Source organism: Schistocerca nitens, chromosome 7 (genome assembly GCF_023898315.1).
Source record: "Schistocerca nitens isolate TAMUIC-IGC-003100 chromosome 7, iqSchNite1.1, whole genome shotgun sequence".
NCBI lineage: Eukaryota > Metazoa > Arthropoda > Insecta > Orthoptera > Acrididae > Schistocerca > Schistocerca nitens.
The window spans coordinates 216,198,379-216,428,946 of NC_064620.1; the positions used below are offsets into that span (position 1 = coordinate 216,198,379).

The 230,568-nt window shown below is 40.9% G+C and overlaps 1 protein-coding gene across 1 annotated transcript; it reads left to right on the top strand.

The window, feature by feature from the left end:
• The first annotated feature begins 48,977 nt into the window (after window positions 1–48,977).
• Window positions 48,978–228,609, top strand: LOC126195033 (death domain-associated protein 6-like). The gene is made up of 8 exons (XM_049933477.1): window positions 48,978–49,060; window positions 63,576–63,941; window positions 77,209–77,294; window positions 99,858–99,955; window positions 133,060–133,209; window positions 163,180–163,352; window positions 173,884–174,046; window positions 227,679–228,609. The coding sequence occupies exons 1-8, from the start codon at window positions 49,046–49,048 to the stop codon at window positions 228,221–228,223; spliced, it is 1,596 nt and encodes a 531-aa protein (XP_049789434.1). The 5' UTR covers window positions 48,978–49,045; the 3' UTR covers window positions 228,224–228,609.
• The last annotated feature ends 1,959 nt before the right edge of the window (window positions 228,610–230,568 follow it).

Below are 230,568 nucleotides of genomic sequence, written 5' to 3' on the forward strand. Positions count from 1 at the left end.
GCAAGTAATAAAGAAGAAATACATTCAATGAAAAGAAAAATCTATTCTCAATCTCCTCCTCGTAAGAGCTATTCTGTGAGTTTAACAACGTTCCTAGTGCTTATCTGTTGTTCATAGGAGGTTTTGCACAACCGATAACCTTGTTTCCGCCTGCTCTTCTAATATCCCTTCCCTTCATATACCATCCTCTTTGTGGCTCCTCACTTACATATCTTTTGTGAGGAGAACAGTATTTTTAAAAAGATTTGCTCAAACCTTCTTATTTTACTACTCAACTATTTGGCATCAGACCTTTTTCAAATCTCATCTTCACTTTTCTGTTCATTACTCATATCCACTATATTATTGTTTCTATTACTATAAATTGATATTTTTCAGTATATTTAATAAATGTATTTTTCGTAAAAGACTCTCCAACATTAAAAACTACAACACAGCCATTTATTAACATAAATATGGTATGAGAAGTTCTAGTTGAATGTAAATAATTTAAGAGTGAAAGTAACAATCCAGTGAATAGCAGAAGCTCTGAGTCGCCGATAAGCACTCAAAGGGGAAGAAAAATCTCACTAGCTTTCAGACGAATCTATTTTCAAGTTAGAGTGCACACACACACACAGTGTACAGCTGTGTTGTGTCTGCTGAATACACAAGCCTGCCATGCGAAAATGGAATTGATGTAAATAGGAGAGCCATACTCAACCTCAAGTGGGCTCACAACAGCCGTATGTGATACATTGTTCACTAGGCCAAGGACGATTGTACATCACACCACATACCTCAGGTCAGGAAATAGGCTTGCTCACAGACAGACAGAGTGACACTGGAACAAATTGATCAAATGAACCACTTGGCTAATCTTCTAGCAAAGCCACTTGAATTAGTTCAATTAAATTAATTTCATGCAGGAAATGAAACAGTATTTTTCTTGTTTTGCAAGAGGTGGCTGTTTGGAAGGTGTAAGTAGAAATGGTTCTGTGTCAGGAGGCACTCTCTCAGTTCGCCTCTTGTCAGTTTTCCTCGGAAGATGGTGGTGATCTGTTGTCGCCAATTGGTGTAGGAAAGAAGGCTCAGAATTAGTTGTTTATTTCCGTAAGTTGCAAGCAGTTTCTTGACTCATGTTGATATTGGATCTCGATGCCTGTCATGGAATCGAGTCGTATGTGGCCTTCAGTCCACTCAGGGTAGCTGATGCTGCACTCCCATTCCTTGCCAACTGCAGCTGTGGTAGTTGCTGCTCACGGTGGTTTTAACACTTGCCGTATCACATAGCTGTGAAAGTGAGTGAAGGTCTTGCGTGTGTTTCACTGCACGTGCCAATTTTGGAGGTGCTCTGTCACCTCCCGCCCACTGCCATTCTTCTTCATCTGTTGAACTGCGATGACGGTTGTCTTGTACCTGTGTAGTACAGCAATCCTGCCCTGCTGATTAGGTTGGCCCTAGCTCAACCCCCAGAGTATCAGGAGCGGTGCTGTCCTGAACCGGGATGATAAGGAAGGCCTCCAGATCCATCCATCTGCGACATCGGCTGAGACATCAGCAGACTGTGATGCTGAACTCTGCGACTGGTTATTATGGTGAGGTAGGCATCTCTTCCCACTGTCATTGTTCAGTAGTGTGCAGAAAATCTGCAACAGACCTGTCCCAGATGTCACTTTGCTGTAATCAGGGAATTAAGTCCAGACATTATGTACACTGTCGATCTGTCTGACTGCCCTATCAGCTAAAATGCTGGGGTATTTAAGGAGTGAAGTAGTGGCTAATGTTTACCCAATATCACATGTCGTGGCCACATCAGTCTCGCTATTACGAAGGTGTCAGTGATTCTCATTCTGCCATACTTGCTTAACAAGTTAATTATACTATAGGAATGGTTCGTAAAAGTTGTTGACATGTGCGGTTGCATTAGCAATAGTGTTTCTTTCATCATGATTCCAAAGATCTATGCCATTCACCTCTAGATGGCAATGGCATCGGTTTCACCACACAGTGCACTTAAATTCATCATAGTTCAGCCAGTTTGCACAAAATGTTAATAAATTATATGTGCAAAAATTTTTAATGAAACTATCTGTCTAATAGTGAAAACTGTATAAAAACCACCACAGTAGTTCCTGAGATTAGCCCAAACATACAGACAGAAACTGCAATGGTGGACTTTAATTTATATATATGTAGATACATACAGGACAACAAAACTTTAAAATAAGGTTAGGTTTCTGTGAGACATAATACCAGTTTTACAGGACTTACATTGTTCAGCACCACAACCTAATCACACATTTGAAGTGCAATCAAAATTAGTCGACAAAAGTTACAAAATAGAATAAAAAGATTTGTGTACTGTGATTCCAGTGCAGGTTAGGCAGGGACACCAGAAGGATCTACCACATGTGAATGTCGTCGTCCCATCGCGGCCTTGCACCCCCTTCACGGTATGTGAATGTTCAATGAAGAGATGAATAAAAATTTGGTCTTACACCAATGCTGTCGAAACAGGAAATCTATTGGCACAGAAAATACGTGTAGTATGACAAAAAAAAGAATAATACTGAAGTCCAACCAATGTTTTTGGCACATTTCCCTTGTATATCAAGTGAATACCAAAACTGGGAATCCTCCCACCAATCCCCCCCCCCCCCCCCCCCCCGAAACATTCCCAGTCTCTAAAGAATCCCAACTGGGATTCATCCTGCCCTACACCCAGCATGTTGGAACATTTGGCCAAAAAGGTCCAAGTCTTACAAAAGCCAGCCCTGCTCTCACAAGCTGAAAAAGGTCTGGTTGGAGCCCAGGCAGTAAGTAAACATTATAACACAGCTCACAGCACCAGGGGAAAACTACTGGGTTAGTCGGTGAAACATCCTACAGAAAAATGAAATCAGCAACTTGGCTGACCACCTGAAAGCACAGTATTATTCAGTAACGCCGAGAAAACTTGAGAGGCAGCAATGATAATGTACTTGATCGATTAACACCGTTCTAGTTGTTTCATCGCCTAACCGTATAAAATGCCTTCAGCATTCAGCTGCTGAGTGCGTGGCAACAGTGCGCCTGTGGCCGCGCCCATGCCAGTTCCCACTGGGCAGGCTGCTTCTGTCAGAAACACGAGCCTTGTCAGCCACGCTAAATAATCAGTGAGGCTTCCACTGTCTGTTCATTTATTCAGACCAACATGACTTCACAATTTAATAAAAGGCACACACTTCAATACTTATTTTTTGTATTATACAATTCGTAGCTTGGAACAGTAACTGGGCGCTGAAATCTTCTGCTCTTCAACTGTTGAATGTTCTTTCTTCTGCCAAATCTTGCTCTTTATTTCATTATTAATTTTGACCCCTGACTGAAATTTCTCGGTACCACTAGAAAAATCTGTCTTCGTAACTGTGACATTTGAAACTTCATTTGGAATCAGTATGACATCACTTTTACTTATGTTCGACACTTCAGCAACTTTTGTTCCTCGTGGCAATACAACGTCTTCATTGCTCATGTTCATTATTATTACTGGGACTCTAGTTACATTCTATTTCACTATTCTAGCTACTCCAATGCTCCTCGCAATGTAATAATGTACTTTGTTCAGTAACTCACATTCATCCGACCACTCGATCAATAAGAGTTGCCTCTTTACATCGGGATGACTTGACTTGGACGTAGATTATTTTTCCTGTTCCCTGGGGAATTTGTTGAGGCTGATCAATCTGTTCGACTCGGAGGGTTTGAACTGATGCGCCGGTGGGGTCGATCGATCCCACGACGTCAGTGTTGCTGCTCCTTTGAGTATGATCTGAAGAATGATTTCCTAGGTTGTGGTTTCTACGACCTAATCTGATCCTTCTATCTGCGACAAATATGTCTGCTCATTAGTGGACAAGAAATCAATCCCAAGTACACCGTCATAGTGCGTTTCTTTATTTGTAACCACTTGCACTCTTGCTGTGTATTTTTCTTGGCCTAAGCATACACATATCAAAAAAGGTTTTGCATCACCTCGGTTCTGAGAAATCCAGAACCTGTACAGAAAATTAGAATCGAGATCAAGATAAACATCATTTCCGTCCTTTTTATTGCCCATGAAAACCACACATTGCATGTGTACCACCATACAGTGAGACCTTCAGAGGTGGTGGCCCAGATAGCTGTACACACCAGTACCTCTAATATCCAGTAGCACGTCCTCTTGCATTGATGCATGCCTGTATTGCACGTGGCATACTATCCACAAGTTCATCAAGGCACTGCTGGTTCAGATTGTCCCCCTCTTCAACGGCGAATTGGCGTTGATCCCTCAGAGCGGTTGGTGGGTCACGGCATCCATAAACAGCCCTTTTCAATCTATCCCAGGCATGTTCAGTAGGGTTCATGTCTGGAGAACATGCTGGCCACTCTAGTCGAGCGATGTCGTTATCCTGAAGGAAGTCATTCACAAGATGTACACGATGGGGGTGCGAATTGTTGTCCATGAGGACGAATGCCTCGCCAATATGTTGCTGATATGGTTGCACTATCGCTCAGAAGACGGCATTCACGTATCGCACAGCTGTTATGGCACCTTCCATGACCACCAGTGGCATATGTCAGCCCCACATAATGCCACCCCAAAACAGCAGGGAACCTCCACCTTGCAGCACTCGCTGGACAGTGTATCTAAGACGTTCAACTTGACCAGGTTGCCTCCAAACACGTCTAGGACGATTGTCTGGTTGAAAGCATATGCGACACTCATCAGTGAAGAGAACGTGATACCAATCCTGAGCGGTCCATTCGGCATGTTGTTGGGCCATCTGTACCGCGCTACATGATGTGGTTGCAAAGATGGACCTCGCTGTGAACGTCGGGAGTGAAGTTACACATCGTGCAGCCTATTGCACCCAATTTGAGTCATAATATGATGTCCAGTGGCTGCACAAAAAGCATTATTCAACATGATGGCGTTCCTGTCAGGGTTCCTCCGAACCATAATTCGTAGGTAGCGGTTATCCACTGCAGTAGTAGCCCTTGGGTGGCCTGAACGAGGCATGTCATCTACAGTTCTTGTCTCTCTGTATCTCCTCCATGTTCAAACAACATTGCTTTGGTTCACTCCAAGACGCCTGGACACTTCCCTCATTGAGAGCCCTTCCTGGCACAAAGTAACAATGCGGATGCAGTGTTGACAGTCTAGGCATGGTTGAATTACAGACAACACGAGCCGTGTACCTCCTTCCTGGTGGAATGACTGAAACTGATCGGCTGTCGGACTCCCTTCGTCAAATAGGCACTGCTCATGCATGGTTGATTACATCTTTGGGTGGGTTTAGTGACATTTCTGAATAGTCAAAGGGACGGTGTCTGTGATAGAATAGCCAAAGTGAACGTCTATCTTCAGGAGTTCAGGGAACCGGGGTGATGCAAACTTTGTTTGATGTGTGTAATTCTAAGTCAACGTATCCGTGGTAAATTCCCGCTGTTTAACCCGTGCATCTTTACCTGTGGCGGTTTTAACTTATCCGTTTTGTCAATGCAACACCGTATTAGTCAAGTCTGCACTCCTTTGTCAACAAGTAGCTTGATCTGTCAGCCATGATATACAGCACCTATCACAGTCATTGTCGATCTGCTTTTTGGTGGAGCTAACAGGAATCACTGTCTCGGGCTGGGAGCGGATGATGTGGTGGCCCATACGTCCCCGCACTCGTTTCACGATCTGCCAAGTTGTCTGTTGTTCACATTCCTCTTTCTCTTATTGTGGAAATTTTTCGATATGTGGCCCTGTATTGCACAGTTGTAACAAAGTCATTACGTTTATGAGCAGGCTTGTTACATTTGTATCATTCTACATTTGCGTTCAACACTCTTCTTTTCGTATATCATTCGGACGTCTTAATGGTTCCACATAGCTAAGAGCTGCTGCTACTGCTTCCTGAATGGTCTTACATCACGACAGTCTGACAGATTTGCTAACTTCCTCATCATACAACCCTTGAATGAAAGTGTCTAAAGCTCTCTGATCGGTTTCAAACAGCTGAATGCGATTCTCATTCTTGTCTTCGAGCAGCTCATATGTTTGAGTGTTAATGTTTCGAATTCTGTCAGCAAACTGCTCAACGGATTTGTCTCGTCGCATCCGCAGACTATGGAGTTGCTCTTTCTAGAATCTGATACCATTTTTGTGTTAAAGTCTCTGAACGTTTGCTTTGAATTCATTGTAATCTTCTGATTTCACACAAGTGGGCCCCGCGCTGATGAAATATTGTGCAGCTCCCTGAATTCTTAATTTAGCAACTGCTTATTTATCTGAATCAGTCCACGAACCCAACTAGGCATCTCCTTCAAGTTTGCGGAAGAATACTTTACATCTTCCTCGGGTTTACCATTGAACTCTGCTTCTGATGGCAACAATGAGAAATTCTTTATCGTGCCTGCACTGCAAGAGCTTTCATTTCACAAGTCACGTGAAAGGCTGCGCTCAGTTCTGTCTGCTTTTAACTGCCGAATCTTTCCACAAATCATTTATAACAGTTTGGAGATCGGCCCTATCACCCGGGTGAGAGTCTCCCATAGTGATTTATGTATGCCAGCAAAATCACTCTTATTACAACACATGTTTTACGAATCTATCGCTGCCTTTTGTATTGTAGCCAAATTTGAGTAGACTAACGAGAATTCCAGCGTTGGATGACCCCGTGTTGTCGGAAGACGTCCGCGCCGCTGCTGTTCATTCGCCATGGAGTTACACTATGTGATCAAAAGTAGACAGACACCCCCAAAAACAAACATTTTTTGTATTAGGTGCATTGTGCTGCCACCTACTGCCAGGTACTCCATATCAGCAACCTCAGTAGCCATTAGACATTGTGAGAGAGCAGAATAAGGCGCTCCACAGAACTCATGGACTTCGACCGTGGTCAGGTGATTGGGTGTCACTTGTGTCATACGTCTGTAGACGAGATTTCCACACTCGTAAGCATCCCTAGGTCCACTGCTTCCAATGTGATAGTGAAGTGGAAATATGTCCCATACAGCACAAAAGCGTACAGGCCAATCTCGTCTGTTGACTGACAGAGACCGCCGACAGTTGAAGAGGGTCGTAATGTGTAATTGGCAGACATCTATCCAGACCATCACACAGGAATTCCAAACTGCATCAGGATCCACTGCAAGTACTATGACAGTTAGGCGGGAGGTGACAAAATTTGGATTTCATGGTCAAGCGGCTGCTCATAAGCCACACATCTGCCAAACGATGCCTCACTTGGTGTAACGAGCGTAAACATTGGACGATTGAACAGTTGATAAAGTTGTGTGGAGTGACGAATAATGGTACACAATGTGGCGATCCGATGGCAGGGTGTGGGTATGGCGAATGCCCAGTGAATGTTGTCTGCCAGCGTGTGTAGTGCCAACAGTATAATTCGGAGGCGGTGGTGTTATGGTTTGGTGTGGCACTATCACAGCACAGGCCTATATTGATGTTTTAAGCATTTTCATGCTTCTCACTGTTGAAGAGCAATTCGGGAATGGCAATTTCATCTTTCAACACGATCGAGCACCTGTTCATAATGCACGGCCTGTGGCGGAGTGGTTACACGATAGTAACATCCCTATAATGGACTGGTCTGCACAGAGTCTTGACCTGAATCCTGTAGAACACATTTGGGATGTTTTGGAATGCCGACTTCGTGCCAGGCCTCACCAGCCGATATCGATACCTCTCCTTAGTGCAGCACTCCATGAAGAATGGGCTGCCATTCCCCAAGAAACGTATGCCTGTGAGAGTGGAAGCTGTCATGAAGGTTAAGGGTGGGCCAACATCATATTGAATTCCAGCATTACCGATGGAGGGCGACACGAACTTGTAAGTCATTTTCAGCAAGATGTCCGGATACTTTTGATCACATAGTGTATGCCAGGAACTCGTAAATTCTCGTAAGTTCACACATCGCTGCACGTGTTCAGCCGTCGTATATATATAAAGTATCCAGTTTATTTTAAGTCCATTTTCCAATTTATGCGGGTTTATGATGCATGGGTTATGTATCCTGCTAGTTTTACATTATCTGATGATGCCCCAAACGTGTGGAACATGTTATTAAGTCTGAGGAACTGTTTCTGTTCTGAAATAATTCGAAACCTGTTTCTGTGGCACCTTGTCACAATGGAATGGAAATGGTTACTTTTGTTTGACAGTTATTATCCCCATCCACGTGGTTGCACCACTACAGTCAAACACAAGCCTGGCAAGTTAAATCGAAATGGATATGCCTTGAAGAGGAAAATTAAGATATTGCAAGTAGACGAGTTCAGTCAAATAGCAGATATACCTTGCAAAAGGTGGGGTAGAAGAGTTTATTGTTTCAACTCGTTCATATGGTTGGAAAGATTATAAAACCGAGTTTTGCCAACAAAATTTCGCTTGGGAAAACTTGCTGCAGTCAAAAAACTTGGAAAATTTCGGCCTTTTTTCAGTTTTTTCATAATATCTCAGTTTTTTGCTCCTATCGCTTTAATGTCTATTTTCTTTTTTAGAGAGCACAAAATTCTCTACAAATTTGATTCTTGCCGTTTTTTTCTACTCCCAATATCTAAGGCGCTACAGCGCCTCAAAAAATACCAATTTTTCAAATTTTGAGCATAGTGGCAAGATACCTTATTTTTGAACACTATTTTTTCTGTTTCTGTTTGTGTGGTATAAATACATTATACATCATGTTATATGTTGGAATTTACCACCTCACTTTCAGGTATTCAATTTCTCTGTATGCAACATGAGGATTGCTGGGCACCCAACTATTGTGATTCTTACATCACTACCTGAAGTTCACTATGGGCCACCTCAGCCCTGGTATTTGCACAACTATAAATATAAAAATACATCATTAAGAGACACACACACAAAATAAATTGTCTCAGGAAACTGAACTATTATTAGCTGCAATAGGCAACCTAATTAGGTAGATAATTATTCTTGTGTATAAAAGCCACACAGTTGACATTAAAAATAAGTAGATTTATTACAATTAAAATGCATTGTCAGTTACTAAAAAATATTGACAGTTCTGGGTGTGTAATACTTGTAATATCGCACTTTAGACAGATATGAGCATCACTTCCAACGTTTTGATGGGCCAGGTTTCTCATTGTCACCAGAAATACCTTGAGTTACGGATTCTGGGTCTGTACATAGAGTTGATCCCAGATTGACCTCTTCTTTATACAGCGAGTCAGCCTCAGCAAGTTCGTTGATTTCATCAGCGGTTTCCTCAACATCCTCCATAACATCTTCTTCACTGTCTTCGTATAAAAATTTTGGCACGTTTTCACAGTTGACCCCAATACATTTCTTGCAAATTGAAGAACATTTCAAACCCGCTTTTCTGCAGGAGCACGCTCCGCCACAGTTCAGCTTGCATGAGCATGAAACACTTGGAAGAAGTGCTTCAGGTGCTGGATCTTGGCTCATTATAGCGGGTATTGGACTGTGGTCACTGTGATTCCATCCCCATTTCTCAGGAGGTTTCCAGTTTCCCATCCAACTTTGAACTTGTAGGTAAGTCCACAACGAATGATGTTGTGCAGCATCTTGTGTAGGTGGCAACCGTGCAAGATTCAGTTTGCTTTTTGTGGTAGACTTGGCGAATAGCTCGTACCACAAATGGTCTAGTGTGTGGGAACTGCTGACACCTCCACTATACAATGCGATAGTAACCTGTTCTCCTGCTGTTATTATTTCTTCACGGGTAGCATGTGGTTTATTGAACGTGCAAAGCGCTGAGTTGCATTCATTTTTCGCAACAATATTGCAGCGCTTAACTTTTCTTGACCAAAAGCGGATGTTGTATCACATCCGCTAAAGGTGCGAGTGAACAGAATATATTCACTGTCAAACTTGTAAGATGCATTGGAAAACCACTTGTCTTCTACATTTCCTCTTCCTGGCTTTAAGAAAAATGAGTTTTCAATGCCTTGCCCCAAACCGGTCATGAGCACAAGCAGGTAAACATCTTCTCCTACATTGACAACACTTCCAAAATCTTTGGTTCTTGAGATGGCAGATGTTACAATCATAATGTCAGCATCTTCTTGTGTCTGGTACACTTCAATGCTACACTCCAGAAATTCCTTTTTAAGAAGTGTGATCAAACGCATCTTGTTTTGTTCGCTGTACAAGAACTTGTCATGAGGGACTTGGTTCACCATCTCTGATTCAACCACAATGTCAACCGAAGAATGGTTTTTGGACCTACGAATCCTCTCAGCACTCTTTGTGCTACATTTGTCTCCCTCACATGGATACCCATCAAATACAATAGCAAATTGAGATCCAAAATGACGTTGCAGGTAAGAAACATAGCTTTGGGCTGAAGCAAACCTTTTGAGTCCTAGTCACTTTGTGGATAAGGTACCCTCCATCAATGACAAAAAATTTACTCGGTCCACCTGACTTCACATCTTCCACTGGAACGAAGGCATTGTAGAATGAAGATTTTGTTCCTTTTTGCATGCCTTTTTCTGAGAATAGGGACATTGGGTAAGGAGCAAGTTCATATTTCAGAAAGGCTTTTAACTCCTCTTCACTTTGTTTCATTAAACAAATCATTTGGAAAAGAGTTAAAGGATCAACAGGAGTAATTTTAGTGCTCGCAGCTTTTACAGAATTGAACGCAGAAAGGAGAGTCACAACTTTATCTTTTCTACGGAACTTTACATTGTGGAAATTGTCACCAACTATTCTTTTCATGCCTTTTTCCCCCCTCTTCGTGACATACGACAATTAACATCCTCCATTCCAACAACACCACTGCTGATAGACATTATAAAATCACTTTCAGGGAAGGGAGGGTGCACCGAAAACCAATCACACAGCTTACGCAAGTCTATGCCATCTCGTTCAATGCGACAACTTCTTGCACCTACATGCTGTTCTGTGCTCGCTTCGCAATACAACTCAATTTCTTCTCAAATGTTCTGCATGTGAATCATACACAATGTCCATCTGGTTAATACACTATCTGTAATTCCTTGGCCAGAAGTAAGTCCTCCAGAACTCTTCACGGTTCTCATCAATGTTTGTTCTATGGTCATGTCAGAAGGACCCCCTGACCAATACTTTTCTGATCGCCGGATTGTAAAATGTCCTTTCGTTGTGAACTTCTCATATTCTGATAAATCCATTTTTTCCTCGAGTCTCAACATATCCTGTAAGTAGAGGTGGCCACTTTTGTCCGCTAAAGAACAATTCCTACATACTTTTTCTTATAACTTATCATTAACGTTAATCAACTGTAGAAAATGTATGGCACCTGTATGCAATCGTATTACATATTGTAACACAAATAAACTTCACGCAATCCGACGTGAATGTGTTAGTAGTTACTGAATATGATGTTGTTTGTCCTGGCCCTGCAGCAGAGTGAGATGGTAAATTCCAATGAATAACATGATGAGTAATATGTTTATACTACACAAATAGAAACTGAAATAACAGTGTTAAAAAATTAGGTAATTTACCACTTTGCTCGAAATTTGAAAAATTGGTATTTTTTGACGCGCTGTAGCACCTTAGATACTGGGAGTAGAAAAAAATGGTAAGAATCAAATTTGTAGACGTCAATGCGATAGGAGCAAATGAAACAGATATTTTGAAAAAACTGAAAAAAAGTCCGAAATTTTCGAAGTTTTTTGACTGCAGAAAGTTTTCCCAAGAGAAATTTTGTTGGCAAAACTTGGTTTTCAAATCTTTCCAACAATATGAACGAGTTAAAAAAATAAAATCTTCTACCCCACCTTTATCAAGGTACAGGCTTTTTTTCTGACAGTTTCACTGGACTAGAGGTGCTTACTGGGGAATTAAAAAGGTCATAAGACTCCAATGCTAGGTGTAGGAAATGTGCTACCTCACCAAATTTTGCTACAAAAGATGACGTTTAATATAAGAAAACAACTCTTGGAGAATGGGTAATAGTGCCCAAAGCTATCAGAAAAAGCATACTGCAACAGTCTCACGATAGCATACTGGCATGTCGTAATGGGAAAAGCGCTACATGAGCATCCATCGCAGGCCTTTATTGATGGTCACAGAAAATGACAGATTTCGAACAATACGTTCAAAACTGTCCCCTGTGCGCTAAGAGAGCGCAAGAACTTTGCCTGAGGCAATATAGGCCATAAGGCCTTTTCAATTCATGTCACTCGATTTAATTTCACTTTCCCCTGTAACAACCCAAAATAACATATCTAGTGAAGAGATGACCACTGAGATAGCTGTGAAAGCATTCGTCAGTTATTTAGTTGTACCACTTGGAAGTGGACATAATGTTTGCTCCTTGGTATGATATACACTGAAGCGTCAAAAAAACTTGTATAGGCACGAGTATTCAAATACATAGCACACACTAAGATATGGTATCATTTTTGGGGGAATACCAGTTTGTCCAAATACTCGTTTGTGCTTCAAAAGAGGCCAAAAAGGATAATCAGAGGTATGACACACAGAGAATCATGTAAAAAAGTTTTCAAGAAACTACAAATCATTACTCTACCATGTATCTATATTGATCAAAGTATATGCTTTATGAAGGCACACCAGGAACATTCTTTGTTAAACAGTCAAGTGCATAACTACAAAACGAGAAATAGAGACGACTTTCATAGAGAAAGTCACACAAAAGCTATGTATCAAAAAAGTGTTCATTATCAGCGAAAAATTTTATTTAGTGCACTACCAAAGGAAATTAATAGTATGCCAAAATTCCACATATTCAAAAAAAGAACTTAAAAAAATGATAATCAGCAAGAGTTTTTTATAGTGTCAAGGAATACTTAAATCACCAGCATTCAATATACAGTAGCTTATTTCCTTCATCATAATGACCCAAAATGCTCATTGAAAACTAAATTGTATTATTTTATTATTCTTATTTAGCATATTATGAATGTTGTTATGCTTATGGTTTCATGTTATATGTAATAACATTTTATTGATGGACATATAATTTTAAATCTTCTCATGTCCTATTTTCTATGTAAGGCAATATATGACATATCCTATATCATTTTTATCATGATGAGATACAAGGATGCTAAGTAAATAAATAAAATATTTAAGCAGGCAGCATACGGCTCCGCGGTCGGAAACGCCTATATAAGAGACCAAGTGTATGGCGCAGTTGTTAGATCGGTTACTGCTGCTACAGTGGTAGATTATCAAGACTTAAGTGAGTTTGAATGTGGTTTTATAGTTGGTGCACGAGCGGTGGGACACAGCATCTCCGAAGTAGCGATGAAGTGTGGAGTTTCTCGTACGACCATTTCACGAGTGTATTGTGACTATCAGGAATCCGGTAAAACATCAAATCTCTGACATCGCTGCGGCCGGATAAAGATCCTGCAAGAACGGGACCAACAATGACAGAAGAGAATCGTTCAACGCGACAGAAGTGCAGCCCTTCCGCAAATTGCTGCAGATATCAATGCTGGGCCATCAACAAGTGTCATTGTGCAAAACATTCAACGAAACATCATCGATATGGGCTTTCGCAGCTGAAGGCCCATTTGTGTACCTTGATGACAGCACGACACAAAGCCTTACGCCTCGCCTGGGCCCGTCAGCACCGACATTGGACTGTTGGTAACTGGAAACATGTCGCCTGGTCGGACGAATCTCGTTTCAAATGTTATCGAGCGGATGGCCGTGTATGGGTTTGGAGACAACCTCATGGACCCTGTGTGTCAGCACGGCACTGTTCAGGCTGGTGGAGGCTCTTTAAAGCTGTAGGGCATATGCAGTTGGAGCGATATGGACCCCCGATACATCTAAATACGACTCTGATAGGTGACACGTACGTAAGCATACTCTATGATCATCTGCGTCCATTCAAGTTCATTGTGCATTCCGGCAGACATGGGAAACATGACACCCCACACGTCCAGAATTGCTACAGAGTTGCACCAGGAACTCGCTTCTGAGTTTAAACACTTCTGTTGGCCACCAAACTCCCCAGTAATGAACATTATTGAGCAATCTGGGATGTCTTGCAACGTGCTGTTCAGAGGAGATCTCCACCCCTTCGAACTCTTATGGATTTATGGACAGCCCTGCAAGATTCATGGAGTCAATTCCCTCCAGACATTAGTCGAGTCCATGCCATGTCATGTTGAGGCACTCCTGAGTGCTCGTGGGGCTCCTACATGATATTAGGCAGGTGTACCTGTTTCTTTGGCTCTTCAGTGTAATAGCCTCTGAACTTGCAAGCGGTACTACTGAATGACTGATGAATGCTTTCACAACTATCTTCAATAAGTATCATGATTAGGTACCAAGAGAAACTGTCAATGATACATGAAACTTTGTGGGTCAGTTTCCCTCTGCCATGCACAGTCAGGTAGCTTGTGGAGTATCTATGTACATTCAGCTGTAGATGTAAACGGATTGACACACTACGTTTACATGTGACACATGTTCCGGAATACGAAAACCGAATTTTAGAAACAGTTTTTCACTGTCACCTTTACATGTTAAGGCGTGAAGCTGATTTTTTAACCCAGTCAAATATGGCATCTGGAATTCAGCTGTTCCAGTTTCTGATTTAGTTGACACAACTGCCGCTATTTCTCTTCAGTTTAATATTAGACAGCTTAATGCTCAGTGTAATATTTCTACTTCTCCTTCACTGTGCAAAGAATCACTCCGTCTACATCAGCCGAAATTTCTTTAAAACAAGTCGCAACCTGACAGCCCCAGCACGTTTAAAAAACAGTTGTGGGTTTACGTGATAGCGAAAATCGATTGTGGAAGTGGAAAACCGATAGCAAGAGGCAGATTTCCAGAGTCGATTTTGGAATGTTTAAATGACCAGCCAAAAACGGTAATGGGAAATCGGTTTACGAAATCCGGTTTTGGGAAACCATGTAAACATAGTGACAAACACCCAGAAGCAGTATTGGGAAATCGGTTTACGAAATCCGGTTTTGGGAGCAATATATAAGTGGGGTGAGATTGGGATAGGCTTCTGCCATTTGTAATTTCATCGTACAAAAACAGGATACATAAAGCAACAGGGTTGAGTTCCATTGACGTTTTCACGTACTGCGTTCCACGTCGTCTGACAATCCCGAGTTACAGCTCCCAGGTCGTAAGATTGTGGTTCATTTTGTTCGCTTAACCAAGCATAAAGGCAGCGATGTACCATCAATGGTGTCAATCCATCAAATCTCAGACAGATTCGTTGTGGAAAAAAGTTAATGCATAACATGATTGTTACACAGCAACCGACGATTTCACCGTCGCTATTATTTACTTTCCGTCCCACCATACAGTTTACGGTCCAGGGATTGATAGCGAATTTTGTCAGACGTCTTAGGTGGGAATAGAGTTGTATATTTTTGTGTCAATCTGCTGTTTAGCCATGTTGATGACTGTGTTTTGTTTTCGCCTCAGTCAGGCCCCGACAGCTAGAATATTCTGCTTAAGTGTTGCATTTACGTCATTCTTGTAAATTTTCCTCTGTGCCTTATAGTTCTTTAAACATGTTTGTTTGTTATAACTACTGCCTGCACAACTCTTCTTCTTCATTGTGTTGTTGCTATGGACAAACACCAGTCCGTTATGGACATTTGGACAAACGATTCTAGCCACACAGCCGAGGGCATTTTGTCCACTGCATGCCACTGTGTGTTCCAACGTTCCACATGTGCTACTAGTGCGCCACTACCTTTATATTTTTATGTTACACACGCTATGTTATCACAAAATTAACCAGTGTGCCCTTTTCAGACACGTTTTGCTCTTTTTCTTATCCCTCTATCTGCATCTACAACTGAATGGTATTGTCATATGTCATATACTCCAGCCAGTGTAAAATGAATGTGCTCAACGCAAAATACTGAACGCGAAAATCAAGATCTGGCCCTAACTACCCCCTGAAGCAGATATTAGGATCTCTTAATAGTGATATTATTTCCTCCTCCTTGCCCTTTAACATATTAATTACAACCTAAAAATGGTTCAAATGGCTCTGAGCAGTATGGGACTTAACATCTTAGGTCATCAGTCCCCTAGAACTTAGAACTTAGACATCATACATATCCATGCCCGAGGCAGGATTCGAACCTGTGACCGTAGCGGTCGCGCAGTTCCAGATTGAAGCGCCTAGAACCGCTCGGCCACTACGGCCGGCAATTACAACCTAAACATAAATGAATGATTAAGGGAACTAGTAACTACTAAATGATGAATGTTGCCTCTGCTTATACATTTATTGTAGATTAAAAAAAACTTTTTATTACACATGTTTATATTTCCTAACTAATATTACTGATCAGTTGCCCAAATCTGCCCCTTTTGTGGCTATGCGATCTAATATAAATAACGCTAGATGACTGACATCATCTACGTACCAAACAGTAGAAGACACTACTTTCAAAGATGATCTACAGTGGAAATAAAACTTATGTGATCACGGCTGTTTAGCCTTATAGCCCTAATAAGCCGACGCAGTTAGCAATATCACCGTATGTACTGCTTCCGGTGCGCCAGAGTGATGGTTCTCATACACGTCTGCGACAATGGAAAAACTCCAGCCACAAAATAAACTCTTTCAAACACTAGAACGGCAGAAGGTGGTTCTCTGACTAGTATAATCTAATACTGTCTACTCTTCTCTGTGTTCTACATCCAAGAAATGCGAACTCCTAGCCACAAGGACGGAATTCAAATAACGTCTCTACATGAGTATAGACAGAGGAAGTGTTCTCAATCACTGAACTCTGCGTACTCAACGACGACTTCCTACCTGCAGGCGAAGTCCAGAATCGTAGATGTCCGCAACAGCACAGTGCCTAACCGTTCTAACTATAAAATCATCTGAGAGCAAAGACAGTAAGTCCGTCTGTACGAACAAAAGCTGATACTGAGCGACCGTCAAACATGGGCGCTCAAAACGGAAGATCTCTTCTTTCCACTGCTGGATTCCCAGAAAGCTCGGCTCCCTCCCTCGTAACTGGAGAAAACGAACCATTTTCTCGAAACCACAGAATATTCTCCCTCTCTACAGATTTTTCCGAACGAAGACCAACCATATTTTAGTCTTTTGTCATCCAGCACGGAAAGTTTGCGAGGAAATACCTATCCTCGTTAATTAGGAAGGCATACAATGGCACGCTTCTCAGAGTAAAAATCCTCGGAAATAACCCAGCCTACATGCTGTCTGAAGTAACGCTTCCTTGTTCGTCTCTGCTGCATCCAAGATTTTTAGAGTTTCCAGTTATCCTTCTGGCCTAGCTACAAAACCGGCCAGTCGCGACTCTATTGTGCTTCAGCGTTCAGGTGCCCCGACTGTCCGTCTTGGGATAATTCCTGTGTTAAAGCTGACCAATACGCCTTTCCTGTCTTTTCCACCCAGGGCTTGAGTCATGCCTGCTGTTTCATTTCCATCGGCGTATAAGCAATCATTCATTATGCCATTTGGTTAATAAAGACAATCCATCACCTTTCATGCATTCAGCGTTAACAACTATGTACGAGGTGTATGTCACAATGTCAGTCTTCTTTAAATATCCATATATACGATGTACAACCTATCAAATGGTACCTAATTCCGGTTGTAAATCACAGCAAAGTATGACTGCTTGTAAGGTGCGAAATTACAGCCACCTTAAAAGTTTTCACCACTGTCTGGTTCCGCGAAGTTGTGTTCAGACTTTATTGAAATTTGAAATATGCCTTGCAAAGGTGCAGATCACAAGCCATCCTCATGGAGAAAGCTACCATGTTGTTTGAAGGACTCTGCAGAAACAACTGCTGCTAAATAAAAGCAATTCAGCACCGTTCCACATGCCCAGTCTCCAAGCAGACATGGCGACACAGATCAGTGTCTTTTGTGGACTACGTTCTTATTTGGAATATTTTGAAGACAATTTCTCATACATAACAAATTCAACAAGTCCACAAATTAAGTGGTCTAACTAAGGCAACCACGGTTCCAGGGCATAACAATCATCCCATATCCCATTGAGGTTCCACCTGTGCGTTTAAATCGGAATTTCATTCCCCACCCATACTGAGTAATGTTATATAATAGTAAATTTCTATTCCAAGTATCCCATTACTATATCATGGGACCTGAATTTCGGTTCTCCATATAGCTGATTTGAACTTTGAATGCCAATATTGAACTATTCCTGTGATTTATCCTGGAAATTAACTTCTCTCTCAATGTTCATTCTATCATATCAGTTCTTTCAGATACTAACAATACTGAATTGTTCAGGTCCCTGGATTACATAGTTGATGGCACAGGAGCACCAACAAATTTCTCTAGACCAAGTTGCCGATCATATTATGGCATTCTACCGAATTTTGCTTATTATAACTGTTCTCGCAGTTACTCCCGCCCTGTTTGCTTTTCCAATACTGTGCATAACTATATACTGACGTTTTACACGCAATTTATGTAGTAGAACACATACAGCGACTCCATCTGATCACGTGCCTTGGCCAAGTTCCTGCTCAAACGTTACGACTACTTTTATTTCCCTATTGTCATGAAGTGTAATTTTGTAATCTCACTTTGGATTGTTTTCTTTTTGTATCTGTCTATCAAACTGTTTGCTTTTACGACTGTCAAACAGGAGCTTTTATCATTGTGCTGATTTGTTCATGAGCTTTTGTCTCATTGCGATGGGTCGTTTTTACAATCTGCCTAATCGGTTTAACTGGACTTAATTACCCATTGAGGTAAAAAAAGAAGGGAGTTGGCACCCACAAGCTGGGTTCTCACACGCATATAATATGACGCCACAGCTTGTGGCTTTCTATAGTGGCATCGTCAGCTACCGCTCACACAGGATGCCACAAATTTTACATAGTTGCACAGTTGTTACAGTGCAGGTTATGGCTATTTAGATCTGTGACAAGAGTTGAATACAAGAAAGACGAAACCCAAATGTAGTATCCAAAACTAGATTTCACTTAGGGATAAATTAGGAGTCACGAACACCTTTATATTAGAAATAAGAGTCGGAGAGGAAAATGCTGTCTGCAGTGACAAACTAACCACCAGCTGGCATATAAATATCATCTGCAGACATGTCACTCTTCGAAAATTTTAGAATCTTGTTGCATTCGTTGATACAGGCATTTCGAATAGCTAATTTTTAGTCTAACAGCTGCCACATCACACTCTGGATCTATTTCCTGCATATAATACACAATATATAGAATGTTTGGGCTCACAAATAACGAAGTTTATACTACTCGCTTTTTTGGTTATATATATTAAGTTAATTTATTTATTTACTCACCCAAAAATATTTTTAAATTAGTCATTAGTTTGCACACACACACACACACACACACACACACTGCTGCTGTTCTTGTAGTTCCAGACGCTGCGAAAGTGTATCTGTCGACCATTATTGTCTATCAATTTTTTCAGAAATAAAATGAAAACAAATTGAAATCGAATGGAGTAAAGCTGCAATTACTCCACGATAACTGCGACAGAATGCTCGTGTTTCGAAACACTGTCACCAGGGACCGGTGGTGGTAGGAAAGTGGTGGAACAAAGTACAACTAAGGTGAACTTTTTGCGGCGTGACAAAAGTTGCGTCTCTCATGTTGCGCCACTAACAACTGGGAGTTCACACACGCAGCAGCAGTATGCTATTAGCTGTGGCGACATTTCTATTGTGTGTGTGAACATGGTTTTACACTGTACATTGTTTTGGAGCCAGTGTGGGCGGTGCTTTCTGCCATTTTAAGTAGCCGAAAAAATTAGTAGAGTACTGTTCACGATTGCCTCTTGTTCATTATTTTTGTCGTTTGCGCGCAAAGACTGTTTTGAATACTAAAAATTATAGAGCTTGCATGAATAACATAGTGTCAGGAAGACAATTTCGAACGTTTTACTGTTCTTGAAACCGTATTTGTAGTAATACGTCACATTTGGCCTCGTTGACATAACTTGATTTTTGCTGATATATTTCGGATAACCAGAAACAGAAGGAGATAATGTGAAAGGCACGCTTTCCATTTAATTCCACTTTCACTGTCTTATCAATAGCACATGAAACCGGAAACCCAAAACTAATGCTTGTTTGCATAGTAGTATCGGTACTGCTTCTTGTTGGTTACATTTTCAGATTTCAACTCGTACGCACAACGTTTTTAGTGTTCACGTTTGCAAAAAAACCTACCTAGATGTTCTTTGCTAGCCCATAAATGTATACAATGAGGAAAGAAGCAAGGCACGCTATCGTATCTTGTGCATGTCAACGTTGTGAATGATTATTGAAGTGTCAACGAAACAGAACTACATAGGGATGTATATCCATGCAGAACAGAGTTCCTGTTTTATTAGATTGTCAGTGTATTAATCTCACTGAAGTTTATCCATCTTCTCACTTTGAAATCTTATCAATGACGCGTCATTCAGTGTGTGGTCAATAATAGCAAGATATAGAGTAAAAAGGGCAATATAATTTTGTATACATCTTCCAGGATTGTGGAATGTATAAACTGATTAAGGGAATGGTCTCAAACGCTTAAACCCCTTAAAATTGATATTATTCCTTAACATATATGTGAGTAACTTGTTAGTAATGACAGCCTAACCTGTGTAAGATGTAGGCCTGCTCTTGCAACAGTAGCCTGTTTGCATCTTTTCCCAGAATATTTTTTCATGTCAGTTTTTCAGGGAAAACCAAACATAGCATAACTGGAATATATGTCTACTTGATCATCTGCTTGATTTTACTTTTGAATTTCATCTGGAGGGTTTCAAAGTGAATAAGTCTATACCATGCTCTGTGATAAAACAATAGCTAGTTACTTAGGTTCATGTTCCATAATTATACCATTTGCATGACATATCATAATGATAGGGAAAGAGTCATTATATACTGACATCTGTTTTTTGTTTGTAAAGATGTGTCCATGCTGACTATTTATTAGGTTTTTACGTTTTTTTTTTAATCAGACACATACAGATGTTAGACCCATCACCATTTACACATTACAATAATAGATACTCTTCTGTGGAATAGGAAGAGTTATCAAAGAGAAACGTTTTCAGTTTAGTCTCAAATTTTACTTTGCTGTGTGTCAGGCATTTTGTGCGAAAGTGATAAAAACTTTTGGTTGCAGCATTGTGAACCCCTGTTTGTGTTACAGACTAATGTGGTGTAATGAATGTCATTTTTGCTACTGATATTGTAATTATGTACATCATTGTTCCTGTTGAAGTGCAGTGGATTCTTTAAAACAAGCTTCTTGAAGGAATAAATGTACTGTGAAGTGGGCAGATTGTTACTCACGCGCCGAGTACAGGGCAGGCACGACGAAAAGTGTATTCATATAAATGTTCAGGTAAAGCCTTCTTCAGAAAGGATGCACAGCACACATACACATTTATGCAATCGTACATACAAAAATCAAGCACCATGACCGCTGTCTCTGGCTGTTATTGCTAAAATATTTTCTAAATGAGGAGGAAATGTGAACAATGAATAATAATTATTGGCGAGAGGAATTTAGAGCATCAGATGCTGCTCCAATAATAGCATGATTACGTAGTAGTGTGTTGTTTGGGTGGGAGAGCACAGTGTGGCTCGGATGTCGGAGCGTCTGCGACATGGAAGGCAGTGAAAAACACAGGAAAGAAGAGAAAGCACGGACACTGACTAAAGTAAGGCAAATCTAAAGTCAAATGACAGAAATAAAACCATTACAATAAAAATAAGCAGTGCAACAATAATTCATATATACAAAAGGAAATACTACTTACGAAACTTTATATTACGATCGGATCGATTATTACACCCATCAACAATTAAAGTACTCAACACGGTCGAAACTGGGCACAGATACATCAGAGTGACGTCACAGAGAAATATCAAAGCGGTGAACCATGGAGGTATGAATGTGGTAAACCTAATGTTTTGGGCTAGTTAAGATGACTGACATTGGTTTCAAGTTTGTCATGTAATAACACCTCCCTTCTTTTTTTTACCTCCATGTAAATTACCTTGCTTTTTCGAAAACTAAATTTGGGTCAAAGGACTCTTCCTTCAGGTGTTTGTTGTAAACGATTTGTCATTTGTTTATAAGAAGCATCAATACGGTGAGAAGCGTTATATTTTGCAGTTGTCATTTAATGGTTTTATTAGTCAATCTATTTAGTTGCCTATGTCATTCTGGCTGAAGCTCAGAAAGACTTAATCAAGTAGTTGACTTGGTGCCCTGCACACAATAATACAGGGTGATTCAAAAAGAATACCACAACTTTAAAAATGTGTATTTAATGAAAGAAACATAATATAACCTTCTGTTATACATCATTACAAAGAGTATTTAAAAAGGTTTTTTTTTCACTCAAAAACAAGTTCAGAGATGTTCAATATGGCCCCCTCCAGACACTTGAGCAATATCAACCCAATACTCCAACTCGTTCCACACTCTCTGTAGCATATCAGGCGTAACAGTTTGGATAGCTGCTGTTATTTCTCGTTTCAAATCATCAATGGTGGCTGGGAGAGGTGGCCGAAACACCATATCCTTAACATACCCCCATAAGAAAAAATCGCAGGGGGTAAGATCAGGGCTTCTTGGAGGCCAGTGATGAAGTGATCTGTCACGGGCTGCCTGGCGGCCGATCCATCGCCTCAGGTAGTTGACGTTCAGGTAGTTACGGACAGATAAGTGCCAATGTGGTGGCGCTCCATCCTGCTGAAATATGAATTGTTGTGCTTCTTGTTCGAGCTGAGGGAACAGCCAATTCTCTAACATCTCCAGATACTGTAGTCCAGTTACAGTAGCACCTTCGAAGAAAAAGGGACCAAAAACTTTATTGGCTGAAATGGCACAGAAAACGTTCACCTTAGGCGAGTCACGTTCATACTGAGTTGTCTCCCGCGGATTCTCAGTGCCCCATATACAGACATTGTGACGGTTGACTTTCCCGTTAGTGTGGAAAGTTGCTTCATCACTAAACACAATCTTTGAAACGAAAGATTCATCTGTTTCCATTTGAGCAAGGATAAAATCACAGAAACCGGTTCTTTTAATCTTATCAGCTGCAGTAAAATCACAGAAACCGGTTCTTTTAATCTTATCAGCTGCAGACAGTGCTTGAACCAATTTCAGACGATAAGGTTTCATAACTAACCTTTTTCGTAGGACTCTCCATACAGTTGATTGTGGAATTTGCAGCTCTCTGCTAGCTCTGCGAGTCGATTTTCCTGGGCTGCGAACAAATGCTTGCTGGATGCGTGCTACATTTTCATCACTCGTTCTCGGCCGTCCAGAACTTTTCCCTTTGCACAAACACCCATTCTCTGTAAACTGTTTATACCAACGTTTAATACACCACCTATCAGGAGGTTTAACACCATACTTCGTTCGAAATGCACGCTGAACAATTGTCGTCGATTCACTTCTGCGGTACTCAATAACACAAAAAGCTTTCTGTTGAGCGGTCGCCATCTTAGCATCAACTGACGCTGACGCCTAGTCAGCAGCGCCTCAAGCGAACAAATGTACAACTAAATGAAACTTTATAGCTCCCTTAATTCGCCGACAGATAGTGCTTAGCTCTGCCTTTTGTCGTTGCAGAGTTTTAAATTCCTAAAGTTGTGGTATTCTTTTTGAATCACCCTGTATATTTTCAGTTTGTTTAACTTTTATTGGGTCATTTACATAACTACACCGTTATGTAGGGAATGTAATAGCTAGAGATAACGATCTCTAAATAAATTTGACTTACAATATATACAAATACTATATAGCCTGTACTTAATCAATAAATATTCGTTTTATTCAAAGTGAGAGTTTTTGTTTCTATTGTGAAAAATATTTACCCTCCATTTGGGCTTCGCCACAGTCGAGTAAAAGGACCTGCAGCAAATTTTGATACAGGGTCCATCTGAGGCAAGCTACACCACTGAAACAGAGGACCTCAACCAAAGGCTTCATTGACTTTGTGATGGTCTTGGTTGCAGATTTTTGGAGATGCATTATCAGGTGGGGAATTGTAGGACTCCTCTTGCAGCTACCTGAGTAATAGAGTAATTGTGGAGCACATGTGGGGGTATTTTACGCTGTGCAATAGTTTGAGGTACTCTGATGAATACTCACCAGTCGATATACAGACAGTGGATTCAGACCGCATTCAGAAAAGACACTTAAACTCTCAAAATTTTATCATAAATTGCAGAAATATTCGTAACAAAGTTCCTGAATTTACTGCCATCCAGGAAAGGTCTTCCATTCAGATTGTTGTTGGGACCAAGTGCTAGCTGAAACCTGAAACAGAAAACTCTGACATATGTAGAGACATAGGACATATATCGGACAGATATATTAGATGGCTTAGAAGGGGAAGTGTTCACTGCAGCTGACAAAAATGTCGTCTCTATTGAGGTTCAAACTGAGTGTGACGGTGAATTTATCTGGTCTTGTGTAACAGGTCTCGGTGAAACCAAGTTAATTGTTAAAGTTTTTATCAGCCCCCAGATACCACTGTAACAGTTTGAGCGTCATTCAAAAAAAGTCTTTTCTGGAAACTGTCATGAACAACTAGTGCAGCAGCCCACATACAGTGGAAATATCTTACACTTTGTAGCGAGAAACAGGCTGGACCTTATCGATGGTGTCATTATGATTAGTGATCATGATGTCACCATAGCGACAATGGTTACGAAAATTAATAAATGAATCAAGAAGACTAGGAGAGGCTAGAAAGAGCAGATAAGCAGTAGTTAGCCTTTCTCTTAGACAATGAGGGACTTAATTTAATTCCAGTGTGATGAATGTAGAGGAATTACGGGCGATGTTTAGACGGATTGTAAATCATGCTCTGGAGAAGTTGTACCGATTAAATGGATTAAGGACAGAAAATACCTATCATGGTTTAACAACGAAATTCGGAAAATTCTGAGGTAGCAAAGTCTGTTGCACTCTCAGTCCAAAAGAGGATATGCAAATGACACAGGCAAAGGTTAGTAGACATTAGTGCGTCTGTGGAAAGATCTGAGCGAGAAGCATACAACTACCTCCGTCATACTTTAGCAAAGATATGGCTGAGAAACTGAAAAAATTCTAGTGCTATGTAAAATCGCTAATCAGGTCTAAGGCTTCCGTCCAATCACTAGTTGACCAGTCAGGCGTGACAGTTGAAGACAGCGAAACGAAAGCTGAAGTTTTAAGTTTCGCGGTTAAGAAATTGTTCACACGGGAGAATCATACAAACATATCGTCGTTTGACTAACGCACAGAGTCTCATATGGTTGACATAGTAATAAGCATCCCTAGTGTAGAGAAACAGCTGAGCTGAAAATAGGCAGATTCCATATTTCTAGATTTCTGAAAAGCATTCGCCATGATACACCATTGCAGATTGTTGGCGAAAGTACGATCATACGAAATAGGCTCCCAGATATGTGACCGGCTCGCACACTTCACAAGTAACAGACCCCAGCACGTTCATCGATGGCGAGTGTTCATCGGAGACAGGGGTAACATCAAGGGTGTCCCAGAGAAGTGTGATAGGACCGTTGCTATTCTCTATGTACATAAATGATCTGGCGGACAAAGTGAGCAGCGATCTGAGGTTGTTTGCTGATCATGCAGTGGCGTAGAGGAATGTGTCGAAGATCATTAACTGTGTGATGATACAAGATGACCTAGACAAAATTTCAAGTTGGTTTGATGAATGGCAGCTGGCTCTAAATGTAAAAAAAATTGTAAGTTAACGCGGATGGCTAGCAAACACAAACCCTTAATGTGCAGAAACGCGTTAGTAGTGTCAGATCAATATCCCTAATATTGGTTTTCTGCAGAGTTCTTGAACCTATTTTCAGTTCGAATATAATAAATTTCCTATCAGCACAGGTTTAGAAAGCACTGCTAGTACATAACTCAGCTAACCCTTTTCTCACATGATATACTATGAACTGTGGATGAAGGGCAACAGGCAAATTCCATGTTTATAGATTTCCGAAAAGCATTTGACACAGTGTCCCACAGCAGTTGTTAACGAAGGCACAAGCATATGGAATAGGTTCCCAGATATATTAATGGCTTAAGGACTTCTTTAGCAATAGAACCCAGTATGTTGTCCTCGATGGTGAGTGTTCATCAGAGACAAGATATGGTCAGGAGTGCCCAGGGTAATGCGACAGGACCGCTGTTATTTTCTACATACATAAATGATCTGGCATACATGGTGGGCAGCAATCTGTAGTTATTTGCTGATGATACTGTGATGTACGGGAAAGTGTCGAAGTTGAGTGACTGAAGGAGGATACAAGATGACGGAGAAAACGTCTAGTTGTTGTGATGAATGGCAGCTAGATCTGAATGTAGAAAAATGAAAGTTAATGCTGATGAGTAGGAAAAACAAATCTGCAATATTAGGATACTGCATTAGAAGTGTCGCGCCTGACACAGCCATGTCGTTTAAATATCAGGTCATAACGCTACAAAGCGATATGAAATGGAACGTGCATGTGAGGGTTGTGGTAGGGAAGGCGAATGGTCAACTTACGTTTATTGGGAGAATTTTAGGAAAGTGTGGTTCATCTGTAAAGGAGAACACATATAGAACGCTAGTGTCACCTGCTCTTGAATACTGCTCGAGTGTTTGGGATCTGCGCCATGTTGGACTAAGGGAAGACCTAGAAGCATTTCTGAGGCAGGGCTCTAGATTAATTACTGGTAGGTCTGAACAACACACAAGTATGGAACTGAAATGGGAATCCTTTGAGGGGAGGTGACTATCTTTTTGAGGAATGCTATTGAGAAAATTTAGAGTACCGGCATTTAAAGCTGACTGTATAACGATTCTACTGCCACCAACATACATTTTGCGTAAGGACCACAAAGATGCGATACCAGTAATTAGGGCTTATATGGAGGCATAAGGTAATTGTTTTTCCCTCGCTGTATCTGCGATTGGAACAGGAAAGGAAATGACTAGTAAAGGGTACCCTCCACAATGCACCATATGGTGGCTTGCAGAATATGTATATGTGGACATGCGCTCATCAACAAACAGAACAGGTCAACACAGTGCTGTCTGCCTTGCACATTTCACTTCAGCGATTTCATTGTGATCCCTTCCATGACACAACACGAGTAGGATTTTACCAGTGCACCATTAGGAGTGGCACAAGGCACCACATCCAAACGACTCTGGGTCAACCCAATCACCCCAAGACGTGGCACATTGCACCTGGTCTCCTCGAAGCAACTAAGGCAGCGGTGGAAGAAATGTTGCAAGTGGGCATCGTTCATCTCTCGGACGGTCCTTGCGAATCGCCCGTAGAATTGGTACTCAAAAAGGAAGACTCTGTAAGACTTCATGGGGACTACAGATGGCTTAATGCCTGCACGATTCATGACAGCTATCCCATGCCAGACATTCAAGATTTCACACATTCACTCGCAAGAGCTATGATTTGTAATGTGATTGACTGCCACAGAGCATATGATCAAATTCCCTTGCATTCAGACGATATCAGTAAGAAAGCCTTTATTACACTCATTGGCTTGCATGAGTCCCTCAAAATGCTATGTGAACTGAGAAACGCGCCACAGACGTGGTAGCTATTTATTGGCAGAGTGCTTTTCGAGATCAGTTGCTGCTAAGTGTACCCTGTTGACATTTTAGATTTCTCTGCAGACTTCCACAGTAATGGGCGATACCTTGAGCTCGTTCTCACTGCTCTCCATGATGCAGGGGTGGTAATTAAAGGCCAGTTCACACTGGCCATCATCGCACCATCAGATCACAGCACCGCCACGTCAAGGTGTATTCACACAGTCCATCATGTCATGGCACGTCAAGTCAATTCAAGTCACGTGACATCAACTGTCATGGCTGTCCTCAGCAGTATTTTCGCGGGAATTGCGATCTTCATAAAATGATTTTCAACTCTTTTTATGACCGAAATGTACATACCTAACAGGGTAGCTTATATGTGTGTGTGGCGTCTCTGGCGCAGAGTGTCCTATCCTTGGCACCTTCCTACTTTGGACTAGTGTTCTTGTGTGAACTTTCGGCGCACAGATGTGTAACAGCCATTCTTTGTTATATGCGTGAGTGACCAATAAATGTGTATTCAATATTAAGTGTGTTATCTCTCAACTAATCTTCCGTGATAACCACTGTGGTGACCCCAACAGCGTCGTCGTCTCGTCCAGTGTTATTTGTGATTGTTTTCGTCATTCATCCACATTGTGTGTCAGAGTGCATTGTTTCCGCCACAGTGGATCTACCAGTGTCTTTTGGTGCAAGTGTAACAGGCGCAATCAACTCTGCCGCTTGCAACCATGAGTGAACAGTTATTTATGCCCAGAACCTTGCCCAGTACGGCATGGCCGCCGCCTAGCGTGGCAGCACATCAATAGCCACAACATGGACAGTGCACGCTGTCTAACCACAACATGCAGGACCTTCTAGTTAAAGACATTGTGGTTTATCCCTCATGTACATTCTTACCTTCAGGATGGCTTGACGTGACAGCAAAGTTGTAGGATTGTGAATCGAACATTTCTATGCACAGGGTAGCACATTCTCATTTACATAGTGTCGCAGCAACCCCCCCCCCCCCATGCACTGCCTTTCACTCGGTTTCGTGACTTCACAGGCCATTCCAACCGCGCCGTTTACCGTGTCAGCACCCCATGGCACTGCCACAACCATCCTCCACCCGCCGTTGCAACGGCACCAGCCATTACACCAGTGCTGCGTTCTTCATCAAGCTTGCCGACTGGACATGCCTTGCTGGCTTATATGCCCGCCACCTCTGTATTGTGTTCTGCATATGGCCACAGCGCCACTCAGACCTTGGGCAATGCACTTTTCACTGCTACCGCACTTCAAACGTCGGAGGCATTCTGCTCTGCGCACACTAATCTCCATCTGCCACTGCTGCCTCAACACATGTTACCAGGCAGGTTCCCTAATTTACCTGCACTGCAAAAAGATAACCCAAAAACTTGGTTTGCTTTGGTGGGCCACCTCCTGGATATCCCTGGCATTTCCGACGATGGCGCCTGTTTTGTCTGCCTGGTGACCTATCTCCACACACATACAGACCTCATCAGGGACTTACTCCTCTCGCCGCCCGCCTCGCAGAAATATTCGACACCCAAATCACTGCTTATCGAGTGCCTTTCCCACCTTCCGGCGGAGGCTGTCTATCACATTATTCATGAGAAGGATCTTGATGACCGCACCCCTCTGCAACTTTGGTGGTGCCTACGTGCATTAATCGATGACCAAGGATTGCCTGACGCCGCCCTTTGGACGTTGTGGATGGTCAAAATGCCTTCAGATCTGCAGCTACATATACCATCTCATGTCACTGACCAACACGAGATTCGATTACGCACGGCGGATTGGGCACATGCTATCATTCGTCACCGACACTGCCTGTCACAAACGACATCTCCACCATCTTCAGTTGGCACATGTGCGCCTATGGTTCCGCACCTTGTCAGCAGAGGTCGATGCGCTTGCCTCGGCACTTCAGCTGCCTGTCAGGAGCTGCCACCTAGCGGCCTACACTTTCTCATTGACACTGGTGCCGACGTTAGCATCATCCCAGCGAAGCATGCTGATGATGTGCTATCCCACTATACCCTCGCCTTGATGGCCACCAACTGTTCTCCCATTGCAGTCCATGGCTTCACCAAGATGTCGCTTGACCTCTCACTTGTTCACACCTTCCCTTGGACCTTCGATGCTGCCGACGTGGATGAACCTGTGATCAGATTGAATATTCTGCACCATTACGAACTTTCACCAGACCTGCAGGCCGCTGCACTCTGCCACGCATCTGGCTCTACAGTTACGTGCACACCCGAGTTCAGCAGCACTTCACTCTCCACCTCCTTGGCTACGCTTTCCCTGGTCGAGCTTAAAACCACACGGCTCTGTGTGCTGTCCTACGTGCCCTCCCAAATCGACGAAATCCGCACCCAGAGCGATGACTTACGCACTCGCCTCGCCTTTGCCTCCCCCAAATTGCCACATGCACGGCATAATATACATCGCCTATCTGCAGCCCTGCAGCAAGGTGGCCCAGCACACGCCTCTGCAGTGTTCTCGCCAACCAGCTCCAGTGTCGAGCATTCCACCACCTGCTGCTTTTTTCGCATCACCATGGACGAATCTCCAAGACACACCAGCCTGCGCCTCTCCACATTCTTCACGCTACTTCACTCCTGCATCGCGCCTTCAGTCGCCGACTGCAGCCGACGCCCCGCCTACGTTGCCCCAGTTCATCAAGGTCAGTGAACCGACATTGCCCCTCAGGCTGACTTCCCTAATCGATTATCGGCCATCAGTAATGGCACTTGCTATAAGATTCACACCATCAATGGCCCACCTGTTCGTTATAAGGCCAGGCATCTTAACACTTCCAAACTTCTGTGGCCTAAGGATATCGTTCAGGATCTGTTGTCTTCAGGAGTCCTCCACCCCCTCTGATAGCAACTGGTTTTCCCCTATTCACCTTGTTCCCAAAAAGGACAGCTCCTTATGCATGTGTGGGGACTATAGGTCACTTAGTGCCCACACCATTAGCGGTGACTACCCAATACCACACACCCAAGATTTCACACAGTTGCTTCATGGTCCTATCTTTTTCTCCATATTAGATTGTTCCAAAGCGTATCACCAGATTCCTAAGCTTCCACTGGATATTCTGAAGGTGGCAATCATCACACCCTTCAGCCTCTTTGAATACTGTTACATGGCTTATGGATTGAAAAATGTTGCGCAGTCATGTCAACGGTTCATCGATTCCATTTTGCTTCATTTGCCTTTTGCTTACACTTTCTTAGATGATATCATTATCTTTTCTTCCTTTGCTGAGGAGCATCAAGTCCACCTCGCTCAGTCCATTTGGTCTTTGCTGCCAATTGTGTGGTAAATAAATGTGTGACTAGGGCCTCCGGCCGGGTAGACCATTCGCCGGGTACAAGTCTGTCGATTTGGCGCCACTTCGGCGACTTGCGCGTCGATCGGGATGAAATGATGATGGTTAGGATAACACAACACCCAATCCCTGACCGGAGAAAAATCTCCGACCCAACCAGGAATCGAACCTGGGGCCTTAGGATTGACATTCTGTCACGCTGACCACTCAGCTACTGGGGGCGGACAATGGTGTGGTGATCAACCATGATAAATCTCAACTATGTTCCACATCTGTTACCTTCCTCAGCCATTCCGACTCTGCCGATAGCCTCTGACTGACGAGTTCTCTTGTCTAGATCATAGTTAAACTTCCTCTCCCTGAGGATTATGCTCAGCTCTGTCGTTTTCTGGGTATGCAAACTTTTACCGCCACCATATTCCTCAAGCTGCCTCTGTCCAAATGGCCATCATCGATGCTCTCTCTGGCAAGAAAACCACTGGAAAACGGAAGTTGGAGTGGACCCACACTATGCTTGACCCTTTTGGTAACCTTAAAACTGCCCGAGCCAAAGCCATCACACTCACCCACTCTGACCCTGTGGCCCATATCTCGATCACGACTGATGCCAATGTCTTAGCTGTGAGCGCTGTTATACAGTATCACACCACCGACTCCACGCAGCCCAAGAAACTAGCTACAAGCCTGTGCAAGTGGTCGGCATTCAACTGTGACCTGCTCGCAGTGTATGAGGTAATTAAACATTTTCGTAGTGACCTCGAAGGACGACGCTTCACGATCTCTACCGATCACAAGCCACTCTTGGACGCTATTCGAAATCCTGCTAAAGACCTTCTACGCAGGCGTTTCTGCCATATGGGCTACGTTTGTCGGCACTCTTCCAACGCATGCTATATCCGTGGTGCAGAGAATGTTGTGGCAGACTACCTTTCCCACATCTGTGTGCTAACCGCACTGCTACACCTGGAGGAGCTACCCTGACTAAAAGCCAACGATGACGATATACAGCAACATAGATCAGACAATGGCTCATCACTCTCTGTCCAGCCCCATATACTACTTGGTTTGACACTCCCTGTCCTTTGTGGCACCTCTATGGGCACACTTTACACCCTTGCCCCCACTGCCCTTCGTCATAGCATCTTTACTGCCTTTTAGGGCTTAGCTCACCCTGGTACATGGGCCATGACAAGGCTGGTTACGGAGTGCTTTGTCTGGCATGGTGTGAAGCACGACTGTTGCACTTGGAGCCATGCATGCATTCTGTGCCAATGCAGCAAGGTCGGCAAGCAAGCACAACCTCCTCTGGGCAAGTTTGACATCCTGAAGGGGCGTTTACAGGACGTCCATATCAACGTCGTTGGTCCCCTTCCTCCGTCCGAGGGCTACAGATATATCTTATCAGTCATCGACCATGTGACCCACTGGGTTGAAGCGGTCCCCCTTACCGACATCACAGCCGAGACCGTCGCCTGTTCCTTCATCTCAGGGTGGGTTGCTCGCTTCGTCTGACCCCTGTCTCTCACTACCGACCAGGGACGCCAATCTGAGTCCGCCCTCTTCGCATGACTCTGCGAACTCTGCAGTGTCGCCAAGTTTCATACCACAGCTTACCACCCTCAGGCGAATGGCCTCGTCGAGCGGTGGCACTGCACACTCAAGGCTGCCCTAATGTGCCATGGAGGCCTATGGTTGGAAGCCCTCCTGTAGGTCTTGCTGGGTATTCGTGCAGCTCATAAAGAAGATCTTAATGCCTTGCTCGCTGAGGTTGTGTACAGTGAGCCTCTCCTCTCCGCCGAGTTCATCGACGATTCACCTTCCGCCACATCCCTGGTCGAGCATGTCTGCAAGCACGTCACACACCTCTGGACCAACATGCCCCGCCCCCACACCACCACCCCTTGTGTTAATCCACAAGTATTAGGACCTAGCTATGTGCGACTTTGTTATGCTGAGGGATGACACTGTGTGGGCAGCCCTTCAGCCGCCCTATTTGAGCTCTCACCGTGTGATACGTCGGGGTACCAACACGTTCGTAATCCACCTCCATGGACAGACACATATAGTGTGTTTACATGGGCTTCCAAAACCGGAATTCGTAAATCGATTTCCCAGTTCCCCTTCTGGTTGGTCACTTAAACACTCCACAATCGAATCTGGAAATCCGCTTCTAGTTGGTGGTTTTCCAGTTACGCAAGCGGTTTTTGCACCCATGTAAACGATCAACCGATTTTGAAGCGGTATTGGGCTGTCAAATTGCTTGCATTTCTTGTTATCTGTGAAATGTCGGGAAATATGGCCGAAACAAACGCATCTTCAGCGAAGAAGAAATACTGGACAGAGCAGGAGGTGATCCATATGCTCTATCTAATAGACGAAAAGCACATATTACATTTGTTGGATGGCAAGAGATTAAGGAATGCGGATATTTTTGCTGAGCTGGCGAAAGCCATGGCTGACGGCGGATATACACGTACACCGGATCAGTTAAATAAGGTTGGTTTGCTTTTTACATAATAACAATATGCGTGATTTAAATCTAAAAATTTTATTTGCGTTTAAATTGGATGTAACTCGCAATGTTACTGTATTTCAGATCGAAGTGGAAATCTCTGAAGAGAGATTTCAACGTCGCCAAGAGGCGAGATACGATAAGTGGTAATGATCGTTCGGATTTTCCGTTTTACGATTAAATGACATGTCTCCTTGAGAGGCCCTCAGCTTTATTGCTAGAACGCGGTGTAGGTTCTACACCATGTGGAGAAGGTAAAAGTTTAGCAATAGTAAGGATCCAGCAGTTTCGTTACTTTTATATTTATGTATTAAATTGAACGCTACATCGTACATTTCTCCATTGTACAGAATCTGCAGAAACACAAAAACCGAAACTTCAACTCAGAACCGCAACATGAGGTTGCATTTACAGTTTCTCGAGATGACTCGCCGAATTTTACGGTTTCTGCAACCAGTAGACCAGCAAAAAGTGTGTGCTGCTTACATTTGAAAGCTTGCCTGTTGAAAATGAGTTTTGTGAGTGATAGACAGTAGTGGTTGTCTTCATGGTGTCACTGTATATCTGTTGGTTGTAGTGGCTTATTGTAATTACACAGTGCTCATATTATATTACTTTACGTCCACCCCCTCCCCTCAACTTGCATTTTTCGTTGTTTCTGTATACAGTATGTGCATAATAAGCACAAAATGCTCATAATTTACGTGACCGTTGCCTATTATACTTTTTTTGTTGACAATATTATAAATTTATTTCACTAACTCCAAGACAAATTCACACATTCTGAACTAACCTAGATCTTGGACTACATTACAGGCTACACTGGTTTCAAAACCAAGATTTCAGTGGGGCAGGTTGAAGGGCATTGGGATATCACACTCCAGGTGTCATGCTTGCTTACCATTCATTCACATTTTCGTGCAAAGCCATACTATTGGTCTCACAAAAAATTATATATATTCAACATCATACTTCTTATTCAGGACGAAAATCTGATGCTGGCAAACCGGGTTATGCTGGGGCTCTTGCAGCATTGCAAAGGATGTCCAAAAGGATCAGAAAAAATGGTAAGTCTTTTTCTTTTAATCAACATGTGACTGTTAAAATGGTGTACAACTCAAGTAATGGGAGTCCTTTGGGAGATAGCCCCCTATTCATTACAATTAATTGTACAAAGCATTAATGTAGTGGAAAACTGGCATGTATGTGTATTTAACTTACGTGGCACATATCTATGAAGGAAGTACCTATGTGGAATTGTACCATCACAGTCAGGACAGTGACACCACATTTTTCAACAGCCAAAAGGTGAAAAATAAAAAGTAAACATAGAAATAAAGATTTTCATCGATGCCCCTTTATAATGGTCGCCTAGTCGTAGATATTGCTATAATCGCACTATTTCACTCCCATTTACGGAACTTGTTAGCACTTGATGTTAGGTTGGCGCCATTAAAATGCATTCTGGTAATCGCTGCTGCTTGCTGGATCGTTGCTGTGTCTCGATGCTAATGCTGGCTCTAAATCTGGTTGTCTAGGGGTAAAAAGATGAGGTCCCGTGTTTTTGATGATAAATAATGAGCGAAACCAACAAATATTTAAACTTCAAATATTTATTACTCTGGTGGCCATCTTAATTCCACTGTCCACCAAAGACAATGACACAACACAAAGTAGCACTTCTTTTACATGTTCTTTGCAATGTTTATCCACCTTGAACAATAACACACATACACTTTACCAAAGTGACATTAATACTCCGCTCCTGACCCTTCTTCCTGCTTGTATTTATAACCTTGTCAAAGAACTACTAAAAAGAGATATAGTTTATAAGTCACATGTACATCTGAATTGGTAATTTGTGCAGGAAAGTTATTAATTTATATCGTGTGACATAATTTAACAGGTTATTAAAATGACAGACAGATTTGTTGACTTGATAGAATAATTCTTTGTTACAAAAAGGCCATTTTTTAGAAGTTTGTGAATTGACTTCTCTAATTTGCATAAATAAGTAAATAACATGAATTATTGAGAATTACATTGGTTTTCGTCTAAAATATGAGTGTTTACGTGAATACTGAGTGAAAACGGTCCTAGTGAACAAATAGGTTTCACTGGGTGATTTTTATTTAAGGAGATCCAAAATACGTAAGCTGGCCACTATTTTTCGTACTTCATATTAATTATTTAAGGTGAACTTAGTGTTTTTACATAATGACATTTTCTGTATCAGTGATCAAGTGATATTAACTTTTGTGAGGGTCAGTTATTCAGTATAATTTAATGGGTTGACTATGGAGACATGTTATGCAATCATTGTTAACATACACAATAACTTTTCTATAATCATAAATACTCGTTAAACTGGTTGAATTTGGAGGGTATCGCATACTTTGGTTAAGTAAAGCCTTTAATAGGTTTCGTTACAACCTTCTGTTAAAATATAAATATGAAAAGTTCTCAAAGTGAGTTGTTAATCATCATTAAAACTTTGTCACAGAAGGGACAGCAAACATTTTACAAGAACTTTGAATTTTGCACACATTTCACACATTTTATTTTGAAAACATTGAATTTGCTCGAACAAGACAGTTCTCTTCATGATGAAAATATCTGTGAATGTTACTTCTCCTTCTGTTTTACCATCCTGACTCGCACTTCTTTGTGTGATGTTCTTTCCCTAGTGCCCAGTATCTCTCCATTCTTGTATTGTGACTGTGTATATCACAATACAGCTAGAAAAGATCTTTATCATCAGCATCAAAGCCCATTGTGGAGTAAATGTACTGGGAAGTGAGTGTAAGTATTCCTAGGTCCTTAAAAAGACTTCTGCAAGATGTACAGTTATCCACTTTACACAATATTCTTACCACTTGCTTCTGTTGCAAAAAAAAACTTTATTTACTTTAGGTGCACTTCCCCAGAAGATAATTCCATATGACAACAGGGACTGAAAATATGCAAAATAAGCCAACAATCTTGTCTTTAGGTCAATACAGTGGGAGATGCTTCTAAGAGCATATCATGCTGAACTAAGTTTCTTGATTAGTTTATCTGTGTGTTGACTCCACTTTAACTTGTTATCCAGCTGTACCCCAAGGAATTTTACACACTGTGGTTCATTCAATGTTTGACCATTAATATCTGCTTCTGATGTTAATATGTTGTTTGTCTGAAATTGCATAATGTGTCTTTGTGAGGTTAAGACTTAAACTGTTAGCTGTAAATCACCTATAGGCCTGTTCAGCTTGTTAAAGTTCAATCTAGGAAATAGCTGGCTCTTCAATTCTGAACACCTCTGCTGAGTTCTCTATATAAATCGTACACAAAATCTTTTCCCCATCTCCTTCTGTCTAGTTATCTTTCTTTCAGTCTATTTGTAGTCATGCTCCTTAGTTTTTCCATATATCCAGTGACATCTTCAACATTTAAACATGGTAATTTACATATTACCAAAAAAACGGCTCTGAGCACTATGGGACTCAATTGCTGTGGTCATAAGTCCCCTAGAACTTAGAACTACTTAAACCTAGCTAACCTAAGGACATCACACACATCCATGCCCGAGGCAGGATTCGAACCTGCGACCGTAGCGGTCGTGCGGTTCCAGACTACATATTACCTATTGTTTTATTGGTAACTGGATGTTTTTATTGGTTTTCCTTATTTGTAACCTAAAATAAACACAACTAATATTGTTGAGATAGAGAACATACTTTTTCATGTTTTGTGTCATGGGTGAAAAACTAAATTCAATGCATTGTCATTTTTGTGAATTTTCTGCATATTTAATACTTCCCATTTTTTTAAAAACTGAAGTTCAAGTTAAAGATAAATTTTAGAATTGAAGTAACTATGACTGCAACATAAAAGCCAATCGTGCTCTCCATCCTCATCTACAGAAGTCCTAAGTTTAACTACATTACAAGAAATTTAGTGACTTTAATAATTTTTGCAGTACTGTAAAATATAACATTTGTAGATTCAGAAAACAAATTAAATTTAGAAAACTGTATGGCTGTTTGATGTCGAATTGTCCCTTTACACACTTCAAATCGCTTACAAAATAAGTAAAATTTTATTTTGTTTATTGCCAACATAACTGTGCATTTGTTTATAATACAAATTTAACATTAAAAGTTCATCATCAATACTGTGCTGATTTCTGTAAAATGTTACAGGTTATCAGAGGAATTTGAGAAAGACAGACAGTGCGAGAAGCAACTGTTGGAGAATATCCCAAGTAGGCATGCAGAAGAGACAAAACAATTAATAAACTCTTTTTTAAGTGGCCTTCACGCTATTAGTGGGCAGAACACTCAACTACACTTCATGACCTACCAGAAAACACCACCATTCTTTCCACAGACTGTTTTTTTTTCACCAAACCACCCCTTATACAACTCGATCCCCTTCCCCATCCACCTCCAGAGTCCAGTCCACCACCAGTACCCCATGCAACTCCGGTGCCCCATCCACCTCCAGTTACAGACAGTGAGCTTTTTGTACATTGTAAATTGAAGTATAGCAAATAATAAAAGTTTTTGTATGTTTTCATTTCATAACCACCAAATTTGATCTGATTAACAAGTATTTATACACACTTAATTACAATGTGCTTATTGAAATTGTAATCAAAATCTCCTTAATGGATAACTGGAATCGTAATATGTTTTTAGGCAGTCTCTTATCCTTTCAGCATCTTGGTTAGCTTCTGTGCAAGTATATTCATTGGGTTGAGGGAACAATTCATTTCCCCGGGCCACATCATTAGCCAGTTTTCCCTGAAGTGATCTTTGTGCATTTCAATGATGTTATGGAGTACACAACATGTAGCAACAAGTTGAGGCACTAATTGATAGTTTATATCTATGCGTTTGGCAAGGCACCTCCATCGAGCTTTGAGCCTAACAAAAGCATTCCAACAACAATTCTGGTGGAGCTCAAATAAACACCAAAACTTTCTTCTCCAGGTGATACAGTCCCTGTATACGGTTTCATGAGCCATGACCGGAGGGTATAGGCTGCATCTCCAAGAAGGAATTTTGTAATAACAGTCCCACTGATTGTGCATGGTACCTAAGGAAAAAAAAGTTACAATAGAATTTGTTTAAATACTTCAAAAGAGTAATAACTTTCTACTTAGCATAAATTATCATGTTGTTGTATGTGAAAAATAACTACGTGGGGTATACTGAATTACTGTTATAACACATATTACTTCTATTTGGAATATACATCAGGCATTCCATGAGTGAGCCTGCCTATGAGTGAAATTTCAAAATACGAAAGTCATAGCTGTGAGTAATTTTAATGATATCCTAAGGCACTGAGATTACATGTAGAGGACAAACATTGGGTAATCTTTTTTATTCTTTCGTTTATCACCATGATCTTAGACAAGTTACACTTGTGATAGCTGGTAGAATGTGTTTGTCAAGTTAGCAATGATTTTCGACCACTGAGAAACAGTTCATTGTTTAGAATTGTTTACAGTAGAGCAGTCGTTCTAATAACATTCTAGAAAATCTGAAAGCTGGTAAGAATTTCTATTTCACATTAGATATCTCTTTTACATTCCAAGTTGTCCCGCCTGTCACTAAAATCTTACATTAATTTTGTTTGTATTCTCAATTTCTTTGGATAGGAACTAAATATGTTAAATTCATTGCATCATGCTTGAGAAATACATACAGCACTCCATATGCAGGCCACAAGTGGCCCATTGGGACCATCCAACTGCCGTGTCAGCCTCAGCTTACGGCAAGAAAGGAAGAATGAATTGATTGTTGGTGTTAATAACGATCATCCTCCTTTACCTCCTCTGCATTACTGCAGATGACGTGTCACTGAGCACATTTGTTCTGTGCATGCAGTACACATGAGGTGACTAGTTGTTTCCACTGCACTTTGTGGAATACAAAGGTTCTGTTATAGTTCACTAACCTGCTGTCTTCAAGTTGATGTCCCCAGGGCAGAAAACAGTACACAGGTCGTAGGTTCTGTATCTTGAGGCTGAAACTGACGTTTAGCGAGGTTCTGTTCTGAAATAATGTATCACTTCTTTGGGGTGCCACTTGCATATTTTAATATAGCCACACAGGAAGACTACACGATCTTAATACAACACCTTCTGATACAGCAAAGTACGTGATCAAACACAATGTTTACGAAAATGTATCTTTACACTATTTGTGGCACATGTCTAATATGATGGCTGACTAAGCCAGAAATATTACACATCCCCTTCCTTCTGAGATTTCGAAAAATTGGGATGTTCTTGAAGACAACACACAATTTTGGAAATATATAAATACATTGAACCAAATTTTGATAGAACTGTAAACTAATAAGTAATCTCTCAAGAACCAAGCTATCACACTATCCCTACTTTGATATCAGCATGTAAACATGAAGATGGCTTTTACATTTTTTCCCTATCATTATTAGTAAACTCTTCCAAAATCTGAGAATAAGAAAATTATATGATGACTGCAATATATTCAATACAATAACACCCTATACTACAAACATTATCAAGATGAAGTTACATCTACTGATCACACAATAATTTGAACAAGAACTCAACATTTTACTAATAGCATATCATAATATGATTACACAAAACATATGAGAAATAAGAGAATTTTCAAAGGAAATCACATAAAACAGAATAAAAATCAGCTCATAGCTGTCTTTCAAATTCACCAAAGAAAGTTATGAAGTTACCTAAACACATAGACCTCTAAAATTATCACTTATTATCTGTATATTGCCGTCCTTTAAGAGACACAAAGAAAATTACATTGTTAGATAAATTACATAAAAATTTAAATATATACATTATTATCGGCTAATTGCCGTCTTTTAAAGGACACTTTACTAACACTTCATCAAACAGACATCCACTTTAGAAATACAAAGAATGAAAAGAAAGAACTGCAATTCACTATTTGACGTACACTTTTAAATAGCACTTCACTCTCACCATTACAGGAACAAACACATGCGATCCACAACAGCAACTTGAGATTCCATTGTCCATGCCGTTGTCTTACATTACATAGTTCAGTCTCAATTGGTACTGGGTTTGACAAGTGACTGTCCATTCTCAGTCTCCAACTCCAGCGTAGAGGACCGGTACAATTCATGTAACAATACAAAATGCCTTACATTAGATTTCTAATAGAACTTAAATAAACCCTGAAATAAACTTTTAATTATACCATACAATGAATATGTACCTAAATAGACTCAAAAAGTAAAGATTATTCTTATTTACAAACAGTAGCACTGCATGTAAACAGTGACTGCTAACATATGGCTAGGGCGTTGCCTGTAGCAACATAAGGTCAGTGTCCATACAGAACATGTGACGTACTTGCTGATTCATTTATACAGACGGCAGCTAGTGTTGTGCACTTTAAATCTAGCAGACGGCACTGCGCTGTATAACTGTTTCGTTACACAGACTTATTTGACTGCTACACGCCTCATATTCTTTAATGTTATATCTACATTTTGTTAATACAGTCTCATTTTAGTTGTTACTTCAAAAGTTTCTTAATCATTAATAGGCACACAGTTGTGATTCACAGATATTGAGAGATCGTTTCAGAATAAATCTCTTAAAGAAAATTTCAGCTACCAGAAACATTGAGTCACTCAACAATAAGAGTTACCATACCTTTCTCTTATCATAAATCTTGTTACTACTTACACAGTCAGTGGAACTGTATTCATGTGTACACATCTGTAATCATTTCGTAACATTATAGCGTCAATATTCGTATGTTAAGCATTATGTGACTTCCTTTCGTAGGGGCTGACTGAACTGTTCATAGCTAGCATTTTACTCTTCAAACTCCATATTATAAACCAGTGAACTACTCTCCACACCCTATATAATGTGGCCTTATCTTTAAATCGTAAATGTATTGTCTGTGTCCCTTGAGATTTTCGTGTTAGTGTTATGTCTTGCTCATGTCAATAATACTACGTCTATTGTCTATTCCCTTGTACTTCCTAACCAGTTGGCGGAAACCACTTCACAATGAAAACCTCTTGAATGATGGGCCGACTCACACGTCGCCTTAAACCTCCACTTACTCACACTACGTTATAATGGGCCGACTTACACGTCGCCGAATAATTCTCCTTTCCTCACTTCTCATCTACAATTGGCCGATTTACCTGTCGCCTAAAAATAATACTCCTCCGTAACATAAACATCTTTGGTAGGACCATCCCTTGCATATAAACGCATACTCAATTACCTCAGTGGAAACTATATCGCTGGCAAGTCATACTTAAGAATATAGTATTTACCTCCATAAAGCTTAACACAACCTTTGCTCTAGTAATCTGCTGACCTCGTTTTCTACCACCAAATTTTATTCTTTCGTAACTTTCGTCATATTCACTTACCTGGTTTGGCGTCGTCCTCTTCTTCTGCGACTGATAGCTTCTCTTTCGAAAACTTATACTGTTTCATATCTGATATAATTAAAGCCCATGTTTCACTCATCTGCTACTTTTGTCATATTTTTCAAACATAATGTGTAATATTATTCTTGTTGGTTCTTTAAAATTCAAAAATGAATCGTTCCACTGTGTACTTTGTGATAGATGTTTCAAATGTCATTTAAAGCTATTCTGGTGTTTCTGAATGCAACGTAATACCGTGTTCTCTTGCTTGTGCATCTGTGATCTTATGCTTTCGTGTTATAAAACTTCCTGTTCACATTTATTCCGTCAATTCCTGTTTTTCACCTGTGCAATGCAGATGTTTATTCTGCTGGGTTACTATGCTGTCAATAATTGGGTTTGTTCTCACAGTTTATGTAAAACTTTTGTCATAGCTGTGGATAGAGAAGAATGTTAAAGTAGACAGAATACAGCTCAGAATGAAAGCAGAGGAAGAACAAACAGCATGAAAGGAAATGAAGTAATGCAATTAGTTAACTCAGGTACCTGGTAGTCGTCATCTACCTAGCAATGCAAAGAACGCTATTGCCCCCTGAGGGTAATTAATGTTCAAAGTATTTTTTGATGTCTACAATACTGTTGAGTCCTTTGCTTACTTCCGTTTTTGTGTTAGCTACTTCCACAGCATTGGGGTGTGGTATCCTAATTATTTTGTATTTCCCTTCATACAATTCATGAAATTTCTTAGTTTCTGAGTTTATCTCAGAAGACGATCGGAAATCCGATTTTCGACAGGGACAGCAAAACCGATTCAACCCGCACATGTAAACGCGACACTGAAAAAATACTTAAACCGGCGTAGCCCAACAATGACGACCTTCCTCCCAAAGCAGCCGTCCTGCCTTCATCCAATTCGTCTCTGCACGCCATCTCCTCTCACGTGCAGCCATTGGAACCACCAGGCTGCAGCACTGCCGACACTACTGACCTCACTTACTGTGCCAGTCGCTACCTACACCCCCCCGTGTTGGCACCAAGATTACGACTTCATCTCGTGGGCCTTCTCTCCGCCATGCTCCGGGGGGGGGGGGGGGGGGGACCCCGTGTCATCTCTGGTGCAGAGTGCCCTATCTTACGCACCTTCCTTCTTTGGACTATTGTTCTTGTGTGAACTTTCAGCGCCCAGATGTGTAACAGCCATTCTTTGTTACACGAGTATGTCGAGTGAACAATAAATGTGTATTCAATATTAAGTGTGTTATCTCTCAACTAATCTTCCGTGATAACCACATGTGGATTCTGGAGTCTACATTTGTATGAAAATGGCATTTTTGGACTCAAATGGTTTGCAGCTTGCAGGATTAGATTGTATGTTAGAGAAGGAAGACAGAAGAGCATAACAATGCAAAAAGATAGTGTGTGTCCGAAAAATGTCATTGCGTAGTACAGAAGGGAATTTCACACACTATACAAGGAGCTTGAAGAACAGGGCATTTTATTTTTTAGAAATTGCACTCGGAATTACTGAAAGGAACACAGTGCACCTGATGAACTGCTATTACATTCCACGAAAAACTGTTTTCTTGAGGTTAGGTTTAGTCGCCAGTCCAGCGAAAATTTTTGTGCAGTAGTCATATCTCCATCAATATATTTCACTTCAGGATTTATAGGTATTTTTTTACATCTTGTATTTTGCTTCCGATAGTTCAAGTGCCTTATTTGTATTGGGATTAGCTGGTAAAACTACATATGTATTGCCCAATGATGGTTGGAAAACTGATTTTCCCCACCATCCAGAGAACTACTTAGCAATAAATAAGCCTTCCATAAACACATATTCAAACAAAGAGCTCCAAAATAATACATTTTGCCACTGTTGCTGCATGAGAAGGTTTAAGTCCAATTCTTTATCAGACATCATAAATGCCTTACAACATACAAGTGAATTCCACCCACTAATCAACCTGATTATACCCACAGCACTTTTTTCACTTGAAGTTGCAGCTATATTGCAGTCCATTTCATTCTAAAATATTAAAAACAGTACCAGTATGTATAAAAATACACTTTATAAATGTAATATAGGGCCATCTAATTTAGTGTGATATGGTTCAGATTGTTGCCTCACTGCTTCAGTTAATCTTTTGTCGTTTATTGTAGATTTTAACAAAATAAATAACAAAAGGGAACAATTTATAAGAAATAACAGCCAACAAACAATTGGTATCAATGACAAAAACCATGAAGAAACGAAATATGATCAGTGTGTGGCTGTATGTTAGGAGGAATTGAACTTGAGAGTTACGTCATCAACATCGGATAGGTAACTTCGGGTTTCAGATCCTTCTTCCCAAGAAAACTTGATGGTGCCATGAGGTGACGTGACATGACGTGATTGGCTGACCAGTGAGAATGCCGCTATTTGAAATGCGCTGCAGAAAGACTTAGTGGGATGTGCCATGATGTGATGTAATAGCCAGTGTGAACTGGCCTTAATAGTGACAATTCACAATTACAGAAGCAGGAAGCTACATTTCTTGGACACAATCTCGATGCAGAGGGGATCAAGCTAACACCAGTCCATGCTGAATTTGTTCACCAGTTGTCACCACCACGAGCTTATCATGACATTCGCTGGTTCGTTGATACCCCGAATTTCTACTGACGAACTACATGCAGCAGAAGTCGAGGTAGCTCTGATTGACAATCTGGAGGACCCACACATACAATGAAAATGAACGCTAGTATGAAGCACAGGCACGCAAATGGTTTTCAGTCACTCTACAGGATGTCTTGTGATGGCAGATTCAGTGGCACATCATATACCAAACACTCAGATTACCATCCCTTAGCTGCTGGCGCAGTCCTCCAGCAAGGAGTGGCAGGTGATACACCTTTCAGATTCTTTCCAGCAAATAACAGCATCTCAAGCTAGGTGGTCAGCATTCAAATACAGCTAGCCATGTACAAGCCCCTGTCATTCTTTTGGGAAGATATAGAGGGGAGCTATATCGTGATGTCTGGCTCTGAGCACTATGGGACGTATCAGCTGAGGTCATCAGTCCCCTAGAACTGAGAACTACTTAAACCTAACTAACCTGAGGAAATCACACACATCCATGTCCAAGTCAGGATTGGAACCTGCGACCGTAGTGGTTGCACGGTTCCAGACTGAAGTGCCTAGAACAGCTCGGCCACATCATGATCTACAACGATCACAAACTGCTGGTAGATGCCATGCGACACCCGTCAGTGATGGTCAACCCCGTGCAATTCTGTCACGTCGACCTAATCGCCCAACAACCTACTGACATCTGGCATCTGCACGGGGAGGATAACATTGTCACAAATAACCCTTCATGAGTGCAGACCACCTCCCTCACACTGGATTATAGCAGATTAGCAGACGAACTAGAGCAGGACCCAACTATTCAAGCTTTACTCGTGCACAGTTCTTACAACCAGAGAATCGAATGGCGGTTGGCCCTGGGGTTGGAGGCCAGTGTCCTTTGCGACACATCACAGCACAGATCTGACAGATCCTACTGATGTCGGTGTGATGGAAAATCTTTGGTTTTCTAAACTACCTCACACACCCAGGAGTTCGCCTGTGATCCAGCTTGTAACTGAGCACTTTGCTTGGCTGGGCATCAGAAGCAACTGCCATCAATAACACACACTTGCCTTTATTTTCAGTGAAGCAAGTTGGGTCGACACGTGTAGACGCCCCTTGCCAGTTTAGAAATACGTCATGGACACTTCCACTATGTACACTTCGACATCACTGAACCTCTGCCGAAGTGAGAAGGGTACTAATACCTTCTCTTCACGGTAGACTGAGTTTCATGCAGGGTGGAAGCTGTTCCACTAACAGAAAGCATGGCAGAATCCATGACCAACGCCTTCATAATGCCATGGTTATCATGTTTTGGTTGCCTGGTGTGTTATAATAATAAAAAAGAGAAAAACATGTATGGGTGGACAGAAGTTTAAAGGCTAATATAATTGCATTGTTAGAAATGTTCTGCTTGTATGAATTTAGGCTAACTGGACTTCCTCCCTTACATTTCAATTGTAGATGCAGCCAGCCGACTTCAAGGACACCAGTGCATGTCAAAAATAAAAAAAAATCCTCCTTACTTTCTCCTCAATTTTTGCCTTTTTGCTTTATGTGCTCCCCATCATGATTCATGTAAACAGAAAAATACAGATAATAGAAAAATACAGACAACTGGTTTTTATGACTCATAACAATGTCATAGAAATTTCTTACTATAACAATAGTTAACAAACCCTACTTACAACTGGTGCCCAGAAGTCCTGGCACTCAGGTCGCCAGTTGTGTTATAATAATTAAAAAAATGCAGTATTAGAAATGCTCTGCTTGTACAAATTTAGGCTGATCGGACTTTCTCTCATACATTTCAATTTTAGATGCATGCAGCCGACCTCAAGGACACCAGTGTACATTAAAAATAAGAAAATCCTCCTTACTTTGTTCCACTTCACTTCAATAAAAAATACTTAATACTGATACCAAGTCTTCTCTTATTTCGAAACATATACGATGCAAAACACTCGTAGCTCGTAATTATTCGAGCAGCACATCTTAACAGAACTTCTACATACCAGAGAGTGAGAAACAGAATCATGTACAAAGCAAATTGAATGACGAGTTTTTTTCATTTGTCCGTACCTTACTGCGCATTCATAATTAATGTCTTTGCCAATGCTTATGGTCGAACGTTGTTCCATTTTGTTTTTTAAATAAATTTCAACTTTACTATATCCGGGGCGTTTTTCGCCATGTGCCTACACACTGGCTGCTGTCACCATAGTCGTACCAAGGCAAATCATTGCCAGAGCAATGGCATGGTGGAACAAAGGCACCACACAATGACGACAGCATTCATATGCCGTGGTGCCACATGGACTAAGGCTCTTCCATGGATACTTCTCGGTGTCTGCATGGCACTCAGTGACGACCTAAAAGCCTCACTGTATGATGGTCTTCATTAACAGACTAAAACTTGTGTGGACCCTCATCATTGGAGAGGATGCGAATGACCTTCAAGACGACAACAGTCCAGAGTCTCACATATGACCAGATCGTGACCCACTGAACTGTTGATGTCCGAGACTTTCAACCAGAAATCGCAGTCAAACTGCTCGACACACATCCAGCTCTAGACGCCACGATCGAGACAATCGCTACTGGTCTACCTACTGACAACAGTGGACTACATTGCAGTGTCTTCATGAATCTCAATGGCATGTGAACTCACGATACCCTGCCAGTTACCTCTCCAAGCAACTCACCTCCGCATCTGCCACCACTCACAGACGATTCAGCATTGTCAGCAGAGGCAGAAGCAACACAGTCCCCACTACCTCACACTACTATTAGCCACATCGCCTTCCACCATGACTCGGGCTGTACAAGTTGAACATGATATCTGAGCAGCAACGAATGACGACGACCTACAGCCCTCATGCCTCGCAAACGCCGAGTTCGCGTTACACCCTTCAGTGCTCAGCACTTTTGAGAGGGGATAGGGGGGCTGTTTTATGTGGTTGGAAAAAAAAAATGCTGAAATTTGTAAAACTTGTGTTCGATAATTATAGGTAAATTTCTTTCCACCACACGAAGGAAAGTTAACTGCATATAGTTAATGGAAAAAATATACAATTCGTCATGTAACATTTGCATTTTGCCACGAAAACAAATAACAATTATAAAACATAGATTAAGGAGACACACAAGCAAGAAACCCTCTACTATAACATGAGTGAGTGCAGCGGAAATACGTTAACTTTCGACGATAGCCGTAGAGTATGATGTTAGCTGACTAGGACACTCAAAATTTTATTCCTGACACACCTTGACATGACGTTATGTAACGTGAATGTCCGTTGACGGTCATTGTGAATGCATTGTGAAACGCATTGAGTTATGTTAAGAGGAGATGTGACTTGACGGCTAGTGTGAAGTAGCCTTTATGCACAATGTGGTCATTAGGTCTTTTCTGTTATTGTAAATTCTAAATAACTGTTCAACTTGAGATATTTGACCTCGCCTTCGGATGAACATACAATGGAAAAAACACCCAAGTTTTCATGGAACATTTGCAGATTGCCACGAAAACAAACCACAGTAATAAAATAAATATTAAAAAACACAGACGTCACGAGTATAAAGCTTGTGAACGCTACATAAACAACTTAATTTTCAATGTTAACCGATGACGACACAGTCAAAACTTTCTGCCCAAGACACCTTGAAGTGACATGACGGTCCATTGATGGCCTGTTTGATTGCTGCCATTTCTAATGCATTGTGGAATTTTTCGATGTGATATGACGTGGTGGCCAGTGTGAATTGACCTATACTGGATGTAATTATAATAAGTCAAGGTTTCGATGGTGTCTTGTTCATGCTGGATCTTGTAGAACTCCACACCGTCAACGTGTATTTAGACTGCCCGCCATGTTAGGTCATGTCAGATCAAGACACTTGATTTCAATTTGAATGGCTGTCGTCACCTATTTCCTATCTATAAAAAAATAACATAAAATAACACAGAACTAATAAGTGTGAACGGCAAACGAGCAGAAAAACAACACCTAGAGAGCACAACCTAATAAAAGCACGACGTAACGAAATATTGAAGACGAGAGCGTGGCTATTTGTGTATGGAGGAGACTTGGGGGTTACGTGGTCAACAACGAAAAATGTCGTCAGTCGTCAGACTCATCGCCCCGTGACGTGACACGACTGACAGTGTGAATGCCACCATTTGAAATGCATTGTGCAATGTTTTGACATGGCGTGTCGTGACGTGACATCTCGTGACGTGACGTGACGGCAACTGTGAACTGGGATAAATGTCGGCGCCGCGACGTGACGTGACGGGCAGTGTGAATGCGGCTATTCCGAATACCTTATGGAATGTTTTGAAGTGCATGATGTGACGTGACGCGACGTGACGTGACATGATGTGACGACCAATTTAAATCTGTCTCGACCCGCTATCGATAAAGAACTATCGATATATCGATGATTGAAATTTGTAGTATTGCCATGGTCTTGTCGATAGCTGTTTGTTTGCGATTAGTGGTGAACGTCATAAGTGTTGTTATCGTGTATAAGAGGCAGTTTTTTCGAATTCAAAGATGTCCTTGGAAATGGTACAGATTGTTTTTGTTTACTTGAAACCTTACCTACTAGTCAGTACTTCAATAAGAGAAATTATACAAAAGTATATCGTACGCCAGTGGCTAAAGAATCTCAACCGAGCGAGGTGGTGCAGTACACAGGACTCGCATTCGGGAGGACGATGGTACAACCCGTGTCAGGCCATAATGATTTAAGATTACCGTGATTTCCTTAAATCGCTTAAGGCAGGAAAATGCCGGGATAGTTCTTTTGAAAGGGCACGGCCGACTTCCTTCTCCATCGTTCCCTAATCCGATGGGACCGATACCTCGCAGTTTGGTCCCCTCCTTCAGATCAACCGTCTGTTAGGTTTTATGTAAAACCGTGATTTATAATTTTCCCTTTTTTTGCTGTGGGAGAGCGTTAACACTATTGAACCGTATGCTAAAATTCTATTTTCCTTTATTTTGTCGTAGGTCTTATCTAATCTGACATTTCGTGATACTTTTTGTTTTAAACTTGTAAAATTTTTCTACTGTTTTGTCTGCAAGTTATAATTTTTCATAATAGTATCTACTTTCTTAGCTGTAATATGTCATAATGCTTCACTAATCGCCTGATTTGTGTATCATTGCTGAGTTCACATTTTACAACCTACTTCTGTTGCAACAAGTACCAGTACGTAATAATCCATTATGTGTTTTTTGCAATTAGTCTCATTCACAGATAGTGTGAGGAAAAGAAAGGAGTTCTTGTTTATTTATAAGTGAGCCAGAAATTTTCTAAATACACTATCATTTTGCCTAAAGCTATGCATTGGTCTCCCTCTCCCCTCCCCCCCTCCCCCCTCCCCACAATGAAATATTTGCTGTGGTGACAGTCGGATCTGCAGTGCAGCCCAAGGTCTACATTAGCTTGCAAAATGGCAATCTGGTTGTGGATTGGTGAAGCCAATGAATGGGAAAGCAACAAATCTGGCTGTGGTAACAAATTGACCAGTAGGGAAGCCTGATGTTCCCAACATTCAGGCCATTTTAAAAATGCAAGGGGGGGTCCAGTCTTTAACTTTTACTGTCATTGGATATAATAGGCTTAGAGCTCCCTCTGCCATCTCCTAGAATGTTAAAAGTGACCTCCACATTATGAACATACACTCTGCAAACCACTGTATAGTGCATGGTGGTGGTAGTTTGTACCATTGCTGGTCATTTCCTTCCTTGTCCCACTTTCAAATGGAGTGAGGAAAACAACTGCCTGTGCATAAGTCCTACCCTCCCACAGTTGTGCTGGCGGCCCGTACATGTGATGTGTTGTAGGCAGTAGAATCATTCTGGAGTCTTGTCAGATATGCTGCTTCACTAAACCTAGTAAATATTTCAACAGAGTACCTGTTCATCATGCTCTACATGTACACTTATGCTCTGTAGCTAAATCATTAAGAAATATATGGCTGTGAGTACTTCTCATTGTGTTACATTTTTACGATTTTCCTCATTCCATCACATATGTAATTTAGGATAAATGGTTGCTTATACCCCTCCATGTGTTAGGTTGTTATTAATTCTGATTTTATTCTCATGGTCTAATTCAGAATTGTATGTCATTGGTTAAAGAATCTCGACAGATTCTGCTCCATATTCTTGCAATTTTATCAACTTGTTTCAGTAAAACTTTTCAAAGGGTCATCATTGCTCTTACCTTGAAGGGTTTGTTGGTAATGTGTGCCAGGACCGACGAAGGAAAGCTTAGATGGAAGGACAACTGATTCGTGTAGCCAGTAAGAACAATGTTTTAGTTTCACTCATGGGAGAAACAAATATTGCATTTTAACATAACATCCTTTGGTTAGTGTGTATCATAGGGAGGAGTGACGAGATTTAATCCATTTTATTCTCATGGTATAACTTGGAATCGTATGTCAGGGCTAAAGAATCTCAACAGATTCTGCTCCATATTCTTGCAATTTTATCAGTTTTACAAGGGCTGTCAGTGCTCTTACCTTGTAGTGTTTGTTGGTAACATTTTATTTTTTAAAACAGGAGGTGTAAACTTCAGAGAGGAACTAAAATTTGTAATAAATAGTCAGGTTTTAACTCTTTCTGACCATATTTTTAATTCAGTCCTTTGCCATTTAGTATTGTCATAAAAAATTGAAAATTAAAAGTTATGCACAGTGGATCAAGTCTCACTATGTGCTAGACACTTGGAGAGACTTGATCTGCCACTTTATTGTGGTAAATAAAACAATTCATTATTAAAACCAAATTTTATTTTTTCTGTAAGATTTAAAAGAGGGAACTGAGTTTTATAATGAAAGAAATTAACATGAGAAACTTAAAAAACAAAATTATCCATGGTCTCTAAATTCATTGATTGAAGTGCAATTTGTAGCCTACAAAACATGTTATGAGATATTCAAAAAGTCTCTAAGTTATCAAATATATGTGTTAAATAATTGAAGTTACTGGCAATAAAATTAGAATTAGAATGTTTAGTGTATCCAAGCTGATATAAAAGACAAAGTACCTTCATACTAAGAAAAGTACACTTCTTGAAATGATCAATAATAGTTGCCTCTGTTTGAAATATTTAACATGACAAAATTATAGACAAACATGCTAATTATTGAATATTAAAGCCCTTGAACTGGGCACTGTTAAAAGTGAAACTTGTTAACTCTGTCATTCTTTGAAGAAAATGCTGGAGATGGAATCACTCATTTCTTTCAGTGTCACACGTATATCTTCAGCTTCTGTCCTTTTGAACCATTGGCCCTGTATCTTTCTCACACATTTTACAGTGAAGTTCTCTTCATCAGGAACATTGATAATCTCTCCAACTTAATGTTTTTCAGTTTTCTTTGTTTGGAAGGTTGCAATGATAGATTTTCCAGTGCATGGTTCGTCATCTAATAATTCAACAGAATCATTGCTACTCAAACTCTCCAAGTCATTATCAGACTCACATGAAGAGAGTTTTCACTTTCAGAAGATTTTACTTTAGGCTTATTCTTTTGTTTCTCATTTTCTAAATTCAGTCTTTTAGGTTGCCCCACAGGTTTCAGTCTTCTTGCATTTCTTGCTCTGAATTGTTCTTCAAGTTTATGTTTTATCAGAGTGTTCCTTCCGTATCTAGCTGCAATGCGACCTGCTGTCTTGAGGTGTGGTCTGGTTCTGGAAGATGAAGGTGTTGATACTGAAACATACTCTCTTGGAGAATCACTTATTCTAAGTGGCCTGTTGTACATACAGACAAAAATTCATCATCTGTAAATACATCAGAGTTAAAGGGGCATATGCCTGAAACCCAAAAATGACTGATCCTGTTGCTTTGGTGTAAAAGCTTTGGGGAAAGCTCTACCAAAAATCTCTGGTGTCATAGAGAGAGAGAGTTTTTTCTGGTTGTGCTGTCATCTAGTCTCCTGCAGTGGAATTATAATATGCCTTCATTGGACCGTACACCGACCTATCAAGAGGTTGCATTTTATGCGATGTATGGGGACGAATTGTCAAAAGGGTAATTCCATTTTCTTTCGCAAAATGTAAAGATTCCAAACTAATATGATTATCATTATTGTTGATGATGATAAGCACTTCATCCTTCAGCACTGCACCTCACATATTTTTGAAAATGTTTTAAAAACAGAAGAAAATTATCAGCCCTCATCCAACTGCTGGAATGAGTGGAACCATTGGTTCCAGGAAGAGCTCCATGCAGAATCCTATCCTGCCAGTTCACACGTGGAAAGATCATGAGTGATGGGTTGTGGCATCCTATAGCATTTATTGCACAGCATTCTTTTACAATTTTGCCTCGCTCGGCAGAAGTCACTTTTCTTACCTGTTTCCCTCCTCTTACAGACACAATTTTTTCTCGTTTGTGGACTGTAGTAAAACCCATTTCATCTATGTTCCAAATAGGTTCTGGTCCAAGGACTTTCCCAGTTATAATCTGGCGAAGATTATCAAAAAACTGTGTTAACATTGTGTCTATTAAAGCAGAAATACGGAAGCGTCCGATCCCGCCCATCTGCTTTGACCCATGACGTCACAAATATGGCGGAAACAAAAACAAACACACACACTTTCCACAAGAAGCCTAATGACACTAACGGGACAAGCGCGGAAAATGGGGTGTTTTGGGTGGGGGGTAAACTAAATATAAACAAATTTAGACGCCTTGCGTAGCTACAACGTGTAAGTGAAGACAGCCATGCATGAATACCCACCCACCTCCCCAGGGGTCGTAACCCCTGCAACCCATAGAAGATAAAGATGCTTCAGTAGCTGATTAGTGTTTTTTGTCTTTAAAAAAAAAAATCTCACAGGATAGAACGAACAGATCAGAAAGATAAATATAATAAACTAAAACAGAAATTGGAGGATACAGATAATTAAAATAAGTAATAAGTGTTTTTAAATTAAAAAAAAAAAAATCTCACGAGATAGAATGAACAGATCAGAAAAGTAAATAAAATAAGATAAAACAGAACTGGAGACAGCCACACTCAAACCAAACTCCGCGCCATCATGACGTCCCACACGACAACACCCTTACGTCACGGGTCAAAGCCGACGCGTGGGATCGGACGCTTCTGTCGACACATTAAAGCTACTTCCTTTGTTTAAACTGGTTCCTTCTGCTGTATGAAGAGAGAGTTCAGGATGCCTTCTCATGAAACCTCTGAACCAGTTATTTTGAACTTTGCTCTCTCTCTCTTCCAATTTTTAGGAATTTTCTTTTTGTTTTTAGAAGGAAATTCGTATGCAAGTTCACACATCTCTTTTTGCACTCAGGCCCAATTGTAATTTGCTTGCTGTTTTCAAATATTCACGTGAAGAATATTCTTCCTCAGTGGAAAATGCTTGAGACTTATGTAATGTGGGACAGTAAGAAATTTCAGTATCTTGATTTAATTGCTTCCTAACATAATATTTTAAGATCAGCAGTTAGTCTTGAAATATCAGCAGTTAGTCTCTCCAAGGCAAGCCATGACTGCAAGTTCCATAATTCTAGAGTCAATTTTTTTCCTAGCTTCGGCTCCCTCTTTTCATTTTGTATATGAGACAAGTGTTTCTGTAATATCATTATTATATTCTTGCAGTTATGATCTGTCTAAGCAACAAAATGAGAATTACGGTACACAGGTTTCGCTTCTTTGTATTTATGAAACATTGTGTATTACAGACCGCTATTGATGCTTCATAAATGAAAGGAAGCGAAACATGTATCAGATGTAAACAAATGACCTTTTGCCCAGTCATGCAAGCAGACCACACCTCCAAGAAAATAAAAATATAGAATCAACTAAGAAATTCCAGAAAACATAAAAATGATGGTAACACCAACGTTTTATTGAAAACATCACATCACACCAGGGCTTATACACTGTTGCTGCATTCTTCATAAAATTGTAAATAAATCCTTCTTTTGACTGTATCTTCTGTGCCACATGTATTCAAACAAATAACTGTCAAAAAGTTTTTTCCCATTGTCTGGTTCCATGAAGTACAGTGTACAGCCATTTTGCGAACCTTAAATGTCACTTTGTGATGAACAGAAAATGCTTGAACCTTTCATCATGTATGCATTTGTATGACCTAAAGCATTTAGAAATTACTGTTGTTCCTAGAAGAATGTGCTCTTTGACAATACTGAGCAGCATGTCCTTTGTACACCTTCGAACAACTTCGAAGAAACACTTGCTGGTTCCTCTTCGGATTCCTTCAAAAACCTAGATCCTATTTTTGTGCCTCTGCCAATTTTTTGTCCTTCAAACACAGACTTGTACCACCATATTTCCTGCTTCCTTTGAAAAGCGTTCAGAGGCAAACACATTCGGAGCCCATGGCTGAAAATGCAATTGAGTGAAATCGAATTGTCTGTCCAGAGGAGAGTGCTTTCTCAGGCTGAAGTAATCTGTTCAGTATTTCTCACTGGCTGCTTACAAGAACATCAAATGCAGCATAAAAGTCTGTGGTAGTAATTTAAGGTGATTAGAGACTGAGAAACTCAGGTCAGAAAATTAGAAGGCAATGTCTGTGAAAGTATATATGATGTTAATTAATAGAGGGAAACATTCCACATGGGAAAAATATATCTAAAAACAAAGATGATCTGACTTACCAAACGAAAGTGCTGGCACGTCGATAGACACACAAACAAACACAAACATACACACAAAATTCAAGCTTTCGCAACAAACTGTTGCCTCATCAGGAAAGAGGGAAGGAGAGGGAAAGACGAAAGGATGTGGGTTTTAAGGGAGAGGGTAAGGAGTCATTCCAATCCCGGGAGCGGAAAGACTTACCTTAGGGGGAAAAAAGGACGGGTATACACTCGCGCACACACACACACACACACACACACACACACACACACACACACACACACACACACACACATCCATCCACACATATACAGACACAAGCAGACATATTTAAAGACAAAGAGTTTGGGCAGAGAGGTCAGTCGAGGCAGAAGTGCAGAGGCAAAGGCAAATACACTTTATAAATGTAATATAGGGCCATCTAATTTAGTGTGACTTCTGCCTCGACTGACATCTCTGCCCAAACTCTTTGTCTTTAAATATGTCTGCTTGTGTCTGTATATGTGTGGATGGATATGTGTGTGTGTGTGCGAGTGTATACCCGTCCTTTTTTCCCCCTAAGGTAAGTCTTTCCGCTCCCGGGATTGGAATGACTCCTTACCCTCTCCCTTAAAACCCACATCCTTTCGTCTTTCCCTCTCCTTCCCTCTTTCCTGATGAGGCAACAGTTTGTTGCGAAAGCTTGAATTTTGTGTGTATGTTTGTGTTTGTTTGTGTGTCTATCGACGTGCCAGCGCTTTCGTTTGGCAAGTCACATCATCTTTGTTTTTAGATATATATATATGATGTTAGTAATTTATTTATTTATTTTGGGTTGGTGGGACATAACCCCCAGTACACTGCTCTATCCCCTTTCCATGTGCTCTGATTAGAAGAATATCTCCAGCGCACAAGAGTGGTATTAATGGAACTTACATTACTACATATCTTTCGCTGCCAATACTGTCATAGGTTGAGACACATCACACTTACGTAGACCTTGACCTCTGCTACAGATCAGTCTGACGCTACAACTAGTTTTCTGCTTTCACATTTATTGGCTTAGCCATCTAGCAACCAAACTGTTGTCTTCCCACCTAATCTAGACGTTGCTAGGCTACAGATCATAATAGAAATGTCAGTATGCTGTATAGCAGAAACTGAAGAAAGGGCTGTTTACCCAATGCATGTAATTTGTCCATGTCAGTCACCAGAAGTAAAATTGCATATGCTGATGTTTATTTATATCATGAACACCAGTTTCTGGCCAAAACAATGTGTGTAGAAGTAAGGCAAGTTATTCATTTGTATGGTTAACAGCTCACAATTCCCTCTGCAGACGCCTGTCTCCATTTGGTACCACCAACCATACAAGTACAAATATTGCCAACATTTGCGCTGTGCCGCAAATGAGCAATACATTGATGGGCCATAGTATAATTTAGCCCTTGTTTGTGAGAGATATGTATTGAGCTCTTTCAGCATTTCTGCTTCTCTTAGATGATTTTGCACAGGTGTTTTGTGAATCTCTGTTGTAGACAAACTGTAGTTTCCCGGTTTCTTTCCAATGAGCTGAAGACTTCATTTGCTTTATGTGTCACTGAGTCTCTAATATCATTGCACTTCAGATCTGCACACTTTGTTATTCCCCATATGACATGATTGACTCTAATTGTGACTCATTGACCATGTAGTTGAATGCTGTTACATTTTGTAGTTACCTGTATTTCTTAGTCCTCAGGAATGACTTGTCAAGTTGTTTAAACCTGTCTGTTGTTATATCGTAATTTTTTTTACGTGCACTACTTTACATTTCACTTCTTCAGGTGATGTAGTAGGCTTCTGTTAGTAAACCCCAAGCAGGTGTAAACTGTTATGAAACATGAGTGTGAATGTGCTAATCAACGGTTTCTGGGTCAGGCACCCAGATAACAGTGCATTCTATTGACAGGTAGCAAACAAAGCTAGTGGGTGGTCTGCCAAATCTGAATACAGGGAATTCTGAATTCGCCAGTCTCTTGGTCAGTGTTCCATGCAGCAGTGTCACAGCCCTCATCATGAGGTATGAAGGGAAGCAAGAGGGCATTTCAGCTGCTGGGTCTATGCAGCCAGTGAGAGAGCAGTAGACATACAAAATCTTTCGAAGCGATGGTGTCACATTTTCGTGTTACTGTATCACTACGTCTGAAATAGTAATATGTTTGGAAGAAACGGAAAATTTTTGACAACAAAGATTATTAATATAATTTAAGCCATGCTGTTAGGTACTAATCTAACCACAACCTTGCAATTTGTGAAATATTCAGAAGAAACAAATATATATGAAACAACAAAGTTTATTAATGTAATTTTTTCAAGTAGAACTGTTACATTCCAACCTAACAATATTATGAGAGGGAAAGTTGGTACTCACCATATAGTGGAGACGCTGAGTCACAGATAGGCACAACAAAAAGACTCTCACAAACTTTCAGCCATTTGGGCTTTGTCAACAATACACACACACACACACACACACACACACACACACACACACACGACTGCAGTCTCAGGCAACTGAAACCACACAGCGAGCAGCAGCATCAGTGCATGATGGGAGTGGTGACTGGGTGGGGGTAAGGAGGAGGCTGGGGTGGGGAGGGGGAGGGGATAGTATGGTGGGGGTGGCAGACAGTGAAGTGCAGCGGGTTAGGCAGAGTAGAGGTGGGGATTGGGGGGGGGGGGAGTAGTGGGAAAGAGAGAAATAAAAAGACTGGGTTTGGTGGTGGAATGCTGGCTGTGTAGTGCTGGTATGGGAACAAGGACAATTAGTCACTGTCCTTATCCATCCAGCCCCTTCCCTGTTCCCATTCCAGCACTACACAGCTGTCATTCCACCACCACACCCTGTCTTTTTATTTCTCTCCTTTTCCGCTACTTCCTCCCCCATCCCCTCTCCACCTCTCCTCTGCCCTCTGTCTGACCTGCTGCACTTCACTGTTCGCACACCCTACCATACTATCCCTCCTCGCCCCAGTCTTCTTTTTACCCCCACCCAGTCGCCACTCCCATCATGTACTGGTGCTGCTGTTTGCAATGTGGTTTCAGTTGCCTGAGACTGCAGTTGTGTGTGTGTGTGTGTGTGTGTGTGTGTGTGTGTGACGTCGTTAATGGCCGAAAGCTTTAATTATGAGGGTCTTTTTGTTATGCCTATCTGCAACTCAGCATATCCGCTAAATTTTGCAAAAACAGACATAATGTGTGCAGGGATACCGCAATCACTTTTTTATGCAGTGTTACTTACTGTACGTCTTGATTGCAAAAAATTTATTCACATGACCGGTTCTGGTTCCTCTAGAACCATCTTCAGATCTCAAATTTCGGTTACAGGAGTAACCCGTCCACACACAGCAACCTTCACATGCTGCTGCATGTTGCTGAGTGTGGAGGGGCTACTCCTGTAACCAAAATTTGCAGATCTGAAGATGGTTCTAGAGGAACTGAAACCGGTCATGTGAATAAATATTTTGCGATCAAGACGGATTACAAGTAACATTGCATATCCCCTATATGGTGAGTAGCAACTTTCCTTCTCGTAATATTGTTACATTCCATCCTGAATTTTCCATTGTTTGACATTCCAACCTAACATAGCCTCGGGCTGAGCTACAGATCAGTCTGTCACTGCAATGAGGTATTTTAGCTTTCACATTTGTTGGTTTCACCACATTGCAACCAAACTGTCACATTCCAACCTAACTTAAAACTCATGCTAAGCTACAGATCAGCTTGTCGCCACAACCAGCTTTTTTAGCTTTCACATTTATTGGTTTCACAACTTGCAACCAAATTATCACACTTCAACCTAACCACGTCTGAATTCATGACACTCTGAAAAAAAGGTCAAGCATTTGTGACAACGAATATTATAAATGTAATTACTGCTTGTTTTGCTCACAATAATTTACAATTGAAGCTGTGCTATTGGGTCCACCCCCAATCATAACCTCACAATTTGTGATATATTCGGGGGGGGGGGGGGGGGGAGGAGGGAGAGGACAGTCAAATATTTATCATGACAGCAAAGAAGATGGTGGTTTCTAGTTTGGCACTAGAAATTCATTTTATTGCCTTTCATTGATTATGTGAAAGTATCATCACATTTTCTATGTGAAACTGATGTGGGACCAGCTTATGAGCAGTAGCGAAACACTGCTGTGACTGCTGCTGGCTCTGTTGTAGATTTTAGCCCTCTTGCTGTCAACTAATATGCCCGTCAATGGGAACTATTCCTTGCTTTGTGTACATTTTGTATCTCATTTAGTTAAATTTTCTTTTGTGTGGGTTTGGCAGCATGGCCACAGAAAGGGCCATAGCATTTTTGGACTCCGTCCTATGTCCTGTATTCAGACAATGCTCAGCAGCTGCAGAGATCAAACTGTATGTACAAGTGCCCTCATACACTGCTGAAGTGAATAATGACATTGGTTTCACAGTATGCAATGGCCTTAGCGATATTAGAAAAATCTTCAGCAGAACTTTCTTTTGTTTAAAAGTATTTTTAGACTGACCTTGTGCTATGTAAACAAGTCTAGATACTTGAAAATAGCCTAAGGCCGAAATTTTACATTTGTACACCAAATAAAGAGAATGGCAGCAGAATGCTGCACAAATCATTCAAAAAATTCATCACAATTGCAGACCGTATCTCTATAAAGATCATAGAATCACTTCCCTACAAGACACAGGGTAAAGTCCTGCAGTATCAATACTTCAAAGTGAAGATATTGAACACCACAGAAGTCATCAAGTTTAAATGCTTCCTTTTTAGATATTTTAAAATGGCCTAAGACTGAAATTGTACATTCATATATCAAATAAAGAAATGGCAGTTGAAGGCATCATGAAATCATTCAAAAAATCTGCAGACCTTCTCACTATGAACATTATAGATTCATAATAGTTGGGCATCTGCTCTTCCAACCTTTTTAATCTCTCTAATTAATTTGATTTGGCAAGATACCAAGGCTGAGTGGATCAAATAATGCTCTTTTGAGCTTCCTCCTCTACATGAGTCTGTTTTCAAATTTCGTATTGTTATTCTCAGTTGCTGTTTGTGTCCCCTATTACTTGATTTACACTGACAAGCCAAAGCATTATGACCATTGCCCACTGCACTAAGGAAAGTACATAAGCAGAACACAGACAAATGGGGAATGATTCTAGTGATGATTGTGACAAAGAATGGATTGCTGTGGACCAGCACTAGGAAATGAGAATCTTATCAATGGTGATTCTGGTTGGCTGTTTGTGTGCTGATGTTGTGAGCAGCTATAGCAAATGATAGAAAGATAGTGAAACCACAATTAGGTAGCAAGGTGCTGGATGTCCATGCTTCATCACAGAACATGAAGGTTGGAGGATAGGCAGCAGTCTGTGACAGATCCAATGTCAGAGTACAGTGCTAGTGTAGGCAGAAGTGTTTTGAAACACACAGTTCAGTGCACATTGTTATGCACGTGTATGTTTATATTGGTATCCCATGATTTTTTTTTTTTTTTTATCAACTCAGTATATACTAATTATTTACAGACTCATGAGAAATGGAATTAGATTGAAGTACAAAGTAGTATGATCCACTTTTGCCCTGGTGGTGTTTGCAAAGGATTGCAACACTGACTACATGAGGCTCGACAGTGTCAGAAACCATGGTAAAACATAATTCGTCATGTGCTGCCCACAACTTGTGGAAATTGACTGGAGTTCTGCCCGTGGCAAGCACACCCTGCACAACAATTTCTTACAATTAGATATACTCAGTGAAATTGAAGCCAGCTGACCTAATAAGAATCTGCATGTCTGTTGAGTGTTTCTCAAACCATTCTGACACAGGTTGTAAGCAATAGGACAGCATTGTCTTACCAAAGCTATTGGTCATCTGCAATGGAGCTGCAAGTCAACAAATGTATGCACATGATTGGACAATGGGTTACTGTGTTATTCATCTATCAGAGACAATAACAGACTTCTTAGTGTGCCATTCACATCCAACATAAATATCCTCCACATTTGAAATATTGACCTCCTGCCTGAATAGTACCCTTTTGTAAAGCAGAGCACATCCCCTTATGTCATTTTAAATAATATCCAAAGCCCCCATTGGTTGAATTGACCGTTTTGCATTGTTTGAGCATCTAATGACAGTGTTCCTACGCTTATGCTAATCTCTGCTAAAAGTCTAGAACAGAGTCAGCGGTGTACTTACATGTTTGGTGCAGGAATGTTGTCAGTGCTTACCATGAGATATGATTGAAAAGAAGGTGTGTCAGCTGTTTTTGTTACACAGCCAATGAGAGAGCAGCAGGCAGAGGATGTATTTTGAAGTAATACATTTGGAAGACAGGGTGAAACATTGCTGCAAATGAGGATTATAAATGTAACTGCTTGTTGTTTCAGCCGCAGCTGTTGAAACTGTGCTAGTATCTGCAGACCAAGGACAGCCTCACAACCCATGATATATTACAAAAAGCAGTGAAATATTTCTCTGCTCTGTGTTGCTGTGCAAACAATCTGCATGAGCGCACTAAGTGGTTTAATGTTTCTTGATTAAATCATGGAAGGAGGTAGCTGGATCAATGTTTTCAACTATATCATGAGAAAAGGTAGATGGATCAATGTTTTTAATTAAATTGTGGGAGAAGGTAGGTGGATCAGTGTTTATTGATATATAGATCCATCTGATTTCAAACATGATTTGATTAAAAACCATTGATCATCTACGTACTCAGTGTATTTGCATAGATCGGTTGTGTAATAATTTCACCACCACATTTGATACATATTTGTGTCTCTGCAATTTATCCATGAGATGTTAACCAACGACCTTACACTTATAGGATTTGCTGCCATAATCACAACATATTTCTCTCCAAACTCACTAATGCATCAAAACACAGCATACAGGACAATGGCACTAGAAATACATCGCCTCAGTTCTTGCCTCTCATTGGTTATGTCAAAGAATCATCCAATTGGCTACGCAAAACTGACACATTGCCAACCTATGAGCAGCAGATAAGAACTGCCCTGACTGCTGCTGGCCTTGATCTAGACTTTAGCCCTAAACCCTGGCCTGGTGATGAGCTGAGGTACACATGTGGAGTGATGGCTTTTTTGCCATTTAATGGGGTGCTGGTTGTGGTTGCTATGTATGCTCACTGAGTGTTGTTTGGTCTGGTATTGCTTTGGCTTCTCTGTTAACTATTACAAGCCATGACAGCCATCAGTAATCTCTACCATAAACACCTTATTGCTTACAGCAACTGACTGTGGGAACAGCAGTTTGCCTCAAATCCAAGTAATCACAGTAGATCCATGATACAGTTTATTGTGAAAATCCCAGTGCTTGCACAACCTCAGAGATGAAGTGTCCCATGTGTTGGACACACAAAAACTGAGTGTAATCAGTTTTGTTGCTGTCACACTTCTTACTCATCCTGTACTTAATGTCACATAGATGGGTAAGATAAGCAGTCACTGCAAAAACACTGTAGATCTGAATTTCAGCGATGTTTCGCATGGTGTGCTCTTTATAATTGGCCACTTTTTCAAATTTCATTAATAAGGAATGTCTTCCAAAGCAAACAATCCCAGCTGATGCATAATGAATGCATGTGGCTCATTTTTATGAGAATGCTGAAATGATTGGTGTATAAAATTATAGCTCAGTATTCTTAACATGTTGAAAAGTTCTCGAGTTGCCAGTCGGGTGACAATGTTGAAAAACTGCAGTGCTTCAATGAGTGTCTTCTTGTGAAGATGATGTGTATGGAAGTTGTCTAAATGCTGCAGTTTTCCAACACTGCTGCTAAGCAGGACTAGTGTGCTTTTCATCAACAGTGTATGCTTGCAAAGTCTACATGCATACCAGTATCCTCAACAGCTGATACTGGAACATATTCAAAGCTGAAATACATTGCTTTTCGTTGATAAAGAAAAATAAATTCTATAACAATCTGCTTGAATCTGGGGAAAATATTAATTGTAGCTCACATTCTGTACACACAATTCAGGAAGCACATGAATCAGGTCTATTTTAGTGCTCAGTATCTTGTAAGCTGTGGATGCAGAAGTAGATGTAAGCTTTTATTTTCCTGTGTTTGCTGAAGATTCACTCTGTGAAGTGATAACAGACGTACCATTTTTCTCAGTATCTTCTTAATGAAAGAACTGTGTGCAAAATCCTTAGCTGAGAGGAATCATAAAAACTGAGGGTCACATTTTGCATACTGCAAGAAAATACTATAAAAAGATTATTGGAGAAATTTGGTGATGGTGTGAATAACATGTACAGATCTATAATTATAGATCTTATGCCAAAATTATAAGTTCTTTGCCACTGTTTCTTTTTTATTTTTAAATGGAAGGTTGTTATGTTACTATGGCTGTGAGTATATGTTCTCTGTTTATCTGATTTTCAGTTCATCATGAAATGTTTAAAATATGATAAGTCAGCAGACATGTGCAAAATAATTGACGCAAAAGTCAAGAAATATTATCATGCATGTAATGCTGCTTATACATCGTCCGAAACCTTCAAGAAGCTTCTGCAAACAAGAATGGAATTGATAGACAAGGATCCTAAGAATCTTTATGTGTATATCAAAGAAGTTGTCGATGAACTGAAACTGAGAGGTAAGAAAGATCCACCAAGGAAAAAAATAAAACTTGAAACAGATTCACCGGAGAGTAGCAACCTAGAAAAGCCGACTGAAGAAGTAAAGGCAGTTAAAGAAGAACCACATTTTCAAGAGAGAGCTGCAAAGAAATTGAGCAAAATGCTGCATGTAAGTAATTTTATAAATACTATAAGAAAAAAAGCAGCAGTAAAACAGTTTTAACAGTAATAATACCCATACCCTGCCCCCCTCTCTCCCCATCTTATAGCATATTTTTAAAGCCTTGTCTCATAAGCTGCCCACATGTGAACGGTTCCAGAAAGCAATGGGAAGTACCGCTATTCAAACATCACAGTTCTACTTGCTTGCACTTTCAATACGTTTCTGTGTAGCTGGTCATCTGTTTTGGTTTAATGATCAATCAGCCACTTACAGCTACTTTAGTCCTCTCTTATCATTAGCTATTCTATTTCTTATCTTAAATTTTAAAACTAAATTTTAAAACTCACATAGTGCTAACTTTTGTGTGTATGGGGAGAGGGGAGGGTGGTGTTAAAGAAAAAGTTGCATGTCTATTCTAGCAAAAAGGTTTTACTTTTTATCATTTATAACTACATGCATGATAAGCTCTTCAGGTGATACAAATCTTGACTTTTATGCTCAAAGAATTTATCATTATATTGCCCTAAAACAATTTCAACACAGCAGAAAGAAAGTGGCATTTTTAACGAGTTGACTGCTGGCTATAAGATGTGAAACTCATAGCAAATATATGTGTCTTACATGTTGTAACGGTTTCCTGCCTTTCTGACTGTGTTTCAATGCTACAATATTTAATAACGTTTAAGGCAAGCTCCAGTAACACTGTCCACTAAGATATTGTGTTTTATTGCAGACCCTGTTAAGGTTTTGGTTTCATGCCATTAACAACTGTCTCAGTTTCGTAGTTTGAATATATATATTCTCTAGGGAGATTGCTGTCTGCAGCTTCAGCACACGATACATTATGGCCGCTTGAGTGGTCTTTCACAGCTGTCCCAGGGCTGCTTGTCAACCTATCCCACCCACACTTTTATTTACGAGCTACCCCGCCCCCGCCCCCCTTTCTGCAGCACCTTAACAGACCTGCTGATGGGTGCTTTGTGTCACCCCTCACCATACAGAGTTCTACATAAGCTGCAAGTTTTGGATAGCCCATAATAACAACAAACCAAGTCCCTTCGCAGATTGGGACGTTATATGAAAATTAAATCAGGCAGCGTCACCATGAAATCCAATATATCCAGACAGACAAGATTGGCAACAATGCCCTAAAGCAATTTTCAAACTTCAGAAAGTCTGGCATCTCGTACATCAAGTGAAAGGTTACTGCACTTCTACCAAAGACTATTTTATTCTACTGAAGTTAAAAGCATTCCAGTTGTACTGCTATACTAGCATTACAGTAGTGGTTAGTTTGCTCACAAAGTGGCCTTTTCATTAAGATTACAGTGAAGTCAACGTATAGGGTTATTCTAAATGATGGATCCATTTTCAAAACTTTGTATTTATTCAAGCACAAATCCAAAATGAACAAGCTTTATACCAATGAAAAGAGGAAGTTTCAAAGTCTTTTTGGTAATGTTTGATATCAATTTAATAAATGTAATAATTTGTAATTAATTCATTTTTAATAATTATTTAATAATTAGAAATGTGGTAAATCTTCAGTGTGGCCACCGTTGGCTGCATGCCTAACATCAAAATGGTAGCCAAATGCATCCCACACACGCGAAAGCGTATCTGCTGTTACTGAGTACACGGCAGCAGTGGTCAGGTTCCGCAGATCGTTCAGAGTGCTTGGTAGAGGTGGGACGTAAACAGCTTCCTTCATATAACCCCATAAGAAATAGCTGCAGGGTGTGAGGTCAGGAGAGCTTGGTGGCCAGAAGTGCAGAGCCAGGTCCTCAAGCCCCTGGAACTGATCCAGTGTTGAGGAAGGTCGTCATTCAAAAAGCCTCATACATCACAGTGCCAATGGGGCAGAGCTCCACCCTGTTGGAAAATGAAGTCCTGAGAATCTTCCATAACTTGAGGAAACAACCATTGTTCCGACATGTCCAGGTACATGATTCCCTTTACAGTTCTTTCAGCAAAGGAAAATAGTTCATTAACCTTTGTGTGGGATACAGCACCGAACACATTGATCTTCGATGAGTCTCTTTCAAGTTTCAATAGTGAATGTGGATTTTCCAAACCCCATATGTGAACATTGTGTCTGTTGACTTTCCTTCTAAGGTGGAACATTGCTTCATCACTAAAAATTACATGCTGTGGAAATGCATCCTCCTCCATCTTTGCTGGCACATAATCACAAAATATAAGATGTCATTGGGGTTGAGAGCCTACACAAGTTGTAATCGGTAGGACTTGTACAGCAAACACCGTCTCAGAACTTTCCATACAGTTGGTTTTCCAAGTTCTCAACTGGCTCTGTTGGTAGACATACTGGGACTGCACACAAAACTTCGTGAATCCATTGGACTTCATCCTCTGACACTCACGGTCAGCCTGTGCTTTTTCCAGTGCACACACTCCCAGTCTGTTTAAATTGCTTAAACCAACAGCTAATGCTTTTGTGAGTTGTTGGTTGAATACTGAATTTGGTCCGAAATGCCCGTTGCACTACAATTTGCAACTCGCTTTTCACGAACTGAAGAATGCAGAAAACCTTGTGCTTCACAGTCACCATCTCACTCACAACTGACAGTGAAATGGAACATGGCCCTATTGCCACACGAACTCTACAAGCTGCTTCTGAAACCATCACTGCCCGCCCGCTAAAAGCTTTGAAACATCCTCTTTTCATTGGTATAAAACCTGTTTGTTTTGGATTTGTACGTAAATATGTAGGAATTTTCGAAAATGGGTCCATCATTTACAATAACCCTGTATATCCATGTGGACCATGATATTTCCTGAGGCAAGCTGACCCACAACTGTCGTAACTTCTCCAGGATATCCTGGATACCGGTGCTGGGATGGAGTGTATGTCCAAGCTGGTCCCACACATGTTCTAGTGGGAACAGTTCTGAGGATCTTGTTGGTCATGGCAGAACCTTGAACAACACATAGACATTTCATAGAGACATGTACCATGTGTGGAAATTGTCCTAGGACAGTCATTGCCGTATTGAAAAATTGCACCATGATACTGTTGCACAAGACATGACATGAGTAAACAGGATATCTATGATTACTGTTATGCCATCTGAGATCCTTCAATAATTACCAGCCATCACCTGAAGTTACACCCAATGATCCCCCACATTGTGACACCAGGAGTAATTCTGTTGTCTCTCCAAAACCTTAGAAGGTTGATACTTCTCCCAAGTCTCCACTGTACTCACCGACAAGGGTCATCTTGGGTAGTGCAGAACCACGATTCATTGCTGAATACATTCCAACACCATTCATGAGCAGTTCAGGCTTCCTAGTCACAGCACCACTTCTAGACAGTTATTCATGGTGTGGTGTTGATGACAGTCTGTGCATGGGGTGGTGATTCCCTACTTTGTATACTGCTAGTCTCTAACCAATGGTGTGGAATGACTACACACTTGCAGGAAGTCCATATCTTGTTCTCGGATTTCAGGTGCGTACATGAAGGAGTTTCAGTGTGCTTTATGCAAAATATGGTGATACTCCCTTGTGTTGTTCACTTATGACTGGAGTCTTGATGATGAGTATGCCTGCCCAACATTCCCATCCAGTCCAAGATTGGACCACTCATCACAACCAAATGCCCCACAAATCTGGCAACCACACTATTCAGCCAGCTGACTGGATACCCACAGTGAGGCTGCTTCCAAACTCTGTCAGATACTGATAGTGCTGTCTCACCAGAGTACACAGCACCTCCATTTCCTTCACAGTGATTATTCACTATCTTGGGCTGTTCGTGACCCTGTATCCCTACAAGGTCTGGTAATGCCACTAAAATTAAATAACACTAATTCACACTGGTGGATGTTCTACCTGTTGCAGAGAATTGCAACTCTAAATCATTTATATAATTTAAACTACCAACCACTGGCTCACAGGGCACTTGTCTGAGTTGTTTTATGCATCTGTAATGGTGTTCACATTCTGATGTTAACCATGGATGTGCTCCTCTGTTCATCTGTCTTCAGAAGCATCCTTCATTCTGTAGCTTTTATTCCTCTCCCATTCTGGAACTAATCAGTCTTGAAGGGTCTCGGCTGGAATAAAAGTAATTATAGACAGCAGTTCAAGTCGACTTTCCTTGGTAGTGGAGTAGGTCTTGTAGCAAAAAAACAAATACGCTCACAAGTTCAAGAAATGTGTTGGCCCATTTAAGTTCATTATGGATTATCAGAATTTTATTAATTGTTGATGATTCGAAGTTTACCACTCACTGACTTACTGGATTCAATGTGAGAGCTAGATTCCATTCAATAGTTGTTCTACCACAGTAATGATTAAAACATCACCACAGTTGTTGTTCCATATACGCTGGTCACTTTTTTTCTTTCAGAAGCCACTTTCACCATCCACAAAGTTATTTATACAGTAAATAGCCCCCATAGTCCAAATTTGAATGGTACAACCTTGAATAGTGAAGACTGTATATATACATATACTGTTATTGTCACCAACACTTCTTCGCTGTCTTTACACTATGAAACAACTTGTTCTGTTCTGGCCAGTGTAACATCCACAGAAAAAAAAATCAGTTTATTGAATTGTTGCTAATATTTTGACACTAAAAAAAAAACCTGCGCAGTTACACACGCCATTACATCTGTAGCCCCCCCCTCAGCGCTCGTGAATCTTTCGTGAATATATGTGTTTGGCCCCAAGCTATTGCAGCATCTACTTCCTTTTCTGTGCTGCAATCTCTCATCTCTGTAGTGCCTTCTTTCTCTTGCTCTCTCTGTCATGGTGGCAGCCTTTGATGTCAGCCCAGCTATTCCCTAGGTTCTGTTTTCCTTTCTTGTAACATTCTTTCAAACACCACCTTTTGGCTGGAGTAGTCTGTGTTCCTCTTTTGGGTTTGACCTTCGTTTCCCAAATTTTTCTGTAGTGTGGACCGACTGTGGAAGAACACCTTAAATAGCTTACATTTGGGAGGATGATAGTTCAAACCCGTGTCCAGCCATCCTGATTTAGGTTTTCTGTGATTTCCCTGAATTGCTTCAGGCAATTGCTGGGATGATTCCTTTGAAAGGGCTCAACGAAATTCCTCCCCATCATTCCCGATTAGACGGAAGATCTCGCTGCTTGGTCCCATTCCCCAAATAAATCAACCAACCAACCAACCTTAAATAGCACCTATTGCATGCACTGTTAAAGACCTGCTGTGCACAGCTCCTGTGTAGGCTATTATTGGCACTTCATAGCCAACATGTAGCCAATTCGACATGGTGGGGTAGTTATGTGCCCTTGTGGTTGAGCCCCCTAACTGCTGATGCCTAAGCTACTAGCTCCTCACTCACACCAAGGAGTAGATGTCCATCTTTGTGAAGCATCAGCAGCCTTTGTGCCAGATGGCCTTGTGTTCTTTTCTGCTGCACCCTATTTCCTATTTCAGACCTAGTACTTTGCTGAACAGTGGGTGCTTACTTGACTTAGAAGGAAACAGTCTTAGGACAGAATTGGATGCAATAAAAAATATTGCCATAAAAATGGCTACACAACCAAAGCAACTGATAATTTAGACACACAAATACATAAAAATAAGACAACAAATTGCCATTTTAAGAAAGAAGAGAAAATATTTGAAATCACCCTACACCCATGCCCTGTATCATAAAATTGTTAACCTCTTCAAAAAAACCAACAGTTGCGTTCTCCACTAATAGTAAATCTGGACATTCACTAGTCTACAACATAATAACAGAAAACCAAAAGTTCAATTGCAACGGAGTGTATAAAGTATCATGCCCCACTTGTCCTGCGTACTACATGGGGAAAACGGACAGACATTTCAAAATATTTTTCCAAGGACATACAAATGTTTATTCGTTGACTTTTTCGGTATTGGATGATGGCACCACAAATTTGTTAAGTCTGGATGTTTTCAATGCATTTGCTTTTTCCATTGTGGATATGGTGCACCTCATGTCCGACAAGATCCTTTGCCATTAGTTAGATTTTCTGTGTTCTGAGTTCCCATCTCTTTTCTCGGATGAGTTAGGTTGTGCCATTAATTTTTCAGCTCTCATTACTCTGAAATGTATGGCACACACTTTCCCCGTGCTAGCCCTATTGATGAAGTGAAGTCAGAATTTGACAGGCTGACATCATTGGGTGTTGTACAGCCTTTTGCATTGAGTGAATGGATGGTCAATCCCCATCATGTTTGCTAAAAAAACTGAATGGTCAGCTTCATCTCTGCGGCAACTTTTAAAGTTTCGGTTAAAGCTCAGTCTATCATTGACACCTACCCTTTGCCTCATCCAGATGATTTATTGGCTACTTTGCCGGGGACCAATTTTTCTTCAATATTTATTTATCTTAAATCTGTTTACAGGTTCCAGTGGATGAGGGCTCTAAACAGCTCCTTGTGATTAGCAAGCCCATGTGTCCCATTCAGAGTGGCTAGTGCCCTGTCGATATTTCAGCGTTTTTAAGAACAATGATTTTTCCATTTCAGGATGCATCAACTATCTCAATGACATTGTAGTGTTGGGTGCGTCCATGGAAGAGCATTTTCATATTTTACACACCTTGTTCATGGTCATACATACAACAGTGTTGAAATACAGTTTGGCCAAGTCATACTTTTTTCAGTCATCTATTGTGTATTTGGGGTTTGAGGTTTCCTGAGATAGTGTTAAACCATTACATCATCATGTCATTGCAGCCACAGCTCTGCCTCGCCCTACAAATGTCAAAGAACTCCAAGCATGTTTAAGTGACATTGCTTACTATCACAAATTTATGCTGGATATAGTCGTATTGGGCCACTTGTTCTGTAAGTTGCTCCACAAGAACATTCCATTTCAGTGAATGCTGGCCTGTGAGTGCTTTTGAAATCTAAATTACATTCTGCTTCTTATTTGGCTACTTTCTATCCTGGCCATCATCTGGTTGTGGCTTTGGACGCCTCTTAGTATGGACATGAGGCAGGACAGTTCCGAATGCCCGAAAGCTTATGCTCAACTCTACTCCCAAGTTGAAAATGAAGCACTTGCTAAGCCCTGAAAAGTTCCATGTGCTCTCGTATGGGTCTGAGTACCTTAGTACTGACCGCAAGCCCTTGGTTTCATTGTTTAATCCTTCTGCTTCATTGCCTGACAAAGCAGCACATCATCCTCAGCGGTGGTTGTTGTTTCTGTCATTGCTACAACAATGAAATACATTTTCAGTCTTCTGTGCAACATGCTGATGCCAGTACGCTGTCCTGGCTTCTGGTGGGGCAGGATCCTCCTTTTGATCAGGATGAACTCCTTTGTTTTCACTTTGGTGGTGAGGTGCAACATACAGTGGAAGCGTTTCCTATTACGGGCTCGCATATTGCAGCTGCCATCACTGTCGATCCAATTTTGTGCATGTTGTTCACCTCATTCAGCATGGTTGGCTAGACATGCCTCAGGACAGGGCTTTTGATCCTTTGCAGAACTGTTTTGCCCTACGTCACTCCCTTTCAGTGTTTGATGATGCTGTTCTCTTAGCTACAGAGGGCCTGTTGGCTAAGGTTGTGATCCCGGCTGCCCTGCAGAGGGATGTGCTTCAGCTCCCACATCAGGTACATTGGGCGCTCTTTGCATACTAAGTTATTGGCCATTTGGCATGTGTTTTGGCCTGGCATCAATGGTGGGATTGTACACCATGTTTTGGCGTGCTCTCAGTGTGCTACCCAACAGGCTGCACAGCAGGTGACACACTCTCTGCTATGAGTCAGGCCCTCTCCAACATTTCTTCTAGGGATGGATTGCCTTATGTGCCTGAGATGGATAACAATCTGCAGTTTGTGACTCAGGCCTTCCATGATTTCCGCGTCCATCAAGGCATTCACCACGTGACTTCTGCTCCTTTTCACCCCCAATTTAATGCAAGGTGGAATATCTCATCTACAGGTTGAAGGTTCAGATGTAGAAGAATGCCGCGGACTTCTCCACAGACAGTGGAGACAGGGGCTTTGACTATTGACTGTTCCAGGAACCATTGACAATTTGTAGGAGTTGAAGCACTTCCAAACAGCAATCTTTGAAATTAGAACAAACCTAAGTGAGTGTTGATCACAAAGTATCACTTGGACTGTTCGTCATCAGTAACTGTACATAAGCCTCTCGCAAATCTATGTTTGAAAAGTATCTTGCCCTATCCCAGTCTGTTCATCACATTTTCCAGATAAGGAAGAGGAAAAGAATCCACTACAGTTTGTGGGATTACTGTTGCCTTAAAGGCAGAACACAGATGTAAAACACCTGATGGCTTCTTCAGAATGACAGTCTGTTGCTCATTGGCTTGCAGAAACTGGTTGGATAATCCCATTGTCTTGCCATCTTTGCAATTCCTGATCAACTTGCTCACGTATTGCATGGGGACAGGTCGTACGTAAAAAAAGTCATGGCTCTGCGTTTTCCTTCACAGTGATGTGTGCTTCAACATCTTTTGCTCCACGCTATAGCTGATTCAGATAGTTCCTTTTAGTTGCTACACAAGTCAGAAACGTTAGTGTTGGACACACCAACACTGATTTGTAACACATTGTTCTGAATCCACAAATTGAACAAACCGAGTATGTTTGCACTGTTTCTAGAAATGAGTGCATGAAAAGAAACACATTTAGTCACTCTCTGAAAAGTTGCTGGCAAACTACACATGCCAAGGACAGGAATTTCTTGTCAGTTTTAGGCAGGCAAAACATAAGTAGGCTGCTGTAGTGGCGAGCTACCAATTCTGGCATAAGTGTCATTATTTATCAGGGAAATAGAAGTACTGGTGTCCATCTGTAACTTTATTATCTGCTGTTTCATCTTTTTTTTAAAAAAAGGTTTGTTCGCCTGATTGCATGTAGCATTGGAAGAATTCTGCAGTGTGGAAGTACTTGGTTCAGCTTGTGTCTGTGTGAGTGGCACAACCTGTACTGTATACACCTGTTGACAGCGTGGCTGTGGCCACTGTACACTCACATGGCATCAGCCATTTCCCTTGCCTTGCTTGCCTGTAAACACACAGTTAGAATTGGACCTTCATGTCCACATTCAAAGCAACGATCATTATGACATGGACAGTCTTTCTGATTGTGCTTCGAAAAACACTGAGGACACAGTAATCTGCCAGAGTTTTTTAACCCACATTATGGGGTACAACACTGAAGTTTTTACTCTTGTTGTTCTTACTGTTTGCCTGAGCACTATTCTGTATATGAGACTGATTGTCTGGAGCACTATGAAAAACTGAAACACAAGGAGCCTCAAAATCAATCTGTATTGAGTTCACATTTGTTTGAGGTTCCACAATAGACAGTACTGTTTTTCAATCAGGGTCAGGCAGTTTAAGAATTGCAACATGAATGCATGCATCAAGTACAGTCTGAGTAACGCAACTATGTAACATTACTTCATTATAGTTAATTCCACATAAATCTTTAAACTTAAAGTGTCTGATGAGACCACTTTCCACTATTTGACTTCTGAGCAGGCTGCTGCTTTAGATGAAAACAATTGAACCATGCAGCTGCTCCATGGATTTGACTATCAAAATATTCATTTAGCAATTTCACGGGCTTGTCATATGTGACTTTCTTGGGAGTAGTTTCAGCACAGAGTTTCACACAGAGGCAGTACACTTTGGGGCCAACGGTGGACAAAAAAATAAGGACAAAATTTTGTAGCAGTTACTGGTGGCCATGCTGCTTGTTTGTTTAGTGATGTCAGTTGGCTGACAGTGACCACAGGTTTTCTACCTACCTGGAACTGTGCAAGTTCAGTTACATTCATTCCCTGTTATGGCTTGGAGATCTTGAAATGTAGTAGGACACACAATAAGACAAATGACTAGAAACAGAGGAACAAAATTTAGAAAAAAAATAAGATGTGTGCAACAGGCAGGCAGTTGGTGTGGAATATGAGCTGGTTAAACACTGATCATTGCTATTTTTTGTGATGAGACAAAACTACAATTGTCTGCCCATAACTGTGGGTTCTTTGATTGCTTAGTGAGGTGGCACATAAAAATAAAACTCATGAAATATACTTCACTTTAATATGATAATGAATAAAAGAGTTATGTAACCTTGACACCCTTTTTTGCCACATGAGTACTGGATAATTTACAACTGTTATGGAGTATGAAAGCATTTGATGCGCTAATTAATGCACCGTTCTCTTGACGTACAATGTTCAGCATCAACAACACTACAAGTTCATCTGAAATTTTAACTACTCACTGGTCCTGTACTATGACGTGGACTGCTGTAACTGAGGTCTCGAACTGGGGCAGAGCTCTTGCTAGCTGGACAATACATTGACCTCAGTGTGAAGGTGCTGCTGTGCTGAGACAGGAAGCATGGTCTTCAGAAGCGCCTCCCATACATTGCTACAGATTTAGTGAAACCTCTCTGATGTCTTCGGTATCAATTCATGTTGCCAACTTTGGTGTGGCAACGCGATCTCTGTATGGTACCACAGATAGGACGTCAGTGAGCACACAGTTATCTGAAATAACATCCTAGTGAACTCACAAGCCACTTATCAGTATGACGTTGTGCCCCCTGTGGCCTGGATGCGTGCACTGTTTTAGCTGGAAAGGGTATCATAAAGCTGTTGTATCTCTCTGGAGGCAAACATGCCAACAAATGTTGCAAATGGACCTTGACATGCTGGATACTACCACTGGGACAGAGTTGATGTCCATTTTGAGCCCACAGATATTTCATTGGGGAAATATCTGACAATTTTGCTAGCTACGGCAGTACCTCAACATCTTGCAACAGTTCATAGAGCTAAGTGCCATGTGAGAATGACCACTGTCATTTTGAAAAGCGGTACCACGATATTGTCGTATGGGAGTAAAATGTGAAGACATAGAGTATTTGTGACAAACCGTTTTGCCATCATGGCTCCCACAGACACTACTGTCCACAATCAGAAGTCATACCCCATGGCTCCCCACAGCATGATAGCAGCAGTAACACCACTTTGCCTCTCCTAAATGTTGGAAGAACTGGGCCCTCTGCCCAGGTCACCGCTGTACTTGACGATGATGATCATCGGGTGTACAGCAGAATTGTGATTCATCGCTGAACACAGTGCTACACCATACGTCAGTAGTCCGTGCTTCTCAGTCGTGACACCACTGTAAATGCAGCTGTTTGTGTGCTGATGTTAACAGCACCATACTACAAATGGGACGGTAAGTCCTTAGACCCATTGCTGCCAGTCTCCAACCAATGGTGCAGCATGGCACAGCCTGTTGCAGGGAGTCAGTTGCTTGTTGTCAGATGGCAGGCACAAATGTGAAGGGGTTATGATGGGTTCTGTGCACACTATGTTGATCCTACCTTGTGGTAGTCAGACATGGTCAATTTGAAGCTTGACGATGAGTATGCCAGCCCGCATGTTCCCATGCAGCCCAATAGGGCAACACTGTCACATCCAAATGCTGCCAAAATCTGGATATTGCAAGATTTAACCAGTCGACCAATGGGATCCCCTTGATTAAACCCCTTTTAAACTCTTAACACATACTGACAACACAAGAGTACAAAGCACCTCTGTGTCCTTCAGAGTTCAGCTTTTCTCTGTTTTTCACACTTATACATGACATCCCAGAAGAAATGGTCTATATTGAAGGCTATGACAGAAACGATCATTTGAAGCAAAAAGTGTAGTAAATGTGGGCTCTCGAATGCATACCTTAAGAGCTATGAGCATTACTTCGTCTTCAATACTGTGAATGAAACAATTCTCTTGTACTGCAGGCTCTTTGCTTTCCACATTTTGAGAAGTGGTAGTATGGAAAAAAACTACAGTAAACGTGGACTCTAAAACACATACCTTAATATCAGTGAGCACTTGTTCATCTGTGCTCCATCAAACACATCTCTTCTACTGAACAATTGTTAATTGCTCTTAAGGTATGCATTTTAGAGTCCATGTTAACTACACATTTCTTCCTTGTTTTGTCCATACTACTACTCCCAAAATATGGAAAGCAAACGGCTTGCTGTAGAATAGATTTGTTTCACATTATTGAAGATAAAGAAATGCTCAAAGCTCTCTCGGTGTGCACTTTAGAACCCATATGTACTAGACAGTTTAGCTTCGAATGACCATTCATTTATTACCCCTGAATATTGACCATTCCTCGTGGGACACCCATGTACCCTACCAGACCTGGTAATGACACTAAAAATGAACGAAACTAATGCACTCTGGTGGCCACAGAGAGCTGCGACTCTAATCATTTACGTATCCACCGAAGGTGTGTAAATGTATGAAGTTACACTGACACTTGACCATGTCCTCTGGGTGCTTCACATTTTTGTTAGGCATTGTATTTGTAATGATCCACTTGGTCTTTTGGCATTGAAACACTATAGAAGCTGAATATTCAGTGCGCATTTCTTAGATTTTATTTATCTTCGTAGCTCTGCTTGTGACTACAATAATTAGATCCAAAGATGTAAGTGAAATCTGAGGAGATGGTGTTTACAACCCCTCTCCCATTCTGTAACACTTTTCAGCTGTCCTTACTTTCTGAGACCATGTACTCAGTTCAGTTGATAGGACACATTTTGAGACCTCAAGAAGTCACCAAATTCCTATTGGAGGGGAATGTGCAGGGTAAAAATCATAGAGGGCGATCAAGAGATGAATACAGTAAACAGATTTCAAAGGATGTAGGTTGCAGTAGTTATTCGGAGATTAAGAAGCTTGCACAGGATAGAGTAGCATGGAGAGCTGCAGGAAACTAGTCTTCGAACTGAAGACCATGACCACTTGAACACCCACCCATGTATGCACGTGCTTGCTCTTGCACTTGCATGCTGCCCTCCCTCCCCACCACACACACACACACACACACACACACACACACACACACACAGAGAGAGAGTATTCCCTTATTTCTGATTCTTATATGTTGAGTTTCACTTTGCATTTTCCTTTGCTCTTGTAGTATCATCCATTTCTTGTTTTGGCTGGCAGATTGTTCTGCCAGTTTCACAAAATCCTCAATTTCTTGTTTGACTGGCAGCATTGTTCTGCCAATTTCACATAATTCACCCACAGACTCTGAGTCAATAGTGTTCAGATCAAGAAAGATTATCCTCATTCACCTAGTATTGACACAGATGTAATACCATCCATTCGCATGCAGCTTACTTACTTTAAGTTTTTGCTTGCTGGAAAATTGATGATTGGATTATGTACAATTGCAGGCATAATTTTGATGAAATTTCTCTTCTTACATTTTACAGTGCCTTCAAAGAAGAATCACAAAACTAGAACAAAAAGAAGTAGACTGGGATGAAGAAAATGACTCCACGTACATACAGTTACAAAGGTGAGTTTTATGGTTGGTTGGTTGTTTGGGGGGGGGGGGGGGCAAACAGTGAGCTCATCGGTCCCGTCAGATCAGGGAAGGCATATGAGAGAGAGAGAGAGAGAGGGGGGGGGGGGTTGGGATCTGTTTTAACACAGCATATGTAAAAAAAAATTGTTAAAGGCTTTTGCGGCCACTTGATGTATTTCCTGTTGGATTTGTCTCAGGATCTTTGGACTGTGTTTGTACAATGATTTTTCTAATGTTTTGTCAGCATGAATGGCATGAATTGTCGGGGATTCACCCCCTGCCACCAGCAATGGCGGGTAGGTGCCACATTATACTGCATTAGGGAGCTTTGTTTCACACTTCAGAGTCTCTAAACATGAAGTGTGTAATCAGTTACAAAGGCTTGGTAGATAAGTGGGTAACTGTCTGGTTAGACTCCAAAAGACTTATGATATAATCCTCAGTTGGTCTTTGGACTTTTTTCTGTCAGTTTTTTCCTTGTTCATGTCTAACAGCAATTTGTGTATGAGAGAAGTAAATTTCTGGTCAGCATTAATCAATAATTCTGACCTCTTTTGTTTAAATTGCCAAGTCAGAATAACCATGTATGTCTTTGTTGATGTAGACTTTGTTTCCTTCTGCAACTTCTTCTGTGCTGGAAGCTGAATAGATCTGTCATAAAAATCAGTCTTCCAAGAAATGATGTAGAGGGTTTCTTCTTTAAGAAAAGTATATTGACCACCTCATTACAGTACTCAGACACCTCATACAGTACTTTCTGGCAAACAAGCTGTATCTATTAAAATTTCATATGATATTAATTGACATTCATTCTCACTTGAATGACAGCTGACAGAAAAGTGACAGCCGAAACTGCTTGTGCTCTTCTCATGGTGTCATTGTTATTGTCACAGCAGTTCTTCTTTCATGGCACACACCATACCTCCAAGGCAGGACCCGACAACAGGAAATAAACCACCCAAGCAGCAGGTTCTAAGGTTCTACGAAATGGTAGTGAAAGTGCTATCATCATCATCCCAGCTTCCAGACACACTCATCTATCTGCTCCAGAATACATGCACATAAAGGAAATAATTTTCTGAACAGCATACTATACTATATTATTATTAAAATAAAACTTTTATGGTGGTGCTCATCATTTGTCGTTTTGGTAGCTACTGTGCAATATACAACTTCACCAACCTGCAGTGTTGCAATGAGCCGAAACATTTAAGGAGTGTGACTGAGTAACAATTAATCCACAGTTCATTTAAAATACATTGAGATATTTTCAGAACATTAGCACATATACACACTTGCACATTTAAAATAGTTCACTGACACAATAGTTTTCATTACTATAGCACCCCAGTGCAAGGAGCAGCAGCTATGAGCCGGGTTGGTGCAAGTGGGTGATGAGGTGAGGGAGAGCCCAGAAGGCTCCAGAGAAACGTGGCTGCAAAGTTAACAATCTGTACTGTGTGGTACACCACACTGAGTTCTGCTGCTTGCACACCCTAGTTGCTAATGCAGAGTCTCCATTGTATGCTCATTAGGCGAGCCAGCAGCAAGGCCTCCATGCCAGTGGTGTGTACCCTTGACACTGCTGTATCTGCTGCAACCCTGGATGGTGCCTCAGTTGTCACAGTGTGGGGAAGCCCACCACGATGAGTACCCATCCTGGGATGGTGGAAGATGACTGGTGTGTCTCCTGGACAGGAGTAAGATGTACTGCTGGAGCAGGGGTGGATTGGCCTTCTGTGTCATGGCACTAAGTCTGGGAGGGACCTGCTGCATAGAGCTATTGCCTTGCCATGGCTTCGAATGGGCTACTTCTACTGGCACTTAACATCTGACAGCCTCGATGGGCACAGCCTTGTTGTCCAGGTAGAGCTGTGAGATGAATAATTTCATTACAAAATGTCCATTACTCGTAGTCGGCAGCGTGTGATTGTTGTGCATATGCGCCGCTAACAATCGTGTGCCCTAAAACACCACTGCTACTGCCATGGTGGAAAACTGCCTTGTCTCTTGCTGCACGAGTATGTGCAATACCAGTGAGTCCGCTGCTTCAGCAAGACAACCTGCCTCACGATGTTGTGTCAGCCTTGTTGAATTATTACAGCAACAATATCCAGTGCCCGTCTGTTGTCGCTGCTGCTGCAATACACTGCTATAGCTCACACTAATGTGTCCATATATAGTCAGCACACTGCATTACATATGTAGCCAAAACATTACTTGTATCTGCCCAATTGATGATTTAATGTTTCACACACACTGCAAAATTACACAGTTGTGATTCAGATTGTTTGATCACCACATAGTATTTTGTGATAGTACAGGATGCAATTATGTTCTTGGTGTGTTAAGCACATTGCATAGTAAAGCAATACTTTCCACAGTAACAAATGTCCAGTCACTAATGACAAAGCAAAGCACTCAGTATATGGGAGTTCACCATGATTGATACATTCCTTGACTCACAAAACCACATCCCAAGCCAAACTCGACCTGGGTTAACACCAACAATTTAAACTGCATGACAGGCATTCAACAGTCCCATTGCACTTAACTGTGTACCATTCGTTACAACATTCTTGTCTCGGAAACACCAACAACTGTGCCCACTCATCTGGGTGGTGATGTTGTACATTCCAAAAGGTAAACAAAGTAAAATTGGGAACTGACTGACTGCTTACGAGATTAGAAATGGAAAGCCAAACTCCCATTGTTAAAAATAAATCTGCTCGTATGGTGTGTGCCTTCAAGCTGAAGAACATTCCCTTTAAGAATTACCAGTAAGTGCAACAAATACTGGATCTCATTGTGTTTGTCCTTATTTTTTATGTGATTAAAAAAAAAATTAAAACATCTTAGAGACCATTGAACTCATTTAAATAAAAAAATAAAAACAAACATTTATACATTAATACAAAATAAAACCTTCCCTGTGTAACACCATCAGTACTAAAACTTTAGTGATGATTTTTAATATGTCAAATGAATAATAATTCGAGCCTGTGTTTTTTACACCGATAATCCTATAAGTTTCCTTCTGCAAAGGATGAAACCATTTCCTTTACCATGAAACTGCTTTCACCTTTAATAGGCTTTCTTACTCAAGAGTAAAAAAAATGAAGAAAAGAATCACACTTTTGTAGTGGTGTAATATGGGGCTCTGCAAAATAACATGTTACATCTTTATCCTCTTACGCTGATGCACATGTAAACTGAAAATGTAGTTTGGGTATTTTTAAGTGTGGATCATCCCACTGTGTGCACTTCAGTTTAACATATGTGCAAATGGGATGCAAAAGCCGCCAGCTCCGGACATTGACAAGGCGCTACGTTGATTACATGTCTCCACCTACTGGAGAGGCTCGCCTATGCTTTGGCGTTGCGACTTGGCAGTGGCTTGGTAGTCCTAGAAAAAAGGGGCCACCGGCAAGAATGTAAGCATTTGAACAGTTGAGTACAGATTTGTGAACTGTCATTCTGACTTGGCTGTCAGATGTGAAAGCATCAGAGATATGCCACAGCTTATGAAACATCTGCATCACTCATCATTGTAAAAGTAAACGTACTGTAGAAATGTTGCTGTTACAATACAGAAGAGTTATCGAAAAACAGTTTACACCATTTAGTACTTTGGACAGATAGAAGCGTTCTTCCAGCATGCACCCCCCACTACAGAAGGTGAAGAAATTACATGCACCGTATAGCAGGACCATGAAGGGAGTAAACTTCACACACACACACACACACACACACACACACACACACTGGCCACTGGCAGACCCTTTAGAAGAGGAAGAAACCACATCACTTCTTTCCATTAACATCTTGTGAAATGACCACGGAAGGAAAATGAGTGAAATTTGAATTCATATAGAAGCTTACTGACATGCATCCCTCTCACGTACTATGAGAACTAGTTGTGAAGTTGTAATTATCACCTTGAAACAATCAAGTTGTCGCAATGAAACTCCGTGATGATGTCAGCCCTTGTCTACATATTCACCCTTGATGTGTCACATTTTTCCCAGTGATAGATGACTTGGGAGAGATCTGGTTGTAGAAGTCTACATTTTGGCTGTTCTAGAAGGGTTACACCTTGAAAATCATGTTGTTATCTTTCAGGATATGACATGCATACCATGGTTTCATCATCCTAGGAAAGAGAAAGAAATCTGTGAATACCATTTCAGGTTGTGGATGAGGCAAAATGCAAAATTTGATAGCCCAAAGAAGTAGCAGGTGTAACTGAATCCAGTACATAATGATCTGGAACATCGTCATGGAATAAAAATTGCTCCGTTGATAGCTTCCTGTGAAGATTCAGCTTGACAAGCCGCCCCCCCCCCCCTGCCCCCCTGCAATGTCATTGGGAGATTTCTGCAGTATGGTTCTGTGTTGGTTTGCCCCTTATAAGCATAATCTGTTAGCACCACACCATGTTACTCCCAAAAAACACTTAATATCATGTTGCACATTGACGGTTGGGTCTTCACCTTTGTCACAGTAGTGAATCCACAGTTTTCCATTGCTTGCATTGACCCATTTGTATAGGGTGGTCATACCGATACAATCAACACTGGTACATTGAGTTTACATGGCTAAAGAAGTCATCTGGATTGAGCTACCACTGTTGCAGTATGTTTGTTCCTGCCTCGGTTCAATAGATTTTTTGAATGGATGTGAGCAATCAAACAGCTCAGTGGGCAATGACCTTTGTTATGTTCAAAATGCCAGCCAAGATATTGAAAACTGATCAGTGACTGATTTTCACTATTTTTACTACCACCTCAAGTGCAATGTGAAGCATGTGTGTCTCCATTTCCCTTGCGATTCTCAGTTATTCACAGAGGGATGGTCTGCCACATTGTTATTCATCACTCAGGCTTGTTTGACTTCACTGGAAATGTCTGTGCCACCTAACCACTGTACAATATGATGGTACATAGCTGAAGTACTTTTCCACCTGAATTATTGCAATGTCGTTCTCCTCCAGATTCAGAAAATGAATTATTCCACAGTACTCCAGTTTATGAATGGCTTCTGTTGTTTTGTTTTGACTTGTCTAGTGGCAAACTAGTGTACTGCGTTAGTGAATGGAAAAGGAAAGGAAGAAAATTTTTGTGGTATTTGAAATACCCCTTATTTGTAGAGTTTAGACATGTGTAGATATAGATATCATTGTTACATGTAGATATAGATATCATTGTTACTATGTCAAATGAATGCACACTCTTGGAATTTTGAGAATATTGATTGTGCTGTACAATATCTTTCTGTATATTCTCTTACTGGGGACTGTTGAGTATTATTGTGAGACTGTCCTACTGACTAAAGAAATATGAGATGAATTGTATGGCTTGCCTGTGAGACTTCTGTGTAGGTAGCCACTTTGGTAAGGGCTCCAGACTGACAACAATTATGAAGAACCATTCCGATTTATTTTGCTTGGAGCTTCCTTTGTGGATGAACTACTTTTTGTGGTACTCTTCCAGTAATTGTAATGTACCTACCCCAAAAATAAATTTACTCACATAACCTCAGTGTCTCAACTGATACCCTCCAGATAGTTGTGATTGACAACAGTGATTAATGCAAAGTTATGTAACCAAAGATTGTTAAATGTTTTTGCCTGTCTCTAAGTGCACTTTATTTGTTTATGTAGGTCATCGGCTTCTTTGTTGAAGATATCTGTTTCTGCAGTTTATCTTACATCTTTCAGCAATTTTCTAATCATGTGATCCCCTGTGCATTAACTGCATTGTGTGCTGTCCAGTGAAATTAATGTGACCACCTGTCAAAAGCCTAAATAACCACCTTTTGCAGTGCAAGACATGCAGGAAGAGATTCAGTGAGGTTCTGGAAGGTACCAACAGGGATGTGGAATCACACTAACCCCAATGCCGTGGCCAGGTGCTGTAGGTTTCTAGTTTGAGGAGCCACGGCGCGAAAGCCTGACCGAGGTGGCCCCAAAGATCCTCGATTGGGTTTAAATCTGGGGAGTTTGGTGGCCAGAGGATTATGGTAAACTGATCCTAGTGCTCTTTGAACCACACACGTACATTGTGGGCTGTGTGACATGTTGCATTGTCCTGCTGGTAGATGCCATCATGCCGAGGGAAAATAAACTGCAAGTGGGGTTGGACACGGTCCCTAAGGGGTTGTCTGCTATCAGACATTTCGTGCCGTACACACCAACTGTCATCTGTTCAGTGGAGCATCAAATGTGATTCACGTGAAAAGGCCACCTGTCGGCACTCTGTGGATGTCCAGTTGTGATATTGGCATGCCAATTCCAGCCACTGTCACCAGTGAACAACAATCACTGTGGATGCATGAACCAGGCATCTGCTGTGGAGGCCCACATGCAGCCATGTTTGCTGAACAGTTCTTGAGGAGACAGTTGGTAGCCTCTTGGTTCATCTGGGCAATCAGCTGCTCAACTGACACACATTTGTTCACCCATACACATCTCCTCAGCTTTCATCTGCCCTTGTCCTCTACGGTATCTAGTGCCCCACAATTGCCATAGTGCCAGTTTTGAATAGTACCATTTTGTTGTGCACAGTATACCTTAACCATGGTGACAAGTGAACAGTTTACAAACTTAGCCATTTCAGAAATGCTTTCACTCTTGGCCAGAAGCCCTTTTGGACATCAGCTAAATTGGTCAATTTCTTCATTATCACAATGGCTGCACTGTAATGGCATCCCTCTGATACGCTTTATGTACTCTTCACTGGAAGTGCTATCATCTTTCGTCTGTGAGTGGTTATTGCATGTTGTTGAAAGTAGACGTTGGTCATGTTACTGTGACTAGACCATGTATGTGAACAGCTACAGTTAGAGAAACAGATGTTATACACTAGTTGATTACTGGCATAAAATGCCCATAAACTATGAAAATCTTTCAGATTTTTGAACTTTGTGTGCTATGAATTGTCATACAGGATTCAACAGCATTATGAAGTAATACAAAAAACATGATACTGAAATGTTCCTCTTTCAACTCCACTTTGGCTGAAGTGAAGATACTCTCATTCCTTGTAACAGTTACTCATTATTAAAATTTGCAACATGAAATTAGACTGGTTGCCGTTTTTGTGTGTTTTTTGGAAAGCACAACAATGGTTCACAACCTAGCCAATCGCAAAGCACTTACAGATTAACATATTAACATGATCTCTCTCTCTCTCTCTCTCTCTCTCTCTCTCTCTCTCTCTCTCGCTTCTTCATGTGTGTGTTTGGTGACGTATTCACTTACTGTAAAGAAAGTTTACATAGCTATTTTCTTCCCATCCCCTGTTCTCTTTAATTGTGGTGAATGAACTTCATTGAGGAAGAGCCATGTGTTTAACTACTGCCATCAAATTGTTCCAGCCATTTTCTATTACTATTATTGATGATGCATATCATTCAAGAGTCTGCCTCCCCAGCTGAGTGGTCAGCATAGGTGATTGTCATGCAGAGGACCCATGTTTGATTCCTGATACTGCCAAGGAGTTTTTCTTGGTGGGAGGATGGTACAGGGTACACTGAGTCTCGTGATGTCAATTGAGTAGCTACTTGATTGAGTAGTAGCAGCACCATTTTCTGGAAAGTTTGCAAAACAGCTAGAAGAGCAGTTTGCTAACCACATGCCTCACAATACCTCATCCGCATGATGCCACAAAGCACAGGATGAATAGTGGTTGGTACACGTCCCTTGGGCCTTCAAGGTTGGACGAGGAGCTTGTTTTTATATCAATTGTGACCTACCAGAACTATTCAGACAATAAGAAATTCAGCCTTCAGTTGCAAGGTAAAATTTTTTTAGTTTACCTAATGATATCTTCTTCAGAACAAAAAGTAAATTATTTTGAGTGCCAAACATTGGCCATGTCACAGAATAAAACTAATACAGAATAAAGATGCGTTATCATAAGATTATGTCTGTCAGTACTAAAAACAATAAGAAAAATGTAGATGAAGCTACACTGGGCCATCCTCTGACCAATTTAAGGCAAGCATAATTTGAGATATCTTGGTGTCCTCCTCCTGCTCAGCAAAGAGATCCTGGAGTGCAGTGAGACAGTCACTATCTTCATCAAAGTCTTGATGGTCTTGCACAGGGTTTCTTGAGAGACAGTCGGCATCTTGGTGTTTTCTCCCACTTTTGTACACTATGGTAATGTCATACTCTTGAAGACGTAGTGCCCACCTGGTAAGTCATCCTGTTGGATCCTTAAGACCTGTAAACCAACAGAGTGAAAGATGGTCTGTAACAACTGTGAACGGCTGTCCATAGAGATACTGTCGAAATCTGCAAGTGACCCAGGTCACAGCAAGACATTCTCTTTCTGTAGTTGAGTAGTTTCTCTCAGCGTTTGTAAGTGTCCTAGAAGCATAAGCTATAACCTTCTCTTTTCCATCCGAAATTTGCACCAGAACAACACTGATCTCATACCCGTTGGCATCTGTGTGTAGTTCTGTAGGTGCTCTCTCATCATACAGACCAAGTACAGGGTCAGTCGTCAGAGCTTTTCGCAGCACATCGAAAGAATCTTGTTGAGCACCACCCCAGATAAATTTAGTATCGGCTTTAAGAACTCTTGGAGTGGCCTGGCTTTGATACAAAAGTCTTTGATAAAATGACGGTAATAAGAACATAATCCGAGGAAACTTCTCACATCTCTAATACTTTTAGGAATAGGAAATTCTGTTATAGCTCTAACCTTTTCTGGGTCTGGCCGCACACCTTCGTTTGACACAAGTTGCCCAAGTATTTTGATTTCTTTTGCTCCAAAGAGACACTTTCTTGGATTAAGTTTCAGTCTGCCTTGTTGGAGACTCTTAAGAACGGGCTCAGTCTTTTTATATGTTCATCAAAGGTCTCTGAGAACACTATAATGTCATCTAAATAACAAAGACACATCGTCCACTTCAGGTGACATAGAAGATTATCCATCATCCATGCAAAAGTTGCTGGTGAATTACTGAAACCAAATGGCATTACCTTAAATTCATACAGGCCCTCAGGGGTGATGAATGCAGTTTTCTCATGATCAGCCTCATCTACTTCGATTTGCCAGTATCCTGAGTACATGTCCATGGTTGAGAAAAACTTAGCCCCCTTCAGACAATCTAGTGTATTGTCAATTCGTGGAAGACGGTAAAAGTCCTTTTCAGTTATCTTATTAAGCTTCCTGTAATCAACACTAAAGCACCAACTGCCATCCTTCTTTCTGATGAGGACCAATGGTGACGACCATGGGCTCTGCAAAGGCTGAATAATGTCACTTTTCATCATTTTCTCTACCTCATCATGAATTATCTGATGCTCCGTTGCTGACACATGGTATGCTCTCTGGCTTATTGGTTGATGGTCTCGAGTGCTAATCCGGTGCTACACCATCGATTTGTCTAATTTGTTCTTCACCTGTGGACTGAAACATTCAGAGAACTCTTGAAGAATAGCAAGTAGCTTCTTCTGTTGTTACTTAGTGAGATGTGGTGATGGTCGTGCTAGAAGATCTTATCTCATAGTGCTAGCATTAGTTTCACCCACAGACTCGGCATGGGAGGTTTCTATGACACTCAGCTGTTCTTCAATTAATGGCTCAGTGTTTGCTTTGCACATGCGTCTTGGAAGGATCTGCGGTTCTCAACGACAATTAACTATCCACAAATCACCGAATCCATTCTTAAACGAGATGACAGAAGCTGGGATGACCAAGTTATTCATCAGTGGTATGCTTCTCTTACATTCCACTACAAGCTCCATGGGTTGATGCATGGCATGACACATGGCAGTTACCTTTCTAGCACTGACTGCAGGGATAATCACTTCAGCCAGCACACATAGTCTCCACACTCTCAGATGTGAATCTTCCTGTCCACAGCATCTCATCTCGTCTAGCATAATCTTCGAGCAACCACAATCTACAATTGCCTGAAAAGCTTTCAAAAAGTCTCATCCGAGAATGACGTCATGACTACACTCTTGTAAGACGATGAATTCTAAGGGCCTTGTATGGCCACTTATACACACACCAATGGTATATCTTCCTGTAGATTTTACATGCTTCCCATTAGCCACCTTCAGCAGAGATGTTTTGTTGTCTATGAATGTGGTTTTCTGCAACTGGCAACGGTACTTCTCCAAAATGACTGAATATAATGCTCCAGGTTCCACAAGAGCTTGGGCTGGTCGGCCATCCAAGTAGATAACGACATAGTTACTTATCATTTTTGTAGCGATCGATGGCAGAGAATTTTCTCTTCGGCGGCCTCACTTCCAAGGAAGGTCGCACCCATTAGTTTTCCAGGTTGCGGCGGCTAGGTGATCGGCTGGAGCTTCTGAACGGCGATGGAGACCTTGATCGGCGTGTTGGGGGGCACCGTCTCCAGTGGTCAGCTTGCAGTGATAGTGACCTACGTCGTCCTGCATCCACATCTTCTTGTTCGTCTTCGTCGTCCTGGAGTTGGCGTCAGCTAAGATTGGTCTGCTGTCTTGTGGCGCGGGTGTCATCAAATATCCGCCGCCTTTCTCGACAATATTGCACCATATGTCCCGGTTGTCCACAAAGGAAACATACTGGTTGGTCATCCTGGGTCCTCCAGACATCCGTCTTCCTTGGTGCCCAAACAGGTTCCTCATGTGGCATTGTAGGAACGTAACTTCACCTGGGACTTGACTTTTTCACTGTTTTAAAGGGAAATGAAGGACGAGAGATTGGGTTCAATGTATGTTCCACTTCCCCCCTTATGACCTCTTGAAGCGTCTTGGTTTTGTGCTCGCCGTGCAATTCAAGTACCTTTTGAACTTCCTCTCTCACTATCTGACGAAGAACACTTGTGAAATCAGTTTCTTCCTCCAACACAGACATCGATACAACGTTTGGAAGCCATTCAAACTTCTTGTGTTTAATTCTTTTTTGATGCATTGTCTCGATATACTGGCACCATTTTATGAAGTCGTCTGCTATCAAAACTTCCTTCATGAGTAGGGCTTGATACATGTCCTCAGCAACACCCTTCATGAGATGTGCAATCTTATCTTCCTCCTTCATTCTAGGATCCACTACTTTACACAGCTCTAAGATGTCTTGAATGTAGGTTGCTGTACTTTCTCCTGGACGCTGTGCCCTGCACTTAAATTTATCTTCAACCTTGCACTTCTGTTGCTGTTTGTCTAAATATTTGCGCAGTTCAGCCTGGAATACTTCCCAGCTGAACTTCTCCTCGTTGTTCTCATACCCTTGCTTGGCAGTGCCCTCAAAGTAGACAAATATGTTAGCCAAACACATAGTGGCATCCCATTTGTTAAATTTGTCTATACGCTCATATACCTTCAGCCATTTGTTTGGATCTTGGCCATCATCACCAGAGAACCCGGAAGGATGTGTCATGTGGTGGCACATAGTTGCTGTCATCGTAACATCCTCTTCTTCTTCTTCTTCTTCTTCTTCTTCTGTCTCCAATAGATTGTGATCTGTTGAATATGGCTCGAACTTGGGTTTCTTGCCACGTAAATGGCGGTTCTGTCATAGCCTGATGGGAGCCACTGTGTGGTCGATAATGTGCGCAATCATAAGTTCTAGTACCCAGCACCTCCACCAGAATAATGTCACATAGAAAAAGGTGTAATTGGATAAGTGATGAACACTAACTTCAGTCAAAGAAAGTTTATTCAGCACTTGCACATACAAGAGCACGGAGTGAACTGACTCCGGCCCGAACACACACAGTATATATACATATAATAGAGGGAAACATTCCACGTGGGAAAAATATATCTAAAAGCAAAGATGATGTAACATACCAAACGAAAGCGTTGCTGTGTTGATAGAGACACAAACAAACACAAACACACACACAAAATTCAAGCTTTCGCAACCCACGGTTGCTTCATCAGGAAAGAGGGAAGGAGAGGGAAAGACGAAAGGATGTGTGTTTTAAGGGAGAGGGTAAGGAGTCATTCCAATGCCGGGAGCGGAAAGACTTACCTTAGGGGGAAAAAAGGACGGGTACACATTCGCGCGCACACACACACACACACACACACACACACACACATATCCATCCACACATATACAGACACAAGCAGACATGTGTAAAGGCAAAGAGTTTGGGCAGAGATGTCAGTCGAGGCGGAAGTACAGAGGCAAAGATGTTGAATGACAGGTGAGGTATGAGCGGCGGCAACTTGAAATTAGCGGAGGTTGAGGCCTGGTGAGTTACGGGAAGAGAGGATATATTGAAGGGCAAGTCCCCATCTCCGGAGTTCTGATAGGTTGGTGTTAGTGGGAAGTATCCAGATAACCCGAACGGTGTAACACTGTGCCAAGATGTGCTGGCTGTGCACCAAGGCATGTTTAGCCACAGGGTGATCCTCATTACCAACAAACACTGCCTGCCTGTGTCCATTCATGTGAATGGACATTTTGTTGCTGGTCATTCCCACATAGAAAGCTTCACAGTGCAGGCAGGTCAGTTGGTAAATTACGTGGGTGCTTTCACACGTGGCTCTGCCTCTGTACAGTATATATACAGTTACAGAACATTCCGGTACAATGATTCTTGACATTTGTGGATACTTCTAGAATGTGCTCGGACCGAATATAGAAATTAAAATTTTACAGTCCAGATGAGTTTTGAACTCGCGATCCTCCATGCAACAGTTTAGTATCATAACCAGTACACCTCTGTGCTACTTAGCTTCTTCTGCGACAATATTATATAACGAACATATGACACTTATTGTGAAACCCAGTTGTATTTTTACAGTTACTATAATGTTCTTGTATCCCTAAGTTGATAAGAAACATTCATGTAGTAATCTTTTATGGATAAGTGTAGATAAATGAAAAAATAAAATAAAATAAATAAAAACCATAATCAGGTTTCTAACACTGGACGCAGAAGTGACAGAACACAGCGATAGCCGCTAGGCCACCAGTTGGGTTAAGCATATCGCATGCTAAAAGACTTCTAAATTACATCAAAAATTTTGGTGATCTTTTCTCAGAAATGAATGAATATCTACAGATAAACAGACACACGTGTTCACTTATTTTGGCCCCTGTTCCACTGAGGGAAGCTGCTTGGAAGTTGGGTTATGGCACTGGTCATGTTTCTTCATGAAATTGCCTTACTTAAATTGTGTGTCATCACCTTAATAAAATAGTGGCAGATAGTGGAAGGATACTGTGTCAAATTTTTTGGTTGACACTACAGCTGCATAACATGGAGCCTGGTAGTACTATAGAACCACATTCATAGTCGTGCAAACATCACTATCACTACATGTACATGTAGCACAAAAAATGAGATACAACAAATAATTACAGTGATAATAGCAGTAATAATAATAATAATAATAATAATAATAATAATAACATTTATTACCAGATACCCAGAATTAAAATTTTTAACAGAACAACGACTAGCTGATCAGATCCGTGTAATAATCAAAAATAACAGGATACCCCAGTCAGAATTAGAAAACATCAAACAACAAGTACAACAAATACTAGAACAAAATAATGTGCAATCAGAAGAAGAAGAAGAAAAAACAGTAATGGACTCAAACATCCCAGAGCAAACAAACAAAGAACAACACACATCAATTAAACAATCAGAGGAAAACGACATCTTAAGACAGCCACCAGAACAAGCACAAATAGAACACGAAGTGACACACATGTTAGATATAGAAGAGAAATTTCAGCTGACATATATAGAATACAAAGACACAAATACAGACATTAGACCATTCTTGCATAGACCACCAAATAACCCACAAGTCGAAACAACAATAACAACTATCAACACAATCATACACAACAAAATAAATGAAAATACAACAATGGAAGAGTTACAACTACTGGTTTATGTAGGAGCACTCACTACACTAAATATACACACTAGGCAGAGATCAGAACCAACCAACACACAGAAGAAACCCACAAAACCAGCATGGCAACACAGGCTACAGATCAGAATAGAAAAACTGAGAAAAGACATCGGACAGCTAACACAATTTATAAGAAATGAAATATCAGACAAAAAATGAAAAAGGTTAGGTAAAATCTCACAACAAGAAGCAATTAGATGAAAAGAAGCAGAAGTTACAAGCATTGGCCAAACGACTTAGAAGATACAAAAAAAGTGAAAATAGAAGGAAACAAAACCAAACATTCAACACAAACCAAAAGAAATTTTACCAGACAATAGATAACACACACATTAAAATAGACAATCCACCAAACATAACAGACATGGAACACTTCTGGAGCAACATATGGTCAAACCCGATACAACATAACAGGCATGCACGGTGGATACAAGCAGAAACAGACTCATACAAGATGATACCACAAATGCCTGAAGTGATAATTTTGCAACATGAAGTCACCCGAGCAATTAATTCTACGCACAATTGGAAAGCCCCTGGAAATGATAAAATAGCAAATTTCTGGCTAAAGAAGTTCACCTCAACACATTCACATCTAACTAAATTATTTAACAGTTACATTGCAGACCCATACACATTCCCTGATACACTTACACATGGAATAACCTATCTGAAACCTAAAGATCAAGCAGACACAGCAAACCCAGCTAAATATCGCCCCATAACATGCCTACCAACAATCTACAAAATATTAACTTCAGTCATTACACAGAAATTAATGACACATACAACACAGAACAAAATTATAAATGAAGAACAAAAAGGCAGTTGCAAAGGAGCACGAGGATGTAAAGAGCAACTGATAATAGATGCAGAGGTGACATATCAAGCTAAAACTAAACAAAGGTCACTACACTACGCATACATTGATTACCAAAAAGCTTTTGATAGTGTACCCCACTCATGGTTACTACAGATATTGGAAATATACAAAGTAGATCCTAAATTGATGCAGTTCCTGAACATAGTTATGAAAAACTGGAAAACCACACTTAATATCCAAACAAACTCTAATAATATCACATCACAGCCAATACAGATTAAGTGTGGAATATACCAAGGAGACTCATTAAGTCCTTTCTGGTTCTGCCTTGCTCTGAACCCACTATCCAACATGCTAAACAATACAAATTATGGATACAATATTACTGGAACATACCCACACAAAATCACACATTTGCTATACATGGATGATCTAAAACTACTGGCAGCAACCAATCAACAACTCAACCAATTACTAAAGATAACAGAAGGATTCAGCAATGATATAAGTATGGCTTTTGGAACAGACAAATGTAAGAAAAATAGCATAGTCAAGGGAAAACACACTAAACAAGAAGATTACATATTGGATAACAGCGACTGCATAGAAGCGATGGAAAAAACGGATGCCTATAAATATCTAGGATACAGGCAAAAAATAGGAATAGATAATACAAATATTAAAGAAGAACTAAAAGAAAAATATAGACAAAGACTAACAAAAATACTGAAAACAGAACTGACAGCAAGAAACAAGACAAAAGCTATAAATACTTATGCCATACCAATATTGACCTACTCATTTGGAGTAGTGAAATGGAGTAACACAGACCTAGAAGCACTCAATACACTTACACGATCACAATGCCACAAATATAGAATACATCACATACATTCAGCAACAGAAAGATTCACATTAAGCAGAAAGGAAGGAGGAAGGGGATTTATCGACATAAAAAACCTACATTATGGACAGGTAGACAATTTAAGAAAATTCTTTATAGAACGAGCAGAAACTAGCAAAATACACAAGGCAATCACTCATATAAATACATCGGCTACACCACTGCAATTTCATAACCACTTCTACAACCCTTTAGATCACATAACATCAACAGATACGAAGAAAGCAAATTGGAAAAAGAAAACACTTCATGGCAAGCACCCATATCATCTAACACAGCCACACATCGATCAAGACGCATCCAACACATGGCTAAGAAAAGGCAATATATACAGTGAGACAGAAGGATTCATGATTGCAATACAGGATCAAACAATAAACACCAGGTATTTCAGCAAGCATATTATTAAAGATCCCAATACCACAACAGATAAATGCAGACTTTGTAAACAACAAATAGAAACAGTAGATCACATCACAAGTGGATGTACAATACTAGCAAATACAGAATACCCCAGAAGACATGACAATGTCGCAAAAATAATACATCAACAGCTTGCCTTACAACATAAACTTATAAAACAACACGTTCCTACATACAAGTATGCACCACAAAATGTACTGGAGAATGATGAATACAAATTATACTGGAACAGAACCATTATAACAGATAAAACAACGCCACATAACAAACCTGACATCATACTCACCAATAAAAAGAAGAAATTAACACAACTAATCGAAATATCCATACCCAATACAACAAATATACAAAAGAAAACAGGAGAAAAAATTGAAAAATACATCCAACTGGCTGAGGAAGTCAAAGACATGTGGCATCAGGATAAAGTTGACATCATACCAATTATACTATCAACTACAGGAGTCATACCACACAATATCCACCAATACATCAATGCAATACAGCTACATCCAAACATATATATACAATTACAGAAATCCGTAATTATTGATACATGTTCAATTACCCGAAAGTTCCTAAATGCAATATAACATATACCGTACAGCAAAAAGGAAGTGACGCTTGATAAAGGTCCGCGTCACTCCATTCTTAACCAGACTTCTAAAAAGTCTGAGAAAGTAATCATATAATAATAATAATAATAATAATAATAATAATAATAATAATAATAGTCTTTAAAAATATGATAATACTTTAAAACAACTATGGTGGCATTGTGATTGAAGTCAAAGTAATACTCATTTGTGTGAAAAGAATTTAGTGTGTTGTTCAGTGTTATTCCGGAGCCAGCAGCAACAATTTAATATGGAATATAACATTCTACTCTCAGAATTACTAACTGATTACATTGTCATTCATATTAAATTCATTCACAGATTTTGAGAAGGTTTATGCAGTTACTGACCTATTTTCACATCATCAAAGCTCACATGGAAGACAGTATTAATCAATTTTAGCCCCCTGTGCTTGAAGAGTGTTATATTTGATTATATAAGGTAATTGATTGTCTTTAGTTGTGGCATTCATTACTGTTGTAACTATAAAATGCCTACTGTTGGCGTAGCCTTTTCGTTATATTGATTATTTGGGAATGCCAACATTAATATTGAAGTTAATGTTTACTTTGTTTAGAATTAAAGGGAAGAGAGTTAAGTGTACTACATACAAAGTACTTAGCTCTGATTCTGCAGTTGTCCATTGTTAGATCCAGGCACTCTCACCAGAGGCAGTTGACAGTAGATGGCACCTCAGCAGGATGGCACCTCAGCAGGAAGCCAGTGGATCCTTGTGGGCAAATGCCCTTTGTATTTTCTTGCACAGACTCTGGCCAGCCTCTCTCATACATTTTACCAGTCTGTAACATTCTGATTGTTACACATGTCACACCATGATTCAAAGGATGTTGGTTTTTCGGTACTGTGTTTCTTATTGTGTTTTGAGTTAGAACACAAGTGTCAATGAGAATAAGTTCTGTGTTCAATTTCAGTGATTGTTTTATCATGTAATTTCTCCATGATGGTGGTACTTTAGTCACTTCTACACCAGCAGCAACTTACTATGACTGCTTTGAAAAAACTCGAGGCTATGTTGTCTATTTAGGCTCCACTGTCTCAGGTGCATCTGCTGCTGTTTCTGCCTTATGTGAACCCTGCTGAAGATGGGAAGCTTATGAAAAATGGTTCCGCCAGTACTTTGTTGCATTTAGGGTGACAATGATGATACTTGTAACGCATTGTTTTTGCCATGGATTCCTCCTCACATGTATCTGTTGTCGTGTTAGTTGGTCCCCTTACAGTAACTGGTTTCCCTTTCCTTTGATGAAATGTGTAATTTGTTGTCTTCCTGTCTTTGCAAGCACAGTCATGGCACTGCTACTCACATAGAGTTTTACCAGTGCCTCAAGCAGCCACATCAATCTTATTGGGCTTGGGCAGTGTAGCTACAGGATCTGATCCGCTTTATTGCTAAAACCTCCAAAGAATCCTATGACAACTCCATGGTTCACAATATGATTACCACCTTGTACCCAACTCGAATTTCATCAGAGGGCCCTTCAATGTGAAGATCTGTCCTTGGAAGAAGTTTTCAACATTGCTCAATCCTTTGAGCTCTCCCATTCAGTGGGCCACCAAATGAAAGTGTGGGGGAACATTATGTCATTGATAGTGAACAACTGCACATAGCAACAGGCTCACCAAGCTAAGAGGGAGTCGATGCCATGCAAACAAGGAAATGTGGTCGCACCAGACAAACGTAGTGTACATTGTATCATAAAGTGTCACAAGAAAGGCAACGTTGCACCAGTTTGTCATTCTCAACCTTCCTCTGAACCAATGGACATGAACAGTCATACTATTTCATTGTTGCCTGCAGGTCAGGATAAGTCCTTTATCGAAATGTCTGGTGAACAAACTGTTGTTGCTACAAGTGGACACCAGAGTGGCTGTTTTGTTCCCCATATCTCAAATGTGTACATGGCTGGGCTCCCCACAGTTGGCTCTCATCACGAGCTGTCTGGTAAACTACAGTAAACAGCATAGTCCTGTTCTTGGTCTATTTGCTTGTTAGTGATCCCTGTACTGAGAATTAGTTTGGATTTGATGCATTTTTTGCTTTTGAATTTTCTATTACTGACTCTGTGCATCATGTCAGCTCAGATTCATGATCAAGAGTTGGATTCATTGTGCTTTGAATTTTTGGACTTGTTTACTTAGATTTAGGGAGTGTGAACAATTTCACGGCACATATCAAGCTTAAACCTTCAGCTCAACTTTTTCTGGGCACAGCCTATACCTGTATCCTTATGGGAACTAGTGAAGTCTGTGCAAACAAGTTAAGTTTGAATAGACCTGTTGATAACGCTTGGCGTCGTTAGACCAGTTTCAACAAGTGAATGGGCTGCACTATTAGTTCTGGAGAAAAAAAAAACCCCGACTTTCTGGCATCTGTGAAGTTACCATAAATACACAGTTTGTTATTGACCCTGTGCCTTGAACTGATAAGTTGTTTGCAAAATTGGCTGAGGGCCAATTCTTTTCCAAAACTGACTTAGCTGAAGCCTTCCTGTAGGTTCCATTAGATAATACACTGAAACAGCTGCTTGTTGTAAACACATCTTTTGGGCTTTATTAATATCAGTGTTTAATGTGTGGGTTGGCTAGTGCCCCGGTTGTATTTCACTGCTTTTTGAAGCGACTTAACGGCTGATATTCCTTGCTGCGTCAGATACCTTGATGATATTGTCATCACTGGTGCTATGTTACCTCTATTGTCTCTTTATGATTTTGCACAATGCAGGCCTTAAATGTAATTTTAAGAAGTCCCAATTTTTTCAACCCTCTTTTGTTTATTATGGTCATGAATTTTCCAGGCAGGGTGTTGGACCCCTGGAACAGCATGTGGCTGCTATTATGACTTAGCCTCATCCAACCAGTCTGCAGGAACTGCAGACATTCAGTGGTAAAATATCATACTATCACTGGTTTCTTCCAGTGCGAGCTTAGTGCAACTCAAGAACAAGTTATGCTCCACGCTTTGCCTTGTGGCTTTCCAACGTGGTAAGTATTTAGTCTTGTCCACGGATGCATCCCAGTATGGGGTGGAAGCAGTTCTGGCTCATAATCATGCAACTAGCTCTGAGAAAGCACTTTTGTGTCCAAAATGCTCATTGCAGCTCAACTGCATTATAGGAATTTTTAAAGAGAAGCCATTGTGATTGTTTATGCCATACTTGTGGAAGATGCTCTTACATTCTTCTTCAGTTCTTACTGAATGGGGACAAAAGCCTGCCAAACTCTTCCACAGTCAGCAGCTGTGAACACTGCTCCATCTCTTGTTGCTGGACAGATGTCCTGCAGTGCCGCCACCATCATCATGGTGTGCACCTGGTACTCCAGTTTTGGCCTGACTGTTCAGATGACACCAGTGTTGGCTTGAAGGTATTGTCCAGAGGCAGTGCAGACATGGTGCACTTTGATCAGTGCCTTTGGTGTGTCACTCCAATCAGCTGCACTCTCGGTTGAGTACTGAAGCCTCACAGTGACCCACCTCAGTGGCACCTCTCCCACCGGCATGGCCATATGCTGTGGGCAGCATACCACCCTGCCCACCATCCTGACGTGATCTTCCATTGCTTCCCTAGTGACTCAGCCATACACAGGTGACAGCTCAACCTCTTGTTGCTCTTGTTGAGTACTGAAGCCTCACGGTGACCCACCTCACTGGCAACTCTTCCACCGGCATGGCCATATGCTTGGGCGGCATACCACCCAGTCTGTGCCTGCCCACCATCCTGATGTGATCTTCCATTGCTTCCCTAGTGGCTCAGCCGTACACAGGTGACATACCTCAACCTCTTGTTGCTCTTGCAGTGCCTGCTCATGCAGGGAGGAGGGCTGCTGAGGCTTTATTGGCACACTTGCAGTTGCTTCCTAAGCTGCCGCAGGTGCCTCCTCCACTGATGCTGGTGCCACCTTCCCTGCTGCCTGCATACCACCTCCCTACCATCGCCCCGTACACTACCTCTTCATACTGCGGCACCCCCAACTCAGAGTCCCCAGCTCTGCGTTTGTCGTCAACATGTCTGCAGTCTGTGAGGAGCTGGTTTCTTCTGCCTGCTCTCCAGGTGGGGGAGGAAGACACATGGGTCTGTGCTCATGCCATTGCTACCCCTATTCATGCATTCATGTGGACCGGTAGCTGTTTGTACACGGGACAACCACATCTGTCACTACGGTTGTGTCAACCATCAGAGTGTCACGGAGAGCCAACATCTGGGCACTCTTCTCCCCCAAGGAGGGAGAGGTATAGTAACTCACACATTACTACATGTCTGCCACTATGGTTGTGGCAGATGGCACGTCTGCATAACGCATCATTCAGCAGCTCCAGGCACTACCCCCAGAGACAGCCGACAGTGGACAATGCCTCATTCATCTGCAACAGGAACCAGCAGTCCCTGGCAGTCAAAAACCCTTTATATTGTCTTGTATCAGCTCTTTCCAGTGTCTCTTTACATACTACAAAAACTGCAATGTTCAGATTAGGTTATGCAAGTCACACCATAACTCAAATAGAAGTTGTTGGTTTTCCTTAAATACTTTTTTTCTTATTGTGTTCGAAATTGGAACAATTTACACAGTCTGAAGCACAGTGATAAATAAACTGACACACCTACAGTACACCAGTTGCATGATCTGAATATTTTTGCAGCTGTTAACATCACCAGTAATATCTGGTGTAGGCTGTTTTTCCATAGATTTAAGCTAGTGATGGACCACTGTGTTCTGCTGCATTATTAATTGAGAGAAAGGCCATTATATGTGTTGTTGCCTCAGCTTCCCAAAACAGTCTTCCGAAATACAGTTCTTTGCCCTTACAGAGTGCAATTGACTATTACATATATCTGACATACAACATACTGCCAACTTCTCCTAAGTGCAGTTCTCTCATAGTAAATGTTGACAGAAATTTACTCTGTGGTCTTTCAGTTCATACTGCACATTCAGCTGTGTACACTATGATAAATATTTAAAAAAAAGTGACATCTAACAGCCTGGAATGCCTGTGAAAAAAGAAATTAAATCCGTTTATAAAATGTATTTGCAAGCTGGAATACGTAAGCTACTCACATAAGAAAGTTAACTTTTATTGAAATTGGTGGAATTAAATTTCTACAAGTAATTATTGGGATCACTGTGTCTTGGCATCAATCTCTATTAGCCTGTGTCCTCCACGTGCCTCGGGGCACATCCCATCTCTTTGCACTTTTCCCCCACCCCTTTTGTGCCCACCCCGACCCTAACTAGTTCATTCCTTCTTCCTTCCCGTGTTTTAATTTGCTATTTATGCAACTCATTATCCATGCTCGGTGCCTTCTTGCATTGTGTCCTCTACCATCTGAGCGAGGTAGTGCAATTTTAACACACGGGCCTCGCTTTCAGGAGGATGATGGCTCAAACCCACATCTGGCTGTCCATATTTAGGTTTCCTGTGATTTCTCGAAATTGCTCAAGGTAAATGCTGGGATGGTTCTTTTGAAAGGGCACTTCTGATTTCCTGCTCCTGTCTTCCATAGTCTGAGCTTGTGCTCCATCTGTAATGACCTCGTTGTCAACGGGTACTCTACCATCTTTAAAATAGATTTCTTAGCAGTATCTTGGCACCCCACTTCCTCCCCTCCCCCCCTCCCATTTTTCCCATTGTTTATGCAACTTTCTACAGTTCTGCTGCACTAGCTTCTCCTCCTCCTTCCCTGCTACACTGACATGGACCCCCCCCCCCTCCCCGCTCTCTCTCTCTCTCTCTCTCTCTCTCTCTCTCTCTCTCTCTCTCTCTCTCTGTGTGTGTGTGTGTGTGTGTGTGTGTGTGTGTGTGTGTGTGTGTACATGCGTCTACTGAAAATTGTTACAGCTCTGAAAATATTGCTACCATATTATTACTTTGTTTCAGGTATAAAGAGCGTGCAGTAGCAGTGTACAAAAAACTCCAACAGTATGAATGTGGTGCCATACCAAAACTTCAGGAGAGAAGAGCAGTAACATATTCAGGTAGGCATTTACCACATTATCCTCCTGATATATTACTTTATTTCTATGGCTACATATTGCAGAAGAGTGCATTCACTAATCTACAGATTTGGCGAAAACTTTGTTTACTGTTCACACTGTCTACTTCAACTTCTGCTGGCCATACAGTCCCATCATTTTGTGCTGTCTCAATGTGAATCTTCCAGAATTAGCCTATAGATGAAGAAAATATACCAGTATACAGTGGAGAAGAAACAGGCTGGTAATAAGCCCAGAGAAGGGCACGGGACATTGAATCAAGCAAAATTTTCCTAATAACCATAGGTTGCATATCCACCATTGTAGAACAGTAGCCATAAAGTTACTGCCAATCAGTTACAAGTGCATCGAACTCTCTCCAGTAAGCAAACATGTTGGGTATCGGGGTGTGTGGCTTTGTCCGAGTAACAGTGCGATCGCACCTGCTTGTAATTAGTGATTTTGTCCAAATTTATGGTGTACACAGGGCTTTGCCAGAAGCAAAAGTGACAGAGATAGGAGCTCCAGATGGACAGGCATTTAGAAAAAAATACTGTTATTAGTGAGGTTCAGGCAAAGCATGAGCCATATTTTTGCCTGGACACCAGGCAGCAATTGATGCAGGAGAAAGAGTGCAGAATGGTAATCCAAGGGTCATGAGATTGGATACGGATGCAGAATTTTTTTTAAAGTACTTAGACTTCAAATAAACTGAGATAATGCTCAATATATTGTATTTGATGTGATGAAATCCTTTGTGTAGGAGAATAGATTTCTTGTGGTAATTGACTCATGGGGAGGACAAACAATTCACAATTATACAATGAGATTTTTCAATATGTTGGATGATTGACACTGTAGTGTTACATGCCGACTAGACAAACGACATTTTTCACTCCCTGTTTATGACAAGGAAAGATGATCTTTGCAAAATAGTAAAGTAATATTAGGTAGGGAAAAGTCATGAAACGTGCTGTGCGCAGTCGTTTTGTTTCACATATGTGCAGAGTGGAATGGAGAGGTGTGTGGTTCAAGTAATTGGCAAGGTAGAGAGATAGTATGATTGTGGTTCGATGAACCCTCTGCCAAGCACTTAAATGTGAATTGCAGAGTAGTCATGTAGATGTAGAAGGCATGATGCTGAGTAAATATCTTCACCTACTGTGGGTGTGGCCTTTCATGTTTTGAAATCACAACTTGGCAGTGTCTTGACTTTCAAGGAGTAGACACCCTCTCCAAGAATGAAAAAAGCAGTGAACAAAAGAAGTTCTAAAATGAAATGTCACTTCAAGGCATAAGTTATATTTAATTTATATTGTATCTGCTCCAAGTTACAAAGTAATCTGATCTGTACACCCATTAAAGCAAATACAAGACAGCCAATGATGAAATGTTGATATAATTTTGTAATTATAGTAATATCATTTTTCCTTTCACCAATAACTGCTGCAAAGGAGAAGGCACACATATGGTTCTACAGAGATACTGCTTTGCAGGACCTGCACATAAAAAAGATAATTAACAGTGACTGAGGTGCATTAAAGGTTAATTAACACACAGTACTTTGGGTGACATATCAAATGTGAATATTCTGATTCAGCTTCAGACACATAAGAATAGGTTCAAGAAATATTTCATTATCATGCAGTATTAAAGTGATTGTTTCCCAAATTCACTATACCATCGCAACTCTGCAATGTCCAATTTTAACATTAGCTAAAGAATTTGGTTAAGAAGTTTCAAAACTGCTGTTACCTAATCAAGAGTGAAAACTAAATCACATTTAGAAAAGACTGCATCAACACACATTTCATTGTATTTATTGTTGCCAATATTTGGTGAAATGATGTGTTACACGTGGTTTCCTGCCAAAATGTGTGATGAAAGAGATCCTTTTATGAATGTAAACCAAATGTGCTTGGGAACGGTGGTGGGGAGGGGGGGAGGGGGGGAGGAGGGTAAGTTCCAGCATAGGGAATCTACACCACAACCCTTTTATTACCATTAAGTACTCTTTTCACTGCACAAACTGCTGCCTGGAAATTGTGCTAACATAAATTGCCTGTGCCTCACCTGAGCTGCACCAACCAAAAATGCTATATTTTGTATACGCTTGGCCATCTGGAGCTCCCACTTCTGTTGCTTTAATATCTGCTCAGTTGGTGATGAAAAGTAGTTGCAGTCCCTTATAAGCTTTACTCGTTGGAATAAAAGTTCACCCATGCTCTCTGTAATTCAGTAAGAATTGAAACATGTGACCTTTAGATTTAAATATTAATAACATATTACCTTAGAGTGCCACGTGCTGACTGCCTTACTGCAGCACTGCTTCTGCAGTACTGCTTGTTATCTTAACAGATTAATGGCATTATGGTCCTTTAATTGATTAAAGGTCAAGCTTTACCCAATAAAGATCACAGAATTTGTGACACGTTGTATCTAAAACCAGTAATATGTGTAACACAGATTGAAACAAGTAATAAATGTCTATTAAAAGGATTTATACAGAATTCAGCTTTTAGTGATGTTTGATGCATGGCTCAGTAGCTGAGGTCGTACACTTTAACTAACTTAACAAAGTGAAAGAGATCATAAGAAGTTCAGTAGCTAACAATTTAAGTCTGGCTCTGATTGTGAATATCACACTATTCCAACACCACATACCTGTTGTGCAAGGCAGCCTACATGTCAGATACTGGATAACTGTGTCATGCCCCTGATGTGTAGACTGGCGTGCAAAGCTGTCGGTGAGACAGGCCAATACTATTCATACAGGGCAGCCTATATGCCAGGGAGCAGGTGTTAGCCCATGTCTCTGATCCTATTGCAGCTAGGGGGCTATAAACCCTGCATTATCGATGCTTGTGAATTTTTCTGTTTGTTTGCCAAATTTGGTTGAAATCAATCCAGGAGTGCATTACCAACATGCTTACATACATACGTACATACTTACATTCTGCTTTAAATGTACACTAGCCTTCCCCCTATGGCTTTGCTGACATGTATTTGACACATGTATTACACATATATGCTCCTCCCCCCCCCCCCCCCTCTCTCTCAGTCCACCTCACTCTCCAATCTCCAACATTTGTTTTACATATCCTTCTCCCCACCCTGTGCCTAATAGCCTCTTCCCACCCCTCACTCTCCATCTCCTACTACTGCCCCCTTCTTCCTTTTCCTCCTGCATCTCCCCCTCTCTGTCCATCTCTTCCTCCCCCTGTCTCATTTTCTCCTTTCTTTCTGTGTATCTCCTCCTCCCTCTCTCACTTGGTCTGTCTGTTCCTGCCTCCTCTCTGTCCATCTCCTCATGCTGTCTTTCTACCCACTTCCTCCTCTTTCCGTCCACATCTTTTTGCCCCCCCCCCCCCCTCTCTCTCTGTCCATCTTCTCCTTGCTCTCTGTTCTGCCAAGCTTCTCCTCACTCTCTCTCCGCAAATTTCCGCCTCCCCTTTGTGTCTGTGTCTTCCTGTCCACCTATCTGCCCATCTTTTCCTCCCCATATTTCTGCCCATCTCCTTCTCTCACCTTCTCTACCCATCACCTCTGCCCCCCCTCCCTCCCTCTCTCTCTCTCTCTCTCTCTCTCTCTCTCTCTCTCTCTCTCTCTCTCTCTCCATACCCTCCTCTATCCATTTCAGCATTTCCCCAGCACTGCTCATCCACAAGTGTAGCCCATTCAAAACAGGTTGATAAAGTGGGCCAATACTAGTTCCACAGCACATCTGTTGTGCAGGATAGCCTTCCTGTCAGGGATTGAAAACCATTTCTTGCCTCTGAAATGTAGACTGTCTTGCAAAGCATGTCAATAACGCAGGATGATACTTCTGTCACAACATATGTATTGTGGAGGACAGCCTGTAGTACAGGTGCTGAAAAATAATTTTTTCGTGCATCTCAACTCCTGTTGGAGCTAGGAGGTTGTAAATCCTACAGTGCTGATATTCGTAACGCTTACTGTTTGTGTGCCAAATTCGGTTGAAACCAATCCAAGGATTTGAGAGTAATCTTTGACATGCATACAGACATACATACACTATGTGATCAAAAGTATCCGGACACCCCCAAAAACATACGTTTTTCATATTAGGTGCATTGTGCTGCCACCTTCTACCAGTTACTCCATATCAGTGACCTCAGTAGTTATTAGACATTGTGAGAGAGCAGAATGGGGTGTTCCGCAGAACTCGAGGAATTCGAATGTCGTGAGGTGATTGGGTGTCACTTGTGTCATACATCTGTATATGAGATTTCCACACTCCTAAACATCCCTAGGTCCACTGTTTCCGATGTGATAATGAAGTGGAAACATGACAGGACACATACAGCACAAAAGCCTACAGGCCGACCTCATCTGTTGACTGACAGAGACCTCCGACAGTTGAAGAGGGCTGTAATGTGTAATAGGCAGACATCTATCCAGACCTTCACACAGGAATTCCAATCTGCATCAGGAAGCACTGCAGGTACTATGACAGTTAGGTGGGAGGTGAGAAAACTTGGATTTCATGGCCGAGCGACTCCTCATAAGCCACACATCGTGCCAGTAAATGCCAAACGACGCCTCCCTTGGTGTAAGGAGCATAAACATTGGACGATTGAACAGTGGAAAAGCATTGTGTGGAGTGACGTATCGTGGTACACAATGTGGCGATCCGATGGCAGTGTGTGGGTATGGCGAATGCCCGATGAACATCATCTGTCTGTGTGTGTAGTGCCAATAGTAAAATTTGGAGCCAGTAATGTTATGGTGTCGTCGTGTTTCTCATGGAAGGGGCTTGCACCTCTTGTTGTTTTCTGTGGCGCTATCACAGCAAAGGCCTACATCGATGTTTTAAGCACCTTCTTGCTTCCCACTTTTGAAGAGCAATTTGGGGATGGTGATTGCATCTTTCAACATGATCGAGGACCTGTTCTTAATGCACGGCTTGTGGTGGAGTGGTTGCATGACAATAACATCCCCGTAATGGACTATCCTGCACAGAGTCCTGACCTGAATCCTATAGAACATCTTTGGCATATTTTGGAATGCCAATTTCGTGACAGGCCTCACCGACCGACATCGATACCCCTTCTCAGTGCAGCACTCTGTGAAGAATGGGCTGCCATTCCCCAAGACACCTTCCAGCACCTGATTGAATGTAAGCCTGCGAGAGTGGAAGCTATCATCAAGGCAAGGATGGACCAACACCATATTGAATTCCAGCATTACCGATGGAGGGCGCCACTGACTTTTAAGTCATTTTCAGCCAGGTGTCCGAATAATTTTGATCACATAGTGCATGTACAAAATGGTTCAAATGGCTCTGAGCACTATGGGACTTAACATCTATGGTCATCAGTCCCCTAGTGCATGCACAGGAGAAGTAGCTAGAAATAACCTTTGCTTCATAATTTAGCTACCAAGTGAACAGAAGCTGTTGTCAGCATGAAACAGCACTTTACAGTTGGCTGTGCTGCAGTAGAGTATTTGGAAATTTAAGGAAAGCTTATTAACACATAAAGGCAGACTGCATCAAAGTACAAGGTTTTATTAGTTTTGATAGTGTTTAAACCATTAATGTGTATTATTTACCCAGAAGAAATAATTTCGATTATAACCCATTGCAATTTGAGAACTGGTTTCTTCATGCAAATAAAATACATTAGGTGATTGCCACAGAAGAAGTAACCATCATGGAAGTGCATTCAAAAGCTCCGAAACAGATGGCAGCTTGTGTGCCTGTAGTCTCACACTGCTTGACTTTCCAAGTATCATTTTTATTTTTGATAATCCATGTCTTACTGGTGTCATTGCTGTTAGTTTATCAGTCTACATTGTTAATAATAAAAGAAACTGAGTGTTGTTTTTCACAAATACTAGAAACTATACCAAGGTTGCTGCATTACTACAATTTGTCATAGAACAAAAGTGTAGATAATTAGTACAGAATTTTCACAACCAGAGATTTCTTTTATAATATCTGGTGCCAATATCAGTTTAATCTACTTTCAGAGTCCATGGGACAGATTTTGCAGCTATGTACTTCATCTTAATTTTCATAATGTCTGTTGAATATCAGCTGAGGTAAATAATGCAAATAATAATTTTTTAATACATAGGTCCACAATAACATTAAAAATGATGTATGTGTACTTGTTTTAAACATGGGTCCTATGATGTTATCTCTAAAAGTACCATCTCTGTATACTCGGAGACTTGACTCACCAGTCTCCGCCACTGTCAATTTAACTGAAAATTCCTAACTTAAGGCTGTAGTCAGTTAAAAGTGGACTGTAACAACATAGAAAGAAGGGAAAGTACACAAGTGTGTGTGTGTGTGTGTGTGTGTGTGTGTGTGTGTGTGTGTGTGTGCTACTATCATACGAAATGCCCCACAAATCCAAATATTGCGTAATTCAATGAGTGGTCTAATGTAGACTACAGTGAGTATGTTACAAACTCTTTCAGATACTGATAACACTGTCTTACATGAGTATGCATCTACATGTACTTCATAGTGATTACTCCAAGTTCACATTCCTCGTATACCCTACGAGCGCTGGTAATAACAGTGAATGTGAACCACACTAATGCCCTCTGGTGGCCATTCTGCCACAGAGAATTGCTGCTTTTTAATCATTTACATGCCATTCAGTGACTTGTACATGTACAAAGTTACTTTGGTACATCTAACCATCACAAAGGTAGATTGGCATATTGTGCACCAAGCACAGTGTAACACCTTCATGTCTGCACCTGCCTTCTGAGAACAAGTAATGGACTTGCAGCATTCAGTGTCACACCGCACCATTAGTTGGAGACTAGCAACAGCTGACTAAGGAATTACTGTCGCATGCACAGGCTGCCAATACCACAACACAAACAACTGCATTTGGAGTAGTGATATGATTGGGACTTGAGATGAATTGGGGTTCTGCACTCCCCCGGAAGACAACTCTCAGCGAGTATGGTGGCGACTTTGGGGGAATCCAAGTCTTCTGGTGTTTCAGAAAGGCAAAGTGGACCAGCAAGATCCACAGATCTGTCCCCAATAGATCATGTGTGGGACCAGCTTGAGTGTTTAACACCGTCCGGTTGCCAGAATCCAGAGCCTCAAAGATTAGTTACAACAGTTTCAGACCAGCTTGTCTTGAGAGGATACAATGGCTCAATGATGCACTTCCCACTCGCATCATTGCATGGATACCCCAGCTACGCCTATTGCGTACCAGGTGTGATGCGACCATTCATAGTCTGTGGTCCTGGCTGTGGCTGAGCAATGTCAGGGCTTACACAGCAGGCTGACGACCTGCTGAGAGTGGGATGCTGGTTCCTGCCCTGCCATGGCAAGTGATGGGTGCAGACATCCAGGGAGTGAATTCTGGACTGCTGGGTGGCTTGAGGCGATGGTGGCTAGGAGGGCATCAGCTGGCACCCCTTGTCAGGTGGTTCTGTCAGGATGATGGCAGAGTGTTAGTGACCTCACGGCAAAGGCTGACTCTGTGACCGTTGATAACTCTCTGATTTGACGCATGTCCAGCCTGACCATCTGAGCAGTTCTCTTAGGTTGTTCGCAGATGATGCTGTAATTTACCATCTAGTAAGGTCATCCGAAGACCAGTATCAGTTGCAAAGCAATTTAGAAAAGATTGCCGTATGGTGTGGCAGGTGGCAGTTGACGCTAAATAACGAAAAGAGTGAGTTGATCCACATGAGTTCCAAAAGAAATCCGTTGGAATTCGATTACTCGATAAATAGTACAATTGTAAAGGCTGTCAATTCAACTAAGTACCTGGGTGTAAAAATTACGAACAACTTCAGTTGGAAAGACCACATAGATAATATTGTGGGGAAGGCGAGCCAAAGGTTGCGTTTCATTGGCAGGACACTTAGAAGATGCAACAGGTCCACTAAAGAGATAGCTTACACTACACTCGTTCGTCCTCTGTTAGAATATTGCTGCGCAGTGTGGGATCCTTACCAGGTGGGATTGACGGAGGACATCGAAAGGGTGCAAAAAAGGGCAGCTTGTTTTGTATTATCACATAATATGGGAGAGAGTGTGGCAGATATGATACGCGAGTTGGGATGGAAGCCATTAAAGCAAAGATGTTTTTCGGCACGGCGAGATCTATTTATGAAATTTCAGTCACCAACTTTCTCTTCCGAATGCGAAAATATTTTGTTGAGCCCAACCTACATAGGTAGGAATGATCATCAAAATAAAATAAGAGAAATCAGAGATCGGACAGAAAGGTTTAGGTGTTCGTTTTTCCCGCGCACTGTTCGGGAGTGGAATGGCAGGGAGATAGTATGATTCTGGTTCGATGAACGCTCTGCCAAGCACTTAAATGTGAATTGCAGAGTAATCATGTAGATGTAGATGTAGACCATATGGTCAGTATTTGTCAAATAAGTCTGTTCTGACATTGTGGTTGCAGAGATCATGTATGCCGCATGCTAGAGTGTTCTTGGTTATGGTACCTGTCCGGGCACTAACCCACAGGTATATGGGAACGCCTGGCGAGTAGCTCGGCGCAGCATCGGGTCAGCATTTTGACAAAAGCCTTACAGTATGTATGTGTATATTTTGTATGTATATGCACATGTATGTATACAGGCACAAGTGTAAAAAAGTTTGACGACTGTTGTAAAAGTATTAGATAAGAATATAATCTTTTAGTTTTTGCATTGAACAAACATGGTAAGTTTCTGGACTGCAGTGTGTACTGTAACATCAAACTTTTTCCAGACATCACTTTTCCTTTTTTGGAGCCAGTGTACAGTTGTATATAATGCATCATTTAATTTTCATCTTATGCCCTGTACAGTTTCACACAACACAATTTTGTTAGAGATCATCTGATCTTGAGAGTTAGCTATTTTAATCCTGTCAACAGCAGGATTGTGCACTCAAATTCTGTGCTGTATCACACCTTTACACTTCCACACACCTAATTAAAAGGGAACAAGTTGATGAGCAGGAAGCTACCACAGTGCCACTGTTCTCATCCAGTATAAAACTGACATAATGGTGGTGCATCCATATCTAATGCAAGCAGTCCTCAATATTCTACTCATACTTTAGGACATAGTTTGATAATGCCCAAGGGAGCTAAATTAGCTAACCACTAAATTGTGAAATAAAGTGATTATTTAAAAGCAAAACAGCACACACAGGGAAAGATTTCACTCGAGAGTGTATGATTAAAGCAGTGCCTCTCACACTATTTTTGACAGTATGCTCATATTAGGAAAATTTGGCTTTTGTGTGCAGAGGAGCATTTATACTAAGAGGAGTAGAAAGGAGACATTGTTTACTGATGCACTGTCTGTGCAGGTGGAAGACTTTCTGCACTTATAGGACATTGAATGTTACGTTGGCCTTTCCACTTTGACTCTAGTTATTATTATTATTATTTTTTTTTCATTTAGATGTCTTATTTCTGCCCATGCTATTTTGTTCTCTTTTCTTCTTTAACAACCATCTTTACTTCTTACTCCAAGACTTTCACTTATAGTCTGTAATATTTTTAAGTATTTTCTCTTGATTGCATGATTTTTATTTTTTATTCAGATTGTGTAAAGGTGGGTACTGCACTGAGAGGTGACAGACAGGCACGATGAGATGTGCACTGGTTGTGACAGGTTATGCAGCAAGGTGCGATGTGAATCCCAATGCAGGAGAGCACAGTTTTTGATGAGGTAGTGTGAGGAGTGGTCTGTTAGACCAGCAGATGACACATCAGGGTCTGTTATTGGTGGAGTATCAGTGTCCGTAGATAAGCTGGCTACCATAAGGGTAGCACTTAGGCTGAAGATTTACTGTGAGTGGTTTTCTCAAGGTGGGTGGACATTGCTAGTCCACATGTGGTGGAAAGGTGTCGCCACACCACAAACTCAGAGACCACAAATTATTTCGTGGCTGCTGTATACATAAAAACCATACTGATAAAGATACAGAATAGACAATATCACCACATGAAAGATCGTGGATGCTGTATACATAAAAACCATACTGATAAAGATACAGAATAGACAATATCACCACATGAAAGATGAAGATGAGATGAGGAAGCATGTCTAAACACCCACTGTGTCGGTGTAACAGTACTTTAGATATTTGTAATGAAATTTTTGAATGTAACTATCACCTTTAATAACTTCTAAATGCCGTAAGTGATCTTAAAGAATGAAGTGCCCACAGATAACACTTGAGTAGCACTATCAAAAAACATCTTCAGGATTTTTATTAAAGCAATTTCAGTTGTAAATCAGAATGTTGATTCGAAGCGCTAAGACATACATTTTAATGCTAGATAAATTGAATAATATTAAATGTAACAGCACTGTTTGGCAATAAGCTACATCAATTATCTGCAGATATTTACTTCTCTTAATTTTTAATATAAACAATAGTAAAGAATATGTAAATAATACTAATGTTGACTATCTCCCTGAATAAGGTGGAAATAAATAAAAAAACCAATAACCCCAGCAAAACGCTAATATTGCCACAGAAAAGCTGGTGAATTTCTTGCTGTAACTCATGTATAACACTTACAGAAATGTTAAGTTTAATGTAATTTTAATTCACTGTAAGGTCCAAGTGCAACAAACGAAAGATGTTACAGTGTATTTAGTAATATAGACAATGAAACTGGTGTATTTTCACACCTCAGAGAATCAACACAAGTTTAAGTCATGTAGAGTATGTGTGTAGGTTTTATAATTATATACAGAATTTGCTTAATGTTGTGAGTTTTGCAATGATATACTGAATCTTTATAAGGGCAACGGCCATGTTGGCCTGAACAGTTTGCTTTCACCGATCAATGTGCTAATGAACAGCATGTCAGTAGTGGTGAAAGTGTTCAAAATTTTTCAGGTGAAATATCTAGTGACCTATAAAATTTCCTCAGGAGCTTAGGTAGTTAGAGAAGTTTTTGAAAGTTGTTAGGAAAGACAATTAGTATTTTGCAATGTGATGATTCTTTTCTGAATTTGGAAGTGAGCTACATCGCAACAAACCATGATGAGTTTGAGGAAGTTTGAGGAAGTGTGTGGTAACAATGAACCATCCTATGATGCAGTGATTAGATGATGTAGTCACTTATTGTGACCTCAAACAAGTGTGAATGATAAAGAATAAAGTGGCAGACTAGCTCCGCATGAAGAAGTGGGACTGACACAAGAAGTGAAAGCCCCGGTGCTCAAAGACCAGCATATCACGGTTGAGGCAGTCAGGGACCAGCTTTCAACATCCTGCACGACATTTTGAGCATGACAGAGATCATGTTCTGTGACTGCATACACCCATTTAGAAAACTTGCTGAATTGACAAACCACTGGAAATGTTGTAGCTGTGTTTGGCCCACCCACATTATTTCTTTAGCCAGCTAATAATGATAGATGTGATGGGTGTACCACTATGACTCTAAGATGAAAGGAACAAATCAATAGAGGCATGTGGATTCACCACCACTGTAAAAAGCAAAGACCCATCTATCATCAGTCATGGTGCTGCTGAGTGGTTTTTGGAGCTGTCACGATGTTACAATGACAGTTTATTCTTGTACTGGACAAACTGTCACAGAAATGAACTATCAAAATCTCCTGATGAGGTTCTGTCGAGATGAAACATTTTTGGAAGCTGTCCGAGGGTATGGTTTTGCTCCCTGACAACGCCCCAACTCGTTCTACACAGAACAGTCACATGTGGCATTTCTTTGGACTATCAAATTGTATGTAACCCCCGACTATCAAATTGTATGTAACACCCCACACCCTGTCTCATATTCTCTTGACATTGCTCCCATTGACTTCTTCCTCCTTCTTTGGATGAAAAATCTGTTGTGTGGCAAGCATTTCCGGAGGGATGACTGGGTGATTTTTGAGGTGGAATATTTCCTGAATGGTTGAAATGCAGACTTCTACAACCAAGGTCTGTGCCAAGCCATTCATAAAAAACTAAACTCTGTCTGAACAGTTCTTGGAAGGCCCAATGGTACCGACTGGTCGCTGTGTCATCCTCAGCCCACAGGTGTCACTGGATGCTGATATGGAGAGGCTTGTGGTCAACACACTGTTCTAATGGACGTATGTCAGTTTACGAGACCAGAGCCGCTACTTATCAGTCAAGTAGGTCCTCATTTTGCTTCACAAGGGCTAAGTGCACCCTGCTTGCCAACGTGCTCGGCAGACTGGATAGGCACCCATCCAAGTGCTTGCTCAGCCTGACAGTGCTTAACTTCGATGATCTGATGGGGACCAGTGTTACCACTGCGGCAAAGCCATTGGTGCCAAGTCATTCATAACTGGCAAAAATGTCTCGCATTCAATGGAGAATATGTAGGACTAACACCTTCACTAAGTTTCAGTTTTCCAGCTTGGTTTATTTTTCCCAAGGAGTAGATGAATTACACTCTGATAAAAAAAAAAAAAAAAAGATACATCACAAAGGAATTATCCAAATGGGATGGAAAGTGGCAGATGTGATATACATGTACAGACTAACAAATGATTACAATTTCTGAAAAAGATGGATGATTTATGCAAGAGCAAGGGCTTCACAAACTGAGCAGGTCAGTAATGCATTGGCCCACCCGTGGCCCTTGATCAGGCTGTTATTTGGCTTGATAGAGCTGTTGGCTGTCCTCCTGAGGGGAATCATGCCAGATTCTGTCCAATTTGCAAGTTATATCATCAAAACCCCAATCTGGGTGGATAGTCTTCGCCATAATGCTCCAAATGTTCTCAACTGGGGAGAAATCCAGTGACCTGGCCAAGTTAGGATTTGGCAAGCACGAAGATGAGCGGTAGAAACTCTCACTGTGTGGGAGATCATTATCTTGCTGAAAGTAAGCCCAGAATGGCTTGGCATGCAGAGCAACAGAGTGGGACACAGAATATTGTTGACATATCACTGTGTTGTAAGGGTGCTACGGATGACAACCAAAGGATTCCTGCTATGAAAAGAAAAGGGTCATATAACAGGTGACAGTAAGGTTGGTATCCCATCACCATCTGACACATGCCCAGACATGTCTTGAGCCTGGAATCTCTTTGATGGAGTAAATTGTTTTCAGTGATGAGTCCTGCTTCGAACTGAATACCAATGACCAATCTCCTCCACCTCCCCCGCCCCCCCCCCTCACTCTCTCATCAATAACCTCCTCCCCCTTTGTCTCTCCACACCGTCAACCCCACCCCAGTATTAGGTTGCTGATTCTTACCCCCACAGTATTTTTTTCCAGATGGTAAGTAATATGTACACTAACAAGGGAACCTCCCCATCGCACCCCCCTCAGATTTAGTTATAATTTGGCACAGTGGATAGGCCTTGAACAACTGAATACAGATCAATCGAGAAAACAGGAAGAAGTTGTGTGGAACTATGAAAAAATAAGCAAAATGTACAAACTGAGTAGTCCATGAGCAAGATAGGCAACATCAAGGCTGATGTGAACACAGGAACGCCGTGGTCCCGTGGTTAGCGTGAACAGCTGCGGAACAAGAGGTCCTTGGTTCAAGTCTTCCCTCCAGTAAAAATTTTACATTTTTATTTTCAGACAATTATCAGAGTTCAGGCACTCACACATAATCAATTTCGCTCTCCAAAATTCCAGGACATGTTCAGACTTGCTTGGACATATGCAGGATTTGACGGTCTACACATGGAAAAATTTGAAAACGTTAAAAACCTGTTTTGACAGAGCACAGAGAAAACTGTGCGACTGTGAAACTGTTGCATTCATTTGTTGCAGTTTATGTGACACACTCTTATGTTTTCATCACTTTTTTGGGAGTGATTATCACATCCACAAGGAAACCTAAATCGGGAAAGGTAGAAGAATTTTTTTACCCATTCGCCAAGTGTGTAAGTTAGGTGGGGCGACAACATATTCCTGTCATGTGACGCACATGCCGTGACCAGTGTCGTATAGACGTGTTTTCCTGAATCAAATGTTTTCAGTTCGCATTGGAGAGGTACGTCCTTTCGTCTACTAATCGCACGGTTTTGCGGTGCGGTCGCAAAACACAGACACTAAACTTATTACAGTGAACAGAGACGTCAATGAACGAACGGTTAGATCATAACTTTGCAAAAATAAAGTATGTAAACTTTTCGCACTAGGGTAGACTTGAACCAAGGACCTCTCACTCCGCAGCTGCTCACGCTAACCAGAGGACCACAGCATTCTTCTGCTCACATAATCCTTGATGTTGCCTATGTTGCCCATGGACTACTCAGTTTGTATATTTTGCTTATTTTTCCATAGTTCCACACAACTTCTTCCTGTTTTCTCGATTGATCTGTATTCAGTTTTTCAAGGCCTATCCACTGTGCCAAATTATAACTAAATCTGAGGGGGGGTGCGATGGAGAGGTTCCCTTGTAAGATTGGTTGAAATCGATCCAGGGGTTTAAGAGGAGCATATTATCCATGGCATCACCCACATATGCACATGTCACTTATGTTTCTCATACATTTAACATATTTTTCGTGTATTTGACACACGTTTCACTTGTATTTCTAGCAAATTTAACCCTGCAGTTTCAATTTAAGACAGCTCAGTGTTTATGATGTTTTGTCTCGTGAGCTGTTCATCAAAGGATGATGTATTTTTGCAAGTACATTCAGGTATATATGTGAATACTACCTGCAAAATTCCAACAAGTAGAGTCAACACTATAGAGATAATCTCTGATGTGGCTGTTTTACTGCATGAGGAGCGAAAGTTCTGTAAGCCATAAAGTTTTTTCCTTTCATCATTTTGTGAGGAGTGTCAACAAGGAAAATGTCTTGTAAAAGTTTGAAATTATGTGTTAAGTGTTTTGCAAGTCGCTAAGTGCTCTCATTGTCCAATACTATGTGAATATAATCTGGCAATTGGGGCAGTGTGAGCTGTGTTTCTTTTTCACCACTAGTCCATTGAGAGGCTGGTGGTTCTTACCCCCACAGTGATTATTTCTAGATGGTAAGTGATATGTGTAGGAAATTTGGTTGAACTCTGCCCAGTGGTTTAGGAGGAGATGAGAAACACACACACATCCCATTTTATAATATGTAGGGATTCATATCTGTATTCAGTGTAATGTTGAAGAACTTCAAGGAAAATAAACACCCATGGGCTTGTCTGTACAGTGCGTTACTAGTGATTCATAAGGTGCCTGCAGTATAACTTTTTGGAATACCCTGTATCTGATTTTTGTGATGTAATGTGGTAGAAAGAATGGGGACTTGCCTACGTGCTCTTCATTTTGCAGATCTATTAACAAGAAAAGTGCATGACCACAATCTGGTGACTCGCCTTCCTCTGCACCCACTTTCCCACCTGTTATATTCCCAGAACACAATTTATCCCATAATATGCTTCTACTGCGCTTGGATGTGGTACAAGCAAGAAATTATTTTTTTTGAACTGACTTCATTTAGCAACAAACACTAAATTATATGTTAGCCATAGCACTAGAGGATTGGGGTGGGGGGGTGGGGAGGAGGTACCGTTCTTGTAGGAAATTTAATATAGCAAAACATTTCGACAAGATGGCAGGATTTTTGAGATACTCAAGAAAACATAAAAAAGGTCGTGAACTGCTGCTCCCCCTCCCAACCCCCCTCATACCCAATCACTCAGGATATTTGGTATGTTGTTCATGAGACTCCCTCCTACCACTGTACAAAAACCTTTAACTACATGTATTTCTTTCCCGAGCCAAAATGTTTTGGACTTTGTTGACTGGGCACTGATCACCTCATTGTTGAGCACCCCATCACACACACACACACACACACACACACACACACACACACACACACACACACACACACATTGGCTGGGCTAACAATGGTGCTCTCCAGTAATTGTGAGTGATCATTTCAAGTGATATTACCCCATTTTGGAGTAGGCATGCCCTGAATGGGGCCTATGCAGCTTCAGACAAGATACAAAATTACACTCTCTGCATTTCATTTGCGTTGCTGAGTTGTGTTGGACAGTGAGCATCCCATCCCTTCCCCAGTGATACGAGACTTCGGCAACCAATTTTTAGCTTTCCTTTTATATGTTTGAAAACAACATATGTGGATGATTGAGATGTATGACGAATAAAGCATGGGAACACATATGACTGACCTTTGTGGCTGCTAAGGGACAAGATCAGTCATTTCCAAGTCATTATTATTTCAACCCATCACATCCAAGTGATCATCGTATCACTAATTCCCAGTCACTAATCAGTTACCGTCATGCGATACCAGCCGATACCTGTACAGTTAATGCCATACTTTAGTGTGTAGTATTAAAGTACATACTAATTGGCAATAGCCATTTGATATTTAAGAAGGTGTGCACAGATAGTGACATTCCCTCTAGAGGCAATATTTCTGAGATGGAACTCTCACTGTTGTCAGACTTCTTAATAGTACTGTGAACACGGGTAGTAGTTTCAGCACTCATTCAGTTGGCTGCTTCATTTTATTTTTTTTGTATCTTATTAGTAATGCTACATAATCTCTCTTTCCTTATAAGCTAAACATTGTTCATGAACATTAAATGTCAAACATCCTGGCTATAGAAATGTATATTTTATTTTGCCTTTTTTTCATATTGATAAGGTACTGTATTTAATTTTCAAGGATGTTGTCATTTTTAAGATTTTACTTCATTTTCACATATTTATTTGTATCATCCATTAATGACAACAATTCATTCCTTTAATACTGGCAAGAACAAGCAATCCAGGTGATTCTAGGACAAACACAAACATGTTACTCAAGGGTGCATTCATACATATTGAAAATGTATTAGTCTGGTGGTTCACAATAATTTATCCATTTTATTTGTTGTTGATCTCTGTGGCTGTGGATTATATTATTTTATATTCAGAAATACAGCAGTATTAATATTGTACCAAATGTAACGTTCACATATGAAATTTCGCGTGTTAATTTTTTAGTCACTTTTGAAATGTAAGCAAAATATCAGAGTGCATGTTCCAGTTGTTTCAACAATAGACGTTTCTTTGATTTCAAGAACTGATGCATGCTGGCCATCATGCAGTGCAATAACTCTATGATCCAGAATGAGATTTTCACTCTGCAGCGGAGTGTGCACTGATATGAAACTTCCTGGCAGATTAAAACTGTGTGCCCGACCGAGACTCGAACTCGGGACCTTTGCCTTTCGCGGGCAAGTGCTCTACCATCTGAGCTGCCGAAGCACGACTCACGTCCGGTACTCACAGCTTTACTTCTGCCAGTATCTCGTCTCCTACCTTCCAAACTTTACAGAAGCTCTCCTGCGAACCATGCAGAACTAGCACTCTGCAGAGTGAAAATCTCATTCTGGAAACATACCCCAGGCTGTGGCTAAGCCATGTCTCCGCAGTATCCTTTCTTTCAGGAGTACTAGTTCTGCTAGTTTTGCAGGAGAGCTTCTGCAAAGTTTGGAAGGTAGGAGACGATGTACTGGTAAAGGTAAAGCTGTGAGGAGGGGGCGTGAGTCGTGCTTGGGTAGCTCAGTTGGTAGAGCACTTGCCCGCGAAAGGCAAAGGTCCCGAGTTCGAGTCTCGGTCGGGCACACAGTTTTAATCTGCCAGGAAGTTTCAACTCTCTGATCATTATGCAACAATTTTTGTAGTTCTACAATGAATGAGATTTCTCAAGGAAAACCATGGGAATTTTATATAAATTACACTTTGTGTAATTTCAGTCTCAGACTACTACAATTTTTTTCATAACACTGGTTCATATTATAACTCACTTTTTATATGATGTATATCGTTATTACATCATTTTATTGATAGTTTTAGCTCTTTTTATTGTCAGCTTTTCAGAGATTTTAGGTGATAAAAATTTGGGCCCCTTTGGTTACTGCTCCTTTTTCATATTCATAAACTAGATGAATGCTCACTAGGGGCAACTGCCCCCTGCCCCTCCTGGCCCCCACGGGTGCCCCTGTGTGGAGCACAGAAACACATAACAGAAAACAGCATTCACACTAATTGCTCCAAAGCTAGTGCGAATGCTGTTTTCTGTTACGTGGTTCTGTGCTCCACACATCGCTTGACAATAGGTGAGCAGTTGCCTCTCCCTTATTGTACGTAAAGAACTGAGAGACATATTATAAGATATTCTAGATACATGCTGTCTTATTGAATGTAGTACTTACATGTTCATACACAGGTGCCAAACTAACATACACACAGAGTGCAAATTTAGAGAAACAACAGATGGTACTATGATGAACAAACAATACATCAAGTTTAAAATGTACTAACAAAACCTACAATCATATATATAACAATTACAACATGGTATGTTAAATACATATCCTATAGTCTGATTAAAATTACTTGATAGTTGACACTTCACATGTTGGAGATTTCTTCCTCCAGCAAAAGGCTCAATGTCACGCCTGAACTTTTCACCGTTGCCAAACTGCCACAACAGATGATCAGTTCACTTCCAATTCCTTGTCTGGCTGTTTTCTTGTTGTGTTTGGATCTCGAATCATGGGTCCAACCCTTTTATTTTGCATTTCATCGCACATGATAAAAACACCAAAACAAACTAAGGCAACATTTTGTACACACCACTAGCCAAAGACTACTGCATTATTTTGCACAAGATGCGTTTTGGCGTTACATATTCAATTATCATCAGAGATTGGCTTACAGTAGGTTAACTTCATATGACAGGACATGAAACCGAAGTTCTTGAAGGCAGAAAATGGTAATTGCAACTTGTTCTATAGATAAATAAATATAACAATATAACCTGAATGTCTTCCATAGCGCATTGGTAATGTTGCAGTTTGTGAGTTCAGATCCTGTTGGGCGTTAACTTTTTTTATTTTTAAATCTTTTATTATAAAGGCTCTGATAATTCAATGTATTTTTTTTTTTAATTTTTAATCTTTCCTCACATCATTTTAATCATCCAATGACTTTTTCGTTTGCTCCTATTTTTCATTGTATCATTCTTTTTTTGTTTGGAATCTGCCCATTTCACCTATTACTTGTAAATGAGTTCCAACCAGGACTGCTCATTGGTTGGTATTGCATCAGCTGGCATAGCAAAAGCAAGGTGTTACAATTCACCTTTTGCACTGAAACTGAATTTTTGTGTTTTGAATATGCTTGTACAGGTCAGCTTTAATTGCTGTGAGCAAAGCAAACATCTGCTGCAGACTACTGACCACTCTTTTTCTTGGATACATTGGACATCAAGAGGTTGTCGTTTCATTAGTACACGAGTGTAAATTCAGGGCTACAAAACACATTGTCTGTCACAGTTCAGTCATTTGACTTTAAAATCAGTTGTGGGCAGAGCCTCTTCCATTTCTGCCATATGTGATGGCAGCAGCTTCCAATATCATTCTGCATTACATGAACAGCATTTCAGCACTTGTTAAGTGATCTGCCATGTTTGCGTGTCAGCTTTAACCTAGCAGTAGCCGATGTGACAGCATTGCAGTGCAAAGTGAGAGATGTCAACTATCAAGTAAATTTAAATGGACTGCATTTGTTCTAGTCTTTATTGTTACAACTTTTGATGGTGGTGCAGTGCTTAATATATGATGATGTGACTTACCAAACGAAAGCGCTGGCACGTCGATAGACACACAAACATACACACAAAATTCAAGCTTTCGCAACAAACTGTTGCCTCATCAGGAAAGAGGGAAGGAGAGGGAAAGGCGAAAGGATTTGTCTTTAAATATGTCTGCTTGTGTCTGTATATGTGTGGATGGATATGTGTGTGTGTGCGCGAGTGTATACCCGTCCTTTTCCCCCTAAGGTAAGTCTTTCCGCTCCCGGGATTGGAATGACTCCTTACCCTCTCCCTTAAAACCCACATCCTTTCGCCTTTCCCTCTCCTTCCGTCTTTCCTGATGAGGCAATAGTTTGTTGCGAAAGCTTGAATTTTGTGTGTATGTTTGTGTTTGTTTGTGTGTCTATCGACGTGCCAGCGCTTTCGTTTGGTAAGTCACATCATCTTTGTTTTTAGATATATTTTTCCCACGTGGAATGTTTCCCTCTATATATAATTACTTGTATTTTTATTACCTGTACTGGAAGTTCCATCTTCTGAAAGTAAGTATTGGTCAGATGATGTGTCAGCTGTGTGCCAAGTGGAATTCTGTTTTTGTGCAACTAATAGTGAATTTGTTGATCACAGCACTGACGATTTCCAATAGTTTAAATGTTTTGACTTCAATCATCCCGTTGAAAAACTATGTAAAGCTTTTGTCGTGTAGTGTTGCTGTCTTATGATAGTAGCTGTACTCACAATATGATTGAAAAGTGTGTGTGTTGTGGCTAGGTATATTGTATACCTCACTTTCGGTTCATCAATAATGGCCAACAAGTGTGACTGCACCAGCCAGTCAGAAATCTTAAACCCCTGATTTTCTTGACACACTACTTTGGAAATCAGTTTTGCTGGTGTTGCAGTGTGATGTAAAACTTGCCGAGTCATGTACCAAAGTAACTTCTTCTAACAACATTGAAAGGTCACTTTGCAGGAAATTTGTGTGCATTACACATATAGAGCAGTTCTGGAAGACACGGGGCCTGCCACACCACACACTTACAGAAAAATTACACTGCAAGTATGTTGCAGCAATGATATGTTGATTCTCATTGCACTGGTGGTATAAGTGACTCATATTGATGATGACATTACAAACAGATGCAGTTTCAAAAATAAACAACTTACACAACTATATTATTGTAAGTTACCGATAAGAGTGTTTTGGAGAACTTATTTGGTAGCAAATCAGCATTTGTAATTCATAGTTATTGCCAAAGACTAGATTACCCTGGATTTCATTGTATATCAGTGCAAATAGACATACATTTTTGAGAATTTCTGGAAGTTGCCATTGTGCTGTGCCTAATCTAACTTTTAGTATATCAGTATTTGTGGTTTAGTTACTGTAGCAGATATTGTAACTAAAACTTATCATGTTAGATCTTATTTTCCCTTAAAGAGGAGTGCATGTGATCTACATTTATCATAAACTGACTCTATTTTCAAGTTTACTCACAGCCATAACTAACCTTAAAAAGTTTTTGGTTTTTCTATTGCCTTATCTTGTTTTTTATATTTGCTTCAATTCTTGTAGGGAATTAGTAATTTTTTAGCTCTACAAATTAAAAGATAATCAGCAGGCTTAGTTTAAAGTTATTTGTTCAGTGTCCTGTAATACATGGCTCCAGCCAAAATGCAACCCCACTGTGAATGCTGTTCTTGAACATGGGATGAGTTAGTTGATGTATGTCAATAGCTGGAAATTATCCTGACTACTGTGAAACAATTGGCAGTTGCTGCGAATCAGTATGTCGAAAGACATCATGAGAGTTATGTACCTGTGGTATTGGTACCAAAGGTGCCTCATGTACTATCCTCTCCTGTTGATCCTGTCTCGTCTGCAGAAAGTACAGGTTCTGTCATTGCTCGTCCACTTGGCTGCAAGTGGTAGCTCAGTGGTAGATATAGGCATCTTGTACGGGGTGATTGGGGGCCAGGGAGGACTCGGGTTGCTATACCCATCCCACTAACCAACAAGTTCAATATGCTGTCTTTCACTAAAACTGAAACTGAACCAGCAGGACTCACCCTGCCTGTTTTGGGGAAACCTGTTGTGTCCAGTATTAAGTGGAGGCAAATGCAGAAGTGTAGAGGCCTATTAATCATTGGCAGTTCAAGTGTACGGTGAATGGCAGCAATGGATAGGTGCACTCAATGTGTGTACCCTGAGGCCTTATTCAACATTTTGAAGAGGCTATTCCAGCGGCCATTGAGGGAACAGGGTGCGACCAGCTGCAGATTGTGGCACACATTGGAACAAATAATGCCTGTTGTCTGGGCTGTAAGATCATACTCGGATCATTCCAGTGACTGGCAGAGAAGGTTGAGCAAGACCAGCTTTGCGTAAGGAGTTTGAAAAAAAACTCACAATTTGCAGCATTGTGCCCAGAACTGATCATGGCCCTTTTGGTTCTGAGTCAAGTGGAAGGACTTAACCAGAGACTTCGATGGTTCTGTGGTAAGCTATGCTGCAGCTTCTTGGACTTGCTCCATAGGGTTGAGAACTGCCGGGCCCCCCCAAATGAGTCTGAGGTGCACTAAACATCAGAGGCTGTTACCCAGGTAGCTGACTGTGTGTGGGGTGTGCACAACGGTTTTTTTAAATTATGCAACTCTCCATTCAGTCCAGAGAATGATAGCTGTAGTAAACCCAGAAGTATCAATGTATGATGCAGAGAAATCCCTAGCACAGGAGAGCGTATTAAAATCCGAGTGGTTAACTGCCAAAGCATTCGCAACAATGTGCCAGAGTTTGAACTTATCTGAAAAGCAGTGAAGCTCACACAATACTAGGTACAGAAAGCTGGTTAAAACCTGAAATTGACAGCAGTGAGATTTTTGGGGAAAATTTAAGTATATATATCAAAAGCATGGGCTAATGGGAAATGGAGATGGTGTATTTGTTGCAGTAGATAAGAATCTCAAATATACTGAGATAGAAATTGAAGTTGCATGTCAGATTGTTTGGGCAAGATTCAGTATAAGGATGGGCATAAAATGGTAATTGAATCCTTCGGTTGCCCACCAGACTCATCCCCTGATGTAACTGAAAACTTCAGAGAGAACCTCAGTTTGCTTGTATGCAAGTTACCCAATCATGTTGCAATCATTGGTCGAGACTTTAATCATCCAGCAATCAATTGGAAAAAATTACTGTTTTGTTAGTGGTGGGTGTGATAAGACATCGTGTGAAACATTATTTAATGCCTGCTCCGAAAACTATGTAGAGTAGGTAATTTGGAATCCTACTCATGATGGAAATATATTGGATCTAATGACTACAAACAGATCGGACCTCTTTGAGGTTGTCAAAATCGAAACTGGCATCAGTGAGCATGATGCGATTCTGCAGTAACGATTACCAAAGTGTGAAGGACAGCCTAAACAAGCAGAAAGATATATATGTTATGTAAACTAGATAAAAAATCAGTAGTGTCATATCTTGGTGAGGAACTTGAAACCTCCAGCAAAGGGCAGTAGCAGCTGCAGATTGTGCCACACATTGCAACAAATAATGCCTGTTGTCTGGGCTGTAAGATCATGTGAAACAATGGCTCTAGTTTGAAAGAATAGTTGACCATGCACTGAATAGATAAGTACATAGTAGAACAGTTCGCAGTGGAAGGGACCTTCCATGGTATACAGTCATTGTTAAGAAACTTATACAGAAACAGAGATTATTGCATAATATGTGTAAAACAAAGCATAGCACTGTAGATAGAGAGATGCTGAATGAAATACATTTGTCTATCAAGAGAATGATGTGTGAAGCCTTCAGTGACCATAGAAGAATGTTGTCAGATAATCTTTCATAAAACCTAAAGAAATTCTGGTCATATGTAAAGGCTGTTAGCAGCACCAGCATCCAGTCTCTTAGCAAATGAGACAGGAAGTGAAATTGAGGGCAGCAAAGCACAATTTGAAATGCTTAATTCTGTTTTCAGATGTTCCATTACAAAGGAAAACCAATAAGAACTGCCCCAGAAGAATTGCCTCATTTAATCCTTGTATTACTGAAAAGATGAAAAGAAAGATGAACACAAGGTGACAACACTGGAGAAGGAATGCCAACAAAAGAAACTCCAAGCAAAGAGAATTGTGAAAGAAGAAAAGGAGAAGAATTAGGAAATATTCACCCAAAAACTAAAGCAGGATAGCAAAGGGAACCAAAAACTGCTATATGGGTTACTGAAAAGTAAAAGATCTGATAGAGAAGACATAAAAGCGATTGAAATAGAGGATGGGGATATTATCAGGAACATCGCAGGTGTCAGAGAAGAGATGAAGAATTATTTTGAAATCTTACTGAATGGGGAAGGTGCACAAGAAAGTGACACCAAAGTCATTGAATTAGAGGAGGAGCATGATCCAATTTCTTGGTTAGAAACTGAGAATTCCCCGAAACAGCTGAAAAGTGGGAAGGTGACTGGAGTAGATGAGCTGACAGCAGATATGATTAAAGCTGCAGTAATTCATGGAATACAATGGTTATACTGGGTGCAGGGGGTGATGTGGAAAGAAAACAAAGTGCCAGATGAATGGGAAAAAGGAATTATAATACCATTGTTCAAGAAAGGTAGTAGAAAGAAATGCACCAACTACCAAGGAATCACACTATTATTACACTGCCTTAAGATATTGGGAAAGGTCATAGAAAAAAGATTGTGGAAAATTCTAGAACACCAGTTAGGGGAACAACAACATGGATTCAGAAGTAATAGGTATAGATCTCGTTTTGTACCTCTGTCAGTTAATGGAGAAGTACTGGGAAAAAGGAAAGGACTTGATAGTAGTATTCTTGGATTTGGAAAAAGCATATGACAGTATACCGAGGGATAAAATGTGGGAATGCTTGAGGTAACATAATGTTCCTGATTCATTAATTAAAAAAGTCCAGATGCTGTACGATGGTTGTGAGAGCAGTGTACAAGTAGGAGGTGGAAGATCAAAATGGTTTAAGACAGAGAGAGGTGTTCAGCAAGGCAGTTTGCTCTCCCCTTTATCCTTCATTACACTTATGGACACAATCATGAAAGAAATCAAGGAAGAAGAAAATGAAGATCTCAATGCTTTTGTTTTTACTGATGACATTGCCATTTGGGGAGAGACGTAAATGAAGCTTCAGAGGAGACTAGATTACTGGATCACAAAATTTAAAAAAATTAAGTTAACTGTGAGTAGGAGCAAGACAGTGGCAATGAAGATGAGCAGGACATCAACACCTTGTCACATCATACTGGAGGGGAAGAAGGTTGAATGTTTGAAAAGCTTTAATTATCTGGATAGCATCATATCACACAATGGAAGTTCAAAACCAGTCTTAAACAGAATAACAAAAGGATCTAGCTTCTTCCACCAAGTACAAAATCTAATCTGGGACAAGGAAGTCCCTCAAAGAGCCAAACAGACTATGTATAAAACTTATCTCCTGCCAACCATGATGTACAGTCTAGAGGCCTGTGTGATAAATAAGAGAGAAGAGAGTCAAATAAATACAAGCATGTGAAATGAAGTTCCTTTGGTCAGCTCTACAAAAAACTAGGAGAGACAGTCAGGAATGATTATGTAAGGAGAGACTGCAGGTGGCACTGACTACAGAGGAGAGGATGAGTTCTTTGAGATTGAAATAGTTTGTCATGTGAAGCAAGTGCACTCAACGCCATGCCAGTAGTTAGAGATGGAGGGACCAGGAAGAAGACCAATTGGTGGCCTAGAAAGAGATGGACAGACCAGGTTAAAGAAGATCGGAAGGGGAGAGAAGTAACATGGGATGTAGTGGAGAGGGATAAACTATACCAGGACAGAAACCAATGTAGGCATATCATTCACCAAGTTCCTACCTGGCTCGCTGGAAGGAAATCCTGATGATGATGACGAATCACTGAAAAGATGAGTGGAATAAGTAATAATGTCAGTGGTGTTGAGAAATAGCTGAAATCATTAAAATTGAACAAAGTTCTGGGGCCTGATAGGTTCCCTGTAAGATTCTATACTGAATTTGCGGCTAAATTAGCCCCTCTTATAGTTGTAATCTATCATAGGTCCCTCAAACAAAAAACTGTGCCCAATGGTTGGAAGAAAGCAGAGATTACACCTGTCTACAAGAAGGGTAATAGAAGTGATCCACAAAACTACCATTCAGTATCATTGGCGTCGAGTCATTGTAGAATCTGGAACATATTCTGCGCTCAAAGATGAGAAGGTATCTCAAACAGAATGACCTCCTCTGTGTTAATTGGCATGGATTCTGAGTACACTGATCATGTGAAACCCAACTCACATTTTTCTCACATGACACACTGAAAACTTTCGATCAAGGCAGTCATGTAGATGCAGTACTTCTCGATTTCTGAAAAGCAAGCTTTGGCTTAGTACAACACCTTTGCTTATAGGTAAAAGTATGATCATATGGAGTATCAAGTGAAATTTGTGACTGTATAGAAGACTTTTTCTTGGGGAGGATGCAGCATGTTATCTTGGATGGAGAGTCATTGTCACCTATAGAAGTAACTTCAGGTGTGCCCCAGGAAAATGTTTTGGGACCGTTTCTGTTCATGTTGCATATTAATGACCTTGCAGACGATATTAATAGTAACCTCAGTTTTTTGTAGGTGATGCAGTTGTCTAAAATGAAATACTGCCTGGTAAAATGAAGTACTGTCTGAAAGAAGCTGCATAAATATTCAGACAGATTTTGGTAATATTTCAAAGTGGTGCAAATATTGTCAACTTGCTTTAAATATTCAGAAATTTAAAACTGTGCACTTCATAGAAAGAAAAAAAATGGTATCCCATGACTATAATATCAATGAATCAATGGTAGTTGGAATCGGCCAACACACACAAATACCTTGGTTTAACACTTTGTAGGAATATGAAATGAAATGATCGCATACATTCAGTCACAGGTAAAGCAGGTGGTAGGCTTTGGTTTATTGATAGAATACTAGGGATGTGCAGTCAGTCTACAAAGGATATTGCTAACAAATAACTTGTGCTACCCAGTGTAGAATGTGTGGGACTTGTACCAGATAGGACTAAAAAGTGACATTGAACACATACAGGGAAGGGTAGCATGAATGGTCACACGTTTGTTTGTCCCATGGGAGAGTACCAGAGAGATGCTGAAGCAACTGAACTGGCAGACTGTTGAAGATAGACATAAACTATTACTAGAAAGTCCACTAACAATGTTTCAAGAACCAGCTTTAAATGATGAATCTCAGATTATACTTCAACCCTCTAGGTGTTGCTCATGTAGGGATTATGAGGACAAGATTAGAATAATTACATCATGCACAGAGGCAGTCAAACAATAGTTCTTCCTGTGCTCCATATGTGAATGGAACAGGAAGAAACCATAATAACTGGTACAATGCAGCATACCCTATGCCATGCACTTCACGGTGGTTTGCAGAATATAATTGGAGCTGTAGATGTAGAAATAGTGACCATATTAATCTGTGGCTACCACCAAGTTGTAGCCAAATGTCAGTCATCTAGACCCATGTTCTTCATTATGAATTTTTGTGCATCAAAATCAAAATGGTACAGCTCCATACTTGCTGAAAAATGTTTGTGTCAACTTTTTATTCAAATCCCTATTTTCCCCACACACTTAACGTTTTAATAATATAATTGAAAGGAATCTGGATAACACAAAGTTGCAAGTCTAAGATGATGACACATAAGAAAAAAGAATGAAATGGCAAAGAAAAATCTGTATAACTCAGGATAGCTAGTATAAATATGATAACTAAAGGTACATTGACGAACAAATCAGTATAGAATGTAATGTGATATAGGAGTTGCAGTATGCTAGCATCTTCTCTCATGGTGGTTGGCAAGGTAATAGCAATTTTCTAAACAAATTCTCTGCAAAGTGAAGCAGTTGCTAGCATGCATGAATGTTGCTTTCATTGTTTTTGTGCACTCATTCATGGAAACAAATGGCAACACACCAGTCATGGTAGCAGGTGGTGCTACACTTGCGTTTTAAGAAGAGTCTGGGCTGATGCAGGAGTGAATACATATGGGGGGCACGCAGGGCGTGTGCCCCCCGGTGCGGGGTTGCCCGCATTGCCACCTGCGCCGCCTTCGCCAGTCAACCCGCACGCTGTTCATTCGTTTCTTTCGTCAGTTGACTTGACTGAATCGAGTTATCGCGTAGTTGTACTTTCCTGTGTAGTATGGACATCAACATCATCACATTTTATATGTTTGTGTCTGGCACATACATAGCCGACACGTATCTACGAGAAAAGTCGCAGCCATCCTAGTGATCTCAATACGTTATTCTGTCTGGCATTTGTTCGAGAAAAGTTGTGAATATTGTACTGTTTTCTCGTACAGAGAACCTTTGATACGTAGCATTATAAATACGAACTATTCACTGAATAGGAAGCTAGTTTACATTCAGAAGCAGAAATATTAAGACTTGAAGAATGAATAAGCAAAAGTCCTAGTGATTCTTTTAATCCCATGGATATTGGCAGTTATTTGGATGTATTAGCGTCAGGAAATATTAGTGATGCTATAAAACACAAGCTTCTCACAGCTCCAAGGAAAGCTTAAAAAGATTACATCCTTTCTACTTCTAAGTACAAGAAGAGGGGATGGGTTGAATGACGACAAGTGCACAACAATCACTTTGAACAATATCCATGGCTGGTGTTCTCACAAGTTAAAAAAGGACTTCTTTGCATTAACTACTCAATTTTTGTTAATAATAAAATGGTGGGGGGAAAGAAATCCATCATCGCTAAGAAACTTGTGACTGAACCACGAACAAAATTTGCCAGACTTACAGACCTTGAGACCCACACTCACTCAAGTACCATGGTGAAGCATCAACAGATGCAAAATTATTTTGAGCGACATTAGACAACCGTGAATTTGAGGTCATAAATCAATTGTCGACACAGAGAATGGAAAGCATTAGTGAAAACAGAGACTGTCTTGTACCTATAATAAAAACAATCATATTTCACGGAAAGCAAAATATTCCTCTATGGGTGCATACAGATGATGGGAGTCTATTAGAAACAAAAATGATCGTGAAAGTATAGTGAGTAATGAGGGAAACTCTAGAGCTCTTCTAAGGTTTAGAATTGATGCTGGAGACTTACAACTAAAACATCACCTTGAGCCCACTAGAGTAAACACCACTTACATAAGTAAAACAACGTTTAACAAACTTATTTTATGCTGTGAAACAGGGATATTATCAAGAATAGTGGAGGAAATCAAAGATTCTTGTTATTAAAGCATACTCCTCAATGAGACTACGGACATTGGGCACATTGCCCAACTGAGTTTAGCTGCAAGGTATGTTGATGGTGATGGCAAATTACACGAAAGATTTTTGGGTTTTGTTGGCATCCATAAAGACAATGATTGTAGTGGAAACATTGATGATGAACCTCAACAGAGTCAAGATGAATAGCGTACTGTTACTGGTGAAGTATTAGGTACTACGATTCTAAGGAGAATGGAAAGCCTTTCTCTGTCTCTGGAGAACTGTGTGGGTACAGGCTGTGATGGTTGCTCAGTTAATATGTCAGAATTGAAAGGAGCTGTGGCTATAATAAAAAAGAAAGCTATCAACGGCGCAAGTAGCACCGTGTCGAAGTCATCGGCTCAACCTCGTTATCTCTCGCAGTTGCAAAGTTACAAGTGTGAGAAACTCACTTGGTACTATTGAAGAAGCAGTACCGTTCTTTATAGAATCTAGAAAGTGTTTCGCAACGTTGACGAGTCACCTAAAACATTTGCTGCAGTCACATTGTCAAACGAGATGGGTTGAGCGACATGTTGTTATTCAATTCGCAACTGATCTCAGATCAGTTTGCAAAGTTCTTAAAGAAATACAATGTTGTAAGGATAGAACTGACAACTGCCAAAGCCAATATTCTCCTCTGAGCTCTCTCTAATTGCGAGTTTATCATCACTCTGTTTACACTGGGTGCACTATGAGCATAACATATACAGTCAGCAATATCTTACAAGACCCTAGCTTGGACGTCGCGATGGCAAAAACAAAATTCGATTCGACCCTCAAGGTGTACAACGGCATGAGAGCTAATGCTAATATTCACTTTGCTCATATTGTTGAAGAGGCGAAGGCAGTTATGGAGAGTTAGACATGGCAATGAGTGTTCCTCATCTTACAGGCAGACAAAGACACAGAGAAAACTATCATAATGATGATGCTATGACATTGAAAAAGAACTGTTTTTATTCCAGTACTGGACCATGTTATGACTGACATGAGAGAACGTTTTGCTGAAGAAAATATTTATCATTTAAAATTCAACATACTTTTGCCCTCACAACTACTGAAACATGGCGGTAATGATGATCTGCCACACAAATTGAATCAGTGCTTGACTGAACTACAGTTCTATGAAGAAAAATCACTCTTTGTGATTAAAAAGAGACTAAAGAGAGATTCTTCAATGTATGCAAACGAGCATAAACACCCTTAATGTTCGTGACTCTGTTATGCAAGCATTGTCTGTGTGTCCTAGATCTGACTGTCCTACTTTGCACACACTGTACAAAATATTTGCTTGTCTAGCTGCATATGTTGCTGTAGTAGAAAGAAGTTTTTAACATTGCAGCATACAAAGGCATGGCTGAGGTCGAAAATAAAGGAGGATCGACTTAATGGCTTACCTCTGTTGAACACTCACCCTGACATTGATTGTCCTATTGACAATGTAATTAACCAATTTGCCAGGAAGAAAAGGCACCTAGAATTCATCATTTAAGGAAGAGAACCACAATTGTAACTGTTTTATATCATAAGAGGGCATTGTCATGTATATGTGCATAATCAGTTTAAATAAAACTTTCTTAAACTTTGCATTTGACTTGATTATTTTTTATTACAGTAAAAGGTAGCTCAACATATCTTTAGTGTCCCCTCCTTGAGGTTTTTCTGTATCTGCCACTGGCCTGATGGAACTAACTGAATTGACAGAAATGCCGTTGACTCATATCTGGTCACTACTACTGTTAGCTACCAAAGAACTCAGTGTTTAAGGCCTCTGTATTGTCAAGAAAGGAAGTAATTTCAAACTCGGTTACATATAATATTTCAGTGACTGTTAACTCCTCATGTTGCTTATACTATAGTAGATGTCAGTGGATTGGACACAGTGTTGTCTACCAGTTAATGTTGGCAGTGTCTAGGAACGGGTCAATGTCTTTCAAATTTGTCAGTCCAGCTACTCCCATTATGGACCTCACTGAGTACTGAGTCTACTTGGAGTCAGTGCTTAGTACAAACATCAGCTAACATTGCAATATGAAAATTTTGCACTGATTAGGGGTATATGAATATACAATCAGGAAAAATTAGTCTTATAAGGCACTTCATTTGTATAGTATGTGTAGTGTTAAAGTCACTATTATTAATAAGTATATGACAGTTGATAACTAGACACCAAATAGCAATAGTGTTGAATGGCAGACAGGTTTGTAAGTGGAATAATAATATGCTTTGCTGTCAGGGCAGCACATTTCAGATTGCACATGTTGCTCATGAACCTTATAGTGAATAAAAATTACATTAAATTTATTGCTACCATACGTGTTATATTTGAATCAGGGTAAGAATTTCACCACCTTCTCTGTGGCGATGTTAAGTTTTTGCCGTGGTCCTTGGTTTTTGATTTATTTACATCTTATTCAGTGAGACAGTCAACATTAGCATTATTTACTGTTGTCCATATTACACATAATGAGAATTTATGGTTTACAGATCATTATTGCTGTTTCTTATCTAACAGTGCAGCTACATTTATTATATTGTGATTTATTTTGCATTAAATATGTTTTTCAGTCCTTGGAATCAACATTACAGTACATAACTCAAATTTCATTACTTTAATAGAAACTCTGAAACTGTTTTTCAGTAGCTGTCCTCAAGCATTACCAGTGGACATGTTGTTCTTTAAGATCACTTAAGGTGCCTAGAAGTTATTAACTTTTAAAGGTAATAGCTACATTCGTAACTTTCATTGTCACTATCTAAAGTACCATTACATCCATAGATAGGGTGTTTAGATATGGTTCCTCACCTCATTTATGTCGTTCATGTGGTGCTATTGTCTAGTTAGCATATTTATATTGCTATGGATTTCACTTACATGGTGGCCTTGAAAAAATTTGCGTCTCTGAGTTTGTACCATGGTGGCACCCTAACATCATGCATGGGCCAGCAGCGGCTACTTGTCTGGTGAAAACCACTCACAGTTAACCCCATTAGCCTTCTTGCAGCTCTTACAACAGTCAGCTTACTTCATGGCACTCATATTCCACCAACATCAGAGTTCATCTACCGTCTGCTTGTTTGAAAATGTGTGTGTGTGTTGTCTACTTCAGGAGGAGGCCTTTTAGCCGAAAGCTTGCATTTTTAGCAGTCTTTTTGTTGTTCCTGCTGCAACTCAACATCTCCTCAATGTTGTGAGTAGCAGTTTATCCTTTTCAGAATATTACAATTATAGTCTCTGTGATATATCAGTATTAGGAAGACCTATGCATCCTGCCATCATTGCACATAACAAATAATCCAACTACATAATGTGAACACCAGTAAAATGTAATAATAAACAGGTTTTATGAAATCATTAACATCCAGTGACTTTCAGTTTTGATGTCTGTAAATGGGAATTTACTGTGGAGTGTAACAGACGAGATGAAGAAAATGTACTTGTTTGAACATTGCTATGGCAGAAAGCATTTGACAAGTCAAACATAAGGGAAGGAGGTAACTTGTGATAGAACTAAACAAAAATAAAAAAGAAATAATAGATGTGACAGAAATAGTAGCTGAAGATCAAACCAAAAATAATAATGCCTGTCTGGAAGGTGGTGGTGGAAAGTGAGGATACGAAGTGACAGAAGGTAGGGTGAAGAAAAATGGGGGGGGGGGGGGGCAACAAAGAAGCAGTAGGATTGATAAAAACAAATACAAAAAGAGGTAAGCAGTAAAACAAGTGTATGCCATTAATTGAGGTACTTTTGGAATGGACCTAAGCACATGCTGAGCAGCAAGTTCTGCCAGCAAAATTCCTCATTCCCTGAAGTGCATAGACTGGGAAGAAATATGCAAATAATCAATACCATGAAGCAGCTGCAAAGGAGCCCCTGCTATTATGATGCAGAGCTTTTGGTAATTTTTTGCATGTCTATATAATTAGTTTTGCTCTTGTAATAATGTCAGTCCAGAAAGCTGAATATGAAATTAAGTCATTGTGGATATTACTGAGTGATCTTCTTCTTCTTTTTAAAAAAGAAATCTATACCTTTCCCTTGTCCTCTGCCTTAGAAGTTCGTGCAAAATAACTCCGTTTTACAGCACCTAAGATTCATTTTGACATTACATTGAGCTGGAGTATTTCATTTAAACATTCATTTTACTGCTATTTCTGGAATATGATCTGTCTTACTTAGGTCATCAACTTCAACAAGTGTTGAATAAAATTTAGTTGGAAACATGTTGTGTGTGTTTCAGGAACTGCATTTCCAAGTGTCAACCGTGCTATTGAAAAGTATGTGAATAAAACAGGACAGTTCCCTGATTATCAAGATGTTTTGAAACTTCTCAAGTCTGCATATGAGGAGGAGAAAATGAATATTTCTCCTGAGAGGCTAAGGAACCAAGGTCAGTAACAAATATTATTCATAATAATTTGAAGATAATTACTATTTATTACTTAGTCATTTGTGCCAAGTTGAAGCTATATTCTGTACCATGACTTGTGCTTAGACACTTTTGTTCGGCAGATTTACATAGTACTAAAATAACATGAAGTGCAAAACATTCCTTAATTCTTTGTTAAGTCAAAGTTGAATGCTATTGTGGGTTCGGATGAAAGTCTTAACTAGTCACAATCATAAGTTCCCACTTACTTGTTATCTGAAAGAAATTCTGATAAAAGAAATCTGGAACATTGCTGTTAATGTCTGTGAAACACATGCTCCATCTGGACAACACTACATTGAGGATTTGTACCAAAGGAATTATTTCATACCTACTACTCAAAGGTTACAAGTACCAGATTACATTAGCTATGTATGTAGGACTTATAAATGTGCAGAAGAACAAATAAATAAAAATTCTACCAAATGACAAGGGCAGTGTTACAGTCTTAACGTCACTTGTGGACTGCAACAAGAAGATTTTAGGCTTGTTGAATAGGAATGCCCTCAGGATGGTGATCATCATCATCACCAGTAAAATCAGGATAATGATGGTATTGATCAAGATGATTAGTTCATGCAATATGCCAGGCTCAGTGCTTGCAGACTTGTCACCTCAACTATATGAGCTGTCTAAGTTACACAAGGAAGGAATTCCCTAAAAGCAAAAGTTAGTTATATTGGCATGCTGACATACTAGCTGACAAAATATTGTAAGCAAATTCACAGTTGATTCTGGATGTAGGACATCACAGGAAGATTTGATACAGTTTCCCTCTGCTATAGCAAGAAAAAACATGATTTATGGAACATAGTACGTTATAGAGCAACATGTAACATACAGTGAAGTACAGGTTGTGTGTAGCACTGAATGCAATGACTGGGTTTAGCTACCAGAGACTGTGGTCATGTGTGTGTGAGTTGCAATTGTGTGTGTGTTTTGTCTATTTTTGACAAAGGCCTTGTTAGCTGAAACCTTATTTTGTGACAGTATTTTTATTGTGCCTATCTGCATCTCAGCATCTCCACTATAGGGTGAGTAGCAACTATCCTTTTCATAATATTGTTACATTCCTGACTGGACAACAGTAATGCAGGGTACAAAATAGGCTGAGCACTTATTTGCAATTGCTTAAATAATACTGTTTCTTTGGCGGCTCACTAGAGCGTGTGAGGGGCCAACTCAGGTGGCTTGTATAAGCAGGCCTGTGAACTGTGTGGATGGATGATTGATGTCTGTCATGGGTGAAGCTACAACACCCTCTTTATGAGATTCTACCTTCCTGAATTCTTATCTGTCATTACTGTGAAGGTTGACAGAAGTAGTACTTCTCTCTCCAGGCAGGCATTTGTGTTAATCCATTTCCTGTTTGACAGAAAATATTATGAACAAACCAATGAGGTGGTGGTGGGTTGCTCATTTATTATCTTCTGTGGTGAACCAAACTAATAACAAGACTTCAAGGTTTCTTCAAATATCTTAATACTAAATTTGTGATGGAACTTGGAGAATAGGACCAGCTTGACTTGCAAGTTTAAACAGGTCAGACAGGTCCCAAGGAAACAGTGTAACTAAAAAATTCTAAGCACACTGACCTCTATCTTCATATATTACACCGTCAGCATTCATCACAAAGAACTGTCATGTTGATGAACCTTATTCATACAGCTCACCCTCTAAAACCCAAGGAAAAAGCACAAAAAAATTACGATACCTACAAATAGATATCCAAAGAAAAGCTCTTACTACCTCATGATCAGTGGGACACTAAACCCATTTTAGTCCTCTCCAAAGAAATGAGTACTCAGGTCAATAAATTGAGCAGATGATGCATCCAAAATTGGAAACACCTTCCGAAAAGATTGAGATGTGCCTTATGCAGATTCCAAAACTTGAGACACAGAGTTAGAAAAACCAAGATGGCTGTGGGATCAGTTGTGGTTTGATGATGGCTCCATGTTCAGATGGTGTTTATGTGTGGCAGATGTTGTTATTGGCAGGTATGCCCACAAGTAGTGGAAGTATCACTTATTCAAGTGTGTATTTTCTGGAAGACAGTAAATGTAAATAAAGCAGAGCAAATGTGCAAAGTTTCCAGTGTAATTTGTTGCTGCCAGTGTGGAGGCATGGTCACTCTCCCTTTGGTGGAAAGTGCAAATCAGTGCACACATCATGTCAGCAAGCTGCACATCAGTGAGTAGTGTCATGTGGACAACAGGACTGCATCAGGCACTTGCTGTCAGCTGCACTGCCACCACAGCCAGCCACAGTTGGTTCGAGTTGAGCCACCTCGGCACGCACGGCACTTCTTTTGATGACTCAGTGATCAGTTGTGTAGGTAAGGCAGTGGCACAGCTTAGTGTGGAGAAGCCATACACTGCAGTGGATTTGCCATAAAATGGGGAAATGAATGTGACGAGGATTGCTACCCTTAAAGGATTGGCACCAGTCACTTGACTAATCCAAATGACAATGCCTAGGAGAAAGCTGCAATAATTAGAGAAGTGATGAAAATACAACAGCAGTATGAGGATTTGATGGATTTTATTGAAAATGAATTTTCTTCACAAAAAATGACACAGGCTATTTATATGAATTAAAGTAGAATTAAAGGAGAAAATATCACATTGGGCAATAGAATAAGCATTATTGATAGGATAGCTGGAACAACTACAAAAGTTAATGACAGAGATAGCGAAATTGACAAAAACCAGAGAAAACATATCCAAATGCATTACTAACAATGCCACCTAGTGGAGAGACAGCCAAAACATCTCCTGCTGTTAACATTGCAGCAGCACAAACTGTGCAATGGAATCATGGGAATGATGACCTCGTTGTTTAGTCCCATAACCCCCTCCCCCCTCGATTCATCAATCAGTCAGTCAGTCACAAACTATGCACGAAAATACTTTGTTCATAATGTTGAGAACAAATGAAGAGGAAAAGATAGTGCAACAAAAACTAACGAGCTTATTAAACCCTGCCAAAGAGAAAATGTGTATAAAGAGGATCAAGCAAACTAACAATGTAGTCATCCTGGAAACAGCAACACAAAGTGACATGGAAAGAATAATGAACAACAGAAAGGTACAAAAGACTCTGATATGGGAACAGCCTAAGAAAAAGAGACCTTTAATGATACAATATGACACCCCAGAGAACACACATGCAAAGACACTAAAAGCCTCAATATATAAGGGGCATTCAACACTTTTTTTTCTCAAGCAATTTCGGTTGAAAAAATGTGGAAATTGTTGTGGGACAGTGTGGAATATTCATGCTTCAGCCTCTGTAGTTTCATAAAGTTCTGCTAGATTGCGGCACCGTACATAGCTTTCAAAATGGCATCTGTAACAGACCTGTATTCCAAGCAGAGATCTGTCATTGAGTTTCTTTTGGCAGAAAACTGGAGCATTACAGATATTTATGGGTGCTTGCAGAATATCCACAGAGACCTGGCAGGAACAGTAAATCATTGGGTGAGTTATCTGTCATCATCACAACAAGGTCGAGCAAACCTGTACAATGTCCCACTTGCCAGCCGCCACATGTAGCTGTGATTCCTACAATCGTGGAACACGTAGTCACTCTCTTGGTGATCAATGGATTACGATCAAACACCTCGCTGTACAACTGGACATCTATGTTGGTAATGCTGCACACTCATCCACGAGTTGGGATAATCAAAGGTGTGAGCCTGCTGAGTTCCTCGCCATCTAACAGAAGACCATAAAGAGCAGTGAAGGACCATCTTTGCAGAATTGCTTGTGTGTTATGAGGCTGACCATGACAATTTTTTGTCGAGCATTGTCACAGGCAATGAAACTAGGTTCATCACTTTGAACCAGAAACATAACAACTGTCCATGCAGTGGTGCCACACTACCTCTCCTCTGAAGAAAAAGTTTAAAGCTGCACCCTGAGCCAGTAAAGTCGTGGTAATGGTTTTCTGTGACCCCAAAGGGGTTGTTCTGTTTAATGTCGACTCTCATGGTGCAACGATCAACGTGGAAGTGTATTGTGCTACCCTGAGGAAACTGAAGAAATGACTTCAGTGTGTTCATCGCCACGAAAGTGGCTTCACACAAGCCTGTACACCCAAGAGGAGCATACTTACTATAGTTCATTGGACTGTTCTTCCTCATCCATCCTACAGCCCGGATCTCACACTTTCCGACTTCATCTGTTTGGCACTCCACAAGAAGCAATGTAGGGATGACGGGGAGGTTATTGATACAGCAAGACATTGGCTCTAATGTCAACCAGTATAGTGGTACTATTGAGGCACACAGGCCCTCCCAGTAAGCTAGAGTAAGGCTGTCACATTGGACAGAAATTATGTTGAAGTATAGAATTTTGTAGCCAAAAGAGTGGGGAATAATATGGTATTGGAATCATAAGAAAACCAACCAGCACTTAGAAAAAAAGTGTTTTGCATTACATATTGAATGCCTCTCGTAAATGCAAAACTTTGAAGTGGAACTGACCAAGTAAAGCTTTGAAAGTGGCTTTACAGTATGATTCAGGACAGGACCGATGGGAAGAAAAGTGTTTGATAAAGTTATTGAAATGAGCCCCGAGGATAGAACAACTCTCATGAAGTGACAAAAAGTATATATATTGGAGTCCTTTCCATTTCAGTGAAAGACTATTTAGTACTGAGATGGTGTGCCCAATGCCATGATCTTGGTCATCTGGCAAAATGCTATAATAAACAATTGGTAATTTGTAGACACTGTGGGAGAGAAGGCCAAACCAGGAAAGACTGCTGTAAAATCAAACAAGGGGGCAATATGTGTCTCTTATAAATATAGGGGTAAAAAGTGCATGGGAAACAAGGATGAATTTTACATGTACCAAACCTTCCTGACTAGGCAGATTTTAAGAATGGACTATGGATTGGTGTCTCAGAAAACTAGAAAACAGTGAGGACTCTAATGACACCACTGCAGGCTGTCTATGTAAGAAAAAAAGAAACATGAATCACCATCAAACACCATAGAAAAGAGCATCTGACAGACTGAACTAGAATTTCATCCATTCATAAAAAAAAGCATGAAAGGGGTGGCAAAAATTCAGAGCAATGTGGTATAACAGAGATCCAAGATCAAAGGCAGAAGTAGAACTGACGTGTGAAACAGGCGAGCAGAAACTGGGAACTGGGCAGCTGTGTGTAGAACCCAAGGAAAATATAGTGTTGCCTACAGAAACAAAAGAGAATTTGCCAGTGTAGGATATGAATCTGCAACAAAAACAGTATGAGACTCAGAGCCATTTCATACATGGAACAAATACATTCTACAGAGAGGTAAACAACAGAACAGAGACCGTGACAGGTCTGTGACAGATTTATGAAAGCATAGAGAAAGTGATGTAACTCACTAGACTGAAGAGCCAGTGACACTTATTGTAGAATTAATACATCTAGTAAGGAATATGCAGCCAGAAAAAGAGTATATTACTTTTCCTGTACCTGATTTCATATATAGCATCCATCTCTAGGTGAACAGTCTGCCAGCAGAATTGGAAAAACTAGAGGAGTTATTGAAACAGGTTTCTGCCAGAAGAAATAAATAATTCGCCTTAGATATATTATGTAAGTGCTTTGTGATGACACATGGTCTTGTATCATGGGGTTACATATAAGAATGGCCAGATTGTCAAATATATGCCCATCACCCTCAATGGAAATAAAGATAGGAGAGCTTAATGCCTTGAGAAATGCCAGTGTATTGCATGAGACTAGAAGAGTGGCAGAAGAGTTGGAATTAGTTTGTATTGTGCCTCTACACTAAGGCCAGAAAGGTCCCCAGTATGCCAGTAACTACCCAGATAGTCACCCAAGGACAATGCCCTATGGCAGCAACAATAGAATTTAACAAGGCCATCATACTGACAAATACACTCCTGGAAATTGAAATAAGAACACCGTGAATTCATTGTCCCAGGAAGGGGAAACTTTATTGACACATTCCTGGGGTCAGATACAGCACATGATCACACTGACAGAACCACAGGCACATAGACACAGGCAACAGAGCATGCACAATGTCGGCACTAGTACAGTGTATATCGACCTTTCGCAGCAATGCAGGCTGCTATTCTCCCATGGAGACGATCGTAGAGATGCTGGATGTAGTCCTGTGGAACGGCTTGCCATGCCATTTCCACCTGGCACCTCAGTTGGACCAGCGTTCGTGCTGGACGTGCAGACCGCGTGAGACGACGCTTCATCCAGTCCCAAACATGCTCAATGGGGGACAGATCCGGAGATCTTGCTGGCCAGGGTAGTTGACTTACACCTTCTAGAGCACGTTGGGTGGCACGGGATACATGCGGACGTGCATTGTCCTGTTGGAACAGCAAGTTCCCTTGCCGGTCTAGGAATGGTAGAACGATGGGTTCGATGACGGTTTGGATGTACCGTGCACTATTCAGTGTCCCCTCGACGATCACCAGTGGTGTACGACCAGTGTAGGAGATCGCTCCCCACACCATGATGCCGGGTGTTGGCCCTGTGTGCCTCGGTCGTATGCAGTCCTGATTGTGGCGCTCACCTGCACGGCGCCAAACACGCATACGACCATCATTGGCACCAAGGCAGAAGCGACTCTCATCGCTGAAGACGACATGTCTCCATTCGTCCCTCCATTCACGCCTGTCGCGACACCACTGGAGGCGGGCTGCACGATGTTGGGGCGTGAGCGGAAGACGGCCTAACGGTGTGCGGGACCGTAGCCCAGCTTCATGGAGACGGTTGCGAATGGTCCTCGCCGATACCCCAGGAGCAACAGTGTCCCTAATTTGCTGGGAAGTGGCGGTGCAGTCCCCTACGGCACTGCGTAGGATCCTACGGTCTTGGCGTGCATCCGTGCGTCGCTGTGGTCCGGTCCCAGGTCGACGGGCACGTGCACCTTCCGCCGACCACTGGCGACAACATCGATGTACTGTGGAGACCTCACGCCCCACGTGTTGAGCAATTCGGCGGTACGTCCACCCGGCCTCCCGCATGCCCACTATATGCCCTCGCTCAAAGTCCGTCAACTGCACATACGGTTCACGTCCACGCTGTCGCGGCATGCTACCAGTGTTAAAGACTGCGATGGAGCTCCGTATGCCACGGCAAACCGGCTGACACTGACGGCGGCGGTGCACAAATGCTGTGCAGCTAGCGCCATTCGAAGGCCAAAACCGCGGTTCCTGGTGTGTCCGCTGTGCCGTGTTTGTGATCATTGCTTGTACAGCCCTCTCGCAGTGTCCGGAGCAAGTATGGTGGGTCTGACACACCGGTGTCAATGTGTTCTTTTTTCCATTTCCAGGAGTGTATATTACAGTGTTGTTCAGAACATATACAGTGTGTGGTAGTGTTAACAGGAAAGGAGAATTGCATCCTGTGTTTAGTGTATTTCCAATTTAGTGACTAGATCAGTGAGTATCTGCTAAAGTTAAAGAATATTTCACTTAGGATGAATGAAGCCTTTTCTGTATGCCATTGGTGCACACGCAAAGTCAGTATTGTGGCATAGCCGCCTGGCTGATGGTCGTGGAAGGCAACTAGAAGAAACCATCATAGAACTCAACCTAGAGGCATGGAATATGACTGACAGTCTGGCAGTGTATGAAGGGAGGGTTGGAGCAGCACCAAACATAGTTACATAGTTGTTACTCTATCAAATATGGCAGCAACACACTGAGTGAAAGGCTGTAAGGTTGAGAGTGGAATGACATCAAGTGATCACAATATCACAAACTATATTATCACTGGAAGGGAAATTCGATATACTGCAGAAAACATGCTCATGAAGCTCAGATACTACATCAAGGAAGCTAACTGGGAAGAGAATCGAACCCAACAGTACCACTACCACCTGTTCTTACAATGGCTACAGTAAGAGATCCGTTACCATGACTAAAAGTATTGTTATTAATAATACTAAAATTACAATTACAACCTACAAATGTGCATGGCTATCAAGGAATCAAATGAAGAGTGGCACTGGAGTGGGTGTCACAAAAAATAAATTGAAAAGAGTTGCCACTACATCAATCCTCGATGGCCCACGTGTATTTAAAGGCTGTAATTTTAATTTTAGTGTTGTTGATAATGTTACTTTTAATCATGGTAATGGTTGTTTTACTGTAGCTGTGGTAAGAACAGATAGTAGTACTACATTATGGACAACAGAAATGGAACAATGGAAAAAATTCGTGGAGTCCAGTCCCTGGGGAATCCATACAAAACAGTCTGTGAGAAAACACATTTACCAACAGTCTTGTCCATGCTCATAAGAAATGACAGAACGGTAACAGAAATTTCTGAATTTTCAGCTGCCCTGCTTATGCAAACACTGTTTCCTGACAATGAAGAAGAAGATGAGACAGAAGATCAGTGTAGATCAGTGGGATAAGGATATCATTTAGAACAAAGTGGAAATTTTATCAAAATGTTAGTAGTTGTCACAATCAAGCTACAGTAGCCCATTACGAACAGTATTGTAAGGTGCTTAAAAATGTTATTAGGAAGGCAAAGAGTGTGTGGTACACAAATAGAATAGCTGATTCACAGAATAAAATTAAAACTAAATGGCCAGTTGTGAAGGAAGTGTCTGATCAGCAGCATAAGGTTTATGATACACAGTCAATTCATCGTAAAAATATTTTTGTTTCTCATAAGTAAGATATATGTACAGTATTTAACAATCACTTTCTGAGCATTGCTGGCGAATTAAATAAAAGCTTAGTTTCTACAGGGAATCATATAACTCTCCTCTCTTGGAAAATGCCTTTCTGAGATTGATGTCTGAAATACTACTCCGTGATACTGACAAGGACTCTCATGGATATGATGGAGTGCCTTTCAGAATATTAAAGTAATGTGCTGCACATGTTAGCCTTGTACTTAGCCGTATTTATAATTTTTCCTTTAAGAATGGCAAGTTTCCTGAATGATTAAAGTACTTAGTAGTAAAGTCACTTTATAAAAAGGGAGAAAGGGATAATGTAGACAATTTTAGACCTGAGTTGGCAGATCTAGATTTCAGCTAGAAACTAGCCATTCTCAGTGCTCTATCAATTTTGATCCATGCATGTAATGCCTGTTGGTCGGGCTCACCCACAGTTCATTGAGTATTCAATGAACTGTGGAAGAAGTCTGACCAACAGGCATTACATGCATTGATCAAAAATGATAGTGCATTGAGAATGGCTAGTTTCTAGCTGAAATCTAGATCTGGCAATAAAATTTCAAAAGGATGACTGATAGCTGAAATCTATTATTTACAAGTCAATAACAGTCGCTGTGTGCAACAGCCTCTGAATGGAGGGTAACCTGATGAAATTTATTGAAAAGGTTGTGTATGGAAGGATAATTGATCATTTTATATCACATAATTTGCTGTCAAATGTAGAGTTCAGCTTTAGAAGTCATTTAACAGTAGAAAGTGCTACATTATCTTTTCTATGTGAGGTACTGGATGGATTAAACAAAGGAATTTGAACACTAGGCATATGTTTTGATTTAACTAAGGCATTTGATTGTGTTGATCACAAAATATTGCTCCAGATTTTGGACCGTTATGGAATTCAGGGAGTAGCTCATTGGTTCACCTCGTACTTTAACAACAGATGGCTAAAGGTCATTATTCACAATGTTGAGAATGGCTGTGATGTGGGGTCTGGGTGGGGTATGGTAAATTGGGGGGCGGGGTGGTGTATCCCAGGGATCAGTGTTGGGGCCACCCCTGTTCCTTATTTACATAAATGATATGTCTCTATTGTTGTGGTTAATTCTAAAGTATTTCTGTTTGCTGATGACACTAGCTTGGTAGTAAAGGATGTTTTGTGCAACATTGGGTCTGTTTCAAATAGTGCAGTTCATGACATAAGTTCGTGGCTTGTAGTAGAAAATAGCTAACACTAAATCACAATAAGACTCAGTTTTTACAGTTTCTAACACACAATTCGACAAAACCCGACAGTTTAATTTCACAGAATGGGCATATGAGTAATGAAACTAAACAGTTGAAATTGCTAGGTGTTCATAGATAGTAAACTGTCATTATTTTTACTATTTGAACAGTGTCTGAAGTAAGTGATTGTTCGACATGAAAATTAATCTATGTTGTTTATTTTCATTTGCTTATGTTGTATGGTATTATATTTTGGGGTAACTCTTTCCATCCTAAAGGGATATTTTTGGCTCAGAAATGGGCAGTTTGGGCAATAAGTGGTGTAAGTTCGTGATCCTCTTGTCGACCACAGTTCATTAGTCTTTGGTATTTTGACATTGGTCTCTCAATATATATATCAGCTTATTCCCAAGAATTGCTGATTCTCGGCAGTTAATACTTGGCAGAAATCCAATCTGCATTTGGATCGCATTTCCTTAACTCGTGTGCCGAAAGGTGTACAGTACACTTCTGCATTCGTTTTCAATAAGCCACCACAAGAATTCGAAAATCTTAGCAGTAATCAATGGGCTTTCAAATTGAAACTGAAGAGTTTCCTCATGGGTCAATCCTTCTATTCTGTTGAGAAGTTCATTGAAAAGTTAAGCTGATTCTTATATTATATTGTTAACTGCGCTTAGTTAAATTTATGGCTTGACTTTTTTTGGGTTCATAAACATTTTATTTCATCTGTTACTACTTTTATGTTGTAATTTCATGTATTGATATGTTCCATGACTTCAGACATTTGCTACCAAATTTGGTCCTGCAGAACCAGACACGTAAATAATAATAATAATAATAATAATAATAATAATAATAATAATAATAATAATAATAATAATAATTATTATTATTATTAGTCGTAAAGCTCCCAACATGGAAGACGCTAAGTAAAGATGGTTCACTTCTGGGGCTTCTTATTCTTCTTGTTTGCCCACCAGGTCTTCATTCTTTGCGAGAATTCAGCTTTTCTTTCTTCACTCCATTTTGTTCCAGTTCTCGGCGCTTTTGTCTCTGGTTTGACCTCCCATTTGTCAACTTTAAGTTTGAAATTGTTTCTTTTGTTCATGTCTTCAGTAGTAATGTTGGCTAATTCCAGATCTTTCTTTACATTTTTGATCCATTCTCCTCCATTAACAAGGGATGCTACGTATCTTACTATTTTTTTTGTAAGTCTGTGATCGGGAAGTCTCATTATGTGGCCATAGAATTTTAGACGCCTCTTCCTCATGTCTATCTCTATGTTAGAATATTCTTCAATTTTAGAATTTTTCTGTAATCTATACCCCTCTTTGGTCCATCTTGGTCCCAGAATTTTCCTAATGATTTTCCTTTCCTCTTTCTTCAGGTTTTCCATATCTGTTTTCCTTTTAAGTGTCAAGGTTTCGCTGGCATATAGCATTATTGGTTTAATTACCGACTTATAATGTTTAATTTTTGTATTTATAGATAGACATTTTTTATTGTAAATGTTTTGGACCAGCCCTAGACCCCTACGAGCTTTTAATATTCTTTCTTGTTGTGAGTATTTTTCAGAAATTATCTCTCCTAAATATTTAAAGTATGGTACCCTCTTAATTTCTCCATATTTGGTTTGTAACTTAGAAATTTCTAGATTTGTTGTTGTAAACACAGTTTTCTCAAAAGATATTTGTAGGCCAACTTTTCCTACACACTCTTTTAAGGTTTCTATCTGTTTGACTGCCATTTCACTAGAATCTGCCATTATTGCAAGATCGTCTGCGTAGGCTAAGTAGGGGATTTGTAGGTCATCTTTTTTGGTTCGCAGTGATATTGGTTTCCAGTACTTTTCTTTTTTGAGTTCTTTTTCCCATTCTGCCATGACTCTATCCAGAACTAAGTTAAATAACAGAGGTGATAATCCATCACCTTGTCCAACCCCAGTTTTTATCTCAAATGATTTTGAAAGTTTTCCCATGAATTTCACTTTGCATTTTGTATTTGTTAATGTCTGCTCTATGATGTTCCGTGTCTTCTTATCCAGTCCTTGTTCTTCAAGAATTTTAAATAGTGTGGGTCTGTGAATTGAATCATATGCCTTTTTAAAGTCGACAAAGACATATACTGTAGGCTTCCTTCGCATTTGTCTCATCCTTGTAATCAATTTCAAGTTTAAAATTTGTTCTGGACATGATCTGTTTGGTCTGAAACCAGCTTGGAAATCTGAGATTTTGGGTTCTAGCAGTTTTTGTGTTCTTTCAAGAAGACAAGCTGATAATATCTTGTATGTGACGGCAAGTAAGGAGATTCCTCTATAGTTGTTCACATAATAATAATAGTTGTTCACATAATAATAATAATAATAATAATAATTTATCGACATAAAAAACCTACATTATGGACAGGTAGACAATTTAAGAAAATTCTTTATAGAACGAGCAGAAACTAGCAAAATACACAAAGCAATCACTCATATAAATACATCGGCTACACCACTACAATTTCATAACCATCTCTACAACCCTTTAGATATCATAACATCAACAGATACGAAGAAAGTAAATTGGAAAAAGAAAACACTACATGGCAAGCACCCGTATCATCTAACACAGCCACACATCAATCAAGACGCATCCAACACATGGCTAAGAAAAGGCAATATATACAGTGAGACGGAAGGATTCATGATTGCAATACAGGATCAAACAATAAACACCAGATATTACAGCAAGCATATTATTAAAGATCCCAATACCACAACAGATAAATGCAGACTTTGCAAACAACAAATAGAAACAGTAGACCACATCACAAGCGGATGTACAATACTAGCAAATACAGAATACCCCAGAAGACATGACAATGTAGCAAAAATAATACATCAACAGCTTGCCTTACAACATAAACTTATAAAACAACACATTCCCACATACAAGTATGCACCACAAAATGTACTGGAGAATGATGAGTACAAATTATACTGGAACCGAACCATTATAACAGATAAAACAGCACCACATAGCAAACCTGACATCATACTCACCAATAAAAAGAAGAAATTAACACAACTAATCGAAATATCCATACCCAATACAACAAATATACAAAAGAAAACACGAGAAAAAATTGAAAAATACATCCAACTGGCTGAGGAAGTCAAGGACATGTGGCATCAGGATAAAGTTGAAATTATACCAATTATACTATCAACTACAGGAGTCATACCACACAATATCTACCAGTACATCAATGCAATACAGCTACATCCAAACTTATATATACAACGACAGAAATCCGTAATTATTGATACATGTTCAATTACCCTAAAGTTCCTAAATGCAATATAACATATACCGTACAGTTAAAATGAAGTCACGCTTGATCAAGGTCCGCGTCACTTTCCATTTTTGCCCAGACATAACGTCTGAGAAAAGAAAGAAGATAATAATAATAATGAAAGACAGAAAGGGGAGGGGGAGGGGGAGAGGGAGCCAATGTTATGGAACTATAGAAACAATAAGCTTGTTGACCCTTTCAGACAAGAAGAAATTAGATAAATTATTCTCAGGCTGAAAAAGAAAACATCTCCAGGACTACTTGTGTGAACTGTACAGTGAGAATCTCTTTCAAGGAAGAGTCCCTGCACTTTGGAAGAATGCCAAGGTAGTGATTATCATTAAAGGGCAGACAAGGATCTGATGATACCAAAATCCTACAGACCAACTTGTCGTCTGAATGTTCTAAGTACAATATTTGAAAAACTATTATGCAAAAGATTACAGTTGTTGTTGTTGTGGTCTTCAGTCCTGAGACTGGTTTGATGCAGCTCTCCATGCTACTCTATCCTGTGCAAGTTTCTTCATCTCCCAGTACCTACCGCAACCTACATCCTTCTGAATCTGCTTAGTGTATTCATCTCTTGGTCTCCCTCTACAATTTTTACCCTCCACACTGCCCTCCAATACTAAATTGGTGATCCCTTGATGCCTCAGAACATGTCCTACCAACCGATCCCTTCTTCTAGTCAAGTTGTGTGACAAACTTCTCTTCTCCCCAATCCTATTCAGTACTTCCTCATTAGTTATGTGATCTACCCATCTAATCTTCAGCATTCTTCTGTAGCACCACATTTCAAAAGCTTCTATTCTCTTCTAGTCCAAACTATTTATCGTCCATGTTTCATTTCCATACATGGCTACACTCCATACAAATACTTTCAGAAATGACTTCCTGACACTTAAATCTATACTCGATGTTAACAAATTTCTCTTCTTCAGAAACGCTTTCCTTGCCATTGCTAGTCTACATTTTACAGTATCACAGACTAATTTGGAATGAGCCATCACCTGTACAGCTTTAGGAGAGGCAAGTTAACTGAAGACACAATTAATATGGTGATCTCACTAACAACAGATATGCTCTAATGATGATGATTGATGTTATTGGTGCTTTCAACAACTTAAGGTGGCTGTCTTTCTTTGTTTACGAGGCACTGCACAACTGCCTGAAAAACTGTTGCCACAGGAGACATGTAACTGTAATATGCCCATGAAAGAAAATAGAGCGACCATAACAAAAGGCTGTCCACAGGGCTCAGTGGAGGGTCCAGAGTTTTGTAATATAGCATTGGAACGCATACTACGGAAGTTATCTAACAATGATAACTTAAATGGACCAGTAGCATTTGCAGCTGACACACTGTTCATTGTAAGCAGTGACTACAGAAGAATTACAAAACATAAATATAATCCGGTTCTCCATGAGCTTGAAGGATGATGTAGAAGTGTCAAATTGTCACGGGCACCTTACAAAACCATGTGTCCCTTGCTGAAAGGGACTCTAGCATGAAATGCTAAGATAAAATATAAATAATGTAAATATTAGAAGCAGCCCAGTAACGATGTATCTGTGAGTAATCATGGATGAATCTCATAACTTTGCACATCATATAGAGAAGATGGGCAGAAAAGGTAGTAACATGATAAACAAAATTATAACCATTGCAAATAGGCACTTTCAGCATCTCTTGAAAATGATCAGAGCATACCACCAATCTGTATTAGCATCAGTCATAGTATGAGGGAAAATCAGAAACTCTTTGCCTGTATTTTTTTTAGCACTATAGCTGTAAATGTGGTCGTGTTGTGAGTTCAAGCGAGTGAAGTCTTGCATGACAATGAGCAGTGAGGGAGGCCACGTTTGTTACTGACTGACAACATTTCCTCTGTGGATGCAATGGTGAAAGCAGATTGATTTGTGCACATCACAGCCATTTACCCAGCAGCTTGGCATACCATATGGGAGTGCTTGCATCATCATTCACAGGTCCTTAGAGTACCGGAAGGTTTCATGTTGGTGGGGCGTAAGTAGGTGGATGACATGATGCAAGGCAAGTGAATGATGTTTTCACTGAATTATTTGGAACAGTAATACAAGGAGGGTGCAGGTTTTATGGAAGACATTGTTACTAATGATGAAATGTGGATACACATTTCTTGCTAGAATCCAAGCAGCAGAGCATGGTGTGGAAACATCCAGGTTTGTCCATGACAAAAAAATTCAGTTCAGTGCCATCTGTTGGGAAAGTATGTTAATGGCCTTCTGGGATGCAACCATCAATGACAACAGTTATTGTTCCACACTGTCATGTCTGAGCGATGCCATCAGGCAAAGGCACCAAGGGATTCTTGATGTGGACAATGTGATCGGTTCCCCAAGTATGCGAGACCACATGTGGCAATCAGAACTGCTGAAAAGCTCCAGGCATTTCACTAAGATTTTGCACCACCCATGATACAGTCCATGCCCCCACCCCCCACTCCCCGTTATTTTCACATTTTCAGATCTCTGTAGAAGTTCCCTCACAGGGCAGTGATTTACAAGTAACGATGAAGACAAGACAACAATCTGACGGTGGTTCCATAGTCAGCCGGATGTATTCTATCGCAGGGGCACCTCAAATTTAGTACTATGCTGGGACAGATGGGTGAACCAGTGTTGGGAGTATGTGGAAAAATAATGTAAAGTACGTAGAATAGGATGTATATTTGTCATTGCCTGTATGTACTTTACTTTGGCTATTAAAAATAGGGGCAAAGACTTCATGATTTGTTCTCATATATGGTGAGAGCATTAGGACTCATAGATTGCAGCTGGCGAAGCTAGCTTCATTAGTCAGAATAGTTCAACGAAAAGTGCTACTAAGATTAATGGGCACCTACTGCACTATACTGAATGTTGCATTATTAGTAACACTGTGATTTGTAAATTATGGAAAGGGGAGCTCTTTATTGGTTATTAAATGACAATCAAATGGAAGTATGAAGGATACTTGGAAGGAACTGAGACCAGTACAGAAAAGTTAATACACCATCACATATTGCAACTGTGGCAAAATGAATGGGACTCTTCAGGTACTAGAAGGAGAACATACAAATTTCTCCTTAACATCAGGGAGAGATTGAAAATGAGATTTATTCAGCCATCGAGTAGACTGATACATTACCGGACTGGCCATGGCCCAGATTAATGATAGTTGAACCTGCAGCAATGTGGGCACTCCAGAGTACACATAGTATGACAGTGCGCTCTGTGAAAATGTGGTGGGTAATGGTCATCAGGTATTAAGGACACTGGATCCCAGAGGAGCACTGAGGAACAGGTCAACCTGATGCACCTTGGATGATACTGCAGCTGCAGTATCCTGGAAGGCCAAGAAAGACTTCACCAGACACTCAAATGCATGGCAGTTTTCTGCCATCCAAGCTGAATGAGGTACTCTAAAGATGGAGAGAAGACAAGTAAGATTGCCAACCACTGAATGAAATGGTTTTTCAAGACTGTACATTGCATTGGTACAAGAGATTATTGAAGTGTGAATTCTAAGGTGTTACAGTGAAATGTGGAATCATTTGTAAAGTGCAAATGCTGCTGTCGTACTGCCCTAAACTCAAGGAATTCAACAAATGATGCCCATTGAGTGGGGTAATAAGGGGGTGGATCCAGCAGTGAAAGAAATATGAACAGTTTAGATGCACCCTAATAGGTCAACATAAACAGAACAGACTCTATAGCCCTAAAGTAGTATTGATAGTTGGGTAATGCGCTAAGGGTTTGTGTTACTTGTGGTTTTGTAGTGGTAGGGAATAATTGTAGTTGTAGCATCTTTGTAGAACTAGCATCTTTTTAAATATTTATAAGTACAAGAAACAAATAGTTAATACATATATTTATTATTATTCACAAAATGTGACTGTATGGCCTCTGTTAGCTTTCTAGATAATAGGCTGTGATGCGAAGAACAAATAAATAAAAGTTAGAACAACAAGTCCATCAGTGACCCACCGAGCTGCAGCATCAGGTACATTGCTGTTATCAAACACTGTATGTAGTGTAATCATGAAATGAGATACAATTAGACCAATATAGTGGTAAAGCTTTAAGTTCCTGTGATAGTGTAATTAACCATCGGAAGAAGATATTGCAAAGCCCAATAATAGGAATGAAGTTTTCAGTAAAATAAAGCCATAAACCGTGAATGGCTGGGAGAACCAAAGGGCAGGTTCAGCCATCTAATAGGAAAAGGTTTTCTTATCTTTTGCACATGCAGACACCTTTCCTTCACAGAGTAGCAGAGTAGTGACAGTAAAAAAAAAAAAAAAAAAAAAAAAAAAAAAAAAAAAAAAAAAAAAAAAACCCACAACAACCCACTACTCTTGAGGAGTACCAAGGGGGCCACCAAGCTTAACATCCTTATCCACCAGGTAAGGATGCACAAAGGTTTGTAATTTAATCCAGGACATTGCTCCAAAGACTAATGATCAGGGACTTTATGCCACCACCCCTTCTGTCTCCTCTGCTGAAAGGCAATGGGAAAATTGTCAGCAGGATGCAGCATACCCAGACAGTCACCCATCCAAGTTCTGGTCATGCCCAATAGCGGTTATCTTCGGTGATCTGATGGGAACCAATTTATCCACCTCAGCATAGCCTCTAATGAAATTCCAGTATAAGCAATACATAACATGCAGCACTTGATACACTAAGGTATTGCTCCGGAATACTTCATCAATAGTGTTCAGACAACTGGTCTTCAGCAGTTAGTCACCAATTTTGATTGTTATATGAATGTTCCTTTTCATATGATCCAGTATGGAGTGGTTAATGTAATTATAGTTGCAGACAGTAATACTTGGCAAGTCCATAGCTTTATGTAAGCTGCATTTGCCTACCTTGTGGTCACACGAGATAGCTCAGTTTGCATTGGTAGGGTTCAGGCTTGGTGAACTTGGGTTCCAGAGTTGAGATTGGAGAGCCCACATGTCTTGTGTAAACATAGGGTATATTCAAACTTTACTCAACATTGTGGAACACAGTACGATGAGGTACAAAAATCATAAATACCTCCTAATATGTCAGACCTCCTTTTACATGACATAGTGCAGCAGTTCAACATGGTTCGGACTCAATAAGTCATTGGAAGTCCCCTGAAGAAACATTGAGCCATGTTGTCTCTACAGCCATCCATAATTGCGAAAGTGTTGCAGGAACAGAATCTTGTGCATGAACTGAGCTATTGATTGTGTCCCATAAATGTTCGATGGGATTCATGTTGGGCAATCTGGAGGCCAAACAATTGTGGTCAGGTGACATGGTGCATTGTCATCCATAAAAATTCCATCATTGTTTGCAAACATGAAGTCCATGAATGACTGCAGATGGTCTCCAGGTCGACAAATATAACCATGATAGTCAATTTAGTTAGACCAGAGGCCCCATTGCATTTCATGCAAATGCAGCCCACATGATTAGGTAGCCATCATCAGTTTGCACAGTGCCTTGTTAACAACATGGATCTATGGCTTCGTGGGCTCTGTGCCACACTCAAATCCTACCTGAGACTCTTACAATCTGAAATCAGGACTCATCTGACCAGGCCATGGTTTTCCAGTCATCTAGGACCCAGCTAACATGGTCATGAGCCCAGAAGAGGCACTCCAGCTAATGTTGTGCTGCTAGCACAGGCACTCACGACTGTTGTCTGCTGTCATAACTCATTAACACTGAATTTTGATAAACTCTCATAATAGATATATTCATTGTACATCCAACATTGATTTCTGCAGTTATTTCATGCAGTGTTACTTGTCTGTTAGCACTGACAGCTTGTCAAACACCGCTGCCCCTGGTCGTTAAGTGGAGGCTGTCAGCCACAGCTTGTCCATGGGGAGAGGTAATGCCTGAAATTTGGTATATTGTGATGATTTCACAAATAGAGTGTCTTGTGTACCTAGCTCCAACTATCATTCCGCATTCAGAGTCTCTTAATTCCTGTTGTGCGGCCATAATCATGTTGGAAACCTTTTCACATTAATCAACTGAGTGCAAACGACAGCACTACCAATGCACTGCCCCTTTATTCCTTGTGTAGGTGATTATATGATACTACCACCACCTGTATGTGTACATATCACTACATCATGAATTTTGTCATTTCGGTGTGTATCACAGGGAGAGGGGATTTGGCTTATGTACTTTGGTGATTTACCACAATTTTAAGAATGAAAACTGGTAAATGTGTTTGAGAACAGTGGCAACTCATGCAAAATTTTACCAGTGAGCTACATCATCACAAAAATAAACAGACTGTTTCACATTTTGTCATGATAGATGCGACTTAATATTGTTGAGATATTAGCTTTACCTAATGCGTTAAGATAAAATACTTTGTTTATATGTTTATGATTTCTGCTATGGTTTTTTAATTACTGCATTATTGTGTCTTAGATCTTGCTGTCCCTCAGCACCCCATGCATCATTGCTCCCTAAAACAAACATGGTAAGCTAAAAAGTGTGTTGCAAACATCATACCCGCAGATCCAACTCTATTCATACTACTAATAGTTACAACATGCTGACAGCTGGATATGTACTGGCCACAGAAATGTATCCACAGATCAGCCTGACCTTGTTTTCAACTATATTGAATGGACCGATATTTAATGTTCTCCCTTCTGAAGAATTATTCTTTATATTTTGCAGGTACATTTTTTTGAAAAGTACAAATGAGCACTAACAGCTTTTACTTTCATAAAGATTCATGTTGGAAATATAAATTTCAGGCTACTTTTCGTATTTGGATATGTTGCAGTTAGTTTCTGTTGTCAAGACAACCAGAAATGCTTGCGTGTATTACTAAACAGTCAAGCGCGCAATATCGTTAAGCATACCTCTGATTCGTGCAGTGTGAATGTCAAAATATTTAACTTTTCACTCTTAACTTTCAGTAAACTTTAATAATTTTCAATAATTTTCAGATTAACTTTTAACTATTCCCAGTGTTTTCAGTAAACTCACTCACAGTCATGAGAATAAATTAATCATGTCAAAAAAAAAGGGGGGGGGGCAATCGCATGAGATTCCAATGTTTCTTGGTTGCATATTATTTAGCTCTTTTTCTCACCTTTTTAACTGATTAGGATTTTGATTCAGTTTTGATAACTAGACCACGGATTTTTAGGTCGTAAAAAAGTGTGTTTTAGGCACCTAAAATAGGCTCCTTCAGTAGTTCATTTAGGCTATATAAAACCTAAAATAGACTCTAATAAAAATGACGCAGAGAAAATAAAAATAAATTAAAATACACAGTGTTGACAGTACGAACATCTTATTAGTCATTAAAACAAGGAGAATGAATATTTACACAGTTACAGACACGGCAATCTACAACATTAATGTTGAACATAACTCCAAATATTTTTGAGTTCCTGCAAGATAAAGATCTCCGTAAAAAAGATGTGGCAATGGTTTAATTAATACACTCCTGGAAATGGAAAAAAGAACACATTGACACCGGTGTGTCAGACCCACCATACTTGCTCCGGACACTGCGAGAGGGCTGTACAAGCAATGATCACACGCACGGCACAGCGGACACACCAGGAACCGCGGTGTTGGCCGTCGAATGGCGCTAGCTGCGCAGCATTTGTGCACCGCCGCCGTCAGTGTCAGCCAGTTTGCCGTGGCATACGGAGCTCCATCGCAGTCTTTAACACTGGTAGCATGCCGCGACAGCGTGGACGTGAACCGTATGTGCAGTTGACGGACTTTGAGCGAGGGCGTATAGTGGGCATGCGGGAGGCCGGGTGGACGTACTGCCGAATTGCTCAACACGTGGGGCGTGAGGTCTCCACAGTACATCGATGTTGTCGCCAGTGGTCGGCGGAAGGTGCACGTGCCCGTCGACCTGGGACCGGACCGCAGCGACGCACGGATGCACGCCAAGACCGTAGGATCCTACGCAGTGCCGTAGGGGACTGCACCGCCACTTCCCAGCAAATTAGGGACACTGTTGCTCCTGGGGTATCGGCGAGGACCATTCGCAACCGTCTCCATGAAGCTGGGCTACGGTCCCGCACACCGTTAGGCCGTCTTCCGCTCACGCCCCAACATCGTGCAACCCGCCTCCAGTGGTGTCGCGACAGGCGTGAATGGAGGGACGAATGGAGACGTGTCGTCTTCAGCGATGAGAGTCGCTTCTGCCTTGGTGCCAATGATGGTCGTATGCGTGTTTGGCGCCGTGCAGGTGAGCGCCACAATCAGGACTGCATACGACCGAGGCACACAGGGCCAACACCCGGCATCATGGTGTGGGGAGCGATCTCCTACACTGGCCGTACACCACTGGTGATCGTCGAGGGGACACTGAATAGTGCACGGTACATCCAAACCGTCATCGAACCCATCGTTCTACCATTCCTAGACTGGCAAGGGAACTTGCTGTTCCAACAGGACAATGCACGTCCGCATGTATCCCGTGCCACCCAACGTGCTCTAGAAGGTGTAAGTCAACTACCCTGGCCAGCAAGATCTCCGGATCTGTCCCCCATTGAGCATGTTTGGGACTGGATGAAGCGTCGTCTCACGCGGTCTGCACGTCCAGCACGAACGCTGGTCCAACTGAGGTGCCAGGTGGAAATGGCATGGCAAGCCGTTCCACAGGACTACACCCAGCATCTCTACGATCGTCTCCATGGGAGAATAGCAGCCTGCATTGCTGCGAAAGGTGGATATACACTGTACTAGTGCCGACATTGTGCATGCTCTGTTGCCTGTGTCTATGTGCCTGTGGTTCTGTCAGTGTGATCATGTGCTGTATCTGACCCCAGGAATGTGTCAATAAAGTTTCCCCTTCCTGGGACAATGAATTCACGGTGTTCTTATTTCAATTTCCAGGAGTGTACATTCGTAGTTTCACATATTCTGACCATAGTTGGCTTCACAATAAATAACCAGAATCTTTTCTAGGTTTTCTAGTGAAAAACTGTGGCGCTTGTCAGTCAGAATCAATTTATACACTGAAAAAGAACGTTCTACATCAACAGATGTGACAGGGGCGTACTTCATTTTTGGCACATGTTGGACAGGAATGCTGCAGTCAGGAGTGCTGGATTTTCCACTAAGTATGTCGGCAGCTGCACACAACTCCTTCAGGCCAGTGTTCTTCTGCAAAACCGTTTGCATTTTTGCCCGTACTTTTTCCCCTGGCGCTTCATTAATTTTCTTTTTGACTTCTTCAATCAAAGAAATATTGTCTTAGATAGGTCTCCCTGAGCCTTCTAATTGTGAAATTATTCTTGCCATAAATGTGCAGTGGGCCCTAATGTAAGATAAGTTCCATTTTAAAGAAGAATCTTTGAGTAACTCCATTGCTACAGTTACGGATGCAGCATCCTCCGGTATATTTTCAACCACCTTCTGAACAGCTGAGAGATGCGTACTATAGTATTCTGCTGCTATCAGCCACGTGCACCAGCGGGTGACAACAGGCTCTGGCGGCAATGGGACATCTGGAAGCTGTTCTTTGAATGCCTGTATTCTTGATGGTGCCTTAACAAAAATTTTCTTCACCATAGATATTACTTTATTCACTTTAGGAAATTGTAGCCTTACTTGCTCTGCTGCGCGGTTGATCCCATGCACTACACAAGTTACGTGCAGCATCAATGGGTAGAATACTTTTAATAATTGAAACACTGCTATCATATATGTAGCAGCATCAGTGACGGCCAGAAGCACCTTATTCTCATCCACTTCGTTTGTGTGTAGCATCTTAAGTCCATTGTTCACAAACTGTGCTATTGCTTGTTGGTTAGTTTTTGCAAGCTGTTTTGAATAAATCAAATGAGCCCAGGATGGAGCATCTGGATATAGCTTGCCAATAATCAGGTTTGCAATGTAACGGCCAATACTGTCAGTAGTTTCATCCACAGAAATCCATATACAAGATTCTCCAACATCTTCTCGGATTCTGTGCAATGCAGCATTGTAAGCTGAATCCACATAATTCTTACGTAAAGTTGACTCTGCAGGAATAGACTGATGGCAGTACTTCTCAACCTCTGAAAATAGGGTTTTCTAATTTCCGAAAGGGGATGTTTGCTGCCACAAGTGCATGACACAAATCATTGCAGAACTTGTTTTTTTCGGAGGATTCACCAGATTTATTGGTTAAAAGAGTTTGCTTCAATTTTGACTTTCGTTCAACATTAGCTTTGTGTGCGATTCCATCTGCATGCTGAGTTAAGTGAGATTTCTTAACTCTCGAAACCTAATACAAGAGAAAAAGGAAATGCAGTTAAGAATCGCATATAAAGAGTATTTCGTATTACTAAAGGATAGCGATAAAAAAGAATCCTAAGTGACAGGTAAATAAAAAGTCTAAGAAAAACATCAACTTACCTCCTTGTTGCATGCTTGGCAGAAAATAATTTTCCCATCTGTTGTATAATGTGGAAAATCTTGCAGCCACTGCCTTATATGAGTAGACTTTGAACTAGCTGTTTTCGGCATGGCGTAGTATTCTCACACAGAAACTAGAATTTATTTTGCACTTAGAACGTCATAACACTTAACACGTCAGTCGCTACACAGTGTACTGATTTGTTTTCGCTGGGAATAAGTGAATGATGACCTGTTTGTTTTTTTTCCATTTTACTGCGGTGCATGGGAGCGGTAGGGGAAGTACCGTACTCGTTGCTGTACATATGGCACCTGACAGATGGCCGCCCCTTCTGAACAAGCGAATGGAATCTACCGGTGCTTCAGATGAAAACATCTCACTACTGGCAAATTATTTTTTGAACCGGAAAATTCACGTATAATACCTTTCACGAAACAGAGTAGTTTGATAGAACTGCCTGTAGACAGCAGCGAGAAATTGCGCGAAGGGCAGTAATTTAGCTATAGTGGGCGTCTACGATTAACATTGTGATTTTTTAATCCGTGCTCAGCTTAAGGCCTATGAAACTGTTTCTTTGCGAAAATACACAGCTGGCCAGAATCCTACGAACGAAATATTTTCAAATATAACATTTAGTACTCCCACGTTCGATTCTAATGTGTAACTCAAATCTTTGACCGCTTCCCATTCACTCACCGAAGTTAAGCACTGTCGCGCTCGGCGCGTACTTGGATGGGGTGCCGAGTGCTGTTGGTAGTGAGGCAAGCAAAGGAATTGTAAACAGTCTCTAACGACCCTCGCCTTCGACGAGACGTAAAGCCCTAAGTTTACTTCCTTTTTCTAATCTTTGAAAACACAAGAACTCTATGTCAGATTAACGAAATAGGTACTTTTTAGGATTTTGATGCCGAAATAGGCGTCAACGTCCTATAGAACTAATGGTATTCAGTTCAGTTAGTCATGAAACGCATAAGTACCAACTTATAGGCAAATTGGAGCTTAGTAAAAAAAAATAGGTTTTAACCTAAAGATCCATGATCTATTTTTTACATATGAATAATAAAACACCTATAAAGTGTATTTGGTATTAACAGGGATAGCGATATAAAAAAATAAAAAAAAGACCGAAGTGTTAGGCAAATACAAAGCATGAGCGCATATCAACTAGCCACCTTGCTGCACGCTGGGCAGAAAATATTTTTTTCCATCTGTCGTATAGTGTGGAAAAACTTGGAGCCACTGTCTTATATGATGAAATAGGCACTTTTTAAGATATTAAAGCCGAAATGGGCAAAAATAGGCAATAATGTCAAAATAGGCTTTTTTTAGGTCCTATAGAATTAATGCTATTAAGTGTAAATAGTCATGAAACGCATAAGCACAAATTTTTATTCAAATAGGAACTCAGGAACAAAATAGGTTTTTACCTAAAATCCGCAGTCTATTGATAACCAACGTCAGCATGCATGCATCCAAAACAAAAAAGGCCTTCAACAGCAGTTTTTTTTCTTTTCACAATAACTATCTTCTCCGTTGGTTTATAATTCTTCACAGTACACATGGGATGGTACATATTTCCATCGAATGACTTACTTCAGTGGAATACAGGCATGAACAAAATTACCGTAGTAACAAGTTTTTTCATATTAACAATGTTATAATTTATTCTGTGTCAAATCTGCTGGCCCAATGATGTCTTCCTCTGGTCCTTTGGTGTGGCGAGGCTGTCGGCTCAGTGTGTACAGCAGCCAACTTCCGAAGCTGCCATTACTGTGCTGCTTCCAGTCTGCTGGCATTATTTCAGCATTCTCAGACACATGGAACACAAGAATACAAAGAAAAACACTGCACACAGTATGTCTTTCACAAGTTTTTAACCTATTACATTTATGAATATTGAGCATGAAGCTCGTTAACTACATATTACTTTCAATATTCACTCAAGAATATCAGCACACAGTACATCAACCACAGCAGGCAGTCTTTTCAAATGCTCCTTATTTATGGATGATTTTGCAGTCTTCTGCTCTTTCATATCACAAGACCAAGTTGTCAGTTGCAACTCATGGTGAAGAGGCTGGAGGGTTGGACTGCAAAGATTGCTTTCATGTTTTATGCAGAGACCCGTTCATTTTAATCATTCCCCTTGTCTTTTTGCTGTACATGAGTTGTGTATGTGGGACACAATTCTACATTTTAAAGTCTGTTTGTGGTTTCAAGGCCTCATTTTTTACTCCAAACTGTCGTGGTTATCACACCTAAAGAGCCTGAGGATAAGGGAGCCACAGCTCTCGGGAAGCAGACAGAATGCTTCTGCTGTAGCTTTGTAGGTTCTTCATGGGATTGTGATTGGACTATGGGTGCACATTGTAAGGGTCAGTGAGGTCTTCTTACCCAAAGATCATTGGCACTATATGCCCTGAGGGAATCAGATTGGCCTTGAGTGCTTGCAGGATCAGCGCCATACCCAGTCTCTGTGCTGAGGCTGGTGAACCACCACTTACCATCCAGTGGCAACTCTGTCAGGCATGTAAGTTCCTCACTACTCCTCATTCACCAGCATACCATGCCATTGTTTGTCCATCTATGGGAATACATCTTTACCAATTGCTCACAGGCAATGAGGCCATTAGCGATCTGCACAAAGTGTGTGCTGCAATCCCATGGTGTGGATCACATGGCACACCAAATCGAGAATTTCAACCACCTGCCACCCTGGTTACTGCAGAGACCCAGAGTAATTTTGAATTTAGTTCAGTACAGAAGAGGTTGCACTCTTGTATAAAGTTTTAATACATTATTTTATAACATTTTAATTGACTCTGTAGCTGTAGTTATGGATAGGTCTAAACAGGGGGATTCTGTTGGTTAACGTGTTGTTTTCCCTGATCATGTCCTCAAGATCCGACTGCCTCCAGACTTTACTGTCATTGATGTGGAATTATATGTGATCTTGCTGTCGCTGGAGCAAATGAAAGATGTTTTGAGTGCTAAATTCCTTGTCTGTTCCAATTCCCTGAGTTCCTATCACTCTCTACAATGCTTGTGCCCAGCAGATAAAGTAGTCCAGAGTATCCAGGACATCCTCCTCAAATGAAAAGGCTTGGGAAGGAGGTGTCTCTCTGCGGGTGCCAAGGTACATAGGTATTTCAGGGAACGAAAGGAGGGATGTGACAGCCAAGGATATATGTTGCGATCCGCAGACCCAGTATTGTGTTTCAGTAAATTGTGCACATGATATGACATGGGTGGACTGACTGTCCACCAGGCTGAGCATCCGACTCTTTGTGAAACTTCTGTGTTTTCCATAATCATTTTTCCCTGTTGGATGGTGTTATTCTCTTTTTGTCGGAAGGGGGTACTCCCCTTGTTGCTGTTCCAGTGCCACTGCCCTGCAAGGTTCTCACCCTGTTACATCAAGGTGACTGCACTAAACATTTGGCATGTCGGCATGTGTTCTATTCTGGCATTGATTGTGAGGTGAAGTGCCTGGTCACAGGCTGCAACCAGTGTTCCAAACAACAGGCCGCACAGCACACAGTTTTTTCCTCTTGGCCAGTGCCCATGCTATTGGAGTGAATCTGTATAGGCTTTGCCGGACCTTTCTTGGATATCTTTTGGCTGTTGGTTGTTGCTGTCTTTTCCAAGTTACCATATGTTGTTCATTGTCTATACTCCATGGCAGATGCGACAGTCAAGCTGCTGCCAGAGATTTTTTTCTATCAAAGGCCTACCTTGTACGGTAGTTTTGGACAGTGGTCCTAAATTTTTGGATCAGTCCTTTAGATTTTTGCTCACACAATGGCATCCACCGTGGCATGGTGCCTCCCTTTCATCTGCAATCTAATGGCAAGGCAGAACATCTTTTGTGGGCCTTAAAAACGCAAATGTGCAGAGACATCAAGGAATTCCCAACAGAAGAGGAGTTTTGCACTGCTGGCAGCCACACCTCTTGCCCCCAGACAGTCATCTCTGCAGCAGCTACAAAGTGATCGTGATTTGTGCCGGGAACCGTGGTCTAAGCCCGAGGCTTCAGACAACACCAGTGTCGGAGTTCAGGCATCATCCATAGTCAGCATGGGCACCATGTGTTCATGGTGGACATTGACGAGTGCCTTGTGGCCTGCCACTCCAATCAGTTGTGCCCTCAGGTGCACAGTGATGCCACTCAACAGACCGCCATGCTGGCACCTCTTCCACCGGCATTGCCGTTCGTGCCCTTGCACCCTCCTGAGGTGATTTCCAGCTGCTCCACCAGTGCCCTGGCTGCACCCAAGCAATGTGGCTCGGCCTCGCAGTGCTTCTGCAGTGCCTTTTTTAGCAGGGCTGGTGTGGGGAGTTGGGGGAATGGCTGCCAGTCATCATCAGCATTCCCACAGGCACCTCCTATGCTGGTGCCAGCATCTCCTACATTGACTACGTTATCTTCAGACACCACAGCTTCCCAGCTCACGGCACCTCTCACAAAGTGCTATGTTGACATGACCTCTGCCTGCAGGGTGCTGGGGTTGTCCACTGGCTTTTCTGGCCGGGGAGGAAGACGTGTGTGTGTGTGTGTGTGTGTGTGTGTGTGTGTGTGTGTGTGTGTGTCTGCTCTCTTGCCACTTTCGCTCCTGCTTGCTAGTTCATATAGACTGGGACTTGTTTGCACCCAGGACAACTGTTTCTGACACTATGGATGTGTGAAACATCATAGTTTTGCAGAGGAGCCTGCATCTGGGCACTCTTCTTACCAAGAAAGGAGGAGTGTAGTTACTCATGCATTACAACTACACCACCACTACTGCAACACATGTCATTTTTGAGTAGCACGCTGTTGAATTGCTCCAGGCACCTCCACCAAAGGCCTCCAACCGTGGACTGCAGTCACTTGCTAGTGGGAAATACCATTTATATTTTTGTGAACTGGCCATAATTTCATCATGCGCCACTGGTTTCTGTGAATTGTGAAGAGAATGCTACAAAAGAAATGATGTAATTTTAGTGTGATATCTACAGTGTGCTGTCGCACATTTGCATATGGTCAGTGGCTGCCACGGAATACATGAACAACTGTCATACAGTGGAAACTCCCAGTTGTAATAACTGTTGTAATAGCCAAATTCAGAATAGCCCTTCAGAGAGCTCCCCTTACCCCTGTGTGACATCACATCCACCTACTACAGAGGGTGTGAGCAACAATGACACAATAATGAGTAATGTGGTGCACATTATTGTGGAGAATGTCAACTATTGATTTTATTTACATGAAGGGTGTGCCTTGTATTGTCACACCACTCAGATCTCAGAGGTGATTCAAACATTTATAACATTATTAATCTCAAGGTGTGCTATGTGCTAATGGTGTGGATGACTGTAGAAGCAAACCAGTCATTTGCAATCAACCAGCGAGATACCTACTGCACAGAAGTCGTATTAGGCTTATCAAGTAAGTGGAGCTCCATCTGAATCAACTGTCCTTTCCCTAGCATCTTGTAGGTCCAAAGTGACTTATATTTTTCAAAACAAAAAATATTCTAGTGGATTGAGTGGATTGTGTGTGTGTGTGTGTGTGTGTGTGTGTAAACTCTGGTAGAAAAACTCAAGCAGAAAACTGAGATATAAACCCTTTGATTATGTGCTTATCTTTTGCTGTTTCACAACCCGGGCCATCTGGATCCTACCTTCCACCACCAGCATTTCTCAACTACACAGATGGGAGTTACACATACTTTGCTCCCAGAATCTTGCTGGCCTCATTCTTTGTTGACCCATAGTCTACACACCCTCCAACCAAAAGTTTGCCCTTCTTCTGTCCATCAACCCCTACCAGTTCACATTTCCACATCACCTTCATCATTGGCCAGCTCTCCACGAGCTCCGGCACCCATGCATCACATGTCTAGCTCATACACTTGCCACCCATCCCTCCTGCATGCCTAGCCAGCAATCCTGCTACCTCCTTTCAGCTGCTTGCTACCCAACCCCCAGTCCCTCCACACCCAGTGCACTTCTCAGACTGTAGTCACAGCATAGTGCATCCAGCTGGCGCTATGTAGGGGCACTGACTGTGTGTGTGTGTGTGTGTGTGTGTGTGTGTGTGTGTGGAGGGGGGGGGGGGGTGCTTCAGGGGTACAGTAGCACAAGAGAGAACTGATTCTGAAAGATATCATGTTTTCTCTCTGTTTTGTGTGTTCCTATCAATGACTCAACACCTCTGCTATTCTGTGAGTGGTTTCCATTACTCCTAAATTTTTTGCATAAGACACAAACATGCTGACCAAGTTATCTTTTACAGCTAAAGCAGCATTCCAGACCATTGGAGAGCAACTGCAGCGGCAGCGACAATTCTCTACGTGGAATGCACACTCGCATTATTTGGGTGATAACAGGGATCCAGCTGAAGACGACCAGGAGCTGGATGAGAAACTTAGAGAGAACAAGAAGGACTTTGGGAGTCGTATAAATGAGGTTGAAATCGTTCCTTCCAAACTGTTAAATATTTTTATCTTTATATTTTTTAGTAATATGCATGGCTCAGACGTTAAATACTTCAAATTGGTTGTTTTGAATGACGGTAATTCCTATGATCAATAACAGGTTGCAAACTCCGAATTCCTGAAGATGTTTGAATTCATAAGAGATGTTCTACTACAACACATAACTATCATAATATTGATTTATAAATATTACTGATGCTGTATAGCTACATCTTCAGCGATGGGTAACTAGCTTGTGCACTCTTTTGTCTTTTACTTATTTTCGTTTTTACCGATATAGACATATAAAATATGAATCATGATTACAGAGCTCTTGTGCCTAATCAGTAATTACCTACTGCTTAATTGATAATGGAACAATGTGTTGAAGAGGTAGCTTAGAGAAACAACTGCTGCCTTCTTATAGGATCCTACATGTGAGAGAAAGAAAAGAGAAGGGAAAAATATATATAGACCATAGAGTGTAAGGAAGAATGACCCACATAGAGCGATGGATTAAAAGAGAGACAGTGCCGAGACCGAAGGTTCTGGGTGACTTATTCTTCACTACATCAGATTTCAGTCCCCCACCCCCAATGATGGTGTCACCTGTTCTGAAAGTTCGAGGTTCATTGCCTTCTTCAATTTGTATTTATGAAAGCCACACCCATGTTGTACCTATTTTGGTGCTCGATCAGTAGGCGCTCTTCTTCTGTGTCGTAGTGCATATCATACCTTTGTACTGTGAATGTGGACATTTAGTGCAGAAATGTCCCTGGACGGATGACACAGTTGTCTAGTATATAGAAATTTGCAACAAACAATAGAAGGCACTTGAGGACTTAACAGTAATGTGGAAAGGGCAGATTACAACTCACCACATGGATGAGGCACTGGCAGGCACACGGGAAAAGTATACTAGAAATATTTCAACTTTCGGACAAAGTGCTTCTTCAGAAGTAGAAAAGTCACACACATTTACATAACAGTAACTCACACACCCATGGTGATTGTCTCCTGGTGCTAATTGTAAGCATCTGATTTTAAACAAATCCCAGTTCAAGTCTTCAAACATAAGAGATACAGTTCCTGTTCTTGGAGTGCACTGCAGTGATCAGAATAGAAAGGTGTCTTCAGGTTAGACCTTTTCTTTTTAAATTTGTTAGAATGGTATTAACTGTGTTGTATAACAATTTATTTTCTGCATACGTATCTACACTGAGTCAACATTTGACCCTCTCTATCTTGAGCCATGTACAGCTCGTTACTTATATGCTGGTTTCTAGTGTAGGATCACCCAGTCCTAAATAAATTTGCAAGCTCAAAGAATTACAGAAATTTATTTAAATGAATTTGATACCCCACACATTCTACACATGGTTAATATTACCACCACATTTATCATGTGTTTCAGCAGTGTGTAGTTGTGGTTCATGTGTGCCTTCACATTTCAAGAACTTCAACTGGAGTCTTAGGAAGGAGCTATGTCTGCACCATTCTCAAAAAACGATGAAACATACTGTAGGCTGAACTTCGAAAGTGCATTTCCTTAAGTTGTTTGCTAAACAGGTGGATAGAACTCAACAGAATACAGCACTATAGATACAGAGGAGGATGTGACACTTATAGCCGGCAATCACAATATCCACCGTGCCAGTGATGAGAGCTGTATTGTGGATGTAACCATCTTCATGGTGATTAAGTATTTCATAAATGAGACACCTGAGCAGCTTTTACTTTACACTGCAATTTTTGCTGAAACTCTTAAAGCAGTCATGAAAGAATGAATTTCTTTGAAGAGTTATTTATAATACTTTCAGTGATCATTGTCAAAAATCGCAATAGAAAGTTCTGGTAGAATGTAAATAATTTGGAATGAAGGTAAAGATCATGGCTACATTGTGCCATACAAATGTATGTATAACTTCAAAAATACAGTTCCTTAAGTTGTTTGATAAACAGGTGGATAGAACTCATTGGAATAATTCATTGCATTGCCAAAGCCTCATAATTATTTTATTCCATTCTCATTTTGACACTATAAATACTAACTCACAAGGAAGTATAAATGCTTTTAAATGTGTATCTTAGTACTTCCCATATTCTTTTTGATCCATTATGAAGTCATAGGGAACTAAGAATGGGAAGCAATCGTGAAAAGATGGAACCCAAACTGGATTTTCCTGCAGACACTTTGAAGTTACCATGAGGCCATGCTTTGTCATATAGCCCAATTTTATAGCCCTAAAACTTTCAGAGAGCAATGTGTAAATTATAATGTCCCTGCCACAGTGTATGGGGCTGAACAGTCATTGTATGAGGGTAGTTATAAATTTTTAATTGTGATCTCAGAAAAATCAGGTCAATTTTTTGTCTGTTTGCAAGTGCATGTCAGCAAGCCTGATACACATTAAAATCTCTGCCTAACAGTATTGTAGCACACTGCTACAGGAGCCAAAACAAAATGACTTAGCACATTCATAAAGAGGAATATTGTGTGGTAATTTGTTCTCCACATTTGAAAGTAGACAATACTGCAAAAGTCCAAGCTGAGTTAATGGAGGTGTATGGCAACAGTCAACCATCATGCAAAACAGTGATTAGGTGGCGTAGATGCTCCTGTTTTTGTCAAAAAGTCTGAATGCCAAAGAGCAAAGTGGCAGACCATCTCTACATGAAGAATGAGGAGTCTCAGGAGAACTGGAAGCCATACTGTTCAAAAAGATAATTCTATCACAATTGAAGAAATAGTCGTAAAAGTGAAAATCAGTCGGTAAGTTTTCAACATCTTGCATGACATTTTGTGAATGGAGGAGGTCACTGCCTCATGTGGCTGCTCACATCCATTCAAAAAGCTCTCGAAATTGGCAGTGGCAGAAATGTTGCAGCTTTGTTAGCTCAAGCCAGATGACTTATTTGGCTGCCTGATCACCATGTATGAATTCTGGGCCACCAAGACAATCGAGCAAACACTGGAAACAGGTGAATTAACGCTACTGAAAAAGGTGGAGACCCAACCATAATCAGGCAAGGTAATGCTGGGTGCTTGTTGGGACAGCCACGACTTGGAGCTAATAGGTATTGCTTGTAAGGGCCAAACCGTCATAGGAGTATACTACCAAACTCTGCTGATGACTTTATTGGACAAAGTGTCACAAACTGCTGTCCAAGTGGGTGTTTATGCTTGATTAGAACACCCCACTCATTCTGCACAGAACACAGCAGTCATGCTGTTTCTTTGTGCTATGAAATTTTACCTCACACTCTGCTCCTGACATGACACCCAGTACTCTCTTCATATTTTATTAAGAAAGAAACATTCCACTGCAGACATTTCCAGGATAGGGACAAGCTGATTTTTTGGGTGGAACGTTTTCAGAAAGCCAAAATGCGGGATTGTACAATGAAGGTATTCACCAAATCATCCTGTGTTGGGAAATGTCAAATTGAAGGACGAATATATAAAGAAGGGTGAACACTGTCACCAAGTTTAATAGTGTCAACATGATTATTTTGAGGTGATAATTGAAACGACCGTCTCGCACATGTGATTCTGAAGTCATTGGAGTAAGTGTGATGTGACTTTTAGATGTGTTCTCAGATTCTGTGTTTGCCCTTCAGAGGATTTAGCAAATTTGCTCAGAAAACAGAATGATTCAGAATGTCAAGGATAAACTAATATTGTTACAGTGAGAAAAACAGGAAGGAAGATGGTAATATTCCTGCTGGATGACTAGGTACATGAGAATGAGCAATCCAGGGGCAATAATAGGGAAAGTTTTCTGATACAGTATGGCATTCCATTATCAACTATTACCTCGTACACAAAGAGAAGAGTAATACCCTGTGGGGGAAAAAAGATAATGCAACACCCTCAGGGACAAGGTCATTTTACTGACAAGTGAGATGGTATGACAACGTTTTGAGACCAAATGAAATATATGTCACATGAAAGGGTTTCCAGACAGTTGCATCAATACATTATCAATAGATTATCCCAAGCATCTTGTGCCTTTTGTTGCAGCTTGGCAATCATTCTTGCAGGCTTGACCCAGATGTGTTCAGTAGATGAGAGATCTGGTGATCTTACTGCCTATGTCAGTTATAAACCATGAAGAGTATGTTGTGTTGCAGCAGCTGTAAGTGCACATGCATTGTCCTTTTGAAAAAGCACATCATCATCCTATCAAAGAAATGGCAGTAGAATAGGGATAACAGCCTGTGCAGTGTATCGGGCACTGGTGTCTTTACGCTGCAGAAATACCACACATGACTGTGAGTCATAACTGTTGACCCCCCATGCTTTAAGCCTCGGATCGGATCTTTGTGTCGTGAGTGAATGCACACTGGAATAAACAGCTCACCAGGTCTACACCACACTTGTGTGCACCCATCACTTGCATACAGACAGAACCTGATCTAATCAATGAAGACAACAGAGTGCTGTTCCACTCTCCTGTAAACTCTTTCATGACGCCAAAGTAGCCATTTTTGGTATTGTCGTGGTGTCAGTGGCAGCCTGGCCAGAGGCACACTTGATTGTAACCCTGCTGTAAGCAGACAGTTCCCATTGTCCCTGATGACACAGCAGGTGCAACATGTGCCTGGATTTCATCTGTGAAAGATGTTTGGTGAACCACTGCTGCTCACACAGGGCTTCGATCTTGACACGCGTCTATATGATATGGACATCCAGAACCTGACCTACAAGTGTGGGAATGTTGCATAGACCACTTCTGGAAGCAATGACACCACTGATACATTGTGCTCAACATACACAGTAATCTGTTAAAACCTCTCTCCATCCAGGTTTCCACAGGCCCTCAGTGCAAATGAGGCAGGGAAACCAAATATTTAAAACGCATATGGCAGGCCAGATATCCTACCAAATGACTGAAGCTGTTCAACTGTAGCACATACTTATTGGGGGGGTGTGTGCATGGGTAATAACCTAGAATGAATGTTGCAAACACTGTTCACCTTTAAACTGAGCACAGTTACTGCCTGCAGTGTCAAAGTAGAGGGTGCGCAGAGAGGCCTCCTGATTGCAATCTGGTGCTATTGACCCTGACAAATGAATCGCTAACACTTCATCCCCTTAGTATGCACATATTATACCCTGAGCCACTGAACACAGTACTTGAGGATGTTGCAATCCCCCTCCCTGCCAGGGTATTTTAAAGGGAGAGTGACTGAGTGGGGATCCAAAACAGTGAGCTACATCAGGTGAAGTGAATCACAAAACTATAGTGGATGTTACTTGAGTCACTCTGCTGGAAAGAAGTCACACTGGCATGAATGAGGATGGACATGACACTGCTCTGAGAGACATAATCACCTCGTCCAGGAAAAAGACACTCCAATTTGCAGTGTTTGTGAAGTTCTGATTGACTGCATTTTATTTTCATAAAAGAGGGCAGCAGTTTACCTAGATAAATGACCTGCTCTCCATTGTAGGTAAATTGTAATGATTGTGGGAAAAGGTTTTGTGCATTCTCTGGGCCTCAAAAAATTTGGTAGGATATCTGGCCTGCCATATGTGTTTTAAATATTTGGTTTCCTTGTGATTAAGCAGGGTCTGCCTTCTCACAAAAATACAATTTTTGTTTTGTATAATCCCTAAGCACGTGTCGCCACAGTTATGGTATGTTCAGCATGTGCTTTGTTTTATTGCTTCTGACAAGTGTACATACAAATTTTATGTAGTTCAGGAATATGTCAACATCAGATTTTATGATTACATATGTACTTTACTTTTGTTGTTGTTGTTAAGTGTGGCCTGTGGTTGTTAACATAAATCAGCTGCAGGTCTAAATTAATACAGCAAGATGTCATTTGCAACACAGGAATATTATAAACATCGTACTGAATTCTAGTTTAGCATATAACCTCTAAACCATGTATTCCAGTAAAATAGTGTCATATGCCCTTTTTTGTGCTTACTATTGCTGTAACTGACCTGTCCTGAGCTGTACTTTATTAATTGTCTACTAGTGTGTTATGTTGTTGTTGTTGTTGGTGTTGTTGTTGTTGTTGTTGTTGTTGTTGTTGCTGTTGCTGCTGCTGCCACTTTTATGTTCAAAGCAATCTGTGAGCATCAATAAAATTTTGTGAGGGATTGACTTGGAAAACTATTTAGTGTAGTTTGCTAATTATAGATTGTGTTGTGGATTTATAACAGCATTTACTCAAGCTCATTGATGAATTGTGGATGTTACTCCATTGCTGGTTTCATTGTTGTATAAATTTTAACAAAGAATGGAATTTGTATACACATTAAGCTCCTAAATTTAGAAATGTGTATGTTTATGTTGTTTAACAGTACTCACTTTGTAGTCAGTACTGCACAAGCACTATTAGCCAGTGGTTGCGCACCATAAACACAAAATATTGAGCAACCTCTTCACTGCAGAGAGATCTGTTATTTCTTGAAATGTGTCATGGAGCCCGCTTTCTGAAGATTTACTGCTTTTGAATTATTGTCCAAAATCCCAGTAGTATTATAATACCTAATCCATGGCTATTCTTTGAGAGTTGTGAAATGCGTATCTTGAGGAGACAAAGCTTTCGCAGTCTTTCTGGTTGTTCAGTGAGCAACTACTTGATAATTTCAACAATACAGAGCTGTTCCTGTGCAGCTACTTGATAATTTCAACAGTGCAAGGCTGTCCCAGTGAGAAATGACATCTACCTGTAGTCAGTCAAGGGTGCCAAATTCTTCTGTTATATGAATGTTCACCCTCAGTTATTTGATTGCTCTTGGCATTATTAAACCCTGTGGGGCACTGCTCGAATGCCCTTAGAACCATGTGGTTGTCTTATTGGGTAGGTAAAACTGACTTAACAGTGTACCATGGCATACTTCATGTTCCAAATCCCATCTGGCAACTTTAAATAACTGTATTATTTATTACATAGCCTTGGCTGCAAATATGTTTACTTGACTTCACTGTTGTTGATGCACTGATGATTAATATTTTAAACTGTTGACTTCAATGAAGTGCAAACAAGCTTTATAAAATTTACATTAGGAAAAGTGAGCAGGTTGAATGAGCATTAAAATTCTAAGGTTGCATTGCAAGGGCCACATTGACATCCTGTACAGGTTTTTCTGCATTACGTTTTCTGTTATTTCTGTGTGTATGTGTATCTACTTCTGCATTTGTACTCTGTAAATTATCACACGTGGAGGCCAATCAATTATAATTTTCGTCCACTTCTGTTCATCTGAAAATGGTGTGTAGAGAGACATGCCGCCTTTAGGCAACTGTATAAACTCCATTACCTCACATTTTAAAGGTGAGATCCTTATACAGTATGTTTATGGTTTAAGTCCTATGTTTCTTGGCTATTTTTATCAAGTGAGTGCTCAAATTTTTAGGAGTAACCGTTTCCATAGTGTAAACTACCTTTGCTTCAGCATGTCCCACAATGGTTTATCGTACACACGTTATCTAATCAAAAGTGTCTGGACACCTATCAGTGGAGAATGACATGGGGTGTGTCCACCCTTTGGCTTTATAACAGCTTTAAATCTGCTGGGGATGCTTTCAGTGATGTGACTGGATGCCTGTGGAGGAATGGGACCCTATTCTTTGTCAAGAGGTGAATCCGGAGATGATAGTGATATGGACACTGGGATCTGCAGTGAAGTTGATGTTCTAGCTCATCCCAAAGGTGTTCATAGGTTGGGCCTGCTGGCAGGCCTGTCCATTTCAGGAATGTTATTATCCACAAATCATTGCCTCACAGGTGCTACTTAATAATAGGTTACATTGTCATGCTGATACAATCAGTCATTGTCTCCGGAGTGTTCCTCTACTATATGCAGTACATGATGCTGTGAGGTGTGTTCATATCCTTCTGCATTTAGCATTCTCTTACATGCAGTAAGGGGACCATTTTGGCATCTGACAGTGATTTGGGTTCCCTAACCAGCACGGACATGGATATGTCAGAGGTACTAAGGCTGTGAGCAGCAACTGCGGGCTGCCATCGTAAGGGGAGCCACTGTCAAAATAAGAGTGTCATGTGGCACCACCCAGTGGCAGCTTTTGCTGCTGAGCCTGTGACCTGGGCTCGTGCCACAGATCATTGCATGTTGTACCTTGTAGCTATTCGTATCACACCATTGCGCAGCCTAGTTGACTCAGTTTGTTTTCTGGACTGAAGTGGTTACTGATTTGAAACTGTTGTATTTCTACACTGACTTTGCTGAGTCCCAAACTTGTTACTAGTTCATTCACTTTGTGAATTCAGTCAGTTGCGTACATATAGGAATGTGTGTTTGTTTCCTTGTGGTTTATTGTATCCACCAGAGCAAGTGACTATAAATAGGCGTCATACGCCATGCAGGATAGAAAAGTCCACACCCTAATCTGGAAGGGGGGGGGGGGGGGAAGAAATAAAACCCTAACACCACCTCTTCTGTACTTCACTGTTGGCACTACACACGATGGGTATGGCTTATGAGAAGCTGCATGACCGTTCTACTCTCACTTTTTAACTCCATGTGCACAGTCACAGCACTAGCTGGATTGCTGGTAGCATTTGAAACTCAAAAGTGATATCTTCTACTGATGAAATGTCTTACAACCATTTTTTGCAACACTAGAGGGTCATGTCTTTCAGTACATGAGGTCTGTCTGATCTTGGTTTAGTTGTGGTTGTTCCTCCATGTTACCACTGCACAATTGCATCAGCAACAGTTGATCTGGGCAGCTTTAGAAGTGTTGTAATGTCACTAATGGAGTTGTTACTCAAGTGACATTCGATGCCTAGTGCAGGTTCAAAGTTGTGGAGCTCTCCTGACCAACCTGTTCCGCTGTTACTACTCATCTTTCGACAACACAGTACTTCCTGCCTTCTCTTATTCTGGTGAATTCACCCCTTGTGACATATAGTGGTCAATTCTGCATTACATACTTTTGATCAGATAGTGTACCTATGACACTCTTCTGCTCAGTGAGCATCCCAGACAGAGAAAGAATAGTAACAAATGGATGAGGCAGTATGTTTGTAAATGACCTTTTCATATATTTTCTAACAAAGAGACCACCCAGCAACTGTATTTTCTGTAATTTTTTTTAAAATTTATGGTACATAAAGTTCAAAACCAAAACACCAGTTACACAAAGCTGTTCAATGCAGCTCTGAAAAATTCTTTGTAAAATCTGCCAAACTTCATGAACTTTAATTCCCTAAAATGAAAGTGATTTTCATGATGGGTACAGTGGCTCACTGGGTAGTTTCAGAGAATTGTAATCAGGTAATCTCACTATAGACTCCACCCTCCCCCCGAATACTTACATCATTTAATATAAAATTCATCAAATTTTCTAATTAACACATATCTAAATCATTATTCTTATGAAAAATGCAAGTCTTTTTTGTTTCTATTATATATCAAATGAAAAATTTCAGTTTTCATTGCAAATATAAGTTCTTAATTACTGATGTAATATAAAATATTTTATTTATTCTCATATCAGAAATATACATCCAGTTATGACTGTATTACTTTTGTCCAGAACTTGTCCATTTGCAGTGCATTTTCTGTTCCTCAATGAAGTTTCATCTTTTTGGCAGGCAGTTAGACATAGCTAGCATTGAAGCATGTGATGAACAGTGTGGTCTTCTCCACAGTCACAATGAATATCATCTTGATCAGTGTATCTCCATCTTTCAAATTCACTTTGATCTGCCAACTCTAGATCTCAGTCTATTCAGGAACTTCTAAGTCATTCATTTTTCATCATAGTCAGAAGGTAAAGTTTCAGAAACTCTTTTCTACTCAGGAGGAAGGTAGGACATAGCCCTTGATAGTTGCAGCCTACTTTTTTCAGCCATGGTTCTAAGTGCCGTCGATGTTCTAAGGAAACTCCTCCTTGACTTCAGTCATTGCAGATGCAGTTCATGCACATACAGAGAATGGATTCTTTCTTGCTCCACTGTCTTTCTTTCCTCATTTGCAGCTATTTCTCTTTGAACAGCAGTTGGTGCTATTTTTGCGAGGTGGTGAAGCCATTTGACTGGACTATATTTAAAGCAACCTGTTATGATTCTGCAAGCATCATTGAGAGCTATGTCCACCTGTTTGCCATGTGTTGAATTATACCAAACAGGTCATGCATACTCTGCTGCAGAAAAGCATAGTACCATTGCAGAAATTTGTGTAGAATGAGGCTGGCTAGCCCACTGTAATATGGGCAGTTTCCATAGAAGATTGTTACTAGTGGAGGCTTTTGACATGGCGTTGCATGCAATGCTTCTTGAAAGTAAGGGATCTATTAAGTGTCATTCCTAGATATTTTGCGGTATCGTATTGTTTCAGTTTGACACCTGACCAAACTGTCTTTAATTTGCAACTAGCTTCCCTGGTTCTCCTTATTGTAATTCACGCTATAAAAATGAATGCACATACAACACTTTAATTATTAAATATATATAAATTAAAAGTTCACAATTTGTTCTGCACTTTTTTTCTGTTTAGGTAATTGTTATATATTTGCTTTTCTTTACAGGTTATTAACAAATTTGCTGATCAAACAAAAGACATGATACCAGAAGAGGTTGCTGATGATGAAATAGCAAGCAAATCAGAGGATGAAGAAGAGGATGGTAGTGAAAAAGAGACTGTTGATGGAAGTGAAACAGAAGATGACTTTGTTGATAAGATTTTGGCAGGTTAGTGTGTGCCAGACAATGTTATGAAATGTTATCATGCATGTTGGAAATGAAACCTATGTACTGGAATAAATTAGGCACAGAGATCATTAATATCAAATAGGAAACACTTTCTAACATTCTGCAAAATGGTATGTATTTGGACATGAAGTGGTTTACAGCTTCTTGAGCCACTATTAGGTGAAAACAGAATGTTGCAACACAGATCAAATGATGTGCAACCCTCACAGGTTTTATTTGTACAGAAGACACAAAAATGATGGCATGTGAAGTGTGTACATAGGAAAGCATTACATTTTTGTCACACAGAAATAGTTACATTAACTAAAACTGAAAACAAAGTTTTTTGATGTGAAGATACAAAGGGCAGGCAAATGAAAACAAGGCTTGGACATTGTTAATGCAGTTTGGTATGTGTGTAGAAGTATTCTGTATGGGGAATCTGGAAGGAACAGCATGCATGTTCACCACTGTGCCACGTGTGTGTGTGTGGTGTGTGTGTGTGTGTGTGTGTGTGTGTCTTCACTACGGAGGCCAGGAAGGAGGAACAGTGAGGCGTAGTGTGATTTTTGACTGCAGAGGGATTGTCTGGCAGTGCAATTCATGCCAATTACCCCTTCTGTCATTGTTGCAGTGAATGCTGCCACCAGAAATGACCACAGTGGAGGGTGAAAAACATTCGGCTCATGTTGGGCATCAGTCACACTATGGATCATGCCATCATGACAGAGCATCAGAAGCTCTGGAAAATTTGTGAACTGAGGGTTCTGCACAGGATGATGGAAGAGCAGAAATTGATCAGAATATCAACATCGCTACTGCACCTGGAATGGTGTCACAATGACGAAGAATATCAGTTCCTGTACTATATTGTCATAGGAGATGAGACATAGTGTCATTTTGAGCCAGAGAACATAGAGCCAATGGTAGAAGCACATGGATTCACCCCTCTGAAAAATTCAGAACTGTGCATGCCAGCTCCAGGAAAGACGTGGTGACATTGTTCTTTGACTGCAATGGCCAACTGCTCACTGACTTTCTGGAACGTGGTGTCACAATTAGTGCACAGCAGTATGTAGACACATTGCAAAAATTTATGTGCACCATCAAGTCCAAGCACCCAGGAATGTTGACAGATGGTGTAATTCCGTTGCAGGCTAGTGCCCACCCACATATTAACAATGTTGTTTTTGACAACACTACAGAAGTTTTACTGGGAAGCCCTTACACATCCTCCACACAGTCCCGCTCTCTCCCCGTGGAATTTCCGTATTTCTGGAGCCCTGAAGGAGGACATTCATCCAGAATGAGATTTTCACTCTGCAGCGGAGTGTGCGCTGATATGAAACTTCCTGGCAGATTAAAACTGTGTGCCGGACCGAGACTTGAACTCGGGATCTTTGCCTTTCGCGGGCAAGTGCCTGTGTGCAATCATAGTGTTGTAAGCAACCGCAAATCTCCCTTTCATTTGACTACCCCTTATACATTTAACAGCTGATGAGAAATAAAATTGAAATTACAGGTCTACTCTAGTGTTTGTAACTAAAAGTTAAATAACAGAGGAGGAAAAAGAAAACTGATTTGGTCATTTGACAAGATCATCTCGTAACAGAAAACCATTCATATTATGGAGAATGTGAAATTTTATGTTCTGTTAAGTAAAGCAGAATAGTGACCCTACAAGAGACACTGGGAATCGGTAAACATACGGCACAGAATGCGAGCTTAGTATTACATTATTATTGTAAATTAAGCTTTATTTTTCATCAGTTATTAAAAGTGTCCCTACTTAAAACATTTGTTTCCTTTTTAATTAATGTAACTAGTTCTGTGTGACAAAAAATGAATGGTTTCTTATGTAAACACTCAAAATGTTATTTGTTTTTATACCTTTTATATCTTCCGTGTAAGCAATATCTTTGTAAGTCACGCTTCATTTTATCTTTGTTTGTAACAGTCAGTTGTAACCTGAAGATGGCGTAAGATGCTGAAAGCTGATTCATGACCAAATAAATATGGTTTTGCAGAACATTGGGAAGCGTTTGCTGTTTAATATTATTATCATGTTGCGTCAAGCACCTACACAAAACCCAGTCAGTATTAAAGGAGATCGTTGTCATCAGTAGTGGAAACTGAGACAATGCTACTGGTAGTATAGAAACATCTGTGATGAATATTGAGCTTCTAAAGAAGGGCATTTCTTCTTTGAGGACAGTGGGGAAAAAGAGGACAAGAGACAACTGGTGAAGAAAGAAAGATAAGGAGGAACGCAAACACAAAGGTAAATTGTGAGCATGCTATCAGTCCTCAGTCAGACATCTAACTCTACATACACTGTGTGATTAAAAAGTTGAAGCACCTAGAAGAGGAGGAGGAAATGAAATAAAACTTCACTGGTGAGAGGATATGATGTTAGAGTATTTCAATGATTACAAACTCGAGTCAAACTGACAAATAACTTGGCATTATAAGCCCACTTATCAGAAAGACATTGCACTGCTTTGGCCTGACGCATGCTCTGATTTGGTTGGGAAGCATGTCATAAAGCTGTTGTTTCCTCTCCTTATACAAATTGGCCCACAACTGTTGTAACTGGTTCTTGATAACCTGGGTGCTAGCACTGGGCCGGAGTTGATACTTGAGCTGATCACACATGTTCTATTGGGGACATGTGAAAGGATCTTGTTGACCATGGGATTGCCTGAACATAGCACAGACAGTTGATAGGACATGTCCCACTTGTTGAAAAGGCATCGTCTTATTCAAAAATGGCACCGCATTACTGTCATGTGAGGGGTAATGTGTGAGGATGCAGGATGTATATCAGAGATCCCTCAATCACTACCATTTGTGACCTGAAGTTATACCTGATAGCTCCCTACACCATGATGCCAGAAGTCACAGCACTGTGCCTCTCCAAACCATTGGAAGAATTGGACCTCCCTAGGTTGCCACCACAGTTACCAACAATGGTCATCCAAGGTACTGCAGGACCGCAATTCATCAGTGAACACATTGTGATACCATTCATCATCAATCCGTGCTTCTCCATCAAGACATCACTCCAAATGCAGCTTTTTGTGTTGTATTAATGGTAACCTATACAGGAGCGGTAATTTCGTAAAGCTGCTAGTGTCCGACTGATGGTGTGACATGACACACAGTATTTCAGACAGTCTGTCACTTGTTCCAGAATGGCAGGCACAGACTTGAAGGGATTACAATGTGCCTGGTGCTCGGAGTCCAATGTAGCTGGTGGCCGTTTGTGTTTGTTTGGAACCTGTCCTCACATTCCCATGTAGTCCGACATTGGGCCACAGTCACGTCCAGATGCCTCACAAATCTGGATATTGCATGATTCAGACCAGCTGGCCAAGTGGGGACTCACAATGAGGCTCCTTTTAAACTCTGTAAGGTGCTGATAATGCTGTTATCTCCCCTTATATACCCTACCATGCTTGGTAACAACTGTTGTGTCTAGCTCATAAAGCATAGACACAATGAGGTAGCTAGGTGCACGCTAAACTAACGCAGACGGGCTTGAAGTTCTGGAACATGAGACTTATTAATGAATAAGAAGAAAAGTACGTAGATGTTACTTAACTTTTATTCTCTTGTTGGGAATACATCTCTTGAATAGTAGTAAGCTATAAGCACTGATACAAATGGCGCCTTGCTAGGTAGTAGCTATGGACTAAGCTGAAGGCTATTCTATCTGTCTCTCGGCAAATGAGAGGAAAGCTTCGTACGTCTGGTCGCAAGCTATGTCTTCCGTACAACTGGGGTGAGGTCTAGTCCGTGTCTTGTGACCTGCCATGTGGTGGCGCTAGGTTTGCTATCACACAGTGGCGACACGCGGGTCCGACATGTACTACAGGACCGCGGCCGATTTAAGTTACCACCTAGCAAGTGTGGTGTCTAGCGGTGACACCACATTCCTCCCCCGCAAATCGGCGAACGGTCGTGAGATAAGGCTTCCGCCCGCCGTGGGGAGGACCCCATGTTGACGTATGCGATGAGGTGGGGAGCCGAACAACAGGCGAGGCTGTGCCACCCGCACCCGGCCATTCGGTCCGAGGGGAGCTAGGAAACGCCTGCAAACCTAGTCCAGGGTGCACGTCAACATGAGGTGTATGCGCACGTAATGAGACAAGAGGGGCCGAAGGGTCGACCTCCATTGCGTCGGGGAAGCCGACGCGCGACGACGACATCTGGTCCGGAGCGGGCAAGAGGTCCATGGCGGAGGACGGCTGGTCACGGGAAGCAAGCGGCGGCGCGTGACCCAGGGAGGCGCCAGGCGGCTGCAGCGAAGCGTCCGCTGCGGGCGGCGCCGGCGGCGGCTGCGGCGGCGGCGGCGCGACGCCATGGGGCAAAATGGAAGGCAGCGTCGGTAACACCTGGGGATGAGGCGAGCCAGTAGATGGGTCCCCAAGGCGCTGACCTGACGGCACCGTCTCTGAAAGCAGACGGGGAGCGGCAGAACCCAGGCGACGACAGAGGCGCAGCTGATTGAGATGCCGACGCACCTCACCAGAGGCCCCCAAAACCAAATACATCGCGCGGCCGAGGCAGCGAAGAATGCGCCCTGCGAGCCAACGCCGTGAACCGCGATAGTTGCGATAATAGACAACGTCGCCAGGAGCAAAAGCAGGAGTCTGCCGCTGCACAGGAACCTGATGCGGCGGATGCAGCAAAGACATCAGGGTGCGATGAGATCGACCATGGAGCAATTCAGCCGGCGAGCGACCATCGCGGGGCTGAGAGCGATACGATGACAAAAAGAGCAACAATGCGTCCTCCCGAGAATGCGACTCTTTCAATTTCAACATCTGTGACTTGAAAATCCGGACCAATCGTTCCGCGGCACCGTTGGACTGAGGCGAAAACGGCGCGGATGTCGGATGGTGAATACCATTGGCGTTGCAGAATGACTGAAATTCTGCGGACATGAATTGTGGGCCATTGTCGGAAACAATAGTCTGCGGAAGACCTTCAATGCAAAAGATAGCAGACAAGGCTTGGATTGTGGCAGAAGACGTCGTGGAAGACATCCGGACAACAAAAGGAAAATTACTGAAAGCATCGACCACAACCAACCATCGAGCCTTCCAGAAGGGACCAGCAAAATCGATGTGCAAGCGTTGCCAAGGGGAAGCGGCTTTCGGCCATGCAAAGAACTTCCGCGGCGGTGCGGAGTGTTGTTCGGCACACGCCACACAAGAGGAGCACATATTCGTAATCGCAGCATCGATGCCGAACCAAGTACAGTGCTGACGAGCAAGTTGTTTCGTACGCACTATACCCCAATGTCCTTGGTGAAGAAGCTTTAAGACAGAGGACTGTAACGATCGTGGGACCACGACTCGGGATTGATCATTATCAGAACGCAACAACAAAACACCACGTCGTACAAAAAGTCTCTCCTTGTGAGCAAAAAAACGGCGAACCAAAGGATCTTCGATCCGTGACTTTGACAAGGGCCATTGCGTAGCAACAAAACGCAAGACAGTAGCAAGGACAGGGTCAGCAGCTGTGGCTGTAGCTACACGACGAAAATCAATCGGAAACGATTCGACCACGTCATCGGTTTCCGAATCAATGAACATGCAAGCAAGTTCGGAAGAATCGAATGCTTTATCCTCAGCAACAGGCAAACGGGACAACGCATCAGCGTTTCCGTGCTTAGCAGTGGACCGATACAAGATATCGTAGCGGTACTGCGAGAGAAAAAGTGACCAGCGAATGAATTTCTGCGCTGTACGTGGAGGTACAGGCTTGTTCGGATGAAAAAGCGATGTCAAAGGTTTGTGGTCCGTGATGATGGTAAAGTGACGACCATACAAGAAATCATGAAACTTGGTAACACCAAACACGAGAGCTAAAGCTTCTTTCTCGATTTGTGAATAATTTCATTGCGCAGATGAGAGCAATTTGGACGCAAAGGCAATAGGGCGATCATGCGAGCCATCTTTGTGCGCAAGCACAGCACCGATCCCGAATTCCGAAGCATCTACCATCAACAAAAGGGGTTTTCGGGGATCGAATGGCGTAAGGCAAGTATTTGAAAGTAACGCCGATTTCAACTGGCGAAAGGCGCGTTCGCATTCCGTCGTCCAGACGAACGGAACACCTTTACGGCGTAAGCGATGAAGCGGAGCTGATATGGAAGAAGCATTGCGCACAAACCTGTTTGGAATTAATGCTAAAAGAAAGCAGGTGTGGATGCACACCCGAATGGCAGTCGTTTGAAGCGATACAAGCCAAGATGCGTGTTTACCACTAATACGCGCTGAGATTCTTCGTCCACAGGTATTTGCAAGTACGCATCTGCGAGGTCCAATTTTGAAAAATATTGTCCCGGGCACAGTTTGTCAAAAAGATCTTCCGGGCGGGGCAAAGGAAAAGTAGCAGTCACTAGTTGTGGATTCACAGTGGCCTTGAAGTCCACACAAAGTCTCAGTTTTCCGGAAGGTTTTGGCAAAATTACTAAGGGTGAGGCCCAGAGAGAAGCCTGCACACGTTCAATTACACCTTGATTCGAAATCGTGTAATGTTCTTGCGACCTCATCACGCAATGCGTGGGGAACATTGCGCGCTCTGAAAAATTTCGGTTGCGCGTTGTCTGTCAGTTCCAAATGTGCTGCATAGTTCTTAGCGCAACCAAGGCCCGGTGCAAAAATGTCTGCAAATTCTTCACAAAGACTAGAAACACTGGCGGAAGGCACAGTCTGATTCACGGATAGGACCTGATTTACTATAGACAAATTAAACAATTGAAACAAATCTAAACCAAACAAGTTCACTGCAGAAGTAGAACGAAGAACGTAAAATGACACAAGTTTGGTTTGTCCCTTGTATGTTGCAAGAAGGCTGCACCGTCCTAACACAGGTATATGTTGTCCTGAGTAACTAGTTAACTTAACATTTGTGGCACGCAATGGCGGTTGGCCCAGTTGTTTGTACGTGTCGTGATTGAGCAATGAAACTGCAGCTCCGATATCGAGCTGGAATGGTATCACTTTGCCTTCAAAGTCTAAGTCCACAAAAAGTTTATTGTCCTGCTGACGACAAGAGCGACTGTCACGTGCAATTTGAACTGATACAGGTACAGAAGCACTTGCGACTTTACGGGAATTCCGGCGACGTCGACGCACACTTTTGGTGGGACGAACACAGTCACTGATAGCTAAAGTGTCACTGGACGGGTGGGAATGAACTACATGAATGTCCATGGGTGAAGGTCCACGAGCCCGATTGTCCTGGGTTTGATTCCGGCGCGAAGCAAAAGGCCTGGAATTATTGTGATTGTCTGATCTAAGCTTTTTCTGGCAAACACTTTGAACATGTCCTTTCTTTCGACAGTAAAAGCAAATAGCTTGGCGTGACGGGCAATTTTCACGCGAATGTCTAGTTGCACACCGCGGGCATGATTTCACTGCAGTTGCTTGCTTACGCGGCGCACGTGTTTGCAAGGTAGGCTGCCGCTGCTGCGACGAGCGCGAGGGCCGCCTAGCGTCCCGTGCAGCGGGCCCGGCAGGCCGGGTAATGTGACACACTGCTGGCGAAGTTTCAAATGAGTCCTGAGCAAAGTCAAGTGTGTCTTGCCTATCCAATATGTCTATCACTTGTTGAAGGGAGGGATTTATGAGTTTCAAAATCTGTTCCCGTATGCGAACATCAGAAACGTTCTGTGCTATTGCATCACGCACCATAGTGTCTGAATAAGGAAGTCCACATTCGCATTCAAAGGAACACTCCCTAGTAAGTCCTTGCAAAGTTGCTACCCACTCCCTATTAGTCTGACCGGCCGTACGTTTTGTACGAAAGAACGTATACCGTTTTGCAACTACATTTACTGTTTCTTTGAAATAGGCATCTAAAGCAGACAAAATTTCGTCGTAGGACAGAGTTGCTACGTCGCGTCGGGGAAACAATTTCACAATCACACGGTAGGTAGACACACCGACACAAGAAAGCAAAAACGGCTGCCGCTCATTACCTTGAATTCTGTATGCTGCTAGGTGAAAGGTGAACTGGCGAGACCACTCTTGCCAGGTCTCATCGGTCGCCACGTATGGCCGAAAAGGAGGTGCAACAGCGTTTTGTAGCAGCGGTAGCGAAGAAGCGGCGGCTGCCGCATCGTTTTGCAGCGCACGTTGACCCTGGACGAGCTGTCCAAGGGCTTCCAATAACGCCTGCGTCTGCTGATTCTGCAAGCGAAAAAATTCGGACAGTACATCTGGAGAATGTGGCGAAGCCATGACACAAACGAATGAATACAAACTCTTTTACTCGTCGCCAAATAATGTTGTGTCTAGCTCATAAAGCATAGACACAATGAGGTAGCTAGGTGCACGCTAAACTAACACAGACGGGCTTGAAGTTCTGGAACATGAGACTTATTAATGAATAAGAAGAAAAGTACGTAGATGTTACTTAACTTTTATTCTCTTGTTGGGAATACATCTCTTGAATAGTAGTAAGCTATAAGCACTGATACAAATGGCGCCTTGCTAGGTAGTAGCTATGGACTAAGCTGAAGGCTATTCTATCTGTCTCTCGGCAAATGAGAGGAAAGCTTCGTACGTCTGGTCGCAAGCTATGTCTTCCGTACAACTGGGGTGAGGTCTAGTCCATGTCTTGTGACCTGCCATGTGGTGGCGCTAGGTTTGCTATCACACAGTGGCGACACGCGGGTCCGACATGTACTACAGGACCGCGGCCGATTTAAGTTACCACCTAGCAAGTGTGGTGTCTAGCGGTGACACCACAACAACACTAAACACAAACAACATGAATGCACTGTGGTGGCCATTCTACCTGTCACTAAGGATTGCAACTCATCTGCTGATGATGTGCATGTCTACAAGGTTACATTGACGTCTGACCATTTCTTCTGGGTGTTCCACTCTTTTTGTCAGGCAACGCATGTAGGCTACAAGATAGCCAGACAACTAAATCTACAAATATATATGTTTTTGTAGAGCTCATGGTAGAAGGTGCTTTGTAATAATATTAGCCATTTCCCATTCTATTCTATTTGCATTTGTAGTGGAAAAAAAGTAACTGTCTGTAGGACTGCGTTCTCATCCTTATTTATGTTATTTTCGCTGTGCATGGTATATGATGGAGAGGATGGAACTGTAGTGCATTCCACTTGAATACTAACTCTCTAAATTTACTTAACAGGGCTTTATGGGAGCAATGTTGGCCTTCTTGTGATTCCCATTTGTTTCTAAGCTGTGCTGAGCTACTATGATCCTAGGGACATGTACCCACATTCCTGGAATGTTTGTTTTGAGGCCTTCTTGATAAGAACCCCAAAAATTAGAAGAGTACTCTGTCACATTAACATTTTATACATGGTCTTCTTAACAGATGGAATACATCAGGGCTTAACAACTGGCCGGTTTTGAGCGCGAGTACTCGCGTCTGCTCAGGCACGTGCTCGCGAGCAGGTGCAAGGTCGCGGAGTAGGGAGGGAGGGGAAATGCGCGCGCACGTTTGAATAGCGTCGCATCGCGTCGCATCGTGCCTATTCAATTCGCGCCGACTGTGTAACGTTTAAAGTACTACGATCAGCTCTAACAGTCACTTCGCTGGTTAAGAATCATGTCAAGTCGGCGTTGTGTAACCCCAACCATGCTTTCGCAGTTCAACCCCCATTGGGAGGAATTGTATCTGTTTACAGAAAAAGATGGTGTTGCAAAATGTTTAGTATGTCACAAAACGCTGAATTCTTTTAGGAAATTTAATTTGCAGCGACATTATATGTCGTACCACGTGAAAGACTACGGAAGTGGAAAATGTGATGGACCAGATCGTGCACAGGAAGTTATTAAACTTAAAAGGAAGCTATCCGAAGAAGATCTGGACGACGAAGAAAAATCAACTGAGGCAGCTCTCAGAGTGAGTTACAAAATTGCTTTGCTTTTAGCAAAATCCCTGCGCCCCTTCACTGATGCCGATTTAATAAAAGAATGTTTGGTAGTTGCAGCGGAATATTTGTGTCCATCTCAAGTTGAACAGTTTCGGATTGTGCCATTATCTAACATGACCATGATGCGTTGCATACATGACATGGCAGACGACGTCCAGAGCCAGCTTGCAAATATCTGTAAAGATTTTATGGCATATTCTCTAGCTCTGGACGAAAGTGTTGATATCACTGGAACAGCGCAGCTTGCCATATTTATTAGAGTTGTTAATAGAGATCTTCAGGTGAGGGAGGAGCTCCTCGATGTTGTAGCCATGAAGAACACTACAACCGGAGGTGATATTTTAAGTAGTGTTGAAGAAATGTTGAAAATATAGGATTGTCATGGAATTCTTTAGTTTCAGTGTCTACAGACGGTGCACCAGTGATGACAGGGGAAAAAATCAAGTTTCGTTGCGCTGTTGAAGGAGAAAATGCAAAAACTGGCCGTGCCGAATGAAATAAGGGGCGTTCACTGTGTGATCCACCAGAAAAACTTTGCAAAGAGTATCACTCTAAAAAATGTGATGAGTGTTGTTTGTACAACCAATTATATAAGGAAGCATGGGCTACAACACAGGCAATTTAAAAGCTTTCTTGAGGATGTAGAAAGCCAGTATGGTAGCCTGCCTTATTACAGCTAGGTTCGCTGGCTTAGTCGTGGCGAATTATTAAATCGATTTTTTTGCCTATTAGATGAGATAAATATGTTCACGGAAATAAATAACATGCTTGTTCCTGAATTGAAAGAGCCTTCAAGGAAATGTGATCTCGCGTTCTTAGCAGATTTAACTAGCCATCTGAATGCTTTGAACATTTCACTACAAGGTAAAGATCTGCTAATTACTCATTCCATAGATCGAATACAAGCTTTTAAAATGAAATTGACACTTTGGCTGAGTCAGCTGGAAACAGGAAGTCTAGCTCATTTTCCTAAACTATCATCCGTGCAAGATGTTCACAAAGACTGTGAACGTTATTCACATAGTTTAGTTGCCCTTAGCCGGCCGTGGTGGCCCAGCGGCTCTAGGCGCTACAGTCTGGAACCGCGAAACCGCTATGGTCGCTAGTTCGAATCCTGCCTCAGGCATGGATGTGTGTGATGTCCTTAGGTTAGTTAGGTTTAAGTAGTTCTAAGTTCTAGGGGACTGATGATCTCAGATGTTGAGTCCCATAGTGCTCAGAGCCATTTGAACCATTTTAGTTGCCCTTAAGGAAGAATTTCATCAACGCTTTCAAGATCTGACAGCACTAGACAGTCATTTTGATCTGTTCTCCTCTCCATATTCCGCGAATATTGAAGAGAATCATCCTGAGCTGCAACTAGAAATTATTGACTTGCAGTGTGACAGAGAATACAGAGGCAAATTTCAGAACAAGAAAAATATTTTGGAATTCTACAGACACTTCCCTCAGGATAGATTTCCTCGTTTGCACAAACTGGCGGCTACAATAATATCAATGTTCGGTTCCACGTATGTTTGTGAACAACTGTTCTCTGCAATGAAATGTTACAAGACGCGCCTGAGAAACGCATTGTCTGATCGAAATTTAAACTGCACGCTGCGCCTACAATGCGGAAGAACAATTACTCCGAACATAGACGCAATTGTAAAGGGCAAAAAGTACAAGGTAACTGAGAATCCCACACTTCAGTGACACCTTTTATTGTGTAACAGTTCACAAATTAATATGAATGTAGAGGCATACACTAAGCTAATAAAATTATGTGGCACGTGTACGTTCTCCTTTATTTGTTTCATTTGTCGCAGTAATAATTCGTGAGCGATATCCCTGCAGGTGGCCGCGGATTTACATTGACTGGCGGCAGCTGTTGTATGTCCCACGTGACTCTCCCCACTCTCCGCTTTGATCCGGTAGTGGGGGTAGCGTGCTCGCGCTGCTCCGTGCTCGCGCCTTGCTGCTCACAGCTTGCTCCGTGAGCATGTATGTTGTGAAGCCCTGGAATAAATTTATGCTGTTATCTTTGCTAGTAGTGATTTCACTTGTTCATTCTATTTCATATTTCTTCATAGTAGAAGCGGTGATAAAAAATTTCCATCTGAGAACATTGCTGCAGCATATATGCAATATAGTGCAACTCCGATGTGGGTATATAAGGACCAACATTTTGGCAAGCGAATACTGTGGCAATCGCATCTTTCCAATGTGCGTGTGGTAAATGCAGAAACTTGAACTATGGTGACATCATTACCAGATGTTCCAAACAGGACCAACATGCTGTTATTGTTTTTTTGGCTAGTGAAGGACAAACACCAGCAGATATCCATCGGAGAGTGAAGAACATGTATGGAGCAGCACGTATGTCAAAAACCGCCATTGTGGAATGGATGCTGCTGCTTCGTGATAACATGTGTCCATACATCACAAATGTCATAATGCAGAAGTTACGTCAATTCAAGTGAGAGATACTTGTGCACATCCCCTGCAGTCCTCATTTCTCCCCATTTGATTATCATGCCTTTGGGCCCTAAAATGGGTCTTGAAAGGTCAATGATTCCTGTGGAATGACGATGTGCAGCAAGCAGTTACATACTTCTTCATGCAGCAGGATGCAGTGTTTTACCAAAAGGGTACCTTCAACTTGGTGTGTCAAAGGAATGATTGCCTTAGTGGTCAAAGGAATTTTGGCTGATGGGCAAATTGGTTAGGACTGTATGGCCTTCAAATGGAATTTTTTGATTGCCCCTTATATTACATCTTAGATACCTGGACAATGTTCTAATGCAGGGCATTCAATTCTGCGCATTGAAGGGTACAAAACCAGTGATGAATTTAAAGCACAAGGAGGCAGAATCTTTATAAAAATTAAAACTGAAAAACAAAAGGAAAAAAAAAAAACATTTTAGAGTTTCTTCAGCAACATAGTTCAGTTGTTTTTGTGTTTCATGATATTACAAGCCTTGGAGAGGGACAAATCAGCAAGTTAACATACTCTGCTTATTTTCCATATGGAATTGTATTCTTGGGTAACTCATCTTTAAGAAAGAAAGTAATGGAAAAAATTGTTGCAATTCAGTCCAACATTTTAGAGCTAAATCTAGTATCCACATCTGCATAGATACAAATCTAGCCATCAGCAAATGGTGGAGGGTACCCTGTATCACTGTTGGTTATTTCCTTACTTGTTCCACTCACAGATAGTGAGGGAGGGAAAAAGTCTATCTATATACCCCCGTTTGAGCTTAATTTCTCATATCTTATCTTCATGGGCATTACGCGTAATGTATGTTAGTGGCAGTAGAATCATCAAGCAGTCAGCTTCAATGCTGGTTCTCTAAATTTTCTCAATACTGTTGCTCGAAAAGAACATCACTTCCCCTGCAGGGATTCCCATTTGAGTTCCTGAAGAATTTCCGTAACACTTACGTGTTGTTCGAATTTAACGGTAACAAATCCAGCAGCCCACCTCTGAATTGCTTCGATGTCTTGCTTTAATTCAACCTGGTATGGTTCCCAAACACTTGAGCAATTATCGAGAGCAGGTAGCACCAGTGAACATATTTGGTTTCCACTGCAGTTTCGTAAATTCTCCCAATAAACTGAAGTCGAACATTTGCCTTCCATACTATAGTCTTCACATGCTCATTCCATTTCGTATTGCTTATTTATACGAAGTGACTGTGTCACGCAGAACAGTACAGTTGCTGTATCTGAACATTATGGGTTTGTTTTTCCTACTCATCCATATTAACTTACATTTTTCTACATTTACAGCTAGCTGCCATTCATCACACCAACTAGAAATTTTGTCTCAGTCATCATGTATTCTCCTACAAGTCACTCAATTTCGACACCTTACTGTACACCACAGTGCCATCAGCAAACAACCTCAGATAGCTGCCCACCCTGTCTCCCAAATCATTTATGTATATAGACGACAAAAGCAGTCCTATCACACTTCCCTGGGGCACTCCTGACGATACCCTTGTCTCTGATGAACATTCGCGTTGAGGACAACATACTGGGTTCTATGACTTAAAAAGTCTTTGAGCCACTCACACATCTGTGAACCTATTCCATATGCTCACACCTTTGTTAAAAGCCTGCAGTGGGGCGGCAAGTCACATGCTTTCTGGAAATATAGAAATATGGAATCTGCCTGTTGTGAGAGTTTCACACAAGCAGTGCTTTCTAAAACTATGCTGATTTGTAGACATAAGCTCCTCAGTTTCAAGAAAATTTATTATATTCAAACTAAGAATATGTTCAGTTACTGTGCAACAAACTGAAGTTAGGGATATTGGTCTGTAATTATGTGGGTCGTTTGTGAGCACTTCTTAAGAACAGGAGCCACCTGCGCTTTTTTCCAGTCACTTTGGACTTTGCATTAAGCAAGAGATTCACAATAAATGCAAGAGCTGTAGGGTATTCTTTGTCAAACCAAACTGGGATTCCATCCAGATCTACTGACTTACTTGCTTTCGAATCTTTGAGTCATTTCTCTGTGCCAGGGATACTTATTACTGTGTCATCCATGCAGGAGTCTGTCTGGTGTTCAAATGATGGTCTGTTTGTACGATTCTCCTGTGTGAACGATTTCTTGAATGCAAAGTTAAAACTTTGGCTTTCGTTTTGCTATCTTCAACTGCCACACCAGACTGCTCAACGAGCAATTGGATGGAAGCCTTAGGTGCGCTTAGCGACTTTACATAGGACCAGAAGTTTCTCAGGTTCCCTGCTAGATCTTTTGCTAAGGTATGACAGTGGTAATTGTTGTATGCTTCACGCTTAGATCTTTTCGCAGATGCACAAGTCTCTACTAAACGACTCTTATCGTCATTCGTGCATTCTCTGTTGAAATGAGAGTGCAACAGCCTCTGCTTCCTCAGCATCTTCTGAATTTTGTTATTAAACCATGTTGAGTGTTTACTGTTGTTAATCCACTTACCAGGCACATGACTTTCCATACCACAATTTACAGTCTGCTTAAACTTTGCCAATAATTCCTCTATATGTTGTCAGTTCACTGTCTCTGTGATATACTAACATCTGCTAATCTGCTCTTTCTACCAAAAACACTGTACTAGCCTTGTTGACTGATTTATTAACTTCCATAACCATAGTTGCTATAAGGACATCATGATCACTAATACCCATTTGTATACTGATGTCGATAAGGTTTGGCCTATTGCTTGTAGCTACAAGGTCTCAGATATTTTCATTGCAAGTGGGCTGCCGAACTAGCTGCTCAAGATGGTTTTTAGAAAATGTGTTCAAAAGTACTTTGCACGATGGTCTGTCTGCACCCTCTGCAATGAATCCAGTGACACCTGGTCTATACTTGGTACGTTAAAGTCACCTCCAACTGGTGTTGCAAGATCTGGGTATTTACACACTGCTGGCCATAGACTTTCTTTGAACGACTCTAAAATTGTCACAGCAGAATGGTGTGCCTGGTAAAAACATCCAATAAGTAACTTGTATTCACCTACACCTGTTATACGTGACCAGATAACTTCACTGTCACACTCAATAGAGAGAATATTTTTATCAACTGCAGTGAACACTCTCCCCTCCTGTGGCCTCTAATCTGTCTTTCCAATATACATTCCATCACATTAAATCAGTTTGGATTCCAGGAAGCCAACAAATCTGTCAAAAAATTTCCTTATCTTTGTATACAGGATTTTCTATGATGATGTTTTGATTGTGTAAACCACTCCCTAATGCCCCATGAAGTACTAACATACAAAATTAACATTGTTGTCTTTGATGATTTTTGTTTCATGGGTATTAGGCCATGGTCTGTGGCATAGTTCTCTTCTAAAATGTTCCTCTTCCAATGCTGGAGCCATCATTGGAGGCTATAATGACTCATGAAGCTTTTACAATCAATCTCAAACAATTGCACCATGGCCTAAAGCTCACAAATCCAAGGAAGCATATACTGGCTGTGGAAGTCTACATTATATGATTAGCAGTAGTGCTTTGAAGTAGTTCAGATTGTATTTAACATACAAAAGCAAAATCTGGTTGCAGCATTATGCACAGGAAATTTATTCTTGGACAGAAAAAAATATGTTGCAGGGAGTCCTACGACATTCCATTTTAGACCCATCCTGTTTTTATTTTTAATAGGTGATACACCTCTGTATATAATCCCTATTCAGTTTTATTTTCAAATGACACATTTTAACTCATTGAAGTGAAACCACTAAGCAAGTTCTCCAAAGAGCCAGTGCCACACTAAACTGCTTAGAATATTACAGGTAGTGTGATCTAAATGGTTGAAAATTAAACATGACAAAGACTTGACAAAAACAATATAAAACTAAACAAAAAAATCAAATAATTTCCAAACTGCCTATAAAAATCAGAAACTCGGGAGGAAAATTCTGTCAAATTCCTGGGGATATTTGCGATTTCTCACATAAACTACTTGACAGATAAAACAGTCTTGCATTCACAATGAAATTTATTATGCTATAAACAAAGAAAATTCTATGTTGCCATCTCACAGATCAATATGCTATTTCCAGACTTCTCAGTACATGGATGTGAAAATTTATAATAAATTAAAAGTGAAAGACTTTCACTGTATGAAACTAGGTGTGCTGAAAAGAAAATTACCTGACATACTTAATGCAAAAATATTATTAGTTATTCACAGAATTTTTAAATAATAATAAAGCTGTGTTCATTAAATAATGTAATAAAGTTGTGTTGATGGTTGTAAATTCTGATTAATTCAGGTTTTCCCAACACTTTCTATGTCTCCATTATATAACATATACTGATGTGTGTTCTGTACACTAAATCAATGATTATGAGTAGTAAAATTGTGATTTTGATTGCTCAAAAGAGTGCAGTAAGAATAACAGGTAGTGCTCTTCCCAGCCATCTTGTAAACAGCTGTTCAAGGAGTTGCGTATATTAATTACAGCATCACAGTGAATATTTTTTTCTCATGAAAAATATTCACTAGAGTACAGAGAGTATATTGTCTTGTAATTACAATACTGGAAGAAAAATAAATGTACATCGTTATTACTCATTAAATTGGCTTTAACTCAGAAGAGATGAATAATGCTGCTTCTAAAATTTTTTATCACATACCCAGTGATATTAACTGCCTGACAGATAACAAATTGGAAAGGAAGCTGAAAAAGCTCTTTCTGGGCAGTTCCTGAGAAGAATTTTTATTTAGAAACTTGTTGCTTATTTAATCCAAAAGTGTTACATACCTTCCTGTGTTATTAAACTAAATATTGTTTTCTACATTGTAGGGAAAGACAGATTGCTACTTACAGTAAAGAAGACATGTGAAGTTGCACATAGGCACAATTAAAAGACACTTACATAAAGTTTTCAGTCACAACATTTGTCACCAAAAGAGAAACACACACGATGCATACACACAAGCAAGCACACCTCATGCTCACCTGACTACCAACTCCAGCACCTCGCACCGGCATTGCGGTGTGAGATGCTGGAGTTGGTGGTCATGTGTGCATGAGGTGTGCTTGCTTGTGTGTATGAATGGTGTGTGTTTGTCTCTTGCTGACAAAAGCTGTTTCTGAAAGCTTTATGTAAGAGTCTTGTAATTGTGCCTGTCTACAACCTGAGAGATGTTCTATACACTAAGTGGCAATCTATCTTTTCCTACATTGCTGATATTCCTACCTGGAGTTTTCATGTTTAAATATTGTTTTCTGTTATGCATTTCCACACAAAAGTTCTGTGACAATACTTGTATGTATACCAGGATCAGAATAATAAAGTGATTGGCAACTGAGCATGGGAGGAGGTGAATTTTTTTTGCTTTTAATATTATCCACTCTTGCGTAATAGCTATGGCAGCAACAGTTATGTGATGACATTCTGAATACGTTCACACACACTCCTGTAATGTGCTTCGTTGAATGCGCTTTGCAGGATTGTAACATCTTTATCATTTTTCTGCCCACTTTTACTGTGGCTTTAGAGATCTGTTTCGTAAAATAAACTTGGCACACAGAGAAACAAACTACGCAGTAAAATAAAACCACAGAGGTAATGTTTCCATCCACAAGAAGCATCTGCAGCTGCCAGTGGTAACTGTTATGTGAGGTAGGAGATTGATATAATGCTGCAAAGAACTGAAGATGTGACCACACTAATTCTGGGATTGGTTACTCTGCTGCTGTCCTGTAAACAATTACTATCAATCAGTTTGTTATCCTGCTCTGATCTAGGTATAGACAACAGAACCATCAGCAAACAATCTGTGTGTGCTGGAGACCTTGATTGATATATTGTTTCTACATATTAAGAACATTAACTTTCCCATTACACTTCCTTGAAACTCTTTGAGCTTATACAAGAGACCATCCATCCCATCCCGCTTCCCCCTCCTTCCTCCCCTTTCCTCCTCTCTGTGACAGGCACCAGTTTTGTAGCTCTATCCCAAATTTTGCGAAAGTAATTTAAGACGTGTTGCAGCTTTGTTATCTGTTGAGAGTGTGGTACACTAATAATATGACCATCCATCCCATCCCACTTCCCCTTCCTTCCTCCCCTTTCCTCCTCTCTGTGACAGGCACCAGTTTTGTAGCTCTATCCCAAATTTTGCGAAGGTAATTTAAGACATGTGTCCCAGATTTAACAGTTATGAAACAGTTTATCTCGAATTAGGTATTTATTTTGTCTGTATCGATATGTTTTACTATCTTCATCTTAGAAGGTACTAGTAAAATATAGATTAATGTATTTTTGTGACAAGTAATATTTTGCATTTATTACATTTAATTGAGATCTCTTGTTTTTTTACATTAAAATCTTTTTAATGTGTCCCAAATTTGGTCTGTCGCAAATTTAGGTTTAGAAAATTGCTCACTTTAACTGTGAAACACTTTGGTAATTTAGTAAGATAAAACCTGCCTCTCTGCTCATCTGCACTTACTATTTGCAAGGTGCTGTATATGAAAAAGATGAGCTATTTTCATCTTATTTAAGATTATTCAAATTGTACTAGTTTGTTAAATGTAGTCTCTTTTCCTCCAAAAATGTAGTTTTATTTGAATTTGAATTGCATCAAGGATAACCACTTCGAGGCATATTAATCCTTACAGTGTATTTAGAGACTTTTTCTTTATTTTATTGGGTTTACATTGTTTAAAGTTGTTAAAAACATAAATATAAATTGTGTATGTGATATATATTTCAATACTTCCATTCAAACTAGTTTTGCAATATGGATATAAGCTGTTTAACTCCTTAAATGGATATTTTGACTCTGATTTTGCATAAAATCAATTTTTCAAATGTGGCAGTCAATTCTTACCTAATTCTTGAGATTAATCAAATTTGCAGCAACTGAATTAACAATCCTTTACTTTCATTCACATATAAGTGAGAGAGAGTAGTTGTTTTGAAACTATTTCAAAATATAATTTTTGTGATATGAAATACTGTTTTAATTAACAACATCATGAAAAGGAAAGTTGCTACTTACCATATAATGGAGATGATGAGTCACCGAGAGGCACAAAAAAAAAAAAAGGACTGTCACAAGTAAAGCTTTTGGCCATTAAGGGCTTAGTCAGAAATAGGTGACACACACACACACACACACACACACACACAAAATTCTCACACATGACTGCAGTCTCAGGCAACTAAAACCACAATGCGAGCAGCAGCACCAGTGTGTGATGGGAGTGGTGACTGGGTAGGGGTAAGGAGGAGGCTGGGGTAGGGATGGGGATGGATAGTAGGGTAGGGGTGATGGACAGTGAAGTGCTGCAGGTTAGACGGAGGGCAGGGGAGAGGTAGGGAGAGCGGGCGGAGTAGCGGAAAAGGAGAGGAGTAAAAATACAGGGTGTGATAGTGGAATGAGGACTGTGTAGTGCTGGAATGGGAATAGGGAAGGGGCTGGATGGGTGAGGACAGTGACTAACAAAGGTTGAGGCCAGAAAGGTTACAGGAACGTATGGTGTATTGGAGGGAAAGTTCCCACCTGTGCAATTCAGAAAAGCTGGTGTTCGTGGAAAGGATCCATACGGCAGAGGCTATGAAGGAATCACTGAAATGAAGGATGTCATGTTTGGCAGCATGCTCAGCAACAAGGTGGTGTTTCTTGGCCATAGTTTGTCAGTGACAATTCATGCAGGCAGACAGTTTGTTGGTTGTCGTGCCCACATAGAATGCAACACAGTGGTTGCAGCTTAGCTTGTAGATCACATGACTGATTTCACAGGTAGCCCTGCCTTTGATGGGATAGGTGATGTAATTTTTTGCATTTTTTTCCACCATCATGGATCCTTGCTTCTTTCAGCTGCATCAATACATAAAGTTTTCTTATCCCTAGCCAGAACTCAGTCCCACATACAGTTCCTGTGTTGTTGCTTGGCTCATGGAATCCCCCCAAATGGTCTTACATCAAATTACCCATCTCTGGCTGCCACCCCTCCTTCCACAACGGCCTCCACCTGTTCAGATTCCGCCAATCCTAGGTCCTCACCGAGATAGTCCTACAAAACTGTGCCCTAACCTCCTTGCAGTACCTTACCTCCCTCCAAAAAAATGCAGTTTATTATCTAACAGTGCTGATACATTTATTATATTGTGATTTATTTTGCATTAAATGTGTTTTTTAGTCCATGGCATCAATATACCAGTCACATAACTCAAATTTTATTACCTTAACAGGAACTCTGAAGCTGTTTTTCAGTAGCTGTTCTCAAGCACTACCTGTGGACACTTTGTTCTGTAAGATCACTTAAAGTGCTTGTCAGTGTCTGTTACAGCTCAGGGTTCCATATGTAAAATTCTCCTGCTATGCAATCCCAAATTCCTGGAACCCATAACAAACATTGAAACTCTTGCCATCCAGAAAATAGAGCAGCGTGCACACTGCCACCTCAAAAAGGGCTCCATCGTGCTCACTTCCTACTCCTGCCTTGGGAGTACCACTGTCCACCACCTCTACAGCCACCTCCAAATCTCCCCCACATCCCCTCATAACTGAAAACCCTGTCTCGCAGACCTACTACACTTAACCCCATCCTCCAAAACTCCCTCCCACCATCACACAGAATCCAGAACTTAAACAGACCTGTAACACAATCATGAACTTTTCCTCAAAAGCCTTAGCTCCACAGAAATATCAGTCCTTTCCAAAGGCCTCACCTTTTGCCCCACTCCCAAATTCAATCATGCAGGACTTGTTAAAGACCTTAACTCCTTCTCCCAGTCCCTACAGTGGAAACACTTTTTCACCACCAACCGTACCAATCAGACTCAACCAGAGATCAACGTTGAAACCTGCCTTACTCAATTCACTCCTCCATCCACCCGTGATCCACCCCCACTGCCCCCAAATCACCCCTTGTGAACTTTCCAGAATTTTTTAACCTCAAACATTGCCTCGCTATCACTCCCCAAATCCCTCAACATGCAAAGTAACCCTACATCCTCAGAAATAACCACAGTCCACCATCTAAAAACTGATCCTGATCTCTTATAATCCTACCTGCAGATAAAGGCTCCATTACTGTTGTTTTAAACCACAAGGATTACTTGACAGGACGACTCTGTCAGCTGTCAGATACTTCCATCTACAAAACTTGCCACAGTGACCCCAGTCCAGAAATCCAGCAGGATTTCTAGTCACTCTTCAAATCCTTAGGCCCATCCCATAACTTCTCCCTAGAGTCCATATCTCTGCACACCCCTACTTCTCCCTGCATTCCTACCTTCTACATGCTTCCTAAAGTCCATAAACCCAACTACCCAGGATGCCCCATTGTGGCTGGTTACTGTGTCCCCACTAAGAGAATCTCTGCTCTTGTAGACCAACTCCTTCAGCTTGTTACATAATCTACCCTCCTATATAAAAGATGTCAACCATTTTATTCACCGACTCTCCACAGTTCCTGACCCTTTATCACATGGTGCCCTGCTCATCACTGTTGATGCCACCCCCGCTTTACACTAACATCCATAATGCATGTGGCCTTACTGCTATTGAATACTGATGGATGGATTCCAAACCAACAACCTCCTTCCTAGTCGCCATGACCAACTACACCCTCACCCACAATTACTTCTCCTTTAAAGTTATTACCTACAAATAAATCGGGGGTACAGCTATGGGCACCTGAATGGCACCATCCTGAGGCAATCTATTCATGGGCCACCTAGAGTCCTAAACACCCGGAATCTTAACCCCTCACCTGATTTAGAGTTATTGATGACTTCTTTGCGACCTGGATTGAGAGTGGGGATGCCTGTCCACATTCCTCCAAAACCTCAACAAATTCTTCCCCATTTGCTTCACCTGGTCTTATTCAACCCAACAAGCCGCCTTCCTAAATGTTGACTACCTCAAAGACGGCTGCATCAGTACCTCTGTCCACATCAAACCTACTAACCACCATCAATACCTCCACTTCGACAACTGCTCCCCTTTCCATGATAAGAAGTCCCTTTCATGCATCCAAGCCACTCGTGGGTGTCGTGTCTGCAGTGATGAGCTGTCACTCTTGAAATGTACTGAAGGGCTCACTGAAGCCTTCACGGTCCATAATTATCCTTCCAACCTTGTATAAAAGCAAATCTCCCACCCCTTATCTTTCCAGTATCTCACCACCTTCCAAAATCCCACCATCCGTCCACAGAGGAGCATTCTCCTCATATCTCAGTACTACCCAAGACTGGAATAACTGAATTACATTCTCCGCCAGGGTTTCGACTACCTCTCGTCATACCCTGAAATGAGAAATGTCCTGCTCACTATCCTTCCCACTCCTCCCACAGCAATATTCCGCTGTCCACCGAACCTACACAGGCCAAGAAACGCCACCTTGTTGCTGAGCATGCTGCCAAACATGACATCCTTCATTTCAGTGATTGCTTCATAGCTTGTTCCGCATGGATCCTTCCCACCAACACCAGCTTTCCTGTAACCCTCCTGACCTCAACCTTCGTTAGTCACTGTCTTCACCCATCCCGCCCCTCCCCTGTTCCCATCCCAGCATTACACAGCCGTCATTCCACCATCACACCCAGTATTTTTACTTCTCTCCTTTTCCACTCCCCCTCCCCACCTGCCCCCTGCCCCACTTCACTGTCCGCCACCCCTACTTACTATTCTTCCCCCTCCCTGCCTCAGCCTCCTCCTTACCCCCACCCAGTTGTCACTCCCATAATCTCCTGGTGCTGCTGCTCGCATTGTGGTTTCAGTTGCCTGAGACTGCAATTGTGTGTGTGAGTTGCGTTTGTGTGTGTGTGTGTGTGTGTGTGTGTGTGTGTGTGTGTGTGTGTGTGTGTGTGTGTGCAGTAGCCACCAGAAAGATCGCGGGAGGCGCACATCAGCACGGCCCGTCACGGACGGTAGTTGCCGCAAGTAGAGTCCCGTCCACCAGAGGGCAAGCGAGAATTCAGATGCGACCTCTGCCGGTGTAGCAACAACAACAACAACTCAGGCAGCACGGGCTGTGCCCAGTCAGTTAACATCGAGCATGCCTAGGGCACAGTCCCGGTCTACGCCCAGTAAAGTGCGATGTAAACGTGAACAGTGTTATTACACAATTGGCGACGAGTAGGGTCGTTCTTTCGCGTGTTGCGTCGTTGTTCCGGTTTCGCAGCTTCTCCACGGCATGGAGGATTTAGTGCGGGTTTTGGTTGAGCGGCAGACGGAGCTCATGGCCACCATGAAACAAGTGCTTCCAGTGTTGCTCTCCATGCAATCTGCTCCAGCGCCGTTCCCTCCTCCCTTTCCCCCGTATGACGAGAAGGCGGAGGATTGGGACGCATCTGAACATCGCCTTCGGCAGCATTTCCAGGCGTTTCATGTTGCCGATGCGGAGGTATGTCGTGCTCTCTTCTTGTCTTGGATATCTCCCTCGCTGTATCAAGTTTTGCGGCAGCTAGCGCCGTTGCAGGAACCCTCGTCCTTGTCTTTTGACGCACTGTGTTCATTGCTGTCTTCATATTATCGCCGCAGCACGCATGTTGTGGCAGCTAGGGTCGAGTTCTATCAATGCAAGAAACAGCCCCATCAGTCTTACCGGGCGTGGGCCGCTACCCTGCATGGTCTTAGTCGCAAGTGTCATTTTGTCACGGAGCAGTCGCGAGAGTCGTATGCCCACGTTATGGTACGCGACGTCATTGTTCGTTCGGCCCCTGATAGGGAGGTCTGGCAACAGGCCCTGCAGTTGGAAGACCCTTCCCTCGAGGAAGTCCTGTCCATTGCTGAATCCTATGAAGTCTCTCACACCGCAGGTCAACAGCTGGAAGCGTGATGCGGCGTCGCGGCGGTTCAGGGCGGCACGGCCGCGTCCACTGCGTCCGGGGTGGACGACATGCGAGCGGTACAATCCGGCCGTTACGGCCGCTCCCGCACGGCGCGTAAACAGAATTCCAGCCGCTGGCCCCTGTAGCCGTCCTGTGCGTCGTGCTATATACATCATGATCGGTCAGAGTGCCCCCAGCGTTGGCCCGTTTGTCGCAAATGTAATAAAAAAGGTCACATTGCTAAAGTTTGCCGCTCAGCCTCAAAAGAATCGAAGGAAGCAGGTACAGAGGACATGGACGTTGACATTCAGGAAGTTTCATCGGGCCAGGCTCCCGACGCATTGGCACGCAAACTCTTTATCGAGGTGTCGGTTCTGTCGCGCCGGTTACAACTGCAAGTAGATACGGGCGCGGCAGTTTCGTTGTTGAATGCACAAACTTATTCCGACCTTGGATCGCCCCCGTTGGCGCCAGTTTACCGGCGTCTACGCGGTTATGGTAAACAGTTCATTCCCCTACTGGGTCAATTCACTACCGATGTGACTTGCAAATCAGTCACTCGGCCTATTACTTTTATTGTTGTCAGTGACGCAAGCTCCGCTAACCTTTTTGGCCTGGATGCCTTTCAAGCTTTCGGTTTTTCTATTGCTGACACCATATAGTTGGTCTCCGAAGACATTCCCTATCAATCATTGGAATCTTTGATCTCAGACTTTCCAGATATCTTTGAGGAGGGCCTGGGGCGTGTTTCAGATTTTGAAGCTCACTTAACGTTGAAGGCGTCGGCTTGCCCGCGTTTTCTATGCGCGAGGCAGATCCCCTTGGCTCTCCGCCCTCAGGTAAAGGAAGAGCTAGACCGGCTGACAGCCCTAGGGGTCGTTCTTTCCATTTCTTCTAGTGAGTGGGCTTCGCCCCTCTTTATTGCAAGGAAGCCCTTGGGAAAATTACGTCTTTGTGGCGATTTCAAGGCCACCATTAATTCCCAATTGGTGGTGGACACCTATCCTTTGCCTCGTGCTGATGAATTGTTCTCTGCCGTGGCGGGAGGCCAATATTTTTCGAAAATCGATCTTTCGGAGGCTTATCATCAGATACCACTTGATGAGGACTCCAAACGGCTGGCGGTCGTCAACACCCCGTTTGGCCTTTTCCAATATCAGCGGTTGGCCTTCAGAATATCCAGTGCCCAGGCGATATTCCAGTGCTATCTTGAGCACGTCACGTCAACAATCCCTCATTGTATTAATTACCTGGATGACATAATTGTCACAGGCCGCAGCATGACGGAACACTTGCACAACCTTCGCACCCTCTTTCTCAAATTCAGGTCTGTGGGCTTGCGTTGCAACCTGCATAAGTCAAACTTCTTCCAACCGTCCATTGAGTATGTGGGCTACACCATCTCTCAGCACGGCGTCCAGCCACTAGGAAGTTTGGTCCAAGGTATTGTCGACCTTCCTCGGCCCGCTTCGCTGGAAGAGTTACAAGCTTTTTTAGGCAAGATAGCATATTACCACCGGTTCATTCCCAGGGCTTCCACCATAGCCCACCCCCTGTACTGCCTTCTGCGCAAGGGTGTTCCTTTTGATTGGTCGCCTGCATGCGAGCGAGCGTTCAACTTGTTGAAGGGCCTCCTCACGTCAGCGCCTTGTTTGGCTACTTTTGACCCCCGTTGGTCCTGGCTACAGATGCTTCGCAGTATGGGGTGGGGGCGGTCCTGGCCCATCGCAACGCAGATGGTTCCGAGCAACCACAGGCGTTTGCGTCTAAAACTCTTAGTCCCACGCAGTCCCATTACTCCCAGGTGGAAAAAGAGGCTTTGGCCATTGTCTCCGCTGTTACCAAGTTTCACCCTTTCTTGTATGGCACGAAGTTTCAGTTAATCACTGACCATAAGCCGTTAATATCGTTATTTGGCCCCGCCTCTCAGATTCCGGATAGGGCGGCCCACAGACTACAGCGCTGGGCCTTGTTCCTCTCTAAGTACCATTATGACATTCATTTTCGCCCTACCGGACAGCATGCCAATGCCGATGCTCTTTCCCGTCTTCCGGTTGGCCCGGATCCTAAGTTCGATCGAGAAGAGATTATGTGTTTTCGTTTGGATGTGGCGTCCCGCCAAGCGGTTGATGGCTTCCCGATCACTAGTTCTAGAGTCGCCAGGGAAACGGCAGCTGACCCGGTTCTCCGGCAAGTAGTTCGCCTCATTCAGCAGGGGTGGTCATCCCGCCCTCCAGGCCGGGCCTCGGACCCTCTTTGTAATTATTTTATTGTACAAGACTGCCTCTCCGTCTTGGAAGGAGTTCTCCTTCTGGCTACCGATGATACAGCTCCTCGCGTGGTTGTTCCTGCCAGTTTACGAAGGGAGGTCCTCACGTTATTACATGTGGGGCACTGGGGTGTTTCCTGTACTAAAACCTTGGCTCGCAGACATGTGTACTGGCCCGGTATTGACAGAGAAATTGAGCACTTGGTGGCTGCCTGTTCCCAGTGTGCGAGCCAACAGGTATCTCCCAGGGCACCGTTCTCTTCCTGGCCGCCGGCAACCCAAGCATGGGAACATGTTTACATCGATTTTGCGGGCCCGTTTCTCAATGGCTTTTGGCTCATTGTCTTATTCCCGATTCCCATATGTGGTTCGCTGCTCTTCAACCACTTCAGAAGTTGCAATCCAGGCACTAGCAAAAATCTTTTCTGTGGAAGGTCTGCCAATCACCCTGGTCTCGGACAATGGACCGCAGTTTATTTCGCAGACCTTCCAGGATTTTTGTAGGTGCTTCGGTATTCGACACGTTTGCTCTCCCCCCTTCCATCCACAATCGAATGGGGAAGCCGAGCGCATGGTGTGCACATTTAAGACGCAGATGAAAAAGTATGTGCATGAATTTCCTGCGGAGGAGGCATTGACGTTTTTCCTGACGGCATACCGGACCACACCAATGGGCGAACGCAGCCCCGCAGAGCTCCTCCATGGGCGCCAACCTAGGACTCTGCTGCATCTCCTCCGGCCTGGTCCTCGCCAGTCTTCGCAAAACAGAGTACCTGGCTTTCCACTGGGTATGTCAGTCTGGGCACGTGGGTTTGGTCACAATCCACATTGGATACCGGCAGTGGTCCTGCGCCGAAATGGCCGCCGGCTCTATACCTTGCAGGCAGGGGACCGGGTGGTACATCGTCACCAAAATCAGCTACGTCCACGTTTGGGCACCCACCCTCCAACCTCTCGGACACCGGCTTCCCCATTGCCGGCACCCGTGTTGGTTTCTCAGGGGACGTTACCGCCTCTCCCCGCTGTGACTCTGCCGCACTGCGATGGTTCTCAGCTGTGGCAGCCTCCAGTAGCTCCAGCACCGGCATCACCATCGTTCGAGATGCCCCAGCGAGAGCCGGCCCCCCTCGCAGGCCCGGTTTCTCAGGAGGCTGGCTCACCTGTGGTCGTCCCTTCCCCATTGTCCCCGCCACTGGGTCTTGCCCCTCCCGGGGTGGCACAGGATCCAGAGTTCGACAGCTTGTCGCCCGTTCTGTCCTGGGCTCCGGTGGTGGGACGACGGGGGCCTCTTCATGTGGGTCACTTCCAGCCGTATTCGAAGGTTCCGGCTCGAAGATTGGCTGATCTCCTCGACTCCGGCCTTCCAATGGATGTGGAGGTCATCGCTCCTGCCCGACGCTCCACCTCCCGACGCAGTGGATCACAGTGGCTTCACCCCCCGAAGGAGGAGGAGTGCAGTAGCCACCAGAAAGATCGCGGGAGGCGCACATCAGCACGGCGCGTCACGGACGGTAGTTGCAGCAAGTAGAATCCCATCCACCAGAGGGCACACGAGAATTCGGACGCAACCTCTGCCGGCATAGCAACAACAACAACAACAATAACAACAATAACTCAGGCAGCACGGGCCGTGCCCAGTCAGTTAACATCGAGCATGCCTAGGGCACAGTCCCGGTCTACGCCAAGTGAAGTGCGACGTAAACGTGAACAGTGTTATTACAGTGTGTGTGTGTGTGTGTGTGTGTGTGTGTGTGTGTGTGTGAGAGAGAGAGAGAGAGAGAGAGAGAGAGAGAGAGAGAGAGAGAGAGAATGACTGTCGTCCGTTTTTGACGAAGGCCTTACTGGTTGAAAGCTTTATTTGTGACAATCTTTTTGTTGTATCTCTCTGCAACTCTGCATCTCCATTATGCAGTGAGTAGCAACTTTCCTTTTCATAATATTGCTACATTCTATCCTGGATTTTCCATTGTTTGATTACTGTTTTAATTTAATGATGCAACTTTGAAGTTGAAATGTAATTTTTTTCTTTTCTTTTTTCTTAATGTATTTATAAAATTAAACAAAGACAAGACATAAAATGATAAGCGTGTTATCAATCAGTTTAAATTTTTGGCAACTGCAGTAAGAAGCCTTCCACTCTTACTAGTGCATGGCAATTAATTAATCTTCATGTTGACAGATATAGCGAAAAGCCACAATCTAGCCAATTTAGTGCATTGAATATGGATACAGATAATGACAAATCATTAAAATATGATTTCGTTTAATGTTATATAAAAACAGAAATAATATTTACTGACTGAACATTCAAGACATTCTCCAACTTCACCTAAAGAGATAGGAATTCATGTTTGCGAAGGATACATGGGTGTATCTAACTGCTGGTTGTATCGGTGATTATGCTAAACATGGTAGTCTTATGTTTGTTATGATAGTACAAAAAAAGGCCAATGGAAACATTGTTATGAGAGATCTCCTTTCTATGTGAAAGTTTTGTATACTGTGTGCTCCACAGCTTGTAAATATTTGTAAAAAGACACTGTTCACCATGCATGTGGTCCGGCAGTTACACATTTTTACATGCCGCTCAGGATGTACAGCACGATGTCTTTTAACAGAGATGAGTCCCTAATGTTGTTAATCCATAGTGGACTTTCCATTTTTTGAAAGTTATGAAACTGATACCATCATAAAAACAAAGATGATGTAACTTACCAAACGAAAGCGTTGGTATGTTGTTAGAGGCACTAACAAACACAAAAACACACACAAAATTCAAGCTTTCGCAACCCACGGTTGCTTCATCAGGATAGAGGGAAGGTTCCCGCTTTCCTGAGGAAGCAACCATGGGTTGCAAAAGCTTGAATTTTGTGTGTGTGTTTGTGTTTGTTTAGTGTCCCTATCAACATACCAACACTTTCGTTTGGTAAGTTACATCATCTTTGTTTTTAGATATATTTTTTCCACGTGGAATGTTTCCCTCTATTATATTGATACAATAATGAAATACTGCACTAGTTATGTATTTTGTCATGCTCAGTGTGACGAGTTTTGAGAAATTTTTGTCGTTGTCAAGTGCAAATGTGTGTTTTGTATGGTGTTTGAATATGTGTCATTCTGCGTCTCTTGTACTGTAGTTGTCTTTTTGAGGTTATCAGGTACTGTGCCTCATTAGTTATGTAGAAAACCACACTCACACATGCAAACTATCACTCTCATTGTTTGTTTGTGTAACATCACAAAAAATACATTCGTAAATACTGCACTTGACAATGAGAATAAATTCTCGAAACACGTTTTGCCCAGCATGAATATAATACGTAACCAGCACTGTGTTTACACTAAAAACATCTGAGCAACACAAAGTGAATGACTGTGTCAACTAGCGCTCCATGTGGCCATATGCTGAAACACGCTAAATATGGTTCGACAATCACGAAACTGCATTTGCGCAGTAGAGACAGTTTGGAAATGGTTATGATTGGTCACGTTATCTTCATTCAAATGAACCTAGTTACTCCCATCAGCCACCACACCATTAGAACTTGGCAGCGGCAAGAGATATGGCACAAATTGTTATAACTTTTACTCGTTTACCAGTTCAAATCTGCTGAGTAGAGTGCCCTCGTGTCAAGAAACTTAACCACTTAATATTTGTAAACACTACTGGATGGCCGACATATTTTGTCCACAAACATTTTTTCATAATGCATAAATTGGGGGAAAATTATAAATATGTTGATGCTAAATCAGGTGCAAATTAACATTGTGGGCATAGGAAATTTGAGAGGACCGATAAAAAAAAATGTCGTAAATGGCGGGAAAACATTGATTCCGGGAACATATAAACGGGGTTATACTGTACGCTCTTCGCATCAAAAAAGCAAATCAGCATTGTTTTGATGTTTTATTGACTTGACAACATTTTTTTGAATGGGGTGGTGAAGATGTCTTCCATTGGCTTGACAGTAGCTTTACTTCTTGGCTGTACCCATAGCACATTGACTCCTCACCAGTAATGACCTTTGACAGAAAATCTGGATCTGTTTCAAGCTGCTGTTTCAAAGCACAACATGTTTCAACTCGACATTCCTTTCGATTGCCAGTCAGAACCTGAGGAACAAACTTGACAGCAATCCTTGTCATTCCCAAATTTTCTGTTAAAATTCGTTGAACCGAGCTCCAAGATCCACTAATCACTGACAGTTCATCAGTTGTCTGTCAACGGTCTTTCAGCTTAATCTTTCAAGTTTTTTCAATATTTTTGACGATTTGGGCAGTTGATGGATGTCCAGAATGCGATTTGTCATCAATAGACATGTCACCATTTTTAGATTGAGCAAACCACTCGTACACTTTAGTTTTTTGTATAGCATCATCTTGGTAAGGTGTTTTCAACATTAAAACAATTTCAGCAGCATTTTTACCAAGTACAAAACAAAATTTCACAGCTGCACATTGTTCACCTGCCATCAGAAGAAACTAAACAATAACAAAACAGCACTAGCAAAAACAGTCGCTGGGAATGAACAGAACAAGCCAGGTTGACAACACAGGCAGCACTGAACTGGTAATGAGTTGTGCTATACAAGCCTAGCGGAAGAAATGTGTACTACACAAGCTCCACCCTTTTTTTTTTTACCCTCTCATACAATGATCAGCCCCAAAAGTATGACCACCTACCTAATAGTCTATATGTCCATCTTTGGCTCGTATAACAGCAGCAATGCATCATGGCATGGAAGCAATGGTGAGTCACTGGAGGGAGTTGGCAGCACATCTGCACACAAGTCACCCAATTCCCGTAAATTCTGGGGAGGGTGGTCAATAAGGTCTGATGCCAAGTTCTGATCTGTTGAGTTGGGGACCAGCAGATCAATTGGAACTCACCACTGTGTTCCTAAAACTGTTCCATCACACTCCTGGCCTTGTGACATGGCGCATTCCCTGTTGTAAAATGCCACTGCTGTCAGGAAATACGATCATCGTGAAAGGGTGTACTTGGTCTGCAACCAGTGTGTGATACTCTTTAGCTGTGATTGTGCCTTGCATGAGCTTCACTGGACCCATGGATGCCCATGTGAATGTTCCCCAGAGCATAATGGAGCTGCTGCCAGCTTGTGTCGGTTCTCAGTACAGGTGTCAAGGAGCTGTTCCCCTGGAAGATATTGGATTCATGTTCTCCCATTGGCATGATGAAGAAGGTATCGGGATTCATCAGACCATGCAATGCTCTGCCACAGCGCCAACATCCAGTGCCAATGGTCACATGCCCATTTCAGTTGTTGTTGCCAATGTCATGGTGGTAACATCAGAACGTGCATGTGTCGTTGGCTGTGGAGGCCCATCCTTTGGAGCGTTCAGTGCACTTTATGTTCAGACACACTTGTAATCTGTCCAGCATTAAAGTCTGTTGACAGTTCTGCCCAGCATACGATGCTCAACATCTGTAGTGAGGGTGGCCGCCCAACCTCATGACGGTGGACATGGTTTCACCACATGTTGAAGAACTCATCACAGCACTCCTTGAATACTCGTCAAGTCAAGCACTTTCCAAAATTCTCATGCCAAGCCTCTGAGCCATCACAGTATGCCCTCAGTCAAACTCAGATAGATTGTGTGCCTTTCTTGTTCTATATATGGACAGCACACTCACTGATACCACATGCACCATGTGTGTGTCTGAGTAACAGTCATCATACAGGGTGAATCACATAAGCCATAACACCCCTTTTATTACACGAAAGGTTACACATATTGATGCAGTTTTCAGCAAATTTTAGAGTATTCAGGGGCATGTGTTTTTTTGTTTGGTTAATGTTTTTAGTGCTGGTGTCAATGGAGATATTGAAGCAAGTATTTTTTAAATGGAACTGTATACCTTTTATAACTGCATTTAATAACTCTTGAGAAGACAATTACAGTGATATAGCATTTGTTAATGTTGTCATTGAAACGTGTCATACAAAAATTAAAGAAACGTCATAGAATTTGAGAGCACGTTGGCCGTAATTGACATTAGTGGTGCAAACACTGCCAAGTAGAGCTCTCGTGCTACGCTGTGACAGAATGTCAACACATTTGCCTGTTTACTTACCTGCACTGCAGGCCACTAGGCCACTCATTTCTGCTTCAACATTCATAGTGTGCAGACATACAACAATGAGGAGAAGTTAGATATGCTAATTTTATACAGTAACTGTAAAAGAAATGCCATAAAAACAGTACAGTGGTATAGGGCTATATATCCAGATAGCCAGTGTCCAATGCACGAATTATTAAGAAGTTGGTTCGGGCAGGCTGCTTGAATATCAGAAAGAGAATGAGAAAGAGGACTGCAACTGACAGACAGCACAAAGAAGCTGTTCTAGCTACAACACTAATGAATCCACACAGTGGTACGAGACATATTGCCAAGGAATATGGAATCAGCCAGACAAGTGACATTCACAGTCTGCATCAACAGAGTTTCCATCCTCATCATCTATCACTTCATTAGGCACTTTACTTTTGTGTATTTCAAACATCGTACAGAATTTTATTGGTTTTCCCTTCAGCAACCGAGATGGCCCTACATTTTTTGCAACATGTGCTCTTTATTGATGAAGCAACATTTACTAACCACAGTAATGCAAATTTGCATAACATCCACTACTGGGCGGCGAAAAATCCACACTAGCTTCCTCAGGTTCAACATCAGTGACCATGGAGTGTAAACGTAAGGTGGGTTGTCATAGGTAATTACATTGTGGGACCTGACTCTACCTCAGGCATTCTAAATGGACATTCGTACACACTGTCTTTATGTGCTAACATTCAGCATGAAACAATTTTTCGAGTGAAGAATATTTATTTTGCAATGTACTGGTGATCACTGAAGTACTTTTAATGAAATGTTTAGTTTAACAAATGTATCCTGTATGATATAATTTATAGCAGTGTAGGTAGAGACAGTTGTCCAACAGCATGCATTTTACCTCTAAGCAGCTCACAGCCATGTACAGAAGAGAGGGGTCATATATTCCTTCTAACATTTAGATGTTTAATTCAGAAGTTGCTTTCTGCAGCATATTGATATGCTAGATGCTAGCCTATGTCATATTTCCATATACAGTGTTCATAGTGAACCTGCATCTAGGTTGTAAGTTGGTTCAAGGGAAAATAAAGCTTTATTCTCATATTGCAAGCCTACTTTATGGTATACAGCTATGCAGTCTCGTCTGAAATGCCTACTTGACAGTGTTTGTACTGCAAATACTATTTCCAACCATCATGCTCTCACATTCTAGGACATTTTGTGAATTTTTTTGTGACAGGCTTCAACATCAACATTAACAAATGCTATATCACTGTAATTACCTCCTCAAGAAGTATTGAGTGCAGTTATAAAAAGTAGATGGTTTGATTTAAAAAAAAAAAAAAATAATAATAATTTAATTCAGTACCTCAGTTCATACCAGCACTAAAAACATTAACCAAACAAAAACATACATGCCCTTCAACACTCTTAACATTTGCAAAAAACCACATTTTGGTATGTGTAACTGTTCGTGAAATAAAAGGGGTGTTACATCTTACATGACACCAACACACACACACACACACACACACACACACACACACACACACACACACACACACAGTGCAAGTTACTTAATAGTTGACTAATACTGTATTCAACTCAGCAGTTAGGTATCACATATAGCAAAACAATTTGGAGGAGCTCTGCAAATTCAAGGGAAAGTTGATGTCACCTGCTGAAGACGTAATGAATATTTAAAATGAGCTACACAAGGGAAATGAAATTGAAGTCAATATTATAGAAAGGAAAATGAGATGGAAGATATGTTACTGTAAATAGAATTTGACAGAGCACTGAAAGACTTAACCTGAAACAAGGACTCTGAATCAGACAACATTCTCTCAGAATTACTGAGGTGCTTGGGAGAGTTATCCATGTCAAAACTACTTTATCTGGTGTGCAAGATGTAGGAAATAGGTGAAATACCTTCAGACATTCAGGAAGAATGTAATAATTCCAGTTAAAAAGTGGCATGTGCCTATAGATATGAATATTACAGAACTATCAATTTAACAAGTCATGGTTACAAAATACTGACATGAATTATTTACAAAAGAACGGAAAAATTGGTAGAAACCGACATTGGGGAAGATCAGGTTGTGTTTTGGAGAAATGTAAGTACATGGAAGATTTAGAGAAAGTTTTTGACACTGTTGACTGGAATAGTTATAGTTAATACATGTGCAATCGATCAGACTCAACTTTATGATCGGGAAAATATAGAACACTTAAATACATGAAAATAATAACAATATTCATATGGTCTCTCTACAGGGTCTTTTTTATTTAGTTTTGTTATTTTTTAAATTTGAAAACACTCTGCTACCTGTCGGACACATTATTTGCACGAGAAGAGTTTTATAACTGCATATTTCACCCCTTTCTGTGCCAAAGTTAATTTCTTAAAAGGGTAATGAAGATCATTTTTCTTTCTTTTCTTATCATTTTGAATATCTCTATTGCTGCTGAACTTTGATGGATTCCTGGTGACAGATTTCATAAGTGAATTAATGTACTGTGAGGTTGTGATTAATATTCACAGCTGCTTAAAGAGCTACTGGTACCTGCAAGATGGGACACGTGTGAGCTCCCCACATGCTTGTAATTACTTTCCTTTATTTAATCAATACCTTTTGCTTGAGCGAGGAGTTATCCCAGAATGTTATTCTATGACATTAATGAATAGAAAATATGAAAAATTTGTCAACTTACTGGCTTCTGTAGCCACAAATTTTGCAGTTATTTTTATGGAAAAAGTAGTCAAACCTAAATGTCTTAGCAGCTCTACTATGTGGTTTTTTTAGTTTAAGTTTTCATCAATATGGACACGTTATAATTTACAGTTTTCTACCCTGTTTATAATTTCTTATAAATATATTATGTGAATAGGAGGTGGGATAATTTTGACAGTACAAAATTGAATAAACTGATTTTTTTTTTTAGTTTAAGGCTAGCTGATTAATGCAAAACCATTCCATATTTTTCAGAAAAATGTCATTTACTCATTTCTGTGTTGATGCTTCTTTGCTTGGCTTCACAAGTATGCTTGTATTATGTGGGAACAGGACTAATTCTGTCTCTGGATTCAAATAAAATGACAGATTGTTAATGTAAAATAAGAACAGTAGTGGGCCAGTGACCAAGTGCTGTGGGATTCTCATTGTAATTTCTCCCTCTGCTAAGGTGGCAGGGGTAAACTACAGGGAGTGGAAGATTGTCTACAACTTGTTTGGAAACCAGACTGCAATTTACTAGTCAAAGGATATGAAAGAGGAGGTGCAGTGAAGAAGGAGTGAGACAGGGTTTCAGCTGCCCCCAGTGGTATTCAGTCTTCACATTCAGCTTCAATCTGTACCTTGAACAGGCAGTAAAGAAAACCAAGGACAAATTTAGAAAGGACATTAAAGTTCAAGGAAAAGAAATAAAAATATTTGAGATTTTCTGATGACAGTATAATTCAGTTAAAGACACCAAAGGACTTTTGGAGGAACCATTGAATGGAATTGTTAGTTTCTTAAAAATAGGTTACAAGATGACCATCACGAAAGTAAAACAAGGGTAATGAAATACAGTTGAATTAATACTGAGGGAATTAGATTAAAAAATGAGCTACTAAAAGCCGTAAATGAGTTTTGATATTTGGGCAGCAATGCAACTGACGATGGCTAAAATGATGACGATATAAATTGAAGTCTTGGCGATAACAACAAAAGCATTTTTGAAAAAGAGGGATTTGTTAAGGGGCTCCGGAACGCCCTATACTTGCAATGTTAAAATAACGCTTATAAATTACATCTTTCCTCACAAAGTATTTGAGGTAGGAAGTTGAACTTTTTACAGATTATTTATTGGAATATGGGCTACAACTTAACACAGGGATTTTACAAAATTTTAGTTCAGTTATTAAAGATGATTTTTTTTCAATTGTAATGAAAATTCACAACTTTTTTTGCAATTTTTTATTTATATATTCAAAAATATACAGTTTTTTGGAAAAAGGCTGTGTTAAATTATGCAGAAGGTACTGTGTAACATTTACTGAAAGTTTGAAACAAATATGTTTGGAAGATCCTTAGAAAACATGTAATTAGTATGAGAAAATAAAAGTTTTGGGAATCGAGTGACAAAGATTGGATTAACTTTTTAGTGCATTCCAGGTCCATAGGATGGATTATCTTCATCCTCTGCAAACTCCTCCTCCGGCTTCCTCTTGTTCCTCCTCCTGTTTACTCTTGCTTGTATTTCTAGACTCTTTACAGCCCTGTCTGCAGCCCGAAGGCGTTCCTTGTCTAAAGCAAGCATCGCTCGTACCATGTTAGAACTTATCTTCATTCCCATATTTCTAAATACCTTGCACCTTACATTGGTGCCATCATTGAAAGTCGCAACAGCATCATACACACCAAAGTGAAGTGTTTCTATTCCAACAAATACAGTCTTGGGGATTCTCGACCATATAACACTATTTACACTTTCATTGAGGTTTTGAGTTTTTCCGTGAATACACTTTTTCAACAGTTCAGGTGCTGCTAAGTCTCTGAAAACAAGGTTAGCCGCAACACATACTTTATCTCAAATCCCTAAAATGTACCTGATGAACACGGACGTTAATAATAACACCATTTGACAGCAGTTTAACACCGCCACAGTGGGTCACGCCCATGTAGAACACATTTCAAAAAAAATTTAAAAATAGTTGTAGTCTTCGGAATTGAATAAATTATATACGAGGTGCGGCTAGAAAAAAACCAAACTGATGCTGGAAAAAACATTTATTTACAATTATTTACAATTTCATGTTATCTCCTTCAATGTACTCTCCTCCTCGGTCTCTACACCGCTCCATACGAATTTTCCACTGTTCGTAGCAATGCTGCAGATCATTTTCGGTAAGTCCATACATTACTTCCGCCACTTTTTCTTTTACTGCTTCAACAGTCTCAAATCTAGTTCCTTTCAAAGCTGACTTGACTTTAGGGAAAAGAAAAGAGTCACAGGGGGCCAAATCAGGTGAGTAGGGTGGATGATCTAAGATGGGAATGTTGTGTTTTGCCAAAAACGTCTTCACTGACAATGCACTGTGAGCTGGGCCATTGTCTTGGTGAAGGATCCATGACTCTTTTCTCCACAAATCGTTCCGTTTTCTCCGTACTCGCTCACGTAGGGTAGCCAGGACGCTAATGTAGTAATGCTGATTCACTGTTTGTCCCTCTGGTACCCAATCAATGTGCACAATCCCTTTGACGTCAAAAAAAAACAATCATCATTGCCTTGAATTTCGATTTTGACATTCGTGCTTTTTTTTGTCGTGGAGAACCAGGAGTTTTCCAATGCATCGATTGGCGTTTAGTTTCGGGATCGTAAGTAAAAAACCACGATTCATCGCAAGTAATAACATTTTGTAAGAAGGTGGGATCACTTTCAATGTTTTCCAGGATGTCAGAACAAATCATTCTTCGGCGTTCCTTCTGTTCAATTGTGAGACACTTTGGAACCATTTTTGAACACACTTTGTTCATGTTGAAACTTTCATGAAGAATCTGTTTAACACTTTCCTTGTCAACTCCTGTTAACTCAGACACTGCTCTGATTGTTAAGCGGCGATCTTGTCGAACAAGTTTACCGATTTTTTCAATGTTTGCATCAGTTTTTGCTGACAATGGTCTGCCAGTGCGAGTGTCATCACTGGTGTCTTCGTGGCCATCTTTAAATCGTTTAAACCACTCAAACACTTGTGTTCGCGATAAACAATCATCGCCGTACACTTGTTGTAACATTACAAACGTTTCACTTGCAGATTTTCCTAGTTTGAAACAAAATTTGATGTTAACATGCTGTTCTTTCTGTACACTCAACATTTTCCGATGCACAGACAAAACGTCAACTACTTAAAACAGACGCCATGGGTAGACTGAGTGCAGGAGGCAGATGAAACTCGAGCAGTAGGCGGAGCGAGAGTCACGTGACAGGCCACGCGACTTTCAGCCTTATTGCATTCGTTTTATTGTTTCACCAGTACTAGTCCGGTTTTTTTCTAGCCACACCTCGTATCTATTAAAAGGTAATAGTCTGCAGAGTCAGAAAACGCAAAAAAGTAAAAATTGAACTTTTCATGATTTTGAGCCTTTCCGGAGCCCCTTAACATTGAATATAAACTTAATGTGTTAGGAAGTCTTTTCTGAAAGAATTTGTCTTTAGTTTACCCCTGTACAGAAATAAAATATTGATGATAAACAGTTCAGAAAGAACAGAATAGAAGCTTAGAAATGTGAGACTACAGAAAAATGCTGGGAATTAAATGAGTAGTTCAAATAACAAATGGATGTAGGCTTGTAGTGGTTACGTAGGGATGAAGAGACTTGCACAGGATAGGCCAGCATGGAGAGCTGCTTCAAATCAGGTTTTGAACTGAATACCATAGCAACAACAAATGTGCTTTACAGTTTAATGCAGACCCGTTCGCATAGCTGAGTGCATTCAGACCTCCACTTCTGGTACAGAGGGAGCTGCAATAGCTCCAGGTTGAATCTAGATTGCGGATTAATGACAGGTGCTGGTGTGCCAACTAGCCTGGATGTATTTTTTGGATGGTTTTCCATATCCACCTAGGTAAATACTGGGCTGATTCCCACATCCCACCTCAGACACATGACGTTATAACACCTATACCCCAACAGAACAAATAGTCCTGTCACGGGAAAAGCCACATATAACACTACTGGCGTCGCGATAATGCGTGAACTACACAGTTTCTCAATAACAGGACTTTCAGTGTCACAAGGAGGTTACACACAACACAACCACGGACTATTGGTATCAAATATGGCCTAAGCATGCAGTAGGTGTTACCCTCTGAGAGGAGTTTTGGATTTGACTATGTTTTTCCTAACAGAAGAAAGGGCATTGAACTTTAACTTCATAATGATAGTAGTTGGCAGATTGCAGAAAGACTAAATTTGGCAAGAAATTTCAGTAACAGATGATTGGTAAATGAAATACTAATACGGTTGTCAGCCTAATTAGGCATAATAATGTGAAAACATTATTCTGAAAGAATCTGTTCTTACTATTGCAAGAGGAATTTTCGTTAATTTCTGATTAGTGAAGTGCAATGAATACACACAACTGGATGAACTACAAAGTGGGTAGTAGCAGTAATCACTTTCACAGATAACAGTCATAGAATTACAATTGAGACCTTTCCTTTCATATATCACAGTCATTACCTCCACCTTTAACTAATTCAGCCCAAACTTGTTTTTCAGAACTCGCACAAGACAAAATAGCACATGATAGTAGCCCAGCTTGATTAACACACATTTAGAGTACATATGCTATAAGAAAGGACTGTATACAAACCTTTTAAATTTATTCTTTCAATAATCACTTCAGGTCTCTCTGGTTGCAAAAGAACTATTCAGATTAATTTCTTTCTGATATAAAAGAATGAAATGTAATCCCATAAACTGTCTTTTCATCATATGAGCAAACTATACACACTTCCAGAAACAATGTGGTATTATGGTAAAAGTCAGATTACGCCCTCGCTTGAGAGCTTTAATCTTGCAATGTTTCAGCACTACTAGCATTGACAATACTCTCTATTACTTTAAACATGACTTCAAGTGAAAGTTCAGTTTCCATCAACATCTAAACTGCTTTTTGATACCACTTGTGAAGCAAGTGAATTTTACTGACACTTTTTAAAGCAAATGAACATTAAAACTCTTTTCCCCAGGTAATACTCTTGCCTGGTTTCATATTTAAGTTCAGTTCATAGTTAAGATTCAAAATGATCAGACAAAAAGAGTTTGTTTTTACCTACATGTGAAACAGGTAATTTTACCAAGCACATTAAGTGTACTAGCACAAAACTTTGACACACACATTTAAAGCAATATGAAGCTCTTCAAGCTTTGTAATACGTCTCTCTTTGAATGCCTTTCTTTGCCTATGCAATAGTTAATTTAATCAACAACATATTATTAATTTCTCATTGAATTCCAGACATTATTGTATAAATGAAGAATTTAACTAGTTCTTTTTACAAAGGACACTCAGATTTCGTCACTTACAAGGAGAGTATCCTATTTGGATAAGTGCACAGGACATACTCATTCCTCAAACACAGTTTTTCAATATTAGAATTATAATTTCGCAAAACCAAACACAAAATTACTGGTTCATACAGTTATACTGTTCTGACCTTTCGTATGTGTGATGAAGTGGTTGCGCTGTCGTGGTGGCGAGCATGTGGCTGTTACGTTGGCATTAATAAGCTCTATTTACTTCTTCTTGGCGTCATTAATATAATTTTTAGAGCCTTTCCCATTCAACCACAAATTACATCTGAGGCCATTCCATCTCGATTGCAGTACTGTAAGCCTCACTCAGCACCTGCACTGTTCATTCATCGGTTACTGGCTGCCGACTCAATACTATGCTCTCTCAGTTGCCGCCCAGGCTCATGTCAACTCACTTCCATTACAGAGGGGAATTACTCTTGGTTTTACTTTACATAATGCAAAGTCCCAAGGTATGAACCAGCTGTTACATAGTTACAAGCAGACATATTTTAAAAAATCTTAAACATATTAAGGAGTTAACAAAAAATATACATAATTAAATGATATTGCCCTCCAACTAATACAAAGAACTTAACTCACAAAGAGTAAATATTTCACACAACTCTACTTCTTTGTTGTTGTTGTTGTTGTTGTTGTTATGGTCTTCAGTCCTGAGACTGGTTTGATGCAGCTCTCCATGCTACTCTATCCTGTGCAAGCTTCTTCATCTCCCAGTACCTACTGCAACCTACATCCTTCTGAATCTGCTTGGTGTATTCATCTCTTGGTCTCCCTCTACGATTTATACCCTCTACGCTGCCCTCCAATACTAAATTGGTGATCCCTTGATGCCTCAGAACATGTCCTACCAACCGATCCCTTCTTCTAGTCAAGTTGTGCCACAAGCTTCTCTTCTCCCCAATCCTATTCAACACCTCCTCATTAGTTATGTGATCAACCCATCTAATCTTCAGCATTCTTCTGTAGCACCACATTTCGAAAGCTTCTATTCTCTTCTTGTCTAAACTATTTATCATCCATCTTTCACTTCCATACAGGCTACACTCCACACAAATACTTTCAGAAACGACTTCCTGACACTTAAATCTATACTCGATGTTAACAAATTTCTCTTCTTCAGAAACGCTTTCCTTCCCATTGCCAGTCTACATTTTATATCCTCTCTACTTCGACCATCATCAGTTATTTTGCTCCCCAAATAGCAAAACTCCTTTACTACTTTAAGTGTCTCATTTCCTAATCTAATACCCTCAAAATCACCTGATTTAATTCGACTACATTCCATTATCCTCGTTTTGCTTTTGTTGATGTTCATCTTATATCCTCCTTTCAAGACATTATCCATTCCGTTCAACTGCTCTTCCAAGTCCTTTGCCGTCTCTGACAGAATTACAATGTCATCGGCGAACCTCAAAGTTTTTATTTCTTCTCCATGGATTTTAATACCTACTCCGAATTTTTCTTTTGTTTCCTTCACTGCTTGCTCAATGTACAGATTGAATAACTTCGGGGAGAGGCTACAATCCTGTCTCACTCCCTTCCCAACCACTGCTTCCCTTTCATTCCCCTCAACTCTTATAACTGCCATTTGGTTTCTATACAAATTGTAAATAGCCTTTCGCTCCCTATATTTTACCCCTGCCACCTTCAGAATTTGAAAGAGAGTATTCCAGTCAACATTGTCAAAAGCTTTCTCTAAGTCTACAAATGCTAGAAACGTAGGTTTGCCTTTCCTTAATCTAGCTTCTAAGATAAGCCGTAGGGTCAGTATTGCCTCACGTGTTCCAGTATTTCTACGGAATCCAAACTGATCTTCCCCAAGGTCGGCTTTTACTAGTTTTTCCACTCGTCTGTAAAGAATTCGTGTTAGTATTTTGCAGCTGTGACTTATTAAACTGATAGTTTGGTAATTTTCACATCTGTCAACACCTGCTTTCTTTGGTATTGGAATTATTATATTCTTCTTGAAGTCTGAGGGTATTTCGCCTGTCTCACACATCTTGCTCACCAGATGGTAGAGTTTTGTCAGGACTGGTTCTCCCAAGGCCGTCAGAAGTTCTAAAGGAATGTTGTCTACTCCCGGGGCCTTGTTTCGACTTAGGTCCTTCAGTGCTCTATCAAACTCTTCACGCAGTATCATATCTCCCATTTCATCTTCATCTACAGCCTCTTCCATATCCATAATATTGTCCTCAAGTACATCGCCCTTGTATAGACCCTCTATATACTCCTTCCACTTTTCTGCTTTCCCTTCTTTGCTTAGAACTGGGTTTCCATCTGAGCTCTTGATATTCATACAAGTGGTTCTCTTTTCTCCAAAGGTCTCGTTAATTTTCCTGTAGGCAGTATCTATCTTACCCCTAGTGAGATAAGCCTCTACATCCTTACATTTATCCTCTAGCCATCCCTACTTAGCCATTTTGCACTTCCTGTCGATCTCATTTTTGAGGCGTTTGTATTCCTTTTTGCCTGCTTCATTTACTGCATTTTTATATTTTCTCCTTTCATCAATTAAATTCAATATTTCTTCTGTTACCCAAGGATTTCTACTAGCCCTCGTCTTTTTACTTACTTGATCCTCTGCTGCCTTCACTATTTCATCTCTCAAAGCAACCCATTTTTCTTCTACTGTATTTCTTCCTTCCATTCTTGTCAATCCTTCCCTAATGCTCTCTCTGAAACTCTGTACAACCTCTGGTTCTGTCACTTTATCCAGGTCCCATCTCCTTAAATTCCCACCTTTTTGCAGTTTCTTCAGTTTTAATCTACAGTTCATAACCAATAGATTGTGGTCAGAGTCCACATCTGCCCCTGGAAATGTCTTACAATTTAAAACCTGGTTCCTAAATCTCTGTCTTACCATTATATAATCTATCTGATACCTACTAGTATCTCCAGGCTTCTTCCATGTATACAACCTTCTTTTATGATTCTTGAACCAAGTGATAGCAATGTTTTTAGTTGTGCTCTGTGCAAAATTCTACCAGGCGGCTTCCTCTTTCATTCCTTACCCCCAATCCATATTCACGTACTATGTTTCCTTCTCTCCCTTTTCCTACTCTTTAATTTCAGTCACCCATGACTATTAAATTTTCGTCTCCCTTCACTATCTGAATAATTTCTTTTATGTCATCATACATTTCTTCAATTTCTTCGTCATCTGCAGAGCTAGTTGGCATATAAACTTGTACTACTGTAGTAGGCGTGGGCTTCGTGTCTATCTTGGTCACAATAATGCGTTCACTATGCTGTTTATAGTAGCTTACCCGTACTCCTATTTTTGTATTCATTATTAAACCTACTCCTGCATTACCCCTTATATGATTTTGTATTTATAACCCTGTATTCGCCTGACCAAAAGTCTTGTTCCTCCTGCCACCGAACTTCACTAATTCCCACTATATCTAATTTTAACCTATCCTTTTCCATTTTTAAATTTTCTAACCTACCTGCCCGATTAAGGGATCTGACATTCCACGGTCCGATCTGTAGAACGCCAGTTCTCTTTCTCCTGATAACGACGTCCTCTTAAGTGGTCCCCGCCCGGAGATCCAAATGGGGAACTATTTTACCTCCGGAATATTTTACCCAAGAGGACGCCGTCATCATTTAATCATACAGTAAAGCTGCATGCCCTCGGGAAAAATTATGGCTGTAGTTTCCCCTTGCTTTCAACCGTTCGCAGTACCAGCACAGCAAGGCCATTTTGGTTTGTGTTACAAGGCCAGATCAGTCAATCATCCAGACTGTTGCCCCTGCAACTACTGAAAAGGCTGCTGCCCCTCTTCAGGAACCATGCGTTTGTCTGACCTCTCAACAGATACCCCTCTGTTGTGGTTGCACCTATGGTATGGCTATCTGTATCGCTGAGGCACGCAAGCCTCCCCACCAACGGCAAGGTCCATGGTTCATGGGGTGGGGGGGGGGGGGGTCTACTTCTTTATAGTAGGTCAAAGACATTTCATAATAAAGAATAAACACATTTTACATTACTCAGAATTAATCAGTACAAATCATTTACAATATCAATACTAGTGTTACAACGTGCAAACACATTGAAAACAGATGTAACATTTGCCCATGCGATTCCACTAGGTGCGGACAGTAGGGGTACATGAATTTCTCCCCGGCGAGGGGGAGTTGGGGGCAGGGGGATGTGGCAGTAGCAGTAGCTTTGAAATGCCTTTGGGAGTGGTGCTTCCCATCATAATAAGAGGAAGAAGGACACACTTCCCAATCCTGGTTCAAACAGCTAAAAATATTATTTCCTAACTCTCCTAGGTCATTGTGTGCTATAGTTTTTTTATCACTGGCTGTGAACTGTAAAGCAGTCTGGACTTGGTAGAAATATTGGAGCACACAACCAGTGTAAGGTATTTACACATCTATCAAACACTGGAAACTCCAGATTGGAATATAAACAGTATTAGGAAAGGGATAGATTGCTGTTCACCATAAGATGACCTGTTGAGTTGCAGACAGGCACAATGAAAATACTGTTACACATTGTAGCTTTGGGACAGAATCTTCTCCAGGAAGAGAAACACACACACACACACACACACACACACACACACAAAAATCAAGCCACACGTCTATCACATTTGGCATGACTAACAATAGTGAGAAACAGCAGGAGTCTGGAAACGGGGATACAACAGTGATTTTCTGCTGTTGTCTGCTTATTCCAAGACATTTGAGGATGAGGAAGACATTATCCAATGTCAGTCAGTGGAATATTTCTCTTTCGTTTTTCTAGTATCTTGTTAAATTTTGTGATATCAAGTTTTACATTAAACTGCTTTTGAACCACTTTGGCAATTTCATGTGGTTGTAAAATGGCTAAAATCTCATCCAAATGATGGGTCCATTAATTTCAGTGTTGAAGAGTGTACATTATTATGTGGAACAAAACAGCCTATGAGGAAATGAATTAATGACTTGGCAAACAGCTGTCTGATGAATTCCAAGCAGATATCTGCTATATGTGTTATTCACAGAAATATTCAAATAAATTGCTGCATATCTCTGTACTATCCATGTTACTGTATTCATTTAACTGATTCACATTGTGAATGAGCTAGAAAAATTTCAGACCTGAGGACATCATCAAGTCCCACTTTAAAGCGTGTTTGAGGTCAGTTATTTTTATTGTATCAAAACAACTTACACACAATTCCAGATAGGAAACAATCAAACCATTTTCATATGGAGCACACTACAAACTTTGTCAGTGTCATGTGCTAACACTCAAGAGGTGTTAGACACACAATTAAATAGTGGCCAATTCATACCAGGTCCTCGATAAGACAAACATGCATCCTCAAATATCATATTCAGCTATAGCGCTCCAGACATTTAAAGGGGCAATAGGTATGCTGAATGCTGTAGTTACCCTCTCTTAAGTGCTGACAGCTTAGTTTATTTGTACTCCTGTATAAATCTAAATCCACACCTACGTCTACATACATATACTCTGCAAGTCCCCATATGGTGCATGGCAGTGGCACTTTGTTCTACTACTAATCATTCCCATCCGTGCTCTACTTGCAGATGAAGTGAGAGAAACATCACTGTCTATATAGTTCCATACAAGCCCTGATTTCTCTCACTTTGTCATCCTTACTTAAGATATATTTTGAGGGCATAGAATCATTCTGCAGTCTGCGAGTGCTAGTACTCTGAACTTATCTGGTGGGGATCCCAAAAGCTCGATCAGTGCCCAAGAATGTGTCGCTCAAGTGTTCCGCAAGCAGTCTCCATGAAGGAGGAGCTACACTATCCTAGAGTTGTCCCAGTAAAGTGAAGCTGACCATTTGCTTTTTGTTCAGGTAGTCTCAAGTGCTTGTTCCATTTCATGTCACTTTGCAATATTTTGCCTAGATATTTAATAAATGTACTGTGTCAAGCACACGACTACTGCATTTGAACAGTGTTGGATTTTTATCCTACTCATCTGCATTAACTTAAACTTTTCCAAATTTATAGCAAGGTTTCATTTGTCACTAAACAGTAAAACAGCTTTGTGTGGGATGTATAATTTTTTTTTTTTTACTTTATGCTCACTGAGCTCTCTCTCTCTCTCTCTCTCTCTCTCTCTCTCTCTCTCTATTTATTTCTAGGTCTTTGTTGGGATTCATTCTGTAATGTTCCTTACACTTCAATTAGAAGTCCTAAAGGCAATGATTTGTTTACTTGCTTGATATTTTGGAAAATGAGTGAAAATATTTTATTTCAGTTCTCAATATGCAACATTTTTGATAGGTTAAACTGTGCTGAACCAGAACCCCTGCCCAATCTTAAGTGAACCACTTGCACACACCTTCCAGATGAATAACCTCCCTCCATTCTCCTAACAACTCTCCGAGAATAGAACTAGAAAAAATCTGCAATAACATGTGTATTTCGTAAGTTAGTATAGAGAGTGGATATATTGATTTACCTTGCAGGTGGTTCACAGGAAAAACTACAGTCAGTACACTTCCCATAAGAATTTTTCTAATTTTATGGCAGCAGTAATTACAAGAGCTACTTGTCAAAGGAAGATTGTTTGTTGGTTCTGCTGTGAGCATACCATCTCAGCATGTTAAAAGGAAGGTTGCAAGTGGTGTTTGATATCTTTCATGTGGTATTTCCCAGCTGGGATTTTAGACCATTTCTGTGATCTTCCTATGCTGGATGAATAAACCCTTGACAAATTCTCTGTGGCTTTCATCTGTCACTCCCATTAATCCAGCATGGTTCAGTTCCCAGACTGCCAAACAATAATGAAGAACTAATCAGACAGAAGTTTTGTCAATGCTCTCCTCCATTGGGTGATTAGGCTTCCTTAGGATTCTTCTACTGAAGATGTTTTCCATCCCGAAGGCAGATTCGTATGGTCATTGCTCTCTGAGTCACTCCTGATGATTGAACCTTTAGTAAGATGTTAGATTTTGCCTGGAATTCGGATCCTTACATTTTGTTGGTAAAGTGCTACTATACTATCCAGTCACGTTAATGTGACCACCTGTCAAAAGCCTGGATAAACTCCTTTTGCAGTATGGAACGCAGCCCGATTGTGGTGGTCCCATAGATTCTTGATCAGGTTAAAATACAGGGAATTTGATGGCCATGGGAGAATGGTCAACTCATGTTGGTGCTCTTCGAACCACGTATATACCTGCATGCTGTGTGACAAATTGCATTGTCCTGCTGGTGAATGCCATCATGCTGAGGAAGAACAAACTGTATGTAGGGGTGGACATGGTCGCTTTTGTTGATCCACCAAGGGAATGCTATGAAAACATTCCCCAGACCATAATGCTCCCTTCTGATTGCACGATGTTTGCTTCCAGACTTTTCATGCTGTACACACCAATGGCCATCTGCCTGATGGTGCATAAAATGTGATTAATCTGAAAAGGCCATGTGTTGTCACTCCTTGGATGTGCAGTTGCAGTATTGGTGTGCAAATTCCAGCCCCTGTTGTTTATGAGTAACAGTCAGCATGGGTGCATGAATTAACCTGCTGTGGTGGCCCATATGCAGTATCGTTCACTAAACAGTGTTGAAGAGACACTGTTGGTAGCCCCTTTGTTCATCTGAGCTCAATAGTTTCATGTCTGTTCACCCATTCATATCTCGGCAGTCATTGTCACCCATGTCATCTATGAACCATGGTGCAACACAGTTGCCGTGGTGCTGGTTTTGGTTGGCACCATTTTTCCACGCACAGTATAATTTAATTACAGCAGCATGCAAACAGTTTACAAACTTAACGATTTCTATAGGTCTTGCACCCTAGGCCTGAAAGCCAATCATCATGTCTTTTTGGATGTCAGATAAATCACTCTGTTTCTGCATTATGACAATGACAGCAGTGTTTCCAGTGACCCTGTGACTCACTTTATATACTCTCCACTGTCAGTGCTGCCACGTGCTGTTTGTAAGTGGTTATTGCGTATTGAAGCTGAAAATAGGTGATGGCCACTTTAATGTGACTGGACCATGTAATTACACTATGTGAGTATGCCTCATTGACCAAATCAAAGTTTCAGCTTGCTACTTGGAGGGAGTTTTAACCTTAACAACAGCGGTGGTATCAGAATAAAGCACAAGTTATTTATAATTAACTCACAGAAAGTAACTGTTCTTGGCTTGTCTGGAAATACACAAAATGAAAGACTTCTGGAGATGGATACCTTGTGGTCAATACAGCATTCTGAAAGTTTGTTCAGTAACTCACACATCAGTACAAGAGAAGACTATGACTGGGAGGGACTCGGATGTGAACCATGCTCTTGGTGCACCCATAAGCTGTTGGCTCATCCACTGAAAGTACAGCTAAAAGTTGAGCAGTGAGTGAAGACAGTACTGCATTAGGCAGGTAGGAAAGTCTGTGCACTAGCCATATGTCGATGATAGTTAATAATAAAGTCCAAATCACGGTCCAAGAAAATCATGTAGTGCAGAGTTGTCATCAAAGGACACACGAGAGAGCTTGCTGTAAACGTTGGCTTGTTGTGGTTGGGGAATCTGGGTCACGGTGAGCACAGAAATCACTTAATATTTTTATTTCATCTACAGTAACTGCAATAGAAAGTTGAAACTCCATGAGTCACATAATTACATTAGTTGTTTCTGTAATTTTTCTCTTTGTTCTCACATTAACAGTTTTGGGACAAATACTGGTAAAGCTCTGTCTCTTGTGCCCACTGTCCACCATGTAGGGATAGAGTGAGAAATTGCTTGGGACACTATGAGCACACATTTCGGAAGGTAAATTATTGATGTAAAGACTTCTTTTCTCTTAACACATTTATTTCATTGTTAGACATATATTTTCACATGTTTACTGAACATTGTAATGGTACAAAGGGACTGGAAAGGCCAGAAAGTTGTTACAATGCTTAGTACTTCCAACAGGCTGGGTGTTTAGTAGTTTACACACCATGTCACTTTTTTGTGGATTATTCGGCATAGTGAAATGGTTGCCACTTTTATGTGATTTCGTCAGGTAGGACACTTGTGTAATTTTTTTCTCATTGTTGGTAGAAGTGATTAGGGCAACAAAGTGCCGAAATAGGATCTGTTTTTGCAATGTATTCCTCTTCACCACTACATAATCATCTTGTTTGAGATCTTCAGTGAGCACTGTGAATATATAGTGATCTCCATCACTACTACAAAAATCAGTGTCGTCCATTGTCTGTGTCATCCAACTCGATTTGCATTTCTGCCCGAGAGTCATTACTTTAAAAAATAAGCTGCATTTTGGCTCTGGCTGTTTGCTTCTCAGGGATCATATCTTTTGCAGTTCCCTTTGCTTCCTTCTACTTTTGTTCAACAAGTATTTGTTTTTCTGGGATGTCTGTCAAGATTCATGTTTTGCCTCTTTTCCATCTGGCAGTTGAACTTTACTTTGGTTGTGCCTTTGTGGGTGGACTAGTTTCTTGAGGCTTGACAGACAAGTATGGTGCTCTACTGGTATCATCTCTTGTAGTTGTAGCCTTTTATTGCAATTTCCTGGACTCGTCCAAAGGTTGATAAAACACTTACATGATCAACTTTATCGTTAATTGCATCATAGTTCTCTTTCTCATTTTCCTCAGTTGTTTCATGCTGCATTACAAAAGCAGACAGGAAATCTTGCTCTGTAAAAATATTTGTGTTAAGAGGGTAGATGCTTATGCACTGGAATCCTGATATGATATTGGATACTGTGAATGCCATCAGATATGCTCTTCCAGTTAAATGCTGCAACATTTTTGAATCTGATAGTCTTTTCAGGGTTATTTTTCATAAAGTTGTCACAAGCCCTGTAATAAAACCTCTTAAAAGGACCATAAACAGTTCTGTCTAGAGGTTATAGTTTGTGGCTATAATGAGATTGGAGTGTCAGAATTGTCACATCATTCTGCATTACTATGTCCATACAATCTATATTGAGATGTTTCCAGAATGAGATTTTCACTCTGCAGCAGAGTGTGCGCTGATATGAAACTTCCTGGCAGATTAAAACTGTGTGCCCGACCGAGACTCGAACTCGGGACCTTTGCCTTTCACAGGCAAGTGCTCTACCATCTGAGCTACCGAAGCACGACTCACGCCTGGTCCTCACAGCTTTACTTCTGCCAGTATCTCGTCTCCTACCTTCCAAACTTTACAGAAGCTCTCCTGCGAACCTTGCCCGCGAAAGGCAAAGGTCCCGAGTTCGAGTCTCGGTCGGGCACACAGTTTTAATCTTCCAGGAAGTTTTATATTGAGATGGCTTCCATGATTGTCATAAATCAACAAAACTGGGTTGTTAGGAGATGCACTAGAACATTTAACAACATGGTTCATGGAATTACATGAACAAAATTTCCCCCCCCATCATCTACCCTGACTTGTGAACTAATCTTACCGTTTGTGGTGGTACGCCATATAGTGTGTGTTCTGGATAATGAACTGTAGGGAATATTATTGCAGGTGAAATAGAATTCCTCAATGCAGTTACACAAGAAGTTAGGGTAACAAGTTGGCCATGTCCAATTGGTGTACAACTTACTACCTACTTTTTTGCTGGTGTCTGCATAAGAACGCTCCCACATCCTGGGGGCTGGCACTAGTTGCTCATGATAATGATGTAGGCTGTAGCTTTCTCAAACTCAGTGAATGATGTCGTTTCAAAAGCCTGGACCAGCTCGTTTATTTGTCTCCCAATTTTCAAGCATTCTGCGAGCTGCTGTCTCATATGCCAGCTTAGTAAGCTGTGTAATGGTATACCATGCAGCATGTCAGCAGATACTTCAGCATACTCTTGTAAAAGTGAGTTTGCTCCAATGTAAAAACGTGTTTAAAATTATACTTTGGATAAAATCGAACTTCTTCAAAGGCTGGTGTAGCGTTTGTTTTGTTTACATATCTGGAAAAATAAATTTGTGAATTAGTGTAGCTTTTAGAGTTATATACATGTTTCATATTGCAGTTTCAAATTTGGGTAAAGATAAATTACATTAGTGTGCTGTGCAAGTGTCTGTTTAGGAATTCCGTATTCTTTAGATGCTGCAAGCACAGCATAACTATCTTTTAGGAAAGCTTGTACAACTTCTTTCATCCTGTCTTCAGGTGTCATACGATATTAGTTTTCCTTTTCCTATTCTGAATCATATTTCTTGAAACATGAGATAAGAAAGAGGAGAAGACTACAGAGCAATAATTTTAATGATAGTGAAACACACTGGGCAGTATGTCCAATGTGCCCCTAACATCAGTTGCCCATTGTGCCCCATACATAAAGTATGCAAAACTTACTACATAATAAAATTAGAAGTACTTATACAATCAATTTCAGTGCTTCAATATCCTTTCCAAATTTACTGCATTCACATTTACTGCTTTTGACTTTCATGGATGATTGTGGTTCGATGAACCCTCTGCCAAGCACTTAAATGTGAATTGCAGAGTAGTCATGTAGATGTAGATGTAGATGGACAATAAGTTGTACAAGTAGAAATGTTTTTATTTCATGGAAATCTTCCAAAAAATGAGGTTCAGACACACTTGCGACATTTTGCCAGTAGTGCAGCAAGTGGCCATCTTGAAAAATCAGGTGGTGTTACCAACATATGAGTACCTTGGTGAAATCACAATACCCTACTCTCACATATACACATTTTTAATAATGAACTTATCACTGTGCCCCTATGCTCACTGCACGAGTGAGACTGTGGTGGTCCGTGGCAACCCTTAAATCTACTGTGAAAGTTTTGGTATGTGATTGTGTCTTTCTGTGGTGTGCCCTAAAGACCTCATTGGACTTATGTGTAATTATCGATTGATTTGTCAATATGTCCAGTGTGATTACAAGAAATATCATTAGACAGTTCTTCTTGTATCCTGTGTTTACTTAGCAGTGGGGAAACCTGAAAATATCAAGTCTTTTTGCCAATTTATACAAAGTATTTTAAATTTAGTTCGTTAGTTAGATACGTTCAGGATGTTGTATGTTTATCAAGTTCTGAGGGTACCAGTGGTATTTCTGTTCTCCGGAATCAACTGATTTTATGGCAGACTGATATACAGAATTTTGTAACAGCTAAAGAAAAAAAAATCTATTTGTTATTAATGTTACTGACTGTTTAAATCATGGTGTGCTTGAAATATGAAAGTCAGTGTTGTGTTACTCTTAGAACACCACCTGTCATCCTTTCTCTGTCCAGTATTTACAATGTATATATAGTTTTGAAATAATCATTATACTTATTTAAGGTACTTATCTTTTTTTCTATACACATTATTATTGTTATTGTTATTATTATTATTTTCATTATTATCATCCATTGTTTGTTTCTATACACAGTTATTTCTGTGATTTGTGCTGGACTGTATACCTCTTTGTAATATGAAAATAATAGAGGGAAACATTCCACGTGGGAAAAATATATCTAAAAAAAAAGATGATGTGACTTACCAAATGTCTGCTTGTGTCTGTGTATGTGCGGATGGATATGTGTGTGTGTGCGAGTGTATACTTGTACTTTTTTCCCCCAAGGTAAGTCTTTCCGCTCCTGGGATTGGAATGACTCCTTACCCTCTCCCTTAAAACCCGCATCCTTTCATCTTTCCCTCTCCTTCCCTCTTTCCTGACGAAGCAACCGTTGGTTGCAAAAGCTAGAATTTTGTGTGTATGTTTGTGTTTGTTTGTGTATCTATCGACCTGCCAGCACTTTGATTTGGTAAGTCACATCATCTTTGTTTTTAGATATATCTTTGTAATATGACTTTTACATACAGCTGTACAAAATGAACAAAGGATGAACAAATGATATAATAATAAAAGTTGCAGATTTTTCAATAACAATGCATTTCTACTTGGCTAGAAAAACTAGACAGTTAAGATGTAACATTTGAGGGTTGTTTAACCAGAAAAGGATATGTAGTTAGCAAAGTTGCTTATTCAGAATTTTGAGAAAAACCTTTGAAGGCTTATTGTTTTTTATTAATTGTTTCAGATATCGATAACAATGACAATGATACCAGTGAAAATGAAGAAGAATCCAATGAGGAGAGTGATGGCAAGGTGGATGGAGAAGACCTACAGACAGAGGAAGCTGTGTGTGAAGATAATAACAGCAAACAAACAGAAAATGAAGAAGAAATTGTGGTAATTCATGAACAAAAATCAGAACATAATAATGACAATAAGGCAAAGTTACTTCGTGAAGCAGAAAGGAGCAAAAAGAATGAAAAATGTAATTTGCTACAGGAATCACCAAGAAGAGAACTTAAAGAGAGAGTGGTAATTGCCACAGCTTCAATCAAAGTTGAAGCACATGGTATGCCACATAAAATCGATGTTAGGGTGTCAAATTTTTCTTCTGAAATGAGACCATCTAAACTGCAGGACAGACATAATGGTATGCTGCAAAAATGTGAACAGTCCAAGAATAATACATCAGAATTTCATTCTCATGAATCAAAACAGGTGGAAAGGCACTTAACAACACATCCAGAGATTGATAATGACAGTGATAACGATGTCATTATCTTAGAGTGACAGTAAGCCAGTGTTTTTACCCACTGGGGATGACATTTGAATACCAACCAAATATTTAACATCAACAGTGCTTGCTTTGCACATGAAGGTTATTTACTCTTTAGTTGCAAGTTTTTAATATGTATACAGTTAATATATATACATTTGGTGCAGCTAGAAAGGGCACATATATTATTTTTTGCCCTTTGTAATCAGGTGTGATTTTTTATTTGTGATTTGTACAGAAAATTTTATTAGACTCGATTTATATATTGAAAGTATAGGTTCTTGAAAACAGTCATATATTTATATAAAGGGCTTGTACTGAATTAAATAAAATAACGCCTTTCTGTCTAACAGAAGGTGGCATAATGGCATGGTGAAAAGTTCTGAGCCTGGCAGTGAAAGTTTTGTGTTTCTGTTAAATCAAAAATGCTCTTTATGCTTTGACATAGTCGTATTTTAAGTCAGTAACCTCTCTGTTATATTATTCTAATCCGTTTACAGCTCCCATAACGTGTTTGGTGGATTTGAAACATTTTCCAGTAAAAAAATTCTTCAGATGTGGAAAAGGTTAGTCAGCATCATACTTTTCACCCATTTGCTGTTCATATTCCACATCACTCTATCTAATTTTATGGGCTGACGAATCAGGCTTCTCAGCAAATTACGGTTCTTAAACTTCTCTTCTTCTGGGATGATGTTTTGGGTATGTCCTCTTTGCTCGATCTCAGACTTCACTATGTTCTTGTACCTGAGTTTTGGTCTTCCTTTTGGTCTTTTGTTTCTGATATTCAGATCATAGAGTAGTCTCATTAACCTTTAGCATCCCTGCATCACATATGCCCATGCTATCTCAGTTATTATGAGATTATTTTAACTTGTAGGCATACAGACTTGAGTCTGTTTTCAGATTTCCTCATTCCAGTTTCTATCCCTTCATTTCTTTATGACCATGCTATGAAGAAACCACCGTTTAACTGTCTGAATTCTGCTGAAGCTTTTACTTCTTTCACAACAGTACTTCAAAATAGACATGTGATAATATTAAAGGAGACAACTCACCGAAAGCAGTAGCGTTGAGTTGTCAATAGGCACTCACAAAAAGAAAGAAAACTTGCTAGCTTTTGGAGTAATCCTTCTGTGAGCTAGAGTAAAATTCACACACACACACACACACACACACACACACACACACACACGTACGTACACACTTATGCACCTATTGTCCTACATAGTGCCAGCTGGACTCGCCTGCACCATGTAAGGGCATAGACATGTGTATGTGTGCATTTTTTGTGTGGGTTTTACTTTACCTCTTAGAAGGATTATTCTAAAAGCTTGCAAGTTTTGTTTCTTTTTGTGTGTGGCTATACACAACTCAACACTTCTGCTTTCAGTGAGAGGCTTACTTTAATCCAAAAGTATTTACATTTAACAGTACTTTCCTACACCATATAATAGGTTTCGTAGATAACTCAGTTACATTTTAATGGTACTTTCTTATCCCATATTAGGTCTTCAACTGTTTGATCGAAGTTAGAATCTGCTTGAATTCTGTGGGTGTGACTTCTTTGTCTACACCAGTATCGAAAAGAACACTATCAAGGTAGTTAAAACAGTAGGTTATCTGTAGTTTCCCTCCAGTTCAACATGTCCTACTGGTTGCCCATATCTTTTCATGACCATCGCCTCACTTTTCTCGCGGCTGAAAATGAGACCACATACTTTAGCAGCTTCTGCCCAGGTGTTTATTTAATCTTGAAGGCTTTATTTAGAGTTGTTCCATAGCATATACATCATTGGCAAACAAAATGGTTTTTAGTTTTTCGTTGCCGATGATTTGGTGCAATTTTCTCTATATCTTTTTCATTTCCGTAATGAAAAGAAGAGGAGACAGAACTCCATCTTGCCTTAACCCATACTTCATGTCCAAGGTTTTAGCCATTCCCACAGGTGTTTTGTCTTTACTGTGGGTATCTTAGTTCAAATTATTGATCCTGTGTACCATGCCATCTTATATTCCGCTTTTCTTCAGTGTTTCCCACATATATTCCCTGTTCACAACATCAAACACCTTCTTTATATCCTGGAAGGTGAATCATAGGTCTCATTTGTGTACATGATATTTTTGATTAATTAGCGGAAAGCAAAAATTAAATCAGTTGTTGACCTTCATTTCCTGAATCCATGTTGTTCTTCCAAGAGTTTTCTTCAATGAGGGGTGTGATCTTATGTTCTACAATTTCTTCATAATGTTCACTCACTTGTGATGTGACATTGATACCTCTGTAGCTACAATATTTTGTTCTATCAGTGTTCCTGAAAATTGTGATAATGATGCTAATTTTCCAGTCAACAAATAG

What these genes read in the sequence shown, in the direction of transcription:
- LOC126195033 (XM_049933477.1), top strand. An exon ending in ACGTACATACAGTTACAAAG is followed by an intron (nt 77,295 to 99,857) that starts GTGAGTTTTATG and finishes ACTTTGTTTCAG; the next exon opens with GTATAAAGAGCGTGCAGTAG. An exon ending in TGTTGATAAGATTTTGGCAG is followed by an intron (nt 174,047 to 227,678) that starts GTTAGTGTGTGC and finishes TAATTGTTTCAG; the next exon opens with ATATCGATAACAATGACAAT.